This window comes from Heptranchias perlo, chromosome 1, assembly GCF_035084215.1.
Source record: "Heptranchias perlo isolate sHepPer1 chromosome 1, sHepPer1.hap1, whole genome shotgun sequence".
NCBI lineage: Eukaryota > Metazoa > Chordata > Chondrichthyes > Hexanchiformes > Hexanchidae > Heptranchias > Heptranchias perlo.
Genome location: NC_090325.1, coordinates 128378191 through 128605588, shown reverse-complemented (window position 1 = coordinate 128605588; position 227398 = coordinate 128378191). Strand labels below are relative to the sequence as shown.

General features: G+C 42.0%; 3 protein-coding genes across 5 annotated transcripts; 1 reads left to right on the top strand and 2 right to left on the bottom strand.

Moving 5' to 3' along the window:
- Positions 1-35801: 35801 nt before the first annotated feature.
- On the bottom strand, positions 35802-36485 carry LOC137316126 (neurogenin-1-like). Its single transcript, XM_067980470.1, has one exon. The coding sequence runs from the start codon at positions 36483-36485 to the stop codon at positions 35802-35804; it is 684 nt and encodes a 227-aa protein (XP_067836571.1).
- A 17142-nt stretch (positions 36486-53627) lies between these two features.
- On the bottom strand, positions 53628-167324 carry LOC137326081 (5'-3' DNA helicase ZGRF1-like). Its single transcript, XM_067990961.1, has 27 exons — positions 167247-167324; positions 166940-167020; positions 165687-165746; positions 165332-165517; positions 163703-165200; positions 163526-163615; positions 159943-160022; positions 155590-155682; positions 146175-146322; positions 143280-143959; positions 129420-129558; positions 126155-126339; positions 124843-125042; positions 122463-122608; positions 120020-120166; positions 117571-117685; positions 115658-115902; positions 114987-115146; positions 92140-92217; positions 83818-83959; positions 78530-78657; positions 76902-77025; positions 75169-75345; positions 72056-72190; positions 69148-69412; positions 66597-66754; positions 53628-54264 (listed from the first exon to the last, which is right to left on the bottom strand). The coding sequence occupies exons 1-27, from the start codon at positions 167295-167297 to the stop codon at positions 54259-54261; spliced, it is 5517 nt and encodes a 1838-aa protein (XP_067847062.1). The 5' UTR covers positions 167298-167324; the 3' UTR covers positions 53628-54258.
- Positions 167325-174732: 7408 nt separating this feature from the next.
- larp7 (La ribonucleoprotein 7, transcriptional regulator) lies at positions 174733-215724 on the top strand. 3 transcript variants are annotated; one of them, XM_067990955.1, is made up of 14 exons: positions 174775-174838; positions 181230-181257; positions 182625-182848; positions 182943-183043; positions 186600-186683; positions 190415-190579; positions 191285-191393; positions 191542-191913; positions 192063-192201; positions 200392-200546; positions 208182-208306; positions 210540-210699; positions 214869-214960; positions 215099-215724. In XM_067990955.1, exons 3-14 carry the CDS (start codon positions 182647-182649, stop codon positions 215177-215179), a joined length of 1785 nt encoding a protein of 594 aa, XP_067847056.1. In that variant the 5' UTR covers positions 174775-174838; positions 181230-181257; positions 182625-182646; the 3' UTR covers positions 215180-215724. The 3 variants fall into 3 exon arrangements, with proteins under 3 accessions (XP_067847055.1, XP_067847056.1, XP_067847057.1); XM_067990954.1 differs by lacking the exon at positions 181230-181257 and having other exon boundaries at positions 174733-174838; XM_067990956.1 differs by lacking the exon at positions 181230-181257 and having other exon boundaries at positions 174791-174854.
- The last annotated feature ends 11674 nt before the right edge of the window (positions 215725-227398 follow it).

Below are 227398 nucleotides of genomic sequence, written 5' to 3'. Positions count from 1 at the left end.
ACACAGACATTAAGAAAGGATTAAAGGGAAGGAACAAAAAGTGTAATTCATCGAATAACATACGGCACGCACATGAATGAGTCCAACAAGCAAGCCAGCGGCCAAATGCAGACTATAATGGACATTCTGTGCAGCCCACTCCTCCCGCTTGAGACAGTCACAGAGCGTCTCCAGCCTGGACACATCTCCACCTCAAACAACTTCCACTAACACTAAAACTTCCTCTAGAGATTGGGTTGAATACATCTTCATATCGTTAAGTTTAGGTATTTTCTCCGTCTAGTGAAGTTGGAACTGAAGTTAGCTGCTGTGTTAACTTTCGCTACTGGGACGATGCAGGTCCAATTGCAGGCTGAGTACTAAATGTCACCAAGGACATGTCAAACTGACCGATTGTACACCATCTGTACCGGTCACACTGACAACAGGGATACATTCCAAACTCTCCTGTTTTCACACGGTGCAGGGGAAGTGGGGCATTCTTTAGCTTCATTGCCCCCTTTTATCATCTGATCACTTTGCGGAAATATAATCAGTTAACTTTAGGCGTAGATCATTTCTCTGGTGTCTCCAAGAGGAGGTTGAATGATTTTCCAGGGAAACGAGAGGTAAAACTTTAAAATATATTTAATTTCAAATCAGCTGTGTCTTATGAACATTAAGACCGGCTCAGGTATTTTTATTAGACAACTCGGTCCTGCTCCTCCTCTTCTTACTTCGTCAATTTTTACCTTGTCTCGATGGGGTTTTTTTTGTCGTACTATTCTTCATGTTCTTTATTTCGGCCTTTATCGCATTTGTGACTCCTGTCAGCCCGCTGAAGCCGATTTTCCTTTTGTGCGAATGTTAGGCGCTTTTTAATGAACAAACTCAATCGTGAAATCTGTTATGAAAACTAAAGTGTGCTACAGAAATGTGAAACGTAACGCTCTAGTTATCAATGTCCAGAACTGTACCTGGTTATCAATGTCCAGAACTGTACCTGGTTATCAAAGTCCAGTTAATAATAGTTCATGTCTAGTTCTGGGTATTAATAGCCAGTTCTGATCATTAATCACTAGATCGAGTGATTAATATCCAATTTTATATTCATTTCCAGTTATCAATGCCCGATTTGCTTATTAGCCAGTTTTGTATCAGTTCAAGTTATTAAGGTCCAGTTCTAATCAATAAAAAGGGTTTACTTAAAGAGGAAAGTTATCTTAATGGATGACTTCAATCAAACAAATAAAAATGGGTTCAGAGTCCAAGTTATCAAAGATAATGTAGGACTGCTTCATGACCCAGTGCCTCAATGAAGCCATGAGTGGCAATACACATTTTGGCATGGTATTAGTAAGTAACCTGGACAACATACAAGAAATGGAAATCCTGGCACCTTTGGGTGGAGAGCAACCACAGAATGATCAAATTTTACAGGACCTGAGATTCAAAAAAATAAGAACCAGGAGTCAGGTATATGGATATTATATATATATAGAGTCATAGAGTCATAGAGTTATACAGCACGGATAGAGGCCCTTCGGCCCATCGTGTCCGCGCCGGCCATCAGCCCTGTCTACTCTAATCCCATATTCCAGCATTTGGTCCGTAGCCTTGTATGCTATGGCATTTCAAGTGCTCATCCAAATGCTTCTTGAATATTGTGAGGGTTCCTGCCTCCACAACCCTTTCAGGCAGTGAGTTCCAGACTCCAACCACCCTCTGGGTGAAAAAGTTCTTTCTCAAATCCCCTCTAAACCTCCCGCCTTTTACCTTGAATCTATGTCCCCTTGTTATAGAACCCTCAACGAAGGGAAAAAGCTCCTTAGTATCCATCCTATCTGTGCCCCTCATAATTTTGTACACCTCAATCATGTCCCCCCTCAGCCTCCTCTGCTCCAAGGAAAACAAACCCAATCTTCCCAGTCTCTCTTCATAGCTGAAGCGCTCCAGCCCTGGTAACATCCTGGTGAATCTCCTCTGCACCCTCTCCAAAGCGATCACATTCTACCTGTAGTGTGGCGACCAGAACTGCACACAGTACTCCAGCTGTGGCCTAACCAGTGTTTTATACAGCTCCATCGTAACCTCCTTGCTCTTATATTCTATGCCTCGGCTAATAAAGGCAAGTATCCCATATGCCTTCTTTACCACCTTATCTACCTGTTCCGCCGCCTTCAGGGATCTGTAAACTTGCACACCAAGATCCCTCTGACCCTCTGTCTTGCCTAGGGTCCTCCCATTCATTGTGTATTCCCTTGCCTTGTTAGTCCCTCCAAAGTGCATCACCTCGCACTTTTCCGGGTTAAATTCCATTTGCCACTGTTCCGCCCATCTGACCAACCCATCTATATCGTCCTGCAGACTGAGGCTATCCTCCTCGCTATTTACCACCCTACCAATTTTTGTATCATCAGCGAACTTACTGATCATACCTTTTACATTCATATCCAAGTTATTAATGTAGACCACAAACAGCAAGGGACCCAGCACCGATCCCTGTGGTACCCCACTGGCCACAGGCTTCCAGTCACAAAAACAACCTTCGACCATCACCCTCTGCCTTCTGCCACTAAGCCAGTTTTGTATCCAAAGTGCCAAGGCACCCTGGATTCCATGGGCTCGTACCTTCTTGACCAGTCTCCTGTGCGGGACTTTATCGAAGGCCTTACTGAAATCCATGTATACCACATCCACTGCGTTACCCTCATCCACACGCCTAGTCACCCCCTCAAAAAATTCAATCAAATTAGTCAGACATGATCTTCCCTTGACAAAGCCATGTTGACTATCCCTGATTAATCCTTGCTTCTCCAAGTGGAGACTAATTTTGTCCTTCAGAATTTTTTCCAATAATTTTCCTACCACTGATGTTAGGCTCACTGGCCTGTAGTTCCCCGGTTTTTCCCTACTCCCCTTCTTGAATAATGGTATTACATTAGCGGTTCTCCAGTCCTCTGGCACATCCCCTGTGGCCAGAGAGGTTCTGAATATATGTGTCAGAGCCCCCGCAATCTCCTCCTTTGCCTCACACAGTAGCCTGGGATATATATATATAAAACTTCAGAAGAGCTAACTTAATAAACGGGAACAGCTTAAGTAAATTGATACATGGGGTTTGTTTAACAATATTTCAGTGGAGGACAAGTGTTCCACTTGGCATAAGGCATAATCCAGAACATGCAGTATAAATATGTCGCCCGGATCAGCTAGCATCGATTATTTAACCATTAGCCTAAATGGATGAACAAAAGAAGAATGGATTGAGCACCCCACCCGATGGGTGGGGGGTTAAAATTGCACCTTATCTCTCTAATCATAAACTCACTTTTCTAGTTAAGCTATTTAAACTCTTAAAATGCAGGTAACTTCCTGTTACTCCCTACATGATCACAGCTCACCTGTGTCTAAGAGGGAGAGGGAGCCCCATCCCTTAAGTCTGTGAAACAGGGGAGGGCTTGGCTCACATGACCAGTTAGCTTAGGAACAGCGAGCTTGAAAGGGAGGTTGTGCCTAGAATAGTGGCAGAGTCATGTATTTTATTATTTTTATGGTATAAGTAGGTGTAGGGAATAGATGAACCTCACTTTGAAAACTATTCTATTCATTCATGTATTTTCTGTAAACAAAACCAATTTGTTGGTTTGTAATCATTGTTCGTCTTGCTAGAGTGCTTTTCAGTTCACCTTCCATAAAGACAGGAGAATGCATGTGGTGGCACAAACAAAATTACAGTAGTACACCTAACACTGTAGATCATAGGAGAAACAAAGTCCACTACGGGAACAACTGGTGACACTAAACCTGAGAATATCTAGTACAAAAACCGGCAAAAATTTTAATACCATTTCTGGTTATTAGTGTTCAGTTTCAGTTATTAATATCTAGTTCATCATTAATATACAGTTTTATTTCCTATTGATAATTAATGTGCAATTCTAGTCATTTATGTTCTGGTTAATCATGGCCATTGCTATTAATATGTAACATAGGCTCCAGCAAAGTTAGTCAGGTTTCCCGAAGTCTTACAGAATGTTAATATTATGATAAGAACACAAATAGCTGTTCTTTCCACTACATCTGGGACTCAACCTTATTCTAGCCAATTAACCCTTTTGCATTTAACTATTTAAATTATTATTACTATTAAGGTGTTTAAGTTGCTGACGATGAGCACACTTATGGAATGCTGTGTTGGAGTTAAACAGGTTTGTATTTATATAGCACCTTATCACAACTCTCAGGAGCATCTCATAATGATGCATATCAGACTTACATTTGAAGTGAAGTAACTGTTGTTATGTTGGCCAGCCCGATGTAATTGAGGTCACAGCCCCAAAATCACAGCCACCTCTGCCCTGCGGGTACGAGTGACTGTCTGGAGCTCTCTGCCTGTCGGGGCCCAAAAGTCAAAATTGACACCAACCACTATTACTGTAACAATCACCTAAGGACCTATAGATACATCTGCACCTCCACAAGTTAGTGAATGACCAGCATACCACACTCACCAAGTAGAGAGGATGTAGCACTTCTGCTCATTGAGGATATTTTTAGAGAGGCCACAGAGAGGTCACAGATGTCTTCAACTTGAGATCCAATCAGAAGGACAGAGAGGCACAGGGGTCAAAGGGGGAAAACTTCAAAATGAGAGTTGGAACATTAAGAAGGTATTCACAATATTATGGCCATTGCATGCAGTGTGATGGCTGAGAGGCTGGATTGGGTCGAGAGATCCATTTCAGAGATGAATATCTCCATTTTTGACTATATGATATACTGGACCAATGATTAGTTGAACCGCAGACCACCACAGAAGGGATAGCAACCAAACATAGTAGCTGTGATCCAGGGACTGAGCAACATCAGGACATCCCTTCAAAACGTTTTGAGCAGAATGTGGCAACAACCCATACTCGTAATAATAAGATTGATGGTACTGTACTAAATCATTCAATACTGCTAGTACTGATGTTACTGAATATTCAAAGCTTGAATTACTGGCAATATTAGGAGATGAATGCTTAATATGTTTTTGTGACATGCACCTGTCTGCTATTTTAATGGGGGTATTAACCTGTGTAATATAATTTCTTATATTAGTTTAAAGTAATTTCTAGCCTATTATCCATTGTTAAAACACACACACACACCTTTTCAAAGGAAACCACAGTACAAAACATGGCCTTTCTGTCTCATTACTTTATCTATTTGTGTTTATGAAGCATATATTAGAATGATTTTTTGTCCCCTTTAAAGATAGAACATTGCACATAGATTACTGTCCAGAAATGTAATTATGGGATAGGAGAGAATCTTGCCTACAATACAACAGTGACTATACTTTCTTGGCTGTAAAGTGCTTTGGGAAGTCCTGAGGTCATGAAAGGTGCTTTATAAATGCAAGTTCTTTCTTTAAAGAAAAAAACACCGTTGAAGCTAATGTCATCTTTGTTCTGAATTAAAAAGCTGAAAATATTGAGCAAAGCAGAAAAGACCAGGACAGACACTGAGTATGGTGCACAATGGCAGTAGTATTCGTATTAATATTAGTATCAGGAGACGTGGGGCCAGATTTTGCTGTAAAAACAACTGTGGGGCTAACAGCGTTCACCATTATTCATGTGCAAATTGGACAACAACTTCGAGCAACTGCACATGAAAGGCGGAAATCCGGAAGTTGCTGTACCAGATGTGATGCTCCTCCAAAAGCTGCACGAATACAAAATCTTGCCGGCTGGCTCCCCATTGAATGGCATGACATTCCTGATGGGTATAAACTAACCTCGCCAAAAAAAGTTAAGTGAAGTCATTTCAAGTCTAAGCACCCTTTCAACGTTGTGGTAAGTTTTAATTACTGCCAAACAACCTCTCTGGCACTAAAAATTAACTTTAACAAATGCACAGTCTCATTCTTTCAGATTTTAATTGTTGTTGGACATTTTTTTTTAAATTAAATACTTTTTCTTTCTATCTCTTTTATCTTTCTTTCTTAATGCAATCTTTCTTTCCCTCTCTGTATTTTGCTTTCTGTACCTGATTTGACATTGAATTCATTATTCTAACTTACACTTCCTGGTTCAGACTCTACCCAGCTTATTAATGATGCTTCAATCTGATTGGTTAAGGAGATACACAGCTGCTTACCCTGTTCAGACAGTTCCCAGGTGCTCTGTAGAGGGCGCCGTGTTTTTTTGGCTCTCTAATTTAGAGGGACCTGCCGTGCAAAAACTCATAGAAAGTCCATGGGCAAGTGCAAGTCTAACGAATGGCAGGCGCCGTTCATTCGCCGCTCACAGCAAAATTTGGCCCATGGTGTTTGTTCTAAGGACCTTTCATGCCAGTGTTCCTATTGCTAGAACATGCACAGACTTGCTGCTTAACAGTAGATGCTGAGTTTTTTAATTACCTTCTACCAGCTCTAATTTGTAAGTTGCTGAGCATTTTGTGAGACGTTGGTGCAATGCAGTGATCAAACTCAACACGTCCCTCAAAGCTATAAACCCATGCATCCATGACTGATATGTGAGTGTGGAATAATGAAGAAGAGTCTTTAGAACAAGCATCAGATTTTTGTGTCTCACCCAGCATTTCTCTTTTACAGACTGTCTAGTCACAGTAAGCAGTGACAGATTGATAAAATTACAGAGTTTGACTAAGAGAAAGAGAAAGTCTTCTCAGGTCTTAGAATCCTTTGGTTTATTGTGGCATCATTTTATCTGCCTCTTGTCTCCTCTTTAGTTCCAGTATTTTCAATGTTGCAAATTCTAATTGTGAATATTGACAGCAATAGTCCAGCAGCACTTTTATGTTCTTCACGTATTGCCATGCCATCTTCATAACATAAATCAAGGAATTATAATTTATTGCATTTAAAATGATATATTGGAACTTGGTATGCACTTTAAAAAGATACAGAGTAAGTAAATGTGCTTGAAATATGAAGTAATCAAAACTGACACCTTCTCCAATGAAGTGCCATGTGCCTTTCAGTAAAAATATAGTTTAGATTTGACTTCATAACAGAATAATGGTAATCCTCTGCTAAAACAGAGCCTGCTTCTCTCACTGTTAATGAATAACTAAGTCACAATGCAAAGAGTGTCTTAACCTGAAGCATTTGTATTTATTTCCCCATCATTAACCCCATAACCTAAGCCTTTAATTTCATTATGAGCTTTCAGCCTTCCATCTAAAGAAATAGTCTACCTGATTAAAGCTAATCATCTGCGCTGCATAGAAGTGGACAATAATTCTCTTTTTTTCATGTGCTTCTTTTTTGAAACTATCAAAGATCTTGCTGGTTCTCCTAAATTTATTGGAGTGTCGTAAATACTTTGGTTGAAAGGCTGGAGGTTTCAGAACCCGCAGGGGACTAAACCCAAATTTAGAATGGCAGTGGTGAAGGTAATATTCACTTTAAGGGGGTTTTGTTAAATGCAAAAGTAGCTTGTGAATGCCTGTTTCATGGCTGAGGAGGTCAGTATAAGTGCACTGACCACTACCATCAACTGGAACTGACCTCTTGCATCCAATCCAAGAGTAAAGGAACAATCTCTGACTAAGAGATAGAGAAAGTTCTGTATCTGTTATTGTGAAGCATTTGTTGGACTGAGAGGCTGACAAAATGGCAGAGAGAGCAAGAAAGAGATGCTGATCGATTGATACATAAAGAAATGGAGAGAAAGACAACAGCAACAACTTGCATTTATATAGTGCCTTTAACATAAGAAAATGTAATCAAACAAAAATGGGTGCTGAACCAAAGAAGGAGCTGTTAGGAGTGGTGACTAAAAGCTTGGTCAAAGGGGTGGATTTTAAGGAGGGTCTTAAATGAGGAAATGGATGTAGAGAGGCAGAGGGGTTTAGGGAGGGAATTCCAGAGTGTTGGGCCTAGGCAGCTGAAAGGCACGACCACCAATGATGGGGCAAAGGAAGGCGGGAATTCACAAAAGGCCAGAGTCAAGAGTAACAGAGCGGGGGATTGTAGAGCTGGAGGAGGTTACAGAGGAAGAGAGGGATTTAAACATGAGGATGAGAATTTTAAATTGGAGGTGATGGAGGACCAGGAGCCATTGGAGGCCAACGAGAACAATGGTGGTAGATAAGCAGGACCTGGTGCGGGACAACAGGGTTTTGGATAAGCCAATGTTACAGAACCTGAAGGATGGGAGGCCAGCCAGGAGATCATTAGAACAGTTGGGTCTGAAGGTGACAAAGTCTTAAATGAGGGTTTCGGTGCCGGATGACCTGAGGCAGGAGCAGAGTTGTTGGAGGAGGATGGTGAGGTTGACTGTTTTAAAAGTTGAAAAGAGGTTGGAGATGGGCAGTAATTTGCAAGGTCAGAGGGGTCAAGGGTGTTTTTTTTGATGTGAGGGGTGATGACTGTGGTTTTGAAAGGGAGAGGGCAATACCTGAAGAGAGGAAACCATTTACAATGTAAGCTAGTAACGAAACCAAGAAAGGAAGATGGGTGGTAGTGGTTTAGTAGGAGTGGAGTCAAGGGAGCAGGAGCTGGGTCTCATGGACAAGATGATAACCAACTGACTAACTAAAACACTGACTCACATGGAAATAATTTATCACTCAATCACAACAATACCTGGCTTCCATTGGACCCGAACACACACCATTGGGCCTATCTCTTAAGGTGCCTTTAGACATTAGCATGTTAGTGGTGGTCCAGGCTATTGGACCTCCTCCTGTTTATGGACACACAGATACACAACCGAGCTCGGGTCCAGACTGAGTTCGATACCCATTGTCTAGAAAGGCATCACAGTTAATGATTATATATTCATTTTGACCAAAGAAGGATCAGCTGCTTGAAGTCCAGTCTCTATTGATTAAATTCTGTCCTAGATGTGTTCAGCTCACAGTCCAGATGCTCAACTAATTAGCATCTAGATTCCATAAGATTAAAAGAAAGTCCTTAATAGTCTTTTGAAGAGGTCATCCTGAGGGGATCATGTCCAGGAATCAGCTGCTGGTCAAGATGGGTTTAATTGTACCTCATGGACTTTTCAGCTCCAATAGAAAATTAGAAAGTTTATTTGCTTAGGATCTCTCAGATAACATTTAATTTTATAAATTCTTTTGTGTGTTGTATTTTTGTTAGAAAAGTTGCATAATTTGATTATTGCAATCATAGTCTAAAAATTACTATTGCTGATAATTACAAATGAATACTTAGTGGTCGAATGACATTCCTCTGGCTACTATTTTAGTGGAAATGCATTAAAATAGCAAATAGAGGAATATCACGTATTCAGACACTATTGATGCCAACAGTAATTTCTAGGGTCATGTTTTTCCTCATATTGTAAAGTTCAAAAATCAATAGTTCTTTCTTTAAAAATAACACAGACATACATACTGGCTCAATGCTTTACTCATCTGAACACTCTGCAGCCAATCAATCCAATGATAAAATGAATTACAGGCGGATTAATAGGTTAGTCAAACTATAAAATTTTGCCCTAACATCAAGCAGTTTCAGCTGTGCTTTAATGCAAAATAATGTAGTATAACTCAGGAGTGAAGTTGCCAGGATCAAATGCTCACAAATCATGCGAGACCATCTCAAAGAGGTTTCACACAGGGTTCAATGTAACTGCAACTGACACAAGTCTATTTTTTTGAACTGGATTTTAATCTTTTTTTTATGTTGGTAAAGAGCCAAATGCCACATTCTCTCTATGCTTACGTTAAAAATTTAAATTAGGATTTGAACACCAGTGAGTGCAACTCTGCACATGCACATGACATTCCATATTGTCTGGCCAGCGAACAATGTGGAGCTGATAGTATAACTCATTATTGCCAGCTCTGCATTGCTGTGTGCAGTTCCTGGTGCGAAACTGGTACCTGGAGTAAAACATCCTCCAGATAGATCGATGAAGAGGTAGACTGATTAAGTAACTATGGGATATGTTTTCCTCTGTTATTTTTAGAAGAAAGATAGATATGATTGTAAAGAGAGGTTCCATTTTATATTCCAATCTATTTTTTCACTAAGAATTACAAACAGAGCAAGGGTGAGGGGGTGGGGGGAGAGACCCAAAAAATACACCATGCAGTTGCAAATGGATGATGGGCAAAGACAGTAAATGAATTTTACAAATGACAAGTTATTTGACATTAACTATACAGGAACCAATGCTATTTACTAAACAGGTATCAGACAGACAATATCCAGAGACCATACAAGACAGTCAACTGTAATTGACAAAGTGAAATCTTTAGTCTTTTGGATCAGTTTTATGTTGTCATTTTTTCTCTTAACATGAAGATGTTATATAAATATTTCTACTGCTGTGATCTTCAAACTATATCATTGATAAAGTTAATATCGATAAAATTGCATGATAATGGTACAGAACATCTTTATATCCAATTTGATCAAATGTGAAAGTAGGACATAGTGTGTTACAATAATAATGTGGCGCTAAATAACTTAATGCTGATAGACGTTAGTACAAAATCAATACAGTTAAGCAATAAATTTAGTAATGGCCCAGTTTATGAGGCATTAAGTGGCTCCTGTGTTGTGAATAAACACACAGTGGGTTGAAACAATTAATAGTGTATAGAAACCATTTATTGCTGAGTGCATCGCAAAGTTTATTATTATTATGCTGTTTGAGACATCTACTTGAAAGGCAACTATGAAGATTATTTTCGCTTTGCTACACCTCCATTTCTGAAACGATAGTGTTGTGTACTCAGGTAATATATTAGACTTAGCAGCAGGTGTAAAATCAGTACACTTATTTTACATTGCAAATTCCAGTGGCAGAAGGGTTGGTAACCAGAGGGCATAGATTTAAGGTAATTAGCAAAAGAACCAGAGGTGACATGAGGAAAAAAAAATTACGCAGCGGGTTCGTATGATCTGGAATGTACTGCCTGAAAGGGTGATGGAAGCAAATTCAATAATAACTTTCAAAATGGAATTGGATAACTACTTGAAGTGGTAAAATTTGCAGGGCTATGGGGAAAGATCAGGGGAATGGGACTAATTGGATAGCTCTTTCAAAGTGCCGGCACAGGCATAATGGGCTGAATGGCCTCCTCTGTGCTGTATCGTTCTATGATTCCATGATCATTGCATCTACACACAGCAAGATATATCAAAGAAAAGAATTGGCATGGTAAAAATGTTGATGTTACTATCTGGGACTGCTGCTATAGTTTGTGGTCCTATCTGATGGACTCCAGCTGATGCCAAATATTTTTTTTTAAATGTATTCGTTCACGGGGTGTGGGCGTCGCTGACGAGGCCAGCATTTATTGCCCATCCCTAATATACAACTAAAACCACTTTTCTTTTGCTTTCTTTTGAGCCAGCCTGGAAGCCTGCTCTGTGATGCAAAGATTGAGAAATTGAAAATAAAAATGCAGCAGTGATCACTCACATTTCCGTGCCCACAGACCATTCTGCCACTATTACTTCGAGGCAGAGCTGTTACACTAACAGTTGTTGCGTCTCTGATTCTGCCGTCTCTTCTATCTGGCAGCTCCAGCTTGTCAGAAGAAATCTTTTAGCTCAACAAGCAGCAGCAAAATGCAAGGCTGCACTGAATTAGCTAGAGCCTGCCTCTGTAAGGAGAATGCATAGGCCCCAAACCTCAAAGATAAGGAGAGTTCCTGTTGTGGCATGAACGTATCTCAGCTAAGTTTGAGTATCTACATAATCATTTCTGTGAAAACAACCTAAGAATTTAGCCTGAATGTTCTGAATTTGATTTATCCAGCAGCTTCTCTCATTGAGCCCCCTGCACACGCATACTAAGGTGTATAGGATCCACCTCCCTTTATACCAGAATTATTTAGCTTTCAATTTATGAACTGGCACTGTGACTGACCCAGGAGAAGCCTGCTTTAATATTCTAGGATTACTGTACATTGATCGACAGAATTATATCCCCAAAGCTCATAAACAGCAGGAAGGAATCTGACCCAATTAGAGAGGTTTTAAGAGAGCATTGCTTTACATATTCCATGCTGTATCCACTCAAATTAATCTGCCAGAGATGATAATTTTTACTTACCTCAACTAGTCGTTCCTTCACCTTGCCTTAAAATTTCTTTTACTGACAGCCATCCAGACAGTGCAATGAATTGAAACAAACAGGTTTCCCCCACTACAGAACATATCATCAGGAGACTTTATCCATCATTATGCATGTAGCTATTGCCCTCGTCTGCATCCTTGTGTACATCTACTAACTTTCTGAAAATTAATTGTTCACATCTGCATGCTGCTGACCTTGGGTGCCATATAGTCTGCTGATCCAAATATGCTTCACGAGTCTTATCTCCCCATTGAATTTGAATCAGTAATTGTAGAGTGAATGTTCCACACTTGACTCTGCTAGGGCTGTTTAGTTGGAATATAGTTGATATGATACCATAACACATGGACAAATTATAGTCCTTCATCAAAATGTTTATGCAAAAAAACACTTTCGACCACAAGGCAATCAGTAAGTGGTCCGCACGTAATGTCCTCGAGACCCTGCGGGAAAAGGAGACGATGGATCCTGTCAGTTGGTTCTTCAAGCAGACTGTCAACGTCATTTGGCAGAACGCCTCATCGCCAGAACTTTCAAACAAGCACCAAGACATAGCTTGGCTGGTAGTGAGAAGGGCCCTTCCTGTCAGATCCTTCATGCACTCCCGGACTCTCAGCGCCACCGCATGCTGTCCCCGAGGATGCTGCGGTGTAGATGAAACCATCACCCATCTCCTTCTGGAATGCGCCTTTGCAAGGAACGTCTGGAGAGAGATGCAGTGGTATCTCTCCAGGTTCATCCCAAGCAGTTCCGTAACACACGACTCTGTGCTCTATGGGCTGTTCCCGGGGATGCACACCGAGACAGACATCAACTGCTGCTGGAAGACCATCAACTCGGTGAAAGACACCCTTTGGTCTGCCTGAAACCTGCTGGTCTTCCAGTGTACGGAGCTGTCCTCGAACGAGTGTTGTAGACTGGCACATTCCAAGGTCCAGGACTATGTGCTCAGGGACGCACTGAAGCTAGGTGCGGCCGCTGCAAAGGCACTGTGGGGAAAGGCAACCATTTAGAGCCTTCTCGCCATTGTATACCGAGGGTCTGCAATCAGGGAAAACCCCTCCCCCGGGCAGAATGTAAAATTCAAATTGATGTAATGTACCTGTAATGAATCTGTAATATACCTGGAATGAATCTGTAATCAATAATCTGTATTGAGTATAATGCAATGAGATACCCCAGAGTGTCATGAACTGTAATTATGTACAATGTGTTCATTGAACTGTACTTGATGTAACCTGCAAATTGTATAATCTGTATTGTGTACGTTTGGAATGTGATATGACAACTGTATTGTATGTTTTGCTGCAAATTTTATGAATAAAGTATATTTTATGAAAAAAAAGGCAGATCAAAAAAAAAGGTCTGGCAATCTCTGGTATATCTGATGCCAAGTATTTTCAGTATTGATATCATGTACGACATAATGTATGCATGTTTTTATTTTTCTTGCTTTTCTTTGACAAGGCGTCAGCCTCAGCGGTAGCACTCTCATCTCTGAGTTAGAAGATTGTGGGTTCAAGCCCCACTCCAGAGACTTGAGCACGTAATCAAGGCTGGCACTTCTGTGCAGTACTGAGGAGGTACTGCATTGTCGGAGGTACCGTCTTTCAGATGAGACATTAAACTAAAGTCTCATCTGCCCTCTCAGATGGATGTAAAAGATCCCACAGCACTATTTGAAAAAGAGCAAGGAAGTTCTCCCGGTGTTTTGGCCAACGTTTATCCCTCAACGAACACCTAACACAGATGATCTGGTCATTTATTTCATTGCTGTTTGTGGGACTTTGCTGTGTACAAATTGGCTGCCACATTTCCTACATTAGGGAGAAAGGAAGGACATCCAAAGCTAGAGCTCCCTGGATGACTAAAGACATAGGATTAAAATGAAACAGAAAAATGAGGCTTATGACAAATGTAAGGTTCATAATATAGTAGAGAACCAAGCTAAATGCAAAAAGAACCTTCACCACACGGACTGCAGCGGTTCAAGGCGGCGGCTCATCACCACCTTCTCAAGGGCAATTAGGGATGGGCAATAAATGCTGGCCTTGCCAGCGACGCCCACATCCCGTGAACGAATAAAAAAAAATACAGAAGAGGTCTAAAAAAGAGACTAAGAGGGGCAATGAGAGAGTATGAGAATAAATCAGCAGCTAATGCAAAAGTATTTTGAAAAACATATAAATAGTAAAAGGGTAGTCAAAGTAAGGGTGGGGCCGATTGGGGACAAAAAAAAGAGATCTTCTTGTGGAGGCAGAGGTTATGGCTGAGGTACTAAATGAATACTTCGCATAGGTCTTCACTAGAGAAGATGATGCTGCCAATGTAGCAGTAAAGGAGGAGGTAGTAGCAATAATGGATAGGATAAAAATAGATAGAGGTGGTACTTAAAAGATTGGCCGTACTCAAAGTAGAAAAATCTCCCGGTCCAGATGGGATGGATCCTAAGTTACTGAGGGGAGTAAGAGTAGAAATTGCAGAGGCTTTGGCCACAATCTTCTAATCCTCCTTAGTAATGGGGGAGGTACCAGAGGGCTGGAGGATTGCAAATGTTATGCCCCTGTTCAAAAAAGGGAAGAGGGATAAACCCGACAATTACAGGCCATTAAGCCTAACTTCGGTGGTGGGGAAACTTTTAGAGACAATAATCCGGGACAAAATTAATTGGCACTTGGAAAAGTATGGGCTAATAAATGAAAGTCAGCATGAATTTGTTAAGGAAAATCGTGTTTGACTAACTTGATTGATTTCTTTGATGAAGTAACAGAGAGGGATGATGAGGGTAGCGCGGTTGATGTTATGTACATGGACTTTCAAAAGGCATTTGATAAAATTCCCGGGCCTTCCCCTTCATGCCACGTTAGAGGAGGCAAGAAGGCCCGAAACTGTACGTAGATGCCTTTATAGCACTGTTTGTGGGCCCAGAGGAGCAGGAGTACTTCCCACAGGCCGTACCTGTAGCGACCCCACAAATGCGATCGACCAGCCAGCCCCACGATCTCCGACTCCCCCAACAATCTCCGACCCCCCGACCTCCGACACCGACCCCCCGATGACCTCGGACCCCTACCCCCCCCGATGACTGAGCCCCCCCTCTGATGTCTGATCCCCTGATGACCCCTGATGACTGACCCCCCATGACCCTCCGATAACTGACCCCCCAATGACTAAGCCCCCCCAATGACCCCGTTCCCCCGACAATCCCAATCCCTCCCATAACCCCCCCATCGACTCCCCCTCACCCCATTTAACACTTACCTGTTCACGTCCTCTTCCCTCCTCTTCTCCCATCCGACTGAGGCCAGCCTGTCAATTAAGTTGGCCTGACCGGTGGGAAACGTACAAAAAAAAAGACATCCTTACGTCAAAATCCGGGTTTCCCATCAGGATTTCCTTTCTTCCCCTGCCGTCTTCCTGGCTCCCCGATAAAATCATGCCCATTGTGTTGAATTCTGGACACCACACTTTAGGAAAGGTGTCAAGCCCTTAGAGAGGATGCAGAAGAGATTTACTAGAATGGTACCAGGGATGAGGGACTTCAGTTATGTGGAGAAACTGGAGAAGCTGGGGTTGTTCTCCTTAGAGCAGAGAAGGTTAAGAGGAGATTTGATAGAAAGTGTTCAAAATCATGAGTGGTTTTGATAGAGTAAATAAGGAGAAACTGTTTCCAGTGGCAGAAGAGTTGGTAACCAGAGGACCAAGATTTAAGGTAATTTACAAAAGAAGCAGAGGCGAGATAGGGATACATTTTTTTACGCAGCGAGTAGTTATGATCTGGAATGCGCAGCCTGAAGGGGTGGTGGAAGCAGATTCAACAATAACTTTCAAAAGGGAATTGGATAAATACTTGAAGGGAAAAAAATTACAGGGCTAAGTGGAAAGAGCAGGAGAGAGGGACTAATTGGATAGCTCTTTCAAAGAGCTGGCACGGGCATGATGGGCCGAATGGCCTCCTCCTGTGCTGTAACATACTATGATATTATAATAGTGACTACACTTCAAAAGTACTTCATTGGCTGTAAAATGCTTTGGGATATCCTGAGGTTGTGAAAGGCGCTATATACATGCAAGTCTTTCTTGGAGAGATGATTTAGCAAAGGGGAGGACTGGACTGTATTAGCACGATTTCTTTGTCACCTTGCAAGATTCCTAAAGTAGGGATGGGTTCTGCACCATTGTAATCTTGTGATTCATTTGATGCCTTTCATTCCCTCCATTGAGAAGGGGGTAGATGGTGTAAAATTAGACTTGCACCAGAGGCTGAACCTGACTTGCATCAGAGTTAACAAGATTACGGTGCAAGTATGAATGCCAGAAGCTTTCATAACAAGTTAGCCACACTTGAGATATAATAGAAGTCTTAGAAATAACTAACCCCCAGTGATGGCAATGAGTACAGCAAACATACAAGGGAAGACGGGACAGGAAAGGAGTAGCTCTATATGCCAGGAAAATTTGAGTGATAAATTAGGTAGGCCCATTAATACAGGATAAACTCTCTATCAAGATATTCTGACTAAAATTATGTAGTGAAGAGAACAAAGATAACTCTAGGGATTTATTTTAGACCACCAGGTCAAAACAAAACAGAAGATAGGTTTCTCTATGAAAAGATAAGGAGGTTACATGCAAATGGAAGCATCATACAAATGGGAATTCAAACCAACCTAATACAACCTGGAAACTTTTTTTTCATAAAATATACTTTATTCATAAAATTTGCAGCAAAACATACAATACAGTTGTCATATCACATTCCAAATGTACACAATACAGATTATACAATTTGCAGGTTACATCAAGTACAGTTCAATGAACACATTGTACATAATTACAGTTCATGACACTCTGGGGTGTCTCATTGCATTATACTCAATACAGATTATTGATTACAGATTCATTACAAGTACATTACAGATTCATTACAGGTACATTACATCAATTTGAATTTTACATTCTGCCCGGGGGAGGGGTTTTCCCTGATTGCAGCCCCTCGGCATACAATGGCGAGAAGGCTCTAAATGGTTGCCTTTCCCCACAGATCCTTTGCGGCGGCCGCACCTAGCTTCAGTGCGTCCCTGAGCATGTAGTCCTGGACCTTGGAATGTGCCAGTCTGCAACACTCGGTCGAGGACAGCTCCGTACACTGGAAGACCAGCAGGTTTCGGGCAGACCAAAGGGCGTCTTTCACCGAGTTGATGGTCTTCCAGCAGCAGTTGATGTCTGTCTCGATGTGCGTCCCCGGGAACAGCCCGTAGAGCACAGAGTCATGTGTTATGGAACTGCTTGGGATGAACCTGGAGAGATACCACTGCATCTCCCTCCAGACCTTCCTTGCAAAGTCAGCCCTGGAGATGGTGATTCACCCCGATCAGACTGCACTGTACCCGGCTGGAAGATCTCTGATAGCCTGGCGCTACTCAGAGATACGATCGCCTACGTACAGGACAGGGGGAACACCTGCCTGCTCAGCCTGGACCAGGAGAAGGCCTTTGACAGAATATCCCACACGTACATGATGTACGTGCTCTCCAAAATGGGGTTTGGGGAGGGAATCCGCAATTGGATCCAACTGCTCTACACAAACATCAGTAGCGCCGTTTCAATCAACGGGTGGGAATCAGAAAGCTTCCCGGTCAAATATGGAGTCAGGCAGGGCCGTCCTCTCTCCTCCATCTTGTTCATGTGTTGCATCGAACCCTTTGCCGAGTCCATCGGGACGGATGCGGGCATAAGAGGGGTGACGATCCCAGGCAGCGGAGGCACTCAGGTCAAGGCCTCCCTGTACATGGACGACGTCGCCGTCTTTTGCTCGGATCAGCTGTCAGTCCGCAGATTGATGAGCATCTGCGACCAGTTCGAACTGGCCTCAGGGACCAGGGTAAATCGTACCAAGAGCGAGGCCATGTTCTTTGGGAACTGGACCAATCGATCCTTTGTCCCCTTCACCGTCAGGTCGGATTACCTGAAGATGCTGGGGATCTGGTTCGGGGGGGCCGGGGCGTCCACCAAAAACTGGAAGGAGCGTATTTCCAAGGTGAAGCAGAAACTGTGGGATTGACGATCCCTCTTGATCGTGGGCAAAAACCTGGTCATCAGGCGCGAGGTGCTTTCGGTGTTGCTGTACTTGGCACAGGTCTGGTCCATACCTCGCTCCTGCGCCGTGACAGTCACCCGAGCCATCTTCCACTTTATCTGGAGATCAAAAATGGACCGTGTCCGCAGGGACACGATGTACAAATCTCTGGAGAAAGGGGGGAAAGGCGTGCCCAACGTGGCCCTCATCCTGATGGCCACTTTCGTGTGCAGTTGCATCAAGCTTTGCGTGAACCCTTGGTACGAAAACGCAAAATGTCACTACGTGCTGAGATTCTACCTATCCCCGGTGTTGCGAAGGATGGGCCTGGCCACACTGCCACGAAACGCTCCGTCCAGTTGGACCGTTCCGCCCCACCTGTCCTTCGTCAAAAAGTTTATGCAAAAAAACGATTTCGACCACAAGGCGATCAGTAAGTGGTCCGCACATAACGTCCTCGAGACCCTGCGGGAAAAGGAGACGATGGATCCTGTCAGTTGGTTCCCCGAGCAGACTGTCAATGTCATTTGGCAGAACGCCTCATCACCAGAACTTTCAAACAAGCACCAAGACATAGCTTGGCTGGTGGTGAGAAGGGCCCTTCCTGTCAGATCCTTCATGCACTCCCGGACTCTCAGCGCCACCGCATGCTGTCCCCAAGGAGGCTGCGGTGCAGACGAAACTGTCACAACCTGGAAATGCCCAAGCAGTCAGTGAATGTAATGTATAATTGCTTTCTGACCTAGTGTATCAGGGCTGGCATGGAAGGTAAATCACATCTCATTTGATAATGGCATGTGGTCCAGAAAGCATGCTGGGCTGGTTGTAGTGGCACCTTTGGACTACAGCAACCTTAACATGATTACATTTGACATGATGTAGGACAAACCAATACTGCAAACCGATATCCCGCTATAAACCTTTAAAAGGACCATGTTCAGGAGAATAAGAGAAGAGCTTAAACAAATTGACTAGAGATGATAGTCAACAAAACCTCCATTAAGGAGAAAGTAAACACTTTTAAGCATATGTTCTGAGCCTGCTTGCAGGATAAATATAAAAGATGGACTGATAAGCACAGACTAATCAAACATAACCCTAAATGGATTAACAAGACAGTATGAAGAGAAATAAGTAAGAAAAACAAAGTCCCCAAATTTAGTAGGGGGAAAGGTGAAAGAAATCACCAAAGATGTAAAAGGAAAGTCGTATCTAGGAGCAAAGTGGGATCTGGAAATAAGTGTGGCTGTAGAAGCCAATGCAACGATAAGAAATTATTTCAGTATTGTTACAACAAAAGGGTTATCAAAGAAGAATTGACATCCCTTAAGGTGCAAAGAGAGGTTAAAACTGAAGATGAACTAAAAATAGTTCCTAGAAATATTCACCAGAGAAGACACTAGTAGCATGCCACCTATCATAAGAGGTTCTGCAATGAAACTTAATTACTTTGGCATCACTTGCCTGGAGATCCTACACAGGCTCAAAATCAGTAAGTCCCTAGGGATAGATGGTAAATACCCAAGAACGTAAAGTGAGATTAGAACAAAAATTTACAGAGTGGTGACGGTCATTGCGAGAGAGTCAATGAATATAGGAAGGCTTCACAATTCGAAACATAACAATGTGATATCTCTATTCAAAAGAGATGGCAAAACAAACTTGGATAGGTACAAACAGATTTATATCAATAGCTGGCAAAATGTTGGAATCTATGTTTAGGAGCAAAATTGAGTATTAACTGTTTAAAAATACCCTAATAAATGGGAACTAATAGGGTTTCAGAAGGGGGGAGATCCTGTCTGACCCTTTACATTTTTGAGGAAGTGACATCCCAAGTTATAAGAAAATCCCAATGATGTAGTGTATCTGAACAGTCACTTACCATATCCTGTCATTGCAAAGCAGCAAAACAAACTCAATGCCAAACTATATTGTTAAGTCAATAAAGTATAAATCTGAGGCTATCATGCTGAAGCTGTATGGTGCTCTGGTGCACTCCTTGAATACTATGTTTCGTTCTGGTCACTGAGCCACAAGAGAAACATCCAGGCCCTATAAATGAAGCAAAAAATAGCCACCAGGCTGATCCTTAGTGTCAGAAGACTGAGTTCTGAGGCAAGGTTGGGAAAACTCAATCTCTTCACGCTTGAAAGGAGGTGACTAGGAGAGAACTTTACAAGATACTAGGTGGAATAGAAAAGATTACTCTGGAGCACTATTTCAAATTAAACCATGACTGTAGGATACTAGGATGAGGTGCAAACAAGTAAAAGGCAAATTCAGGACTGATGTCAGAAAGGACTTCTTCACACAAAGAGTGATTAATACCAGGAATGAAGTATAGTAATAGAGGCAAAAACTCCAGAATCATTCAGGAAGCACTTGGATGCGGTAATGGGGAATTTGCAGTTTTCCATAAAAGGCTGAGCTAGATAGGTGAAATGGCTTCCCTCATCTGCACTTATTGAATGGTTACAACACAGAAGGAGGCCATTCGGCCCATTGAGTCTGTGTCGGCTCTATGCAAGAGCAATCCAGCTAGTCCCACTCCCTTGTCCTATCCCCATAGCCCTGCAAATGTTTTCCTTTCAAGTACTTATCCAGTTCCCTTTTGAAAATATAGTAATTATATTTGTGATCTTTTTGACTCTCCCCTTAAGACATAGTTTCTTTTCTCCACCTTCTTCTTTTACCATATTCTTCTCTCATTTTCTCTGGCTATTGATCCTCTGGTGATGTATATGAGGACTAATCCTAAATTCAAAAACTTTATGAGTAACTATGGAGAATAAAATATTGTTGTATGCAGATAATGTGCTAATGCTTATCTCTAAACTGTCAGCCTGTCTCTCATGTGTAACAGCCTTTATCATCAATATGGTCTTCTGTTTGGTTATTCGATTAACAATACAAAAATATACATAAAACAGAGGCTATGGCGTTGGGCATTCTGCTTTTTCCCCAGTCCTCAACTAGAAAGAATCTTAAATAGATATTAATAGATTTTAAATATCTTGAGGTGAAGATTACTTGTAATCTGCAGTCTTTGTGTAAAGCCAATTACTTCCCTATTCTGATATAATTTAAGAACATAAGGAGCAGTGGAGTGTATTACCTTTACTGTCATTTGGGAAAATGACAGTATTCTTCCTAGCTTATTATACATATTCCAGATGCTCCATTTTATGTCCCATGACCCACCTTCAAGGCATGGGTTATACTCCTTTTGCATCAGTGTGAGGTGGTTTCCGATGTGTATCAATGCAAGGCTAGTAGTATAATTTAGGGTTAGGTTGGCGATCTCCCTTTGTGTTCCCAGCAGCGGAAAAAGTGTTTGATTCCCTGTTTAGTATTTTGCTTTCTTTTTGTTAGCATTTGTATATTTATCCACTCAGTACTGCCTGGGGAAGGCCTCTGCCACATAAATGTCTTCTACTTAAGTAGATCTTGTTGGCTGTAAAGGACCTCGCTATAACCAGCAAATTACTGTTGGCGATATTAGCAGACAAATGCTAAAGTGCTCGAGTGCTATTCCTTTATCCATCATTTTAACGCTGGTGCTAACCATAATGTGTTAACCCCACTGCTAAAATAGCAGACAGAGAAATGTCATATAAGTACATCAAGCATTCATATATCGCCAACAGTACTTTCTATGTTCATATGTACAGATGTGTACCTTTTTACATTGTATAAATTCACGTATGCAATATTCTTCAATAAACATAGAAAATGTTCATAAAAATATACTTGTTACTTTTAGGAGAAAAAATTCAGTTTCTTACTTGTTAGAGGGAAGAATAATTCTTCCAATCAATCAAAATGCATTGCTTTTCAAACAACCAGGGGAATTACTTTTCTTCCCTCAAAAACAAGAAAGTCACAGTATTTTGTTAATAAATTGGCATTTTATTTGCCAAGATAATCTTGATATTGTCATGTAATCTACACTTTTGTTCTCTTGTTCCCTGAAATGATTCTCTTTCCATCAGTGGTTTCAAATGAAAAAAAGGAGAAAAGGATTTGCATTTATATAGCACCTTTCACCACCTCAGGACATCCCAAAGCGCTTTACAGCCAATGAAGTACTTTTGAAGTGTAGTCACTATTGTAATGTAGGAAAGGTAGCAGCCAATTTGTGCGCAGCAAGGTCCCACAGACCGCATTGTGATAATGACCAAATAATCTGTTTTCATAGTGTTGAGATAAGGGGTCCCTTCTGACACACAAATATTCTGTGTAGTGTTTTAATAAAAAGCAATAGTAAGTGATGCTGAGTCCTTGTTCTAATTTAGATGTATTTACACCTTAGAATAATGATTCTCAGTAAGGCAGCAGTAACTTAAATATAGGTAGGATTTCTCTTGCCATAGATGGTCAGAAGATATATGTAGGGTCCTCAAAATGAAAGAGCTACATCTTCTGAATGCTCAACTAATGTGTCCTAAAACTACACTGAGAGAAAACGTGCCTATATTTAAATTACTAGTGTCTCACTGAGAATGATTTCGTTTGTATGCAAATTATATAATATATGGTGTAAATCTAATTAAATTAAACAAATAATCAACATCATGTACTGTTGCTATTTATTTAACACACTACAGTAGAGACTATTCGAGTAAAGGAACATACATCACATTTATTATTTTTGTACAACTGGTAATTATTATTGATAATTATTCCCCTGTAACTTGAATCTAGCATGGAACTTCCTTTACACTGAAACACCTTGAACAGGTACATTTTCTAAATTACTACCTCATCTGTTTTGGAACATAATTTATTAACTGCATATATCTATGTTTGTGTGTATATATTATATACCTATGAGGGGGAGAGAGAACTGGCCGTCAAACGTATTTATTTTTAGAAGAGCAATGTTTATCATTACAAAACACACTAATTAATAGTAAAGTAAATGGGATATTTTAATCTTAAACAACTTTAGTCACTGTGCAAAAGTGCATCTAGTCTATTAAAGGTGTTAACTAAGTTATATACAGCATTGGCGTATTTCATTTATGGCACTTCTGTGGGGACTAAAAATTACTTAATAAACAATTAAATATGAAATACATACGTCAAACAGTGTAGAAGTTTTTATTTAAGGATTCCTCTCATCTAAATGAAGCATCTGAACTCTGCAAGCGTTCTACCACCAGTAAGCCAGTACTGATAGAAATAGACATGTTTACAGATGCACATTGTTCACGAATCCTCTGGTGCAGCCCACAATCAGTTTATTCATATTTCATAAACTGCACCGTCCCTCTGCCTCTTAATGAAGACACCAAGCTACATGACGTGACCTGCTGTTGGGACACGCAATCTGAAATAGGGCAGATGAGTAGAGAGACGCCAGCTCCAGAGTGAGATTGTGGAGAATGAAATCTTCCATTGGCAGTCCCTGCCCATCTGCAAAGCGAGCCCTGCTCAGGCTTGGCCACCAACACAACACTCAGCTGTCACAAGCAATCGGCCAGCTCCGCTTAATGCAGGGCAGCTGACATCCACAACCCAGAGGCTTTGCATCACGTACTTACTGTCTCTGTATGATGGAGCCACCAATAAAAAAAATCTATTCAAATTTCAAGTCCCAAACTTTTAACCCAAATCTTTGCCGACATAACTGTTCTTTCACCCAAGTATGTTGAGAGTGAACATTACTTTTTTTTTAAATTAGAAAGGTTTCGATCTGAGGTCCCTTTCAGCGGAGTAATGAAGAGAATATGATTCCATCACTTTAATTGGTTTTGATTTGTAAACAGCGTCCCCCTTCTTGGTCCCTTCTTTCTCTGTTCAACTGCACAGATGCCGCCTTTCAAACAACCAAAAAGCAACTATTAGCAGCAAATTCGGCGAGTAAAATTAATGAAGGTGCACGCAGGAGTCAATCGGGCAGATAAAAAAGGAATCTAATATAGCCATGGTAACTTGCTGCAAGCACTAATTCCCTCGTTTCTTAAGTTTCATTGTCCAGAGGGTAAATACAGCAGTGGGTATGATCGTGTTAACTGGGTGTCAGCACAGGCCTCTTTAGATTGCCACTAGAAAGATAGAAGGAGGGAAAGGCAAAACGAAATGAACTTGTGTATCGTGACTGTAAAAGGAAGGCTTAAAATAAAAATAAAAAGAATAAAAATATAAATGTTATATCAGTTGTACTTTACATGGGCACAACAGTGAAAATGTGCCTAAACTTTATCTCGCAATAAAGGACAATAGTCACTTTTGTTTAAAAACATGAACTACAGGCTCAGCTATAACGGCAAACATTATATATTAAGCATGATTAAGAATGTTCTGTAATACTCAAAATCCGTGCCTATACATTGCAACGTAATCGTTTTCGATTACGAGTTTGTAACTGTACAAAACTCCATTCATTTTTCTAGAGTTATTTGTGATTCCTCTTGTTCGGGACGAGGTCATAAAACTGCAACGCGAGGGTATATCCACACATCTGTTAAAGTGAATCGATTCTCCTTGTATCTGAAAACAGTCGAACTACGCTTAAAAAGGCCGTTAAATGAGGATTTTATTTCACTTTAAACGCTGCTATGGAAACGAGACTACTTTACTGCTTCCCTTCTTCTCCTCTCACATAAGAAAGAACTTGCATTTATATAACGTATTTCACCCTCGGGACGTCCCAAAGCGCTTTACTGCCCAAAGAAGTACTTTTTGAAGTGTAGTCACTGTTGTAATGTAGGAAACACAGCAGCCAATTTGCGCACAGCAAGGCCACACAAACAGCAATGTAATAATGACCAGATAATCTGTTTTAGTGATTTTGGTTGAGGGACAAATATTGGCCAGAACATGAGGAGAACTTCCCTGCTCTTCTTCAATATAGTGCCATGGGATCTTTTACGTCTACCTGAGAGGGCAGACGCGGCCTCAGTTTAATATCTCATCTGAAAGATGGCACCTCTGACAGTGCAGCACTCCCTCAGTGCTGCATTGAAGTGTCAGCTTGGATTATGTGCTCAAGTCTCTAGAGTGGGACTTGACCTCATAACCTTCTGACTCAAAGGCGAGAGTGATCTCTCTTCTACATGCAGCTATACTGCAACTTCTGCATTAATGCGAGAAGTTTTGCTGTCTATTATAAATCAAGTCCATGACCTGACCCCTAAGAATGAAAGAACTTGATGTTATATAACGCTTTTCACCTCAGTATATCCCAAGTACTTTCAAAGCCAATGAATTACTTTTGAAGCATAATTACTGTTTTCATTTAGGCAAATGCAGCAGCTGTTTTCGGTGGATTTGGTTAAGGGAAGCAGGTTAGCTAAGCCACCAGGAGCACTCCCTGCTTTTCTTTAAATAGTGCCATGGGATTTTTTTCTGCCTTGCATTGAACTTAGTGACAAGGAGTTCCGCATGTGTATGCTTGGGTTCAAATCCAGTACTTTATTTCGTAGGCAGATAGGAGTGTCTGCTTTCTAATAATGTATTAATGATTGAAAAATAAGTTCACCAAGTTCTCAAGAGTTACACTGGACTGTCTAGACATCTCTAAAATATGGCTTTTCTCTCTCTGTCTCTCCTCTTCTGCTTGTTTTTCTCTTTTCTTCTGTTTCTCACTAACTCTTTATACATGTCTTTCTGTCCTCTTCTGGTTCTCTTTGTAAGGAGTCGCACAACACCAGGTTATAGTCCAACAGCTTTATTTGAAATCACAAGCTTTCAGAGCTTTGCTCCTTCGTCAGGTGACTTCAACTGACGAAGGAGCAAAGCTCCGAAAGCTTTTGATTTCAAATAAAGCTGTTGGACTATAACCTGGTGTTGTGCGATTCCTTACATTTGTCCACCCCAGTCCATCACCGGCATCTCCACAACAGGTTCTCTTTGTGCCTTTGTCTTGTTTATTTTCAGGCAGGAGATGGTAGGTACCATGGCATGGTGTGTTGGAGAATCGACCCCTTAATGGCTGTACGCTGCAATTAGGGTAGAGGTTATGGGGAACACGTGCCACTCAATGGCTCCTATCACCTCCGCCAATCACTCAAGCTTCCCCTCACTCCCTTTCAATCATGATCACATTAAAACTACTGAATGTGAGGAAATATATACTTTCCGATATCTCATCCAAGTGGTCATTCTTCATATGTAAGACTAGACAGTATCAATAAGGTATTTGACCATAGGTGGACTTTACAGTTGAGCCCAATCACACCCCCACCCAATGTTCACACACATATATACTTCCAGCAGGGACAGCTGAATAGAAATTAGGAGCAGGAACTCTGCCTAAGTTTTTTCCCCTCCCTAACCTGGAAACTCAAATGGAAACTGCAGCATGCCACCACCAATCCAACTAAAATCAGATAACTCCCTGACATCAGAGATTAAACCTCCATCTTTGTTGTTTATGTGGATCAACTAGTCATCACCTTAATCAGCCGAGGGAGTACATATGGTCCTAGAAATTGTCTCATGCTGGCCATAATCTCTGTGCCAGAATGAGTAGGCCCGAGACACAGCCGATATTGGGCCTCGGGCCTCAGGCCTCATTTAAATGAGACCGGCAAGTTGTGGGTTTCAAATCCAGATGTATGTCATGCATAGATGAAATGGATTTGAGCCGTGTCAATGCCGTTGCTAGTATGCGATAGTACGTAGTACATGATTCGTAGTATCATAGTATGTGGTAATACATAGTTCAAGATTCAACACAAATTGACACCAAATTACAAGCTTACTTACAAATGGTTGGTATAGGAAGTGGAAATTTATCACACTGGTGGAGTAGATGATGTTCTTCTGAAGTGGAGGTAAAATTAGTTTGTTGGGTAGGATCCAAGGGAAGGTGACACTAACCCTGTAGCATTTGAATAGGGCTGCTTGATGTCGACATCATGTGCAAAAAGTGGGAAAATGATTCATACCCAGCACTAAATTCCCTCACCTTGATGAGCAAAAAAACTTATTTAAAAATTAAAATTTTTTAAGATCCATAGAATTCCTGTTCATCTCTACTTTTTCCAGTCTACAAGAATCTCTTTGTTTCTTCATCTTTAAAGTAAAGGCCAGAGAACCAGAAGCACCACATATCAGGTGGGCTGATCTCTACACCCAATAGTCCATTCTGCTCTCCTATTATCCTTTAACCTCTAGGACCAGGGTTTGAATGCAGCCTAGAATCCAGGTCTTGGCTCAGTGCTGCACTCTCACCTGAGTCAGAAAGTTATAGGTTCAAGCCCCACTCCAGAGACATGCGTGCATAATCCAGGCTGACACCTCAGTGCAGTGCTGAGAGAGTGCTATACTGTCGGCAGGCGGTACTATCTTTCTAATGAGATGTTAAATCAGAGCCTCATCTTCCCTCATAGGTGAATGTATCTGATCCCATGACATTATTTGATGAAGAGCAGAGGAGGTTTCCTAGCCAATATTTATCTCTCAACCAACATCACTAAAACAGATTACGTGGTCATTTATCTCATTGCTGTTCTGATTCTGTTTGTGGGACCTTGCTGTATGCAAATTGGGTGCAGCATTTACCTATTTCACAACATTATAAATGCAAGTTCTTTCTTTCTTTCCAGACTGATAGGATTTTACTTTGGCAAGTGTAATTGATCTACATGAATGTGTTTAGTCAATTCCAATACAATTCTGGCGGTTCCACATCTACAAGGCTAAGCAGGAAAAGGACTAATCAGGGACTCTCACCTTATGAAAAAGAAGGTAGTGTCATACTAATTTGATTGAATTTTTTGAAGAAGTCACTAGGTTGGTGGATGAGGGTAGTCCGGTAGACATTGTCTACCTGGATTTTCAGAATGCATTTGATAAGGTAACTCACAATAAATTACTTTGGAAGATAGAATCTAGTGGAAGCAATGGGAAGCTACTACAGTGGATTAAGAATTGGCTGCATGCCTGTAAGCAGAAAGTTGTTATCAATGGCTGTGGATCTGCTTGGAGACCGGTTACCAGTGGTGTCCAGCGGGGATCAGTGTTAGGGTCTTTACTATCTATATTAATGACCTAGATGAAGGCGTTGAGGAATGATTAGCAAGTTTGCGAATGATACAAAGATTTGTGCAAGTGTTAGGACTGAAGAGGAGATTAAACAACTACAGGCTGATCTCGATGTGTTGGGGGAATGGGTCTGCATTTGGCAAATGTTATTTAACTTAGACAAGTGCAGTTTTATACATATGGGCAGGACCAACTCTAAGCACACTTACACCTAACAAGGAACAGAACTAAATGCCTGTGGTGAAAGAAAAAGATCTTGGTATCATAATTCATAACTCTCTACAGGTCACAATCAATGCAGAGAAGCTATAACTAAAGCAAACAGGGTATTAGGCTGCATTGACAGGACTATCCATTACAAAATGAAACATGCCATTTTGCCCTTGTACAAGACCATAGCTAGGCTTCTTTCATAATACTGTGTCCAGTTCTGGTTCCTTCAAATAGTGGGTGATATTGAAGCTTTGGAAAAGGTACAGAGGAGGGTCACAAGAATGATTCCCAGTTTAAAACACTTTAGCTACCCAGATAGGCTAAAGGAACTGGCTGTCTATACTTTAGAGATGTGTAGACTCAGAGGTGATTTGATTGAGATTATAAAATAATGAAAGGACTAGATTGTGTGCACATTGACAAATCATTCAAATTTCATAGGTTGGGGAGGATCAGGAATCATGCGCATAAATTACATAAGGGAAGAAATAGGTTAGATGTTAGGCAATTCTTCTTTCTCCAGAGAATAGTGGACCTATAGAACAGGCTGTCGGTTTGTGCGTGAAGTGCTGATTTACTGAGTACCTTCAAGAGAGAGCTGGACAGGTCCCTGGCTGAGGAGCAGATCATGTCATACAAGAGGTGGATACCAAATATTATGTTCCTGAAGAGGAACCCTTTCGACAACAAGGCTGTCAGACAGTGGTCGGCACAAAACGTTCTTGGGGTCCCGCAGGGAAAGGAGGTGGTGGATCCGATCGGGCAGTTCCCTGACCAGGTGGGTGAAGCCTTTTGGCAGAATGTCTCGTTGTCAAAACTGACCAACAGGCACCAGAATGTAGCTTGGATGTCGGTGAGAAGGGCCCTTTGAGTACAATCTTTCCTGCATGCATGGCATCTCAGCGCCGCCACGAGTTACCCTCCTGCCTGCAAAAGGGATGAGACTGTCGTCCATCTCACAGTGGACTGCCCCTTTGCGCAGAAGGTGTAGAAAGAGATCCATTGGTAACTGTCCTGGTTCATTCCCAACAGTTCAGTAACACAGGGCTCTGTGCTCTATGGGCTGTTCCCCAGGTCACACACCGAGACAGATATCAACTGCTGCTGGAAAACCATCAACTCGTTGAAGGATGCCCTTTGGTCCGTCTGAAACATGCTGGTCTTCCAGCTGAAGGAGCTGATGAAAACTAGTGTTGCCGACTGGCACACATGCTGCGAGACGCACTGATGTGAGGCACGGCCTACGCAAAGTCTCTATGGGGAACGGCCACCGTGTAAGGCTATCCCACCTTTGTATTGTTCACCATGTATTATAAGATATGAACTGTGTTTGAATTGTAATATTGGGATCGTATTGTGTACAATCTGTATTGTATTGTTTTGAACTGTATTGCTTTGGAATTGTGATATTTACATTGAACTGTTTGTATCTTTAAATTTTATGAAATAAAGTATATTTTGAAATTTTAAAAAATTCATATGTCACAGCACAAATTATTATTTAATTGTAAGCACAAATGTTCCCGTTTGACTCTCTACACATGTTAAAATGTGCATCTTGGTGATGTACCAATACAAAATTGTCTGAAACTGTGGGGTAAAACATTTGTTTAGTTGAATTGATGCCTTTGTGCTTTTGGCAGCATTGCAAGGCTTCTGTAATTTGCGATTGTGTTTGTGCTATAAATTGCGTGGAAATGTCACTTCCAATGGGTCCTATCTATTCTTATATTGATGTGGGATTAGGGAACTAGTTTTTTGTGTGTGTACGACTTGAAAAGGGTCAAATAAAATGGAGTTATTTCCCTCCTTAACATGAATGTTGTCTCATGCGTTACCATCTATGTACAGCAGTGAATTGATTTGTGAGAGTGTGCATTATCTTCAACTTCAAAATCCTCATCCTCACTTTCAAATCCCTCCATAGCATTGCCCCAGCCAACCACACCAATCTCCTCCAGCCATATATTACTACATGCACCTTCCACTCTTTGGGTTGCCCCTTGGCATCTGCTCCCACCACTTCACCACCAGTGATCTCTGTTTCAGCTACAAACAATTGTAAAAAAAAACCTCAAAATTATCATATTCAGATACTTGCTTCTATAACTCAAACCTAAACTCTAATACTGAACATTACAGAATTCATGTCCCATATGCTATGCTCTCTAGTCTCTGAAACTCCTTCCTTAGGCCCTCTAACAAGCCTCCTTCCTCTATCCCTTCAAATAACTCCATAAAAGCCTTCTTTGACCATGCCTACAACTCACCTTAACATTTTCAACTCTTTCTTCTCTTTTCCTTCCTGCTATATGTTGATTGTCCCTTCCTGCTCCTGGAGTCTCCCAAGGATCTATCCTTGGCCCCCTTCTATTTCTCATCTACTTGCTGCCCCTCAGTGACATCACCCGAAAAAACAAAGTCAGATTCCACATGTAAGCTGACAACACCCAGCTCTACCTCATCACCTCTCAACCCCTCCACTGCCTATGATTTGTCACACTACTTGTCCAACATCCAGTCCTGGATGAGCAGAAATTTCCTCCAATTAAATATCGGGGAGACTGAAGTCATTGTCTTCGGCCCCCGCCACAAACTCCGTTGCCCTAGCCATCGATTCAATCGCCCTCCCTGGCCACTGTCTGAGGCTGAACCAGATTGTTCGCAACCTTGGCGTCCTATTTGACTCAGAGTTGAGCTTCCGACCCCATATCCTCCCCATCACCAACACCACCTACTTCCACCTCCTTAATATCTCTGCCCCTGCCTTAGCCCATCTGCTGCTGAAACCCTCATCCATGCTTATATTAACTCCAGACTCGACTATTCCAATGATCTCCTGGCTGGCCTCCCCTCTTCCACCTTCCGTAAACTTGAGCTCATCCAAAACTCTGCTGCCCATATCCTAACTCCTACCAAGTCCTGTTCACCCATCACCCCTGTGCTCACCGACCTACATTGGCTCCCAGTCCAGCAAAGCCTCGAATTTAAAATCCTCATCCTTGTGTTCAAATCCTTCTATAGCCTTGCCCCTGCCTATCTCTGTAGCCTCCTCCAGCCCTACAACCCTCTGAGAACTCTGCATTCCTCCAATTCTGGTCTCTTGCGCAGCCCCGATTTTCTTTGCCCCACCATCGGCAGCCATGTCTCCAGCTGTCTGGGCCCTAAGCTCCGAATACCCTCCCAAAACCTCTCTGCCTTCCTACCTCCTTAAAACCTACCTCTTTGAACAAGCTTTTGGTCACCTAATATCTCCTTATGTGGCTGGTATCAAATTATGTCTGATTGCTCTCCTGTTAAGCACCTTGGGACGTTTGACTACATTAAAGGCACTATATAAATACAAGTTGTTGTTGTTGTTGGCTTATGTCCACCCTGTAAAGTGCTTTTAGGTATCTCTCTGTACGAGAGGGGCACTACTGATATGTGAATTGTTAGTGTTTTGAAAACAACTTTCCATTTAATTATATTTGTCTAGTATGAGTTTTGCAGGGTGCCACAGTCCCAGATGACAGTATCTTGAGTTGTACTGAGAAATCCTCAATCAGTTTTAAATGTGCAGACAGCAGCCTAGTCTGAACATGAGCATTTTTACATATAAGTTGAAATGAGTTTTCAGTTTCAATTACTGTCCACTTCACATAGACATTTACTTACTGATCATTATAGATGGAGCCATTTTCATTGTGTCAATGCATTGTTCTAACTTAATATTATTACAGTATTCAGCATTTTTAGAATATCGATCTCTCCCCCTTCTGTTTGCATAGTATTTAATGATTAAATATGAACAGAAATTGTCCTATTCTGGAAAAAATACAATCTATCATGCAAACATTATTTTGATGCACTTGAACAAAAAGTTGATTCTTATAAAAATAAGGATAAAATAATATTGCCCGCTGTACCTGAATAAGCAGAATGGTAGCATTGCGTATTGATTGGTAGGTTTGACGGTTCCTAATTGAGCCTGTGGATATATTTTTACGCCGAAAAACGCACGTGCTCTACAAAGTATCCGAATAGGGACAATAGGATCAATCACGCCCAGAATAAGAGGTCCATCTTTTGTCGTTCTTTATGTTTAATCATTAAAGGGACTTTGGGAAGCCGTGGGTTAAATCTATTTATGACGTTTGCCACACACTGTCAATTTCGTAAAAGCTTTGGTACTTTTTACACTCCCGGGCAATGGCTGATTTTTGACACTCAAGTCACATCAAAGGAGTGATTATGCAAATACCTTTTGGGGAATTATTTAGCACATAATAAACCTCCTGCCAAGCTGGGAAACAATAGATCAGACTTTCGAGCAGTACTAGCCCAAGGCTGGAATCCTTACGTTTTATTTCCGTAACCTAATTTTACTAATTCTTTTTTCACACATTTTACTTTATTGCTCAGTTTTTACCCCACTTGCCTTCACGCTTTGTGACAGAAATCGTTTTTAAGAAAATAGGTCCAGGAGACCTTTGATCCGACTATTAAATGAGAACTCTGTAACTTGCTCCTTCTCCAAAATATATTTTATTGAAATAGAAATTGCCAATGAGCTGTTGTTTTGAAGATATGGCTTCAAAACCAACTGCTCACTGGCAATAGAAGCAGACTTTACTGGAGAGAGTTCATTTTAGAATTAATTAATAGTTTGTGCAAATAATTTATATAAATTGTTCCAAGAGGTTTTGATAAATGTTTCATATTATATTGGAAATCTGTCCTGAGACGAGCTATATCAATTATTTATCACAAATACAATTAAATAGGAAATAATATGCATGCATTTGTAATGTTAAACTTAAGACAAATGGCTGTATAACAAGTAAACGTGAAGATGTTAACGATAATGAATATGCACATTAAATTATTAAATGTAAGGTTAATGCGGCTGGAAGTGTTTATTTACATAGGCATTTACTTAGGATTCTAGCATTCTAATTGCCCCATTACGGAAAATTATCGTTATTAGATCTAATGATGTAAGGTGATCAGTGAGAGTTTTAGAAGTGAAGAGGTGTCGCGCTGCTTCAGAATAGTAGTTACCAATCGTTTTCTTGGCATGGTAGTCCAGGTAAGCAGAGTATTGGGTGAGAGAAAGCTTTCAGAACAAAACAAGACATATTTTAATCCATGTGTACCCCACCAGTTTATCTGAAATCTTAATGTGAGGCTTTGTTTAGACTTCAATGAATGCACACTTACTACAATAATTTTCGGAACTGATATTTTTACTTCAGCATCATAACTTTCCTGCGGTCCCCCGCCCCCCATCCCCCACCACCATCACCACCAAAGATAGCTATATATTATACTTATTTATTTTAACCAAATTATCTTTGGATATTAGAAAACCTTATTAGGATTTACAGTTAATTCTAGTGTCTGTTATTTTAGTTAATCCGCCATTCAGTTTAAGGGCCATTTATATAACTTGACAATAAAATCAAGCTTGTAATGTAGCGATGCCATCTGTTAGATTTTCCTGTTATCTCTTTTATATTTCAGCTGAGTTTCACTATTTATTTTCTCCCTCCTTAATTCGAGTTCAATAGTCCTAGCCCACTCTAATTCTCAAAACAGTTTAAACGGCTTTCCACAGAGGCAGATGCGACTTTCTTTGAACTCCCGAGGTTTTGGTGCACTTAATACGCTGAACTCTCGTGATCTGTTGCTGTCGCGCTCAGCCCCGCCGCAGAAAGAAGATTGATACCAGATAATAATGAAACGTTTCCCTCTTGGGTATCCGCAGACACGTGCAAATGCAAGGCGATCATCCATAATCTGGTGAACAGCCTATAGATCAGAGCCAAAAGAGAGAGGGTTTTACATCCAAAGAGAACGTGCCAATTAACAAGAAAGGGGAAATGAAGAGGTGGAGTTGCCTATGATCCATATTCAACAGAACCCTGAAAATTACAACTCGTGCGTGTCTCGCAGAATCGCAGATAAAAATACTATTTCCGTCAAAGACAAACTTCGTTAACATTCCCTGTTTTTGATTTTCTATTGCTTTCTATTTGGCGTCTCTGTGCTAGTTTAAGCATAGAAAGAGACTCGTCTAATCTTTTAATGCTGAATTAAAGTTTAAAGTGTGCCCATGTGTGTGATTCGGTTTAAAAGGCATCTTTTGAAAAGATTCATAAAGTAATTTGGAGAAAGTTTATATGCTTCTATAGAATTAAAGATTAATTTCTGTGTGAGAGTCTTTCTGTGTGTTCAGTTGACAGGTCAAACCAACATTTCACGACTTTCTCCCGGTGTCTTTAACGTTTAATCGATATTACCTTCTTGCACTAGATTTAATAGCAATAAGGCTCCGTGGGTTTTACTTTTAATCCAACGTATTCCCTACTAAAAGTGTTTAACGTCAATAGTACTGGTAACAAAAGAACAGATGAAGAGTCTGTAGTTTTAGATTGTATTCTATTTGTTGTCATTGTCATCCTGCCGTTTTCCACGTCTCAAATTTTCGTGAATAGATTCGGTAAATGAAATGCATGTTCTGTCGTTTTATAACCTAATAACAAGTAGCTTGTGTTACTAAAATGTACAGCTGCTCTTTTTCACACTGTTCAATGAGCCACGCACTTGCCAGCTTACTTATATGAAAGTTAAACTTTTTTTTATTTAAAAGACGAATTGAAAACGCTTTCCTTTTGACTTGCAGGTGAATACATAGCAACAATAAACTTTTGAAATATACAAAATATACATTTTGTGCATGAAATCTTTCTTTTATAATAAATAAAAGTGAACACATGTGTAGATGATCGCGTTAATGCTCCGTGTCGGTTTGTTTTATTCGGCTGATTTTTTTCGGTTGATGAAAAAAAAGGCAATTCTTCATCCCCGGAGGTCGAGATAAATAATGCATGAACCCTTCCTCCTTGTGTGTTTCCCTTCTCTCTCCCTGCCTTTGATAAAGCGCTCAACCTAAATTTACACGCTCGTTTTCATTCATTAAAAAGTCTACAAATTATGCAATGACTTCTAACCTCGCCCCGTAGCACAACATCTTTTTCCGTAAATCATATTAGACAGCTGGTAAAATCGGTCTTATTCTTGAAATGATAAAGGGGGAGCAGAGAGAGAAAAAAAGAAATCAGAGAACAAAAGGCATTGTGGAGAACCTGGGAAAATGGACAAAGTGCACCGAGGAAAGTTTGGTTTGACAGTTCAAATTCCCACAGCCTTCAACAGACTTCTCCCTGGGAAGACAGGCAGATGCCAAGTGTACAACATTGAACGTTCACACTTAATATGAAGCAGTAGTGAAAAATACATTTTCTTAAAAAATACATGACAAATCTCAACCCTATATATCTAGTAAGAAATGTAAACAGTGTACGTCCAACTCTTTTCAGACAATAGGTACATTTTTTCAATACAATATAAAGATAAAATTCATCATCGCATACAAAGATACGCGATATTCAACTGTTTTGAGGGGTTTAAATAAATTCATGGAATGGGGAAGAGCCTTGCAGAAAGTCAGACTGGCGTTTAGGAGGTGCATAGATGCTCTCGGGTTGCCCGAAATACGTGTCTTCCGACTGGGCAGGGCTGCCCGGTGATAAAGTGCAGGTGTAAGAGGAAGAGGAAGGGGAGCTGAAGCTGTTCCACGAGGTGCCTGAAGCCCCGGGGCTAGGGCTGCAAACACCCGAGTCTAGGTACTGCTGCTCTGTTCCCTCGTAGCTGGAGTCTCCCGGGCCGCTGATAGGATCGGCTAGTCGCAGAGCCTCGGTCAGTGCCCAGATGTAATTGTGGGCGAAGCGGAGAGTCTCAATTTTGGTCAGCTTGGCATCTTCCGGGAATGCGGGCAGAACCTCCCTAAGTGCGTCCAGGGCGCCGTTCAGGTTGTGCATCCTGTTCCTCTCTCTGTTGTTAGCTTTGATGCGCCGGGTTTTCTTGATTTTCTGCACTACTTTCTGGTTCCTGGGCTTGCCCCGGCCCCTAGGTCGCCGTTTGCATTCGGACTTGGCTGCGGATGTGTCCAGGATGCTCTCTTCTTCGATCTCCTCCTCCGAAGGGATGGACAGCTCGCCCGAGCTGAGAGTGGAAGCTGGAGTTTGGCACGTGAAGTACTTCCCGCTGCCCTGCTCTTTGTAAGGACATCTATCAGACTGGGGAGACATCCTGTTAAAACCGACAGAGCAACGTAAGAGGATTAGTCCAGGGAAATAAACATAGCTGTGAAATTATTACATTTTATTTAAAATGAACAAATTACAAATAACGCAACCAAAACTTACTTTCGAAATAATTGCTGGATATGGAACAAAGTCCCAAAGTGCTAAATCTCTGGCTAAATTGCTGTCCAAAGTAATGTTTCTCTTTCTCACTCGCTGCTGGATATACTTTTCCTTTTCTCTTTGACTTGACTTGTATTTTTTTTTAAATATATATATATATATATATATATGAAGTTGCAATAAGTATTAATGTTGTGCACCAGCTGACTGGCACGCGACCTGGGTGCAGATATCAGCACTCCTCGAGCGAGCTTGTCGTTAAGCGGCTGTGTGTTTGGCACACGCCTGCCTTAAAACGCTTTATATAGGCTCGGCAGACAATCAGTGCTGGGGGGCTGCGGGCTGCGGGCTGGGGGCTGCGGGCGAGTCCCGCTCCCTGCCACTCGCCTCGCGATCCCATTGTCAGCTGGCTGTTTTTTTTTTAACACTCCATTGTCATTGGGCTCGCGCTCAGAACCCGGCGGCGGCTGGAACGTGCCGCTCATTAATGCGCCAGGCGCCCCGGCCAATCAGAGCGCGCCGGCCGCCGCCAGCCACGCGCATGGGAGCCGGCCTCCCTTTTTTTTTCCATCATCAGGGAGAGTGAGAGATGGAGCGCGAGGGTCATTAGAGCGGGAAAAGGGGGGAGGGGAGGATAGAGACTGATGCGGGGAGAGAATGGACGGAGAGATAGTGATGTGCAGGAAGAGAGATGTTTGCGCGGGGAGTGAGAGTGAGCGAGGAGCTGACGTGGGCAGAGACTGCAAACTGATGCACCTGGAGACTCGGAGTGAATACAGAAGATAGAGACCGATGGAGATAATGAAATATTACAGAAATGGGCTGATGTACATGGGTTGACACAGGGGTAATTGGAGACGGGTGCAAAGAATAGAGATAGAGACACGAACTGGAGAGCAGAGAAATAGATTGATACACAGAGAGTAGGAGAGAATACAACGTTAGGACAATACAGACTGGATGGAGAGATAAAATGAACTTATACAGAGAGACAATCAAACAGCCCGATAGAGAAAGAAACCAAATTAACAACAGATGCAGAATGAGAACAGAGAAAATCTGGTGCAGAGAAGTAGAGAAAATGACTTTTACACAGAGAAAAATGAGCCTGATGCAGTAGAGAAAATAGAGGCTATTGCAGAGAGAGGAATAGAGAATAGAAAAATAGAGGTGATACAGAAAGATACAAAGAGAAAAAAGGTAGAATTCTACACACCGAGAGAATAAAGACAGAAAACAATCGTATGCAGATGAATTCAAGCCTATACAAAAAATATAAAGAGACTGAAATAAGAGTATAGTGTGAGAGAATTAAGACCTAAAGAGAACTGACATTGATATAAAGAGAGCAATACAGAGAAATAATCAAGATAATAAAGACATAGAGAACAGTAATTGATACAGAAAACATAAAGACAAAATAACAGTAGCAACATGGAAAATATTAGAGAAAATGAGACAATAAAGAGGAAGAGAAAGAATAGTGATTGATAACGAGCAGATAATAGACAAAGAAAGAAAGGAGGCATGGAGAGAATAGAAAAATAGTGAATCAGAGAATATAGACTGGTACAGAGGGAGAAGATCAACATAGAGAGAAGATAAACACTGAAACAGAGAGAGCATAGACAGAGAGGATAGAGAGAGAGAATATATATCTAGAGAGAGAAAGAACTTGCATTTATATAGTGCCTTTCATGACCTCAGGATGTCCTAAATTACTTTGCAACCAGTGAAGTACTTTTGAAGTGTAGTCACTGTTATAATGTAGGAAACACAGCAGCCAATGTGTGTACAGCCAGCTCTCACAAATAGCAATGAAATAAATGACCAGATCATCTGTTTTAGGTGTTAGTTGAGGGATAAATATTGGCCAGGACACCGGGAGAACACCTCTGCTCTTCTTCGAATGGTGCCATGGGATCTTTTATATCCACTTTAGAGGGCAGAAGGGGCCTCGGTTCAACATCTCATCCAAAAGACTGTACTTCCAACAGTCCCTCAGTATTGCATTGAAGTATCAGCCTAGATGTACTCAAGTCTCTGGAGTGGGTCTTGAACCCACAACCTTCAGATTGAGAGACAAGAGTGCTATCAACTGAACCACAAAACATGAGCAGAAATAATGAAAAACAAATAGAGAATGATAATTTATAGAACCTAGAGAGCTGGAGAGTACAGAGACAAAGAATAGGGAAAGAATAGATGAAAAGGGAGAGAACACAGAAAATAGAAAATATGATGGAAGGTAGTGAAAGAATAGCGAGCTAGACAGGAAAATGTAGAAAGTAAGGAATGCAGGTAAATAGAAATACAGAAAGTGAGTGTAGAAAGACTGAGAGAGACAAACAGAGGTAGACTAGAGACAGAGAGAATTATGCAGAACATAGTATAGGAAGAGAAATAGAAAATAAATAGAGAAAAAAAGAGAGGAGATACAGAGAAAGATATACAGAGCGATTGAGGTGCAGTTTTTACGGGTCTAAGACTGGTAGGTACTTGAGTGTACAGTGATCAAATAGACTGGTGTTCTAGGGTATGATTTTTGCTTGGAGCTGGCAAGAGAGCGGGGTGGGAGGTAATTGGGCACAAAACCCAGAAGTAAAGTTGTAGAGTCAGAATCTGCGACCTAATTGAAGGGTAAGAATTTTACTTCTTGGTTTCACATCCATTGACACATCGGCTGGCTGTCAGGCCGGAAGGTTGCAATAGCAGGCCGCAGTTGGGGATCGGAGATGAGGGAGGGAGGGAGAGATCATGGGCCGTGGAGGACATGTGGGGAAGGTGGGCCTTGGAGGAGATTGGGGGGAGCGTGGAGACGATCGGGGTGGGATGGGGTGGGCCATCGAGAAGGTGGGGGGGGGGGCTCATCGGCTCAGGAGAAGAGTTGGTGATCGGGTCGGTGGAAAGGTTGGTGATCGGAGGTAGGGAGAGGTCTTAGACATCGGGGGGGGGGGGGGGAGGGGTCTCAGACATCGGCGGAGCCTCGGACTTCGGTGGGGGGGGGGGGACTTGGCCGATCCCGGGGGACTGATCGCAGCAGGTAAGCTTGTCGGGTGTGGAGGAAACACTCCTGCTCCTCCTGGTCCACAAGCAGTGCAATAAGGGCACTTAAATCATGATCCATCCCTTCTCACCTCCTTTTCACTGGCGAGATTCAGAAGCCCCAGGAAAACCGTGCTGGCGAAGTTAAATTTGAAATTAGGCTAAATTCAATTTTAAAGAAGCTCCTTGACCCTCTCCTAACGACATTAATTGCCCCGCTAACGACCCGCCTGTGGCATTAATTGGGGACACAACCTCAGCGAGTACGTTCCTCACAGGCATCCAAATACACCCACGTTAAGTGGGCGTGTTGGAACCAGGTGGCCGTCCCAATCCAAAAGCTGTGATTTTCACCTTCCGCCCGCCCTCAACCCCCCCCGTTCTTGGTGGGTAAAACTCCCCCCATACTGTCTCTCCACTATGGTGAAGATTTTGCGCCCTGAACGCTGTTGCCAGCTTAGCAGATAAACGCAGAACAGGTGTGATGACGCTGACATATGCATAGCGGGGTTGTTTACTGGGAGTTTTAAAGGGGAAGGTGTTCCTGAACAGACAGCGACTAAAAAGCGATTGAAGACAATGGTTTGAATTCAGTTTGATGCCGTGCTGCATTTTCTAGGGGGCGGGGCATTTTAAGCAGAAACAATTTACAATGCAATAACATTTCCTGGTTTGCACAGAACTCAAATAGGCCGGAGTTACGCTACAGCCTGCATGCAGCAAAGGGGGCAATGAAACCACCCACTGGAAATGGTTTCACTTCCACTGTAATGCGCTCGCATGTCATATCCAATTGACTCCAGAGTTAAAAGCTTTCACTCATGCGTTGACACTAAATTGGTAGTAAGAAATAGGCTAAAAGAAATCGAGAAAATTGGAATGAACGAAAGAAAATAGTAATAAAAAGTCAAGCGATGGAGAGTAATAAAAAAGAGTGAGATCGATAGTTTGAAATATCTATTTAGATTGAGAGATACAAAAATAATAATAAAAAAATAAGAAATGGTCTGTAGGGACTTTCATACAAAAGGTAGTAGGGAAGATTCCACGGGCAAACAACACGAGACAGATAATGATTGAAACAAATAAAACAAATAAAAGTGAAGCAGAAACGCACCAAAATTGAGGAATATTGGTCCAATAAATCAATGAGCGACGTGATAGGTTTGGACAGATTAAGAGAGAAAGAGAGTTCTGGGGGATTGGCGTGAGAGGCACTGAAGACAGATACAGTAGTGGTGAAGCCATGTTATCATACTCAGTGTGATATACCGTGGGGAGAAAGTGAAAGTAACATAAGCACCCAATGTCAAGCAGCCAAACGTTGAGTCCAAAATACAAACTAACTCAACATAATCACAAGATCAGCCAGTGAGAAAGAATTGCCTATCAACAAGCGAGCCATTCAATTAAAAAGGTTTACCTCAATTACTGAATATACAGTAATAAAACCTGTCACTGAACAAAAGATGCAAAAGAGTAGCTTCCATTATTCAGTTAACCAACCTAACTGTGAACAACGCAAAGGAACCGCCAGAATTCTGGGACTGTTCCCAAACTATATTTCCTTCTGATTTGTGACACACAAACATATATACATGACAGCAGCCCGCCAAGATCACGTCTTCAACTATCAACTCAGACCAGTGAACTGGCTTCTCAAAGAAACCATACTTGCTTTTCGGTTTTCTTTGTTTCTAGTGTATTGTGAGCATAAAAAAGGCACAGCACAACAGAACATGAGCAACGAAAACACTTCACTTTCGGCAAGTGGAATCCGACCAACTATTGTGTATTAAGTAGAAAGGAAAAAGTCCAGTAAGACGGCCAAATTCTCCTTGACTCGCTAGTTTAAAAGATTTTGTGTAACAAACGAATCTGCAAGAAATATTTAGGCAGTAAATGCATACAGGAGAAACGATTTCCGTGTACAGGAAAGTTGTGTTTAGATTTTAATAACACCAGAGAGAGTTGGGAAAAATTGGTGGGCTTTGCAAAGGGTAGAGCAAAACAATGCGCAAACCAGCCAGGATCTAACTTGTTTCTTATGGTTTTGAAGAACTTTGCTTTACAAAACAAGATTTGATTACAACTTTACAAACAATCTGTTAGTTGATTATAACAGATTGTATCTAGTCGACTGTTAAGTTAAATTGATGCGGTGCATTTATACTACAACTGTAGCGTTGGTGCCATCCGCTGCAGTTACGGTACAAATGTAACCGGAATCAGGCATCCGCTCGACCTGATACCAAAAGGTAGCAGAGTGAGATTCCGTGGAGGGAGGAGTCTCACGCTACTTGGCTTGTGAGTCAGTTCAGGCCTTCACACGCGATGTTGCCAAGCTGTTTCGACTCACACCTACTCCATGCTTGTAGAGTGTGAATACACTGAGTCTCCCTCTGCTTCGCCTGGGAGTCAGTTCAAACCTTTACACCCAATTTACACTGCGTTTTTAGCTTTGGTACCAAGTGGTTTCCTTTTTTACATCGACGCTACATTTTTGCAGCGTGAATTCATCAATAGAGTTCAGATATTGGCCCGAGCTGGGAAAAGCTCTGCGCCTAGGCCTCCGTTTAAATCGATTCGATATATGGATTTTGCATTATAAATTTAACACCCGTGGTACGGAAAATTTTGAAATCTTTAATTAAAGATGAAATTACTAAACACCTAGATGAAGAGAAAATAATTCGAAACAGTCAACATGGATATCATGCTTGACAAACCTGATAGAATTCTCAGAAGAAGTGACAGATATGAAGGATGGGGCAATGCAGTGGATGTGGTGTACAAGGACTTTCAGAAATCCTTTGACAAGGTACTACACAGGAGACTACTGGAGAAGATTAAGAGATATGGAATTAGGGGGAGAGTGGCAATTTATATGAAAACGGATTAGATGGAAGGAGGCAGGGAGGAGGAGTCAAGGGCAATTTCTCAGGGTGGCTGGAAGGGGGTATCATGTCCCAGGAGTTTATATAGGAACATAGGAACAGGAGTAGGCCATTTAGCCCCTTGAACCTGTTCTGCCATTCAATGAGATCATAGCTGATCCATGACCTAATTCTGTATACCCACCTTAACCCCATATCCTTTAATACCTTTGGTTAACAAAAATCTATCAATCTCAGATTTAAAATTAACAATTGAGCTAGCATCAACTGCCATTTGCAGAAGAGAGTTTCAAACTTTTACCACCCTTTAGATGTAGAAGTGTTTGCTAACTTCACTCCTGAAAGTCCTGGCTTTAATTTTTAGGCTATGTCCTCTAGTCCTAGACTCCCCAACCAGCAGAAATAGTTTATGACTATCTACCCTATCAGTTCCCCTTGATATCTTGAAAACTTTGATCAAATCACCCCTTAATCTTCTAAATTCCAGGTAATATAACCCTAGTTTGTGTAATCTCGCCTCATAATTTAACCCTTGGAGTCCAGATAGCATTCTAGTAAATCTACATTGCACTCCCTCCAAGGCCAATATATCCTTCCTAAGGTACGGGGCCCAGAACTGAACGCAGTACTTCAGATGCAGTCTAACCAGGACTTTGTATAGCTGAAGCATAATTCCTTCCTCCTTGTATTCTAGTCCTATAGATATAAAGGCCAGCATTCCATCAGCCTTTTTGATTATTTTCTCTACCAATCCATGTCATTTTAATGATCCATGTACATGGACCACTAAGTCTCTTTGGACCTCCACTGTTTCGAGCTTTTCACCATTTAGAAAGTACTCTGATCTATCCCATTTAGGTCCAAAGTGAATGACCTCACATTTGCCTACATTGAAATCTATTTGCCTCTTTTTGCCCATTCACTTAATCTGTTAATATCTCTCTGTAATTTTATGCTTCCATCTACACTGCTTACAATGTTGCCTATTTTTGTGTCATCAGCATAACTCCATACCTAACAGCACTGTGGTAGAACCTTCACCACACGGACTGCAGCAGTTCAAGAAGGCGGCTCACCACCACCTTCTCAAGGGTAATTAGGGATGGACAATAAATGCTGGTGTTGCCAGTGACACCCACATCCCACGAACGAATAAAAAAAACTTGGATATGTGGCTCTCTATGCCAAGAACTGAGTCATTAATAAATATAGTGAATAGTTAAGGCCCCGACACAGATCCCTGTGGGACACCACTAGTTGTATCCTGCCAATTTGAGTACCTGCCCATTATCTCTACTCTCTGTCTCCTGCCGCTCAGCCAGTTTCCTAACCAGGTCAATAATTTGCCCTCAATTCCATGAGCTTCAACTTTAGCTAACAGTCTCTTATGAGGGATTTTATCAAATGCCTTCTGGAAGTCCATATAAACAACATCCATAGACATTCCCCCGTCCACTACTTTAGTCACCTTTTCAAAAAATTCAATCAGGCATGACCTACCCTTTACAAATCTATGCTGGGCCTCTCTGATCAGCTGAAAATTTTCAACCTGTTCAGTCACTCTATCCTTAATTATAGACTCTAGTAATTTCCGGACAACAGATGTTAGGCTAACTGGTCTATAATTCCCTGGTTTATCTCCCTCATCTTTCTTAAATAGCGAAGTGACATGTGCAATTTTCCAATCTAAAAGAATGGTAGTTGAATCATTTATGTTTTTGGAGTGCTGCTATTCAATGTACTTCAATGATTTGGATATAGGGCTAGAGTGAGTGGTGTCCAAATTTGCAGACAATACTAAAATAGGAAGCATAGTAAATAATTCTGAGGACCTGCAAGGGGATTTTGATAAGATAGTGGAATGGACAAGAAATGGCAGATGGCATTCAATGCCAGTAAATGTGAGGTGGTACTTGTTGGTAAAAAAATAAAAGAGATGAATTTACTTTGGGTAGGGGAAAGCTGGGTGATATGGAACAGCAGAAGGATTTGGAGATTCAGGTTCACAAGTCCTTAAAAGCAGCACCTCAAGTGGATGAAGGCAAAACAAAGCTAATGAAACATTGGATTTTGTGGTGAAAGGTATAGAATATAAACGTTGACATGTAATGGTGAACCTATAAAAACCTTAATAATACCAGTACGGTGTGTTACTTTGGGCTCCATGCTATAGGAAAAATGTTGAGGCAATGGAGAGGATGCAACAAAGATTTGATAGGATGCTGCCTGGTATGCGGAAATACATATATAAAGAAAAAATTGGAAAATTGGGACAGTTTTCATTAGAACAGAGGATATTATTGGATGAGTTGAGAGGAGTGTTTAAAATTATGAAGGTATGGGACAGAGTAGTTAGAAACAGAGTGTTGCCAGTGTTTGAGGAGTTTAGAATGGAGGAATAAGATTACATTAGAAATAAGATTAAATGTAAGAGATTAAGGACAAAAAGCAGGAGATTTTTTTTACACAGTGTTTTGTGAGGCTGCAGAATGCCAGAGTTAGTGATTAAAGCAGAATCCATGTTAACATTTAAGAACAGATTATATAGGTGGTTGAAGGAGAGGGGATTAAAAGGATATGGGAACAGAGCAGAATCATGGATTAGGACTACTGTTTATGTGGAGGGTAAACACCAACATGGATTGTTGGGGCTAATGGTCTGTTTCCGTGCTGTATTTTCTATATAAGTAGAAAGAACCTTCATTCTGTGTCCTGGTGGAGGATATAACATTTCCTATCCCTCTCCACAGAGGTTATATATCAATGCCATGTTATAATATATAAATGAATATACGTTTTAAATGGAGCTATAAAAGGTAAATAAACACAGTTGTAAGCAAAAAGCTTCATAGATCTGAAATATTAATTTATTGCTGAACAGTTGATTGCCATTTGACATTGGTAACGTTTAAAGGTTCTGCCTGTAAAAGTACCACATATTCCAATTATTCCAGAAACAGCTCACTAAAGATATTTTAGATTATTGAAGGGCATTTTACAATCTAAAATCAAATGTCATTCGGGTTGAATGTCCACAGGTTTATATTAATATGAAGGAAACATGGAATAACAGCAGCACCCCCAACCCCGCTACCTCCACCTCCTAGAAGGACGTGGGCAGCAGGTACATGGGAACACCATCACCTCCAAGTTTTCCTCCAAATCACACACATTTGGGCTTGGACATATATTGCAGTTCCTTCATCTGCTGGGTCATAATCCTGTAACTCCCTACCCAACAGCATTGTGGGAGTACCTTCACCACAGGGACTGCAGCAGTTTAAGAAGAAGGTTCATCATTACCTTCTCAGGGTAGCTAAGGATGGGCAAGAAATATTGTGTTGTCAGCGACGCCCACATCCCGAGAATGCAAAATTTAAAAAAAGTGAGATTTTAATTCATAGTGCCATATTGCACGATGTAGTGCTTTGAAGTTTTGCATAATATATTCAATTCAGCTGCTACATAATTATTCTTCCAGTCTCAGGGAGCACATAAGTTCATTCATCGGAAGAAAATTTGAGTTAAACACCTTCACATTTGGCTCCAATATTCTCTTGCTATGGAGTTCTGCTTATCAATTAGGAAATGGGGCCATGTGGAAGCATTAAAATGTTTCACCCAAGTGGTCTCTTTCCAAGGAAACTTACCTAATAATAAATGGAACAGGAAATAGATCACGCTCCGGACCAAACATGTATAGATCAAATTCATGAGAGTATTATATTAAAACTACCAGCTCCGTCCTAAAAATATGACGTTTTAAAATTAATCGAAATTTACACTGTTTTCAATGTTTCCTCTTTGCCAAAAGAACTGACCAATGTCTAATTTAAGGAAATACTAGCAATGATGACTTTTTTGGAACTATTCTAATCTAAAATGAGATCTGTTGCGGAAATAAATGATTTTTTAAAGGCAATAACTTAAGCATGACAAGTGTCTTTCAAGGTGAAATGTCTCATGTTTTAAAATCGGTGGCAAAAGACAAACACTTAGGTCATGTGTTTTTGAAACTCCCAGTATTTAAGTTTTGTGAAATTTGTCCCAGTTCAAATGTTATGCAAAAAGAAGATTGCACAGCAACGGGGGGTTAAAGAGTACAGCCAACGTCCAGTGCATGGACTGTCCTTAAAGGGTCAAATTGTTCCTCTACAGCTTTTAAATGTTTAATTGTGCCGCAGACCGCACAGATAAGTATTAAATGGAAAGATGTTTTCAAAAAAATCAACATTCTGACCTCATCAGAAAATTCAGTGCATCTTCCCTAGAAACGAGGAGCTGCAGAAATTCTTTGTTCTGTAAGTAGCTTGAACCCTAAGGTGACATGAAAAGCCCTAGAACTTTGGAGGAAGATGTTGCTATGAAACCTGGGATCAGGGATGAAATGAGGTTTTACGCTTGGACCCCACAAGTTGTGATCATGCATTAATGGGTTCTGATGCAGGTGAAAAGATGAGGCCAAACTGCAAACACGGAGCTGAAGAGATAACTTCAGAGTGAAAGGGTTACACTCTGGGAATTCTGCCTCAATAAGTAATCGTCGTGATTTACTTCATTTTAAGCTCAGACAAACAGTATCATATAATGTGGAGATGCCGGTGATGGACTGGGGTTGACAATTGTAAACAATTTTACAACACCAAGTTATAGTCCAGCAATTTTATTTTAAATTCACAAGCTTTCGGAGATTTTCTCCTTCCTCAGGCAAATGTTTCAAGATCTTGAAACATTTGCCTGAGGAAGGAGAAAATCTCCGAAAGCTTGTGAATTTAAAATAAAATTGCTGGACTATAACTTGGTGTTGTAAAATTGTTTACAAGTATCATATAACTGATAGGAAGCAGAACTGTTTGGTTATTGTCAAATATTTTGTATTATTTTGCTCCCGTATTGGAGATTCAGAATCCAGAAATTGTCTTTCCAGTCGTTTTGAACTGCCTTTGTACTGTTTAGAAATAAATATCCTTGTTTACCATCAGAAACCCACTATTAGTATGGCTCAATTTCCACAGGTTGTTGGAGCGAGTCCTTCGTTACAATTCAGGGTAAATCATTCCTTCATCGTATTTAAATTCAAAATGTATGCCCCCTTCTTCCCTTTGTCGCTCGTGACATCTCTTGATATCTTTTACAGAGTTGTATTTTCTTAAGTATGATAAAAAAAAACATTTGGCATGCAGAGGTACTACCGGGACTCTTTAGAAAATAGAACACGCTCATGGATAAACCATCACAGAGACAATATAATGAAGATGTGTATCTCTTTATCTGGTTTCAATTATTATGGACATATCACATAAGGAAACATACAAACTTCGATGCTTTGAAGTTGTCCTATTTGTATTGCTGGTGTACAAGACAATAATAAATCACTAATTATAATCAAGTAGTCACATGAGAAAGACAGTTATATATCTCTAGTGTTTGGGGTTTGAGAAACATACTTAGTGAGTTTTGTTGTGTTTACTCACTATGCTCATAGTAAACTTTTTCATATCTTTTTCCTTTGGGCTGAAGTGAGATCTTCTCTTATCATCAGTGCATTGCAGCCAACATGGCCACCCTAAAGTTCGATGGATTAATATTCTTCCAATTTTGCATGACAGGTGCTGGAGTCATATCATGCCTTTTTGAAGGATACTTAATAAGAATTAAATTACTCAGAATTGAAGAAACACACAGCATCAAAGAAAGAAGCCACGTTTGATCTTACACAAGTCACCCCTAGAAACTGCAAAAAACTGCTGCAGGAACTTCTTTTGCCATTTGTTGTTAATATTCTGTTAATATACATTTGGCAACGCGAAGAGTTCGATTTTAAATCGTGATCGTTTTTTAAAAACTGAGATTCCCTGCACCAAGTGAATGTGAAAGTGAATGACGGAACCACTAATCGCTGAGCCGGGAAACAAATACGATTACTAGCAGAGAGTCTTGAGTCAGAAAGTCTCATAGACTTTAAGATGTTAATCCTCAACGTAATCCTTCCTTTGCCGTGTAGAAATACTGCAGCCACAAGAGTTGTTTTGTTATTTATATTGGCGTTTAATAAAACTCAGCCAGGGCTGAATAGGACCCTTACTCTTGGATGGTAATTAATTCCTTATTTCTGTGACCCAATTGTGCTGGTATAGAGCAGTGGACAGTGCCAGTGCCCCCCTCTATCTTTGTCCAAAGACACAGCTCTCGTGCTTCAACAGCTATGGAAACTGATTCTTTTGATGTCATTCAAGAGTTTTTCTTGGGCATCTTCTACTTCAAGGGCTTCTGATTTTTTTTTCTTTTTCTTTTCTATTTTTTTAATTCGTGAAAGCCTCTAGCTTGGCCACCTCAGTAGAATTTAATGATTTGTTGAAAGCCTTTTGGGGAGTGTGTGAGCATGATAGCTTGGCAGTCAGCTGCCGAAAACGGGGGACCATCGAACTGTAATCGTTTTGCACTGCTATAGACTACAACTAAGCATCAAATCAGGACCATAGCCTTTCTGACAACTTCCACTACAGTTTCTACTCTCGAAGGAGTGTTATATGAAAGAATGTCATATCTTAGTCTAGTGCCCGGGGATTCGTTTTACAAATGATTATTTGTTGGCATTCTAAAGGTATTAAAGGGAATCGTATTGACTAAAATGTTTTGAAATAAGACAGTGCGGTTTTATATAGCGTTTCGTCCCTGTCTTTGTTGTTGTTGAAATCTTGCGACACAAATGTCTGTATTTTATTCAACTGTAATGAATCTTGTTTGCAGCATTTTTGGAAGAGGGACCCTCGAATGAACCATATGGCCAGGGTGACTCGAGCTGGCCGTGTTCCGCAAACAAAGAGGGGATTGAAAAGCTGAAGTAAGGCAGCAAACTTCTTTCCGGCTGATGAAGCTGTTGTCTGGAGCCAATGATCCCAGATCTACAGGCTTTATTCGCGGCTCAGCCTGGGACGTGATGTGTCATATGATTAGAATCTTTCATATTTACTACAAGTGTGTAGACGAGCAGTCTGCAGAGAGAAGGGCGCATATGTGAGGTAGACTTAGCATCTGAAAAAAACCCACCGGATAAATACACTTGAATGAGGATTTGTTAGTTTTTGTTGCAGCGAGCTTCTAATCGATTGTTGATTGAGATTTTAGGGCGAACAGCGAAAGCTGACGTCTGAGTTACAAAGTCCTGAGGTGTCTCTGAGCGATTTGAATAGTCTTTTTTTCTCAATACAAATCACTGGAACCTCCTAATTCAGTTTTAACTGCGCACCGTCTAAGCGGAGGAGCAGGCACACATCACCAGTGAACCTTTCAGTGTCAGTGTAATGGCATTGTATTTTAACATTGATTTAAGGTTGTATTTGAAAGTACAGATAGACAATTCATCGGTTCGGAGAATTAGTCTAGAATTTCATCTGGGAGTGCCGCGGAGATCTACTGCATCTCACGCATTTATGTGTGCAGTAACATACTTTGGATTTTAACACTTGAAGTAAAGTTTTTCCACACTGGCGTCCGGAGCTAAATTTCGAGCGAAATATTTCATACATTACAAGCTTGCAAACAGAGAAAGCGACGCCGATTGGAATGACAAGAAAGTCATTCAGTTATGCCTACTAACTCCAAGTAAACTGCGATGTACATAGGCTCCGAATGTTCAGTCTGGAATGAAAGTATCTGCGCGCCAAGGCTACAACTAACCATTCCTGCTGTAACGAGAATAATTTTTACCGTGATTCACAGAGATGCATTCGTTTTACATATAATTACATAGAAATTACAGCATAGAAACAGGCCATTCGGCCCAACTGGTCTAAGCCGGTGTTTATGCTCTGCACGAGTTTGTTGTCAAAATTTAAGTTTTCTACCTACTGTTCATATTTCTAAGATTAGCAATTATATTAAATACCTAAAAAACCGTTTAAAAATGTAGTCCTTCATGTCTCGGTGTGTATATGTGTGTGTGGGATGGTTGGGGGGGGGGGGGGGGCAGTCTAACGCCTGAGTCTCGTGTGTTTCTAATCCCTCCAATATGAGACTAGTGATGAGAAGAGTACCCACACAGGAGAAAATTAAGTCAAAAGTATAGACAGGAAAGTTTAAAACACTGCCTACTTCCACCTCCTTAACATCGCCCGTCACTGCCCCTGCCTCAGCTCATCTGCTGCCTTTGTTACCTCTAGCCTCCAATATTCCAATGCTCTCCTGACTGTCCTCCTACCTTGCACCCTCTGTAAACTTGAGCTCATCCAAAAGTCTGCTTCATGTGTCCTAACTCGCACTAAGTCCCGTACATCCATTTGCTTGCTGACCTACATTGGCTCCTGGTTGAGCAACGCCTCAATTTAAAAATTCTCATCCTTGTTTTCAAATCCCTCCATAACCTTTCCCCTCCCTATCTCTGTAATCTCCTCCAGCCCTACAACCCTCGGAAATCTCTGCGCTCCTCCAATTCTGGCCTCTTGCGCATCCCCAATTTTCATCGCTCCACCATTGGCAACATCTCAATTGGTGGTGGGAAAAATCACTAAAGATGTATGAAAGCAACCAATCCTGAATGACCAGTCTGGAAACCCTACCAAAAAGTACAGATGGCAAACCAGCAAAATTGCTTAAAATATTTTGTTCTCAGCCATCATTTTATTCCTTCAGCCTGTTAATTACAGAATATTGTATCAAATTCAAGTTAGCACACAATAAACATGTAAAAGCAAATATTTTTCAAAAAATGTTTCAAGTTATCTATAAAATTTGCCAAATTCTGTTGAAGTTGAGGCCTATCCACTTTCAGGTGCCTGGGGCTTGAGTTTGGCTCCAAAGCAGCTATCTGTAATCCTAATGCAACCACTTTCTGCCCCCCTAGTGCATCCTTGAGCACTGCCACAAGTCTGCTACTTACTATTTTTCTTAAGAAAAGTCCATTCCCACTTGGAGTTCTGCTCTTTTCTCAGCATCCACGGTCCCCATCTGCCCCTTCCATGCTCCCAGATCCTACCCTGTACACCCCCAAATGCATCTACACCAAGTATTTCCATATCTCAATCCTCTTCACTCATTCATACTCCAGCCACCCCCATTAATCCCACAGCCCAGCCCACAGGGACTCCAGCCAACCCTATCAAACTCTTTCATAACCATAAAGGCCTCTATCAGGTCACTCCTCAGCCTTCTGTTTTCTAGAGATAAGAGTCCCAGCCTGTTCAATCTTTCCTGATAGGTATGACTGCTCAGTTCTGGTATCATACTTGTAAATCTTTTTTGCACCTTCTCCAGTGCCTCTATGTCCTTTTTATAATATGGAGGCCAGAACAGTCCACAGTACCCTGTGTACAGTGTGGTTTAGCCAAGGTTCTATACAAGTTTAACATAACAGATCTCAGCAGTTCTACACCTCATGATTATTCCCAAGTCCTACTCTCTCCCATGCTGCAGCCTCCTCCACCTGATCCCTCCCAGACTCAGGAGATTAAATAAATTAAATCCATACTGAAGGGACTGCAAATGGTCTATAGAAGGAGCAGGCTTAATAGGTTGAATGGCTTTTTCTCATTCATGCTTTACATTCTCATAACAGCCCTGTCATTCTAGTTTCCTTGTTGATTACTGTGGGTATCTTCCTATACCTAATGAGTTGATATTTTCCTGTAAAGTGCAAAAAGTCAAGACAACACTCAAGCTGTTCTAGAAATCTGGAGAGCTCTGTGAGCTAATCCCGTTCTCTCAGCTAAAAGAATACGTAGTGGCAGGGGGATACAAGTTCATTAGCGCCGCTTGGCTTGCAAACTGGGCACAGGGAACAAACACTGCGTCTGAACAGGTAGGACCACGGCCCGATCGATATTGGTGTTCACGCCTCATTTTAATAAGCCCAGGGAGCTGCCGACACCTACCATATGCTCCCAAGGGCAGCTTGCCGGCGAAGTAGAGATAAATTTCTGGCCACTGTGACATCAGCAACGGCCCTCTTATAAGTGCTGGGTGGGGGTGGGGAGAGAAGGTGAACGGGAAGGTATCACGGGCCTGCTCCTCATGAAGGTTTTTTAAAAAAGAAAACTATACCTGTTTGGTGGCAGCTGCTTGTTAGGCCATATTTACTTCTGGAAAAGCTAAGTGACCTGCTCGGGGTAGTCCAATTTCAGGTGTGAGGTTAAGCCCCTCATTAGCATATACACGGGGCTTAATGCCTGTTATAGGCTGACACCAGGGACGCCTTCAGAGGACCTGAACCAAAATGGATCAGACATATGTCTGACGCTAAATTGGACTCCTGTGCCACAAGAACTTAAGAAATAGGAGCAGTAGTCGGTCATACAGCCCCTCGAGTCTGCTCCACCATTCAATAAGATCATGGCTGATCTTCGACCTCAACTCCACTTTCCCGTCCGATCCCCGTACCCCTTGATTCCCCTAGAGTCCAAAAATCTATCCATCTCAGCCCTGAATATACTCAACGACTCAACATCCACAGCCCTCTGGGGTAGAGAATTCCAAAGATTCACAATCCTCAGTGAAGAAATTCCTCATCTCAGTCTAAAATGGCCGACCCCTTATCCTGTAACTATGCCCCCTAGTTCTAGACTCTCCAGCCAGGGGAAACAACCTCTCAGCATCTACCCTGTCAAGTCCCCTCAGAATCTTTTTTGTTTCAATGAGATCACCTCTCATTCTTCTAAACTCCAGGCCCATTCTACTCAATCTCCCATTTTCTGCCCAGAAAATAGGCACAACGAGGTCCAATTTCTACTCCAAGTTGTCTGGTTCAGGTGTAAAGAAATGAAATTCAACTGTGAGGGAAACGCAACTGAGCCTGGTACTATCCTCACCCGACATCTACACATGCACATTTTCCAGCAGGGGTCACTGGACAGCAAACAATAGTGGAAAACTCAACTGATTTTTTTAACCCTCTGTAGCCATTGACGTGGAGGCCAATTGTAGCACCTTTACTCCTGCAGTGACCGACATCGGATAACTCAGCAGAGAAGAGGGATCTTGGCACTAAAGCTCAGCCATGCCATGTGGATATGGACTACTTTGAAAGACAAATATCTGAAACCGCTAATCCTGGGTGGTACAACACAAAAAAATACTGCAATTCTTTGAATAATTTCTTACAAAGAAATATTTATTACTAATTTATTGAAACATGGTTAAAAATAACAGCTATTTCTTGCAATATACACATTAAGTAACAGTGAAGTACACATAGAATATAGAAGCTAGTTTCGTCCGCTGCAAAAGTTATTTACAGTACTGAAGGAAGCTAAAGGTGTTTTTCAGTGTTTATAACAAAACAAATGATTGAAGTGGTAACAGAAATAGATATTAAATCAATTTTTATTTCTCTTAATGTGTTCTGTACAATTCATACAATTTATCAATCTGTAGAATTTTCATTTTTGTTGGTATACTTTACAACATCTATTATAGTTTACATTAAAGTTAACACAATTTTCTTAAACAATCTATATATGAACAATGATTTCTTGCTATTTAAACAAATAATTACAATTATTATTTATAATGTTTGGCAAGTAGATGTCCAAAGATGGCAGTATTTCTTAAGTTTGTAATTATACAAAATATATTACTATTGTATGAGTATTTACAAGTGGCCCTATGGTTTTAGTGCAGGTTTCTTCAACAAGTGGTTGTCACTCACATCCATTTACCACAATTGGGTTGACTCTAGTCAGTTCTTGGCAAGGTTGATAACTGGAGAGCTTTATGACTGATTAATTCTAAAAGAAAAAAAATGCCAGAGTGGCACAGTGGATTAGCACTCTGTTTGTTCTCTGAAGACCAGAGTTCAAATCGAGCCTAAAATAAATGAATGAAAGTCTCCTCTTATTTCACCTGTTAAGTAAAATGAATAAGGGCAGCCATAACCCAGTTCCCAGTAAGCAAAACCAGAATAGAAGGAGCTTTAACCATACTGTACCTGACCTGGCAGTCCTTGATACATTGGCTTCCCTAGCACCAACATACTTTCCCTTATCAGATTAACCAAAAATAATAATTTAAATGAGAGGGGAAACCCCATGAATCGAAATGATCCACCAAATCATTATCATGGAATAGCAGCAGCAGAGAGAAGTCTACTGTTCAACCTTCCTGTTGAGGTTATTTGTAAGGAGTGTAGGAGGAGATGTTATTGAGTAATTTAAATGACAACATATGGTTTTGATTATTATCTTATATAGTCTAGTTACAAAAGTTGCATTGCAGTTATAAAAAGTACCATTAAATACAACCATAACATTATTTTTTCCTTTCATTGGAAAAAGTCTCCAACTACTCCTTGTCAGAGTGATTCACATATATCACATTTTTTATTGCTGCTTACAGTGGGACAGGAGGCAAAAAGTTATTTTCATCATTTTCCTTCCACATCCTCTAGGCTAAATTCTATTTGATTGATTATGAACTATTCCATCTTGTCAATCAAAATGCAGTTGCATTTTCATATCCGACCAAACTATGTGAAATGGATGCACTTGTGTCAACTTAGTGCACTCCTGCCACTGTCATTCCACACAGTATACCTGACATTGATTTGCCATCATTGGCGATGCATTCTGCTCACCTCTGCTGCTAAAACATGTAACAATACATTTATAAGCCATTTCAACATAAAATAATCAGCATGTGTAGGTATTTTAGTTAGTTTTTCTCTTATGACGTGTAAAGAGAACTCTTGCGAGACAGCTCCCACCGACAGTATACAGAGGCTGCAATCCCAGCAATCAGCTCTGGGAGCAGTACAGAGAGCAGACATGGACCTGTTTCTGTGTATTAGCCAATGGACACATGGAGCAGCAGGCTGGGGTGGGGGGGGATGTGGGCAGGCAAATTGATAATAATAAAAGGGAAAGGAAGCAATGGACAGCAGTGAAAGGGAAGGGGGAAATGGATTGCAGTGAAAGTGTGTGTGTGTGTGTGTGTGCGTGCTGGGGGGGGGGGGGGGGGAAGAGCATGGCAGTAAAATGGGAGGAAGGAGAATGAGTACTAAAATAAAAACGATCTTCCCTCCAATACATGGGCTGTTTTTGGTAAAGCAGTCCATGTCCTAACAATCCCCTGTGTAAAAATAATTGGTAATGAGCTTAAATTTATGCATTCCAGTTATCAATTCACCGACCGGTAGAAATAATTTTTCGCTATTTACCTTATCAAGCTATTTACCTCTTTTCTTTTTTACTCAAGAAAGGAGGGAGAGAGAAAACAGGGAACTATAGGCCAGTTAGCCTGACATCAGTAGTAGGGAAAATGCTAGAATCTATTACTAAGGACACAGTAACAGGGCACTTAGAAAATCATAACATGATTAGGCAGAGTCAACATGGTTTTATGAAAGGGAAATTGTGTTTGACAAATTTATTAGAGTTTTTTGAGGATGTAACTAGCAAGGTAGATAAGGGGGAACGAGTGGATGTAATATATTAGGATTTTCAAAAGGCATTCGATAAGGTGCCACACAAAAGGTTGTTACACAAGATTAGGGCTCAAGGGATTGGGGGTAATATATTAGCATGGATTGAGGATAAGTTAGTGGACAGAGAACAGAGAGTAAGAATAAATGGGTCATTTTTGGGTTGGCAGGTTGTAACTAGTGGGGTGCTGCAAGGATCAGTACTTGGGCTTCAGCTGTTTACAATATATATCTATGACTTAGATGAGGAGACCGAGTGTAATGTATCCAAGTTTGCTGATGATACAAAGCTGGTTGGGAAAGTAAGCTGTGAGGAGGACGCAAAGGGATATAGGCAGGTTAAGTGAGTGGGTGGGAAGATGGCAGATGGAGTATAATGTGGGGAAATGTGAAATTATCCACTTTGGTAGGAAGAACAGAAAAGTGGACTAAGAAATGTTGGTATTCAGAGGGATTTGAGTGTCCTTGTACACGAATCACAGAAAGTTCACATGCAGGTACAGCAAGCAATTAGGAAGGCAAATGGCATGTTAGCCTTTATTGCAAGGAGGTTGGAGTACAAGAGTAAGGAGGTCTTGCTGCAATTATATAGGGCTCTGGTCAGACCACACCTTGAATACTGTGTACAGTTTTGGTCTCCTTACCTAAGGAAGGATATATATGCCTTAGAGGGGGTGTAACGAAGGTTCACTAGATTGATTCCTGGGTGAGAGGGTTATCCTATGAGGAGAGATTGACTAAAATGGGCCTATATTCTCTGGCATTTCGTAGAATATTAGGTGATCTCATTGAAATGTATAAAACTCTTAGAGAGCTTGACAGGGTAGATGCTGAGAGGCTGTTTCCTCTGGCCGGAGAGTCTAGAACTAGGGGTCATAGTCTCAAGATAAGAGGTCGGCCATTTAGGACGGAGATGAGGAGGAATTTCTTCACTTAGAGAGTTGTGAATCTTTGGAATTTTCTACTCCAGAGGGCTGTGGATGCTCAGTCGATGAGTATATTCAAGATTGAAAATGAGACACTTTTTGGACACTAAGGCAATCAAGGGATATGGGGATAGAGCAGGAAAGTGGAGTTGAGGTAGAAGATCAGCCATGATCTTATTGAAAAGCAAAATACTGCGGATGTTAAAAATCTGAAATAAAAACAGAAAATGCTGGAAATACTCAGCAAGTCAGGCAGCATCTGTGGAGAAAGAAACAGAGTTAACGTTTCAGGTCGATGACTGTTCATCAGATGTGGAAGAAGTGAAAGATTTAACAGTTTTTAAGCAAGTACAGAGCCAGACAAGGGGGGGGGAGGTAGGAAGGGGAGGGGAGGGGAGGAAAGAACAAAAGGGAAGGTCTGTGATAGGGTGGAAGGCAGGAGTGATTAAACGATAAAGGGGATGATGGTGCAAGGCAAGGAGAGTGGTAATGGGTCAAGTAAAGAAACAAAAGATGGGTCTATAGGCGTTGTAAATGGCAACAGCAGAACCATTAGCAGCACCTGCTGTCTGAGAAAATGGGAGCAGTGGTTATGATCTGAAGTTATTGAAATCAATGTTGAGACCAGAAGGTTGTAAAGTGCCGAATCAAAAGATGAGGTGCTATTCCTTGAGCTTCCGTTGAGCTTCATTGGAACAGTGTAAGAAGCCAAGGACAGATAGGTCAGAGTGGGAGTGGGACGGAGAATTAAAATGGCAAGCAATCGGCAGGTCACGGTCACACTTGCGGACTGAGTTCAGGTATTCAGCAAAGTGATCACCCAATCTGCGTTTGGTCTCCCCAATGTAGAGGAGACCGCATCATGAGCAGTGAATACAGTATACTTAATTAAAAGAAGTACAAGTAAATCACTGTTTCACGTGAAAGGAGTGTTTCGGGCCCTGGACTGTGGAAAGGGAGGAGGTGAAGAGGCAGGTGTTGCATCTCCTGCGTGCGCATGGGAAGGTGCCGTGGGAAGGAGAGCAGGTGCTGGGGGTGATGGAAGAGTGGACTAGGACGCCGTGGAGGGAGCGGTCTCTTTGGCTTGCTGAAAGGGGAGGGGAGGGGAAGATATGATTGGTGGTGGTATCGCACTGGAGGTGGCGGAAATGGCAGAGGATGATACATTGAATGTGGAGGCTGGTGGGGTGGAAGGTGAGGACAAGGGAGACCTTATTGGGGTTCTGGGAGGGAGAGGAAGGGGTGAGGGCAGAAAAGATATACTTGCTCTCGAGGCAGTACAAAGAAGGTTCACTCGGTCAATCCCGGGGATGAGGGGGTGGACATATGAGGAGAGGCACACTTGCACAAACATTTTTCAGTTTAGCTCACATATGCAATTATGAATTAAATCAACTGGCAGTAGCCTATCTGCTTGGATAATTTGAGCAATCCTGCTCCTCTGGTATTTTATTTTCTTCAGCATTTTCTGTAGTATTAACAGCCTGTGAAGTAAAAAAACACAACCTTAAATGAAAATAGATGTTAGATTGTACTTAAATATACTAAATTGTTAAGTGCTGCATTTTAATTAGTTAGAGCCGTCACAATAATTTTAAGTCTAGACCAATCTGTCATAACTCCTTGCGGATACAATTTTAATGCACTGAGTTTAAAGCTGAACTCCTCCAGAAACTTTGGATTGGGTAGGAGATTTTGAGATTTTTGTCATTTCCATTCATTCTGTTGTGTTACAGATTGGAGTGTTCCGTGTCCACACATTAATAGCCTTACAACCCTTGACTACGGACAGGAGTGCAGATACCTCAGTTTGGCAGAGGATTAGTGCATGCGGAGGCTCCAATTCCCAAGGAAGACCATGACAGTTCGTGATGGCGCAAAGATGATATTTGATGGCCTGACTAACCTTAATTCTGGCTGGTACTTTGAAAGCTCCGTAATCAAAGTACATAGTTTAAGTGGTACTGCACAAAAGAAGGCATTCCATGGAGATTAGCAGCCAGCATATTCTAATTGGCTACACCTATGTCTAACTGCAGACCCATGGGCTGATTATGGCCCGCTCCATGATTTCAAATAGCCCGCCAATCAGTTCCTGATTGAAGAAACAAAATCTGGCAAAAACATCTGATCTGCCGATGGGGAATAAAAATAACAAAATTAGCCAGACAGCACAGCTGCGTCTCACAGCAGGAATTCAGTGGGCTGATCTGGACCTCCAACTTCCAGCAGCACTGTTCTCCACCACAAACAGCAATGAGATGTATGACCAGTTAATCTGTTTTGGCAATGTTGGTTGAGGGACAAATGTTGGCCAGGACACTGGGAGAACTCCCCTGCTCATCTTCAAATAGTGTCATGGGATTGTTTCCGTTCTCCTGAGAAGGTAGATAGGAGCACGTTTTAACGTCTCATCTGAAAGATGGCATTTCCACAATCCAGTACTGCACTGAAGTAAATAAAATGCCATATTTACATAGAATTATATAGAACTTACAGCACAGAAACAGGTCATTCGGCCCAACAGCTCCATGCCGGTGTTTATGTTCCACACGAGCCTCCTCCCACCCTTCTTCATCTAACCCCATCAACATATCCTTCTATTCCTTTCTACCTCATGTGTTTATCTAGCTTCCCCTTAATCCTAGTCATCTTAATTATTTTTTGTGGTAGTGAGTTCCACATTCTAACCACTCTCTGGCTAAAGAAGTTTCTCCTAAATTCCCTATTGGATTTATTAGTGACTATCTTATATTTATGACCCCAAGGTCTGGTCTCCCCCACAAATGGAAACATCTTCTCTATGGCTACCCTATCAAACCTTTTTATAATCTTAAAGACCTCTATCAGGTCACCCCTCAGTCTTCTCTTTTCTAAAGAAAAGAGCCCCAGGCCATTCAATCTTTCCTGATAGGTATAAACTCTCAGTTCTGGTATCATCCTAGTAAATCTTCTTTGCACCTTTTCCAGTGCCTCTATATCCTTTTTATAATATGAAGTCAGAACTGTGCACAATACTCCAAGGTTCTATACAAGTTTAACATAACTTCCCTGCTTTTCAATTCGATCCCTCGAGAAATGAACTCCAGTGCTTTGTTTGCATTTTTTAATAGTCTTATTAACCTATGTCACTATTTTTAGTGATTTGTGTATCTGTACCCCTAAATTACTCTGCTCCTCTACCCCATTTAGACTCTTATTTTCCAAGGAGTATGTGGCCTCCTTATTCTTCTTACCAAAATGTACCACCTCATACTTATCTATATTGAAATTAATTTGCCAATTACACGTCCATCTGCAAGTTTATTAACGTCTTCCTGTATTTTGTTGCAGTGCACCTCAGTATAACTATGCCCAATTTGGTGTCGTCTATAAATTTTGAAATTGTACTTCTGATTCCCGAGTCCAAATCGTTTATATAGATGGTGAACAACAGTGGTCGCAGCCCCGATCCTTGTGGAACACCAACTTTTGCCAGTCTGCGTAACTACCTTCAACCCCTACTCTCTGTTTTCTGTGTTGTAGCCAGCTTGCTATCCATTCTGCTACTTGTCGCCTGACTCTACATGCTCTGACCTTAGTTAAGAGTCCACAACGCGGCACCTTATCAAAGGTCTTTTGAAAATCCAAATATATTACATTTACTGCATTACTCTTGCCTACCCTTTCTGTTACTTCTTCAAAGAATGCAATAAGGTTGTTCAAGCATGACCTTTCCTTTTGAAATCCGTGCTGACTATTCTTTATTATATTTTTGGTTTCTAGATGTTTTTCTATTACATCTTTGAGTAAGGATTCCATTATCTTTCCTACCACCGACGTTAAGCTATTTGGTGTATAGTTCCCTGGACTTGTTCTATCTTCCTTTTTAAATATAGGAATCACATTAGCTGTTCTCATGTCCTCTGGCACTATTCCCTTTTCTAATGATTTTTTATATATATGTAATAGTGCCTCTATTATCTCTTCCCTAACCTCTTTTAATATGCACGGATGCAATCCATCCAGACCAAGGGTTTTATCCTCTCTAAGTTTGATTGGTTTATCAATTATCTCTGCCCTTTCTATCTTAAATGTCTTCATATCTTTTTTGAGCTCTTCTTCTAATGTCATGCCCATGATGTTAGTCCTGCTGGTAAATACTGAGGCACAGTAATTAATGAATATTTCTGCCATTTTGCTGTTATTACCTGTGAGTTTATCGTGTGTATCCCTTAGTGGCCCTATCTCTATCCTGATTTTTAAGAACATAAGAAATAGGAGCAGGAGTAGGCCAATCGACCCCTCGAGCCTGCTCCGCCATTCAATAAGATCATGGCTGATCTGATCCTAACCTCAAATCTAAATTCATGTCCAATTTCCTGCCCGCTCCCCGTAACCCCTAATTCCCTTTACTTCTAGGAAACTGTCTATTTCTGTTTTAAATTTATTTAATGATGTAGCTTCCACAGCTTCCTGGGGCAGAAAATTCCACAGACATACTACCCTCTGAATGAACAAGTTTCTCCTCATCTCAGTTTTGAAAGAGCAGCCCCTTATTCTAAGATTATGCCCCCTAGTTCAAGTTTCACCCATCCTTGGGAACATCCTTACCGCATCCACCCGATCAAGCCCCTTCACAATCTTATATGCCTCTCATTCTTCTGAACTCCAATGAGTAGAGTCCCAATCTACTCAACCTCTCCTCATATGTCCACCCCCTCATCCCCGGGATTAACCGAGTGAACCTTCTTTGTACTGCCTCGAGAGCAAGTATGTCTTTTCTTAAGTATGGAGACCAAAACTGTATGCAGTATTCCAGGTGCGGTCTCACCAATACCTTATATAACTGCAGCAATACCGCCCTGTTTTTATATTCTATCCCCCGAGCAATAAAAGCCAACATTCCATTGGCCTTCTTGATCACCTGCTGCATCTGCATTCTAACTTTTTGATTTTCTTGCACTAGGACCCCCAGATCCCTTTGTACTGCAGTACTTTCCAGTTTCTCGCCATTAAGATAATAACTTGCTCTCTGATTTTTCCTGCCAAAGTGCATAACCTCACATTTTCCAATATTGTATTGCATCTGCCAAATCTCCGCCCACTCACCCAGCCTGTCTATATCCCCTTGTAGGTTTTTTATGTCCTCCTCACTCTCTACTTTCCCTCCCATCTTTGTATCATCTGCAAACTTTGATATGTTACACTCGGTCCCCTCCTCCAAATCGTTAATATAGATTGTAAAGAGTTGGGGACCCAGCACCGACCCCTGCGGAACACCACTGGCTACTGGTTGCCAGTCCGAGAATGAACCATTTATCCCAACTCTCTGCTTCCTGTTAGATAACCAATCCTCCACCCATGCCAGAATATTACCCCCAATCCAGTGATTCTTTATCTTGAGCAATAATCTTTTATGTGGCACCTTGTCGAATGCCTTCTGGAAGTCTAAATACACTACGTCCACTGGTTCCCCTTTATCCACCCTGTACGTTATGTCCTCAAAGAACTCAAGCAAATTTGTCAGACATGACTTCCCCTTCGTAAAGCCATGCTGACTTTGTCCTATTAAATTATGTTTATCCAAATGTTCTGCTACTGTCTCCTTAATAATAGACTCCAAAATTTTACCCACCACAGATGTTAGGCTAACTGGTCTATAATTTCCAGCCTTCTGCCTACTACCCTTTTTAAATAAGGGTGTTACATTAGCAGTTTTCCAATCTGCCGGGACCTTTGCCGAGTCCAGAGAATTTTGGAAAATTATTACCAAAGCATCCACAATCCCTACTGCCGCTTCCCTTAAGACCCTAGGATGTAAGCCATCAGGTCCAGGGGATTTATCTGCCTTGAGTCCCATTAATTTACTGAGTGCCAATTCCTTAGTGATTTTAATCGTACTTAGCTCCTCCCCCCCAGAGCCCTCTGTTTGTCCAGTGTTGGGATATTCTTAGTGTCCTCTACCGTAAAGACTGAAACAAAATATTTGTTCAGCATTTTTGCCATCTCCATGTTTCCCACCATTAATTTCCCGGTCTCATCCCCTAAGGGACCTATGTTTGCCTTAGACATCCTTTTTCTTTTTATATAACTATAGAAACTCTTGCTATCTGTTTTTATATTTTTTGCTAATTTATTTTCATAATCTATCTTCCCTTTCTTAATCAATCCTTTACTTACATTTTGTTGTCTTTTGAAGACTTCCCAATCTTCTATCCTCCCACTAAGTTTGGCTACCTTATATGTCCTTGTTTTTAGTCGGATACTATCCTTTTCTTTTGTTATTTATGTGTCTGTAGAATACTTCACTATTTCTTTTTAGATTTCTTGATAATTTAATTTTGTAGTTTCTCTTTGTCTTCCTAATTGTTGTTTTGACTTCTTTCCTAACCTTTTTGTATTTCCTTTTGTCATCCTTTCCTTTGTTGTCTATATACTTAGTGTATGCCTTTTTCTTTAGTTTCAATTTTGCCCTTATTTCTGTATTCATCCATGGTGTGTCATTACTGGCTAGTTTGTTCTTGTTTTTTTAGTGGGATATATTTCTCGTGGACTCTATTGATCACCGTTTTAAACGTGTCCCACTGCTGTTCTATTTTTTGTTTGTCAGTAAAAGTTCCAATTTATTTTTCCTCGTGCCATTCCCATCCCCTTAAAATCAGCTCTTTTCCAATTTGGTCTTTGTCTTACTTATGTCCATCTCAATCTTTATCTTAAACCTTATTATATTGTGATCTCTATTGCCTAGATGTTCCCCTAAGCTTACTTCTCTTATCTGTTCTGGTTCATTTCCCATTACTAGATCCAGTAGTGCTTCCTCTCTTGTTGGGCTTTTTACATACTGGGTAAGAAAGGAGTCCTGCACATGTTGTAAAAATTCCATTCCCTGTACCCATTTACCAACCTCTTCTTGCCAGTTTATTTGGGGATAGTTAAAATCTCCCAGGGTTATTATTTTATATCCTTTACTCATTTCACATATTTGCTTACATATTTCTTCCTCCACCTCCTTTCCACTATTAGATCGTCTGTAGTATACCCCTAATAGCATGATCGATCCCTTTTGTTATTTCAATCCATATGGATTATTTCTTTCCTTCTGTTAGTTATGTCCCTCTTTTCTACTGCCATTATGTTATCTCTAATTAGTACAGCTACTCCACCACCCCCCCCACTTCTTCCTTCCCTACCCTTTCTGATTAAGTTATAACCTGCAATATTTAGTTGCCTGTCCTGTTCTTTATGTAGCCATGTTTCAGTTATTCCTATTACATCTGGTTCCTCACTACGGATTATTACCTCCAGTTCCCCCGTTTTATTTTGGACGCTGTGTACATTGGTGTACGTGCAGTTTAATTCATCTTTAATAGTTGTTCCTTTTACTTTATTTTATAACTGTATTTGTTCCTTGATCGTTTATGTTACCTATATTCCTTACCCTGGTCTGACCTTTACATTCATCTCCTGTTTCTTTTATCTTTGGGCATTTGTTATTGCTACCGGATCTCTCCCCCCCCCCCCCCCCCCCATTCTTGCTAGTTTAAAGTCTTATCCACCGCCCTATTTATCCTTTCCACTAGGACTCTGGTCCCATTCCATTTCAGGTGGAACTCTCCTTCCTGTTCCAATACTGGTGCCAGTGTCCTACAAAATTTAACCCTCCTTCCAACACCACTCTTTCAGCCACTATAAGTGTATATTCAGTACTGCAGTGTAGTTGGATTTAAATGCAGGAGTAGGGGTTTAATTCTAGTTCAGTTTTAAAATTGTCTGGAGCAAAACATGCTAATTTGACTAAAAATCAAGTGTGGAATGGTTAGAAACACTTACAATTATTTTTGAGCTATATAGTTTGCTGTTCTCAAGGTAGATTTTTGGACAATCCACTACCAGCAAAGGAAGCGTGGGTTGGATAATCAAGCACAGGGATCATCATTGCTGTTTCAGAGAGCTGCCTATTTTCTGAAAAATTTGTCATTTTTGCAGAGTAATCAAAAATTCTCCCTTTTTTTTCTAAATGCAGCACTCCAAACAACTTTTGATATTCTGAATGCAAAATCCTCATTGTCACTTCAAATGTTGCACAGGAAAAAATGTCAAAGAAATACATTTTAAAATAGTCTAATTGTTTCCTTTTTTACCCACAGAACTTTTTAAAAGAGGACAGAAGAAAATATCCCCCCTATACCATCGGTTTGTTTTTCATACTGCAAAGCTGGATGGGAACCACTGACTTCTGTAGCTGGCAGTGCCACTGTCAGGAATGTAATGGTACTGCCACTGTTTCTGTAAACCAAATCCCTGCACTTAATATTGCATAAATGTCACAGGGCCTTCAATCAATATAAAGTAACAGGATACTTAATGAATTTAATTACTTGATTTAAACAGCAGCCAACGACAACACAGAAGAGTCACAAAATGTATGAAAAGTCTTCAACATTGCCTCATCAATTAAAAAAAAACGTACATTTCTAAAGCATCCCTCACGTAAGAAAAAACATCTCGCTGTGCTTTACAAAGTGGAAGAAAGGTGGATACTGAGCAGGAGAGAAGAAGAAATAAAAGATTAGGGTTAGGGCTAAATTCATGGTGGATGAGAGAGATTTTTAAGAGGCTTTTGAAAATAGAGAGGGAGGAGGCAAGGGAGAGATTTAGGGAGAGCTTCAGAGGCAGGGGCGTCGTGAAAGAACAGTCATGAGAAGTGGAGGGTTCATCTGGGGACACATACCTGGAGTGGATTTTCAGGCAGAGTGGAGAGAAGTCGTGGAGAAATCTGAAGCCAAAGATAAGGACCCTAAAGTCAATTTGCTGGAATGCGGGAGGTCAGAGGAGCTTGTTGCGGACAATGGTCATAGAAGTGGAGGACTTTGTGTTGTGAATTAGTTGGAGTTTGTGAAGGGGGTGAGGCAAGCAAGGCAGGCATTGGCGAACTTGAGCTTTGAGATTATAATAGGCATGGATTAGGGTTTTGGCAGCGGGAGGGCAGCGCTGGAGGTGGACAATGTTTCAGAAGTGAAAAAAGTGGTGTAGTTACTGGTTGAACATGAAGACGGAAGCTCAGCTCAGGATTCAATAGGACACCAAAGTTCTGCACCCAGAGTTAAGCCTGAGGGGGCAGCCAGGGATGTTGATGATAAAAACAACAATTGTATTACCTGGTTCCATGGAGTAACATGAAATATCAGGGCCTGACTATGTGACTTCAGAATAAAACCTTCAATCATCAGATGTATTTTTACAAGCTAACTTTTCCCCTAGACCCACCTGAAGGCAGCCTCAGGGATGAAATACTTTCTCACTTTTGTTTCCTGTTTCAACACATACACAAGAATCATAAATATTGTAATTTGTGATTAGTTAAATGTCTATGGTGTTACAATAACATGTTTTAGAATCGGTCATGCAAATAATGATCAAGCTTTATATATACATGATTATGCAACCACCCACATCACGTGCAAGCTATAACACAGATTTTAAGTTGATTCAAGACTAACTGGCTTATTATAATGCAGACAGTGCATTTCCCTAAACACTTTTTCTTAGCGGTATCTCAAACCTCATTGTAGTGACCAGATATACTGCAGGTCTAGTACGGAGTTGTGCAAAACACTAGACTTCTCTGAGAAACACCTGCTGTGACAGAATCACAAGTAGGGGTTTTGCATATAAGTTCAGTCACTGGTCAATTCATCAGAAAAATTCAATCACAGACTATTGAAATCCTTACTTTGTTGTCCTCTTCGGGTACAATAGACTTGCTTCTGGACTTCACCTTTTTTTGTCCTTTTTGTCTCTTTTCCGCCAACTTCTGGTCACTATAACATTTCAAGATCTTTTCCAGTTCTGGCACACACTGGTGTGCATGCTTCAAGCCATTTTCTCTCACTGGGAACAAATATGTATTTTACAAATGTCAGTTGCCTGTCTGCACAGACCAGTCACATTTCCTTCTTTGAAAACACTGTGCAGATTCAAGGACAAGTAAAATGACCTCATTTTATTTAATAGCATAAAACTGTTAGATATTTTCTTAGAAGAAATATCACACCATTCCCACAGATTTATTTTTAGTTTTATATAAAACCCTGGCTATAAACAAATATTTTGTACATCCTAAGCTACTGGGGCGGGGCGGGGAGGCTAACAAGATTTTACCATGACTACAAATAGTACATCGCACACAGAAATCTTATGCTATATGTACATAAAAAAGCAAAACAAAAATAACTGCAATACAATATTTCTACTGGTGGATTTGGACTTGGTAATGTTACAATGGGGAGATAATGTGATCCTGGCAGCGTTGCATTGGGACCATGGCTACTCCATGATGTGGCGTCAGCCAATTTAAATATTTTAGTCGCAGTCCTGGCACATAGCTCATGACTCACTGGGAGTGCCTTAGCATCAGAATGTTGGCCACCAGTGGCTAATGACAGGCTGCTGGCTGCCCATTCAATTGCTGCAATTTTTGGGGGTCAAGAAAAGTCAGTGGGATTTAAGTCCCTTTGCAATATTGGAGACCTGAAAAATACTAAACCAAGGCAGCAAAGAAGGGTGATCGTATATAAAAGAAAGTGCCACTAACAAGCAAATATGTCTTCCTCTGTAACGGGCCTTACCTCTAGCTCCCATTTTTAATACGGCTTGGTGACTAGAGCACGGCTCAGGCGCTTCAGTTACATTATGGGAAGGACCTCTCATTTAAATAAAAATTCAGGCCACTAAGAGCCTTGCACACTGTGGACAAGCCTGAAGTGTGCACTGAGTATTCCCACCAGATTACTGGTAGGTAGACTCTTTGGGGACAGAGTAGGCCGTAGGCCTCTGCAACCAATGAAATGGGGAGTTGGTCACTTTTTCGCTATCTATCTTTCTTTAAACTGACTAACTGACTACCCAAAGTGAAGGATCATCACCTATACTGCAGGACAGCAATATGGTCGAAAACAGTAAAAAAAAAGACATGGTGGTTCTAAAATTCCATGGGGATTCTAACTTTGGTAGAGACCAACCGAACCCTCAGAGAATTACATGAACAGCTGAAAATGGCTGTTTATGCTGTTTTTCTGGGAGTTTTGCCATTGTCCCATCGAAGTTACAGCAGGAGGCCAGAAGAACCGCTGTAGAATTTCAGGGCATTTCAGAAAGTAGTGAGGTTAGGTGATGCTGAGATTGGATTTTAAAAGCCTGAAGATTTTAGAGGGAAGAAAAAGATTGAGGGAAGTAAGGAGTTCCATGGTTTTGAGGTCTGGGAAAGAATGAGCTTATGTAGGAGACTGTGTGGAATCTGGATTTCAACACTGTGGGGACAGAGAGAAGTACCATGCAGCATGGAACATTTGAAGCTCAGAAGGAATAGAAACTTTTAGAGATGCACGGACCATAACAGCATTGATAAAATACAAAAGGGCAAGAAAAGTTGAGAGAGAGAGAGAGAGAGAGAGAGAGAGAAAGGTTGGAGGCTTCTTTTTGAGGAAGTAGCATGCCAAATGGTATGCTACTTCCGATAAACTACTGGCTATGTGGGACCTCACACATAGCCAGTAGTTTATCGGAAAATCAGGTATGCATTGTCCATGATTTTGCAACTTTTTCAATGAACTATGGAAAGCTGTATGATAAAGTGTACTTAGACTTCCAAAAAGTCTTCGACAAGCATCTGCAAAAAGGCTGTTACTTAAGCTTAAAGCAGTGGGGATTCAAGGAAAGGACAAGATATTGAAAAGGATAGGAAGCAGTGGCTACTTTTTAGGGAAGTGATTTTAGGGCCAAGGGAACGAATATGCGGATTGTCCCAGCAATCGGGGTTGGGAACTTCACTGTTTGTAATTTACATTAACAAGTTGGATTAAGAAGCTCAATGCAAACTAGTCAGATAATACCAAACTAGGAGAGATAGTTAAATCTCAGAAGGGAGCTTGGGAACTACAACATGAGTTAAATAAAATATGTATCATGAGGTTCAGTGGTAAATGAAGTTTAACATAGACAACTGTAAAGCATCACACCTAAGAAAAGAACATTTTGTGAATCAAGATAAAACAGTAATATAATGCAATAGGAAGGGTATTGGGCTATTTCAAGTACCAGAACTTACAATGTACGGTTTAACTTGATACCCACTGCTAGCTAAACTATTCTAGCAAACTTTGTGTTTTGAGGTATCGAACAAAAGTTCTTTTCTGAACATTAGTGCAAACTTTAAAGTCAGACTTTAATACAGATTGTCGGATTTTTTCCTAATTTGATATACTTCTGTTTCTGAAACATCTTACCTTCACAGTGATGAATAACTCTTTCCCACATTCTGTTGTTTCTAAGACAGGTCAGATTGCCTACTATAAGCAAGTGTCTTTTCCCTCTGGTAAGCGCAACATTCATACGCTTCTCAGAGTCTATAAACCCAACCTGACGAGTCCTCACACAAGACAAGACAATAATCTCCTTCTCTGCTCCTTGGAAAGCATCCACTGTTGAAACCTGAACAGCTTTAATCTCAGCTAGGTCACATTGTGCAGTATAGTTAAGTAATCCACATAACTGTGAGTGTACAAAAAAAAAGAAAAAGAACTGTAAATTGGCAATTCTTTCATTGGTAAAGGCATTATTGTCAATGAATTTGTGCAAAGAATACATCCTTGCATGAAACTAAATCTTTAAAACAATTAAAAACACATATACTGTTGCAAACAATGTAGGTTGAGGGATGATGAAACCCAAATTTATAATGTCCAAAACATTAACTTTTAAAGCAGATAGTTAAAAAAAACATTTCCTAAAAATCAAAATGTTCAGGGCAAGGAACATGTGAAAATTTTGCATAATCATTCCACTGATGCCATAAGGGATTCACAGCAGAAAAATAAAAACACAAAAAAATTACAATAGTCACAAAAATAATAATCATACCTCTTTCACACAAAATACCATGCACAGTTACGCATGTTAAGTGTCCATCAGAAATAAATCCTAGATACACAACTGAAGATTTGAAAAAAGTAAGACAACTGGGGCCCTTCTGACAGCTCAGTGGGAAACTGCACTGCCTGGTCAGAGTCATAGGCCCCGATTTTCAAAGGAAATTGTGGGTGCGTTGGGGCTGCGAAAATTGCTCCAACCCGCCGACTTCCGGGTTCCCCACAGATGTGTCTGTGTGCGTGCGCGCCTCACAAATGCGGAAGTCCCACCGGCTTTAATTGCTGGCGGGATGATCGTTAAAGAACCAAAAGGTACTTTATTTCTGACGTAGTGATAATTAAAACGATTTAAAATTTACCTGGGCGGCTTTCCGATTCCGAAGGGCCGGATCAGGCAAAAATAAACAAAATAAATTAAATAAAAAACCATTGCACAAAGTTAAAGAACAAAATAAACCTACCTTTCCACCCTGCTCCGATGTCTCCCTCTCCGACGCTCCTCTCAGCCCGTGATGTTTCCCTCTCCGATCTCCCCCTCTCCCCCCCAGATCTTCCCCTCTCCCCCCACCCAGATCTTCAGCGCCCTCCACTCTCTGTTCCAGCGCCGGATGAGGTCTCTCTCTCTCTCCTCTACCCCCCACCCCCTGGCGTTGCAGCTCCTGTCAGCAGCCAGCCTGTCAATCAGGCGCGAAACCCAGAAACAACTTTAATTACCATCAATTACATCGCAATCGCGTCAGAAAAGGTAAGTTTTTTTTAAATTCGAGTTTGCCACGCGCACCTTCATCTTTCCGCTGCCAACCCGCCACCATTTCAAAATTGAGCCCATGAAATTCAGGAAAATCACAGATTTGTTCCTGAGCCTATTAGCTGATTTCAGTTAGGGAACAGTGGAGACCTTACAAAATATGGGTTCTCATACGTGACTGACCTCTGCTGGAGAGTATGCAATCATGGATGTTGGTGGGGGGGGGGGGTGGGCGGGGAAAGAGGGTGAATTGGATAGGGTTAGGGTATGATCCTCTCTACAATTAAGTAACCTGTCAAACCTCACATTTAGGGCTCACATGAAGAACAGCTACTCAGTCAAGGTACTAGCAGGCAGCCTGTGACCGTGCAGCCAAAATCTCAGCATGAGCCACTGCTTTCAAATGGAGCAGAGAGAACGAGATGGAGAAAAAATTGTTAGGAATGAGTTGAAAGCTTATAAATTGTCCAAGTGTTGTTCTCATGCTTATGAATCTATCTAAACCCTCAGTTGTATAATGCTCCATGACTCTCACTAGTTCCTTTTATATTGTTCCTTACATGGCAGCAAGTGACATTCCAACAGAGAACTATGACCCATGAGCACCATAGGACAGTGTATAATAGGTTACCAGATTGACGTAGGTAAAGGCTATCATGGGATAGTTAGCATCGAGGGCTTCAGTAAAGGTGGATAGTTCACAGGATGGATATTATACTTATGAGTATATAGACATATAAATTTGCTTGTACTTTCTGTTGATATTTAATAAACCAACAAGTTAATTTATCTCTGGCGTCCGAACCTATATAATTTAGGTTGACCTACTTGATTAATCTAACAAGCACAACTCTGAGATTTTTTTCACCAGTGTGTTACTGGTCCTTATTGGAGGGATGTGTATGTTTTCTGCTGCCTTTGATGGTACCTGCGTTATTAGAGACCTGGGATTTGCCTCTTTTGTATTGATAGTGTGCTGTTGGCGACAGAAGTGTTGTGCGTCAGTTGCCGCCAGCGCATTATTAAGATAAAAATGCCTTCACAAGACAACTGGTTTAGGCTTTGACAATACTTTGGGAGTCAAACTCATTATCACTAAACCTGCCTTGTGATGTATGTGGAGGAGTCTGGATTTACCCCTGTTACTTATTATGGGCACATCTAGAATTGGCTCTTCCTCAGGTTTTTTGGGAATATGTCCAATCCAATAAAACTACCGATCCATGAATGTTGAACTTATTTCCATCTTCTGGATTTTGCCATCTTTCTGTTATTCCCACTACACTGTTGATCCTTATTGTCACAGCAGTCTGACATCTTATTTCTAATGCTTATGGCATTCATGTATATACGTTTTATTAGAGATTTACCTCCTGTTACAAAAATCACAGCAAAAAGATGTACCACTTTCTCCAACTTACCATGAGCAAAGCCGCAGAAGATTCACTAGTGCAAATGTAAATAGAATAATGCAATTTATAAAAGAATACTATATGTGAATAAGTGTATCTTAATCACCTTGTGCATCTGAGATTTGTACAATGTTATCACACCAATCATAGACCCTTTAATTCCACTGGCTATCAGGGACTGGATGAGTTTCGCAATGAATGTTGCTTCCCCCAGATTATGGCAGCTGCCATCCGTCTCCAGCTAGACAGATCAAAACATAAATTACATTAAAATGAAGTTATGCAACATTTATATTTTGTACACTCCATAAGAATTGTCAGTGCGTGTGCCAAGCTGCCGAGACATCAGAGGGAAAATAAATTTCTCCCCTACTATTTTAACTTTGGTCTTCAATAATTGACACCACAATGTGTTAAAGATTGTTTAAAATTTTGGTTTTATTTTTCACATTATGCTCTCTCAGTTAGACTGAGTGTATGCTTAAATCCAAATGTCCTAGGCAAATTTTTGCTCAAGAACAGGAGGTGCACGTGAGTGGCCCAAGCTGGCCTGACATTCAATTTTTACTACCTCCCTGTGGGCAAGCATCACTTTTCCATTCAGCAGTAACTCAATGACCTGGCTGAAATCAGAATTCATTATGTGGGGAAACAGCAAGCGTGAACCCGTGTTCCCGATCAATCCACGACATGGTGTGTCGGCATACCACTGCACTAAGCTATCGTAGTGCAATTTTTTTTATAATGTCAATTTTCTGAAATAAATGATACTTCATCATAGACTGATAATCTTCTGCACATGCGTATGGTATACTCACAGTATTGCTTACTGACTGGGAAAGACACATTCAAGTACTTTGTTTAATTACCAATGATGGTCTTAAATTGGAACAAACACTCCCAGGACAATTCAAAGTAACATGCCCTCGTATAGCTTCCCCTAATTAATTAGCGATATTCATATACGCTATAGATGTGACAGACATGAGGATAATGGATGAACTTTTAATTTCAGCGTATCAAATATATCACAACCATTATGATTCATTTTGAAGCAGGTACTGAAATATAATTGTATTTTGCAGCTGTACCCAGTTGCACTTCCAGATATGGGTACAGTAGTGCAGTGGTTATGGTGCTGGACTAACAACACAGAGGTTGTGAGTTCAAATCCCACCATGGCAGTTGTGAAACTGAATTCAAATAAATGTGGTAATTCATGGGCTGGCACCAGAAAAAAAAAGTGACCATCCAGCTGCTGTGTTGTTATAAAAATCCAACTGGTTCACTAATGTCCTTTAATGAAAGGGAGGCTGCCACCCTGACCCGATCTGACCTACATGTGATTCCAGTCCCACACTAATGGCCTCTAGGGCAATAAATGTGGCCTTGCCAGTGTTGCCCACATGTTGAGAGAACAATACACCGAGTATTGTTCTGGCAACCACAATAATTAAAGTTATTTATATGTAAGTTAAGCACAGGAAATGTTATGCAAACTGCCCATGCATATCACGTGTGATTTGTTAGGGGTAGGAAGGTTGCAGTGGATATTCTGGAACTGGCAAGGACAGAAAATCTGCTGCCATTAAATCTACTTTCTCCTCTCACGGGTGGCAAATCTAAGGTTAAACTGTCCAGCAAAAAAGCTATAGAGTCAATTTTTAAAATGTGGACTCCTGGTGGAGAGCTTCGCCTATCAGTAGCACAACCACAAATTCCCAATATGCACTCCAGCAGGCAAGGCTCCACATCAGGAGCACATGTTCATAAAATTGAAAAAAAGACCAAATAAATGCAAGGTGACTGTATATCCAGAAATTGATGAAGCACCCAATAATCTAGGTTGGAATAAGGAGAACCTTGATGTGAAAGGTTAACTACCTTTAAAGAATGAAGAAGCCCATATAATTTATCTTCATTCACTTACCCTCCACTGCTTTACAGTAAATTTTACCAATGTGGGACAACAACAAAGATAAATAACTCCATGACTCAGTTTTGCTTGGCTACCTTGGAGCAATGAAGTCCAACAATGCTCATCACCTTCAGCCTTTAAGGCAAAGTAGCCATACTTAGTGAAAAATTATTTTATGTACTGTAGCTCCCTCGCAGTTAGAGTTGAGAGAAAGGTGACTCTAGGATATAACTAGATCTTTATCTTGTTTGATAAATTCAAACTGATCAGAACTAAGAAATACTTTCTCCTACCCATTTGGCCAAACTCTGCTTGGTAAGGAGTTTACCAAATACTTTTATTTTCAAATGTAAAAAAAGATAAATAAATTAAAGAGCATGGGCTGATGGATCTCTTTGGCTGTCTTTACTGACAGACTGTAAAAACATCCATAAAGGAAGCTGCGGTGAGTAAAATGTAGGAACATAGGAACATGAGTAGGCCATTCAGCCCCTCGTGCCTGCTCCGCCATTTGATAAGATCATGGCTGATCTGTGATCTAACTCCATATACCTGCCTTTGGCCCATATCCCTTAATACCTCTGGTTGCCAAAAAGCTATCTATCTCAGATTTAAACTTAGCACTTGAGCTAGTATCAATTGCCGTTTGCGGAAGAGAGTTCCAAACTTCTACCACCCTTTGTGTGTAGAAATGTTTTCTAATCTCACTCCTGAAAGGTCTGGCTCTAATTTTTAGACTGTGCCCCCTACTCCTAGAATCCCCTACCAGTGGAAATAGTTTCTCTCTATCCACCCTATCTGTTCCCCTTAATATCTTATAAACTTCGATCAGATCACCCCTTAACCTTCGAAACTCCAGAGAATACAACCCCAATTTGTGTAATCTCTCCCCGTAATTTAACCCTTGAAGTCCGGGTATCATTCTCGTAAACCTACGCTGCACTCCCTCCAAGGCCAATATGTCCTTCCGAAGGTGCGGTGCCCAGAACTGCTCACAGTACTCTAGGTGTGGTCTAACCAGGGTTTTGTATAGCCAATCACAATTTCCTGCAGCAAATTAATATTTTAAACAATTTTTAGCAAAAGCCTCAGATGTGGTGGGAATGTCTTGAAGGGAAGGCCTAGTATTAACCTGTTACTGCAACAACTCCCAACAGAACTATCACAGTACCCACTGGTGGTAACAGTGTCCAAGGTTACTGTAGAGTGGAAAAAATTACCGTAGTATAATCCACTCAAAAAAGCTTTGTTCAATCTGCAGAAAAACATTAAAACTGCTGTGCGCTCTGCTGAATGTTTACCTGCTCGGATCCTTTAACACTGTAAAAGCAAAGTGTAGGCAACCAGTCCAACAGAGGATTTAGATTCGAAGCGGAAACTCCATCTATAAGATTCCCATCGTAGAAGAGTTCATTGGTTATAGCACTGATAGTAGGATGGCATCTGTACTGAGTCCTAAGCATAATGGGATTATGACCCTGGGGGACAGGGAGAAAAAAAATCCAAAAAGGTTATATTAACACAAACAAAATGTACTTGGATGGTTCATAGTTGCTTTCAAAGAAAAGTAAAAGATTTCTGTGATCAATACTGTGAATAATAGTTTTATTTTCAGATGTGTGAAACGCTAACAGCTATTTTTTTTTATGAACTAGAAAGAAGCACTTACCAAATGAAGTAAGGCAAAGCATGGACATCATTAATGCTGAACCTGTCCACCTTCTAAAGAGAGTTCACATATTCCTTTTGTGCTTCATGTGCACTTGGCACAACTAGCACACATTACACATACAATGTTGGGTGCAGCTGGTGTTGCTGTGCAGATTCCACAGCTGAGACAGTTGGTACAGATGGCAGACTACACTGATAACTGTGTGAACTCGGACGGGAGTTAGTACAGATTGCACAGAACACATAATTGGGATTGCGGGGACACTTGGGACAGTTTGCACAGATGGTACGGGTAACTGCAGGACTCATAACTGTACTCGTAACTGGTACAATTGACACACATCATTTAATACATTAGGTGCAAAGAATATACAACTTCCTACAACAGTTACATTACTGCTCATTCATAACTGTAAACCTGATTAATTGAACAATTTTCTCATTGCAATATATTTATCAGAACATGCAAACCAGTGAACTAGGAATACTGTAAAATCCAGAGTATGAACTGCATTGTCATGCAGGTTTTCATGAGCTGTGGATTTAAGTGAAAAAAAAATATTCACAGGCATGATCAATACACTGGATTTGGTGGTATTAGGTTGGTTATGTGGTTCCCTATTACACCTTAGGTTTCTCAATGCTTCTTAAAATTAAAATGCAGATCTATATCTTGCATGACCTTTATTTATATTATATATAGGGAGATCTTTGTAAACATCAGTTTGCACAACTGCTATTTAAAGGAGCAAAATGATCTAAAATGATGCTAAAATCATGATTCAATAGCCAAAAATCCTCAATCAATATTTATAAATAACATGCTGAACGCATAACATTGCTCCTGCTTCCTTGCCAGTAGTATTCATGTTCACTGTGGGTGGGAACTATAGCTGCACAGTTCTGAACTTCTGGAGCGTGATCTTACTGCACAGACTGCACAAGAATACAGTGACAAACACAACAGGCTCGCTATTATGTAAAAAAAACAAAATACTGTAGTTGATGGAAATCTGAAATAAAGAGAGGAAGTGTTGGAAACATACATCAGCATTTATGGAGAGAACAGAAAAGTTAACATTTCGGGTGCAGACCTTTCTTCATAACACCCTAAAAATGTACTTTTCTGTTCTCTCCACACTTGCTGACTGACATAAGAACATAAGAAATAGGAGCAGGAGTAGGCCATCCGGCCCCTTGAGCCTGCTCCGCCATTCAACAAGATCATGGCTGATCTTCTACCTCATTAAGGTTAAAAAGGTTAAGGTTGAAATGTGCTATACTGCTTCTTTAACTTGTGGATAGCCACAGTTCACAGCTATTTCCCTTAAGTATGTAATTAAAGTTAAAGTAACTGCCGTACCATCAAACACATTCTGTCAAAAAGAGTCTGTTCTAGGCCAGCGTCATGGGCACTTTCAGATCCTTGAATAGTAGGTGGCAATTGCTTGGGGTCTCCAACAAGGATCAACTTTTCACATCCAAACCTGCAATGAAAAGGCTGGTTGAATATTTCAAAATTACTTATATTGAGGTAATATGCATGAATGCTTTGCATATTGCTAACTCAGACACTGAAGAGATTTTGATCTCAAATACCTAGTTCACTAGCTATTTTGATGTGCTAACAAAGGACGGTTTGATCACTAATTTATCAACAAGACTGGAGAACATTTCCTGATCTAGTAAATAAACAGCTCAGTAGAATTTGTCATCAAGAAGTGATTGTGTCAGTTTAAGTAGTGTCTACAAGGGGCTAAAATATTTTGTAATCATTACTGGGCCCTGTCAAATCAGGATATAAATTTGAGGAAGATTGCTGATGTCCCCTATTAACTTTTAGAATTGTCCAACCTCATAATTCTTCGTGTAGTGAAAATTACAGAGCATTTTCATCTGCACTAAGGAGTGCAAATTACAAAGATTCAAATGTTGATAACTGCTGTTTACACTCCTCATCGTAGTTGAAATCTGGTTTTAACAGTATCTTGGAATTCTCATTACTTCACAAACCTCCCAAGCTTCACCTGTGGAACTTTTAAGGTCATCAGAATCTCTTGATCACGTTGCTTCCTTGAAACACACTCGAAGCCTTAAGACTCGCATGTGCATTTATTTAACATGAATGGAATGGAAATCAAGGAACTGTCTCAATACGCGAGGAATTCATTGCACGTACATTTTCCCCATACCTAAATACTTTCTCAAATGAGGGTGAAAGTTCCCTTCTTGCTATGTTTGTGCTTTCATTTCTGTCCTCTCCTCTCAGACACTGACTATTACTAGGTAATAGTCCTGTTCCTGTTACCTCTCTCAGCTGGTCCCTAGTCTTTCTTTATGTGTAAGTTAAGGTAGCAAGTGTTGGCACACTATTCAACTGTGGTGGATGTCATAGCCCAGCCCAATCTTGTCCTCAATCCACACGCACGCACACATACACACTTCCCAGCAGAGTTCACTGGATACCCTAACTGATTTTTACCCTCCCTAAGCCAAGGCCAGTGAGCCCAATTGTGGTATGCTTACTACTACCTGGCCTGAGATCAGCCAACTCATCACAGACCAGGAAAAAAACCTGTGACTTCTTAAGTTGTGTGGTTAAGTACCACAGGGAACAGTGTGCTTACCTGATGGGAGAATTTTTCTGGCTACATTTAAAAATGATTAATATACCACACATCAGCTAAATCCTCTCTAGATCCCAACCTCCATGCAAACTAGCTGCTCAAAACATCTACGTTTCGAATTATTTTTTTCTAAAAAGTTCCCCATTTCGGATCCACAAAAACAGGAGCAACATCTGTGAACCACTAAGCAACGAAACGCACATCTGCTGCAATGGGGGTTTCTTCCTTGGTTGGATGTGACAATTCGCATTGATCTCTGTGATGTAACACCTGTGTGTCAGATCAGCAAACAGCACTTTGATTTGTGCAGAGAGGTGTGGCAATTTATAGACAAAACAATGAGCTTGCCTTAGATCAGCAATACCTTGCAATTGGAAGAAGAGAAGCTGGTTCTGTGATCTGACTGCACTCGTCCAGTAACACCAGTGGAAAGCTCAGGTTGTTCAGACACTGGAAAGGACATGCAGCACAAGTGACTCCCACCACTCGCACCTACACAATGACAGAAAGCAAAAAAGGAAATAAAGGAAATGAGCACAGGGATTCATGCATAGATTTTGCTGTCATGAGTCATTCAAGAAAGTAATATATGAATATTGTAACTTTAACTTAAAGAAGTGCATTCTGTCGTGCAAACTTGGGTATGTGAGAAAATGGTCACTTTTTCATGTTACTTTTTTAACCTGTGTGTCAGAAACACCAGTACTACAACTTAATTCAAATCTAAACCAATTTCCTAAGATATATTTTATGAACTGGTACTGTGAAATTTTAAAAGGGAAATGGAAACAGTGCATAGGTTTCCAAAGGCATAGTGTGTAAAGGCAATGACTGGTGCAGCACCAAGTTATAAAGACCAGAGCGTCACGGGTTTGACGAAAGGTCACCGGCCTGAAACGTTAACCCTACCTTCCTCTCTCCACTGATGCTGCCTGACCTACTGAGCATTTCTAGCATTTTCAGTTTTTATTTCAGGTTCCCAGCATCTGCAGTATTTTGCTTTTTGTCAGGGGTTTGATTCCTGGTCTGTGCTGAGTGAGCTGATCTCAGAGGTGGAAGCAGGTGGAGACTTTATTTGCCTTCAATGCCTCTGGGCTAGGAAGGCAAAAGTCAGCTAGAATTCCTGCTCCTGATCACTATCCAGTTACCCATGCTGGAAAATGAATGTGTGTTGATTTGGTGAGGGCAGGTTTGAGCTCAGCTGCAAAACTCTCCATGGTAGAATAGCCTGCTAAAACCTACTGTCTAGGCAGAAGAACTGACATTTGGGCAAAGTACTAGAGTTCTTATGATGCTGCATTAGTCAGCAAATTCAGCAGAGATCTGAGCAGCCAAAGACTTTTTTCCCCTGTCATTTATCCCTTAGTTCAAACACCATCAATTACTCAAATCATTTCAACGGTCATTCCTTTGCTATTATTTGTTTTCCATCATCATACTATATAACATATATAGTCACAGCCAACAGTTCAATCATTTTGCTTTAGGGACAACACAGATTTAAAATATTTGGAATCTAATCCTAATTACACTTGACACAAATCCAAATTAAAATTTCCTACATGAAAAAAAAGTATTTATATGATAAATGACTATATACTAGATTTCATTTTGCCAAAATTGATTACAAAACAGTAACTGTGCCAGCTTTGGCTCGGTGGTAGCATTCTTACTTCTGAGTCAGAAGATCGTGGGGTTCAAGCCCCACTCCAGGGCTTGACTCATAATCCAGGCTGACAATTCAGTGCATACTGAGAGAGTGTTGCACTGTTGGAGGTGCTGTCTTTTGGATGAGCCCAAGGCCCTACCTGCCCTCTCAGGTAGACGTAAAAGATCCCATTGCACTATTCGAGGAGCAGCAGGGGAGCGTTCCCCAGCATCCTGGCCAATATTTATCCCTCAATCAGCATCAAACAGATTACCAGTCATTTATCTCATTGCTATTTGTGGGACCTTGCTGTGCACAAATTGTCTGCCACGTTTCCCTAAATTTTTTATTATTCGTTCACGGGATGTGGGCGTCACTGGCGAGGCCAGCATTTATTGCCCTTCCCTAATTGCTCTCGAGACATTACAACACAAGTACTTTATTGATTGTGCAGCACTTTGGAACATCCTGTGGTAAGTTCCTTCTTTCAGCTAACATTAAATAAGATTTAAAGTAATTACTATTATATTTCAAAATCTGCCCTGTTAAAATTAGCCACTACATCAAGGCACAGACATGAGGGATAGAGAGTAAAGCAGACATATTCCAAGGAAACACTCTCACCTCCCTAAACTTCCACATCATCACATTGATGAATCGAGCCTTGGAAATAGATGTATTTTAAACTTTTCTTTTTGAAAAGAAAGAAACATTTTTTTTTATTCATTCATGGGATTTGGGCGTCGCTGGCAAGGCCAGCATTTATTGCCCATCCCTAATTGCCCTTGAGAAAGTGGTGGTGAGCCGCCTTCTTGAACCACTGCAGTCCGTGTGGTGAAGGTTCACCCACAGTGCTTTTAGGAAGGGAGTTCCAGGATTTTGACCCAGCAACGATGAAGGAACGGACATATATTTCCAAGTCGGGATGGTGTGTGACTTGGAGGGGAACGTGCAGGTGGTGTTGTTCCCATGTGTCTGCTGCCCTTGTCCTTCTAGGTGGTAGAGGTTGCGGGTTTGAGAGGTGCTGTCGAAGAAGCCTTGGCGAGTTGCTACAGTGCATCCTGTGGATGGTACACACTGCAGCCATGGTGCGCCGGTGGTGAAGGGTGTGAATGTTTAGGGTGGTGGATGGGGTGCCAATTAAGCAGGCTGCTTTGTCCTGGATGGTGTCGAGCTTCTTGAAGATTGTTGGAGTTGCACTCATCCAGGCAAGTGGACAGCATTCCATCACACTCCTGACTTGTGCCTTGTCGATGGTGGAAAGGCTTTGGGGAGTCAGGAGATGAGTCACTCGCCGCAGAATACCCAGCCTCTGACCTGCTCTTGTAGCCACAGTATTTTTGTGGCTGGTCCAGTTAAGTTTCTGGTCAATGGTGACCCCCAGGATGTTGATGGTGGGGGTTTCGGCGATGGTAATGCCATTGAATGTCAAGGGGAGGTGGTTCGACTCTCTCTTGTTGGAGATGGTCATTGCCTGGCGTGAATGTTACTTGCCACTTATCAACCCAAACCTGGATGTTGTCTGGGTCTTGCTGCATGCGGGCACGGGCTACTTCATTATCTGAGGGGTTGCGAATGGAACTGAACACTGTGCAATCATCAGCGAACATCCCCATTTCTGACCTCATGATGGAGGGAAGGTCATTGATGAAGCAGCTGAAGATGGTTGGGCCTAGGACACAGGACTGATCTCTGATTAAGAACTTATCATTGATTAAACTTCCTTTTTAATTTCCCCCTGCTTTAAGTGACAGTCCGCGTCAAAGTAAAAGTAACTTTGTGCACAAGTTTGGTGTTTCATGAAAATTTCCAAATGTAGTGCAACAGCAACAATAATCCACAAAACCAGGTTACAGAGAAGGTTACTTTGGTGTGCGTTCAGGAAACAAATACTGTGTTCCACATTTATGAAGGCCTGTACTGCTGAAAGGATTTTATTTCAATAAAGACTATGGGCCCGATATTAGGAGGGCAGCGGGGGGTCGACTGGGTGCGTGGGTAACGCGCCAGTGAAATCAGGGTGCTCCACACGCGATTGCAGCTTGATTGAAGGTACTTACCTTTGCTTCCGGGTTTCACGCTGGAAAGCTGCGCAGCGGGCGGACTGCGCATGCGCAGCATAGGCTGTCAGCTGGAGGAGCTCTATTTAAAGGGGCAGTCCTCCACTGACTGATGCTGCAGAAAATAGGAAAAATTACAGCATGGAGCAGCCCAGGGGGAAGGCTGCTCCCAGGTTTAATGATGCCTCACTCCAGGTCTTATTGGATGGGGTGAGGAGGAGGGGGAGGACAGAGATCTTCTCCCCGGCGGATGGGAGGAGGTGGCCTGCCTCTGCCACCAAGAAGGCCTGGCTCGAGGTGGCTGAGGAGGCCACCTGTACCACCAACATATCGCGCACCTGCATACAGTGCAGGAGGCACTTCAATGACCTAAGTAGGTCAGCCAAAGTGAGTACACTAACTCATTCCCCTACACTCCATCTGCCACATCACCACCCCCACCCCACATCTCCTTCTACACTGCCAACACCACTCTATCACGTCACTCCTCACACCCACTCAAAGCTCATTCTCATCTTACCTGCACTTACTCACCTTGCCAGTACTCATCCCACCACTACCACTCAACCCAATCCTCATACAATCTCATGGCTCTATCTCATACTCACCGCTCATGCATCTCATTCACAGTCAGCCTCACCCAACCTGCCACTACCTGTGCTGCAGCCATAGGGCATGCATCACATATGTGCAGTAGGGAGCGTAAGACAAAAGTGTCGTGAGCACGAAGGGGATGCACAAGGGTGTTTGAGGGTTTGTCATGGTTTTTACTTATATTTAATTTCTGATCAACTCACATTACATACTATATTGTCACCACTACTGCCACGTCTTTGCAAACCTTGTCAGGTTTGTGCAATAATGCCCTTTCCTGAGGATCACAATGAAGACCCACAACTGATACCACCCATTGTGTCACTGCAGAGTCGCTGTAGGTGTATTTGCAGGGCTCTTTTGTGCAGACGACTGAGAGACGTCGGCGATGTCCCCGGTGGCACCCTGGAAGGATGCGAAGGAGAAGTTGTTGAGGGCAGTGGTGACTTTGACAGGTGGCAGGTAAGAAGATGGTGCTCGGGCCAGCCGGGAGCAGCTCGGCATGAAGGAGGCTGCAGATGTCCACGACTACATGTCGAGTGATTCTGAGCCTCCGTGTGCACTGCTGCTCAGAGAGGTCCAGGAAGCTGAGCCTCGGTCTGTAGACGCTGTGGCGAGGGTAGTGCCTTCTGCGACGCATCTCTCTCTGCCGTTGCCCTCCCTCCTGCTGTGCAGGTGGATGTGTCACAGCACTGTGTTGTGGAGTTCCACGTGTCAGAGGTGAACGGCGAGGCTGGTGATGCTGTTCGTCCTCCGAGGAGGTCATGACTGCAGCTACGGCGGCCCCCATCCGGAAGATGTACATTTGAGGGGGTCTGCAAGGTAGGTAAATGTGTCTGGACACCGGGTAAGTGTGCAAGTTTGTGAATTTTATTGTTAGGAGGAGGGTGGTGGAGGTCAAACTTTGCCCAAAGTGACAGTGGCCTCCTGCAATGAGTGAGGGTCACCCCACCCCACCTGTCAAATGGACCTTTGCAGCTGCCACAGGCTGATGGCTGCAACACATCCATTTCAACTGGGAGTGTTTCCCCCAGTACGGGAAACAGTCCCACTTGACTTGAAAATCCCACCCCTCCTAAAATATCAGGTCAATCAGCTCTGTAAACGACCTAAAGTACCTAGTTAATTACTTCAAGTGGCATCCCGCCGGCTTTAATTGCCGGCGGGAGTCCCACATGCGGGGGCTGCACGCACATGTCAGCGCGTCACTGGGAAACCCGGAAGTGGGCGGGTTGGAGCCGGGCTCCGGACCTGCCCCGGGAACCCCCGATTTTCGCAGCCCCCCCGCCATGAACGCACCCGCTCGGGGGGGTGAAAATCGAGCCCTATATGCTAAAACACAATTCTCACCTCCTTGAGCACAGCTCTGTTCCTGCCCAGTTTATGTTGCTCGATACTCTTTCTCACATGCATTTTTTCTACTAGTGTCAGATCATCTTTGAGGAGTGCCTGCAGCTCTCGCAGTTCTTCACTGTCACTACCTGCATGCAAACTAATAAAACATAAATATTTATCACTCACATAAAATTAAACCTCTTCTACCCATAATAACAACGATTTCCCGATATCAACCTTAAGTGAACAGAGATCATAGAATCATAGAAAATTTATGGCACAGGAGGCCATTCAGCCCATCATGTCCGCGCCAGCCGAAAATGAGCCACCCAGCCTAAACCCACTTTCCAGCACTTGATCAGTAGCCTTGTAGGTTATGGCACTTCAGGTACTTTTTAAATGTGATGAGGGCTTCTGCGTCTACCACCCTTTCAGGCAGTGAGTTCCAAACCCCCCACCACCCTCTGGGTGAAAAAAAAATCCTCAGCTCCCCTCTAATCCCTACCAATCACTTTAAATCTATGCCCACTGGTTATTGACCTCTCTGCTGAGGGAACTAGGTCCTTCCTATCCACTCTATCTAGGCCCTACATAATTTTATACACCTCAATTAAATCACCCCTCAGCCTCCTCTGTTCCAAAGAAAACAACCCCAGCCTATCCAATCTTTCCTCATAGCTAAAATTCTCCAGTCTTGGCAACATCTCAGATTAGTCAGTTCCCACAGAGAGGGAAGGAAAACTGAAAGCTTACCCACTCCAAACACCTCCGTATGGCTGGCTGTAACGAGCTACTGACGAGAGCATGGGAGCAGTCTCCAATCAATTCTCTCAGCCAGAGAAAGTGCATGGTACAAGGAGAAAAATAAACTAAATGACCTTTAAAAAAAAATCCTTTAATCTTCAAAAAGGTTGTCAAACCACCTACTAAATTAACAGAACTGCCATGCGGAATCTGGGTGCAGGGACCGCCCCGGCAGCTCCATTGTGTAGTGCAATAACAACCATAATGGACCAGAAAGGACCCTGATATAATCCCAGGTCTTAATTGATCTTGGTCAGCAAGACAGGGCGAGGGACGGGGGGATGGGAAGGGGAGAATTACAATTCGCTTCAGTGTGGCTGGATTAGTGGAGGGAAAAGCAGTATCAATTAGAGATCTTATTTACAATTCAGTGACCTGTGCTGTGAAGAGTGCACAACAATGTTATATGTGAATAGGATCAGGTTCGGCTATGGTGCCCTCAACACTCAGGCCTTGATATTAACCCCTCCACGACAGTCGGGGGAAGAGGTTAAAAATGAAAAAAACGGGGAACGCAATGCCAACCTGCTGCGTATGCGCTTGCTGCCAATTTCAAGGTGGCAGGTTTCGTGGCGTGTGAGTATCCCGCCATAGAGAGGTGGAACACTTCATTAACATATTTAACTCAGGCTCCCACAGTGCAATTGGGAGCCCAATTTAAATTTAACAGTTGCTGTGTGGGTTTCCCAGGGCTCAGGAAACCAGGCAGTGGAAGGGAAGTGGGAGCTGCCGGCTCAAGAAGTTAAGTGCCTTTTACAGCATTCCTTGAGGGCCAGGCTGATTCCCACCAGCCCCTCAAGGAAGCATTCGGCTTCTCCTCTGCCGATTGCAGCTGCTCCCCCCTCCCCGTGCACCAATGTCCTCTACAAGCTGCAATCATGGCCTTTCCACCGCCCACCGCCCCCCCACCCCCCAAACCGGGCCAAACACCGAAACACCGCCATTCCCTCCTCCCGCGATGGGCTCTCCCTTTCCCGCCCCCCCCCACCAAACAAGCCCCAATCTCTGACCTTCCCCCACCCCTCCCCCAGTTGCCGGGGACCGCCCCAAGGGTCCCCGGCTGAGGCCTTCTGTCGCTGGTTATCCTGCCCAGCAGCCGGCCAGCTTGTCAATTTGGCTGGCTGCTGGGCAGGACGTGGACTAAGAAAATTATAATGAGGTCCTGCTTTTAAATTCAGCAGGACCTCCACGTCTCAGGCCACGCCACATCCCATGGCCGTTATCACCCTCTCCCACACCCTCCCCGCTTCCCGGAAATATCGGGGTCTCTGCCTCTAGACCCACACGTGAAGAATGGCCACTTGGTGATGGAAAACACCACAGCTATAACTTAATTAATGTACCTTTAACATAACAAAATGTTCCAAAGCACTTCACAGTGATGAGAAAAGAGTTGGGGAAATGACTGATGACACGGTCAAAAAGGTAGGTTTACAGGAGGCTTTTAAAGGAGGGAGGAGAGTTAACAAGATGACGGATTTTAGGGAGAACATTCCAGAATGTGTGACCAAATTGGCTGAAAGTGGATTGGAGGGGCTTGAACAAAGATGAAAATTTTAAATTTTAGGCACTGGGGACTGGAATCTAATATACGGCAGCAAGGCTGGGGGTGATGGGTGAGCGAGACTTCGTATTAGATAGGATACGGGCAGCAGAGTTTTGGATGAAGCCATTACAATTTGTTAACCAAAAACAATCGATAGAATTGACAAATCACAAAATCTAGTCAATAAATGACAATAATAATCATATTTTGTTTTTGACCAAATTAGTTAGAAAGAACTTGCATTTATATAGCGCCTTTCACGGCCTCATTACATCCCAAAGTGCTTTACAGCCAATGAGGTATTTTTGAACTGTAGTCACTATTATAATATAGGGAAACGTGGCAGCCAATTTGCAAAAGTAAACTCCCACAAACAGCAAAAAAATAAATGACCAGATAATCTGTTTTAATGATGTTGGTTGAGGGATAAATATTGGCCTGGACACTGGAGAACTCCCCTGCTTTTCTTCAAATACTGCCGTGGGATCTTTATGTCCACCTGAGAGGGCAAATCAGAGGGTTTAATGTCTCATTTGAAAGATGAAGTGTTAGCCTGGACTATGGGCTCACGTCCTGGAGTGGGGCTTGAACCCAACACCTTCTGACCAGAGGCTACCACTGAGCCACGGCTGACACCTAGTTCATTTGAATTCTGACTTCATCAATTTTTCAGAATGAACTATAATTCCTAAATTTGGTGGCCAGACTAATTTGACAAGGACGACTTTAACTCCTGGCAAATATCCGGCTGGAACCGACGGCAATCCTGCACAGGAGTCTTCGTCGGAGGCCCAGCAGTTTTTGACTGCTGGACTTCATTTGAATGCAGCCAGGCAGTAGCTCACCTGTGTCGGGCAGACAGGGTTGGGGGGGGCCTGAGGCCACCTGCCGACACCAAGAGAAGGCTGCCGGCACCAAGGTAAGTCTGGAGGCTGGGAAGGTGGGTGGGTGGTGTTCTCATGGCTGGGGGCTGGAAGCTGGGAGAAGCCTAGGGTAGCAGAGGCCCTGACATTCCTGGTGAGGCCCAGAGCAGCAATCCAGCTTCTCCTATCCCAAGTAAACACTTTTTTTTAAACTTACCATCAGTGGCCTCACTGGCTTCCTAACAGCTATACCCAGCAGAGCAACCACGGCAGGTGCCCCATTCAGGAGTAGGTTAAAATGCCATCGGGGTGCCATGTACGCCATGGGACACCAATTTCCATTCCATGGGACACTGGCATCAGTACACTACATGAAGGAGCTGAACCGCTGGGACGGGCTCCAGCTGAACCGGAAAGGATAAAGAGGGCTACGGATAAGGCTTTAAACTAGTAAGATCAGGGGGAGGGATCTGGTAGAAATAACATAAGCCTAAAGATAAAAGAAACAGGAGATGAGAGTAAAGGTCAGACCAAGGTAAGGAATAAGTAACATAAAGGGTCAGGAAACAAATACAGTTATAGAACATAAGCATAAAAAGACTGTCAAAAATAAATTGAGAGAACGACTAAAAAAAATGAATTAAATTGCCTGTACAGTAATGTACACAGCATCCAAAATAAAACGGGGGCTGGAGGCAATAATTTGTAGCGAGGAAGCAGATGGTGTAGGGATTACTAAAAAACAGGACTGGAAATTACATGTTGCAGGTTATAACATATTTAGAAAGGACATGGAAGAAAGAAGATTGGTGGGGGGGGGGGGGGGGGGGGTCGAGTAACTGTACTAATTAGAGATAACATAATGGCAGTAGAAAAAAGGGACATAATTATCAGAAGGATAGAAACAAAATCCATATGGGTTGAGTTAAAAGATAAGGAATTGATCACACTAAAAGTTAATAGTGGAAAGAAGGTGGAGGAAGAAATATGTAAGCAAATCAGTGCAATGAATAAAAGAATAAAGAATAATAATCATGGGAGATTTCAACTACCCCCAAATAAACTGACAAAAAGAGGTAGGTAAAGGGGAAAAGGGAATTGAGATTTTACAATGTGTACAGACTCCTTTCTTACCAAGTATGTAAGAAGCCCAACAAAAGAGGAATCAATGCTGGATCTAGTAATGGGAAATGAACCAGAGCAGATAACAGAAGCAAGCATAGGGGAACATTGATATAGACAGGTTAAGTGAGTGGGCAAGAAGGTGGCAGATGGAGTATAATGTGAGGAAATGTGAGGTTATTCACTTTGGTAGGAAGAATAGAAAAACAGAATATTTTTTAAATGGTGGGAAACTAGTAAATTTTGGTATTCAGAGAGACTTGGGGTCCTCGTACAAGAAACACAAAAAGTTAGCATGCAGGTACAGCAAGCAATTAGGAAGGAAAATGGCACGTTGGCCTTTATTGCAAGGGGGTTGGAGTACAAGGGTAAGAAAGTCTTACAATAGTTGTACAGGGCATTGGTGAGACCTCACCTGCAGTACTGTGTACAGTTTTGGTCTCCTTATCTAAGGAAGGATATACTTGCCTTAGAGGTGGGGCAATGAAGGTTCACTAGATTAATTCCTGGGATGAGAGGGTTGTCCTATGAAGAAAGATTGAGTAGAATGGGCCTATACTCTCTGGAGTTCAGAAGAATGAGAGGTGATCTCATTGAAACGTATAAGATTCTGAGGGGGCTTGACAGGGTAGATGCTGAGAGATTGTTTCCCGTGGCTGGAGAATCTAGAACTAGAGGGCATAATCGCAGGATATGGGGTCGGCCATTCACGACTGAAATGAGAAGGAATTTCTTCACGCAGAGGGTTGTATCTTTGGAATTCTCTACTCCAGAGGGTTGTGAATGCTGAGTCATTGAATATATTCAAGGCTGAGATGGATAGATTTTTGGACTCTTGGGGAATCAAGGGATATGGGGATCGGGTGGGAAAGTGCAATTGAATTTGAAGATCAGCCATAATCTGATTGAATGGCGGAGCAGGCTCGAGGGGCCGTATAGCCTACTCCTGCCCGTATTTCTTATCTTCTAATGTTCTTCAGGCAATAACGATTGTAACACAATAAGGTTTAAGATAAAGATTGAGGAGGACACATATAAGATAAAAACCAAAGTAATAGATCGGAAAAAAGCTAATTTTGAGGGGATGAGAATGGAACTAGGGAAAATATACTGGAAAATAATATTGGCAAACAAAGAGATAGAACAGCAGTGGGAGATATTTAAAACGGCGATGAAGAGATACCAGGAGAAATATATTCCGCTAAAAAACAAGAATAAACTAGCCAATAATGGGACACTATGGGCGAAAATGAAACTAAAGAAAAAGGCACATACTAAATACATAAAAAACAAAGGAGAGGATAATAAAATGGAATATGAAGAGGTTAGGAAAGAAGTCAAAAAAACAATTAGGAAGGCAAAGAGGAACTACGAAATTAAATTATCAAGGAATAGAAAAAGTAGTAAAGTATTCTACAGACACAAATAATAAAAGAAAAATCAGGATAGGGTAGGGTCACTAAGGGATGCACAAGATAAACTCACAGGTGTTGACAGCGAAATGGCAGAAATATTGAACAAATACTTTGCCCCAGTATTTACCAGGGAGACTAAGGGACTAAGGGGATGGACACGACATTAGAAGAAGAGATCAAAAAAGATATAAGGACATTTAAGATAGAAAGGGTGGGGGGGGGGGGCGGGGGGGGAGATAATAGATAAACTAGTTAAACTCAGAGAGGATAAAACCTCTGGTCCGGATGGATTGCATCCATGCATATTAAAAGAAGCTAGGGAAGAGATGGCAGAGGCACTCGTACACATATATAAAATTTCATTAGAAAAGGGAATAATGCCAGAGGACTGGCGGACAGCTAATGTTATACATATATTTAAAAAAAGAGCTAGAACAAGTCCATGGACCTAAACCCCAATTAGCTTAACGTGGGTGGTAGGAAAAATAATGGAATCTTGACTGAAAATATAATAAAGAATAGTCAGCACACATTTCAAAACGGAAGGTAATGCTTGGCCAACCTTCGTGAATTATTTGAAGATGTAACAGGAAGAGTAGACAAGAGTAACGTAGTAGATGTGACATAATTTGGCTTTTCAAAAGGCCTTTGATAAGGTACTGCATAGTAGACTCATGATTAAGGTCAGAGCATGTGGATTCAGGGGACAAGTAGCAGAATGGATAGCAAGCTGGCTACAAACAGAAAACAGAGAGTAGGGGTTAAAGGTAGCTACTCAGACTGGCAAAAGATGGGTAGTGGTGTGCCACAAGGATCAGTGCTGGGACCTGTGTTGTTCACCATTTACATAAACAATTTGGAATCAAAATTTGTGGATGACACCAAATTGGGAGGTATGGTTAATACTGAGGAAGACTGACAAAATACAAGACGACATTAATAAACTTGCAGAATAGGCTTGTAATTGGCAAATGAATTTCAATGTAGATAAGTGTGAGGTGTTACATTTTGGTAGGAAGAATAAGGAGGTCACATACTGCTTGGATAATGAGAGTCTAAATTGAGTACAGGAACAAAAGGATCTAAGGGTACAGATACACACAGCATTAAAAGTAGTGACGCAAGTTACTAAGGCCATAAAAAAAAAATCAAACAAAGCAATGGGGTTCATTTCTAGAGGAATCAAATTGAAAAGCAGAGAAGTTATGTTAAACTTCTATAGCACCTTGGTTAGACCACACTTAGAGTACTGTGCACAGTTCTGGTCTCCATACTATAAAAAGGATATAGAGGCACTGGAGAAGGTGCAAAAAAGATTTAGAAGGATGAAAGCAGAACTGAGAGGTTATACATATCAAGAAAGGCTGAACAGGTTGGGGCTCTTTTCTCTAGAAAAGAGATGGCTGAGGGGTGACCTGATAGACGTCTTTAAAATTATGAAGGAGTTTGGTAGGGTAGATGTAGAAAAGATGCTTCCACTTATGGAGAGGTCAAAACTAGGGGCCATGAATATAAGATAATTACGAAAAATCCAAAAGGAAATTTAGGAGAAACTTCTTTACCCAAAGAGTGGTAAGAATGTGGAACTCGCTATCACATGGAGTAGTTGAGGCGAATGGCACAGATGCATTTAAGGGGAAGCTAAATAAATACATGAGAGAGAAAGGAATCGAAGGAAATGCTGATAGGGTTAGATGAAGATCGGTGGGAGGAGGCTCATGTGGAGCACAAACGCCGGCATTGACCAGCTGGGCCGAATGGCCTGTTTCTGTGTAAATTCTATGTAATTTTCATTCATTAATGACACTCCCGCTGGAGTCCAGCGAGATTCTGATCCACTACCAAACACTGCATTGTCAAAATGGGGAATCAGCAGGAACCGGGTGGGAAATGGAGCTGTTCTATTTTAACTGCTCTCTCGCTCCTTTCCTGCTGATCAATGAGAGTTAAAATTCTCCCTAATGTATCAAAATGATTTATACTGTTTTCCATAATCGATTTAACCTCATTGTCAAAGAAATCAATATCAACTTGATCTTGTGCTTGCCAAAACAGCCCGCCTCCTCTACACGATTTCCTATCTGCAAAATGAAGAAGGATGTCACAGGTACTGGTAAAAAGGGGTGATGGGAAAAGAGGAAGTAAAGTTTTCATAATCTAAAGTCACATACAAGTACTGAGTAAGATTGAAATCGAGCATCTTAATTATCAACTCAGGCTCAAAATTATCTCTAAGACTGAAAACAATGGCTGGGAAACTCCTTGGAGCTGCTCCTGCTCTGCCAGCGTTACTTCACTGGAAATACAGCTGAAATTCCGTTTTCCACACTTCCAGTGAAGCGATACTGGTGGAATCCAAGGAATTTCCCAACCAATATTATGTACAATAGCTGGAAGTTATCCAACATGCTGTACAGTTATTTATTGTTACACTCATTGAGATTACTACCAGGAGCACGATGCTACTAGTTGACAGCACTGATATTAATCTGTGGTCATTGTAATCTATTCAAGACCCACAGCATTAGGATCCGACTGTAATACACTTTCATTCAGGCTAAAAATACGTTATAGAAATCCTGCTTACCTGTATGGTAAGATGGGTTTGGCGATCTTCCGAATGCTTCCAACTCTGATAAACCTATCGAATCCTAGTTCCAGAAGCCTAATTAATATAAACGTAAATTTATTTCGCAACATATAACTAATACATTTGGTTAAATGAATAATGAAGTTGTTTTGTACACAGTTCTGCAATTTTTTTTTGAAGGAAACAACACACCACCATTCAAGGGAATGCAAAACCTCATCCCTGCAGTTATTTTCAAGTCCCTGCAAAAACGGACACATTTTATGGACTAAACAAAACTGTACCTTTGTATGTACATATATTTGGATCAGTGTGCATGTTCCCCACCTGCAAGTAGGTTTGCTTTAATTCTTGCACAAAAAAAGACTAGAGGTAAAGAACTCAACTTTCAAGCACGAGTCATACTAAAACAGTTATCAAGTACAATGTCAAAAGCAAAATACTGCGGATGCTGGAAATCTGAAATAAAAACAGAAAATGCTGGAAATACTCAGCAAGTCAGGCAGCATCTGTGGAGAAAGACACAGAGTTAACATTTCATAGGAACATTGGAACATAGGAACAGGGATAGGTCATTTAGCCCCTTGAGCCTGTTTCGCCATTCATTGAGATCATGGGTGATCTGTGACCTAACTCCATAAAGCCACCTTAACCAAAGGTATTAAGGGATATGGGGCTAACAAAAATCTATCAATCTCAGATCTAAAATTAACAACTGCCATTTGCGGAAGAGAGTGCCAAACTTCTACCATCCTTTGCGTGTAGATGTGTTTCCTAATTTCATTCCTGAAAGCCCTGGCTCCAATTTTTAGGCTATGCCCCCTAGTCCTAGACTCCCCAACCAGTGGAAATAGTTTATCTCTTATCTATCCTATCAGTTCCCCTTAATATCTTAAAAACTTCAATCAAACCACCCCTTAATCTTCTAAATTCCAGGAAATATAACCCTAGTTTGTGTAATCTCTCCTCGTAATTTAACCCTTGGAGTCCAGGTATCATTCTAGTGAATCTATGCTGCACTCCCTTCAAGGCCAATATATTCTTCCTAAGGTGCGGTGCCCAGAATTGTACACAGTATTCCAGGTGTGGTCTAACCAGAGCTTTGTATAGCTGTAGCATAACTTCTACCCCCTTGTATTCTAGTCCTCTAGATATAAAGGCCAACATTCCATTAGCCTTTTTGATTATTTTCTGTACCAGTCCATGACATTTTAATGATCTATGTACATGGACCCCGAAGTCTCTTTGGACCTCCACTGGTTCGAGCTTATCACCATTTAGAAAGTACTCTGATCTATCCTTTTTAAGTCCAAAGTGGATGACCTCACACTTGCCTACACTGAAATCCATTTGTCACAGTTTTATTCATTCACTTAATCTATTAATATCTTTGTAATTTTATGCTTCCATCTACACTGCTTACAACGCTGCCTATCTTTGTGTCATCAGCAAACTTGGATATGTGGCTCTCAACTAGTGGTGCCCCAACACACGTGCCTGTGGGCACCACTAGTTGTATCCTGCCAATCTGAGTACCTGCCCATTATCCCTACTCTCTGTCTCCTGCCGCTCAGCCAATTTCCTAACCAGGTCAATAATTTACTCTCAATTCCATGAGCTTCAACTTTAGCTAACAGTCTCTTATGAGGGATTTTATCAAATACCTTCTGGAAGTCCATATAAACAACATCCATAGACATTCCCCTGTTCACTACTTTAGTCACCTCTTCAAAAAATTCAATCAGGTTTGTCAGGCATGACCTATCTGTTACAAATCCAAGCTGGGACTCTCTGATCAGCTGAAAATTTTCAAGGTATTCAGTCACTCTATCCTTAATTATAGACTCCAGTAATTTCCCAACAGCAGATGTTTGACTAACTGGTCTATAATTCCCTGGTTTCCCTCTCTCACCTTTCTTAAATAGCAGAATGATGTGCAATTTTCCAATCTAAAGGAATGGTTCCTGAATCAAGAGAACTTTGTAAGATTATAGTTAAGGCTTCCTTTAAAACCCTGGGATGGAAACCATCGGGTCCTGGGGATGTGTCATTCTTTAGTGCCATTATTTTCTTCATTACTGTTTATTTGCTTATGTTAATTAAGGTGAGTCCCCGTCCCTGATTCAAAATTACTTTCCTAGGGGGCATGCCATCCTCTTACTCTACTGTAAATACTGACACAAAGTAATTATTTAACATGTCCGACATTTCCTTATTTTCATTTACAATATCACCATTATCAGTTTTTAAGGGGCCCACGTTGCTCTTGACCATCCTCTTTTTCCTAACATAATTGGAAAAAAATTTTGTATTGATTTTGATATCCCTTGCAAGTTTCTTTTCATACTCCCTTTTTGTAGCTCTTACTATCTGTTTTGTCACGATTTGCTGATCTTCGTATCTCTCTCAGTCGCCAGGTTCTGTGCTATTTTTTTGCATTTTTGTATGCTTTTCCTTTTGGTTTTATGTTGTCCCTTACCTCTTTTGTTGTCCATGGCTTTTTTTTTTGGCAAGTAGAGCTCTTGCCCCTTAGGGGCATAAACTTGTTATGTATCACGTTAAATTCTTTTTTGAACATCTCCCTCCGATCTTCTGTTGTTTTACCCATTAACAGATTTGTCTAGTTTACTGTGGACAATCTAAATTTAGAATGATAGTAGCTGATACGGGTTTCTCCCTTTCAAACACAACGTTGAGCTCGATCATATTATGATCGCTATTAGATAAATGTTCATGCAATAAATCTGGCTCGTTACTCGTTATTAAATCTAATATGGCCTGCCTCCTTGTTGGTTCTAGGACATAATGTTGCAGAAAGTTGGCTGAACATACTCAAGAAATTCGCTACCTTTCTGACATGAGCTCATCTGCTTATCCCAATCAATATGAAAGTTAAAATTCCCCATTAAAACCACTCTGCCTTTGCCAAATGCTTGTCTAATCTCTGCACTGATACATTCTGCCACTTCACAGCTGCTACCAGGGGGCCTATACACAACTCCCACTACAGTATTAAATCCTTCTCCATTTCTTAATTCTACCCATAAAGTCTCCACTGCCTGCTTACCTCTCTTAGCATTGAAGTAATTTCATCCTTAATCACTGGGGCTACTCCTCCCCCTCTACCAGTTTCCCTATCCTTCCTGTAGACCTTATAACCATTCATATAACCTTATATTCATTTCCCAGTCCTGACTGTCTTGCAGCCATGTCTCAGTAATGGCTACCATGTCGTACCCTCTAAGTTGAATTTGCGCCTGCAATTCATTCAATTTGTTCCTTATACTCTGTGCTTTTGTATAAAGAATGTTTATTTGGGCCACATACCCTAACCTGCCCTTCTTTTCTAATGTTTTTCTCACACATTTCTTAATTCTCTCTCTTAATTTCTTATTTCTTTTAGTTTTCCCTTTACCCGTAATGCCTAAAGCATAATTTCTGACTATTACTCTATTCTCTTCCTTTTCGTTTGTTTTAGAATTATTATTTATACTACCTTTTCCACCTGAACCCTCCCCTCATTTACTAGTTTAAAATCCCTGTGACCACCCTACTTATCCTTTCTGCTCGGACCCTGGTCCCAGCCGGGTTCAGGTGGAGCCCGACCCAATGGTACCGTTCCTTCCTGTCCAGTACTGGTGCCAGTGTCTCATGAAATGGAACCCCTCTTTTCCACACCACTCCTTCAGCCACGTGTTCACCTCCCTAATCTGCTTATCCTTACGCCAATTTACACGTGGCTCGGGTGATAACCAGAGATTATAATCCTTGAGGTCCTGTTTTTTTAAATTTAGCTCTTAACTCCTGGTACTCTCTGAACTGGACCTCTTGCCTACTCTTTCCTATGTTGTTGGTTTCAACATGGACCACAATGACTGGAATCACCCCCCCCCCCCCCCCTCCAATATCCTTTCAAGCCGGTTCGAGATGTCCCTTACCCTGGCACCTTATCCTCCTTACAAAGGATACTATCTGACCCCCTTATTTATTGAATCCCCTACAACCACCACATCGCACTTCTCCTCCTCCTCCCCACTTTGGACAGCCTCCTGCTCCAGGGTGCCATGCTCAGTATTCTGGCCGTCCTTCCGACAGTCTTTATCCTTATCCTCACAGGTAACAAGTAGATTGTACCTGTTGGATAGGATCAGTTTCTGCAGATCCTCGTTCTTTATCTCACCTGGGTTCCCCTTACTCTGTACACTATCGTCACACTAGCCGCATTCTGATCCTGTACCTCTACTAGACGTGGCCGAGGTCTGGACCAAACTGTCCAGATACTCCTCTCCCTCCCTTAAGTGTCGGAGTGTCTCCAACTCGCACTCCAGCTCAATGACTCTGAGCTGGAGAGATTCGAGGCGGAGACTGCAAATGTGTTCGCTTGGGACATTCGCGATGTCAACAAACTCCCACATGCTGCAGTCCAGACACACAACCTGCTCTGCCATATCTTAGTCTATATTTATTTATAGATAATTAGTTTTTAGTTTTTTGGGGGTTTTTTTTCACTTTTTTCTTTTAAATTTAGCACCTTCTTCCCCCTCTCACCAAATTCTCAAGTTCCCACTCTCCTTGCGATGTCCACGCTGTGCTTCAGCTCTGATGAAAAGTCATCGAGCTGAAACGTTAACTCTCTGTCTTTCTCCACAGATGCTGCAGGACGCAACTGATTGCGCACATATAGCAATCCGAGGGCCTCCACATGAGCCAGGACTGTTCATCAACTGAAAGGGATATCACTCCATCAATGTGCAGCTGGTTTACAACCACCGGAGGAGGTTTCTGCAGGTGTGTGCCAAATTCCCTGGAAACTATCATGATTCCTTCATTTTGCGCGAGTCCAACATCCCGGCCCTCTTCCACGCACAAGACAGACTTAAGGGCTGGCCCCTTGGATACAAGGGATACTCCCTGCAGATGTGACTCATGACAACTGTGAGGAACCCCACCACCGAGGCACAGCAGCGGTACAACGACAGTCACATCACCACCAGGTCTGTCACTGAACAAGCCATAGGAATGCTGAAGATGTGCTTCAGTTGCTTGGATTGATCTGGGCTCCTACTCACCAGTGAGTGTGTGTAGAATAATAGTGGTGCATTGTGTCCTGCACAACATCGCTCAGCAGAGAAGGTTACAGGTGGAGGAGCTCGAATTCACTCATGAAGCATCCTCATCTGCCAGCAGTATTGAAAAAGCCGATCAGGATGACGAGGACCCTATCGCCGAGCAGTGGCACACATGGCTGCTGGACAGCAGGCTGGTGAGGAGATGTGGCGCTTTCTAAGGTCACGGATGAAGTTTCTGTCTGCCTGTTTAAGGCGGCAAACATGTTGGCATCCGGAGTCTGCACGGCCATTGTCATGGCCTGCATGGACTCCTTTGAGAGCCGTGCTTGAAGCTCAATGGAGGCTGCTATTCTCTCCATTGAAGACATTCCCACGCTTACCTGAGCCACCAATCCACTAGCGATGGAATTGGATGCTTCCGTCCTATCCGCTATTGTGGGGAATGTGCGTGATACCTTTTCCATTACCTCGCAAAGGTGGAGCTGTACGTTGATCATTCTCACTCTCAATGATGTCCCCCGGGGTTCATCATCTGGGTCCAGCTGAACAGAGCTTGGAGACGAGTGCGCCCCACGACGTGGACTCTTCACTGCTGGCCCTGCTACCAGTGTCTTCTCGTGCACACTTGCGAGTGTTGAATCACCGGGTGACAACACAACTATCTGCCTAACCCACCGAAGTGTCAGTATCTGTGCTGGTGCATGGTTGGATGTGATGTGACAGTCCGCCCTCAGAGGAATTGAGCTCCTCCGAGGAATCGCCTTCTTCCATGGTGCCTGTCTCGTTATCAATCCGTGAAGGCCCGGGATGAGAACATGAAGCAATATTATAAAATCATCGCAGAAGTTAATTTGCAATGAGCATACTGAGGTGTGCAACAGGCCAATCGTTGATAACATCAATTCATGATGTGTGTGAAGGATGTTAAAGTTCTGTCGCCAGCCATCTGTGGGCTGCCAGTCTCGCCATCTCCGACAGCCAGGCATGCAACTGCGCGGCTGATGTCCATCGCCTCCTCCTCCACATCTGTCAGGGGTACTATTTGTGGTGGGCCCCCTCCAGTCCTACTCCTCTCCTGTGCATTTTGCACTCTCTTCTCCACAGAAGAACAGATATGTGAGTGAGTGAAGATGATGTGTTCACCCGACGGATGCACTGCTTTGGGTGAGGTTGACAATGAAGCAGATACATCAGAGGGTGACTATCAGACAGATTCATCACATTGCATCAGGATTGGGGTGAGTGGGAGAGGCGGGTGCACAAATGGAGAGGTGTGGAAGTGCACAGAAAATGATGGTAAGTTGATGATGAGACTCAAGTGGCTGTGAGGAGTGATGCGATGGAGTACGCTTGGCAAGACAGTGAGAGGTGGGGCAATGTACACCACAGAATGTAGGTGAATCAGTAACTGTACTCACTTTTCCTGACCTAGTTAGGTCATTAAAACACTTCCTGCATTGTACCCATGACCTGGGCACCATGCGCCTGCTGCTCAACTCCTCTGCCACCTCCAGCCACACCACCTTGGTGGCAGAAGCAGGGTGCTTCCTCCGATCAGCCGGGTACAGTATTTCCCTCCTGATCCTGACACCAGCCAGTAGCAACTCAAGAGAGGAGTTGCTAAAACGGGGAGCTGCCTTCGACCTGTGATGCTGCATTTTTCAATTTTCCTCCTTTTTCCTTCAAAATCCAAGGCTGCAATGGCCCTTTAAATACTCCAGTTCACAGCATTTCATTTGGGTGTGCGGTATGCCCACTGCGCAGCTTGGAGATGCGAAATCTGGAAGTAACATTAAGGGCCTTCAATTGAGTCGCGATCGCTTGAGCCAACGTGCAGAAAAGTTTTCAGGGTTTCCCACGCAACTACTCACCCACCCGCTGACTTCCTGCGCCATGTTAAAATCATGCCCCAGATCTCTGGAGAAACAGCAGTGACAGAGCCCAAGAGATGATGAAAATATCAAGTCCAAGATGCAGTCCATAAATGAACTATTTAATCCACTGAACTCTCAAAGCAGAGCTGAAGCTAAAGGGAAATTATTGGCAATTTTTTTAAACCCATCAAATGTCATGTACTTGCATATAACCTAGGCTTGATGAGGCACCCTACTGATGTTAGATATGGACACTGAATTAATTTTATTTTTAGCCTAAACCACTTCATTCCTGTACAGTAGGTAATGGCTGATCATCAGAATAACTGAATAATCAGCTGTATGAGCCAGGAGATATACCAAGCATAATAATATCTAGCTGCTGACATATTCTCAGATCAACAGGAAGGCTGCATGAACAGTATGCTCAATAAACATATTCTCTGTGACTAAACAATATATATTTTCCCTAAGGGTTTGTAAGTCAAAGGATGGTTCAGCAGAGAGAAATAATGAGGCAAAACTAAACTCAATGTTTATAACAACAGAACAGTCAGCATATGGGCCAGGTGAGCTGTGAAAAGAGTGAGGAACAGATGTTGAGAAGGTGAATGAATGCCTCAGACACAACCTCAACACTTCACATAGCATTGTTTGTCGTCACCTATGTCAAGCTGTTAACTGTATACTAAAAACACACCAGGAGTATAGGATTCCAGATTTTGAGAGATTCTTAATGTTTTTTTTTTGTTGACAACTAATTATTTCTACCCTTTCCAGCACCATATTGGTAAACTATTATAGAATCTTTGAGTTCTTTGCAAAGTTCCATTCATATAAGCTTTTTCCCTTGAACGTGGCTGTGGAGGAGCTAATGATGCTGCTACATAATAGTCACTCTGCAGTGTACAAGGCTCGATGGGTAAACAGCAAATCATCAAAAAGTCCTCTTTATGGTGAAATGAGGGCACCCACTGTTTCAAGGGGTTTTACCATAAAAATCTTACAATTCATATTAGCTGCTCCATTTGTATACTATTTCTCCTACAGCAGTTTTTTGTAGATTTCAAATTATATACATCTGCCAGTGTTCAGTACCTAACTCAATGGATTGAAATCAAGCTGTGCATTATTAGTAACAAACATACTAAAATAAACTGTTTAATACCTCCATTAAAATTGCAACAGAATTTCATACAAACACATTAACTTCCTTGTTACCAATATCGCACAGCATGATTTCAACCAAATAGTCTTCTAATAAAGCAGTCAGTGGATTATCAAACTCAAATTCATGTATATATGCAGCGGATACTATTTTCTTGCAACATGTCATGAAATTTTTAAAATATATTCAAATGCACTTCAAAACACAGTGCAAAAGCACTGCAGTATGAATCATAAAGGATAGAGTAGATATGGAGAAACTATTTCCTGTGGTGGGAGAAATCAAGAACAAGGGGGACAATGGGCCAGAAATTGCTTTTAAAATAACAGCACTCACCGTTATTAATGGCAAAATCGAAGAGCAAGTTCCGGCAACCGCAGGTGTGCAGTCAAATGCGGAAATCCAGAACTTGCTCTTCCAGGTTCACCGGCGATCTGACAGCTTTGTGTTAAAGGGATGTTGCTGGCTGCAATCAATGGAATCAATGGACCAACACTAACTTGCTCCACTGGAAATTAACCAATCTCGCCACAAAACAGGTACGCTCAGTTATATCAAGTCTAAACTAAATTTTAACAGCGTGGTAAGACTTAATAACTGCCAAACAACCTCTTTTGCACTGAAAATTGAATTTTAAAAATGTAGAGGCTCATTCATTGCCATTTTAATAGTTGGACATTTAAAAATTTTTTAACATTTTTAATTTTTTGTTTCTGTCTCTTTTATCTCTGTCTTTTAATTTGATATTTCTTGCTTTCTCTTTATTTCGAAGTCTCTAACTGTTTTTACAATGATTTTACCGTTGTAGCTTTCACGTCAACAATACTGCAATCTGACTGGTCGAGGGGAGAGCACGATCCTCTCGAGGTTTGCGGGAGTCAACGCTGGACTCTTTTCAGGTTCGCGTTAGAGGAAGTTCCCGCAGTGAGTTTGTGGGCAAGTATAAATCTATGGAGCGGTGAGCACCGTTCGTTCGCCACTTGTAGCAATTACCAGCCCATAATCTTAAAATTAGAGCTAGGCCATTCAGGAGCGAAATCAGGAAGCACTTTTTCACACAAAGGGTAGTGGAAATCTGGAATATCTTACCCCAAAAGGCTGTGGATGCTAGGACGATTTGAGCTTTCAAGACTGACATCGATAGATTTTTGTTAGGCAAGGGCATCAAGGGATATGGAGCAATGGCAGGAAAATGGAATTGTGGTGCAGATCAGCTATGATCTAATTGAATGGCTGAGCAGACTTGAGGGCTGAATGTTCTACTCCTGTTGCTAATGTTCCTATGTTAGGGTGGGAAGAAGTTCCAAGTGGAATGCCCAGGGTTTGGTGTTGGGACCACTATGGTTTCTAATTTACATCGATGACTTGGGGCTCGAGGTTACCAGGGCTGCGGGTTCGCAGCGGGGGGGCTATTGGGCGCGTTGTGAAATTAGTCAGCCACCCGTGCGATCGCAGCCCAATTGGATCCACTTACCTGGTCTTCCGGGTTCCCCACTGCTGATCTGCGCGTCGGGCGGGCTGCACATGCGCAGTAAGATCTGTCAGCTGGAGGAGCTCTATTTAAAGGGGCAGTCCTCCACTGACAGATGCTGCAACAAATAGAAAAAATTACAGCATGGAGCAGCCCAGGGGGAAGGCTGCTCCCAGTTTAATGATGCCTCACTCCAGGTATCAATACATGGGGTGAGGAGGAGGGGGAGGACAGAGATCTTCCCCCCGGCGGGCAGGAGGAAGCGGCCTGCCTCTGCCACCAGGAAGGCCTGGCTCGAGGTGGCAGAGGAGGTCACCTGCACCACCAACATATCGCCCACCTGCATACAGTGCAGGAGGCGCTCCAATGACCTCAGTAGGTCAGCCAAAGTGAGTACACTTACTCATTCCCCTACACTCCATCTGCCACATCACCACCCCCACCTCACACCTCCTTCTGCACTGCCAACACTACTCTGTCACATCACCCCTCATACCCACTCAAACCTCATCCTCATCTTATCTGCACTTACTCACCTTGCCAGTACTCATCCCGCCAGTACCACTCAACCCAATCCTCATACAATCTCATGGCTCTATCTCATACTCACCCTCTCGTGCATCTCTTTCACGGTCAGCCTCACTCAACCTGCCACTACCTGTGCTGCAGCCACAGGGCATGCATCAGATATGTGCAGTAGGCAGCGTAAGGCAAACGTGTCGTGAGCATGAAGGGGATGCACAAGGGTGTTTGAGGGTTTGTCATGGTTGTTACTTATATTGAATTTCTGACCAACTCACATTACATATTATATTGGCACCACTACTGCCATGTCTTTGCGAATCTCGTCTGGTTTGTGCAATAATGCCCTTTCCTGAGGATCACAATGAAGACCCACAACTGATGCCACTCATTGTGTCACTGCAGAATGGGTGTAGGTGTATTTGCAGGGCTCTTTTGTGCAGACGGCTGAGAGACGTCGGCGATGTCCCCGGTGGCACCCTGGAAGGATGCGGAGGAGAAGTTGTTGAGGGCAGTGGTGACTTTGACAGCGACAGATAAGAAGATGGTGCTCGGGCCAGCCGGGAGCGGCTCGGCATGAAGGAGGCTGCAGATGTCCACGACTACATGTCGAGTGACTCTGAGCCTCCGTGTGCACTGCTGCTCAGAGAGGTCCAGGAAGCTGAGCCTCGGTCTGTGGACGCTGTGGCGAGGGTAGTGCCTTCTGCGACGCATCTCTCTCTGCGGTAGCCCTCCCTCCTGCTGTACAGGTGGATGTGTCACAGCACTCTGTTGTAGAGCTCCACGTGTCAGAGGTGGACGGCGTGGATGGCGAGGCCGGTGATGCTGTTCGCCCTCCGAGGAGGTCATGACTGCAGCTACGGCGGCCCCCATCCAGAAGATGTACATCTGAGGGGGTCCGCAAGGTAGGTACATGTCTCTGGACCACGGGGTAAGTGTGCAAGTTGGTGACTTTGATTGTCAGGAGGAGGGTGGTGGAGGCCAAACTTTGTCCCAAGTGACAGAGTGGCCTCCTGCAATGAGTGAGGGTCTCCCCCCAACACCTGTCAAATGGACCTTTGCAGCTGCCACAGGCTGACAGCTGCAACACGTCCATTTGAACTGGGAGTGTTTCCCCCAGTATGGGAAACAGTCCCAGTTTTCGATAAAATCACACCCCTCCTCACATAATCCCTTAATCAGGTCAATTAATGACCTGAACAAGCAAAATAAATACCTTCAAGTGGAACCCCGCTGGCTTTAATTGCCTGCGGGATTCCCACCAGCGGGGGCTGCACGCGCACACCGGCGCGTCAGTGGGGAACCCGGAAGTGGGCGCGTTGGAGCCGGTCTCCGGTCCCGCTCCGGGATTCTCCAATTTTCGGAGCCCCCCCGCCAGGAACGCACCCGATAGTGGGTGCTAAAATGATGCCCTTGGATTCAGAAACTCAATGCAAATTAGTTAAATTTGCACAATATCAAAATAAGAGGGGCAGTGGAATCGGACAAGGCAGCTCAGAAATTGTAAAGTGAGTTAGGCATGTATCTGGGCAGAACAATGGCAGATGAAATTTAACGTGGACATGCATAAAGGACTTCACATAGAAAGGAAAAATGGGTGACACATATACTTCATGAATAGTGCTGAAATAGCTGAAGATAAAATTGAAAGAGACCTAGGAGTCTTAGCAGACCTGATGCTCAACGGGCCCAAACAATATAGACGTACAAGCAACAAAGTTGTTAAAATGCTGAAAGACAGAGCAAAACAATAGAGTATATATAGCAAAATGATACAGTACAAGTCAGAGGAAGTCATACCAAACTCTGTAGGTCTCTGGACCAATCACATCTTGATTACAGTATCCAGTTTTGGTCATGGAAACATAGGGGAGATATTCAAACCCAGTGTACAGTGTAGTACAGTGAAGAGCCATAACGCTGATCCTCGGTGTTAGAGGACTGAACTATGAGGAAAAACTGGAGATACGCAGGCTTTCCAGCCTTGAGGTACCAGAGAGGTGATGTTTTGAATAGATACAAGATAGCAAACCATATGACAAAAGGTGAATCTGGAAAATTACTTTAAACTAAATTGCAAGAGGAGGACAAGGGGACACAAGTCCAAACTAGTAAACGGCAAATTTAGGACTGATATCAGGAAATTCTTTTTCACGTACAGAATGATCAATACACAAAACGAATTTCTGGATAGACTAGTGGAACAAAAACCCTGGAATCATTTGAGAAATTATTTGATGCCACAATAGGGGACTTTAGCATCTGTCTGGGTGGATGAATAAAGCTGGGCTGAATGGTCTTCCTCATCTGTAACTATTTTGTGAAACAGCTCGATGTTCTCATGGACAAATTATAGAATGGTATTCTGAAAGGATGAATTCAAATGCATTGGAGGGCCTTCTTTATCCAAACCTATCTTGTGATTTATAAAAATTGAATACTTAATATCAATTATTGAATAACTATATATGTCTATATGACATAAATGCTTAAGAAATAAATAACCTTGTGTTTTAAATTTTCTGATAAGGGTTTTCCAATCTGCCAGTTCCGACAAAAGATCTACACACAAAATGTTAACTTGTCTACTATTTTCAGAGACTAAAAAACCTGCTGTGTACTGTCAGCATTTTCTGTTTTTATTTCAGATATCCAGAATTTGCAATTTTTCTTTTCTATTTTTATTCCTGTTCCTATTTCTTGAATGATCCACTTGGCAGCCTTTATTAATATTTAGTGCCATTTCTGCTTTGTGAAAACATTGCTCGTTTTCTTACTCTCAATTACACCAAGCAATTTAAAGAGATAAATAAATATGTTTATCTTAACACAAGAAGAACTGATAAATTCTGGTTATTTGTTTTTTTTTCCACATTTCATCCTTTACCAATGGTCTTGTGATCTCCCTTTTTTGTCTTTCAGAATAGATTTCAATAAACTAGATCATTCCAGCCGCTTCTAAAAATTAAACTCATTAGTCACTTCAGTGCAATCACCTGCAGTGGATTTTACTTGCTTCAAACAAGTCTGTGAAATAAAACTTCTCAAATATTATTGCTATTTATATTCCTAAACTGGCAGCAGGAGAGCAGTGGGAATTGACATATGGGCAGCCCAGTTATGCCATTATTTAGCTGCAACTCAGTTGCTATGATAGCACAGTAGGAAGACAATGTTGCAGTATCAAACGTCATGTCATTGCTCGATTTGAGAGAATCTTTTGGTTTGACAGATTGAAGCAATGGGCATTTTCATAATTATGCTCTGGTAGAATGGGCCTATGCTCTCTGGAGTTTAGAAGAATGAGAGGTGATCTCATTGAAACATATAAGATTATGAGGGGGCTTGACAGGGTAGATGCTGAGAGATTGTTTCCCCTGGCTGGAGAGTCTAGAACTAGGAGGCATAGTCACAGGACATGCCTGCGTTGGCCATTCGAGACTAAGATGAGGAGGAATTTCTTCACCCAGAGGGTTGCGAATCTTTGGCATTCTCTACCCCAGAGGGCTGTAGATGCTGAGTCATTGAATATATTCAAGGCTGAGATGGATAGATTTTTGGACTCTAGGGGAATCAAGGGATATGGGGTTCGGGCGGGAAAGTGGAGTTGAGGTCGAAGGTCAGTCATGATCTGATTGAATGGCGGAGCGGGCTCGAGGGGCCTTGTCACCTGCTCCTACTTCTTATGTTTTTATGCTAATTACAAGTATATTTTAACTGTTACCTAATAGCTCGTTACATTTTCCCGTCAAATGGGATCCATGGTAATAGCAGGAGTGAATGTAGGAGAGTCAGCCTCCAGCATCGGATGTACAGGATCAGGCAGTGCTCCCTTTGGAGGCGTAGCTGGAAACCTTGGGTGTTGGTCGCAGTCTCCAGTTCTCACTAAACTGTGAATTTTATGGTATAAATTTCCCACCAATTCCAGTAGTTCAATTGGTGGCAGATTTCTGCTGTGAATAAAGTATTAGTTGTCTTGGGAACACAGACTAATTGTGTGAGGAGGTCATATACCACTATAAAAGGAGAAATAATCGGAGCTAAACTAAAATGTCTCACATACGTTTTTTTTGTGCTACCAACAATTAGTTATAAAAATATTTCCATTTACAGGCTTGACTTACAGAGCTCTACGTGATCTCTATTTTAGCAGCTAAGCAGTGGATTACATTGATGATTATGTTTGAGTGATAAATAATGGCCAGGATACTGGAGAAACCCCTGCTCTTCTTTGAATAGTGTTATGGGATCTCTTTCATTCATCTGAACAAGCAGATAGAGCCTCAGTTTAAATCACCTCTGAAAGACAGGACTTCCAACACTTCTCAGTACTGCACTGAAGTGACAGCCTAGATTGTTACCAACTGAGCTAAGCTTTAAAAGAATTTATGGACTCAGCTTTAACAATTCTAACCACCTTCCATATAAATATTTATTTCTAACATTCCCTTTAATTTTTTTGTCAGTATCTTAAATGTATGCCTTTTTGTTAATATCTCGCTGGTTAGTGAAAACAGCCCATCATTATTTACCTTATAGAATCCCATATAATCTTGAAGATCTCTATCAGGCTACATTTTAACTTTTTCGGTTCCAGTAAAATAGTCTAACTTCCCACATCTCTCTTCATAACTGTAACACCTCATCCTGGTAACATCCTAGTGAATTTGCACTGCACCTTTTCCATTGCCTGACTAATTCAATTGAATTTTTGAGGAAATCACAAAGTGTATAAATTAAGGGAATGTTGCATATATGAATTTCCTGAAGGTATTTGATATGGGTTTACATAAAAGACATGAAAATGGAACCACATGATATTAAAAGGAACCTAGCAAATGGATAGAGGGATAGCTAAGGGACAAAACATAAAGGCCAGTGATAAATAGATGTTTTCTGGATTGGTGACTTGTGGGAAGTGATGTGCCCTAAGGGTCTGGGCTGGGATCTCTCTTGTTTTCTGCTTATATAAAACTAAGTGATTCGGATAGAGGCACAAGAGGAATGACATTAAGTTTGATGATGGGGCATGACAAACAGTGAGGAAGAATGCAAGAGATTGCAGGAGGACATAGGCAGGTTAGCAGGGTGGGGATATAGGAGGCAGATGTAGTTCCACACAGAGAAATATGAATAGTACATTTTGAGAAAAGAACAGTGATTCTTAACAGAGTTGTGGAACAAAGAGATCTAGGTAGTATAGATAGAAAATGCCAGAAAAGAGCAAATGGGATTCTGGGTTTTACATATAGGGGCATTGAATACAAAAGCAATGAAATTATGTTGAATTTGTATGAGACATTGGGTAAGCCATAACTGCAGTGTTACGTGCAGTTCTCGGAAACCCCATTATAGGAAAGATATTAGTCATGCAAAAGGTACAGCGATGATACACTAGAATAATACCAAATAGTGACAGATTGGTTCCAATCGTTGATAGATTGGTAAGAAGGAGACATAGATTTAGGATTATCACTAGAAGAACAAAGGAGTAAGTTAAAGGAAATGTTTTCACACAGAGAATTATTACAATATGGAATGCTTTACCACAAGTGGCTGTTGAGGCAGAGAACATAATATAATTTCAAAGGGAATTGGATAAATATTTCAAAAGAAAGAATCAAAAATGATACAGGGAAAGGGGAGGGAAATGGAGATAGAATAAGCAGCCCCAGTTCAGGTGCGATGGGTCGAATGGCCTCCTATGATCCTAAAATCTATGATCCGATACCTTTGAGGATATGTAGACAAGGAGGATTCCCTTGGGAGTGTTTACTTTTGCAGTGTTTTCAGTATTGCCTTCTTTTAAAAAAAACTGTTTACCAATCTCTTCTAAGTATTTGTTAAGTTTTGTGATCAATAATGCATCCATGCTAAAATTAGCAGATTCATCCCTGAAAGACCTTGGATTTGGAAACAGCCACATTATGGGCTCGATTTTACCAGGCCTGTGGGTTTCCGGCGGGTTGGGTTTCGGGAGCGTGGTCAACACGCTCGGTGAAATTAGTGGGTTGCCCGCGCGATCGTAGCAGGCAACACACTAATAGGAATCAATTACCTGCTCCTCCGGGGTCCACGCTGCTGGTCTGTGCGTCGGGCGGGCTGCGCATGCGCAGTACGATCTGTCAGCTGGAGGCGCTCTATTTAAAGGGGCAGTCCTCCACTGACAGAAACTGCAACCAATGGAACAAATTACAGCATGGAGCAGCCCAGGGGGAAGGCTGCTCCCAGTTTAATGATGCCTCACCCCAGGTATCATCAGATGGGGTGAGGAGGAGGGCGAAGACAGAGATCTTCCACCCGGCGGGCGGGAGGAAGCGGCCAGCCTCTGCCACCAAGAAGGCCTGGCTCGAGGTGGCAGAGGGGGTCACCTGCGCAACCAACATATCGCCCACCTGCATACAGTGCAGGAGGCGCTGCAATGACCTCAGTAGGTCAGCCACAGTGAGAACACGAAGTCTTTCCCCTACACTCCATCTGCCACAACACTGCCCCAACCCCACATCTCCTTCGGCACCGCCAACACTACTCTGTCACATCACCCCTCATACCCACTCAAACCCCATCCTCATCTTACCTCCACCTACTCACCTCGCCAGTACTCACCCTGCCACTAACACGCGACCCAATCCTCAGACAATGTCATGGCTCTATCCCATACTCACCCTCTCGTGCATCTCCCTCATGGCCAGCCTCACTCAACCTGCCACCACCTGTGCTGCAGCCACAGGGCATGCATCACATATGTGCAGTAGGCAGCGTAAGGCAAATGTTTCGTGAGCATGAAGGGGGTGCACAAGGGTGTCGGAGGGTTTGCCATGGGTGTTACCTATATTGAATTTCAGAGCAACAAACAGCACACATTATATTGGCACCACCACTGCCATGTCTCCGCGAATCCTGTCTGTTGTGTCCAATAATGCCCGCTCCTGGGTATCACTATGAGGACCCACCACTGATGCCACCCATCGTGTTACTGCAGAGTAGGTGCAGGTGTATTTGCAGGGCTCTTCCGCGCAGACCACTGAGAGACATCGGCGGTGTAGCCGGCTGCACCCTGGAAGGATGCGGAGGAGAAGTTGTGGAGGGCAGTGGTGACTTTGGCAGCGACAGGTAAGCACTTGGTGCTGGGGCCAGCCAGGAGCAGCTCGGCATGAAAGAGCTTGCAGATCTCCACGACTACATGTCGAGCGAATCTGCGCCTCCGTGTGCACTGCTGCTCGGAGAGGTCCGGGGAGCTTCGCCTCGGTCTGTGGACCATGTGGCGAGGGTAGTGCCCTCTGCGATGTGTCTCTCTCTGCGGTTGCCCTCCCTCCTGCTGTGCAGGTGGGCGTGCAACAACACCGTGTTGGGGGGCTCCACGTCTCTGCGGCGGACCGCGTGGACTGCGAGGCTGCTGGGGCTGGTCATGCTGTTCGTCCTCCGAGGGTGTCCACGCACCACCCATCTGGCAGGTGTTGGTCTGAGGGGTTGTGCAGGGTAGGTGGGTGGTTCCTCGGACTGGGGCTGCGGTTTCGTGTCGGTCTGTCCTCTGGCTTGGCGGGGGGTGGTGGGGGGCAGGGGTTGCCCTATGTGACGCGGTGGCCTCCTGCGTGGGTGAGGGCTCTCCCCCGTGGAGTGCACCTTGGCAGCTGCCACAGGCTGCTGGCTGCAACACGCCTGGTTGGAGAGAGACTGTTTCCCCCAGTGTGTGAAACAGTCTGCGATGCAGGTAAAATCCCACACTTCCTCTTTTGACAGCTGATTCAGCTCATTAACTGACCTCAACAAGCAAGGTAAGTACTCTCAAGTGGAACCCCGCTGGCTTTAATTGCCTGCAGGATTCCCACCAGCGGGGGCCACGCATGCAGCCCCGCACGTCATCGGGGAACCCGGAAGTGGTCGGGATCGCGGCGCGATCCGGTCACGTGACCTCATATCGGGATTTTCGGGCCCTCCCCCGCTGGAAACCCGACCCTAAAATCGAGCCCTATGTGTCCAGTTTTAAGGAATCTATTAGATTCAAAGAGCTGATGCGATTGGTGCAGTTTTAACATTCTGGCCCATGATGGACTGGAGCATGCTTTGTAAATATTGGAGAACACACGATTTAATAAACTTACTAGTAACAATTTGGATAGTTTAGGTACCTTATATGAAGTCTAAATGGAACCTCAATTATCTAACAGGCTGTTGGATTTGAGGCTAGATCTAATACTACTAATTATAAAAAACTGCAATTTTCATTTAACTTTGGGAACATACATCCAAGCCAAAGGCATTTTCTTTCTTTCCTCTACTTCCCCCCGCCCCCTACTGTTTCTTTTCCTGAAGGCATTAACTCATGTTGTGACATGCTTCCACAGGGAGCACAAACCATCTGCAACTTCTCCAAGTGTCTATTTTCCATAAGTAAGCATGGACAGCAAGCACTACCAGCCTGTCCAACTATGAGGCCATCGCAAACAAGCCTGATCATGTCCTCGTCCAGCTTCCAGATACATGCATCGACAATCGATGGCAGGGCAGGTGGTGAATCGTAACTGCAGCATGTGGGAGTTGGTAGAGAACAGCACGATCCCCGGTAACCACATCTGCAGTTAGTGTCTGCAGATCGAGGAACTTCAGCTCAGAGTTGTTGAGCTGGAGTCCGAGCTGTAGACATTACGATGCATCCGGGAGGAGGACAGTTACCTGGACACTTTGATCCAGGAGGCAGTCACACGCCTTAGATTAGGTAGTAGTTTAGGTTCGTTCAGTGGTCAGGGATAGAAGGGTGTGACTTGCGAGTCAGGCAGGTATGGGGGCCCAGGATCTAGTGATGGAGGAGCCTCAGCCCTTGACCTTGTCCAACAGCTACGAGATACTTGTTACCTGTATGGATGAGAGCAAAGACTGCAGAGAGGATGGGCAAACTGACCACAGCACAGTGGTACAGGGGGCCATTCAAGTGGGGGGAGTAAAAAGGAATGTGGTAGTGGTAGGGGATAGTATAGTCAGGGGGATAGACACTGTTCTCTGCAGCCTCGACTGAGAGTCCAGAAGGCTGTGTTGCCTGCCTGGTCAGTGCCAGGGTTAAGGACATCTCCTCGTGGCTGGAAAAGAACTTGGAGCATGAGGGGGAGGATCCAGTTGTCATGGTCCACATGGGAACCAATGACATAGGTAGAACTAAGAATGGGGTTCTGCTGAGACAGTTTGAGGAGCTACAGTCTAAATTAATAAGCAGAACCTCAAAAGGTAATAATCTCTGGATTACTATCTGAGCCACGTGCAAATTGGCATAGGGACAAGGAGATCAGAGAGTTAAATGCGTGGCTCAAAGAGTGGTGTGGGAGACAGGGGTTTCAATTCATGGGGCACTGGGGAAAGAAGGAGCTGTTCCGATGGGACGGGCTCCACTTAAACCGGGCTGGGACCAGCGTTTTGGCGAATGGAATAACTAGGGCTGCAGATAGGGCTTTAAACTAAAAAAAAAGGGGGGGGGGGAGGGGTCAGGCGAGGGGAAATTTAGAAATCTAATGAGAAACGTCAAGGCAACAGAGCAGTGTTGTAATTTGGGTAAAGATAAGCAGAGTGTGGCAGAAAGGGACAGAGAGTTTACCAATAATAGAGCATCAACAAGTAAGGTCAAAGCAGGAATAAATGGTAAAAAGTCAAAATTAAAGGCTCTTTATCTGAATGCACGGAGCATTTGCAACAAGATAGATAAATTAGTTGCACAAATAGGTTTGATCTAATAGCCATTACAGAGACATGGTTGCAAAGTGACCAAGATTGGGAACTAAATACTCCAGGGTACATGACGTTTAGAAAAGACAGGCAGAATGGAAAAGGAGGGGGTGTTACCCTAATAATAAAGGATGACATAAGGGCAGTGGTGAGAAAGGATCTTGGCTCGGAAGATCAGGAAGTAGAATCAGTATGGGTGGAGATAAGAAATAACAAGGGGCAGAAAACACTGGTGGGGGTAGTTTATAGGCCCCCTAATAGTAGCTATACTGTTGGACAAAGTATTTAATCATGAAATAATAGGAGCTTGCAACAAAGGTAATGCAGTAATCATGGGGGACTTTAATCTTCATATAGACTGGGCAAACCAAATTGGAAAAGGTAGTTTGGAGTTCATGGAATGCATTCGAGACGGTTTCCTAGAGCAATATGTCATGGAACTAACCAGGGAACAGGCTATTTTAGATCTTGTATTGTGTAATGAGACAGGGTTAATTAGTAATCTCACAGTAAAGGATCCTCCGGGGAAGGGTGATCATAATATGACAGAATTTCACATTGAGTTCGAGAGTGACGTACTTAAGTCCGAAACTAAAGTCTTAAATTTAAATAAAGCCAATTATATAGGTATGAGGGGCGAGTTGGCTAAGGTAGACTGGGAAATTAAATTATAGGGTGTGACAGTTGAAAAGCAATGGCAAACATTTAAAGAAATATTTCAATATTCTCAAGAAATATACATTCCATTGAGAAATAAAAACTCCACAGGAAAAGTGATCCACCTGTGGCTAGCTAAAGAAGTTAAGGATAGTTAAGGATTAGATTAAAAGAGGCCTATAATGTTGTCAAGAAGAGTAATAAGCCTGAGGATTGGGAGAGTTTTAGAAACCAGCAAAGGACGACCAAAAAATTGTTAAAAAGGGAGAAAATAGAATTAGCAAGAAATATAAAAATGGATTGTAAGAGCGTCTACAAGTATGTAAAAAGGAAGAGAGTAGCAAAAGTAAATGTTGGTCCCCTAAAGGCTGAGGCAGGAGAAATTATAATGGGGAATCAGGAAATGGCAGATGGGTTAAACAAATATTTTGTATCTGTCTTCGCAGTAGAAGACACAAGAAGCATACCAGAAATAGTGGGGAACCAAAGGGCTAATAACAGCAAGGAACTTAAAGTAATTATTATCAGTAGAGAAAAAGTACTCGAGAAACTAATGGGACTAAAAGCAGATAAATCCCCTGGACCTGATGGCCTACATCCGAGGGTTCTAAAAGAGGTGGCTGCAGAGATAGTGGATGCATTGGTTATGATCTTCCAAAATTCCCTAGATTCCATAATGGTCCCAGCAGATTGGAAGGTAGCAAATGTAACTCCGCTATTCAAGAAAGGAGGGAGAGAGAAAACAGGGAACTACAGGCCAGTTAGCCTGACATCAATCGTTGGGAAAATTCTGGAATCCATTATTAAGGAAGTGGTAACAGGGCACTTAGAACATCATACTATGATGAGAAGGAGTCAACATAGTTTTATGAAAGGGAAATTGTGTTTTGACAAATTTATTAGAGTTTTTTGAGGATGTAACTAGCAGGGTAGATAAAGGGGAACCAGTGGATGTAGTATATTTGGATTTTCAAAAGGCATTTGATAAGGTGCCACATAAAAGGTTGTTACGCAAGATAAGGGCTCATGGGGTGGGGGCATCATATTAGCATGGATAGAGGATTGGTTAATGGACAGAAAACAGAGAGTAGAAATAAACGGGTCATTTTCAGGCTGTAACTAGTGGGGTACCGCAAGGATCGGTGCTTGGGCCTCAGCTATTTACAATCTATATTAAAGACTTGGATGAAGGGACCGAGTGTAGCGTATCCAAGTTTGCTGACGATACAAAACTAGGTGGGAAAGCAAGCTGTGGGGAGGACACAAAGAGTCTGCAAAGGGATATAGACAGGTTAAGTGAGTGGGCAAGAAGATGGCAGATGAAATATAATGTGGGGAAAATGTGAGGTTATTCACTTTGGTGGGAAGAATAGAGAAACAGAACATTTTTTTAAATGGTGAGAAACTATTAAATGTTGGTGTCCAGAGAGACTTGTGTGTCCTCGTACAAGAAACACAAAAAGCAATTAGGAAGGCAAATGGAATGTTGGCCTTTATTGTAAGGGGTTACATTACAAGAGTAAGGAAGTCTTACTACAATTGTACAGGGCTTTGGTACTGTGTACAGTTTTGGTCCCCTTATTAAGGAAGGATATATCTGCTTTAAAGGCAGTGCAATAAAGGGTCACTAGATTAATTCCTGGGATGAGAGGGTTGTCCTATGAGGAGAGGTTGAGTAGAATGGGCCGATACTCTTTGGAGTTTAGAAGAATGAGAGATGATCTCATTGAAACATATAAAGATTCTGAGGGGACTTGACAGGGTTGTTTTCCCGGGCTGGAGAGCCTAGAACTAGAGGGCATAGTCGCAGGATAAGGGATCGGCCATTTAAGACTGAGATGAGCAGGCATTTCTTCACTCAGAGGGTTGTGAATCTTTGGAATTCTATACCCCAGAGGGCTATGGCTGCTGAGTCATTGAGTATATTCAAGGCTGAGATAGATAGATTTTTGGACTCTAGGGGAATCAAGGGATATGGGGATCGGTCAGGAAAGTGGAGTTGAGGTTGAAGATCAGCCATAATCTGACTGAACGGCGGAGCAGGCTCGAGAGGCCGTATGGCCTATTCCCGCTCCTATTTCTTATGTTGTTCAATTGCAATCAAAACAGGCACCGTGGGCAATTTCTCCCCCTTCATAGTTTGGATGAAGCATAGCCATCTTATTACCACATTGGCTGAGATTAGCAATCCAGCATAGGCCATAGATTGAATTTGGGACCCTCCCAGTCTGTTGGGCTCAATGCCACACTAGGTGGTACACTTACCCATCACCCCAATGGGGGGCATTAAGAAAGGCTCCTATGAAAAGTCAAATGAAATAATTGTAAAAACAGGCTCCACATTTCGTTTGTCATGCCGAAATGTCACTCACCCAAGCAGTACTCTGTCCACAGCAACATTAGTAGAGGCAGAGATGAGAAGTTTCCATGGGACCTGCCTGGGACCCTCAGCTGCTTCACTTTCTTCAAAAAGTTGAACAAGAAATAAAACCACAACAGCCAACAGGTAGCTCTTCCCAGCTCCATAGACACCTGATTAGAAAAGTCACAAAAAATAACATACTAAAGAAACATACTATGATATGTTCAGACAGTTTTGGAAAACAGAAGAATTTCAGATGAAAAAGCAAATAAATATTTCTGATGTAAAATTATTTTAAAAGAAACACAGAAACAGCACTTATTATTAGAAAGGCTTATTTCACCATTGAGGGGACACAACGTGATTGCAATACTCATCCTGAACCCTGGATATCAAAGTATGGATATAAGTGAATACAATAATTATGGAAGAAACATAAATAGAAATGGCCACTTGAGGACAGTGCATCGTTCCACAGAGCAGATCAGCATAGATAATATGGATCTGCCCAAAAATTCATTCAGAAAGGATAGATGCCCTGGCTGAGTTCGATAGGACACCTTTCTATTGGGAGCATATTGAATGAAGATATATGGAATATAAAAGTTCAAAAAATTGTGAAGGAGAAAGAAAGAAAAACACAGGAATAAAACATTCTAAGGAGCATTTATTTGTTTTTACCGTGTATGACTGTGACTGGCAGAATGAGATCCTGCGGGCTCTCGCCCTTAGCCATCATTACAGCTACTTGTCTGAACGCAGCTGCCTGATCTGTATTCAGGTGAAACTTCTGTATCATTTCTGTCGCCAATGCACCTGTCCATTCTTTGCACAGCAATCCAGTCTTTACCACTGGCATTGTTAATGCAGGAGAAACAAATTTTCCTCTTGCAGACCTGACTGTTGTTTCATCATTACCACAAGGCCTGCAGATTGAAACAAATATCAGTCTTTTTTAAGGATTATATAGCATTTTAAATAAGACTACAGAAACATGGCCTTAGAAAATGTAACAAGAAAACTAAAACTTGCCACTTTTTAATAATATCACTAATATTTAATAAAACCACAGAATACCAGTAAACAACTATTTATTTCCAATATGTTGAGCTGCGAGGTTGATTTTAACTCTTCTTCAGCCTCCAATTAAAAGAAAATAACAAAAAGGCAGAATCGAATTTATTTGTTCTGTAGTTGACTCTTCTGTCCCTCTCCCTCAATATTATCCAAAATTCACAGGATATAAAACAGAGGTAAAACTGAAAATTATGCACCAAGATTAGTGTACATTTCTGTTTCACAACATAAAGAGTGACCAACTTGTTAATTACCAGTGTATGACATTTCATGTAAGTGTGCTCTGTAGTATCATAGGAAACAAACAGGAGAAAAAAAAAACTATTCTTTGGCACTGACATCCCACCTTAATGAAAGTCAAAGAAGCAAAGGTTATAGAGTAATTTGTGTTTAATTTAAGTGCAATGACCTAGGTCGCTCTGACAAATATGCATTTTTGTATGACTGCTGGAGAAATTAAATTCATTAAATGTAGACTTCCAATACATTACGCAGGTTTATTAGGCCAGAGTTTTAGTCAATTAAATTTTATTTAATCCTTTCCTTTATCATTTTGCTTTAATTATAGCTGTTTATTTACCAGAAAACCTTAGTTTGTTTTTAACAAAAAAAAGTATGGATGGCTCTTTGTGGAAGTGCTGAGTGGTATGAGTTCTTCATACCTAGTATTGGTATCCTTCACACACTAGACACATGAGCATTACCATTATTACCTACCAGATAGGATGGGGAGTGTCCTGGTGGTTTAATTGGTAAATAAACTGCCCAGTGAGTAGCTGAGACATACAGACCAGGAAGATCTCTGGTATCACCCCCTGGTCAGTGTGAATTAGATGATCTCAGCTAGAGTGCCAGTTGAGGCACTACAATTGGTTTCGGTGCCCTTGGGTTAGGGAGGGGGAAAAAAGAGCAGCCTTGATTCCAGCTTCAGATTGTTATCTAGCGACTCTCCTGCTTGAAAACGTGCATGTTGTTTGAGACCAGATGAGGTAGAATTTCCACTGGTAACTTTGGCATAAGATCGGTGGAAACCCCGGAGAAACGGTGAAAACCCCGAAGTTACTTCAGATCATCAGGAGAATTCTTGCAGAAATTGTATCCCCATGTATCTTGGCCTTGACGTCTCCCTCCCCCCACCACCCCCCCAGCCCAAAGTTGGAAAAAAAAAACATCGCTCAATCAAGAAGAATGCCTACGAGGGCAGCCACTGGCTATGAAATCAGAAATCAATGGCTTCAGGTGAGAAAAAGTACTAAAAAAACCATAAACAATATAAAATTTTAAAAGCATACAGAATATTAATTTTCTAATTTCAGAGAAAATGATGCATGAATGGACTTAAGTTCAAATATTTCAATCTAAACTGACACTTTTGATCAAAAACTTTTATAGTTATAGCTCCATTTATCATTAAAGGATTTAAAAACAACTTCTAAATAAATAGAGCTTATAGTTATTAATTATCAACTTGAAAATATTGCAGGTACCAGTGCTGAATATAAAATTGAATGACTTACATTTTGAGTAAGTATGGCATCAGAGGAAGAGAAGCTGGATTAACATGTTCCTGCAAATTTCTCAAAGAGGTAAGTTCAGTGCTGGCATTCCCAACAAACAAGGCATGAACAATCACTGGGACAACAAAAGAAATTCTGAGAATTAGTTGTCTTCAACTTCTAGATAATTGCAATGACTTTAAACAGTGTATTTATAGGCACTGATTGTATATCATGAGCAGATAAACTTAAAGTTAGCCATACATTTTTTTTTAAATGGCCCAAAGATCCATTGATGCAGGGAGCATTGAAAGAACCAATCCCTTCAACAAGGCCCAATGGGTCAAGCTTGGAGAAGCTGGGGCAAAGGAGGCTGCAGTTGGTTAGCACACTATCCTTTCACCTTTGAGACTTGGGTTCAAATCCAGCTCAGACTGATGGAATGAAGGATCCTCCCACCCCACCTCACCCCTCCACTGTCGACTGAAAAAGTCCTATTCCAAATCAGTTTTCCAAAATATATGTGGATTAATAAAACATTGTGCCTGTATTTTGAAAAATTGTTTTAAAAACGCCTCTTCTCCTTTATTGGCATACGGGTACTGCATAAAATGAGTTTGGCTAGCCTCAATTTAATTCCTAGTCAGCATGGGCCCACAGCAGAAACTGACCCTAATTTGGCAATATTTTACTTTAAGTCAGCAATCTCACTCAGATGGGCTACAACGATGGCTTATGCTGAGAAATGGAAGTGCCACACTGCTGCAGAATGGGATGCTGTTGTTCCATTTCCCACAGAAAAACATCTGTGGTGTGCACTTAAGTGAAACTACAGGCTTAGTAGCAATTAGTCTCATATTATGGGCATTTATGCTGTGCATTCATCCCCATTAGGAAATAGCTGAGTCTTCTCAGATTAATTTCATTTATATCCATCAGAGAAAGGACTTTGATCTGTTCAACATAGTTAGATTTAAAGTCTTGTCTTAAGGAGGGCTGGGTGACATATTGGGAAAGAACACTATTTGAAATTATATCATACTCAAGTAACTATATTCCTGAAGGCTAGTGCAATGGAATATTAGGTTTTTGACATTCTTGCCGAATGTCTGGGGAAACAGTGACCAGAGATTGACTATGCTTTTTTTTCTGCATTCAATGACCAATTCACTTCTTTAGAGTCTGTACTTTTAAAGTATTTCTGACAATCAGAGAAGACAAATAACATATCATAGGTCCTGTTTCTAAAAATAAAGCATCTTCGGTTCAATTAATGCAATATCCCAACATACTGTTGAATAAAATGGGTTAAATAAAAAAATAGCATAATCAAAGTGCAGCAAACATTTAAGTCTGGGCATTCCCAAAATACCAATCTTTTTCAGTTTGTTCTGACCAAACTCTAACTGAATGAGTATAATGGAATGAGGATCAACCAAAGTGATCGTCACGAACTTGGGAAAGTTCTACCCCTCACATGCTGACTCAGACATTCATTTCACGCCTCCCTTTTGCACCATTTTTCTCCATATCACTCCTCTCTAGAAGCCTAAGACTTCCTGCTCAAGTATGGTTGCCCATGACCTATGGCCAGTCATCACGTAAGAACCTAGACAGTGAGTGTTAGCAAGCTATTCTACAATAGAGAGGCGCCACAGCTGTGTCTGATCTTTTCCTCACACATGTACGCTTTCAATATTGACAACAGGACAGTTATCAGGATTACCAGCCCTGGAGAATTAATACCCCACCCCAACAATTGCCCCAGCTGAGATCAGGTCACCCACTACAGACTGGGGATTGAACTGGGACATCAGCCAACTCAACAAAGGAATTGAAGCTAGAGTCTTCCAGGTGTGTGTGACTAAGGTACTTACTACCTTACTATCATATGAGTCATCAGAGAAACCCTCAATTTTCATTTTTGATGTCAACCTGCATTATGTGTTGAGTTTTAACATGTTTAGCTTAGCTGCCAGTTGCAAAGTCAAAGCATTCCGTGAGGGGGAAAATCCAATACTTTATCCACATTGCCTGTAGCAAATGTACATCCTCTTGGCCGAGCAAAAAGTGGATACAGCCTGGAGGCTTTTATCCCATCTCCCTCCCCCATGATGGAATTGAATGCATCAAAAGTAGCTGCAAAAATCTGTATGGTGGGAGCAGAGGGAGAAGAAAATGAAAAGACCTTGGATAATCAGAGAAACTTTAATGACACATACGCCACAATAGATAGCAATGGAAGAGTTACAGAAAAGAGAGGGTTAAAAAAATACATTGTTCTAATTGTTTGCTGAGTGCAAAATAGAAGCCTCTTGACCAAGGACTCCCTCCTGCACAAATGCATTTCTTGTACCATTAAGCAAAGATATGATTTGCAACTTAGTATACTCTTGGTGCTTAATTGAACATTTTACAAAGCACTTGTGCTAAGAGGGGGGAAAGAAAATGACAAAAAGAAAATCCTTACTGTCTGAAGGCCAATTGGAAGGAGAATAGCCTTTCAATGGCAAAAGCTCTACTTCACTGGTTGAAGATGGTCCATAGAAAACACTGCATGCGATGAAGGTGTCCAATTGATCAAACTTCAAGGTTTTTGATACTACCCAGAGATCATCTGTCACAATTAACAAATTTTTAAAAAGAGAAAACAAGGACAATTAAAATGACGTAAAAGCCAGTGTTTGTTTTATTATCCAGCTTGTTAAAATTTTCAACAATCGTTATTATTAGACAGATTTGATGGATTTAACTGCACATCTTTTTTTGTTTTTAAAGTATCTTTAAAAGCAAAGTTTAATCTGAATCCATTTTTTAATTCTCACATTTTTTTGTAAATGCCACCGTTATTTTACAGACTGTGATTTGTAAGGCTATTACAAGGTAGTGAAGAGTATGGGAAAAGCTTTGATCGTTTCACTCTTATTTTAAATTTGATGCTTTTAAATGACACCCCTAGCTAAGCTGTTCCAGTAGAGCTACAACAGTGGCTGCAACAATGTGGAAAATTACCCCAAGTATGTCTTGTCCGCAAAAAGCAGGACAAATCCAACCTGGTCAATTACCGTCCCATCAGCTTACTCCCAATCATCAGCAAAATGGGGATTAGGGATTAAACTCTGCAGTGGCTGGAGTCATACCTGGCACAAAGAAAGATGGTTGTGGTTGTCGGGAGTCCAACCATCTTAGCCCCAGGACATCACTGCGGTTCCTCAGGGCTGCGTCCTAGGCCCAACTATCTCTAGCTGCTTCATCAATGACCTACCCCCCATCACACGGTCAGATGTGGGACTGTTCGCTGACGATTGCAGTGTTCAGCACCATTGACAATTCCTCAGATAATGATGCAGTCCACACCCGCATGCAGCAAGACCTGGACAACGTCCAGGCTTGGACTGATAAGCACAGGGGTCGTCTGTTACACCTGACATCCAGCATTCCAAATTAGGCAGAAGAGGCACCGGGGCTAATTTACAAGCACTCTAAGAGCACAATCCTGCATAGGCCCCATCCTCTAAGAGGGAGATATTTCTAAATTATTGGCAGGCAGCACACTGGCTACTTCTTTTTGCAGCAGCTGCAGGCACCCAGCACGTCTCTGTCCCCAAAGCGGTGCAACTCCCCGACGAAGGCCATGTGATATAGTAATGACCCCTGGGCTGACAAACCAGTGCAACTGCCAAGCGGAAAGCTGGACTCATAACTGAAATGATGGGGGTAACTTTAACTCCCAAGAACGGCTGGGGGGGCGGGCGGAAGGTTAAAATAATAGCTTTTTGGAGCGGGACTGCATCCGGTCTCCAATGCGTCCACTTCCAGGTTTGACCCAGGCGCGTTTGGATGTGCGGGCACAAAAGACACCCCCACTTAAAGTCGGCGGAACAATACTTAAAGGGGCAATGAACCTCATTGAAATAGTTACGGTACTTAAGTTTTTGTGTATTACAAAAATGAAATGAATTTAACCGTACCTGTTCGGGTTTCCCATCGCTTCCAATTCACGTCAGGTGAAAGCAGGCGGGAAGGACCGGATTCATGAGGTGAGAGCCTTCATTGTACTGCTTATGGGTCCAGAGAAGCAGGAGTGCTTCATCCAAGCCCAACAAGTTCACCTGGCCGACAGGACCCCTGTGATCGGACGACCTTCCCCTCCCCGCCCTGATGCTGGACCCCTCCCCCCTCCGATCCCGAGGCTGGCTGGACTCCCCTCCGATCCCAATGCTGGCTGGATCCAACCCCCCCTCCCGATCCCGATGCTGGCTGGACCCACCCCCTCCCGATCCCGATGCTGGCTGGACCCACCCCCTCCCGATCCCGATGCTGGCTGGACCCACCCCCTCCCGATCCCGATGCTGGCTGGACCCACCCCCTCCCGATCCCGATGCTGGCTGGACCCACCCACCCCCCGCCAATCCCGATGCTGCCTGGACACCCGCCCGATCCCGATGCTGGCTGGGCCCCCCGATGTCGCCACATCCCCCCCCACTTCAGATTTGCTCCAGGGCCCATGATCCTTCTCTCCCTCCCGTTCCCCTCTCTGATTCGGGGCTTCTTACCCATCCGACAGGCAGCCAGCCTAGAACCCGGAAGCACAAATACTTACCTTCAATTGAGCTGCGATCGCAGATTGCGACACACTCATTTGGCTTCCGGGTTCCCCAAGCAAATATCTAGGGATGGGCTGGGTTCCCAGCTCCAAGTTAAAATCACTCCCGAAAAATCTATACAAATGTAATAATTTTATTATTCTAAATAGTATATAGAGGGCATATCATGGCCAGCAGTGAAATATGTTCCAGAAGTGAGGCTGACTGGATAATTTATAAGCAACAAACGTATTCTGTTTTGACACAATCTCAGTATTTGGTTCAGCCTTAATTGTGTACTCTAAACTGGAACATTTTAAAATGCACCTTTACTGTAGAATGACGAGCTCTCTTTCCTGCTTAACCAAAGATACAATTTAGTCTTACAGCTGCTTTCCAAATCTCCTTCTTTATTTCTCAGTTGTTTCAACTTGCCACGATGATACCTCTTTACTTGAAAAGCAGATGTTTTCCTGCAAGCAGTTGATATGAAAATTAGTTCATATTAAAAACTAGAAACATACCCAACATAATTAATTTTCTAAATATAAGGGAAAAATGGGCCAAGCAAAAATAAAATTCTACCTGAAAAAATTTAAAAAAAATATTTATATGCTTCAAAACTACAGAAAGCGCAACAGTATTTTCATGATTTCAAAAATTACAATAAGTGAACAGTTTAGTGGTGACTGATTTAGTTAACTATGATTTATGTATTTATTTTATGAAATGCCACTTCTCCTGTCAGTTTTCTAACCAACAATTGGTAAATTGTACTATGTTATAGCCACAAAAACATTTAAGAAATGACTGATGAAGTCAGACTGTAACTTTTAAAAATTACACCACATAACATAGGCAAACAGAAGATAGCACGGATAAAAATAACTGACCTCAGCAAAATAGCTGTTCTTATCAAAGAATCTTACCACAGAACTAGGGAGGTTGACATACATACAGCCATTTGACCCATTGGAGGAGAAATTTGACTTCGACCGGAAACAGGTGCAAAGTCGGCCACGTCTGTTGTGGGAAGGTGGGAAATCCCACGCTGAGCCAGCTGGTAGGTCAGGCTGGGGAGGAAACAAGCGGCTGGTAGCTGATCCCAGATGGAGTCGAGAGCAGACTGACAGTGGGCCGCAGTATTTGTCTGGGGTCAGGAGGAGCACTTCTGCTCCTCCTGGCCCCACAAACAATCTCCCGAAAAACATTTCTAGGCCTATTCTTGAGCCGCCACGTATGGTCACTCTAAGGATCGCTAGTTAGGCTACTCACCATCTGGTATAACAGGTGGAGCGTACATGGCACATTCTCCGCCCATTTGTACCTGAAAATTGCAATCAGGATCCTACAACCAGCTTATTTATGCAGCCTTACGCCAATAACAGGCACCTATTTACAAGCCCCCTGAAAACTGCATTTGGCAGGCTTACGCTTCAATGGGGCGGCTGAGGTGCCCCCTCAATTTTGAACTGGGACCACCCATTTTTAGGCAAGAAATTTCCGCCATTGTGTTTGTGCCAGCTCTTTGCTAACTCCGAGGCCAGAAATGTCCTCAGCCCCAGCCTAGGAATTCGCTGCAGCCGAGTATGCCCAGCGAATGCAGGTGCACCGGCTGATCCATGGTCCTTGTTTGCTACCGTCTCTGCCCGGTTAATTTGACCCAGATCCTTTCTTATCTCACTGAACTTTGCCTTTATCTAGTCCCACACCCTTATCCTTGACTCTTCATTATCCTTTGCTACTTTCACATTGAGCTTAACAATGTTGAAGTTGTTATTTCCCAATTGTTCTCCTACTCTCACACCAGTTATTTGTCCCTCTTCATTTCCCAGAACTAAATCAAGCAATGCTTCTTCCTTTGTTGGACTTGAAACATGCTGATCTAGGAAGCAATCCTGACTGCCTTCTGGAAAGTGTTACCCACCTTAACGACGTGCATTCCCATCTAACTTGGGATAATTAAAATTACCTTTTATTATTGCCCTGCTGTTCTTTCAGATCTCTCTGAATTGTTTGCAAATCTCCTCCCCCCGTCTCACCTTCACTGTTGAATGGCTGTAATTCATAATCGGAAATGCACCATTTCCCTTCCTGTCCTTAATGCTATCCGTAAGGATTGTGTCTCCACAACCCCTGTACATCTTTATATTCTGGTGCTGAGAGAATCCTTTAACATTGCCATGCCATCCCCACCCTCTTCCCCCTTTCTAAAAATGTGATGACCAGGAATATTAAGTTCCCAGTCCTGTCCAACCTTAAGCCACATCTCCGTTATAGCTACTATGTCATATTCCTCCATAGTTGTTGATGCTTCTAACTCACTAATTTTGTTTTGAATACTTTGTGTATTCCCATACATACTGACTCCCATTTTCAAGGGTTCTACATTTTCCAGTAATACAAACATAAAACATGATAATAGCAAACACTGACATCTGCACACGTCCTATACGGTTTGTGTAATTACTTCCCAGTCAATTTAACTGATCAGTATACCACAGCTACAAAACAAAATGGCTACTTGCGCACAATGCTTAATTATCCTGGAAAACAATGCCTTGCATTTAAAAAATAACCGCATTTTAGCTGTGGTTCTGAAAATTAAACGTAAACTCATTTAATTGATTTCCATGCAAAAAAGATCATAACAGGTAATCTCTGTTGAATTTCTGCCACCAAACACACAAACAGAAATAAAGCATACCTTACGTGAAGCTGGCATTCACTGTACAGAGGTATGTACTGACTTCTAATGAAGGCACCTAAACTCTTGGCATCAGACAGCACTAACTGACACTGAGGCTCCATTTTCTGCTTCATGTCAATGGGCTGCATGTGATCTAACCATTTGAAAAACTTACACTGGTCAGTTTTTGAGGCATCACAAGTATAAAATAAACGACCCTAGAAGAAGAAAAAGGAAATGCAATTCAAAGTTTAGAATTACATTCTTTCAAATGAAGAGAGGAAATATCTGAACAGTGACTTGGCTGCCCGAATACCACTTATTTCCGCGTAGAATATGAAAATATATTATGAGTGACTGTGATCCCATGTAAATCTTTTACACACTATTGTCCAAAATCAATTCAATAAAAACAAAGTTTTCTATTTTTCTGATCTCAGTTTTGATAATTTTGAGCAATCTTGGTACCATTTTAAAAGACAAATGAATGTAGAAAATAGCACATTTAAAGGAGAACTATGACCTGCCAACAGTTCAGTGGGTAAGTATGCTGCCTATTGCAAAACTGAGCCATAAAGGCCAGGAACATTGAAAGTTCAATTGCCGATGTATGCTGAGTTAGCTGATTCCAGCCTTGGCAGGAATAGGGTTACTGGAGCTGGCATCAGCACCCATAGACTACAGACAAGGGATGAAGAAAAAGCTCTGTAAGGATTCCTAGTCCTGATCTCTACCTATGATTTCAGCTGGAAACTGATTCCAGTTGTCCAACTGTGATGTCCCCCATGGTCAAATAAACTGCCAATACTCACAGTCTAGGCTAACACATGAAGAATGACCACTCGGGTGAGGAACTAGAGAGTTGCACAGGTACCAGCATCCCTCTGGTACCTCAGCAATGCATACATTATTCACCTGCAAGCTAGACACTGAATGTCAGCAATCTATTTGACGACCGGGAGGGGGCAAGAAATCACACGAGTGAAATTGGACATGGGCGGGGACACAAAACAGGTGGGATCGCATTTATAGGACAAACCTGATATTCAGTTCTACTGAAGTCAATGGAAGTGAATATCAGACGGAATGTACAACAGGCGACCGATGTGATCCCGACTGTATTGCATTGATGCCCATATTCAATTTCACCCCCCCACATCTTCAACGAACATCTATACGCAATACTTTCTAGCTAGGGTCAAAATAGCAATCAGGTGTGGAAACCCTAGCTAATTTCTCCCTCCCCAATCAGGAGCTGGGAGCTTGTATTTTGATCATTTAAAAAAAAGTATTTACACTTGAAAAACCATTAGCTTGCTGAAAATGTTACCTTATTGGGACCTTCTTTTTTAACCATGACAAGCTTTGCAGGCTGTTGATGTTGGCAAAGTGGGGCAAAATATTGCTCTTTTTCAGTAGTTCCTGCTTTTTCTGAAGAATACTGGGATATGTCAACTTTTGACAAAGCTTTGTGAAGTTTCTGAGACAATTCAAAGAGCAAAATATTGAGATGTTCTGAAAAATAAGGAGAAGCATAGTACGAAACTGATTTCACATTGAAGAGCTAAGTGCTCTTTCTGTGTTAAAAACCTAGTCTTGGAAATTAAAAACAGATGCACAAGATGCAGAATAATAAATTATCATACCTAGCACCCTTATTACTAAAAGCCCAAATTTTCTAGATCAATTTTACAGTATACTAGAGCTCTGTGCTTGTAGACATCACCCTGCCTCAAAGTAGTCCACTGTATCCAGGGTTATTCTCAGTCAGAAGGGTGGGATGGCCCAGCCAATAACCATTTGCATAGATGCTATCAGCAGCAAACTTGAATCAAATATCAGGAGTCAAACTTGAGCAATGCATGAAGAGATCTTTCCGTAGTTAGTTCTCTCTTCCCTGACCCAGATGATCTGGAGAAGGTCGTCTAATTCAGGCTAACCATGAATGCGAGTAACAATTGGGAACTGAACCTCAGACACCACTGGGGTAATTTTAATCCCCAAGAACGGGTGGGTTGGGAACAGGTGGGCAATAAAGACAGTTCGTTTTTGGAACGGGGCTGCATCCTGGCTCCAACGGGCCCACTTCCGGGTTTAACCCAGGCGCGTTTGGATGTGGGCATTTGCAACAGAAACCCGGAAGTCCTGTCCTGATTTAAAGCTGGTTGTCCAATATTTAAAGAGCAATGTACCTCATTGCGATAGTTGAGGCACTAAATTTTTTGTGTGTTAGAAATATCAAACAAATTTAACCTTACTTGTTCAGGTTTCCCATCGCTTCTGATTCACGTCAGGTGAAAGCAGGTGAGAAGGGCCTGATCCATGAGGTGAGTGCCTTTATTGCACTGCTTGTGGGCCAGGAGGAGCAGGAGTGCTTCATCCAGGCCCAAGCTTACCTGGCATGATTTGAACCCCATAATCAGCCGATCCAAACACCCACCCCCCCCCACCTGCCAGCGATGGTGGACCCCTTCCCCTCTTTATGGTGGACCACTGCCCTCCCCCCGATGCTAGACCTCCTCCCCTCCGATGCTAGACCTCTCTCTCCCTCCCCCCCCCAACCCCGATGCTGGACCTCTTCCCCGTGAACGGTGGACCCCCCCACCCCGATCTTTCCCACCCGATGTCGTCCACGACCCCCCACCTCATCCCTCCCGCCCCGCCCTCCGATTTCGTCCACGGCCCACGGTCTCTCCCTCCTTCCCTCCCCCCTCTCCAATTCAGGGCTCCTTTCCCTTCCGACAGGCAGCCAGCCTGTCAATCTGGCTGCCTAGCACGTGGGAAACCCGGAAGCACAAATACTTACCTTCAATTGAGTTGCCATTGTAGATTGCGACACACTCACTTGACTTCCGGGTTCCCCATGCAAATATCTACACACGTGCTGGATTCCCAGCTCCGACGAAAAAGCATGCCCCATGTTGAGTCCAACAATAGTGTCAACTCTCAACAACAAGCTCCAATTCGTTTCTAATGGCTCGAAGTCTCAATTTCCATTAACAAATGCCCTATCCATTTGTCTTAATAATACCATAATATTATCAATTCTGACCTATGAATTCTCATGTAGAGATATTTTGTAATTTCCCCATCAGTCAAGTAATGATGCAGTGCTAGATCTGGTTCTGGGTAATGATGCAAGACAGGTAAGTGACCTGAAAGTAGGAATACACTTTGGAAATAGTGAACATAACCTAATTAGGTTCACATTGAAAACAGATAAAGAAAAAGGAGGAGCCAAAGATAAAGGTCTTGGACTCGAAATCAGCTAATTTCAGTGGCATAAAAGGAGACCAAACCCAGATTAATTGGTTGGGAAAAACAGCAAATCAAATAAACCAGCATAAGAGATATTGAAATACAAGATGGATGAAGTGCAGGTTAAATACATTTCAACTAAAACTGAAGGGTTATGTCAAAGGGAAGTGTTCCATGGATAAATAGAGAGGATAGAGCAAAAAGTGGATTTTAATAAGAGGCACGTGATAAATATGAGATATAACAAAAGAAAACTCTGAAAATGATTAAAGTATAAGGCTAAGAGGGAGCATTAAGGAAGACTGGCAGTCAGCTTAAAATAACAAGGGCTGTCAAAAAAGTGGTCTCAACATTTGGGAAAATCTTGTATTTGAGTGAAGCTATAGCAGAGATGCTTAATGAGTATTCAAATATGAAATGCTTTACCACAAGCGCTTAATGAGGCAGAGACAAATCATTTAAAAGCTACTTGGATCAGTATTGTATCGTTGTATCATGCGACTACCAGGATGGTATAAGGTGAACTAGATGGACCTTTTATGGTCTTTTACTGACTAGGAATTCCTATGTTCCTATTTGAAAAAAAAGTTAATAAAAGGGTACAGGGAGAAAACAGAAAGTGGAATTAGAGAGACAGATCCAGTTGATGAGCTAGAATACCCATGATGGGCCAACTATACTTCAGGTATCATGAAAGAATGTTTCAATTTGAAGTTTTATCACTCCTCCTCCATTTTATCCCCCTGTTCCTCCTTTCCTGAAGGTAGCAACTCAAGTTAAGTATAGGTTCTTTGGCAGGGGTGGCTATCCAACAACTCACCCGAGTGAGCATTCTTCATGTCTGAGCCTGGACAGCAAGCATTGGCAGGCTATTCAACTGTGGAGGTCATTACAAGTAAGCCTAATCATGTTTTGTACTGACATCCACACCTGTACTTCCACCAAGAGTTATTGGATAGCAATCAGGACTGGGAGTGCTGACCAATTTTTTTAAACCTTCTAGCCACGTGCAGCTGAGGCCAAATGCAATGGCCCTACTGCCGTTCTACCCAAGATCAATTAACTCACCACAAACCAAGGATTATTCCTGGTCAATGAGGCTCACTTCCACATTTACCCATTGAGCCATCAGGGAAAGAGACTGGCAAGTGGAGATTACTTAAACCATTAAATCTAATTTATAATTAAGGATCATCACTGATAGTTTTAATAATCACAGTACTTTTAAACTAAAAATGACAGTGCTTGACTGCAGTGCAACTAACTAATCCACAGCAGACTTTGCATAGCTTTAGCATCGACTTGGGAGTTTTGAGTGACTTAATAATTATTTATACCTGTTATTATTGCTGTGAAGACCTGTTTGTAATGGGCAGGACTGAGGAAGGTGGCTGGGATGGTTACTTGTCTCTTAAGAATCTTGGCTCCTTGTGCAACATCTTCTCTGGGAAAGCACAACTCGGACAGAGAGATATTCTGCAACAAAGAACAGAAAGAACCGAGCACTCAATCAAATCAGTGTGTATTTTGTGGCTGAAATGCCGAAAGAGTCCTTTTATCATGCTCATATAATAATTTTACAAGCAACACCATTTTGCAACATTTTACTCTACCTAAATTAGAAACAATACATTTTAAACATTAGCTTATCTGTTGTCTGAACGATGTTTTTACCATGAGCTTAAATGCTGACAGCGGAATAAAGCCAATTCTCCAAACACATTATCACTGTACCATCTGGTTGTAAATGAAGAAGAAAGAAATGCATCTTTGTGCAACAATATTTAATCATTTGTCCTACTTAATAATAATAATCTATATATAAATATAAAAATTCTCTCTGAGGCTTGCCCCGTTCCACTACGGCCCATTCTCAGCGCTCCGGCTCACCTCCCAGTATTTTAGTTTGGCCCTGCTCCTGATGCTCTCCACAACTCCATACCCCCTTTACACCATTCTCCCAGGTCCTGCTCCATAAATTGGAGGCACGTTGGAGTGCTGCTACAGACCAGAAGCAGGCAGACTCTTTGACTCAACTTTGGGTCAAGAAGATCAGCTGATTTGCTTCTAAAAACTGAAAAGGAGAAGCAGCAAGATCAGTGTTTGGATAACTAACTGATCTATCGGTCCTGAAAGTTAATCAGCCAGAATGCCCACATAAAACTCCAATTGCTGTCCTAAAGCAGCACCTCACCTGCTCCCAACTCAGAAACCTGCAGTACTCTCCTAGCTCCGAACACAGAGGCCAAGATAATACAAACCCCATCTCTCTTCCACCTTGGTGACCCTTGTGCCCTGCCTCCCCACTCCAGCTTCAGATCTTAGACTCTACTGCGTGACCCATCCCCGCTCTAGATTTGAGTCTCTGCTTGTCTTGCACTCCTTTGTGCTCTAACTTTGGGCCTAGTTCCATTCCCTTCCAATCTCAGGCCCCGCTCCCAATTATCGTGGCCTCCCTGCTCCAGGTCCCAGCTCTTGTCCAGACTCATGCCCCCGGTGTCTCTCTGACTGCCTGTGTTGCAGCAGTTCCCAAATGCTCCAGTATTGGCCAGATCCTTGATTCAGGATCCACCCAACTTGGTGTTAATTGTATCCGTGTGATTTATATCAATTAGTATTCAGGTGGTGCGTATCAATTGGGGACTCTCTTGTATCCATTTATATGAGAGCTTATCTAGGATGTGGTGTGGTAATGTGGATCTCTGCGAATAAATGCTTGGAAGCAACTGAAGACCAGGCTCTAGTATTCTATCCTTCACCACCTGGCTATCCAGTTTATGACACCTGGGAAACAAGGATGTGCATCTGGATCTACTGCCCTCTCTCAAGCCAAAGGATGGCACCCCCTCTCCCCCCCAACCCAAATTCCAACCATGCATGTTACATTACTAACCTGAACATCAGTCTACTCTCAATCATCAGCAAAGTGATGGAAGGTGTCATCGACAGTGCTATCAAGCGGCACTTACTCACCAATAACCTGCTCACCGATGCTCAGTTTGGGTTCCGCCAGGACCACTCGGCTCCAGACCTCATTACAGCCTTGGTCCAAACATGGACAAAAGAGCTGAATTCCAGAGGTGAGATGAGAGTGACTGCCCTTGACATCAAGGCAGCATTTGACCGAGTGTGGCACCAAGGAGCCCCAGTAAAATTGAAGTCAATGGGAATCAGGGGGAAAACTCTCCAGTTGCTGGAGTCATACCTAGCACAAAGGAAGATGGTAGTGGTTGTTGGAGGCCAATCATCGCAGCCCCAGGGCATTGCTGGAGGAGTTCCTCAGGGCAGTGTCCTAGGCCCAACCATCTTCAGCTGCTTCATCAATGACCTTCCCTCCACCATAAGGTCAGAAATGGGGATGTTCGCTGATGATTGCACAGTGTTCAGTTCCATTCGCAACTTCTCAAATAATTAAGCAGTCCGAGCCCACATGCAGCAAGACCTGGGCAACATCCAGGCTTGGGCTCATAAGTGGCAAGTAACATTCGCGCCAGATAAGTGCCAGGCAATGACCATCTCCAACAAGAGAGAGTCTAACCACCTCCCCTTGACATTCAACGGCATTACCATCGCCGAATCCCCCACCATCAACATCCTGGAGGTCACCATTGACCAGAAACTTAACTGGACCAGCCACATAAATACTGTGGCTACGAGAGCAGGTCAGAGGCTGGGTATTCTGCGGCGAGTGACTCACCTCCTGACTCCCCAAAGCCTTTCCACCATCTACAAGGCACAAGTCAGGAGTGTGATGGAATACTCTCCACTTGCCTGGATGAGTGCAGCTCCAACAACACTCAAGAAGCTCGACACAGGACAAAGCAGCCCGCTTGATTGGCACCCCATCCACCACCCTAAACATTCACTCCCTTCACCACCAGCGCACAGTGGCTGCAGTGTGTACCATCCACAGGATGCACTGCAGCAACTCGCCAAGGTTTCTTCGACAGCTCCTCCCAAACCCGCGACCTTTACCACCTAGAAGGACAAGAGCAGCAGGCACATGGGAACAACACCACCTGCACGTTCCCCTCCAAGTCACACACCAGCCCGACTTGGAAATATATCGCCGTTCCTTCATCGTCGCTGGGTCAAAATCCTGGAACTCCCTTCCTAATAGCACTGTGGGAGAACCGTCACCACACGGACTGCAGCGGTTCAAGAAGGCGGCTCACCTCCACCTTCTCGAGGGCAATTAGGGAAGGGCAATAAATGCCAGCCTCGCCAGTGAAGCCCACATCCCATGAACGAATAAGAAAAACTCCCCCCCCCATCCAGCGTGCCTGGCCAAAATCCCTACTTTCGACCAGGTACATTTTCACTCTCTATTCCCTGCATATTGTAGCCTTTAAAAAATGTAAAATACAAATTAGAAAAGAAGAGAGATTTGTTCAAGCACAAAGGGAAACATACAAAAGAAGATACAGAAAGAAGGTCACAAAGAGTTAGAGGCAAACAGAGAGGGGAAAATATGAGAAAGTATGTCAGAGAGAAAGAATTAAACTGATGAAGTTAAACAGAAAGACAGAAGGGCAAAATTAGAGTGACAGATGGTTACAAGAAGAGATATTCCTTTCCTTTGCACTCGGATAACACTTCCCAAATGCAACGGAGAGGAAAAAAGGGTGGAGACTGCAGGCAATGAAGGGGAAGTGGGTTAGTGGCACCTCATTCTGTAATTTCAGTAACTAAGTCTATAATTTCTAAGCTGCCTCTTCTGATTCCACTATCCCTTCTAGTTTGGTACATGGGAATTCCATTAGATTTTGATTCATCTGTACCGTAACTCCATATCCCTTGATACCCTTGCCTAACAAAAATCTATCATATCTTAGTCTTGAAAATTTCAATTGGCCCAGCATTCACAGCCTTTTGAGGGAGCGAGTTCCAGATTTCCACGACCCTATGTGTGAAAAAGTACTTCCAGATTTTACTCCTAGCTTTAATTTTAAGATTATGGGCACTAAATTGGGCCACGTAGCGCCCGCTGTTTCGGCGCTACACGGCCTCACTGTCATCCAAGATGGCGTCCTGAATCCGCACGCACGCTTCCTGCGTGACGTGCACCAAACGCCATCTTGGTATAGGAGTTAGTGCAGGCGCAGATAACGAACGCTGGAATCATGTAAAGTAGGGAGAAAATGGCTTCAATCAGTGTGCAAAGCTGATTTAAAGTGATGACACCATTTTGGGACTTAACCCTCAACTCAGTCTTAACCCCGACCATCTGAACCTGTCTAAGAGTGCCTGGAGGACCCCCCACCAGCACTTATTAAAGGGACCATGCAGGATTTACAGGTTAGTGGTTGGATTATTGCTTCTGGCTGCCGAGACATTTGTAACCATTTTTGGAGGTCTCCCAGACTTCAATACTAGGACTAGGGGACATAGCCTAACATTTAGAGCCAGGATGTGCAGGAGTGAAGTTAGGAAATGCTTCTACACACAAAGGGTGGGAGACGTTTGGAATGGTCTTCTGTAGATGGCAGTTGACGCTAGCTCACTTGTGAATGTTAAATCTGAGATTGATAGATTTCTGTGAACCAAGGGTATATGGAGTTAGGTCACAGGTCCACATGATCTCATTGAATGGTGGAACAGGCTCGAGGGGCTAAATGCCACTGCCACTTCTCCTGCAAGAAAGCAGGACGTGTGTCTGGGTGATATGCTGGTCATGGTTGAATAGCTGCCAGTGTGCGTGGCCTGAGAGTTGTGGGTGGGTGGCTTGAAACAGTGGTAATGTGTAAGGGTGAGAGGAAGCATCTGGTTGAAAGAGTTGAGGACTGATGGAAAGTTTGTTGGTATGTGGGGGATGGGGGGTGTAGTGCATGGTGCAGTTGGTAGGAGACGCCACTTGACAGTTGACCTCACTGTCAAAGCATTGAACTTCTTCCTGCACTGCATCCATGTTCATGATGCTGTGCACCTGGCATTGACTTCGTCCCCTGCTGCCTCCCACAACCTTTTGGATATATGTCTGGAGGGCCTCTTGTCCCGCTCCCCCCACCACCCCCACCACTCTGCAGATATAGGATGTCCCTCCTTCTGTTCACCTCTTGCATCAGCAGAGAACCTTGGTGCACGCACTCTCGCAGGCCTGGTACCAACTCAGATCGGCAGATTGGTGAGGTCTGGCATGCAGATTGGAGGATGTGGGATTTAGTAGTGTGCAACCTTTATTCAATGTTTTAACATAATGTTTTAACATAACTCATCATTGTGTAAACATAGGGATGGGACGTGCATCTGTGTTTTACATGTGCAATGTCTGATCTCCGTTCAGACAGCAGACTGTTATTTTCAGCAAATAACAGGTACCAACTACCTTTAAGAGGTTTCTAAGAAACATCCTCCCTTTAAGAGATTGACCTGCCCCTGCTGGTGGATAGTGCAAATTGCATTGATTCCACATGCAAGGCCCGGAATGGAACGCAGATTGCCGGTCGGCCGAAAGTCGTGTCCTGCCTGTGCAGGGATCATTGGGCGCGGGGTAATAGCGCATCACGCTACCCGCACCCAAAAATCCAATGTCCTTTTGTTCTGGATACTCCCACCAGAGGAAATAGTTTCTCTCTATCAACCCTAGTGAATTCCTTAATCATTTTATAGGAACATAGGAACAGGAGTAGGCCATTCAGCCCCTCGTGCCTGCTCCACCATTTGATAAGATCATGGCTGATCTGTGATCTAGCTCCATATACCTGCCTTTGGCCCATATCCCTTAATACCTTTGGTTGCCAAAAAGCTATCTAGCTCACATTTAAATTTAGCAATTGAGCTGGTATCAATTGCCGTTTGAGGAAGAGAGTTCCAAACTTCTATCACCCTATGTGTGTAGAAATGTTTTCTAATCTCGCTCCTGAAAGGTCTGGCTCTAATTTTTAGACTGTGCCCCCTACTCCTAAAATCCCCAACCAGCGGAAATAGTTTCTCTCTATCCACCCTATCTGTTCCCCTTAATATCTTATAAACTTCGATCAGATCACCCCTTAACCTTCGAAACTCTAGAGAATACAACCCCAGTTTGTGTAATCTCTCCTCGTAACTTAACCCTTGAAGTCCGGGTATCATTCTAGTAAACCTACGCTGCACTCCCTCCACGACCAATATGTCCTTCTGAAGGTGCAGTGCCCAGAACTGCTCACAGTACTCCAGGTGCGGTCCAACCAGGGTTTTGTACAGCTGCAGCATAACTTCTGCCCCCTTGTACTCTAGTCCTCTAGATATAAAGGCCAGCATTCCATTTGCCTTCTTGATTATTTTCTGCACCTGTTCATGACACTTCAATGATTTATGTACCTGAACCCCAAAGTCCCTTTGGACATCCACTGTTTTTAAACTTTTTACTGTTTAGAAAGTACCCTGTTCTATTCTTTTTTGATCCAAAGTGGATGACCTCACATTTGTCTGCACTGAATTCCATTTGCCACAGTTTTGCCCATTCACCTAATCTATTTTAAATACTTTGATTAGATCACCCCTCCACCTTCAAAGCTCAAGGGAATACAAGCCAAATTTATGCAACCTATCCTTGTATTTTAGCCCTTTAAGCCCTGGTATCATTCTGGCGAATCTATGTCGCACCCCTTCCAATGCTAATTAATATATCTTTCCTAAGGTTTAGTGTCCAAAACTGAATGCATCACTCCAGATGGGGTCTGACCAAAGCTCTGTACAACTGAAATATCGCTTCCTCCCCTTTGTATTCCAACCCTCTTATGATAAAGGAAAACATTCCATTAGCCTTTTTAATTATATTTTGTACCTGTGCACTAACTTTTAGTGATTTGTGTACATGGACACCTAATCCCTTTGCTCCTCCATTGCTCCTAGTCTCTTACCATTAAGAAAATATTTTGATTTGTCTTTCTCCGGTCCAAAGTTGATAACTTCACACTTCCCCATATTGAACTCCATCTGTCACAGTTTTGCCCATTTACTTAAGTCTGTCTATGTCTTTGTAAGTTCCTGCTCCCATCCAGGCAACTTACTGTGTCGCTTAACTTAGTGTCACCTGCAAACTGGTATGTATGGTGAAAAGTTATCATCTGCAAATCTGACCACTTTGCATTGAGTTTCTAAATCCAGGTTGTTTAGATAAATTAAAAATAAGAGTGGTCCCTAAGGCACCTCATTCAGTATCTCCCTCCTCCTTTGACATAACTCCTCTAATGAGTACTCGTTGTTTCCTACCCTTCCAGCAGTTTCCTATCCATTCCCAGGGATTATCTTGAGTCCCCACAGCTTTGAGTTTAATTAATAGCCTTTTGTGTGGAACTTTTACAAAAGCTTTTTGGAAGTCGAGGAGATTGGCCAGGCAGGATCATCCCCTTCTGAATCCATGTTGACTGCTGTTTAAGAGTTTGTTATTGTAAGATGGTCTCAAGTTTACTCCTGATAATCGATTCCATTATTTTACATGGAATGGAAGAAAGATTAATGGTCCTGTAGTTGCCTGTATCTGTTTTGTCACCTACATTACAACCGTGACTACACTTCAAAAGGTACTTCATTGGCTGTAAAGCGCTTTGGGGTGTCCCGAGGTCCTGAAAAGGTGTTATGTAAATGCAAGTTCTTTCTTTGCTTTGAATATGGGCACTACATTAGCCTGTTTCCAATCTTTCAGTACCTCCCCTGTGTCCAATGACATCCTCATAATGATCGTCAGTGCTTCACAAATCTCTTCCCTAGTTTCTTTCAGCACTCTAGGAAAAATACCATCATTTTCTGTGATTTGTTTGTTTTTAAAGAGTCCGATTAGCTTGTCTAGAACTTCCATCTGATTTGTAACAAAGTCACTGATTTTACTTGGGATATCTTTGTTTGGAGAAGGCATGATAATCATGTCTTCCCACGGCACACAGTCATACAACTGAAAGCCTTCCCATACTCATCTTTCAAGGGCTTCACATATCAAACATTGTAACATAAACATGGTAATTTGTTAACGCCCAGGATGGGTTTCAGGTTGGGCACATGGCAGCCACTAGTGACTACTGAGGGAAATACAGCAGTGACACTGTGCACTTGTGCTTCTGCTATTCAATGGGAAAGCAGATGAAACTGCTGGCTATATAGAACCGTGTATCAGTCACCTGTTTGATTCATGTGTGGGCAGCAGATTAGCTGATTCTGCAGTGATAGGTGGGAATGAGATGGAGGCACAACAATTGAGGGCAGTGGTAACCTTCCTAACCACTGGCAATGTTGTCCCTATATTGCAAGTTATGGTACATAAAGAGGTAAAAACCAACTGCATTCACAGAAACCTTGTCTCTGTCTAAATAAGTACAGTGTTTCGAAGACTATTCATATGGCTCCGGACGATTTGCTTGAGGGAGGAACCAAGCCACACAACTCAAACATACTGTGTGATTGGTTCACATGCGTCTCGTTGGCAGTTCCTTTTGAATTTAGGCGACAGATATTCAACTTCTACAAAGCACTGGGAACTGTGTGGGTCTATTTATTAGAATGGAGCTTTTCAAAAATCTTTGCTTAATCAGTTGTCAGAAATTCTGTTTGTGGGACCTTGCTGTGTTTGTGTAAATTGGCTGCCACGTTTGCCTACACTACAACAGCGGCTACACTTCAAAACTACTTCATTGGCTGTGCAGGGTCTTCAGATGTTCTGAGGTAGTGAAAGGCGCAAATTTGTGTTTTTTTTACTAAACCCCAAATTTATAGTGCAATATTGAAATATATCAGTTGTTTATAATTTCTATAATTTCATTTTTATGTGGGATTTACTGTCTTTGGACTGAAGTGTCAACAGAGGAAGTAGTAGATTAGTACATTGAGCATTGGTTCTTATCATAGAATGATACAGCACAGAAGGGCACCATTTGACCCTTCATGCCTGTGCCAGCTCTTTGAAAGAGCTATCCAAATAGTCCCAAGTCCCCAGCTCTTTCCCCATAGCCCTGTAAATTTTTCTACTTCAATTATTTATCCAATTCCTTTTTGAAAGTTATTATTGAATCTGCTTCCACCACCTTTTCAGGCAGTGCATTCCACATCATAACAACTCGTTGCATAACTTTTTTTTCCCCTCATGGCAGTTCTGGTTCTTTTGCCAATTACGTTAAATCCATGTCCTCTGGTTACCGACCCTTCTGCCAGTGGAAACAGTTTCTCCTTATTTACTCTATCAAAACCGTTCATGATTTTGAACATCTCTAACAAATCTCCCCTTAACTTTCTCAACTCTAACGAGAATAACTCTAGTTTCTCCAGTCTCTCCAAGTAACTGAAATATTTCATTCCCGGTGCTGTTCTAGAAAATCTCCTCTGCACCCTTTCTAAGGCCTTGACATCCTTCCCAAAGTGTAGTGCCCAGAATTGGACACAATGCTCCAGCTGGGGACTAACCAGTGTTTTATAGAGGTTTAGCATAATTTCTTTACTTTTGTTCTCTATGCCTCTATTTATAAAGCCAAGGATCCCTTCAAAAAGTATGCCTTTTTAACAGTCTTCTCAACTTGTCCTGCCACCTTCAAAGACTTGTGTACATGCACCCAGAGGTCTCTCTGTTCCTGCACCTCCTTTAAAATTGTACCATTTAGTTTATATTGCTTCTCCTCATTCTTCCTTCCAAAATATAGCACTTCACACTTCTCTCCATTAAATTTCATCTGCCAGTGGCTGCCCATTTCGCCAGTCTGTCTATGTCCTCCTAAAGTCTGTTACTATCCTCCTCAATGTTTACTACATTTCCGAGTTTCAGGTTATCTGCAAACTTTGAAATTAAGCCCTGAATACCCAAGTCCAGGTCATTAATATATATCAAAGAGCAGTGGTCTCAACACTGACCCCTGGGGAACACCACTGTATACTTCCTTCCATTCTAAAAACAACCGTTCACCACTACTCTCTGCTGTCTGTCCCTTAGCCAATTTTGTATCCACGCAGCCACTGCCTCTTTAATTCCATGGGCTTCAATTTTGCTAACAAGTCTCTTATGTGGTATTTTATCAAACGCCTTTTGAAAGTCCAATATACACAACATCAATTGCACTACCCTCATCAACCCTCTCCATTACTTCATCAAAGAACCCAATCAAGTTAGTCAAACATGATTTGCCTTTAACAAATCCATGCTGACTTTCATTTATTAGCCCATATTTTTCTAAGTGCCAATTAATTTTGTCCTGGATTAATGTCTCTAAAAGTTTCCCCACCACCGACGTTAGGCTGACTGGCCTATAGTTGCCGGGTTTATCCCTCTCCCCTTTTTTGAACAGGGGCGTAACATTTGCAATTCTCCAGTCTTCTGGCACCACCCCCATATCTAAGGAGGATTAGAAGACTATGGCCAGAGTCTCCGTAATTTCCACCCTTACTTCCCTCAGCAATCTAGGATGCATCCCATTCAGGCAGGGTGACTTTTCTACTTTGAGCACTGCCAACCTTTTAAGTACCTCCTCTTTATCTATTTTTATCCTATCGAATTTCTCTAGTCCCTCCTCCTTTACTGTGACATTGACAGCATCCTCTTCATTAGCGAAATCTGATGCAAAGTACTCATTTAGTACCTCTGCCTCCACAAGATCATCTACTTTTTGGTCCCTAATCAGCCCCACCCTTCTTTTGACTAACCTTTTACTACTTATATGTTTATAAAAAACTTTTGGGTTCTCTTTTATGTTACTCGCTAATCTATTCTCATACACTCTCTTTGCCCCTCTCATTTCCTTTTTTAGTTCTCCCCTGTACTTCTTGTATTCAGCTTGGTCCTCTACTGAGTTATGAACGCAACATTTGACATAAGCCTCTTTTTTGTGTTTCAATTTAATCTCTATATCTTTAGTCAACCAGGGTGCTTTAGATTTTGATGCCCTTCCTTTCTCCCTTCTCTTTGAAGGCCTCCCATTGCTCATTTACTGTTTTACCTGCCAACCTTTGAATCCAATCCACCTGGGCCAGATCCTTTTTCAACTCACTGAAATTAGCCCTCCTCCAGTTGAGTATTTTCACATTTGATTGTTCCTTGTCCTTTTCCATAATGACTCTAAACCTAGATATTGTGATCACTGTTTCCCAAATGCTCTCCCACGGAAACATGCTCCACTTGCTCCATTTCATTCCCCAGAACTAGATCCAGCATTGCTTCCTTCCTCGTTGAACTGGAGACATAATGATCAATAAAGTTCTCTTGTACACATTTCAGGAATTCCTCCCCCTCTTACCCCTTCACATTGTTATTTTCCCAGTCTATATTAGGATAATTGAAGTCCCTCATTATCACTACTCTAAAGTTCTTTCTGCAAATTTGCTCCTCTATCGCCTTCCCACTATTTGGTGGCCTATAGTATACACCCAGCAACTAAATAGTTAGAATCATAGAAAGGTTACAGCATGGAAGGAGGCCATTCGGCCCATCACGTCCACGCCGGCTCTACGCAACAGCAATCAAGCTAGTCCCACTCCCCCGCCCTATCTCCGTAGCACTGCAAATTTTTCCCTTTCAAGTACTTATCCAGTTCCTTTTTGAAAGCCAAGATTGAATCTGCCTCCACCACCCCCTTGGGCAGTGCATTCCAGATCCTAACCACTTGCTGTGTGAAAAAGATTTTCCCCATGTCACCTTTGGTTCCTTTGCCAATCACCTTAAATCTATGCCCTCTGGATCTTGACCCTTCCGCCAATGGGAACAGTTTCTCTCTGAGTACTCTGTCTAGACCCTTCATGATTTTGAATACCTCTATCAATTCTCCTCGCAACCTTCTCTGTTCCAAGGAGAACAATCCCAGCTTCTCCAGTCTATCCACATAACTAATGTCCCTCATCCCTGGAATCATTCTAGTAAATCTTTTCTGCATCCTCTCTAAGGGCCGTCACATCGTTCCTTAAGTGCGCAGAACTGGACTCAATACTCCAGTTGTGGCCGAACCAGTGTTTTATAAAGGTCCAACATAACTTCCTTAAATTTGTACTCTATGCCTCTATTTATAAAGTCCAGGATCCTGTATGCGTTTTTAACCGCTTTCTCAACCTGCCCTGCCACCTTCAATGATTTGTGCACATATACCCCCAGATCTCTCCGTTCCTGTACCCCTTTTAGAATTGTGCCCTCTAGTTTATATTGCTTCTCCTCGTTCTTCCTAACAAAATGTATCACTTCGCATTTTTCTGTGCTAAATTTCATCAACCACGTGTCCGCCCATGCCACCAGCTTGTCTATATCCTCTTGAAGTCTATCACTATCCTCCTCACTGTTCCCTACCTTCCAAGTTTTGTGTCATCTGCAAATTTTGAAATTGTGCTCTGTACACCCAATCCAAGTCATTAATATTTATCAAGAAAAGCAGTGGTCCCAGCACCGACCCCTGGGGAACACCACTGTACATCTTCCTCCAGTCTGAAAAACAACCATTCACCACTACTCTCTGTTTCTTGTCACTCAGCTAATTCTGTATCCATGTTGCTACTGCCCCCTTTATTCCATGGGCCGTAATCATGATGACAAGTGTACCATGCGGCACTTTATCAAACGCCTTTTGAAAGTCCATAAACACAACATCAACTGCATTGCCCTCATCTACCCTCTCTGTTACCTCATCAAAAAACTCAATCAAGTTAGTTAAACACTATTTGCTTTTAACAAATCCGTGCTGGCTTTCCGTAATCAATCCATACTCATCTAAGTGACTGTTAATTCTGTCCCGCATTATCATTTCTAAAAGTTTCCCCACCACCAAGGTTAAACTGACTGGCCTATAATTGCTGGGTTTATCCTTAGACCCTTTTTTGAACAAGGGTGTAACATTTGCAATTCTCCAGTCCTCTGGCACATCCCCCGTATCTAAGGATGTTTGGAAGATTATGGTCAGTACCTCCGCAATGTCCACCCTTGCTTCCCTCAGCAACCTAGGATGCATCCCATCTGGACCGAGTGACTTATCTACTTTAAGTACAGCCAGCCTTTTTAGTACCTCCTCTTAATCAATTCTTAGTCTATCCAGTATCTCAACTATATCTTCCTTTACTGAGACTCTGGCAGCATCTTCTTCCTTGGTAAAGACAGGTGCAAAGTACTCATTTAGTACCTCGGCCATCCCCTCTGCCTCCATGAGTAGATTTCCTTTATGGTCCCTGATCGACCTCACCCCTCCTCTTACTACCCGTTTACTGTTCACATGCCTGTAGAAGACTTCTGGATTCCCTTTTATGTTGGCCGCCAGTCTATTCTCATACTCTCTCTTTGCCCCTCTTATTTCCTTTTTCATTTCCCCTCTGAACTTTCTATATTCTGCCTGGTTCTCACTTGTGTTTTCAACTTAACATCTGTCATACGCCCCTTTTTCCCGCTTCATCTTACTCTCTATTGTTCCTTAATTCTAACCAAATAGAATCTGTCAACAGCAAAATACTGCGGATGCTAGAAATCTGAAATAAAAACAGAAAATGCTGACAATACTCAGCAAGTCAGCCAGCATCTGTGGAGAAAGAAACAGAGTTAACGTTTCAGATCGATGACCCTTCGTCAGAACTGCAAGTTGAAGATTCAATTTCTTCCAATTCATCGACCTGAAACGTTAACTCTGTTTCTTCGTCCACAGATGCTGCCCAAATAAAATCTGTCTTTGAACCCTCAAATACATCATCCCTTTCTAGAGGTGTAACAGTATCTTTGATCAATACTACCATCACCCCCCCCACGCCTTTTTTTCCTTCCCTATCTTTCCTGAATACATTGTAGCCAGGAATATTAAGTGCCCATTCCTCCCCTTGTTTGAGCCAGGTCTGTTATTGCTACTATATCATAATCCCATACAGCTACCAGCCAACTAGCCTTATTTAACACGCTCCGTGCATTTACACACATGCACTCTAAACCCATCTTAGTCTGCCTTGCATTTCTCCCCTGTCTGATCCCTCCTATTTCTGAACTACTCTTTATTCTAATGCTGTTTGTCTCTCCCAGTCCTCTGTGCACCTTGTATCTCCTCTCTAATGCTTCATCCTGGTGCCCCTCCCCCTGCCAAATTAGTGTTCTATATAACTGATGCTTAATGACATTCAAACGAGAGTATCTTTACTACAGGTTCATTAAGAAATATTATCAACTGCATATAATAATTTTTATTCTTGTAAACTAAATGAAGTATAAATGATGCTTTCTTTTACTCAGTCATGAATGTTGCATATGGTCATGTCAAAATAACGTTAGAGACAAATCGAAACTAGTCACTCACCTCAGGATCTTTCCTGTCAAGAGCATGATTTGTTTTGCTCGGTACATTGTGCCCTTTATGGATAGAACTGATGTTTGGCAAAGAGCAGGTTTCATTTATTACTAATGCAATGTTGTGCTGTTTGATCAGTTTATCTTTTATCAGCTGTGCAGAAAGGGAATCATTTACATTTTCCTGGATCATAAGTGTCTTTCCATTCCCTTCCTCAAATGCTGCCATTTCAAACCTTCCTTCTGTATCAAAGGTACGATCTTCTTCACCACGGCCATCACTCTTTTGAGATATTGGATTGGGCGGTGCTGTGATTTGATACTTCAGCCATTTGCTAGCCCTACTCTGTAAAGTTGCTTGAAGGTCTGTTGGTTTTGCAAGTTCCCGGATGTAAGCATCAACGTTATTATCAGAAGTATCACAGTTCCTGTTCACGTACCCAGGCCTGACTCTATTTTCTGAATAGTCACGTAAAGCTCCTTGTCGGCTATTCATTGAATAAATAGCTGAGCGCTGGACAAGCTGATCTGGTTCAATTATACCGGAAAGGCTTTCAAAAGAACTTGAAGCAAGAGTCTGGTCGATGCATTTGCCTGTTGTTGGCACAGTAACAAGTGGAGTTCTTAGTCTGAAAGCTGATTGGATTGTTGATTTTCCATCATTCACAAAACTATGTGACCCTTCATTTGCTGTGAAATACAAGAATATGAATATAAGTTTGTCTGCAGGAATATAACTGTACCAATATAGATTGTGAACATGGTTAAGCACTTCACCACTCACTAGGTACATATAATTTGTATGTTTGAACACAAGAGTGACATAACATTAGCTTCTTTTCTCCAATATCAACCATGTCTTTAAACTCCTCTCCCCTACCCCTCCACCCTCATCTCTAACACTAAGTGCGAGGAATTCATGGATTCTTTTTGTCACCAAGATAGATTCAATCCATTCAGCTGCCTCTGCTGCTTTCCTCATCCCCTTGCCCACTAAGCCAAACCTTCCCTCAGGCTCTCCCCAATCTAGGTCAGAACCTCTAGATCTCTCTAGTTTCTTTCCTATCTCCCGCTATACGCTTTCCGTGTTCATCTTATCCATGAGATATACCTCCTGTTCCCTTAACCCCATTCTCACAAATATGTTGACCACCCAACTTTCCTTCCTGGACCCCATGCTAGCTGACATTGTAAATGATTCTGTCTCCTCAGGAACTGTTCCCCTCACTATCAAAACTGCCATCATCACCCTCCTCAAAAAAAACCACCCTCGACCCCTCTGTCCTTGCAAACTGTTACCCCGTCTCCAACTTCCCTTTCCTCTCAAAGTTCTTAAACATGTTACCTCCCAGATCTGTGCCCATCTCTTCCATAACATCCTGTTTAAATCTCTCCAATCAGGTTTCTGCCCCTCCCACAGCACCAATACAATCCACACCAAAGTCATGAATGACATTCTCTGTGACTGTGACCATAAGGCACGTGACTTATCATTGCCGTTATTGAAGTGTGAGGGAATGTCAAACTTTGGTCCTGGAAGTTCCTACATTATGATGCAGTATGAGAAGATGCTCAACTTAGTTTTCAACCAAGATTAAGTTACAATTTCATCGGAGTCAAGAGGGAATAGTATTTCATTCACTCCCTTTCAATCTAGCATTTGCACCGGGGCTCTGTCTTCAGACAATCACGCTCAGAGCTTTGTTTGTGTTCGTGCCTGGAACTTCACAACATTTGCCTATTCACACCAGCATTAGCCAGTGTCACAATTATTACAAAAAACACTGTATTGTCAACCAAACTATTCTCAATTACAACTGTTCTCTTTCATTGAGAAACCAAGATTAAGGGCCTAGGAGCATAATACAGGATGCAACAGGCTGTTGAAAAGAATAAAAGAGATGAAGTAAATCAGGAAATAGTGATTATTTTGCCATTTACCTCTCTACGATAAAATCGATGGGTTTTATCCCATAACTAACAGTGGGGCTTTTAAGGGAACAATATATGCTCCTCTGATATTGGGGTGACCTCTATCAAACTGTCTTGACCAAGCAAGGTGCACCTATACCCACTTGAACAATGGAATGTGTTTGAGAAACCAGTGATTAATAACTTTAGTTGAACGGTTGCACATCTAGGAATACAAAGGTGGACTGTGCCATCAGTTCCATTCTCGGGTACAATTTTACCAAGACTTCACTCCAGTCTAAAATGAAGAGCCTCTATGGTGGCTTTGACAGAAAGCACATGAGACCAGGTGAAAATGATCTACTGTTTATTTACAGTGACCTTTTCACTTAGCTATCTTTCTTTTCTCACTACAGTTAGGTTGATGGAAAAATATCAGCAAATATTTCTAAGTGGTTGTACAGGAGAAAGCTACCAGTCTTCTTGGGCAAATGCTCCAAACAGTCCACAAACACTGTTTGGGTGCCCAGAATGTAAAGGCACCCACTAAAGTCAAACTTCTGCACTTGTATTATCGCAATGCTGTAAAGGGCACAGCCACTGAATTAAACATATTCTTCAACCAGCCATTATTCAGCATATACATCCTATCCCTGATTATAAACAATCTTATTACAAACTTGTCTCAGCTTATGCTGAAACAGTTTGAATGCAGCTTGAATGAGTGATACAAAAACAATCTATATTTATATAACGCTTTTAGCAACCCAAAGCATTTCACAGAAGCATATACTGGAAAAAAATTGGCTGCAATTAGCCTATTATTATATATTTACAGATAACATGTTTTTGTATTAGTTGCTGATGGCTATTGTAATACAACAACATTCCTGTACTTGGTTATAGACATTTGAAAGAATTATTCTACCTTAGTTTTTTTCCCAGCCTGCGTGTAACACTTTACTTTCCTTTCCTTTGATAACAAGTTACTTACCAAAGGGATGCCCACTGGTACTCAGTTGGTGGTTTGGCACTGAAAATTCAAGTTCTCCCATATTACTGTGCAGGTTAGACCTGGAACATCTGAGAACATTGCCTACAACTGCATCCCCTGAAGGCACCTGTTGCATTGGAGAGTTTGCCTTATAATAAAAAAATTCCAAAACATTTGAACTGAACTGGATGTAATTTGTGTAATCTATTTTTCAATTATAGATATTACTTAAAATTGAATATTAACATTTAATTTAGAAAAGTTTTTGATGGGAACAAAAAACAATAAAGTGAACCCAGAAAAGTTTTTAATTTCAGGTGCAGATATATATGAACAGTTTAAAATAATTGAAGTGTTGGATCTTAAAACATAAATATATTAGATTTTTAAAAACCATTATATATTTATAAAACAAGTAATTTCCTTGTTAAGTGAAGAGATGGCATAGGATAACTACCTATCATCCCCATCTTATATACAATGAAACCTGTAAATTAGAGACAACTAAGGGCCTTGCACAGATGTCCTTATTTTGCAGGTGTCCTTATTTTCAAAATGGTCATTGAACATACAGTAAACCAGATGAGCCAAATATTCCGCGATTGGCTGTATCTCCTGCAGCGTTCCTTCTTTTTCTCGCCTTTACCCGGGATTGTGCCTAAATCTGAAGCCCTGCCAGCGGGATATGAACTCAGTTCATTTTCCTTTCGTTGAGTTTCCCAGTTCATTGCCATCCCAGGGTCCTTTTCCACTGAGGGAGGGATGTCGTGATCCTGGGATTTGCTACGTTGGCAGCCTGCGCAGGGCAAGGTGGCTCTATAGGGCCAGAGTATCTCGGAGTTCCCAGCCAAATTGGGAGGATTAGTGTTCTGCATACCTCTGTCCAGGACCCCCTCCCTCCCTCCATGTGCTGCAGCTGCTAATGTTTGAAGTGCTGGGGGGTGGGTAGGGGGCTGTTAGCAGCTCATCAGTACCTGATGTACTGGTGGAGTGAGATGTGGTGTTGCCAGGTGCAGTTCCCGGCTTTTGTGGAATGGGGAGTTCTTTACCAGTGTCCATAGTGGCAGAGAATTCAATCCCTGGGATATAGATGTGAAAGCATTCAGTCCCAGATATAGAGCAGTTGCTCTGCCGCTATGGATACTGGGCATAGAGCTCCCCATTCCACAAAAGCCATTTCTTTCACCCGCTGACTTGCGTGTCCCATGTTTTAAGTTGTAAACGGATTTGGTGCATTGAAGGCTGTCTGTAGTTCGTAATTTGCGATATATGTGGTTTCAAGATGCAGCTTGTATCTGTTACAATGTAAGTTATTTGGGGCTGTCAATAAGTGTCCGTTTTTTGCAGGTGTCTATTTTTTGGGAATGTACAGGTTTCTCCGTAGTTCATATCCGATAGAAAGAACACAACTCTTTCATCTAAAAAGTACCAGTTTCAGAAATAATCCACCAAAGATGACCATTGATATCCAACCCACGAGATGTTAACTATTTATATCCACTGTAAATTGATACTAACAGTGGGCCCAATACTCTTCCTTTAATGAAAAACAGGATAATGCCCGTTTTTCTCTGCAGTGAACAACTTCTAATAAAATTGCAATGTGATTTCTGAGACTGTGATTTTGTCAATGGACTGTTCATTTCGTTGAAAAACAGGAATTCTCCCTTTTTTGAAAAAGGAGTTTTAGGCCCAATAATGATTAACTGATGGTTTGATCTCTATTTGGGTTTACAATAATAATATATCTCAATTTAATTTAACCTTGTGAAACTCCCACTGTGTCAATTCAAAATCAGAGTGTGAACCAGAAGAACTCAGCTGATCAGGAACATTTGATGGTAAAATGAGCTCCACTGGCACTGGGAAAATAAAAATAAACGGTATTTACCACAATAGGGTCGAGAAGAGGAAGAATTTAACATACACATTGGTATAAATAAATAGTCATATATATATTTAAATAGAGATGGATATGAATTAAAGAAGAAAAAAAATTACCATGATCATCTTCATCCCAGACATACATGTCCTCCTTAGCAAAATTGAAATTTGTTCTCTTATCATGGAAACTTGATGCATCAATTGGTGGATCTGAAATCTTTTAAAATTGTGCATATATAAATCTATATAATTATGTACACTTTATAGAAAGATACTGCACTTGAAAACTCAGTCGTTCTCATGTTAACTTTACCTGAAACAATGCAGCCAGCATTGAATTCCTTGGTGAGGGCGGTGATACAAAACTGGCATCTGTAGTGAGGCTTCCTGGAACTTGATGGAAACGATCGAAGTATTCTTCAAATTCTAACTCTTCCTGAGGGACCCTGATCACTGTGTCACTGGATGCAGAGCCCTTCACCTGGTACCCACTAAATTCAGCTGCCTGCAGAAATGTGCTAAACTATTATCAGAAATTTACTAAATACCAGAATAAAGATCTGATTTTAAGAGTATTTTCTCTAAGCCAGTTAATCTTCAGCAAACCACAAAAGAAAACTGCATAAATTGGCTATTCTAAATTATAAAAACGCACAAAAATTATATCAAACTTTCTTGATACCAAGGGAGTGACTATGCAATCGCTAAGGCATAACAACCATTAGGACTGAGACTCGATTCCAAGTCTTTGTTTAGTTATCTGATGCCAGTTGGGGCACCAGCTTGGTGTCAACGTTGGCCTCAGTGCCCCTGAAACAGGCAAAGGAAGGGAGAAAAAAAAATCAACCAGGATATCAGTGTCCCTTGTTGAAAAGTGTGAACTTGGATGTCAGGTGAGAAAAGGATTGAGTTTTCCTTGGTGAAATAGCCTGCTAATACTTAGGCTTGTCATTACGAATGGCTTTTTGGGTAAGATACCAGAAGCCTGCTGAACCCAAGAATTTTTTTTATCTCAAAAGGAAACATGCATATCAGACCAAGACATTTCATCACACCAATTCATCAATGGAAAGTAAAATGGGAGAGATGTATAGCAGGCGGCCAATCTGATATCGACCATTTTACACTATTGCCAAAAGGTAAGATTACCCCCAATGATTTTAAGAGGAGGAAGAGGGATAAAATTGGCCAGAACAAAAGAATGGCCAGTTCTTGCCAGCAGCCCCTGGTGACTTCATGTGTAGAACTACAACCAAGTATGAGTAGCCCCTTCAGAAGAGGGGGAAAGGAGAGTAAAGTGGAAAATAAAACATTTGTCAACTTTGACCTTTTGCATAGAATAGGATTTTACTTTAATGCAGTTTTCTTTTGTATGTATTATAAATTCAGATCTTGTCTTAGATATTCTCTCAGGTACAGCTGTGCTAGTCACTCCTGTAAATGGTCTGAGTGTTTAGGGGTGCAACCATATGGCCCAATATTTAAAATAGCATAGCCCAAAACTGTAACAACACAACGACCTTATGATCTAATCTGGATATTTGTATCTTTCGCATGTGTCCTTACGTGTGCCTCTCCAATCTTTTTGAAGGCAGACTCGGTACGATGAGGCCAAATACGAATCATTAAGCTGTTTTCTTTCTCAGATGGCAAAAGAACACACAGAGCAACAGTGTGATCGAACTCAATTAATTCAATCAGTACATTTTGTTTTCACCTAATAGTACAAAATAACAAATATGCTATGTTCCCTACATCTGTGGGTCATCTTGCTGAACTTAAACAAACTAACTTCTAACTAGTAAAAGGGTGGGAACAATTAGGGACAAAAAAAGATCTTCTTGTGGAGGCAGAGGGCATGGCTGAGGTACTAAATGAATACTTTGCATCCGTCTTGACTAGAGAAGAGGATGCAGCCATTATTGCAGTAAAGGAGGAGGTAGTAATGATATTGGATAGGATAAAAATAGATAAAGAAGAGGTACTTAAAAAGTTGTCAGTACTCAAAGTAGAAAAGTCACCCGGTCCAGATGGGATGCATCCTAAGTTACTGAGAGAAGTAAGGGTGGAAATTGCTGAGGCTGTGGCCACAATCTTCCAATCCTCCTTAGATATGGGGGTGGTGCTGGAGGACTGGAGGATTGGAAATGTCACACCCCGTTCAAAAAAAGAGGGATAAACCCGGCAATTACAGGCCAGTCAGCCTAATGTCGGCGGAGAAGAAACTTTGGGACAATAATCTGGGACAAAATTAATTGGCACTTGGAAAAGTATGGGCTAATAAATGAAAGTCAGCATGGATATGTTAAAGGAAAATCGTGTTTGATTAACTTGATTGAGTTCTTTGATGAAGTAACGGAGAGGGTTGATGAGGGCACTGTGGTTGATGTTACATATATAGACTTTCAAAAGGCATATGATAAAGTACCACATAATAGACTTGATAGCAAAATTAAAGCCCATGGGGTTAAAGGGACAGTGGCAGCAGGGATACTAAATTGGCTAAGGGACAGAAAGCAGAGAGTAGTGGTGAACGGTTGTTTTTCAGACTGGTAGAAAGTATACAGTGGTGTTCCCCAGGGGTCAGTATTAGGAGATGGGGCCATATTATCTAAATGGTACAATTTTAAAGGGAACGCAGGAACAGAGAGATCTGGCAGTGTATGTACACAAATCTTTGAAGGTGGCAGGGCAAGTTGAGAAGGCTATTAAAAAAGCATATGGGATCCTGGGCTTTATTCAAGGACATTTGAACCTACGAATTACAAGGAGTAGGCTATTCGGTCCCTCGAGCCTGCTCTGCCATTTGATAAGATCAAGGCTGATCTGATTGTGACTTCAACCCTACTTTCCCGTCTACCTACTATAACCTTTGACTCCCTTGTTAATCAGGAAGCTATCTAACTCAGCCTTAAAATATTCAATGACTCTGCCACTCTCTGGGGAAGGGAGTTCCACAGACTCATGACCCTCTGAAAAAAAAAAATTCTCCTCATCTCCGGCTTAAATGGGAGACCCCTTATTTTTAAACTATGGCCCCAGTTCTAGTCTCTCCCACAAGGGGAAACATCCTCTCAGCATCTACCCCTTCTAGTCCCCTCAGGATCTTACATGTTTCAGTAAGATCGCCTCTCATTCTTCTAAACTCCAGTGTATACAGGCCCAACTTGTCCAACCTTTCCTCATAAGATAACCCCGTCATCCCAGGAATCAGTCGAGTGAACCTTCTCTGAACCACCGCTAAAGCAATTATGTCCTTTCTTAAATAAGGAGACCAAAACTGCACACTGTATTCTAGATGTGGTCCCACCAATGCCCTGTACAACTGTAGCAAAACATCTCTACTTTTATATTCCATTCCCCTTGCAATAAATGACAACATTCCATTTACCTTCCTAATCACTTGCTGTACCTGCATACTAACTTTTTGTGATTCATGTACTAGAACACCCAGATCCCTCTGTACCTCAGAGTTCTGCAATCTCTCTCCATTTAAATAATATACTGCTTTTCCATTTCTTCTGCCAGAGTGGGCAAGTTCACATTTTCCCACATTATACTCCATCTGCCAAATTTTTGCCCACTCACTTAACCTATTTATATCCCTTTGCAGACTCCTTATGTCCTCATCACAACTTACTTTCCTACCTACCTTTGTATCATCAGCAAATTTAGCTACCATACATTCGGTCCCTTCATCCAAGTCCTTGATATAGATTGTAAATAGTTGAGGCCCCAGCAATGATCCCTGTGGCACTCCACTCGTTACATCTTGCCAACCTGAAAATGACCCATTTATGCCTACTCTCTGTTTCCTGTTAGCTAAGCAATCCTTTATCCATGCTAATATGTTACCCCTTACACCATGAGCTCTTATTTTGTGTAGTAGCCTTTGATGTGGCATCTTGTCAAATGCCTTCTGGAAATCCAAGTACATCATATCCACAGGATCCCCTTTATCCACGTTGCTTGTTCCTTCCTCAAAGAACTCTAATAAATTAGTCAAACCCATTCACAAAGCAGTGTTGACTCTGCCTGATTGCAATGAGATTTTCTAAGTGCACAGCTATAATCTCCTTAATAATAGATTCTAGCATTTTCCTTATGACAGATATTAAGCTAACTGGCCTGTAGTTTCCTGCTTTCTGTTTCCCTCCTAAGGAATTTTGGAAAATTAATACCAATGCATCTGCTACCTCTGCAGCCACTTCTTTTAAAGACACTAGGATGAAGTTTTTCAGGACCTGGGGACTTGTCAGCTTTTAGTTCTAATATTTTTTTCAGAATCCTTTCCCTGGTGATTGTAAATGTTTTAAGTTCCTCCCTCCCTTTTACCTCTTGATTCACAATTATTTCTGGCATGTTATTTGTATCCTCTACAGTGAAGACTGACGCAAAATATCGGTTCAGTTCATCTGCCATTTCCTTATTCTCCATTATTAATTCCCCAGACTCACTCTCTAGAGGACCAACGTTCACTTTATTTACTCTTTTCCTTTTTAAATACCTATGGAAACTCTTACTACCTCTTTTTATATTTATAGCTAGCTTTCTCTCTTACTCTAATTTCTCCCTCCTTATTATTCTATGGAGGCATAGAGTAAAAAGCAAGGAAGTTATGCTAAGCCTTTATAAAACACTGGTTCGGCCGCAGCTGGAGTATTGTGTTCAATTCTGAGCACCACACTTTAGGAAAATGTCAAGACTTTAGAAAGGGTGCAGAAGAGATTTACTAGAATGGTACCAGGGATCAAGGGACTTCAGTTATGTGAAGAGACTGGAAAAGCTAGGGTTGTTCTCCTTGGTACAGAGAAGTTTAAGGGGAGATTTGATAGCGTTTTGAACACTTTTGAGAGAATAAGGAGAACCTGTTTCCAGTGGCAGAAGGGTCAGTAACCAGAGGACACAGATTTAACGTGGTCGGTAAAAGAGCCAGAGGCGACACGAGGAAACATTTTTTTTTACGCGAGTTGTAATGATCTGGAATGCACTGCTTGAAAGGGTGGTGGATGTAGATTCAATAGTAACTTTCCAAAGGGAATTGGATAAGTACTTGATGGGAAAAAAATTACAGGGCTATGGGGAAAGGGCAGGGGAATGGGACTAATTGGATCGCTCTTTCAAAGAGCCACCACAGGCTTGATGGGCTGAATGGCCTCTCCTGTGTTGTGCTTACTATGATACCCTTTTGCATTCTAATCTTGAGTCTGGCAAAAGCCTGCTATGGCAGCTTTCTCTCTAAATCCTGATTATTTTTACCTCCCTGTGTATAGAGACAAAGGGCCAGATTTTACCAGGGGTGCGGGTTCCCGGCGGATGGACAAGCAGGCGCGTTAGAAATTAGTGGGTTTCCCGCGCGATCGCAGCAGGCAACGCACTAATTGGATCCACTTATCTGCTCCTCCAGGTTCCCCGCTGCTGATCTGCGCGTCGGGCGGGCTGCGCATGCGCAGTAAGATCTGTCAGCTGGAGGCGCTCTATTTAACGGGGCAGTCCTCCACTGACAGATGCTGCAAGAAATAGCAAAGATGACTGCATGGAGCAGCCCAGGGGGACGGCTGCTCCCAGTTTAAATGATCCCTCACCCCAGGTATCATCAGATGGGGTGAGGAGGAGGGGGAGGACAGAGATCTTCCACCTGGCGGGCGAGAGGAAGCGGCCCGCCTCTGCCACCAGGAAGACCTGGCTTGAGGTGGCAGAGGGGGTCACCCGTGCCACCAACATATCGCCCACCTGCACACAGTGCAGGAGGCGGTCCAATGACCTCAGTAGGTCAGCCACAGTGAGCACACGTAGTCTTTCCCCTACACTCCGTCTGCTACATCACTGCCCCCACCCCACATCTCCTTCGGCACTGCCAACACTACTCTGTCACATCACCCCTCATACCCACACAAACCCCATCCTCATCTTACCTGCACCTACTCACCTCGCCAGTACTCACCCCGCCACTACCACTCAACCCAATCCTCATACAATCTCATGGCTCTATCCCATACTCACCCTCTCGTGCATCTCTCTCACGGCCAGCCTCACTCAACCTGCCACCACCTGTGCTGCAGCCACAGGGCATGCATCACATATGTGCAGTAGGCAGCGTAAGGCAAATGTGTCGTGAGCATGAAGGGGATGCACAAGGGTGTTTGAGGGTTTGTCATGGTTGTTACTTATATTGAATTTCAGAACTCACATCACACATTCTATTGGCACCACTACTGCCATGTCTTCGCGAATCCTGTCCGGTTTATGCAATAAAGCCCACTCCTGGGTATCACTACGAGGACCCACCACTGATGCCACCCATTGTGTCACTACAGAGTGGGTGCAGGTGTATTTGCAGGGTTCTTCTGCGCAGACGACTGAGAGACATCGGCGATGTCCCCGGTGGCACCCTGGAAGGATGCGGAGGAGAAGTTCGGGAAGGCAGTGGTGACTTTGACAGCGACAGGTAGGAAGATGGTGCACGGGCCAGCCAGGAGCAGCTCGGCATGAAAGAGGCTGCAGATGTCCACGGCTACATGTCGAGTGACTCTGAGCCTCCGTGTGCACTGCTGCTCAGAGAGGTCCAGGAGGCTGCGTCTCGGTCTGTGGACCCTGTGGCGAGGGTGGTGCCCTCTGCGACGCATCTCTCTCTGCGGTAGCCCTCCCTCCTGCTGTACAGGTGGATGTGTCACAGCACTCTGTTGTGGAGCTCCACGTGTCAGAGGTGGACGGCATGGACGGCGAGGCTGGTGATGCTGTTCGCCCTCTGAGGAGGTCATGAGTGCAGCTACGGCGGCCCCCTTCCGCAAGATGTACATCTGAGGGGGTCCGCAAGGTAGGTACATGTCTCCGGACCCCGGGGTAAGTGTGCAGGTTGGTGACTTTGACCGTCAGGAGGAGGGTGGTGGAGGCCAAACTTTGTCCCAAGTGACAGAGTGGCCTCCTGTAATGGGTAAGGGTCTCCCCCCTCTACCTGTCAAATGGACCTTAGCAGCTGCCACAGGCTGACAGCTGCAACACGTCCATTCGAGCTGGGAGTGTTTCCCCTAGTACGGGAAACAGTCCCATGTTGCTCAAAAATCACACACAGTCCCTTAATCAGGTCAGTTAATGACCTGAAATAGCAAAGTAAATAGCGTCAAGTGGCATCCCACTGGCTTTAATTGCCTGCGGGATTCCCACCAGCGGGGGCTGCGCGCGCACGCCCGCCGTCAGCGGGGAACCTGGAAGTGGGCGGGATCGAGGCGCGATCCGGTCCCGCTCCTGGATTTCGCAATTTTCGAGGCCCCCCCCCCCCGCCGAGAACGCACCCGAGAGCGGGTGCTAAAATCGGGCCCAAAGACGCACATTGGCAATCAGTGGGGATGGTCTATGCCAGGCAACCCCAGCCAAACGGCCAAAGACCAGGGACCTTCCAGCATAATGGATATGAGATGTTTATCAACTACCAATTGTTTTCAGTCTTTAATATTTCAACAGGAGTAAAGATTTCAAGGATATGTACTTTGATCTTTTAGTGTAACAAATAAATATGCAATCTTATTGTTACCTGTAGTGTTTTGAGTGGTCTGTCAGATGCTGTCATTTTTTCAAGCCAGTTGTTATCTACATGTTCTTCAAGTGTTTCATCATATCCTGCAGCCTAAGGTTTAAGTTTGGGGAAGGAAACAAAAAACATGTTTCAAAGTTTAGCTGGGGCAATGTTGTCCGATACATTAGCCACTAGTTACATGTGGCTAATTGGGAATCCAGATGTGGCTAATTGCATTTCTGATCATTAAGTAAAAATGAGTAATGGATACCGTCATTGGGCATGTGATCTCAATGCTCATATTTGCACAGCATGTGTACTTTAACCGTTTTGTGTTTGTTGGTAAAGTGGTAAGACGAAGAGTGTACACATGTTTTTTGATCATTGACTGCTTTGCTTCCTTGGTTACTGAATGGTGATAGATGTTTGTTCAGCAAATTTACATATGTGAAGTACATTTACCTGTGTTCTGTGAGTGTATATAAGGACTTTTCTGATAAAATTAGTGTATGTGGCTGAAATGGTGTCGCCATAGCCACATCTGTGGATAGTCAGCAATTTCAACACTGGACAACACTGAGCTAGGACATATGGTACAAATCGTGAGATATTTAGAGGACATTATTGCAATACAAATTATTTCAAATACTGTATGCTATGTTAAATATCATTCTATCCTGAATTTATGAATAGGAAAATTATTATGATTTAGGTTTTTGGGGAGAAAAGATTCTCTCATTTTTCATTTCTTCCTTTCAGTCTCCTTACACCAGGTACCATTCCCTAAGCTGAGAACACAAGCAGGTATCCAACTGCCAGGCTTCCTGTTAGCGCCATTCAAAAGTGTCTGACAGCAGGTAGGGTTAACTAACCCTCTAATTCACTGCCTTTGTGAAGAAAGCAGCTGGGCTGTACTTTTGAGAAAAACAGGAGGATATGTCCATGTCTTTCTACTTCGTCGAACTGTTAGTTGATGCTCAAATATGCTGGAATCAATCATTTGCCTGGGCATTGCTAACCAAAAGGATATACAGGACATCACAGTAATTTTTATTTTAATAGCTATTAAGTGGCATAACGATATAAAACTGACCCTGGTGGTTGCTGGGAGCATAGAAGGACTTAGAGAAATTGCACTTGTGGCCAACAAGCAACAGATTTTTAAAAGCCCAATGCAAGCTCCAGCAAATTTGGTTCAGCAAACAATAGCAAACTCATTATTAGAAAGATTATACAGCAGAGTTCGCCTGAAGACTTGGTGGGTAATGGCACTGGCCAGTATGGTATTGAGCCTTACAGGCCAGAAAGTCGCAGGTTCAATCTTGGTCTGTACTGAGTTAGCTGACTGCACTTGGGGAACTGTATGCCACAGCACTCTGATTCCTGATTACTGTCCAGTGATTTCCTCTGGAAATTGCACACGTGAACACTGGGTGAGAATAGGATGGGACTCGGTTGTGATGTTCTCCATGGTCAAATTGCCGAACATTCACTCCCAGTTAAAGAACACAGTAAAAGTAAGCATCTTCAGGAGAGAGGAAAATTGGAGGGGGAAAATATATACTGACAAAACAACAGTGAAAATTATTCTTTAAATCAGTTCTGATTTTAAAAATATTCCGGATTTTCTATGCACCTTTAACGTCACCTTCCTACTTCAATTCATTCAAATGGGCTCAATTACAGCTGCAAATTAGAATGAAACAGGCTTGGAGCAAACTAAATAACAACATTTTTAGGAATTTAGATTTAATAATAGAGTTTACATTGGGTACTACCAGACCTGCCTCCCAGCTACACACACACACACACACACACACACACACAGAGCATATTACAAATACTGTCGAGTGCATTAGAACAGGGACAATAATGCTACCTATTTAGATATTGTATCGATGGCTTTTGGAGAACATAGGGAAAGGACGCACTAGTGCAGTAGGGGTGCTCTTTTGAAGTTAGGGGTTACAATACATTGTTGGAACAAAGTAGAGGGAGCTTTACTCTGCATCTGTTCCACACTATACATGACCTGAGAGTACTTGGTATTGATATTCAGAGCAAGAAGTATAACAATATTAATAGTTCATTCCTGATATCACTGACATTTCTCAGTTTAATCAGCAGAAAAATTCACCCAAAAATACAAATCAAAACCAAGAATTCTTGATAAAAAGTTGAAAATTACATTAAATGATTAAGTGCTACTTGGCAACTTCCTTAAAAGTCCTCAAGATATCCCTTTCAAAACAAAAAATAAACTTTTTTTTATTTGCCATTACCATGTTGCCAGTTCAAGTACATCTCATTAACAGCTCTGGCTATTCGCCACCAGAGGGCTCTCATATTCTGTACAACAACTTGTGTACTATTTAGAACAACCATAGTCAAGGGCCGGGTATTTTCCTCAGCGCTGCTCCTGCTCTATTGCCGTATCTTTGTCGGAAACATTGTTTACATCGCACTAACGGCGAAGCAGGTGCAGCTCCGAGGAAATTCACGGCCAATAATGTTAATATTGACAGTAACTTCACACACAAACGTGATGGGATTGATGCTATATGCTGATATAGAAAATTTCATTTTTCTTCCTTGAAATTTTATTTTAAATTGTCAACTGTCCGAAGAAATTCTTTTTTTAAAAAAAAAACACTTTTATCCAATTTTCTCCCTTCCTCTCCTGAAGACACTAGCCTGCTGGGATGCAAGCAGCCATCCTGCATCATGCCCAAGAGACCATTCTTCACACGTGACCATAAACGGTAAGTTATTTGACAATAGATGGCATCATAGCCAAAGCTCTCTCCTGTCCTCACATAGGCACATTTTCTGGCAAGGATCAGTCGACAGCTATCAGTAGTGGGAACCTTATCTGATTTTTTTCTTTTTCTGAGTACAGGAGCACTAAGGTCAATTGCAGCACTCCAACTGTTCCCATGGGTAAGACCAGCTGGGGAATCTGGGACCTTCTGGTCTTTATGGCATACAGCTACATTCGCCTTTACCAGCTAGGCCATCAGGAGAGCTTGGAAGAAATTATTAATTGGAATTACATAAATCATAAATTAAACAGCCGTGCTTAAACCATAAGAAAATTAAGAACTCCCCTCTGTGGGTAATTGCACTGCACGGTGTGGTAAAAACCCATTCGGACTAGGAAACACCCTGGTTTGGTCCCTAGTCCATGCTTCATGGAATCTGTAACCTTCCAGTTCTCGAAAACTCAGCACCACATCACCTGATGGATGCGCTCACTGAGCTATCAGGAGCCCAATAATTCCACATTTGGATTGTGATCTGCAGTCTACTCCTCTTAATCCAAAATTGTTTAATTCAAATTATCGAATAATTCAATTTTTTAAAGCATCAAATTCCCACAATGTTATGTTATTTGCATTGCTTAATTCAAATTACTGGAAAATTTAAACTGTTTATTGCAAAAATGACACGTGAATCATCAGGGGTAGACTGGAATTCCCTCCACATCTCTACCTCTCTCTCCTTTAAGATGGTACTTAAACCCTACCTCTTTGACCAAGCTTTTGGCCACCTGTCCCAATATCTCCTTATATGGCTCAGTATCAAATTTTGTTTGATAACGCTCCTGTGAAGTGCCTTGGGACGTTTTACTACGTTAAAGGCGCTATATAAATGCAAGTTGTTGTTGTGTTTAAAATTAAACAAAAACATTCCTACACCTTTTATGTAAATAGAATGACCATGGGATGCCCTGTTTGTTGAAAATATAGGGCCTTTATAAGTCAAGAATTGATCTCGCAGTAAACTAAATAGTCCACTCCTCACAAAGCATCTCTATAAATTATCTTATACACTGTCAATGACCAACTGAAGACAAATTACGTAGGCAAGTTTTTCTTATGTTATTTTAATATTTTTCTTCTTTTACCCCCTCAAGTCTTTCCAAACCATTCATCTTCCATAGCTAGCTTGTCATATGCCATAATCAAAACTGAAATGATACTACACCAAGCAAGCCAATCTGGAGTGCTAGAATTTTATTTTACAGCATGTTGCAGGGAGATTGCACATTTTGCATATGTTATAGGCTTACAGTACATTTGAAGATTTTTTTAAATAATATACAAGGCTTCTTAAAATAAAATTTTCATGATACTTTATTGTAGCTATCTTCTGCTTCATTATGGGCCCTGAGTTTTACCATGCTGCTTTGCATTACAACAGAAGGATGGTTTACAACATTATACTACACCTAGGTATAATGAGGCATGGAGGCTTTAAGAGGAGGCGGCTTTTTGGAGAAGCAATGCATTGTTTTACAATGGTATAGAATTCTTAATAGAGGAAAAGTGAAGCTTCAACTTCAAACCAATCTACAGACATCTACTGTACCTCAGCTGGAGCGCAGCTGTACTCTGTGGGTGAACTCCTCAGAGCAGGCAAAGAATGTTCTGTTGCAAACATTCTCAGAGCTAAGAAACAAACAGATGTCAACAATTACTAAGGTAACAGTCCTTCAGATGCAAATCATTGTAACAATAAACAGATGTGTGTTTCATAAAAAGAAATCAAAATATTCACAAATTTCACACCAAGAAATGGAACACATACATCACATTACACTAAACAGCCACCGTCGTTACAAGAATTCTTACAACACAGGATTTCAAAAAACATCAGTTTACAAAATTCATTTATTCGCACAAAACTATAATCACAGCAAAGGAGAATTTAGGACCCAAGATAAGATGATGGTAAAGAGAGTGGTTCTGAAAAAGTTAAAAGGACAAGTGAAGTAGATTACAATGAAACTGCTTCTACAACAGCTTGTTTTGTTTCTAAAAAAATCAAATTAATACAAAATTATGATTCCATTGTACGAGTCTTTTGTATAACGATACCAATAGCTTTATTATACAAGGTTGTAAAGACTCCTATTTAAGATTAAATATCACTCCTACTGAATAGGAGTTGATATTAGGTTACATTAATCCACCAATGTGGTTTTCTTCTCTCCTGAACATACTAACTCACGTTGGGCAGAATTCTACAGATGCCAGAAATCCTCCAGTACCTCACTCAAGGGGTCATTCTTCATTTATAACCAAGTCAAGGATTGGTAGGCTATTCAACTGTGGAGGGTGTCACAGCTGAGCCCGATCCTGAATTCAAGCGACATTCACACGTTTGCAGTTTCCAGCCGAAGTCACTGGAGAGCAATCAGGGGCAGGAACCCTGGTTTATTTTTCTTACTTCTAAGTTAGGGATGCTCAAGCCAATTGTGGTATCTGGCTGCGATCGGCTAGGTCAGCACAGGGACAGAACTTCCTGGTCTGTATGGGTTAGTATCATACTACACCTACCAAGCCATCAGGATATTATGTAAGAGAATTTATAACAAAATACCCTGAATGCATCCTCAATATCAAAGCATGCTCAGTGCAATACACTCCAGCACACTGGAGGCTTCTTCTACAGGCTTTTAACCGTTGTTCAAATATACCTGTGCGTGTACATGTATGGTAATTGCAAAGATGTCAGCCTAGATAGGTGACAAAAAAGATAAATTAGAGAAAAATTGGGCAAACTTACTGAAAAATACTTGGGGGTAGAACTATGGTAACTTTAATATTTTGTAGATATACATTTCACAGTATCTCTACAAGGCAGTTGCATTCAAACATCACAGACAATGTTTGCTGCTTTGGCAAAAAGCCAACATTAAGGGCTTTGTGTCTGGTAAACCTCATTTACACAATTTTGGCAAGCTACCGGTGGGATTCCTGCCTACACTGGATAGCCTGCCTTTGGATTGAAGGTTGACTGCTGCTGGCTCAGGCACCTGCAGCAGCAGAGCAGGACCGGCTGCCTCCAAGGGCAGCTGAAGAGGAGGGCTAGGCTAATTAAAAATGTGAAAAGATAAAATCACAGGATGAAGGAGTGCAATCGATCGTGGGACATTTTAAATCTCAAGTCCCCTCCCACTGCCATAGCAATGCTGGATGCCAATATAATGTTGGTGTTCCCTAGTGTACAATGTTGCTATGGTGGTAACGACAGAAAACGTGACTCACAGGGAGTGATTTTAACCCTCAAGAACGGGTGGGTTGGGGCGGATGGGAGTTGAAAATAGTTGTTTTCTTGGGTCGCAAATGCAAAATTTGCGGGCTTTGTATTCCCAGTGGGAAACCTGTACTTCTACGCACTCACATTAAACCTAGAAGTGAAGCCAGGTTGCGGTCGTGACCCAAAAAACAACTATTTTCAACTCCCACCTGCCCCCAACCCACCCGTTCTGGAGAGTTAAAATCACCCCCATTGTGTCACTCTGTCATTACCGTGCAATTTGAATATGCCCGCCCATGTTTGGGCAGACATATTCAACAGTCACCATCACTTCTTGAAGTGGCGGCACCAGGCAGGGAAAAGAGATTGCAGAACAGTCTCCCACCCTAAATCAGGTGTAAAGGGAGCGAAAATCTTGCCTCACATCTCCAATACTGTAGCACAACCAGCTATTAGTGTAAAAGAATAAGGACAAGAACATGACTACAGAAAACCTCACCACCTTATGACGTCAGCTGCTCATACCTCACTTGTATCAGTGTCAGGCACTGTTAGTGCGTTTTCACATACTTCCACTTTATTATATCCTACAGGCAGAAAATTGGGCATACTCCCATTGTGGACGTCCAATTCTCCCCATCCGATTTTTCTGTTTGCACTGCACCCATGCAGTTAGACCCAAATGCATTAAGAGTAAAATCCGCCCTACCATCTCTCCCAATCGCTTAAAGATTCTTAATGATACAAATGAGGAAAGTCACGTGTTTAATCCCCAGTTGGTACTGAGTTAGCTGATCTCATCCGAAGTAGCAGGTAAGGTGCCACAACTGACCCAAGCCTAGGAAAAGGAAGAAGGAAGAAATACAGCCAAGATTTTTTTTCTCCTGATCACTCCTCAGAGAATCCTGCTGGAAATTTAGGCATTGCATGAAGACCAGTTTAGGTTCAGCTGCTATGCTCCTTTTTGTCAAATAGCCTGATAAAGTTCATGTCCAACCTCACACATAAAGAACAAGGTAATTGGTGAGGTACCAGAGGGCTGATAATGCTTATAGAACCGTCCCCCAATTCAAGTCAACGCCTTGAGTAGACAGGAAGAGAGAAGATTGATATTATTTTCCTTTAAGTAGGTAGACTGACTGCTCGATGTCACTCTTAATCCAGGTCCTGAAAGATGCATGGCCACCACAAAAGTTGCACTTGTATTTCCCCTTCCTTCCTGTGGGTAAGTGTCTGGCTTCTGTTCAGCACTTTCCCCCAGTGGAATCGCAGAGATTTTGAATTCACCCTTAGCAAACCATGCATGCAAATCAGCCAATATTTAGCAAACTGTACCATGCTACGGGAAGATTATGGCACAGTTGAAACTGGTATTTATTTTAGTTTGCCCCCCAGAAATACTCCATTGTATTCTCAGGAAGTAACTTGGATGAGAACTGTAAACAATGCGCTGCAAGTGGAGAGCTTTACCTATCCTGGTGATCTACAGCTGTGGTCCAAACAGGCTGACGAAGACCAAACTAAGCATCAGCAAATTTAAGAGTTTAATCATGCAGTTATTTTGGACACTTAATGAAAGCAATATATTATTTACACATTCTGACATGTGTCACTACAAAGTTCTCCTGGCTTTCAGTTTATATAAAGACTGGATAGTTTTAAACAAATCAATCATAATTTTAAGTACTAATACTTGCACTTTATTTTTGTTTCTCTTTTCACTGCAGTTTTTTCAAAAAACCAGATCGGTTCAACCATCTTTGTTTTCTGTAGCTTAAAGATGTGGATAACTGCAAATCACTTTTTTCAATGGTTAATACGCGATATATATAATAAACACACACAAACATATAAGCACACATTATACACATAATTTCTATTGTTAATCAATTTTATTTTAGTGTCTCACCTTTGTCTGCATTGCAATCTACAGAACAACAGTTGGGATTGTGGCCCAAAATATAACAGTGTTTCAAATCCGCATTCTTGAAAGTCATCCCTAAATGTGTAAAAGAAAGATTAGTCAGTGACCACAAGTCATTTCACAGAATGTACTTCTGAATAAATCACAGATCAAAACTCTTACCCCCAGAAATTCCTTCTGGCCTATCAAATGGTTGTTCTAGGCCCCTCTTAATTGCAGAATCTTTGAAATGCTTTTGTACATTTAGCTTTTCTAAGCTTTCTATTGCAGTGCTATGTTCAGATAAAGATTTTAGCAGCGAGATGGCATTTCTCTGGGCAGGAAGACTAGAATACTCATCAGCATTTGTTCTGCTTTCTTTTACTTCCTGTGCAGGTATCTCTTGAGCAACTGAAGAATGTTTCTCTGTTAAAGATTCAGTGTTTGTGAGAGTTTGACTCCTTCCATTCAAAATCTGGTCTGAATCCTCTTCTTCAGTAACAGGTAATTGAGCTTCCGATTCTGTGTGGTCGGGTTGATGGATTTCCAAATCTTTAGATAAGGAAGGCACTTTGATGGGTTTTAAAGGGGAGCTACTGATGTTCAATGATGTTTGTGATAACATTTCAGTTTCATTTTCATACAAATCATTGTTCCCCTTTTCATCCAGGTTAAATTCACCAAGCAGGTCAAAGTTTAAACCAGCAAAATTATTTACAGTGTCTGATTCTACTGGTCTAACAGATTTTTCGGATTGCTCATCAGCAATAGAAAACAATCCCCTAGATGGATTATCCATTTTGATAAAGTATTCTTTTGATTTGCAAACACTACTGTCTAATGTTTCTCCAGCAGTAGTTGTTGTATAAACCTCCTGAGGTTTAGCCTGTTCATTTGCTACTTGAATAATTGAATCTTCCTTTTCTTCACACTTCTGTTGAATTTCTGGAATATTCTGGGAAGAATCTCGTCCACCTAAATCTTTGAACAAATTCACCTTTGAACTACGATCTGTCAGGTAAATAGGTAATTCCTTGCAACACTGGATCAATGAAGTATTCTCCTTTTCAACAAGATAGCCACTAGTATGATTGAAACAGCTTTCCTGTTGATGTGCAGCAGATAATGTCCCTGGCCAAGTACTGCCATAGCCAACTAGAGGCTGCTGTGGCTTAAGTTCAAAGGTTTCTAAAACATGACTGCTGAACACTGTTTTTGTGTCAAGTAGTGCTAAAATTTGAGCTTTGCTCCTTTTGTTCTCATGTATTAAATTAGTATGGGAACGGGCTCCTGGATTGGAAGTTGGTACAGTAAACTGGAAGTCTTGGGATATTCCTTCATTGGAATCTCCATGAGTAAATACAGTATCTGTAGAATGTAAAGGATTAATTTCTTCACAGTGTCTCAATTTCTTATATTGATTCAGTGCCGGTGCAGCTGGTAACAGTGAGCTGGGCATAGTTTCTCTTCTCGGATCTTTCCTGTACATACAAGAGGAATCTTCAGAAGCAACAGCAGAACAAGTTAAAGTTTCCTTTGTGCACGAAGTAGAAAAAAGGGGTGAAGTAGCATAAAACTGAGGGAATGAAAAGCTTGGCTGCTGGGGTTTAGTCATTGCACTTGTTGCATCATTCTCCTCTGTTGTCAGTTTCTTTGGTATCTCTCGTGGTCCTTGGAAACCCTGTAACATTGACATGAAACAAAATTACAATATACAGTATACCCAATACAGGAAATCATAACCATGTGGATATGCAGATGGATCTGAAACACACTGATTTATTACACGGTTACTTTAAAATCATTACTTACAGTGTACTTCCTTTTTAGACCCACAGGCAAGTGGCACCGTGTCGGATTTGCAGGCATTATATTAGTTGTGACAAGCATTGTGGCCTCCTTCTGACCAGAACAATTAACATTCTGGTTCTTAGATGCTTTTTCTTCTTCCACAGTAATCAAATATCGATCACTTTCAAATTCATCGCCTGATTTTATCTATCAATATAGAAAACAATACAAAACATTAAACCATTTAGAAAAAGACACTTTTTAAAAAAAAAATCAAATGCTTGCTCATCATTCCATGAATACAATAACACATCCACATCGAACAAATGAAATCTTTCTCCTTCATAGAAGAAAATATATCCTATATATATATCACCTCTTCAAACTTGACATATATGTGATCCAGACAGAGTCCTTTATCGTCATACAAAGTTGCCTAAAAGTAAACAAGAGAAAAAAAATAATAAAACTCTCCTTGCCCTCCAAAACTTCCCTTCCCCAATTTCATGTTGATAAATACAGGAATGGATAAATTATAAAACAATAATCCAATCAAGGAACGCAGATAGAAGTAAACCGTGAAAACAAAAGAAGTTTGGATTGGAGGCACTGAGGTATTTATTGTCAACACCATGCATCACACACAATTGCAATACTGCATCTTTGTTTTAAGATTTCAGGATGTGTAGAACCTGAAGGAACCCTGAAACCGTGATTTAGGATCTGTAGTCATATCAAGATATTGTTTCAGTGAAAGAAGACCATGTTCTGATGAAGAGTCTATACCCAAAATGTTAATCCATCTTTTTTGTTTCAGATGCAGATCAATCTGTTTTTATTTCAGCATTTTGGATATATAAATATATAATATAAAACTGTAAAGGTGTATATTTAATCATAACTAGATTTTTCAAAACCAGTGAGGAACAGCATGTGCTTTAGTCAACTATCATATACAGCAATTCCTCCCTGATGGCTCAATTAGTAAATGTCACAGATTCCAATGTCAACGTCTCAGATTTGATTCACCATCCATGCTGAGTTAACTGATCTCAGCTGAGGTAACAGTTATAATGCTACAACTGGCCTCAGTGGCCTGGGCAGAGGAGAGAAAAATCAGCCAGTTTCTGACTGCTATCCAGTGATGTCTGCTGGAAGAACTTGGGTGTGGACACTGCAAGTAAAGGATTGGCCTTGGCCGTGATGCTTCTGTGGTCAAATATCCCACCAACATCAACGCACAGGAAGAATGGTTTCTTGGGTGAGGCATTGAAGGCGATCAGCACCATGGAATTGTAACTCAGCATGGAGTCAATGCCTTCAGGAATGACAACCAAGGAAGATAGGGAAGAATAAAAGAAATTGTAATTTTAAAGGAGGAAAACCACAATACACTTCCATCTATATAATGTTTTAAATATTTAATTAGGAAGAAATGCTTTATTTTTATGCATACTCAGAAATTCAACAGTCATTAGTAACTAGTAACTATAAAACTTCTTTTCTATTTGTCCACACAGCACTAAAACAAAACTCCTAGAAATTAAATGAAACTATCATAACCAAACATTTATCTACAAATATTAGATAACCTATGAGGTGTAATATTTCACTACTTTGTTTTCAAACCTTATTTCCAGAGAAACTTGTCTTTAAAACACCATCATGCCATTTCTTTGCTTTTTTTGTTTTTTGATTTGTGTATAGCACCTGAAATTGAAAAACAAAGCAAGCACTGACTATTCAAATGATGGACATTCTTCACATCAGTCAAACAACAGGTTTTTAACTGTGTAACAAAGGTTCCTGTAAATTTCACAATTGAAACCAATGCATGAAAGTGCTAGGCAACATATATATCATGTGTAAGAGATATTTTTAAAATAATTGAGACATATTAAATGAACAAAAACAACGTAACATTTAGTTTACTTACAACAAACTCGCGACAAGACATTTTTTTTGTCTTTTCCAATAAGCTGGTCATTTGCAGCACGGTTTAATTCATAGTTCAATTGTATCAACTGTAAAACAAAACAGGAATGTTGTATACATACACTTGCAACAATTATTTTTATTGAAGGCTGCCTAATGTCAGGTGTAAAGTAGACCATTACCCTTCATATTGTGAAATTAATCCTTTATATTTAATAAAATTAAATATTTAAGATAGGGGCATATCAAGAATTCTAAGAAACTGTTTCTTTGCCCTCTCCATTGAGGATAGGGTGATCTTCTGGATTCCTGCCTCTCACCCTCAACAAAGCAGCCAACACAGATTTCAGAAAGAAAGATCATATTTGACAAACCTGATAGAGTTCTTTCAAGAGGTGACAGGTATGGTGGACGGGGGAAATGCACATCCATGTGGTGCACATGGACTTTCAGAAAGTCCTTGACAAGGTACTACATAAGAAACTATTGGCAAAGATGAAACGGTATGGAATTGGGGGAAGGATAGAAAATTGGATCAAAAATTGGTTAAAGAGACAGTAGGAGTTAAAGGCAGTTTCTCAGAGTAGATCAGAGTGGATAGCGGTGCCCCAAGGGGTTCTGTTCTGGGACCTCTACTGTTCACAATCTACAAAAAAATAATCTGGATATAGAGCTAGAGGGAGTGGTGTCCAAATTTGCAGACAATATTAAAATAGTAGGCATAATATAATAATTCTGTTGGACTAAAAGAAGCTGCAAGGGGATACTGATAAGGTAGTGGAATGGGCAAAACAACTGGCAGATGGCATTCAATGTCAGTAAGTATGACATGGTACATTTTGGTCAAAAAAGTAATAGTTATACTTTGAATGGGGGAAAGGTTGGGTGATGTGGAAGACTGGAAGCATTTGGGGGTTCAGGTTCACAAGACGTTAAAAGCAGTACCTCAAATGGATACGGCCATAAAAAAAGCTAATGGAATACTGGGTTTTATGGCAAGAAGTATGGAATAGAAAAGTTGAGATGTAACGGTGAATCTATATAAAACCTTAGAAAGTCCACAGTTGGAGTACTATGTGCAGCTTTGGGCTCACACTACAAGAATGTTGAGGCAATAGAGAGGATACAGTGCAGATTCACTAGGAAGCTTCATTGGCAAGAGAATATGCAAATACAAAGAAAGACTTCAAAAATTGGGACTGTTTTCATTAGAGCAGAAGAGATTACAAGGCGATCTAACTGACGCATTTAAAATTATGAAGGGATGGGACAGAGTAGGTAGAAACAGATTGTTTCCAGCGATTGAGGGGTCTAGAATGAGGGAAAACACAAGATTAAATGTAAGAGACTTAGGACAGAGGGCAGGAGAATTTTTTTTTTAAAAATACATAAGGATGTGAGGCTGTGGCATGCTCTACTTGAGTTATGATTGAAGCAGACACCACATCAACATTTAATAGGAGAGGTTGAAGGAAAGAGGGATAAAAGGATATGGGAACAAGACGGGCATATTTAATTAGGACGACTGCATGTGTGAAGGATAAGCATCAACACGGACTGGTTGGGCCAAACGGCCTGTTTCCTGTTGTATTTTCTATGTAATTCTACGTTAAAAAAAAATGATCCTTCTGTGACAGATTAGAAATCTGTCTCCTTTGTAATCATAAAACTGTCCACATTTTTAATGTTTCTTAATGGAATTTTATATCTGGATGTATTGTGACCACTTTAAATTGGTCACTGCATGGCTAGAAGCAGTCAGTCCAGATGGAAAACACACAAACACATCATCAGGATCAGGACACTTATCAATTAAACAACAACAACAATTTGCATTTATATAGCACCTTTAACGTAGTAAAACGTCCCAAAGCGCTTCACAGCAGTGTTAGCAGACAAAATTTGACACGAGCCACATAAGGAGGTATTACGACAGGCGGCAAAAAGCTTGGTCAAAGAGGTAGGTTTTAAAGAGCATCTTAATGGAGCAGAGAGAGGTAGAGAGGAGGAGAGGTTCAGGGAGGGAATTCCAAAGCTTAGGGCCCACACAGCTGAAGGCATGGCTGCCAATGCAGGGGTGAAGGAAACCAGGGATGCACAAGAGGCCAAAATTGGAGGAACGCAAAGTTCTCGGAGGGTTGTTTGGCTGGAGGTTAGAGATAGGGAGGGGCGAGGCCATGGAGAGATTTGAACACAAGGACAAGAATTTTAAAATCGAGGCGTTGCCAGACCAGGAACCAATGTAGGTCAGCAAGCATATGGTGATGGGTGAACGAGACTTAATGCGAGTCAGGATATGGGCAGCAGAGCTTGGGATGAGCTGGAGTTTATGGAGGGTGGAAGGTGGGCATTCAGCCAAGATAGCATTGGATAGTCAAGTCTAGAGGTAACAAAAGCACGGATGAGGGTTTCAGCAGCAGATGGGCTGAGGCAAGGGCGGAGGCAGGCGAAATTACGGAGGTGGAAGAAGGCAGTCTTGGTGATGGAGAGGATATGGGGCCGGTAGCTCAGCTCAGGGTCAAATATTATGGCTCATGGCTATGTAAACAGTGTGACGTTTGAGTTCCTTTTGCCTTTGAGGAAAATATGCATCATTATAGACAAGTGAAGGGAGGGTGGAATCTTTCTCACCTTGTTGTGTTCAAAAGAATGCAACTGACAATACAATATGGAACAAATAAGTCAAGCTATTTGATCTGCCTATTAACAGAGGACCAACAGATAGCTGTTCACATTTTCTCTGTCTAAAAATATGTAATTGTTTAACAACTTCATAATTGGGTCACAAGGGGACAGAACTAATTGTTTGAGATTGCTGACCCATCAAGTGGGTATGAGTCTGTTGTGGCAAATATTTCAGCCAGGGTGTGCACTCATTTGACTTTACTGATTTGACATTGCTATGCTGTAAGCCTAGCTGACAGAAGTAAATACTGGAGCCTTTCCTTAGTTCGGTATTTCCTTTCTTGCCACACCATTATATGGATGAAGGTTAACGAAAGACACTGTGGGAGTTTGGACTCATGTAAAATTTTGTATCACAGATGTGGTTCAATGTAAAAGTGAATCTCTGCTTTGCCAGGCAAACAATCTGGCACTGGTAGAACACTGAAAATGTCTGATTTCATGTATACACTTTGCATCACAGACACTGGCCCAAAGTAAGAGTGAAAGGCTACAACAATATCAACAACAACTTGTATTTATATGGCAAAATGTCCCAAGGCGCTTCACAGGAGCATAATCAGACAAAACCTGGCACCAAATCAAAGATGGAGACATTAGGACAGGTTACCAAAAGCTTGGTCAAAGAGGTAGGTTTTGATGAGAGAGGTGGAGAGGCGGAGAGGTTTTGGGAGGGAATTCCAGAGCTTAGTGCCTAGACGAGGCTGGAGTAGGTTACGGAGGTAGGGAGGAGTGAGGCCATGGAGGGATTTGAACACAAGGATGAGAATTTTAAAATCAAGTTATTGCTGGGTCAGCAATCACAGAGGTGGTGGGTGATTGGGATTTGTTGCGAGTTGGGATACGGCCAGCAGAGTTTTAGATGAGCTTAAGTTTATGGAGGGTGGAAGAGGGGAGGCCGGCCAGGAGATCATTGGAATAGTCGAGACTGCAAGTAACAAAAGCAAGGATGAGAATTTCAGCAGCAAATGTGGCAAGGCAGGGGCGGAGATAGGCAATATTACAGAGGTAGAAGTAGGTGGTCTTTTGTGACGATGGGGTTGTGGAGTCAGAAACTCAGCTCAGGGTCCGGGTCAAATAGGACACCGAGGTTGTGAACTGTCTGGTTCAGTCTGCGACAGTTGCCAGGAAAGGGGACAGAGTTTGTGGCCTGGGACCGGAGACAATCCCTTCCGTTTTCTCAATCGTTCATTGGAGGACATTTGGGCTCATCCAGGACTGGATGTTGGATAAGCTGTGGCAGTGGCGGGGTTGCGAGTAGTGGTGGTGGTGGTGGCGGTGGTGGTGTAGAGCTGGCTGTCGTCAGCGTACATGTGGAATCTGACGTCGTGTTTTCGGATGATGTCACCAAGGGGCAGCATGTAGATGAGAAAACGGAGGAGGCCAAGACTAGATTCTTGGAGGACTCCAGAGGTAACATGCAGGGGTAGGAAGAGAAGCCATTGCAGGAGATTCTCTGGCTACAACTGGATAGGTAAGAATGGAACCAGTCGAGGGCAGTCTCATTCAGCTGAACCATGGAGGAGAGGCATTGGAGGAGGAGGATGTGTTCAACCACGTCAAAGGCTTCAGACAGGTCGAGAAGGATGAAGAGGAATAGTGCACCATAGGATGTCATTTGTTACTTTGATTAGGACCATTTCAGTGCTTTAGCAAGGATGGAAACCTGATTGGAGAGGTTCAAACATGGAGTTGCGGGAAAGATGGACATGGCAACATATTCAAGGACTTGAGAGGAAAGGGAGGTTAGAGATGGGGCGGTAATTTACATGGACAGAGGGGTCAACGGTGTTTTCTTTTAAAAAGAGGGGGGTGATGATGGCAGATGTGAACAGAAGGGGGACACTACCTGAGGAGAGGGAACCGTTAACAATATCAGCTAACATGAGGGCCAGGAAGGGAAGTTGGGTGGTCAGCAGTTTGGTGGGAATAGGGTCAAGGGAGCAGGAGGTGAGTCTCATGGACAAGATGAGCTCAGAGAGCTCATGAGGGGAGATAGGAGAGAAACTAGAGAAAGTTGCACGTTCTGGGCTAGGGCATGGGGCTATTTGGCTTGGTGGGCAAAGGGATGGGAGGGATGAAGCAGAGGCAGCAGCAGCTGAATCTTAATTGCAATTAAATCCATGAGCTCCTTGGCCACGGAAAATAGCAAGAACTTCAAACTATTTTATTACTTTGAAACAGGGACTGAGAGTTAAGTTCTGTCATCTGGTAAAATCTGCATTGTGTTAGGGCTCATTTCAGTTTAATTTTTATGTTTTACGAAACTTGATTCATAGTTTGCAGCTTGAAATATACGGTCAGTCAGAAAGATCAGGTCATTTATCGTGGTAATCCATATTATTTCATGCGTAGATCATTGGTAAAACAAAAAACATGGATTTATAGAATGCCTTACTACGACTTCAATAAGTCCCAAAACACCTCATAGCCAATGAATTGCCTTTTGATGTTTCATCAGTGTTGTTATAAGCACGACAGCCAATTTACACATAGCAAGGTCCCACAGAGTAAATGAGATGAATAACCATTTAATCTGTTTTTGATGGCGTTGGTTGGAGAAGGAATTTTGCCAGACACCAGAACACTCTGCTCATCTTTGAACTACTTACAAATATCTGAACAAACTTAACATCCCCTGCACGTTCCCCTCCAAGTCACACACCATCCCGACTTGGAAATATATCACCGTTCCTTCATTGTCGCTGGGTCAAAATCCTGGAACTCCCTTCCTAACAGCACCGTGGGAGAACCGTCACCACACGGACTGCAGCGGTTCAAGAAGGCGGCTCACCACCACCTTCTCGAGGGCAATTAGGGATGGGCAATAAATGCCGGCCTCGCCAGCGACGCCCACATCCCGTGAACGAATAAAAAAAATTTTTTAAAATTTGAAATACAGCTTAAAATACTGTTTCGACACACAACCCAGGTTTAAATGACCAAAATCTGCTGCTGGGAAAATTTCACTGGCCAACAATTACACTTTACTGAAATCAAGGTGTCAACATTAACAAGATACACATCCAACCCATGAATCATCCCAACAAACATCCTTCACCTGATAAACAAAATCACAAACTGAAACCCATAAAATTGGCTGAAACGATGAACTTTCACTTCGGTGAGTTTCTCACTTAGAACAAGGCTTAAGGAGCAGAAACGTTCAAAACATAATTATAAGAAAAGCACTTCTCAGAATTACCGTTTCCAACTCTCTCCTGAAAAATCTGATGAAGAAGAAGAAGAAGAAGAAGATGAAACGTAAATAACTCGTTTCCGGGACTTTGGTCCAAATCCTTCAACTCAACCTCGAACATTCCCGCCGATTCACGTCATCAAACCGCGACACAATTAACCAAGCACCAAACATAGAGCTGCACAATCAAAAACCCCACAGTCAGTCAGAGAAAACAATTACATCCGAAATTAAAATATATTTAAAAAAAGATTATAGTTGGAACATACGCTATTTTCCCACTTGCCTCTCAGTGTATGTTATTTGTTGATTTGAATTGATCTGACCTGTGCAGCGCGTTTTTTTTTGATTTGATACAGTGTGTGTGTTTTATGTATTTGATTTGATGCAGTGTGTGTGTTTTATGTATTTGATTTGATGCAGTGTGTGTGTTTTATGTATTTGATTTGATGCAGTGTGTTTTATTTATTTGATTTGATACAGTGTGTGTGTTTTATATATTTGATTTGATGCAGTGTGTGTGTTTTATGTATTTGATTTGATGCAGTGTGTGTGTTTTATGTATTTGATTTGATGCAGTGTGTGTGTTTTATTTATTTGATTTGATACAGTGTGTGTGTTTTATATATTTGATTTGATGCAGTGTGTGTGTTTTATGTATTTGATTTGATGCAGTGTGTGTTTTATGTATTTGATTTGATGCAGTGTGTGTGTTTTATGTATTTGATTTGATGCAGTGTGTGTTTTATATATTTGATTTGATGCAGTGTGTGTGTTTTATGTATTTGATTTGATGCAGTGTGTGTGTTTTATGTATTTGATTTGATGCAGTGTGTGTGTTTTATTTATTTGATTTGATACAGTGTGTGTGTTTTATATATTTGATTTGATGCAGTGTGTGTGTTTTATGTATTTGATTTGATGCAGTGTGTGTTTTATGTATTTGATTTGATGCAGTGTGTTTTATTTATTTGATTTGATACAGTGTGTGTTTTATTTATTTGATTTGATACAGTGTGTATGTTTTATATATTTGATTTGATGCAGTGTGTGTTTTATGTATTTGATTTGATACAGTGTGTGTTTTATTTATTTGATTTGATGCAGTGTGTTTTATTTATTTGATTTGATGCAGTGTGTGTGTTTTATTTATTTGATTTGATGCAGTCGGTGTGTTTTATTTATTTGATTTGATGCAGTGTGTGTGTTTTATTTATTTGATTTGATGCAGTCGGTGTGTTTTATTTATTTGATTTGATGCAGTGTGTGTGTTTTATTTATTTGATTTGATGCAGTGTGTGTTTTATGTATTTGATTTGATGCAGTGTGTGTTTTATTTATTTGATTTGATGCAGTGTTTTATTTGTTTGATTTGATGCAGTGTGTGTGTTTTATGTATTTGATTTGATGCAGTGTGTGTTTTATTTATTTGATTTGATGCAGTGTGTGTGTTTTATGTATTTGATTTGATGCAGTGTGTGTTTTATGTATTTGATTTGATGCAGTGTGTGTTTTATTTATTTGATTTGATGCAGTGTGTGTGTTTTATTTATTTGATTGAGCGGGTTGCAAGGTTTGGAATCTTGTGCAGGCGGGAAGGCGCGGGTCCTTCTGTGCGGCGGCGGCGCGCTCTCCGGGTCGCGTTCCATGGGTTCGAGTCTCAGCAGCTGCAGGAGAGGAGAGGAGAGGAGAGGCTGAGCGCAGCGCAGGTAACACAACAATACGGTATACATTTCAATAACACATTTCTACGTTTTTTAAGTATGCAATGGGTGAGTAACAGTACGTTGTGTGCACCTGTCTCCGGTGGGAGGGGGTGAGTTTATAATGCGCATAAACAAAAATAATATCCACCGGAAAAAAACATCGTGCACATAAGTTGTTAACAATTCCACAAACTTCATTTGCGTGATGTTTCACGTTAGCATTTTTTAAAATCCTGGGATGTTTTGTTTGAGGGTGGACTGCGGCCTGTGCTATTCCTCGCCTTACCATTATCCCATACGTTGATTTATACCAGTAAATTCAAACCGATGTGGTTTTGAAACCTGGGTCTTTTGGGGCAGGCGGGTGTGCTGAGGGGCAAGTACCTGCTCGTTACTAAAATTAGGATCCATAATCCAGTGATTAGTGACCAAATTGAGGCTCTTGCTCTTATGTTGACAAATGATCTGTTTCTGGTGGTGTTGATTGAGGGATAAATATTGGCCAGGACGCTAGGAGAATTTTAAATAGTGACACGGAATCTTCTGTGTCCACCTGAGCGGGCAGGCTGGGCCCGTTTTAACATTTCATCCAAAAGGCAGTACCACTATCAATGCAACATTACTTCTGGAATGGCCTGAAGTGTCGGCCTAAATTTAAGTGCTTGGGTCTCCTGAGTGGAGGCTTGAACCCACAAGCTTCTGACTTAAAGGTGAGAGTGTTACTACTGAGATGGTATTGAAGTGGATTGTTAACAGCATATCAGAAAAGGTTAAGGGGTTAGTGGAGAGGTGTGTTGACAATCGAACTAGCTGCTGCTATTTTTTAATATTTGTTCACGGGATGTGGGTGTCGCTGGCGAGGCCAGCACTTATTGCCCTTGAGAAGGTGGTGGTGAGCCGCCACCTTGAACCGCTGCAGTCCGTGTGGTGAAGGTTCTCCCACAGTGCTGTTAAGTAGGGAGTTCCAGGATTTTGACCAGCGACGATGAAGGTACAGTGATATATTTCCAAGTCGGGATGGTGTGTGACTTGGAGGGGAACGTGCCGGTGGTGGTGTTCCCATGTGCCTGCTGCCCTTGTCCTTCTAGGTGGTAGAGGTCGCGGGTTTGGGAGGTGCTGTCGAAGAAGCCTTGGCGAGTTACAGCAGTGCATCCTGTGGATGGTGGTGCCCTGCTGGTGAAGGCTATTACCCGCTGCCCCCCAGGTTTTAAGTTGTAGGTATCATAGGCCACACCTGATGATGTGCCTGGTTGTAAAATAACAGTTTCTTCTATTTGTATGATGTAGTGGACAGTCTGAGTTTCTGCATGTGTACACGGTCACACACACTTCTATAGAGGGAATGGAAACAGGCACTTTGTAAGTGTCAGTTTGATTACGTGAGCTCTGACAGAAGCTATGAACTCATAGAATTGTTTTCAGTGTGGTACAGTGTTTATGTTGGAAATCAAGACTGGAAAGGGGCAATTGAAAAGCAGAATTTGACACTAAGCTTCATTTTAGTCATAGAGTCATAGAGTTATACAGCACGGATAGAGGCCCTTCGGCCCATCATGTCCACGCCAGCCATCAAGCCCAGTCTAATCTAATCCCATATTCCAGCATTTGGTCCGTAGCCTTGTATGCTATGGCATTTCAAGTGCTCATCCAAATGCTTCTTGAATGTTGAGGGTTCCTGCCTCCACAACCCTCTCAGGCAGTGAGTTCCAGACTCCAACCACCCTCTGGGTGAAAAAGTTCTTTCTCAAATCCCCTCTAAACCTCCCGCCTTTTATCTTGAATCTATGCCCCCTTGTTATAGAACCCTCAACGAAGGGAAAAAGCTCCTTAGTATCCATCCTATCTATGCCCCTCATAATTTTGTACACCTCAATCATGTCCCCCCTCAGCCTCCTCTGCTCCAAGGAAAACAAACCCAATCTTCCCAGTCTCTCTTCATAGCTGAAGCGCTCCAGCCCTGGTAACATCCTGGTGAATCTCCTCTGCACCCTCTCCAAAGCGATCACATCCTTCCTGTAGTGCGGCGACCAGAACTGCACACAGTACTCCAGCTGTGGCCTAACCAGTGTTTTATACAGCTCCATCATAACCTCCTTGCTCTTATATTCTATGCCTCGGCTAATAAAGGCAAGTATCCCATATGCCTTCTTTACCACCTTATCTACCTGTTCCGCCACCTTCAGGGATCTGTGAACTTGCACACCAAGATCCCTCTGACCCTCTGTCTTGCCTAGGGTCCTCCCATTCATTGTGTATTCCCTTGCCTTGTTAGTCCCTCCAAAGTGCATCACCTCGCACTTTTCCGGGTTAAATTTCATTTGCCACTGTTCCGCCCATCTGACCAACCCATCTATATCGTCCTGCAGACTAAGGCTATCCTCCTCGCTATTTACCACCCTACCAATTTTTGTATCATCAGCGAACTTACTGATCATACCTTTTACATTCATATCCAAGTCATTAATGTAGACCACAAACAGCAAGGGCCCGAGCACAGATCTCTGTGGTACCCCACTGGCCACAGGCTTCCAGTCACAAAAACAACCTTTGACCATCACCCTCTGCCTTCTGTCACTAAGCCAGTTTTGTATCCAAAGTGCCAAGGCACCCTGTACTCCATGGGCTCGTACCTTCTTGACCAGTCTCCTGTGCGGGACTTTATCGAAGGCCTTACTGAAATCCATGTATACCACATCCACTGCGTTACCCTCATCCACACGCCTAGTCACCCCCTCAAAAAATTCAATCAAATTAGTCAGACATGATCTTCCCTTGACAAAGCCATGTTGACTATCCCTGATTAATCCTTGCTTCTCCAAGTGGAGACTAATTTTGTCCTTCAGAATTTTTTCCAATAATTTTCCTACCACTGATGTTAGGCTCACTGGCCTGTAGTTCCCCGGTTTTTCCCTACTCCCCTTCTTGAATAATGGTACTACATTAGCGGTTCTCCAGTCCTCTGGCACATCCCCTGTGGCCCGAGAGGTTCTGAATATATGTGTTAGAGCCCCCGCAATCTCCTCCTTTGCCTCACACAGTAGCCTGGGATACATTTCGTCCGGGCCTGGGGATTTATCCATTTTTCGGCCTGCTAAAACCGCCAATACCTCCTCCCGCTCGATGTTAATATGTTCGAGTATATCACAGTCCCCCTGTCGTATTTCTATGTCTACGTCGTCCTTCTCCATAGTGAAAACAGATGCAAAAAATTCATTTAGAACCCCTCCTACATCTGCCGGCTCCACACACAGATTGCCATTTTTGTCCCTAATGGGCCCTATTTTTTCCCTAGTCATCCTCTTACCCTTAATATACTTATAAAACATCTTCGGATTTTCCTTTATTTTGCTCGCCAGTGTTTTTTCATGGCCCCTCCTTGATCTCCTAATTTCCTTTTTAAGTATCCCCCTGCACTTTTTGTACTCCTCTAGGGCTTCCTCCGTCTTTAGCCTTTTGTATCTGCCAAAAGCCCTCCTTTTTTTCCTAATCCATTCTCGTATATCCCCTGACATCCAAGGTTCCCTGGAGTTCTTGGAACCACCCTTGACCTTTACGGGAACATGTTGCCATTGTGTGGTCTCAATCTCCCTTCTGAAAGACTCCCATTGCTCCGATGCGGATTTTCCTACAAGCAGCTGATCCCAGTCCATTTTGGCCAGATCCTGCCTTATCCTATTAAAATCGGCCTTCCCCCAATTTAGAACCATTATTTCTGGCCCCTCCCTGTCCTTTTCCATGACCACCTTAAATCTCACTAAATTATGGTCACTGTCACCAAAGTGCTCACCTACTAGCACTTCTTCCACTTGGCCGGCCACATTCCCTAGAATTAGGTCCAGTACCGCCCCCTCTCTTGTAGGACTTTCTACATGCTGGCTCAAAAAGCTCTCCTGGATGCACGTTAAGAATTTTGTACCCTCTAAGCATTTTACACTCTGAGTATCCCAGTTAATATTGGGGAAGTTGAAATCCCCCACTATTATTACCCTATTATTTGCACAATTTTCTGAGATTTGCCTACATATCTGTTCCTCTATCTCCCCCTGACTGTTTGGGGGTCTATAGTACACTCCCATCAAAGTGCTTGCCCCCTTTTTGTTTTTAAGCTCCACCCATATGGCCTCATTAGAAGAACCTGCTAATATATCATCCCTCCTTATGGCAGTAATTGATTCTTTAATTAATATTGCGACCCCCCCCTCCTCTTATACCTCCCCCTCTGTCTCGCCTGAAGATTCCGTACCCCGGAATATTGAGCTGCCAGTCTTGCCCCTCCCTCAACCATGTCTCTGTGACAGCAACAATATCATACTCCCATGTGTTTATCAACACCTTCAGTTCATCCACCTTATTCGCAAGACTCCTTGCATTAAAATAGATTCCATCCAGCCTTGCTCTTACATATTTGCCCTGTCTTCCAAGCTGACTTGTTTTTTTCTCAATATTTGGCTGCACATCACCCCCTATTGTAGCTCCACTCTGTATCCCATCCCCCTGCCAAGTTAGTTTAACCCCCCCCCCAACAGTGCTAGCAAACCTCCCCGCAAGGATATTTGTCCCGCTCTGGTTCAGATGCAACCCGTCCGACTTGTACAAGTCCCACCTTCCCCAGAAGCAGGCCCAGTGATCCAGGAAACTGAAACCCTCCCTCCTGCACCAACTCTTTAGCCACGCATTCATCTGTTCTATCCTCCTATTTCTATACTCACTAGCCCGTGGCACTGGGAGTAATCCAGAGATTACAACCTTTGAGGTCCTGCTCTTTAACCTGCTACCTAGCTCCCTAAATTCTTGATGCAGGACCTCATCTCCCTTCCTACCTATGTCGTTGGTCCCAATGTGGACCACGACCTCTGCCTGCTCACCCTCCCCCTTGAGAATGCCCTGAAGCCGCTCAGTGACATCCATGACCCTGGCACCAGGGAGGCAACAAACCATCCTGGAGTCACGTTTACGGCCACAGAAACGCCTGTCTGTTCCCCTTACGATAGAATCCCCTACCACTATAGCTCTTCCACTCTTTTTCCTCCCAGCCTGTGCAGCAGAGCTACCCCTGGTGCCAGGAAGTTGGCTGCTGCTGCCTTCCCCTGATAAGTCATCCCCCTCAACAATATCCAAAGCGGTATATTTGTTTGAGAGGGGGACGGCCACAGGGGACCCCTGCACTGCCTGCCTGCTCCTCTTACTCTGCCTGGAGGTCACCCATTTACTTCCTGCCTGTACAACCTTAACCTGCGGTGTGACCATCTCACTAAACGTGCTATCCACGACGTTCTCAGCATCGCAAATGCTCCATAATGAATCCATCCGCAGCTCCAGTGCCGCAATGCGGTTTGTCAGTAGCTGCAGCTGGATACATTTCCCGCACACATGGTCGTCAGGGACACCGGAAGGGTCCCTGATTTCCCACATAGAGCAGGAAGAGCATAACACGAGGCTGGGCTGTCCTGACATGACTTACCCTTTAACTAATTAATTCAAATTAAATGAATCCTACCAATTTCACTTCAATTAAAAGGTATACTCAAGGGCCCTTGCTGAACAGCAGTCCCCCACTACACAACAGAGACCCTAGAATCCACAAACTCTAACCTTAGACAAATTCAGCTGGAAAATACTCACCAACCAATCACTTACCTCTTCCTTGGTGACGTCCCACTTTGGATTACTTTTTGCTTCTTATTTATCTTAGGTCCAGGAGTTTAAGTCCCTGAAAACAAAATATAAAAACGAACCTACCCTTTAAATTCCCTCTACCCCCCATAAGGTTAGAGGAGGTGGGAGGGTGGGAGTCACTACTAGTGTAGTGTCTCGGGTTTAGCAACCGCTCCACCTATATACGGGTACCAATGAATTGGCCCCGCCCCCTGCCTTTGAAAAAGCCCGCGAAGCTCCTTCCCCGCTGGGGAAAAAGACTCACGTAGGTGAGTTTAATTACTCACCTCAGGCCTCCGCTGCTCCCTTTATCGACTCGCCAATCGCCTACCCGCTGTCCTGTGACGTCAATCCTTGTTTTTTTCACCGATTGCCTCTGCGGGTAGGCCCTCGAGCCTGGGCCTTTAGTAGTCTCCGAGTCCCGCGCTCTCTCCTAGGTCCGCTCCCGCCTGTAGCTCCGCTCCGAGTGCGGGTAGGCCCTCGAGCCTGGGCCTTTAGTATTCTTATTACTTGTCATATGCCTGCCATCACTGTTGGCATTTAGATCTGCTTGTCACTGGGTTTCCATTTGTAGCGTGCTAGAACTGGGTGAAGAGGTTGGTAGAAAGAGACATTGAGAGGCCCTTGACAAAGGGCAGGGGGAAGCAGATAAAGATTCTTGACAAAAAATAAATGAGTACACAATGGAACTGTAGATGTGATTGTGAAGCCACATATTAACTGTCTGTTTCTTCCGCAGATCTGAAATAGTTTCTTAGCTGGAGTGGGTAATTTGAATTTTTTTGTATGTTTAAAAAAAAATACATTTGAAAATGTATATAGTCCTATCTCCTCTTGGATCCACCAGTATCATGTCCCATGTTTCCTGGTCTCTAATAATGATATTCATGATCAAGATACACAGGAGTAATTCAGGGAAATTCACACAACCCTTCCCTTCCTTTGGACAAAAAAAATTTAGGGGCCCATTTTTACTTGGGAAAATCAGCATTAACGGGACGGTTAAGGCCTAAAAGTGGAGTCAGCAGCTTTACCACCCTGATAACACCGACGATCGGCCTACTATATCTTTCACGGGCCTATCGCTGGGTGGACGGATGGTGGTCCTGAAACAAGCCCCTTTCCCATACAAATTTGGCTCCACAAAATACTTTGGACCGCTGCTGGCCTGGCCTCGCCCCACTTTGACATTGTGTTCCCCTCTCCCTCCGAGCAGCTATCAGCGGGCCTCTGCCAGCGTCTCAGCCGGCCAGCATTCCCGAGGCCAAAGAGCAGCGAGCCGTTTGGCATCCGCAGCTCACCTGCCAGATTCAAATAAAGGCCAGGGCCTCAAAATGGCGACGGCCTGTTTGCCCTCGGATCGCCCAAAAGTCAAAACTGACCCCCTAGTTCCTGCTCTGCTTGGTCCTCCGAATGATACAGCTAAGATTAGGAAATTGGCACATAGGAAGTTGTAGATGCAATTATGACCTGCCATCCCTTGGCTAAATATGTTGAATGACCATAGCTGATCTGTAGCTGTAAATAAACAGGCATGAAGCAACTACCTCAGAATACCCAGCTCAGGTAAACTGACCAAGAACATTTGGAGTATAAATTCATCTCTGGCGGGAGCGCCAAATGGGTGACAGCAAATCAGCCGCCTGTTTTAGCTCGGCCTCCCGATTTACACTCGGCCCGATTTTCTTTGCCATTGACTTCAATAGAAAAGTTAATCGGGCTGAGTGCAAAATGGTCTGCAGATTTGCTATTGCCTGTTTTGCATTACCACCCAAGGCTAATTTATACCCCTGTGTCCAGTGACTTGTCTGCACAGAGGATACTGTATTAAAAAATAAATTACATTTAAAAACCTAGCTGGTTCTCCTGATGGTCTAGTGTGTAGAAGCATCACCTGGTGTGGTGCTAAGTCATACAAGCTGGAAGATCAGTCTGAGTTGAATTAGCTGATCTTAGCTGGAGCATTGCTAAGGGTGCTGGATTCCTGTTGCCCTACAGGAGGCAGTTTTAAAAAAAACTTTCCTCATCATTCTGCTTATTTTTAATGTACACAAGCACCGTCTCGTCAGCAGATGTGTTGCACAATTATTTGAATGTAATAAATTTGAAGCCCAAGTATTTTCTCCGTCAATAGTTTGTTGCCTTGTGTGCTGAATATGGGAGAGACAGAGAAAGTGATGAGTGACGCAGCGCGTACCGAATCCAGCATGCAGAAGAAGGAAAAGGAGAAAAAGAAAAGGTCGAGGGTCAACAAAGTGCTTTCTGAGATTAAAAAACAGGTTGAGTTTTGGTTTGGTGATGTGAACCTCCACAAAGACAGATTCCTCCAGGAACAGATTCAAAAATCCAGAGATGGATGTGAGTAAGGTATTTCTTGGCATTCATCAATGGTATAAATGTATGCAAATCTTCAACTATCTGTATTTGGTCTCACTATTTTTCTAATCCCCAGATGTTGATATATCCGTGCTGACAGTATTCAACAAAATGAAGAAACTAACCACAGATGTAAAATTAATAGCAAGGGCATTAAAAAACTCGGATGTTATTGAGGTGAGCATGATCATTTCTTTTACAGCCTGCTGTCGTGATTAAAGGCTAACTGCAACCTGATATTGTTTTGTACAATCACTTATTATTGACGTTTGCTTTCATGAACAATGTAAATTAGAGCTTTTCACAGCGAAAAAGTATACCAAGGTGCATTAAAGGGGGGAATACACGCTGTGCCAGAAAGGGAGAGATTAGGAAATGGGGTGGAAAGCTTGGCTGAAAAGATAGATTTTGAGAAGTTTCTAAAGTTGAAGTGAGGTGGAGAGGCAAAGTGGAGAGAGTGCCAGAGAGGAGAAATGTGAGTGGAGGTTCTACAACCAATAATAAGGTGAAGGGGGTTAATAGAAGGCCAAGAATTGGAGAGGTGGAATATTTGGGTCTGGAACTCACTGCCTGAAAGGGTGGTAGAGGCAGAAACCCACATTGCATTTAAAAAGTACTTGGACATGCACATGAAGTGCCGCAACCTACAAGGCTACGGATCAAGAGCTGGAAAGTGGGCTCTTTTTCGACTGGCACAGACACAATGGGCCGAATGGCCTCCTTCTGTGCCGTAAACTTCTATGATTAGGGAGCGGCGCTAGGACTAGAGCAGCTTGCAAAGATAGGATGGGGCAAGATGTTCAGGGATTTATAGACAAAGATGAGGATATTAAATTTAATACATTGAGGGATAGGGAGCAAGTGGTAAGTGAGAACTGGCTGACAGCTGAATGAGATTTAGTGTGACACAGAAAATGAGTTTGGGGGGGGGTGGGGTAGAGAAATGAAAAGATCCTGGGGTGGAATATAAAAGAGGGCCTGGGAGAAGTGGTGGGGATGGGGAGAGGAAAAAAAGGCATGGGCAAAGAGGGGAATAGTTTACCTGGTGGGAGAAGATTACACCACACCTGGGAGCGGTACACATTGTGGGGAGGAGGGGGAACTTAGTGACATTCTCAGGATGTAAAGGAACAGGAGTAGGCCATTCAACCCCTTGAGCCTGTTCCTCCATTTATTTGATCATGACTGATCTGTACCTCAACTTCATTTACCTGCCTTTGTTCCATATCCCTTCATACCCTTACCTTACCTAACAAAAATTTATCCTACTTTAGTCTTGAAAATTTTAATTCAGTCTTTTGGAGGAGTGAGTTCTAGATTTCCACTATCCATTTGTGTGAAAAAATGCTTCATGATTTCACTCCTAAGCGGACATAACTAATTTTAAGATTATGCGGCCTTGTTCTGGAGCTGGAACATATGAACATGCTTAATAAGCAATGAATAAATTACTTTTGAAGTGCAGTCACTATTGTTATGTAGGTAAACACAACAGGCAATTACAATAAGGTCCCACAAACATGTTTTTTTTTGGTGGTACTAATTGGAGGGGATTGTGGGCCAGAACTCCCTGCTTTTATTAAAATCTTGCACGGGATTTTTTTTACATCCACCTTGGTTTAACATGCCCAAAAGACAGCACTTCTGACAGTGTAGCACTTCTTCACTGTTGCACTGAAGAGTCAACATAGATTATTCGCTCAAGTGGGCTTGAATCCGCTGAGGCAAGAGTGCTACCAACTAAGCCAAAAGACTTGGTTTTTCATTGTCTGTGGATTCACATAGAGTCATAGAAGTTTACAACATGGAAACAGGCCCTTCGGCCCAACATGTCCATGTCGCCCAGTTTATACCACTAAGCTAGTCCCAATTGCCTGCACTTGGCCCATATCCCTCTATACCCATCTTACCCATGTAACTGTCCAAATGCTTTTTAAAAGACAAAATTTTACCCGCCTCTACTACTGCCTCCGGCAGCTCGTTCCAGACACTCACCACCCTTTGAGTGAAAAAATTGTCCCTCTGGACCCTTTTGTATCTCTCCCCTCTCACCTTAAATCTATATCCCCTCGTTATAGACTCCCCTACCTTTGGGAAAAGATTTTGACTATCTACCTTATCTATGCCCCTCATTATTTTATAGACTTCTATAAGATCACCCCTTAACCTCCTACTCTCCAGGGAAAAAAGTCCCAGTCTATCTAACCTCTCCCTATAAGTCAAACCATCAAGTCCCGGTAGCATCCTAGTAAATCTTTTCTGCACTCTTTCTAGTTTAATAATATCCTTTCTATAATAGCGTGACCAGAACTGTACACAGTATTCCAAGTGTGGCCTTACTAATGTCTTGTACAACTTCAACAAGACATCCCAATTCCTGTATTCATTGTTCTGACCAATGAAACCAAGCATGCCGAATGCCTTCTTCACCACCTTATCCACCTGTGACTCCACTTTCAAGGAGCTATGAACCTGTACTCCTAGATCTCTTTGTTCTATAACTCTCCCCAATGCCCTACCATTAACGGAGTAGGTCCTGGTCTGATTCGATCTACCAAAATACATCACCTCACATTTATCTAAATTAAACTCCATCTGCCATTCATCGGCCCACTGGCCCAATTTATCAAGATCCCGTTGCAATCCTAGATAACCTTCTTCACTGTCCACAATGCCACCAATCTTGGTGTCATCTGCAAACTTACTAACCATGCCTCCTAAATTCTCATCCAAATCATTAATATAAATAACAAATAACAGTGGACCCAGCACCGATCCCTGAGGCACACCGCTGGTCACAGGCCTCCAGTTTGAAAAACAACCCTCTACAACCACCCTCTGTCTTCTGTCGTCAAGCCAATTTTGTATCCAATTGGCTACCTCACCTTGGATCCCGTGAGATTTAACCTTATGTAACAACCTACCACGCGGTACCTTGTCAAAGGCTTTGCTAAAGTTCATGTAGACCACGTCTACTGCACAGCCCTCATCTCTCTTCTTGGTTGCAAACTTTGTAGCAATGTCCTGGAAAATTTGAAGACAGGTGCACTTTTAAAATAGCTCTTCATGTTGAAGCTGTAAATGCAAACACAAGTTTCTGATCTGGTTTCCACATGTCACTGGTTGAGATTTTAGTAATTGAGTTGTAAAACATTTTGGTGAACTACCAAATATGAGTAGATAATCGAACTGAGCTACCAGTGAACACATTGATATTTTATATTGCATAAGGATTAACAGGCATAGGCCATGATTTGAGTCATAGCGATGGACCTTGCCCTACGGCTCCAGACATCCCAGCTGATAATCATCCCAGATAAATTACTATTTCAGCTGATGGTTGTGCTCACTCGCATTGTTGTGCTCCTGAACTCCTCTAAGCCACTTCTGATTTCATCAGTACTTGTTTAAATACAAATAACAAATTGGCAAGCTCAAAGCCCATCATTGGCCAAATACTGTGGGGCAGCTAGCCATACCGTATTTAAAATTGTTGACTTTGAGTCCTCCTGATCAATATTCAAGACCAAAAAGGAAGGTGATTTTTCACCAACAGCAAAGACAAGTTCCAGATGCAAAATATCAGGGCTTATGAGATTGCGAGAGAAATCAATTTGTGATTATAAACTATGACAAAATAGGGGCGGTTAAGTTTACTCCTACAGTATTCATATGCAAATATTTCCCTTCAATTGTGCTGTTAAATAAAATGCTGTTGAATTGTTGCCTTCAGCTGAATATAGAAGGAACAAAATTAAGAAGGCGCATGGCCTTAGGAGTTCAGCCACAAGATGTTGATGACCGCACGATTTATGTGGTATGTATGAGTGTGTAACGTCTGAAATATTTTATAATTTGTCCTCAGTTAAAGATGTTGATAGGAAATGGGATGAGCACCAGGATGTAGCATTAGAAAAGAGAAACAAGGTGCCCAAAGGATTGGGAGAGACAGATAGCACTAGAGTAAGAAATAGTACAATATTAGGTGGGATCAGTCCAAGAGAAAATATGAGAAGGTCTAGGATAGATTTAGAGTGCATGTGTGCAAACACACAAAGCGTGGTAAATAAGGTTGGTGAGCTGCATGCGCAAATAGCCCCATGGGAATATGATATAGTAGCAATAATGGAGACCTAGCTCAAAAAAGGGCAAGTTTGAGTACTAAATATTCCAGGGTACAAGATGTTGGGGAAACATAGGGAAGGAAACAAAGGAGCAGGGGATGGCAGTATTGATTTAAGGAGAATATTGCAGTGCTGGAGAGAGCGATTGGTCAAGGACAGAATCTTATTTGGTTAGAGTTAAGAAACAATAGAGGTGCCATTACACTACTGGGTGTATTCCATGGGCCACCAACCAGTGGGAAAAATATAGAGGAGCAAATTTGTAGGGAAATTAGAGAAGTGCAAGAACTATAGAGTAGTGATAATGGGGGACGTCAACTATCCTATTATAGACTGGGATAGTAATAGTGTAAAGGGCAAAGAGGGGGAGGAATTTCTGAAGTGTGTTCAGGAGAACGTTCTTCAGTATGTTTCCGGCCCAATGATGGAGGGCCGGAAATGCCCTTTTCGGCATGGCGGGATCCAGTTCTGGGGAACGAAGTGGATCAAGGGTCAGTGGGGGACCATTTAGGGAACAGTGATCATAGTATCATAAGGTTTAGATTAGTTATGGAAAAGGACAAGGAGCAATCTAGAGTAAAAATATTTAATTGGAAGAGGGCCGATTAGGGACCAAAAAGATCTACGGATGGAGGCAGAGGGCATGGCTGAGGAACTAAATGAATACTTTGCATCTGTCTTTACTAAGGAAGAAGATGCTGCCAAAGTCATAGTAAAAGAGGAGGTAGTTGAGATACTTACTGGATGAGCTAAAAATTGATAAAGATGAGGTATTAGAAAGGCTGGCTGTAATTAAAGCCGATAAGTCACCCGGTCTGGATGGGATGCATCCTAGGTTGCTGAGGGAAGTACCGGTGGAAATTGCAGAGGTGCTGGCCAAAATCTTCCAATCCTCCTTCGATATGGGTGTGGTGCCAGAGGACTGGAGAATTGCAAATGTTACACTCTTGTACACCCTTATTCAAAAAAGGGTGTAAGGATAAACCTGGCAACTACAGGCCAGTCAGTTTAACCTCAATGGTGGGGAAGCTTTTACAAATGATAATCCAGGACAAAATTAATAGTCACTTGGACCAGTGTAGATTAATAAAGGAAAGCCAGTACGGATTTTTTAAAGGCATTGTGTTTAACTAACTTGACTGAGTTTTTTGATGAGGTAACAGGGAGGGCTGATGAGGGCAATGCAGTTGATGTTGTGTATATGGACTTTCAAAAGGTGTTTGATAAAATGCCACATAATAGGCTTGTCAGCGAAATTGAAACCCATGGAATAAAAGGGGCAGTGACAGCGTGGATACGAAATTGGCTAAGTGACAAGAAACAAAGTAGTGGCGAACGGTTGCTTCTCGGACAAGAGGAAAGTATACAGTGGTGTTCCCCAGGGGTCGATACTAGGACCGCTGCTATTTTTGATATATTAAGGACTTGGACCTGGGTGTGCAGGGCACAATTTCAAAATTTGCAGATGACACAAAACTTGGAAATGGAGTAAACAGTGAGGAGGATATCGACAAGCTGGTGGAATAGGTGGACACATGGCAGATGAAATTTAACGCAGAGAAGTGCAAAGTGATACATTTTGGCAGGAGGAATGAGAGGCAATATAAACTAAATGGTACAATTCTAAAGGGGGGGTCAAGAATAGAGACATGGGGATATATATGCACAAATTTGTGAAGGTGGCAGAGCAGGTTGAGAAAGCACTTAAAAGGCATACGGGATCCTGGGCTTTATAAAAGCGGCATAGAGTACAAAAGCAAAGGAGTTATGTTGAACCTTTATAAAACACTGGTTTGACAGCAACTGGGGTATTGTGTCCAGTTCTGGGCACTGCACTTTAGGAAAGATGCGAAGGCCTTAGAGAGGGTGCAGAAGACATTTACTAGAATGATTCCAGGGATGAGGGACTTTAGTTATGTGGATAGACTGGAGAAGCTGGGGTTGTTCTCCTTGGAACAGTTAAGGTTGAGAGGAGATTTGATAGAAGTGTTTAAAATCATAAAGGGTTTAGATAAAGTAAACAAAGAGAGACTGTTCCCATTGGCGGAAGGGTTGAGAATCAGAGGACACGATTTAAGGTGATTGGCAAAAGATCCAAAGGCGACATGAGGAAAAACTTTTTTACGCGAGTAGTTATGATCTGTAATGCACTGCCTGAAAGGGTGATGGAAGCAGATTCAACCATGGCTTTCAAAAAGGAATTGGATAAATACTTGGAGAAAAAATTTGCATGGCTATGGGGGAATGGGACTAACTGGATTTTGGTCTTACAAAAAGAGCCAGCACAGGCTCGATGGGCCAAATGGCCTCCTTCTGTGCTGTAACCATTCTATGATTTCCTACTAGAAACCATTTTCTGGACCTATACAGGCATGAATTTTTCTCACTTTTAAAATTGGATTTGACAGCAGTGGGATTAGTAGGAGCAAGAAATCAGATGAGTTATTCTGTCAGTTCCCCATGAGCTGCCAGGATTTCCACCAGAAATGATGACAGCCATTGATTACACCCACCACCATGTGGACGAGCATATTCAGAATAGGCAGTAATGACGAGAGTTGTATGTCACCTGTTTGGGTCAGTGCTAGCATGTTACTGGCCTCCAGTATTGGTCCTTTGATTCCACTCCTTGAAATAGGAATTTAAATCACACGGCACTTCTACCCGCAGATTGTAAATAATTTCTTCAAAAGGCCTCTCTCCTTTTACTGCCCAATAGGCAGCCAGCCGCACTTTGCTGCTGTAACCATTTTCTACTTGGCATGCCCTGTGGGCTGCCTGAAGCAAATGGGAATACCACCTGCCTTTAGCACTACACCGATTTAGGTGGGTGGAAAGCTCTGCAGCAAAGCCACAATTGAAACCAGGATCTTCCAACGGTAGACACCTGATTATCTTTGGAAAATTATCCATATGCCAAATAATGGTGCAAATTTTAATATTCTATACAGATTGTTTCAAGAGGAACAACTTTTGTTTTAAAAACATGGACTTGCATCAGGTTTGTGTACAGAAACAAGTTCAGAATTACATTCTAGTCACAGACTCCTGTTGGTGAAACCATCCCATTCACACTGAATGAACAAGAGGGCAAATAACTAGGATGGGATGTGTAACATCTTGGCTGTCCAGACAGCAGTCTTAAAGTGCCATTATGATGGGGGGGGGGGGAATGCTGGAGTATTTCTTAAATCTGTCTGATGGTTCATGTATGTGGCAATTCTTTGGGGGAGTACAGGGTGAAGGTTCAATTTACAATTCAGAAATTGTGATTTCAAAACATGTATAATTAATTGTATAATGTCTTTAGTGAAATTCTCCCAGGCACTTCACAAAGGAGTTAATAGGAAGTGTCTGAACTACTTTTTAAACTTTCACAAGTTGCTACTGAGGCTTTCTGTTTTAACTACTTTTAACTTTTTAGGAGTTGCTACCCAAAAATGTTTCGCATGGTTGGATAGACCGCGTATTCAGTAAATGTGGAAATGTAGTCTACATCAGCATTCCTCGTTACAAAACAACTGGTGACCCAAAAGGATTTGCCTTTGTGGAATTTGAAACTACATCAGGAGCCCAGAAAGCTATAGAGGTAAAGAGGAAAAAAATCAGTATGTTTTTGCCCCAATCAGGACACATCCCATTTGCCAAGGTACAAAGAGCTCAAGCACACAATTATGACCCTTTTATAGCATTTGCAAACTTATCTGGAGCCCAAGTTGAAAGAATCCCACTTCCTCCCCACCCCCTCTGCAGCAATGGGTCTCTTCCCCCATGTTCCACTGGTGAGTGAGGCTAGCTGGTCTCTTACTCTGGACCTACATAGGTCTCAAGTATTGGATTAACTAGTTGAGACCTTGTTTTAAGTGACAGAATGTAGACACTGCCCCCCCCCTGGATTAGAGTAGTATAGAATCACCTGCTGTAACTGATGGGAAACCCCGGGTTCAGGAAATGCAGGAAACACTAAGCAGGTGATTTGGACATATTGTCAGAACTATTTGCTGCTTGACCTAATTTTCAGTGTTCCCAGCACATCAGTTTCCAGCTTCCACATCATTTTGTTTTGTATTTTTGCTTTCAGCCAGAAATGGTTCATAAATATCTACATTGTTAAGCAACATCTTCAAAAAGAGTTTTTTAAATTGAGAATTAAAAAGGGGATGATAATGTAGCAAAATTGTTTATTAAATGTTTGAGAAAGGAACAGAAAGACCAATTTTGTACATAAGATGGGAGCTCTTGCAGCTAGTGCTTACAATGTCTTGCAATGTCCTTGTCTTTTTGTTCTTCCAAGTTGTTGAATAATCCTCCAGAAGATGCACCACGAAAGCCTGGCGTTTTCCCCAAAACAGTGAAGAGCAAACCAGTTCCTGTGCTTAATTCCACTGACTGCAACGTTAGTGGTATGTAACAGATTAAGATTTATTGAGTAGCTTGGCAAACAGTGCACAATTATCCAAAGTTCTTATCTTTTGTGGGCCATAGCAGGTTCTATTAATTTGCATACATTTCAAAGATATAAAGGAATGTTTTCAATCTCTAAAAATGCAGATGAGAAAGAGAAAAAGAAAAAGAAGAAGAAGAAATCTCGAAACAAGACAGAAAGTGGTAGTCAGTCAGCTGCAGAGGCCATGGAACAGTCCCACAAAGAGCCTGCTGACATCCTAGACAAGGGAAAGGGCAGCAGAGTGATGTCTGACTGTTCAGAAACTGATTTGCCAGATCTGTGCAGGACCAAATCATCAAAAGGTGAAACACGGAAAAAAGAGAAATCAGCAAACTTGGAGACATGTGAAGAGACCAGTCGGAGAAAGCGGAAGAGAAGTAGTCCTGAAAAACTGGAAGAAGGGTCCTCTGCAAAAGTAAGGAGAATTAGTGACCGAGAAAAAGAAAAGACAGATAGTGAAAAAGACATTAATAAAGGTATGTGAAATTGGTTGCATGACCACATACAACTTGCTAAACATACTAGTCCCAAGAGTATATTTCCTTGTACCAATTTAGACATGGTTGCAATTAGCTGGTTCAAAGTCTTCCAGACAGATTAATGTTTTCAATGTTTTACTTGCAAGATGTTTCAACAGAAGATGAGCGTGGTTCTGGAGACAAGAAGGATGAGTCCATGTCGAAAAGCAAGAGAAAGCGGAAAAAGAAACACAAAGATAGGCACAAGGTGGAAGAAGAGGTGATTCCTCTGAGAGTACTTTCCAAGTAAGCGGGCTATTTTTCAACCATCTTGGAAAGCTAAATTAATGATCACATTCTTATGACAATCACTACAGCAACTTTTATTCATTCGAGATTTGGGCGCTGCTGGCAAGCCGCCATTTTATTGACCTCCTTGGTTGATGAGCCTCTGCAATTCTTTATAGCATGTTGGTATGGGATTGGAGTCACATATGTCAGCCCAGGCAAGGACAGGTTTCCTTCCCTAAAGGACATTGTGAACCAATTGGGTTTTACAACAATCCCGACAGCTTCATGGTTACTTTTACAGATATCAGATTTTAAAACTGAATTCAAACTGCCATGGTGGGATTTGAACTAGTGTTCTCTGGATTAGTCCAGGCCTCTGAATTACTAGTCCTGAAATATAACCAGTAAACTTATATTGAAGTAAGCCAAGGATCTTTAAAAGCAATTCCTGGATAGGTAATGCACTTTTTACCAACTCGCCCAAGACTCAAAAAAAAAACATCAGTAGTTCTGATGAAAGTCATCTGGAATTGTGAAATTCTTGCCACAGGTTTGTGCATTTAAAAACACCAATATGAAGCACTTACTTGGAAGATATCACAGTAAGCTTTCCATGTTGGCGCTTCAAAACTACATATTTATGGCATTTATATTCTCAAAAGTTGCATTATTGTGCTGTAGAAATCCCAACAAGAGAGCACTTACTTCAAGGATAGCAAGTTCTCACGTGTTAGAGGCTCCAAATCACAAGTTATTCCATTGGAAAGAGACTTATACTGGAAAGGAATGGATTGCCACCATCTGTAATGGATGTGTTTAAAGTTAAGAATTGTAGAGCATTTATTTGAAAAAAGGGCTGGAAATTTCTAAGATCAGTTTTATTTGGAAAATAACATGCATAGGAATCAATTTTTAACAATGTTATTGAACCTCCAGAATTGGAACAGTCAAGCAACAGGGTAGAAATTTGATTGAAGTCTTCTGTGTGTTGAGAAATCCCAACATAAAAGCACTTACTTCAGCAACTGACAACAGCAAGTACTTGCATGTTAGGAGTTCTTGCCACATTAGTCCAATATATCCATTCAAGAAAGTCTTGGTCTAAGAACTATTGGGTCAATCTCCACAATCTCACATTTCCACGATAAGAAACTGGAAAAACAAGTCACCAAGATGAGTATCTTCACATTTGTTATGTCATAAAAAGCAATTTGTAAATTAGAAAATTCATAATACAAATATCCACATTTCTACAAAACTAATTTGTGGCTGATGTCTGTTTAGAAATCCCAGAACAAGAGTGCTTGATTTTCTTGTGGAGTTTGTCTGTGCAGTAGAAATCCCAACATGAGAGCACTTACTTGAACTGAGAATGCAAGTACTCGCATGTTAGAGGCTCTAAAACAACAGTTTATAGTTTGTGATTTACAGCTGTTGAAAGTGATTGTTGTTGAAACAACCAGACAATATATTGCTTGAAGGTGATTTCTTACTCCTAGGAATAAAACAGTTGCACTGTGTGTTGAGAAATCCCAACATAAAAGCACTTACTTCAGCAATTGACAGCAGCAAGTACTCGCGTGTTAGGAGCTGTCACCATTAGTCCGATTTTTCATATGCAAGAAAGCCTTGGTTCAAGAGTAGTTGCCCCATAAGCCATGATGGCTGCAATTGTGTTAGCAGAAATCCCAATATGATAAGCACTTATTTATAAAATACATAGCAAGTGCTTGCATATTAGGACCTCTAAGTCACAGTTGATTTTCATATTTAGTGTTCAAAGAAACAAAGCTTGCCCTGGCATGTTGTAGTAAAAATCCCAACATGATAAAGTTTATAAATTAAGAAAGCAAGTACCTATTAGTTCTAAACCGCTGAACTAACAGTCTCATTAAATTGGGTAGCATCCATCTAAACTGGAATAGTGACATAAAGTACTAGTTATATATCTAAAGTAGGAGCAAATCCATTATACATTTAATTTATACAATTTCAGGTTAATCATGTCAATGAAGCACTGGTGCTTAGTAGATAGCTACTTGACTCACTTGTTATCACTTGCTGTATAATTCTATTTATTCCCATGGAAGTGAAATACACATAAGCTTCAGCCTATGACTGTATTTTCAAAATGTGATGCTTGAAAGCTCCTCTTATTTATGAACAGGGCTACTGGTTTATGGTGACCAATTACATGAGATTATTGCAGCTGGTGTTATGGGGGAGGATCACATTCCACTAATCATCTATTTTATTCTGAATAAGGCAGAGGTCTCAGTTATGAAAATATGAATCACAAATTTTATAGTATAATCAAAAATCCCCTCTTTAGCAGTCCACTTAAAACTCAATCATTACAGCAGTCTGAACATAAAACCCCTACCCAAGTTCCAAATTGCATTAGATGGCAAAATAACTTGGCAGTTTCCATGACCAGAACAGACTTTGAACAAAGTTGTAAAAGCTTACAAGATGTGATTTTTTTTATTTTTTGGGGTGACTTGTCCAGATCAAAAGACAAAAGGGCAGTGAATGTTCAAGCACAATCCGAACCAGTGCTGAAATTTGCATTCTACTGTTGCGCAAACCGAAAAGCACTTACTAAATGCTTACAAAAGGAAGCCTTTACTGTTAGGGAGCAGGAGAACACAGTTCATAAATGTTTTTAAATGTGTATACCAAATCTGTAAACTAGAGATTCCAACATGTGAGTACTTACTAATGCAACTTGACAGCAAGCTTCACTTGTTGGAGTCACTAGCAACAGTACTGTATTTGCAAAACTTAAAAACCAGTTAGAAGGCAAACATATGGGCAGAAAACTAAGCAACTAAGGGTACAAACTTTTGCTCCTTATTTTGTCAGGATAGTTTGTGGGCAAGTTATCCAAGTTGGCTTCAGTATGATTGGTTTGATTTGGGGTGGGGAGCAGGGCGAGGTAGAAACATAAGCAGGGTTTCTGCTCCTGATCGCAGCTTATTAGTGGGAAGAGTTAAAAGCTGAGTATATAAATTCAAAATCTTATGGGAAGTCACATTTTGGACCAGAATCCGTTCTGCCCTTGCGCCTTCACTGTCCCAAACTTGCGCCTTCAGTCTCAAACATTTCACCATGTAAAAGTTGATTGAGGGCTACCTTCATGATGGTACTGGACAGTGCATCACCATTGCTGAAGTGCAATACCAGTATAAGAAAACAGCATTGCACGATCGCAGTGGTGGTACACTGTAGCCACTTTTTAATCCCTTTTCAAAAAGTACAAAATGGAACTTAAAAATTGCTTAAAGAATTTGAAAACTAGATTGCTCAAAATTTTACTGCTTTCCCATTCATGATATAAACAGCTTTCTTCTTGCTCTAGTGCCCCTAACACAAAAAAGTACTTCCATGCAGTTACAGAAACAATTTCCATGTTAAAAGCATTAGAGTAGACAATTTTCTCCCCAAACATCTTGAGATGCAGCATATACATTTTAGTCAGTTCTCCTTCCATTTTATATGAACAAATGTTCTGGCATATCAAAAGCAAAGTACTGCAGATGCTGGAAATCTGAAAACAGAAAATGCTGGAAGAGCTCAGCAAGTCAGGCAGCATCTGTGGAAAAAGAAACTGAGTTAACATTTCCAGGTTGAAGACGTTAACTTTTGTTTCTTTCTCCACAGATGCTGCCTAACTTGCTTAGCTCTTCCAGCATTTCTGTTCATTTTGTGTTTAGCATATCCCTGCTTTTAACCTAGCCATTACGAAAGCTCATAGAAACCAGGAAAACTCTGCTGCTTTAATGAAAGCGCTTACTGAAATATAAAAAAACGTTCTTGTACCCCAAGACATTGCTCAACAGTTATCAGTAATACCAGTGTAGCTATTTCTTCCTCAGACAGCAGCTTGAAAGACATTTTTAAAAATTCACTGTGGCTATGAGAAAGGCAGAGAATGAAGTATCCACTACCACTTACTCAACTTTATCACAGAAAGGCTTTTATGTTGACGTAACAGGAGACACATTTTGTCATTTAACAGATATTACTAATGGAAAAAATTCCCACATTGAAAGTAAGAAGCCATCTTATGCTAGTAGAAATTACTTAATTCAAGGATTAGAATTGTTAACTACAGCCCAAAGCTTGTATACTTACACTCAGGTCATCCTTGTTTCTATGCTTCTTTCTTTTCCTCTCCTCTTCCAGAGCTAAATGATTCTTGTAGCTTCTCAATCACTGATATTTATATTTCTTTCAGGTAAAGTGATTTTAATGAGGCACCTTTTCTAAAGGGGCTGGACATTTGAATTTCTATTGTTTAGGTGATGTATCCAAACCTGTTTGCCTCAGTGGGTGGTGCCGGCATGTTAACTAGCTGTAAATGGCTGCATTTGGGGCCATCACCAGAAGGTTGGCTGTTAATACAGTATCTACTTTTGTTTAATAGTATTAAGATAGTCTGCACAATGATGCATCAACACACAACTTTTCTATAGACAATGTGGCTCAGTTGATATTGCTCTGAAAATTTGCAGTTAACTATTAAAAGCAGGAATCTGGTTTGAGTTTGAAGAGTCACTTGTAATCTTTTTAAGTGCAAAGGTTTGAACTAATGTTTGAAAATTTAATTTTGGATGAAACATGTTTTGTGGTACCATGATAGTTTGTGAAATTAAAACTTGGTAAAAATCTATCACCTTATGTAAATTAGAAAATAGATTTGTTAGTTCTGCATTGCAATGTTGTAAGCGTTCAAGTCTGTAGCACTGTACATCTGTTTTACATTCGGTGCTTGTGTAGTTGGATCGTGAGCGAGTGACATTCATGAGCCAGCTCTTTGCATTTATATTGCTTAAAACCATAAACCATGTCGATCTTCGTTCTGCCATCTGTATAGGGGAGCTGGTTTTAGCAGTGTAAATGTGAGTAAACTGGACATCACTATCCTGCAACCCAAGCTACAGAAGCACCAAATGTAAGAGCACTCTTAGATATCAGAAACACCCAGGGATATTATAAACTGGTGGTGACCCAAATTCTTTTTAAAAACATTTTCTTATCAATTTTTTCCCCTTCTCTCTCAAAGGTCTCACAAAGGAATGGGTAGCAGGCATCTTCCAGTAATTCATCAAGTGGCTATTATTTATGACAGCCTTAGTGCTTGCAGTCTATTTGACTGCAGAGGCATCACAGCTGAGCTAAATTCTATTCTCACCTGAAGTCCACATTCACATACTCTCAGAAGGAGTGACTGGATTGGGAGTGGGAGTTCTCCCTATCTAAAAGGCTGTGATGGCCAATTGTAGTGTCTATTCCCCTGGCCCAGCAGAGATCAGTAATCATAACATAGACTATAATTTGAACCTGGGACCTTTCTGTTCTGCATAACTCCTTACTGAATAAACTTGCTAAAGCTTCAGAGAAGCTGACCCAACCATTTATTTTTTTAAAAATTAAATTTTCAGTTTGGTCAAAATGAGTGTTCAGCAGGAGCAGGTAACATACATCTAAAACTTTGAATTCAAGTTGTTGGTTTCCATAAATTTAATTGGAATTAAAAATGTACAGGGTGAATGTGTTGATGATGAATATCAAAAACAAGGACACTCCATGGTACTGATTAAATGAAATGTAATATCCAAACATAGATCCTTTGTTTTTAAAAAATCAATGTGCAGGTGTAGTCTGTTGGGGGCCCATTGGGACACAAGTGTAATGCAGGTTGAAATACATGATCCCTCACATTGTGAGTTGCTGGTCTCAGTCATGGTGCTATAAGGAGACAATAACCAATGATTTTTTTTTAACTGGGAGGAAGGCAGTCTCTGAGAGTCACCCCAGGTCCACCTCTTGCACCTCCAGAAGAGGTAGCAAAATAGTCTGGTGGTGCAAGTTGTGTAATGGTTACTTCCTAAACGGATGTTGGGCATCCCTGGGCCGTCATGTTCAATGTTTTAGAATAATTTTATGTTCCGGTTTAATTATTATGTATATGCAAGTCTCATCAAAACATTGCACTATTTAGCCAGCAAATTTCATGATAATTTCTGATGTTCACCAAATTACAGCACAGAAACAGGCCTTTCGGCCCAGCTGGTCTGTGCCAGTGTTTATGCTCCTCTCAAGCCTCCTCCCATCCTGCTTCATCTCATCCTATCTGCATATCCTTCTATTCCTTTCTCATGGAGCACAGGATTATGGTTAACGAGGCCTGTTAGTGTTATCATTTTTTTTGTACGTGTACATGCTTTAGGACCAAACTTTGGGGTTTTGTTTCCAAATTCATATGGATTAAATTGTCATTTGCTAGTGTGAGCACAATAGCATCATTGTACCAGTATAAATGCCGTGACTACAAGAGTAGGTCAGAGGTTGGGTATTCTGCAGTGAATGGGTCATCTTGTGACTCCCCAAAGCTTCTCCACCACCTACTAGGCACGCCAGGAGTGATGGAATCCTTATTCTTGCATGGATGGGTGCAACTGCAACAACACTCAAGAAGCTTGACACTATCCAAGACACAGCAGTCTGCTGCATTGGCAACCCATCCACCAGCTTAAACATTCACCACCAGAGTACCGTGGCTGAAGTATGTACTATTTACAGGATGCACTGCAGCAAGTTGCCACGGCTGCTAGCAGCCCCTCCCAAATCTGCAACCTCCACCACCTAGAAGGACAAGGGCAGCGGGTGCCATGGGAACACCATCACTTCCAAGTCACATACCATCCCGACTTGGATGTATACCGCTATTCCTTCATGGCTGGGTCAAAATCCTGGAACTCCATACCTAACTGCATTGAGAGTACCTTCACCATACTGACTGCAGTGGTTCGAGAAGGTGGCTCACCACCACCACCTCGAGGGCAACTAGGGATGGGCAGTGAATGATGGCTTTGCCAATGACGCTAATATCCCAAGAATTAATTTAAAAATAAAATGAGGAATAATTTCTTAACTTCAATCAGTTGGTATCACTCTTCCTCTTGGTCAGAAGGTTTTGGATTCAAGCCCCATTCTGGGGTTTGAGCTCATTATCTAGGTTGCATTGTTATATCCTAAATGAATGTCCTGCCTGCCTATTCTGATGCTTCAGGTGGACATTAAAGATCACATTGGACTATTCAAAGAAAGGCAAGGAGTTCTGATGGCCTGTCCAATATTCCTCCCTCAACAAATGCCGCTGAAGATATTTTTAACTCATTAATCTCATTGCTTGTTTGTGGGATGTTTGCAAAATAGCTGCTGTGTTTGCCTACATGATGACAGTTACTTAGAAAGTAACTTATTAATTGAAGTATCTTGAGTCACCTTTGTGATATGGCATATATAAATGCAAGTAGTCTAAGTCTTTATATTCCTTTCTTTTGAAACTATTAATGAAGATTAATGTTTGTCTAGGTATCACACTTTGAAACATTACAACTGCTGTTATTTGTGATATTTTGTTTTCCCTGTTTTGCAAAGCTTTATTTCAAAATGAAATCCCACTGCCAAATGAGTGCAATGGGAAGCTTCCCAATGGCTTAATGGGTAAATGTTCTGTATGGCATGACACAATCCTACACTGGCTCAGTTCAGGCAAGATGACAGTGACTTGCTGCAGTTAGCTTTGTGTCCCTGGGCTATAGCAAAGAAAATTTAGTCATGGATAAGAATTGCGACATATCCAGTTCTAAATGGAACAGTCTGGTTTTTGAACGTGCTGTCCAGAAATTTCTAAAATATTAACCAGTCATCAGGCGTCTGCCTTTTAAAGTGGAAATCAATTTTCCACTTTCTTATGCGTCCTATGATGTAGAGGCATTAGTTACTATGGTTTTCGATGAATTTCCCAAGTAGCAAAGATCAGATCAAAACTTGACTTGTATTGCCATCCCCTACACCACCCCATTCCCTCTGTTTATTTTGAACTTGACAAAAGGTAGCAACTCTACTAGGGTTCTCTGTGCTCATCATTTTTATGTATTCCTCTGCTAGTACTGTGCCTGTCAACAGGACCCAGCTGGGCTCTGTTGCTCACTGACTAGGCTTGTACATAATAAAACAAAATGACCACTTGGGGATGGGGATGAGAAACTGAGACCACTGCTATCCATGCTCACTGTTCACAAGAGAAGGTGTAAGGGGATGTATTTGAAAGCAAAAATAGTGTAACAATTCATCATTAAAACTACAGGTAAAAATATTTTCCTTTGACTATCCATATAATTGTTTTGTCAGGAAAGAGTGGATAGATTTGAAGAAGGAGTACTTAATACTGCAGAAGTCCAGCATGTCCAGCTTGAAGAAAACTATGCTACAAATCAAAGAGCAAAATGACGGCGAGATGATGGAGGTGACTGACAAAAGCAAACAGGAACTTGAAAACAATAAAGGTCAGTTTCTGTGAATATAATGCATGTAACCAAAAATATTTGTGACCTAGAAACAGTTTAATCATATTTTTAAAAATTGCTCTGCTGTGATTTCTTTGTACATTCTTGAATTTTCTTTCATCCTAGAGAAATATGAGGGCCGTGCATAGTTTCATGGTGGCTGTTTATGCTTGTGTTTCCCTATGGTACTGGGTTCCCCTAATCTTCCCATAACACCTGGGGAAAATAATGAGTGGAGGCTAAGTGCTCTGCACATGGAGGTGAAATCAGAGAATGATTAATGCCACAATGTTCTTTTGCAACAGAATCACACTATTCTTGAGCTCAGCAGAGGCTTGGGAGTGGGTCTGTGGTTGCCTTCTTGAACTGAAATGCTGCAGGGCATAGATGGGGAGACCTAACAATGGGACAAGAAGAAAGAAAGTGTATTCAAATGTGATGGCTTCCTCCATAGTTCAACGAGTTTATCCAGTGAGTAGCTGATCCATGTGGTTCAGGAAGATTGCAGATTTGATTCCGAGTCTGTGCAAAGTTAGCTGATCACTGTTAGTCATGATGTGGAGATGCCGGTGATGGACTGGGGTTGACAATTGTAAACAATTTTACAACACCAAGTTATAGTCCAGCAATTTTATTTTAAACATCGTTCACCTGACGAAGGAGGAAGCCTCCGAAAGCTTGTGAATTTAAAATAAAATTGCTGGACTATAACTTGGTGTTGTAAAATTGTTTACAATGATCACTGTTAGGGCATTGTTAGGAACTTTGCAATTTGTCTCAGCCCCTCACTGGGTTAGGGAGATTTAAACCAGCTGCGATTGGTGGGGATGACACATGGTTGAATAGCCTACTGACACAATCAAACCTTGCACAATCTGGGTGAGGAAGCGGAGACCTATTAAGTGTCCATGCCACTGTACCCAAAAATTGAGTCAATTCCTTCAAGAGAGGAGTAAAAATTGGAACATCACTTCTGTGTGTTTAGGATTTAACATTTCAGCAACCTGTAGATGTGATTTTTCACACCTGTTTTGATGTTCCAAGTATCTGTTTCCAAATGCTGTCATGCTAAAGGAGCATTTGTTAGTGTGCAACAGCTTCAAATTCATAAATCAATCCGCAGTGCAAATAATGTTGGATTATTTGCTCTGAATGTAGACCCCACTTCATTAAAACACATTTGTGCTGAGCTGCATATGGTGAAATTAGTCTGTGAGTGATGTAAATGTCTTAATGTGCTGCTTACCAGAAACAAATATTTGTGCCTAACAAAGAGATTAGTAGAGCTGCTGATACAAATGTGTTTTTTTCACAAGTGAAATGTCTGTCATAAAAGCCCAGTGTAATTTTGGTAGCTTGTTTGAGACCTTTACCATTTTTTTTGCTGTGTTTTGAAACTTGGCATCTGCATTCTAAAGTAACTGAGTTTCCTCCTAATTGCTGCCTGTTTGTGCATCACACTGTGAAGCTTCCCACCTATGTGGATTGAAAAACTGTGGAAAATACGACTCTTTTATACCACAGGCCTAGTCTTGGGAGAGCAAGTTAAGAGCACCACTTTCCTGAATTTACACAGCACTCGTTCCACATCGTTCACCTGAGGAAGGAGGTAGCCTCCGAAAGCTTGTGAATTTAAAATAAAATTGCTGGACTATAACTTGGTTTTGTAAAATTGTTTACACTCCTCTGAAGGCAAAGCACTTCTGATGGTAAAGCTAAGTAGCTGCCACTGGTAGCACTTGGGTGGGCTGCTGCTAGACAGACCTCAGCCCACCCGTTTAGGCCATTGACATCATGGGAGGACCGTGGCCAGAAATATAAAGTCACCAACATGTTTCCTGTCACCAAACTCCTGTCCGTGTGAAGTGATTCCAGAGTTGTTCGTAGTGCTCTGCATTCTGCCAAAAGAACATAAGTGTAGTGGAACCAGTTCTACAATATAAATGTGACATCTGATTTTCAAATGAGTGCAGTTTCATAGTATAAATCTGTATTGTAGAAGTAACTTGGCTCGTGTGGAGTATAAACACCGGCAGAGACCAGTTCAGCCGAATGGCCTGTTTCTGTACTGTTAATTCTGTGAAATGCCCTGTTCACATATATCTATGTTCATTTTTATTTTCAGCGAAATAAGTTAGTGATGTACATATGTAATATTTAGGTGTTTAAATTTAACCTGTATGGTCCTGATTTTGGTCTATTCTTTAAAATTCCCATGGGAAATGAACTGGTTGGTTTGTTTCTGAGCAGTGGGTTACGTTAATTAACATGTATTTAAACTGTTTGAAAGTCTTTATCAAATAGCCAACAGATCTGAACAACTTAATTTAAACTGCAACAGTTTAACTTCAGTGAATCATTCCAGGTAATTTAGAAGTGTGAGGAATGTGAAATACGTGCCATTATCTCTCCAGACAGTCTGAGAGGTGTTAACTGGATTGGTGATTGTAATGCAATTTTACAATACTGATGAAAGAACTGAATCTTCAACACATTCTGTAGGGTGCACCCTTAGAACTTCCTTGAAAGTTGCCTCAAGTGCTATAATATTTTGATATAATTTGCAATATTACATTTGTACACTTGCTGGCACCTTAATCTTTGGGGTTCTTTCCCAACGTGGCAAGTGGCAATACTTGCTTTGTGATGCCCATCTGGGTATTCCTTGTTAGAACAGCATGTGATTCAGCAGGAGAGGCTATAGCTGGCTACGAGAGAGGCATACTGGAAGATGGTACAGTAGGCAGGAACTTTCCATAAGCATTTGTTCCAGGTGTGGTTTTTGTGCAATGTTCATCCTGCTGCTAATACACTCCAGCGAGTAAGATCTGTGGTTCTAAAGATGCGTACCTGAAACTTTAAATTGTCTTTTCTTGCCACAGCTGTTGATTGACTGACTGGCTCTGTGTTATCTCTTTTTTTTGTATAAGATCTGCCTTCTGCCCTGGCTCTGTTAAACAGATTGAGAGGGATCTGGCATTGGAATGTTCCCATCCTACTGTCTTTAGCATAATAAAATGTCCCAAGTGAGGCGAAAATATTCAGACACCAGGTAATGGTGGCTGGAGACTCGAGGTGGTGACCAAAAGCATTATCAAGGAGATAGGGTTTGAGGATTTTGAGACTGGAAAGACGTAGAAAGGCAGAAGGGTTAGGGATGGCACACCTGAAGGATCTGCAGCTGAAGATGGAGTGGGAGTACGGGGTGTGGTACAATGGAGGTCAGAAGAGCAGAGCCAGCACACAGGAGCATCGAGACGTGTGGAGATGAAATGCAATTCTACCTCTCCACCCCACTTAAGAGACTTGAGCACATAATTTAGCCTGAAACTTCAATGCAGCACTGACGGAAGTGCTGCATTGTCGGAGTTGCCATGTTTCGGATGAGACATTAAACCGAGGCCCTGTCTGCCCTCTCAGATGGATGTAAAAGATCCCATGGAACTATTTGAAAAAGCTGAGGAGTTCTGGTGTCCTGGCCAACATTTATCTCTCAACCAACATTACTAAAAACCGATTAACTGGTCATTTATTTCATTCCTGTTTGTGGGGCCTTGCTGTGTGTAAATTAGCTGCCTTGTTTTCTAACATTACAGCAGTGATTACATTTCAAAAATATTTCATTGGTTCTGAAATGCTGACGTCATGAAAGGCACTTTATTTAAATGTATGCTCAATCACAAAACGCATTCATATCATAGCTTTGCCACATGGCAGATGATCAGACATGCAGCATATCATTCATCTCACATTTTGATAAGTGTCAGTCTTAAAAAAAAAAGGCATATACATGTTCCACTGTGTTAAATGGCATTTCCCTACATTTGAATGGGTGCAGTTTGTGCCACTTGCTGATTTATAAATGTTACTTGTGTCATTTCTCTGATGATGCCTCTGGATGATTTTTGTTGGATACTTTTTTTTAACCTTAAGTGTGAAATGAGCCCTCCTGGTGACCTAATGGGTAAAAGCACTGCATCATGTACTACTACATCACGCAGCCTAGAATATTTGGACTGTGTTGTGCTAACTGATCTCCACTGGGGCGGGAGTTGGGGTGCTACATTGGCCTCTGTTACCTTGGGTGAGGGAAGGAATAACCCTGCTTTTGATCAGTCTCCATTGAACCCTGTTGGAACCTACTTAGGTTTGGACATCAAACAAGGGTAGGTTCGGGCACAGCTGTGATATCGTCCATGCAAATAGCTTCCTGACACTGCTACACACCCTGAAGTATGGGCACTTGGGCAAAATACTGACAGTGGTCCTGTGCCTTTCAAATAGGACCTCTACAATAATCGTGCCTTCAGGAGAAAAATTGGGAATTTGTTTTATTTTTTTTTAAATCACGTATTGTGTTTGTGTAATCGCGATTATCAACCTGAACTTTTTGATTCTTTTTGAGGAAGTGTTGTGTAAACGGAGTTTGATTAACTGACAACCAGAGAACTAGAGGAAAAAAAGGCTTTCCTTCCTTCCATTCCTGGTTCAAAGGAAAATATCATTGTGTTTCCATTCCCTATTTGATCTTAACTGATGTCATCCAGGCAAATGTCCACAATACTGTGTTTGTATGTGAACTCGCTGAATTTTTGATAGGATTACAACACGAAAATGTTTGTAAAAATTCAGCCGCTTATATATTGTACATCTGTCACTGCCCCATTTTGTACTGTTAACTCTCAGCTGTAGAGCTCAGCAGAAGTGAAGTAAAAATATATAGAACAGTAGCTTTTAGTGCTTAGTTTTAAAAAAAAATTAGTTAAGCTGCAGTGTTTTGTTCATCTTAGTAATCTTGCTGTAAGTCTTGTCTGGAACTTGGCGAATACATTAGAAAGGAATGATAGGAAATCTAAAACCTGCGTAACTAACATAAGTTGGAGAAACTATTCTTTTTATTCCGGGAGATTAAATTAATTCAGGTTAGTTTATCTTTTGAACTCAAAAGAGGTTATCTTGATCTAAGCTAAACATGATCACTGTTTCATTTGCATTCTTTTATCAAATCTTGATGTGTGTCAGACAAAATTGTGTGCACTGTTGTGTTGCACACAATTGGAGGTTATTTGCTTCGGTGCTTATGTTAGCCGGTGCTGGATATTCGAACACACGCTCCCATATTCTGAGCCTGGTATCTACCATGATTGGGTTGCAGAGAGACAAGCACTTTTAAACTGTGGAACCACAGTTTAATAGGGTATGGTGTATGTTCATGTTGTGGTCAGGAGGATGTTGGTAACCAGAAACCCTGCATTTTATGGTGACTACCGTCACTTGTGAAGAGCTCCTAATACCATCCATTCACCTAGCGAGGGCTCAAGCTTGTCAGTTATCCAGCAACCAGCTAGTGATTGATTAGTTATTTCTTTGTGGGGAAAGATGAAAGTTCAGAGCAAAGTCAACTTCCTGTGGCAGATTTACTAACACGATACCTAAACCACCTAGGCCCGTAGTGTTTCAGGGCACTATTGATAGTGGACTAGCCGGCACGACCCAGTAATTGAATTTGGAGAGAAGGACCGGTCACTGAGGATTGGGATTCTTCTGACTCGGCTGCTGGTAGTCCTGCAGGCCAAAGTCCTACTGCATAGGGTGGTCTCAGCTGGACAAGTAACATGCAGCTTTGCACCCTCCTTTGGTAAACTGCCCAATTTTAGCTGATTATACTCCATTAGCACCTCTGTGCACACTTGGGTAAGTGAGATGCCTGTCTGTTAAGGGAAGAGTGTACGTTACATATTCGACAAACCAAAATCCTACAGGTGGGTGTAGATCTTTCAATAGCTTATGTTGAAACCTCTTAAACACGATGATAGATATCAGTTGACCAAAAAAAATGCTTCGAGCCAGTTTGAATCAACATTGGGGCATGATTTTTTTTTAATGAATACAGCTTGGGTTATTAATTATGCAGTTTTGGTAGTGCACTTTAATGCACTTTTGGGACTTATCTATTTCTGTGCTTGGATGGAAGAAATTGGGTGAATATTCTAGCATATTGTTCTCAGTGCTGTAAGTGACCTAATTTCGAGGCATTCATTACCAGAAAGAAGCGGGTTGTCCACGTTATTGCACATGTCCAAAATAAGTGCAAAATCACATCACACAGCACCTCAATTTAAAACTTCAGTGATAAATTTAAGAAATATTGAAAGAATTATTCGAGTGGCCAACAACAGCTCGCATTTATGTAACGTCTTTAATCATAGAATAATCAGAAAAAACTGACACTGAGCCATAGAAGGAGATATTTTTAGGGGTGAGCACAAACTTGGTCAAGGCAGTAGGTTTTAAGGAGGGTATTAAAGGTGGGGAGGCGGTGGACTTAGGGAGGAAATTCTAGGGTGAGAGGCCTAGACGGCTGAAGTCACGGTTATTGATGCCGAAGGGCGAGAGGGAAGCACAAAGACCAGAGTCAGAGGAATATTGAGGTTGGCAGGGAGGGGGGGTTGTAGGGCTGGATGAGTTTAGAGGTAGGTAGGGGAGTAGCCATGAATTAATTTTAAAGGATGAGAATTTTAAATTTGCAGCATTGGGGGACTGGAAGCCAACAACCCATCATGTGTATTTGAGCAAACTGATGGTGAGTGGGTAAAGTTTATTTGAAATCTTACTAATGGTTGAGTGAGTAATTGCAATGATCAATATCGAATTGGGTCAAACAGGCTAAGAAGGTCCCATATTTGATCCCCACCTTTTAGCTATTAACAATGGGTGGGGTTGTAGAGGTGCTGTTGTTCAGGACTCAATGCCCATTGTGCTGAAAAGGAGAAAACAAATCAGAGAGGGTTCCAACTCTTTTCTACTATCTGGTGACCAACTTACCTTTTGTGGGCATCAGATGAAGATATGATTGACTGCGGTCGAGTGGGGAAGGGGGCATGACGGCTGAACCCAAAGAACTAGTCAACCCCCACCGTCTAGGCTCGCATGGTTACTTGGGAGAAGTACCCAAGTGCTACCAGCATCCATGAAACTGCAACATTAAGCTAATTTTCTCTCCTCATAAAGATGTTTTAGTCCTTACAAGGCTTTGGTTATACAAGCGACAGTTGCCTTCTGGTACCTTGTCGCTATTCATGCGTGAGCCTTGATGGTGAATATTTAGAAGACTGTTCAGTTATGCCCTCCGTCTATCTGGCGAGCCTAATCCTGACCTCACCAGATGTGTACGTGCGCACACACACAAACATGCCCATCTAAAGGATTTCTACAGTGGGAGCAGGATCTCTGGCTGTTCTATTCTGTCTCTCTTTACTCCCCACCACCCCAAATTGTAGCACCCATACCATTGCCCACATAAGATCAATTTAACTCTGCCTAGACAGGATCAAACCTGGGAACCCCTGGTCTGTATGCCTCCACTACTCACCGGACAAATTCATTAAGAATCAGGGGAGCATTCAAGGTTAATCTTCAGAGTTTTAGGAATTTACATTCTCTAAGGGGAATCAACTGGAAGATGTAAGTTTAATTAGCATGCAAATAGTTTTGAAAAACAAAAGGCTTTGAAATTGTGCTTGGACTGTTGGGGAGGGGGAGGAATGCTAGATTTCTTTGAATGAATGTGTTAGTGTAAAATATCTTGAATTTCAAAGCTATTGATGCAGACCATATTGTTCTCTTCTTCTAAAGCAAAGGATAACGATGAAGGAACCCAGCCCTCTGTGAAGGTTAACACCCTGGGGCCTCAGTTTGTGAGTGGAGTCATTGTGAAGATCACCAGTACTGAGCCCCTGCTGGGCAGGAAACAGATCAAGGTAAATGTGTGCCCTCGAGCTAGGCTTTTTTTAAAAGAGAAACAGTTCTCTGAGCAGCCTATTGTCCTGTAACATTTTGTATGTGCTGTTTGTGTAGATAGAAGTGGTTTTCTTGGTGTTCTAATCTTTTTCTGCGCTCTTATGACATTTCAAATAGATATTACAAGATTAGGAGTTAGTGTAGATTTCGGAAATATCTTTTATTTCCATTACGGTTAAAGTTTAAAAGAACACACCCGGACTAGTATTCACAAAGTGCCTTCATATTTATATATTTTTTTCCCTCCAAAAGGTCTGAACGAGAACTTGCTGATGGTCAAAAAACAAATTACTGATCATAAAGGTTACGCAGCCCATTTAGCTCAACCTTCTTTAGAAACCTATAGTCTACCCCTCCCTCTCCATCACAGAATAACTCCAAAGTTTTTGTCACAAATCAAACATTGATTTTGAATTGTAGTTTGAATTGAAGTTTTTAAGTTCCATTTCCTTTCTTAACGACTCTGTGGATAAATGCAGTGCCTGGCTTGATATGGAGCCATGTAGACCAGGAAGATTCTAGATTTGATCCCTGCTCTATGCTGAGTTGGTCAATCTTAGCAAGATGTGGAGATGCCGGTGATGGACTGGGGTTGACAATTGTAAACAATTTTACAACACCAAGTTATAGTCCAGCAATTTTATTTTAAATTCACAAGCTTTCGGAGATTTCCTCCTTCCTCAGGCAAACATTTGCCTGAGGAAGGAGGAAATCTCCGAAAGCTTGTGAATTTAAAATAAAATTGCTGGACTATAACTTGGTGTTGTAAAATTGTTTACAAATCTTAGCAAGGGCAACAGTAATGGCTCTACAACAGGCATGGGAAAATCCAATAAAGAGTTCCCATTCCTGATCACTATCCAGTGACTTGTACTGAAAGTTCACATGTCTAAATGTTGGTTGAGGAGAAGATTGGGCTCAGATGTGATGTTTCCCACAGTTGGATAGTCTGCCAGCCCCTGACAAGGTTCAGATGTGAAAAACAACTGCTCGGGTAACAAAAAGAAGAGTTTGCTGCTCTCAGCCAGGCAGTAGTGAGAGTGCTGCAGTTGACCTCGACCGAGAGTTCTTGCTGCTGGTTATCACCCCTCCAAACTTAATGGGAAGTAAATAAATAGACGTCAGGTTAAGGCTCGTCTATGACAGCCCGATGTCTGTTTAGCCCACCAGCACACAAGGAAGGACCACTTGGGTGAGGTACTGGAGAACTACTTCGGCAACTTCTCCAAAGACTTACTGTTAAAGACCTCTATCAGGTCACCCCCTCAACCTTCGAGCATAAGAAACAGGAGCAGGAGTAGGCCACACGGCCCCTCGAGCCTGCTCCGCCATTCAATAAGATCATGGCTGATCTTCCATGTCAGCTCCACTTTCCCACCCTATCCCCATATCCCTTGGTTCCCTTAGTGTCCAAAAATCTATCGACCTCAGTCTTATGCTCAACGACTGAGCGTCCACAGCCCTCTGGGGTAGAGAATTCCAAAGATTCACAATCCTCTGAGTGAAGACATTTTTCCTCAATCTCGGTCCTAAATGGCTGATCCCTTATCTTGAGACCATGACCCCTAGTTCTAGACTCTCTAGTCAGGGGAAACAGCCTCTCAGCTTCTACCCTGTCAAGCCCTCTAAGAATTTTATACGTTTCAATGAGATCACCTCTCATTCTTCTAAACTCCAGAGAGTATATGCCCATTCTACTCAACCTCTCCTCATAGGACAACCCTCTCATCCCAGGAATCAATCTAGTGAACCTTCATTGCACCCCCTCTAAGGCAAGAATATCCTTCCTTAGGTAAGGAGACCAAAATTGTACATAGTACTCCAGGTGAGGTCTCACCAGAGTCCCATATAATTGCAGCAAGACTTCCTTACTCTTATACTCCAACCCCTAAAGAAAGGAGCCCCAGCCTGTTCAGTCTTTCCTGGTAGTTATAACCTTTCAATTCTGTTATTATCCTTATAAATCTTTTTTGCACCTTCTCCAGTGCCTCTACATCTTTTTTGCAATATGGAGGCCAGAATTGTGCATAGAAAGTATGGTCTAACCAAGGTTCTATATCAGTTTAACATAACTTCTCTGCTTTTCAATTCTATTCCTTTAGAAATTATCCCCATTGCTTTGTTTGTTTGCTTTTTTTAATGGACTGTTTAATTTGACTGCTCTCCAATAAACTGTTTACTTTTTGTGTGAAGGATGCTTTGATGGAGACATCTGAGGTTTTGTACGTGGACCTGCTCGAAGGAGATACTGAGGGACATGCTCGGTTTAAAACCCCTGCAGATGCCCAAACTGTGATGAGAGCACAACGAGAGATACAGAGCAAGTACAACTGGAAACTTGAGCTTCTCTCAGGTCAGCTTTAGTAAATTTTCAAAATCTAGGTTCCTGAACAAATATTTAACTCTTGCATGAAAATATCTCAGCCTATTTTATCGTCAAAAGTTGAGTTATTTTCCAAATCACTCTACATTGTATGTCTTTTAAAATGTAATCTAGCCTGTCAGAAGAGGTTCTAAGATTTTAACTGTAGGACATAGTAAATAAAAAAAACATATTAATGAAGCAGTGAATTGCCAAGGGTGGGGGGAGGGGAGGGAAGAGGGGAAAGAAGAATGATTGATTAAAAGGTGGTTCAAACCCCGACAATGCTGAGCTGCTTATCTCCGTTGTCTGCAGTGGGATGGTGCTGAATGGAAGCTATGCATCTATGCAGGAGTGCAAGGGGATATATACTGTTGAGAATTTCCATGTGCCTTTCAGCAGCCGTCTCAAAACACTCAACCTGACCCCGCATGTGCAGTACGGGTAGAAAAGTAGAGGCAATCATACACTTGACAAAAATGACTACCAACACATGCTTTTGAAATTGTCCTTGCTGCGCCTGGACCTATATCCATTTAGCTATAGATAATTCTTTTAATGGGTTACCGCATCAGTGGTTATTTTCTCCCGTTTTTGCACCAGAATCTTAAGCATCAACCCTTGCCTTGATGCAAGAGAGGAGAAAATAATAAGCTTAGTGTTGAACATTCCTTTTAATAATTACTCCCACGTGTACCAGTTTAGGAATAGGATGCATTAAACTTGCATGGACAAAAGAACTCTTTGGGCCTTAAATTACTGGAACCTGCCAGCCTGCTGTGGCCATAACCCGGTCCCAAATCCAGGGTCATTTGCGAGGGGTTTCCAATACTATCTGGGCACCTGCCCCAGCAGGCGTGCCAGGAATTCAGCAACACCTTTCCACTATGGACACACTGGCTACTCCAGCCAAAGAAAGCTTTGAGTAGGAAAAAATCAGAGAAATTCTTAGGTGCTGTTTAGGAAACTATTATTTGCTGAAGTTATGGGCCTCAATTAATCTAGGATCTGGTCCTGGCATGTTAGTGTTGGGGACAAATGCAGCAGAACTGGCAGAATTTCTAACACAATGTCATCCTACCAGTTCCACCTCATTAGGTGACATCTGGAGGGAGGGTGGGTGGGTGCAAGGAGCACCTGCTCCACTTCTGGCAGAAATTTCTCAACATCAGCAAAACAGCACCAAGATCTAGCATAATCAGTCCCGTCCAAATTCCGTCTCCACTTGTCCCATTTGCAGTGCCACAGTAATAACCTCCTTATCTTTCCCCACCCAGTCCCCAGTTAATCGAGTAGTCCAGTTGTGAAGGGTACATACACAAATAAAAACATATTTTCCTGTGCCGAATAATTCTAATTTGAAAGTGAGGTGCCAATGCTGCAGTCATGTGTGCCAGCTTGGCTTATTTGGTAGCATTCTTGCCTCCAATCAGAAGTGGAGATGCCGGTGATGGACTGGGGTTGACAAATGTAAACAATCTTACAACACCAAGTTATAGTCCAACAATTTTATTTTAAATTCACAAGCTTTCGGAGGCTTCAACAACGTTCACCTGAGGAAGGAGGAAGCCTCCGAAAGCTTGTGATTTTCAAATAAAATTGTTGGACTATAACTTGGTGTTGTAAGATTGTTTACATTTATCCAATCAGAAGAGCTGTGCCTACTACTGGGAGTTTGAGTGCATATTCTAGGCAGACATTCCAATGAGATATTGAGGGAGTGGTACATTGCCAGAGATGCTGTCCTTCAGGTGAGGCATTAAACCACGTCCCCATCTGCCTCTTCCTCTTATATTAAAGATCTAGTGCTAATAGAAGCATGAGCAATTCTGCTGGTGAGCATTCCTCACTCAACCAGTACTAGCTAAAATAAAGAGATTCACTGGTTGATTCATTTCACTTACACTTGCACTTACATTGCGCATTCAACATTGCAGAACTTCATAAGCACCAGACTTGAATGGGAACTAGGGGGAAGGGGAGGTAACCAAAAGCATAGTTGGAAGAGATAGATTTTAAGGAGGTTTTTGAAGGTGGGGAGAGATATACGATGATGTGTGGGGACAAGGTGGCTTTAGGCTTTCTCGCTAATGATAGGGTGGAGGAAGTCGTAACACTCAGTTGAATGTGCTGTGGACCAGAATTCATAGAGCAAGCAGGGGCAAGGTCTTTGATTGATATGAAGGCAAGGTCAAGAATTTTGAAATCTGTGCCTGAAGGACATGGCCAAAGATCTGGTTGGTAGATGAGTGGGATATTGTGCAGGATAGTGGAGTTCTGGATGAGGTGGAGTTCGAGAGGCCAGAGAGGATGGAATTGTAAAGTCAAGTCAAAGAAGTGGGTTGATATTTGAGTGGAACTATGCAATTTTGGTTGAGATTGAGGGGGCATCCAGAAAGAGAAGTGGAATTAGGAGCTAAGATACAATGATATTGGAGGAGGGCAAAAAGGATTGCTCTGGTCTTGCACATTTTGAGCTACAAGAAATTCTAGCTTATCCATCACTTGATGTCAGACAGCCACGGTGATAGATACGGATTCATGGGTGGCAGTGAAGAGGTAGAGCTAGGTATCATCTGCATATATATGAAGGTTGGCCCCATGCTTGTGGATAATGTCGCTGTGGGGCAGTGTATAGTTAAGGAATAGGAGGCTAAGGATGGAACCTTGGAGCACATTTTGTGGCTGGCTGTGGGATATTGCTGGTGCAAAAAACTGCTACTCTTACTGCCAATGATTATTATGCACTGAGGATGAGAAAAAGTCAGCAGACCCATATATGCTCACCCCATTTCTTGCTGGACTAAACCTTATGTACCTACCCACCCTCCTTTCCTTCCCCATCCCCTCAATCCCTGGGAGAGACAAAAAAAAATCGTAGCCAATTCAGGAAATCCCTTTCAAAAATTCCTCTCTGACCCCTCACAGGCAATCAGACAAACTCCAGCAATCCCCAAACACATTGGCTATTAACATGGAAACTTTTCTTCTTTCTGCCATCATGTGATTTTTTTTCAGAAATGTATCTTAACACATTCTTGAAGGACTACAAGGAAACAGTCTTCACTACCACCTCCACAATGCTGTTCCTTAGGTCAATCGCCCGCATGAGGAAAATAAAACTTCCACGCATCTAACCTGACTTCCTGCTTTTTCAATTTAAATAGGTGGCCCGTAATTCTTCCCAGCCTAATCACCTCAAACAATCTATCTACTTGAAGGTTATTGATGCCCTTAATAATTTTAAATATTTGAATCAGATCCTAAGTCTACATTTCTCCAGCGAATCCAAACCTGAGGAATCAAATCTATCTCTAGAGCTCAATGCACTCAGGCCAGGAATCATCCTCGTTGCTCCTTTTCTGTACCTCCTCTAGAGGCAAAATCTCCTTTTTAAGGTGGAAGGATCAAAATGGTGCACAATAGTTGCACTAAACATAAAAATCAATATTTTGCCACGTTGCTGAGATGTGTTAACACATGGCCATGTTGTAAAACACCACAAATAAAACTTAAAATGTTGCGTGCAGTGGTGCAGCTGCTGAAGGCAGTGAGTATCTGAGTCATCCCTAGGTCTATGCAGAGTTAGCTGATCTCAGGCAAGGCACTGCAAATAGGCAAAGGCAACAAATAGCCCGAGGACCTATGGGCTTTTTGAGCGAGGGTTCTCTCACCTGGTTACAGTGGCCCCTGATGGAATGTGTATGACTATGTGGATAGGTCAATGACCATTCGGTGAGGACAGGTTCAGGAGAGGCTGTATTTTTCTTCCTCTCCCCTGCTGGCATTCACTATCGAAGTTCACACACAGAAAAATGGCTATTTGGGTGGGGTATGGGAGGCCTCCCAGTAAAGACTATAACTTGGTGTTGTAAAATTGTTTACAATTGTCAACCCCAGTCCATCACCGGCATCTCCACATCATAATATCCTTGGGGCAGAAGAATGGTAGAAGATACAACTGTGTGGGATCTTGCTGTGTTCAAATTGGCTGCTGCGTTTCCTACATTACAACGGTAACTATAATCCAAAAGTACTTCATTGGATGTGAAGTGCTTTGGGACGCCATGAGGTCGTGAAAGGCGCTATATAAATGCAAGTCTTTCATTTTAAAATGGTTTCTTGTATTTTTTTAAATTCTGTTTTCATTCTGTCTAAAGGTGACGGTGAACAACGTTATTGGCAGAAGATTTTAGTAGATAGACAAGCAAAATTAAACCGTCCACGGGACAAAAAGCGGGGCATGGAGAAGGTAGTTTACACTGTGCATACAAAAGAAAAGTGCTCAATCCAATCAGAGATTTTTGTTTTAAATCAGATTTTTATTTCCACTAATATTATTATGGACTGAGGAAAATAAATAAGCTCTTCAAACTTCTTTATGTTGCAGTTGATTGTCAAGGCTGAAAAAATAACCGTGGCCAAGACACACAAAGCTGGCAAGCACATACATTTCTCTGACGAAGATTGAAGACGGTCATACATTGAAGTATCTTCTTTCTGTTGAAAGGGTTTTTTTTATACTTTGAAGAATTTTAACATTTTTATATTGAATATGTATACTGTTTGCAGTAGCCAGAAAGATGTTCACAGTCACACTTTAAGAAATACAGTAATATGTTTGACTTTCTGTGCTTTCTATGGATTGTGTAAATTTGGATCTGCTACATTCTCATTGGCTTGGATATAAATGATTTAAAGCCACAAATCAACTTCTGTGATTCTCTTCTGGTATTAAAGCTGCTTAGATGCATTAAAATAGCAGGTGAGGTTGGATAATCATTTTAAGTGTATGATTTTAAGCATAGTCCCAGAATTTTGCTTTATGAAACTGTTTAAAATAGTCACTTTGCAAACATTTGTTTGTATACATAAACAATTTTTCAAAAATACCTTTGTGTTGTCGGGCAGATCTACACAAATACTTGTACGTGGTTTGTGTATGGACAATTGAGTCTGTCCTTGTTAGATATGAAGCCCAAGTAATAAAAATTCTTACAAAATAGAAGACAGAAATGTGATATGTTTCCATTTTTATTAATGGGCAGGTTCTATAAGGTAACAATTAGATGCTAGGTTTGATTTCCCAGTCTGTGCTGAGTTACATGATCTCAGTTGGGGCAACAGAGTTGGCCTCTGTAGTTCTGAATTGGGGAAGAGAAAAATCAGCCAGAGTTCCTGCTCCTGATCGCAGTGTTGTAGCTCCTGCTGGAAAGTGTACATACGCAGTCATGAGGTGAGAACAGTAGCGGACTCCACTGTGATCTGCTTCATGGTCAGTAGTCTGCTGGCACTTGCTCTCGAGGCTCACACATGGAGAATGGCCACATAATCGAGATACTGGAGGCCTATGGACCTACAAGAATCAGCATCTGTAAGAGGGGAGAGCAATTGGAATTGGGGAAGTGATGGGTGGGGGGAGGGGAGAGCTATTGGAATTGGGGAAGTGAAGGTGGGGGGGAGAGGGGAGAGCTATTGGAATTGGGGAAGTGAAGGGGGGAGGGGATAGCTATTGGAATTGGGGAAGTGAAGGGGGGAGGGGATAGCTATTGGAATTGGGGAAGTGAAGGGGGAGGGGATAGCTATTGGAATTGGGGAAGTGAGGGGGGAGGGGAGAGCTATTGGAATTGGGGAAGTGAGGGGGGAGGGGAGAGCTATTGGAATTGAGGAAGTGAGGGGGAAGGGGAGAGCTATTGGAATTGGGGAGGGGAGAGCTATTGGAATTGGGGAAGTGAAGGGTGAGAGGGGAGAGCTACTGGAATTGGGGAGGGGAGAGCTATTGGAATTGGGGAAGTGAAGGGTGAGAGGGGAGAGCTACTGGAATTGGGGAAGTGAAGGGGGAGGGGAAAGCTATTGGAATTGGGGAAGTGAAGGGGGAGAGGGGAGAGCTACTGGAATTGGGGAAGTGAAGGGGGGAGGGGAAAGCTATTGGAATTGGGGAAGTGAGGGGGGAGGGGAGAGCTATTGGAATTGGGGAAGTGAAGGGGGGAGGGGAGAGCTATTGGAATTGGGGAAGTGAGGGGGGAGGGGAGAGGAGAGCTATTGGAATTGGGGAAGTGAAGGGGAAGGGGAGCGCTATTGGAATTGGGGAAGGGGAGAGCTATTGGAATTGGGGAAGTGAAGGGGGAGAGGGGAGAGCTATTGGAATTGGGGAAGTGAGGGGGGAGGGGAGAGCTATTGGAATTGGGGAAGTGAGGGGGGAGGGGATAGCTATTGGAATTGGGGAAGGGGAGAGCTATTGGAATTGGGGAAGTGAAGGGGGAGAGGGGAGAGCTACTGGAATTGGGGAAGTGAAGGGGGAGGGGAAAGCTATTGGAATTGGGGAAGGGGAGAGCTATTGGAATTAGGGAAGTGAAGGGGGAGAGGGGAGAGCTACTGGAATTGGGGAAGTGAAGGGGGGAGGGGAAAGCTATTGGAATTGGGGAAGTGAGGGGGGGAGGGGAGAGCTATTGGAATTGGGGAAGGGAGGGGGGAGCTATTGGAATTGAGGAAGTGAGGGGGAAGGGGAGAGCTATTGGAATTGGGGAAGTGAGAGGGGAGAGCTATTGGAATTGGGGAAGTGAAGGGGGAGGGGAGAGCTATTGGAATTGGGGAGGGGAGAGTTATTGGAATTGGGGAAGTGAAGGGGGGAGGGGAAAGCTATTGGAATTGGGGAAGTGAGGGGGGGAGGGGAGAGCTGTTGGAATTGGGGAAGTGAAGGGGGAGGGGAAAGCTATTGGAATTGGGGAAGGGAGGGGGCAGCTATTGGAATTGAGGAAGTGAGGGGGAAGGGGAGAGCTATTGGAATTGGGGAGGGGAGAGCTATTGGAATTGGGGAAGTGAAGGGGGGAGAGCTATTGGAATTGGGGAGGAGGGGAGAGCTATAGCTCATTACACTTCTAAAGTACCTCATTGGCTGTGATGCACTTTGTGACATCCTGGGGTCATGAAAAGCACCATATAAATGCAGGTTCTTTCTAATTTCATATTAGTATTCCCACTGACAGTGTAAATCTCCAATACTGTTAGGAAAAGTCTCACAGATACTAATGTAACAGCGTAAGCACAGGATGGTGATAATGCCAGAGCGAGATTTTGACCTCCAAACATTTTCAGGCAAATCAGATGCCCATGGAGTCACTTCTCACTTGTGCTTTTGTTTACTGTTGAAACAGATAATGAATGTGGTTCCATTTAATTTTCGTTCACAAAGTTACTGCATTTGCACTGCGGATGAAAGAATAAAATTGAATGAGCTTTTGAGGCAGTTGTGTTTTTTGTCCACTTGCAAGCTAGGTGGTTCCTACTATCATTGCAGCCTGCAATAACCAGTTATTTACAGATACGCCTCTAGCCTCTGTTTAGTGTTGTTTTGGTTGCTGTGGAAATCGTCCAATATAAATGGGGGTGGTTTTTACAGTACCCAGCATATGAGCCAGAATTGCTTCCTAAAGCGGTTCTAGAATATAAACGCAACCTATCTTTTGATGTAGTTTCTGTCCCTCCCTTTTCTTGAAGTCATTGACTGTTGGCTGGGGTACAATTCCATGGGTCCCCTTCATCCTCCATTGCTCCTCTTCATGTGTGAGCCTAGTGTTGATGGGTTATTCGATTGCACCTGAGGGTGGAGAGGGGGCAAAAATTCATAGCTGAATCTAATCCTGTCTTCAACTACCTGCACTTCCTGCAGGATTGCTGGGATAGTGATCAGGTTTAGGAATGGCTTTTCTTTTCCCCATCCTTAATTGTAGCATCTTATCATTGCCTTGGTTGAAATTAGCTATAATTAACACAGACCAGGAATTGAATCTGAAACCTTCCTGGTCTGTATGGCTCAACTTACTGCCTTAACCAGCTGAGCCTTTGTAGGGGAGGAAGGATGACCAGCATCCAGCAGATGCTGGTCTTTGTGCTGCAGGAGTAGCAAGCATAATAAGCACCAGAAGCAGCATCTCTCCATTTTTATGAACATTCGTCCTGCGTGTGGAGACTAGCAATGTAGTATCTGCAGTGTTCTCTCGTTCCCCTGACATCGGGGAAGGTCAACGACTAGCCACTGACCCCATCTCTCTTCCTGGCCGCTGTCTGAGGCTGAACCGGACCGTTCGCAACCTTAGTGTCCTACGTGACACTGAGATGAGCTTCCGACTACATGTCCACTCCATCACCAGGACTGCCTACTTCCACCTCCTCGCCAGTCTCCTCCCCTGCCTCGCCCCATCTGCTGCTGAAACCCTCATCTATGTCTTTGATACCTCTAGACTTGACTATTCCAATGCTGTCCTGGCTGACCTCCCATCTTCCACCCTCCATAAACTTGATCTCATCCAAAACTCTGCTGCCTGTATCCTAACTAGCACCAAGTCCTGTTCACCCATAACCTCTGTGTTCACTGGCTCCCGGACTGAGAACTCGTCGATTTTAAAATTCTCGCCCTTGTTTTCAAATTCCTCTATGGCTTCGCTCCTCCTCATCTCTAACCTCCAGCCCTCTGAGGTCTCTTCGCTCCTCCAATACTTCCCTCCTGCGCATCCCCAATTTTAATCGCTCCACCATTGGCAGCCGTACCTTCAGCTGCCTAGGCCCTAAGCCCTGGAATTCCCTCCCTACACCTCTCTACTTCTCTCACCTCCTTTAAGACGCTCCTTAAAACCTACCTCTTTGACCAAACTTTTGGTCATCTGTCCTAATATTTCCTTATGTGGTTTGGTATCAAATTTTGTTTGATATTCACTCCTGTGAAGTGCCTTCGGACATTTTACTACATTAAAGCGCTATATAAATGCAAGTTATTGTTGAAGAAAGAAAATGTGGTTGTGATTTTTGGAACAACTGCATGCACCAACCACTATTTCAGTGTTGCTGCTGGTGCTATGAAACCCACCCTAAAATGTAAGTCGGGTGAACTCGTTGAGCACCAACAGCCTTGGGACAATACAGAAATACTCCCACTGGATATAAATGTGACAGAAAGGGAAGCAGCAGGGGAAGTTGCCTAAGGCCGCTTGGGGTGTTCTGAAATGAATATTTTGTGAGGATGGTACATGTTCTTCCCTGTGGGTTTTTAATATGCAAGACTTGTCTCTGCATGGGGTGGAGACTTTTAGTATGCAGGATTGATTCACAGCATGTGGTCCAACTCTGCTTGATGAATGAGGACCACTAACACTTCAGGGACCAATCTGCTTTCAGCGGATACTTAATTGTGAAGTCTGATGGAATGTCATTCATTGCAGTTCCACAGGCAACTGTGTTTTGTATTCATTGGGTTATTCACAGCTAACAACTACTTCCTCTTTCACACCTCTCACTTCAAATTCTAGATGCAGACTTTGTGTGAAATTATTTTGAAGTCAAAATATAAAATGCAAGAAAAATATACTGTGAGCAATATTACTGTATATCCCATTTCACTTAATGCTAAACTGTGTCTACCAGAAGTGTTTGGTAACGACAGATCCAAAGTACAGCAGCTTGCAGAAATGCACATTAATGTCTTTTTAAAAAGATGTAATTTTTTTAAGTTATGTTTAAACAGTATGCAAACTCTTCAGTGATCCTTTTGCTTTACACTCCCTCAACCACTTTTTCTCATGAACAGAACCACTGTCAGTCTTTTTTTTGCTTTTACTGTCATTCTTGATGATTCCATAACTGCCATGTGTGTGCCCTGATGCCTGATGATGAGGACCCATGGAACTGTGCACCAGCATCAGAACTGCAGCAAGTGACCGGCTCGTGCAGTGCAGCATGCTGATGTGGCAAGGTGCCTCATTGCACAACGGTCGCTGAACTGGTTCAGTGCATTTCAGAGGCCAACAAAGATGATTGTAGTTCCAGACAAACAAAAAGTCGCCTCTGCTGCCAACCATATAGAAGTCAGTAAGTGCACGTTAGCCATTGCTGTTGACTCCGCGACAACTGTGCACCAGGAGTCAGTGGAACTGGAGGACAGTAAAAGTGCCTGCAGATGGAACCGATGTCTGTGTTGGTAGCTCTAAATCTAATGTAAAGTTACGGGCATTTGTCCTGAAAGGGGACAACTCACTATTTCTCCACACTCAGTAGCAGTCCATTAAAGAGTAGAATTCTTGGACGCCTGGCAGCAGGTGACCTGACTACCCTGTCAGGAAAATAATGTGGGGAATCTAAAGTTTATAAGTGGGGTGGGGGAGAGAGAAAATAACAAGGAAAGTCTTGTGTTAAAAGAAATTAATTGCATCTTAAAAAAGATTCCATCCAAAACACAACTATAAATCCGCAAAAGCTGGTCATTGTGCCCATCTTTTTATTTGTAAGATGCTAAGGTGCAATTGATGCTTCAAAGTTTATGTTTGCATTGCAAAAACATAATTCCATTGTTTGAATGTGATGAATACTCCTGCTCAGACATGAGAGTGTCTCTTTAACTAAAATTGATCTGCAAATGCATACATACGGACACATCGGATTCCAGGTTATTTATGGACCTCATTTAAAAAGCCTATCAGATTGCAGTTTGGGCATGGATGAATATTGTCCATTATAACTGCTTTTAAATAGCTATGTTACAGCTTTCATAAAACAGATTTTTTGTGGTTTATTTCATAGAAATATTTTTTAAAACTTGTATCCCCCTGTGGTAGAGCTTGCAATGGAATTACTAGTTTGTTCTTGACTGTTGCTATTGAATTGTTAAACCTTAATAAAACCATTGCCTAGATGATTTTTCATAAATACTTGCACTTACTTTTTTCAGTTTCTTTGATTTTTTTTTTGAGAAGTTGCTTTCCAGACACGTTCAACAGGAACGACTTGCATTTCTGTCACACTCCTCGCATTCAGGGAGAAAGGGAAGAGATGGGTTGGGAGGGTGAATGCACTAAGAGAAGGGTCTTCAAGAAGCTTTAAAAGGCAGGGAGGAAGTTGGCAAGACGGAGGTACTGACTAAGAGAATTCCAGAGGGCATAAGCACAGTGGCTGAAGGAGTGGCTGCTGATAGTGGAACAGAAGGAGCAGGAGATGAGAAGTAGGCCAATACCAGAGGAGTGGAGTCTGCACAAGGGATATATGGCTAGGGGAGATTGGATGAGGCCAACAGAGATTTTAAGATGGGTTCCAGAATCTTAAAAGTCAACTCTGGGACATGAGGAGCAAATGTAGATTGACAAGGATGGGAGTGAAAGGGATGCATGCCTTAGTGTAGGTGAGAACATGGGCATGGCATTCTGGACGATTTGTAGTTTATGGAGGGTGGAAATGGACAGACCATCAGTGAGCAGTGGAGAAATCCAGCATTGCAGTGATAATGGTTTGGATTTGGGTTTTGGCTGTGGAAGGAGACAGCTGGAAAGTGCAATCTGATGGATTGGTCATGGGGAGGAAACAAATTGCTGTCGAACTCGATGCACAACGTACTGCACCTCTGGACTCGGCATGAGTTGGCAGCCAGGGAGTTGATTCAGTTGAGGCTGGAGGTGTTTAAGTACTCAAAGGACCTGAAGAGGATGGTTTTGGTTTTATCAACATTTAAGTGGAGAAAGTTTTGGTTCATCCAGGTCTTAATGTCAAATAGGCGGTTGGAGAGATTAGCAAGAGCCATGGGGTTGATGATGAAAGAGGAGAAATAGAGTTGAGTGCTGTTGACGTACCTTTGAAAGATTACACCATGCTTCTGGATGATGGTACTGAGGGGTAGTATATAGATGTCGAAGAGGAGGGAGCCAAGAATGGAACCCTGAGATACACCAGTGGTGACCATGCAAACATGGAGGAGAAACCATTGGAGGGGATAAAGTGTATGAAGCAACAAGTAAGAATGGAATCACAAGAGTGCAGTGCCACAGAGGCAGTCTGTGAAGGAGATGTGTTGAAGGAGGATGGAATGGTCAGCTGATGGCAGCAGAAAGTGAGCTTCAGGTGCAGTCACACAGGATATCATTAGTGACTTTGTCCAGCGTGGGCTGGGCAGAATCTTGATTGGAGGGTTTCAAACAGAGTGTAACTGCAAGTCAACAACATGTTCCAGGACTTCAGAATGAAAAGGAAAGTTGGAGATTGAGCAGTAGATGGAGAGAATGAAGGGGATGACAGTAAGTCTTTTAACAGCAGCTTTGACTAGATCAGTTAATATTGAGAACAAAAGGAGAGATGGAGGACATGAAGTCCAAATACTCCTCATTCCAGTGAGAGGAGGTCAGAGGAGATAACTGGTGGAGAGAACAAAATAAAAAAAGGAAAACAGCAGATGCTGGAAATCTGAAATAAAAAGAGAAAATGCTGGAAACATTCAGCAGGTCAATCAGCTTTACATGACCTCGGGATATCTCAAAGCACTGAAGTACTTTTGAAGTGCAGTCACTGTTGTAATGTAGGAAATCTACTTGCACACAGAACTTTATGAAAACAGGAAATCCTTGAAATGCACATCAAGTTGGTCAGCATCTGAAAAACAACGATGGGTTAATGTTTGTGGTTGTGGCCCTTCATCAGAATTGTAGTTGCTTGAAACATGCATGCACTGCATCGTACTGTTCTTCCAGACTAGTATTCACAAACTTTCTTACTTAGGGGAGAGGGATAAACCCAACAATTACAGGCCAGACAGCCTAACGTCGTGCAGAGAAACTTTCAGAGACAATAATCCGGGACAAAATTAATTGGCACTTGGAAAAGAACGGGCTAATAAATGAAAGTCAGCACAGATTTGTTAAAGGAAAATTGTGTTTGACTAACTTGACTAATTCTGAAGTAACAGAGAAGGTTGATGAGGGTACTGCGGTTGATGTTGTGTAAATAGACTTTCAAAAGGCATTTGATAAAGTACCACATAATAGATTTGTGAGCAAAATTATAGCCCATGGGATTAAAGGGACAGTGGCAGCAGGGATACTAAATTGGCTAGGTGACAAAATGCAGAGAGTAGTGATGAACGGTTGTTTCTCAGACTGGAGGTAAGAACACTGTGGTGTTCCCCAGGGGTCAGTACTGGATCCCCTGCTCTTTTTTGATATATATTAATGACCTGGACTTGGGTGTAGAGGGTATAATTTCAAAGTTTGCAGATGACACGGAACTTGGAAATGTAGTAATCAATGTGGAGAATAGTAACAGACTTCAGGAGGACATAGACAGATTGGTGAAATGGGCAGACAACCAGGCAGATGAAAGTTAAGGCAGAGAAGTGTGAAATGATGTATTTTGGTAGGAAGAATGAGGAGAGGCAATATAAACTAAATGGTACAATTTTAAAGGAGGTGCAGGAGCAGAGAGACCTGGGGGTGCACATACACAAATCTTTGAAGGTAGCAGGACCAGTTGAGAAGGCTGTTAAAAAAGCATATGGGATCCTGGGCTTTATTAATGGAGGTATAGAGTACAAAAGCAAGGAAGTTGTGCGAAACCTTTATAAAACACTGATTAGGCCTCAGCTGGAGTATTGTGTTCAATTCTGGGCACCACATTTTAGGAAGGATATCAAGGGGAAAAAGTTGCAGGGCTACGGTAAGAGCAGGGGAGTGGGTCTCTTTCAAAGATCCGACACAGGCACAATGGGCCGAATGGTCTCGTTCTGTGTTGTATCATTCTATGATTATAAGATGTAAGATTTTAATAACCTAAGGTTATTATCTACCTTAGAAATTCGAGACAGCCTGTGCTGACATTGGATGCATTCTATCATGTGACCCAATATTAAAACAAAATAATGTATTTAAGGCAGTTACCTACCCCTTGGTCAGAAATATCACTTAGCAATGGCTTAATGATCCCCTTTACTCCCAGTTTATTATCGAAACATACAATACAGAAGGAGGCCATTCAGCCCATTGTGCCCGTGCCGGCTCTTTGAAAGAGCAATCCAATCAGTCCCACTCCCCTGCTCTTTCCCCATAGCCCTGCAAATTTCTCCTTTTCAAGTATTCATCCAATTACCTTTTGAAAGTTACTATTGAATCTGCTTCCACCACTCTTTCAGGTAGTGCATTCCGGATCATAACAACTCGCTGCATAAAAAAAAATCTCATTATCTCCTCTCTGGTTCTTTTGCCAATTATCTTAAATCTGTGTCCTCTGGTTATCGACCCTCCGGTCAGTAGAAACAGTTTCTCTTTATTTACTCTATCAAAACCGTTCATAATTTTGAACACCTCTATTAAATCTCCCTTTAACCTTCTCTGCTCTAAGGAGAACAATCCCAACTTCTCTAGTAATTCCACATAACTGAGGTCCCACATCCCTGGTATCATTCTAGTAAATTCTTTTGCTTTGTTTAAAATGAAATAATGTACTTGAGGCAACAAGGTTGCAAGATCTGGCTGCCAAGTGCCTGGCATGCAATGCAACTCGTCTATCCGCCTCATCTGGTTTCCAATGCAATATGTGCGGCCATGTACGTGCATCCAGGTTAAGCTTTTCTCCCAACAGCACACCCACAACAGCTGAGACTCGTCCATCGACTTCAAGGGAGACTCCGTCAATACAATAAAACATGAAATTACCAGTACTTTTGAGGGTACATATACTTGATAAGTATTACAGCTACATAGACTTGTAATAGCATCACTTGCAAAACCGCTTGACCACCAGATTACCCTTTTACTGCAAATTAATTCTGAAGAATTTAGTCCATTGTCCTTTCTAAGGATTTTTTAGTTGTTCCACTCCGCCACCCCACCCCCGCCCAGTCAGACCTGATGAAGTTGGATAGATTGAACTACATCAGTTCATTTTCTAAGTAGGAGAGAATGGCTATTTACATAGTAAATACATGACAACAGAGAGGAGATTACACCAAAAGGTACAGCTGTTCTGTTAACGAGGATGCATACAAGGAGTTACTTTACCCATTTGATCCCCATTAGAAAAATGCATGCTATGTCCAAGATTTAAGCGCCCAGCATCTACTCAGAGATAGGATTAATTCAGTCTAATTAGCATTGTGCATTGTGTAAACTAAAATAGTCAATTGGACCTAAAGGAATGCCAGAAATTCCTGAGGTATGTGTGTAAGGGTCAGTATGGTTAATGCCAGTTGATTAGCATCCAGAGACTCGAATTCCTATGATGAAAGAAGTAAATTGATCGTACAAGGCAGTTATCAGTGTCTGAGGCACAACCAAAGCTAAAGAATCCTTAATTGGTGCAGAGTTTTCTTCTCTCTTTAAATTTTAATTAGTTTTAACATGTCTTATGCCCCATTTACAGTTTGAAGCTTGCTGACTTGACCGCTGAAATTGTTATCAGATCATAGAATCATAGAATGGTTACAGCGCAGAAAGAGGCCATTCGGCCCTTCGAGCCTGTGCCGGCTCTTTCTAAGAGCAATCCAGTTAGTCCCATTCCCCCGCTCTTTTCCCCGTAGCCCTACAAATTTTTTCCCTTCAAGTATTTATCCAATTCCTTTTTAAAAGCCATGATTGAATCTGTTTCCACCACCCTTTCAGGCAGCGCATTCCTGATCATAACTACTCGCTGTGTAAAAAAGTTTTTCCGCATTTGGTTCTTTTGCCAATCACCATAAATCTGTGTCCTCTGGTTCTCAATCCTTCTGCCAATGGGAACAGTCTCTCTTTATTTACTTTATCAAAAACTTCATGATTTTGAGCACTTCTATCAAGTCTCCTCTCAACCTTCTCGGCTCTAAGGAGAACAACCCCAGCTTCTCCAGTCTATCCACATAACTGAAGTTCCTCATCCCTGGAACCATTCTAGTAAATCTTTTCTGCACCCTCTCTAAGGCCTTCACATCCTTCCTTTCGGGGAAAAGAGCGGGGGAATGGGGAAAGTGCGGTGCCCAGAATTGGACACAATACTCCAGTTGTGGCCGAATTAACATAACTTCCTTGCTTCTGTACTCTATGCCTCTATTTATAAAGCCCAGGATCCCATATGCTTTTATAACCACTTTCTCAACCTGTCCTGCCACCTTCAAAGATTTGTGAACATATACCCCAGATCTCTCTGTTCCTGCACCCCCTTTAGAATTGTACCATTTAGTTTATATTGCCTCTCCTCGTTCTTCCTGCCAAAATGTATCACTTTGCACTTCTCGGCGTTAAATTTCATCTGCCATGTGTCCGCCCATTCCACCAGCCTGTCTATGTCCTCTTGAAGTCTATTACTATCCTCCTCACTGTTTACTAAACTTACAAGTTTTGTGTCATTTGCAAACTTTGAAACCGTGTCCTGTACACCCAAGTCCAAGTCATTAATATATATTTGTCCGGTAAATGTGTCAGTGGCGTTGTTTCCGACTCCACAGAGTCCCACCACCCATAAGGCTGGTCTATTGTTGTCAATGGTGCAAACTAGATTCCTGCCTTTGGTGTTGGTGTTGTTTAAAAAAAACAGAAGCGGAATTGAAATTGAAGGTAGAGGTGTAAAAAATGGCTTCCATTTGCTTTTCCATTTGACTTCAATGGAGTGTAAAATGGTCGCCGAATCGCTATTGCCCGCTTCACGCTACCGCCCAAAGCCAATATCAGCCCCAATCAATCAGTTGAGGGGAAAACCATGAGGGTTCTAGTCAATTAAAAAAAACACAGGCTACATTTGAATATTTTAATCAATTAGTTTCATTTCAAGTGCAATCTGAATTTGAATGCATCATGCAACTTGAATAAAACTGCATATATGGATGCCATGTGCCATGGAGTGGTGTGGTGCAGCCACATTTCTCTACATCATTAGCACATTGCTGTGCTGCTGGGATAGGTGGGAGCTTGGAGCAGCC

Coding starts and splice junctions, on each gene's coding strand:
- LOC137316126 (XM_067980470.1), bottom strand. CDS start 36,485: ATGTCTCCCCAGTCTGATAGATGTCCTTACAAAGAGCAGGGCAGCGGG.
- larp7 (XM_067990954.1), top strand. CDS start 182,647: ATGGGAGAGACAGAGAAAGTGATGAGTGACGCAGCGCGTACCGAATCC. Junction 182,849..182,942: donor TCAAAAATCCAGAGATGGAT/GTGAGTAAGGTA, acceptor TCTAATCCCCAG/ATGTTGATATATCCGTGCTG. Junction 192,202..200,391: donor CCTCTGAGAGTACTTTCCAA/GTAAGCGGGCTA, acceptor TTGTTTTGTCAG/GAAAGAGTGGATAGATTTGA.
- LOC137326081 (XM_067990961.1), bottom strand. CDS start 167,297: ATGACCAGCTTATTGGAAAAGACAAAAAAAATGTCTTGTCGCGAGTTT. Junction 146,323..155,589: donor GACCACTCAAAACACTACAG/GTAACAATAAGA, acceptor TTTTATTATAAG/GCAAACTCTCCAATGCAACA. Junction 122,609..124,842: donor GAATGCCAGCTTCACGTAAG/GTATGCTTTATT, acceptor AACTGCTTGCAG/GAAAACATCTGCTTTTCAAG.